This window comes from Heteronotia binoei, chromosome 2 (genome assembly GCF_032191835.1).
Source record: "Heteronotia binoei isolate CCM8104 ecotype False Entrance Well chromosome 2, APGP_CSIRO_Hbin_v1, whole genome shotgun sequence".
NCBI classification, from domain to species: domain Eukaryota; kingdom Metazoa; phylum Chordata; class Lepidosauria; order Squamata; family Gekkonidae; genus Heteronotia; species Heteronotia binoei.
The window spans coordinates 36284126-36572483 of NC_083224.1; the positions used below are offsets into that span (position 1 = coordinate 36284126).

The following is a 288358-nucleotide window of genomic DNA, read 5'->3' on the forward strand; positions in this document are numbered from 1 at the left end:
GCTGCTTGCAGCCCCGGCCGCTCCGCCAGCCAGTCCGCCAGCCAGCCCGCCGCCGCTCGGTCCGGGGAGGCAGCCCGCGAAGCCGGCGGGGCTCCAGGCCGGATCATGCCCTAAAGAAGAGTCTCTCTCCCCACGTCTAGCGATCCACACACACACACAGTTTTCTCTCTCTCTATCATATATATTTGCCTTTCCCTTTCTCCAACTATATATATAATATATATATATTTATATATATATACATATTTCAAAAAGCCAAATGCAGAGAGAAACCGCGTGCCGGCTGGTCCACTATCATCACATCATGAGGTCTATGGATCAAGGTAAAGTGTGTGCTTTTTGGTTCTGCATTTTTTTAAAATTTCTTTTGTATGGGTTTATTTTGTCTATAGCTAACACTCTCCCCACCCCCCGCCCCAATCAGGGGCCACCGGACGCCTCGCTCCGGGGTTCGGGGGGCTCCTCTTCTCCTCTCGCTTTGCTCCGAGCCCGACCGCGTCGCTGCGCGCTTTGCTGGGGGAGTCGGTCCTAGAGAAAGGGGGGTGCGCGCATCTGGCTTCCCCGGGAGTGCTTGGGATCGGAGGCAGGCGCGGCTGCGGTGCAGGGTGGTTTCCCTGCATGCCCCTCTGCTACTCTGGGGGAGATGGGGATGAGCCAGGAAAGGTGCCTTTCTCATGCACTCCACCGCCTACGGGAAAGGTATATGGCGGGAGGAGGAAATAAGGGAATCCCGGAGGGGGGGATCGCCGGGCCAGCTGTGCAAGAGCATCTCTCCAACAACTGGCCGAGTTTGGCCAGAGGCGATCGGTAGCTTCTGGGCGACGGGAGATGCGAGCACTTCTTCTAAGTTCTGCTTGGAAGAATCCCTCTCCCTCCTCCCGAAAGAAACCTCCTTTCAACCGCATCCAGAGAGAGACTTTCCTCTTGCAAAGCCGTCCTTCGCGTCAGAAGGAGGGGGGGGGAGTCGGTTGAACAGCTGGGGAAGAATTAACTCTTGCTGCCCCGCTGTAGGAACCGGGAGTTCCGGTCTCAGGGGCTGAATATATCCGTGGTCTTGATTCATCCTGGGTTTCAGGGGCTGGGGGAGCTCGACTCTGCAGTCTTTCCTTTGCCAGGATATACAGGCTGCGGGTGATTTAAGAGTCCCTGGAGGGCTACTGTGCGCGGTGCCTCCTCCAGCAGTGGTGGGGAGCGCTTCTCCAGGACCCCCCAATGGGTCCTTTCCTAGTGTGCATGGAGCGACAGGGTCTTAATGCAGGTTTACTTGGGAGTCAGCCCCACTGAACTGGATGGGACTTACCCCCAATTGCACATTAATTCAGAGAGCTTTTTGTAACTTTCCTAAAAGGTTACCCGTCCCGTGCAGATAGATGGGCAGCCGTGCATTGGTCTGTGTTTATTTTGATTTCTTTATTCCATTTATAGCCCTCCCTCCCCTGTGCAACAGGGATCAGGGCGAGGGACCACAATATTCATAATTTTAAAACGATTAAAAACAGCTCTCGCAATACTACTGGCAGCCGGCAAATTAGTACCTAAAAAAGGGAAGCGGGACATAGCGCCCCTTATCCAGGGGAGAATCGATATCGTCGTACGGAATCGTAAATAGAGAATAATGACCAACAGGGGAAAGCGATTGGGCTGGGGGCGGGGGAGGCAGGGCAGCCTGTAGTACACGAACCCAGCAGCATCTGAGAGAACAACCAGGTGCCCAGGATGTAAGGGGGCTTTGATAATCCCCTGCTAGTCTTTAACGTGCTACCGGACTCCGATTTTGCTCTCCCGTGCAAAAAAAAGGGGAAAAAATCCTTTTAAAGTTACAAGCCACTTATAGGGTCCTGGCTGTTTGTGGGGCAGTTCCTTATACCGGTTGGGCAAAACCCGAGGACTCTAGAGAAGCAAGCTTTCTGTTATTTATACCTTTGCAAAAAAAAAAAAAGGGGGGGGGGTGTCTGAATCGCCCTGTCCTGTTAGATTAAAGGAGTCCGCGCCAGCCAGCCAACGAGCGCCGTATCCGAGCAGACCGCGGATTTTGCAGGCTCCCGGCAGGGCGATTCTCTAGTCAATTTCAGCACAGAACTTCTCGGAGGTGCAGTTACCGGGGTCGGTTAACGCGGGGTCCCCTTGAAGGGGCATCAGGTAGGAGGGTTTTCTTTTGGGGGGGGGGGCAGTAGAAGAAACGAGCGGCATGCAAAGGAAGCCCTTCCACCCTCCCCTCCTCCCTCCAGACTCGGAGGAGTGAGGGAAGAGTTAAGGCACCGGGGAAGGGAGGAGGAGGCGGAGTTTGCGCCGGGTGTCATCCCGCCGGAGCCAAACGCAGGCTGGGTTGTGCAGCTCAACGTGGACGGCGCTCGGGGCCAGAAAGGAAGCTGGAAAAGCGGAGCAGGCCGGCCCTCTCGATGGAGTGCGCGCTCCAAACGACGCGCTTGGCAAAGTGCGGGTTCCCTGGGATCCCAAAAATGGTCTCTCCTCCAGAAGCCTGGAGGGACAGGGAGTGGGGGGGGGGGGGGGGGGGGGAGGAGGTGAGGAAGTAGGAGACAGAAGACGATTGGCGCTCCCCAGTTCTGTTGTCCCCACCCTCCGGGAGCATTTCTTGACTCTCACCCCAGGGTGCCAGGGGATGTCAAAATGATGTCTTCCTTCCTTCGGGTGCGACCAATTTCGCACTAAACTTTTAATCCTGGTTTAGCCCTGTCCCCAAGCTGACGTTCTACACTAAAATCATAGAGTCAGTTTCTCTGATTCTAGTAGGAAGTCAGTTTGGGGACGGGGCTAAACCAGGACTAAAGGTCTAGTGCGAAATTGGTCTCTGTGTCTGGAGTTAAAGAAGGAGGGAGGGATGGGAGGGGCGACTGTCCAGGGAGAGGCAGCGTGCAGAGTGAGGAACGCAAGCCCTCCTTTCTCCGGTTCCAAAAGATCGGGGGTCGGAGAGTTAGGGAAGACCTACGACACCTGAGTGGATCGTGGGGGGCAGGAGACGGGGCGGCTTCAGCAGAAGGCATCTGACCCAGGAGAGTTAGCTGCTGCGCACTGCACGGGTAAGACGAAGAGGAGGTGGGCATCCATCTCTGTCGTTTGAAAGCTGGCCTTGCGCTTCAAGTATCGAGGTTTCCCACCCCACCCCACCCCGGTCAGGTGCTTGTGATGGCTGTCTATAGAACCAGGCACACATTCCCGCCCAGCAGCAGCTTCAGCGAGAGGCAGTAAAGAGCGCCGTGCCGATTCGTAGTGCTGTTTTTGAATGCGCGAGGTGGCGAGAGACACTAAAGCCATTGGTTTCCAATAGGAAAACAAACGGGACTTCTCGCTTTCCAGGGCTTGCTGGTGGCGTCTCTTCCCTTCTCTCTCTCTCTCTGTCGGAGCAGCGACTGTAGGCAGTGTGGAAAGAGCAGTCCGCCAGCTGGGTAGAGTGTGGCCAGCGTGTACGGGGAGGGAAGGAAGTGGGGGGCTATGGATGGGGGAAGGAGAGGTTGACTGAAGTCCCACAAGCAGCGCTGTTTTCACTTGGGGAGGGTCCTAGGAGTATGAATGGCCTCGTGAGCAGCAAAGTGAGGAAGGCATGGGCCGAGAAGATCACAAATCATAACCCACCCCCCAAATACGGTGATTTATATGATCCAGAACAACCACCTGGCCTCTGGGAGAAATTGGCTGCAAGTATTTATCCTCGGTGGTCTGAAGCAACAAAATAAAGCTTGAGTCCAGTGTGGCACCCTTAAGATCAACAGGACTGATGCTGAGTAAGCACAGGAAAGCTGATACCCAGAATCAAACTTTGTTGGTCTTAAAGGTGCCACTTACAACATTTTTTCCATTTTAACCTCATCATAACCCTGTGAGGTAGGCATGGCTGAGAGTATGTGTGCCTGACTCAAGGTCACCCAGCATTGCCAGGGTTCAAACCTGGGTCTCCCAGATGCTAGTCTGACACTATAACCACTACACAATAATGTACTAGGGAGTAAATCCCATTAGAATTGCACTGGCCATCTGCTTTGTGTACCATTCAAAACCTACAGGTGCTTTTAAAGAACAGGGAATGTTCCTTCTTTATACTTTCTAATCACAGGACAAAAGTGCTGTTATTATTATTATTATTATTAGCATGCATACTTAGTTGTATAATAGTAATATTTATACTAAGTATTCTACTAAGTATAGTAAGTAATACTACATTAAGCATAATAATAGGTGGCATGCTTTTTAAGCCTCAAAAGAACTTTACACAAAGCTCAGAAATGTTCACAAGGGCAATTTTGGGGATCTGTTATTACAGACAAAGACGAGCCATAATGGTTTGCCTCAGGCCTCCAGGTGACAAGGCAGCCCACCTGGTGTAGTGGTTAAAGTGTCAGGCTCAGAGGATGCAGGGAGAACCAGGTTCAAATCCTATCTTGGCCATGGAATCTCACTGGGTCAGTCACTCTTTCAGCTGAACCTGCCTCATAGGCTGTCCACTGCTGTAGGTCCCCACTGGGGCCAAAAGCAGCAGAGTATGCCTAAATGAATTACAAAGGTAAAGATAGTCCCCTGTGCAAGCACCAGTCGTTTCTGACTCTGGGGTGATGTCGCTAAATGAATTAGAAGCATGTAAGAGTCTGCCAAGAAAACTTCAGGATGGGGTCAACAACAGCTCGGTGCTTACACCTTGACCTTTTTACTTTATTTATGTTTAAGAACATAAATCTGTTGACCTAGGGCCACCTCCAGTTCCCCACAGTGACCAACCAGATCATCTGGCTGAAATCCAGCAAGAGGGATGTGGAGGCAATAATGGCTTCTTCTTCACAATGGCCTTTCTCCCCCAACAAAGGCCCCAAATGGCTTACATCGGTCTCCTCACCTCCGTTTCACCGTCACAACAACCCTTTGAGGTAGGAAAAAGTTTGAGAATCCCATAGCACATTGAAGACCAACAAAGTTACATTCGGGGTTAATACTGAAGAAGGGCACCTGAACACCAAAGCTGATACTCAGAATTAAACCTTGTTGGTCTTCAAGGTGCCACGGGATTCTCAAACTTTTTCCTACCTCACCTTTGTTCAACAACCCTGCAAGGTGTGTTAGCCTGTGAGAGCCTCTGGCTGGCCCAAGATCACCCAGCCAGCTTCCATGAAGGGTTGCCAAGTCCAATTCAAGAAATATCTGGGGACTTTGGGGGTGGAGCCAGGAGACACTGGGGGTGGAGCATAACTGAACTCCAATGGGAGTTCTGGCCATCACATTTAAAGGACCACACACCTTCTAAATGCCTTCCCTCCATTGGAAATAATGGATACGGGCACCTCTTTTGGGGCTCATAGAATTGGACCCCCTGATCCAAACTTTTTGAAACTTGGAGGGTGTTTTGAGGAGAGGCGCCTGATGTTACGCTGAAAATTTGGTGCCTCCACCTCAAAAAACAGCCCCCCCAGCCCCAGATACCCACAGATCAATTCTCTTATACCCTATGGGAATCGGTCTCCATAGGGAATAACGGAGTGCCCGCCCAACAGACATCCCCCTCCCCTTTCTGATGCCCCTGAAGGGGGGGCCCTCCAAACTGGGGGATCCACTGCCCCCACCTGGGGATTGGCAACCCTACTTCCAGGGCAGGAGTGCAGGACTAGTCACATGCTGCCCCACGACGGCTCTCCCAGGTGGGACGGACGCCCGGCCATGCGTGGGCAGAGGTGACGCTCTTGTTGACGCGGCGCTGCAGACACAACGGGGGTTGCCCGTGGCTGCGACCAACCACAAGCCTGGATCGCTCGCGCCCGCCGCCCACATGAGTGGGAGGGAGGAGCCAGCGAGGGAAAACGCTGCCGGGAGGCGAGCCTGTCCCTTGGCCTCCTCAGAGGGCCTCGGAAGTAGGGAGGGAGCCCGTGGCTGGCGTGCTGCTGCCGCCTTCAAGGGAAACTAGCCCAGGAAAGAGGGTGACTCATCGTCTCTCACCAGCAGGACCGGATCTACATGGTTTTTTGACAAGGGGGGCAAAATTAAAAAATGGCGCCCCCTTATGGGCCATTCTATTTTATGGTCCCATAGAATACAATGGACTCCATTCCCAATTTGGTGTCCCGTAGGCCGGGGCAAGCACCCCCCGCTGCCCCCCCTCCAAATCCCGCCGTGCCCACCAAAGCTCAGAAGCAGCCCAGAGCCGCCCCTTCGGAGCTCACCGGCGCCGGCTAAAACGTCCGACACCACTAGCCGCGCGGGCTCCTTTGCAGATGCAACTGAAGCCCCAGCCGGGATTGCTCAGCAGCAGAGCACGGCTGTTGTCCCCTTCTCTTCTTGTCGGAAACGGCTCCGGGGACACCCCTTTGCCCGCCCCCTTCGCGGGCAGCAGCAGCGATGGCAGGAAGGATTTCTTCCCCTCAGCCGCTTGGCGAGCGGCATTGTCGGCCCTGCTGTTGCTGCAGTTCCGCCAGCCACCTCCTCCCGGCCCGGAGGCCTTCAGTGGCTGGCAGGCGGGGCTTGCGGCATGACTCGAGGAGGCGGGAAGACGACGCGGGAGACGCCGGGGGTTTCCTGACTGAGAGCCGCGGCGAGGGATCGGCGGCAGCTGCTGCTGCTGAGGCCTGTTAGGAAGCCGCCAGTCCGGGATAAGGGTGTCAAACATGCGGCCCAGGGGCCGAACCAGCGCGGGGGGGGGGCCCTACCCCCGGGCTCCTACCAGGGCCCGGAGCAACTAGCTGTTGTTTGCTTACTTCTCCCTCGCTCTTGCTTCCTTCTGGATCACAGTTTGCTTTGCAAGGCTTGCTCAATCGCACAGGAGCGACAGAGGAAAACCTCTATTTTCTCCATTGGCTAAGGCTCCTCCCTTGGGAGGAAGGGGAGGGGGAAGCCGAGCTTGCTTTGCCAGGGTCTCTCAATTGCACAGCAGAGCTACAGAGCCAAGCCTCTCTTCTATTGGCTGAGGTTCCTGGTCCCCTGGGGAAGGAAGGAAAGAGCCAGAGCTTCCTTTGCCCAGTTTCCTGGATCCCCTGGGAGAAATACAAAGAAAGCACTTTTAAGGCCAATGAGTGCTAATGTCTTATGCATGGTTTAAGTTTTTTTTAAAAAATCTTTAATTGTGTTTATCTGTGTCCTTTATAAAGTTTATATCTCTGCTACCTAACCTTAAATAGGTTCACACATGGCCCGGCCCAACATGGCCTGGCCCAACCAGGTCTCTTTTATGTCAGATCTGGCCCTCATAACAAATGTGTTTGGTACCCCTGGTCTGGGAGCTCCAGGGCTGGGAGGAAAGAAGCAGCATGTTGGGGTTGAGAAGAAAAAACAATTGTGTCAATGCCACCTATAATCCTATCAATAATTCCAGGGGTTTTTTTTGTTTAAGCAGGAACGCAGTTCCGGCTGGCTTGGTGTCAGGGGTGTGGCCTAATTTGCAAATAATTCCTGCTGGGCTTTTTCCAACAAAAAAGCCCTGAATAATTCTATCGATTTATGAAATAGAATCGTAGTGATTGTTCTTACTGCCCGTGCAGTAGAACAAAGTTGGAGACCAGCTTTAAGACCAACAAAATTTTATTCAAGGTATAAGCTTTTCGTGTGCAGGCACACTTCTTCAGTTACACTGATTGGAAGGTAACCGTTCATATAGGCAGATGTCTCTACCTAGTTGAACAGCAAATTAACATACAACTCAATGAAGATATATGCAAAGACTAAACAGCAATAACACCCCCCACCTCCAAAAAGCAAAATCTATTCTACCAGAAGCTTTGTCATAGATTCAGGAGGGGTGGCCCTTTTGGTCTGAAACAGAAGCACAGAGTTCGAATCCAGTGGCATCTTGAAAACCAGCTATGTTTAATTCTGGGTTTATTATTATTACTTTCAACTTTTATCCCGCCTTCTCCGCAAGTGGACTCAGGGCGGCTAGAAATCAGTTTAAACATTACAATTATAGGTTTTAAAACAATAAAATACAATTTAAAACATTTTATGATGCTTCAGTGTAGGCGGGATCTTACTCTCCTTTGACAGTGATCCTATAGTGATCGTAATTTCTCAGTAGTGCAGGATGGCAGTCCATGTTTAAGCTCTGGTGTGCAGGCACACTTCTTCAGATACATGCACACCAAAGTTTATACTCAGAATTAAACATAGTTGGGCTTCAAGGTGCCACTGGACACGAACTTTGTTCTATTAACTACATCCATGAAAACTCACTTCATCAGATACATGGAAGTGTATATTAAAGCCACTATACTGAGAGGAAGAGTTCCAAGTTACAAAAAAGGGAGGGGGAAGGGTTCTGTTTGTAACTTTTAAGGACAAATATCTGCTATGTATAGGCACTTCAGTGCATCTGATTAAACCAATTCTGGCCCACACAAACACTTAGGCTGGAATAAATGTTGCTAGTCTTTCAGGTGCTACTGGACTCAACTGCATACACACACATCCAAAAAAGCTCTGACCTCACTGTCGTATAAATGACAACACTGCAAGTCTATTTTGTTGCATGATGCCTTTTAAAAATCTGGCTTGTTAAAGAAAACTGGCAGCTTTGCCTTCATTGTATTGCCAGCTTCTTAGACTGGCAAGAGGTTCCAGGGGATGATGGTTACTTCTGCTGGTTTGCTTTGGAGGAGACCCCGCTAGAAACTGAGTGTATTTCTGTAATGTTTGCTTTATTTACCATTTATACCAGTAGAGCACAGGTGAAGGCAAAGAAATGGCCATGGAGAACCAGATGCACATCAGTTCCCAAGACAGAGACAGAAAGAAAGATGTCGCATCTCACGCCACTTTAGCCGGCTCCCAGCAGTCTGCTGCTTTTTCTTTCAAACTGCAGTTTCTTCACCTACCCTCATCCCTTCACTTGAGAGGGGTCACCTCTTCCCACCAGGCTGCTTCAAGAGAGATCCCTGCTGGATCAGACTAGTGTCCAGCATCCCCTTTCAAATAGTGACCAAAGATTTGCCCTGGAGGGCCAACAAACAGGACATAGAAGCCGAGGCCTCCTAGAACTGGCATACAGAGGTTTGCTGCCTCTGTAGATGGAGAGGCCCCCAATAGGCCTATCCCCATAAATCCCTCTACCTTCATCAAGCAAACAGTGTCTTAGCACATGGCCCTGTTCCTCTAAGGCCAAACCCATAAAAACTATCCCCCATTTAGGAACCACTAACATTCAGAACATAAGAGCTTTGTTGGATCAGACCAGTGCTCCATCTATCCTATCTAGCCAAGCAATTGCCCTGGAGAGCCAATGAATGGCATAGAAGCTAAGACCTTCCCCTGCTGCTGCCTCCCAGCACTGACAGGCAGAGATTTGCTGCCTCTGTAGATGGAGGTTCCTTTTGGACATGGCTCCAGATGGAGACCTGGCATCCATTGTACCAAAGAAAAGAGCAGCGTGCTCCTTCTTTGCGAGAGGCCAGAATGGAAGGAAGGAAGTTATTTCCCTGTAATCTGTCAGTTACATCAAAGGGACAGCGAGAGTAAACAGAAAGAAAAATAACACAGTTTGCCTGTTTCTCTCTTGGACTTGTTTGCAACCCCCCTTTGGAGACTGAGGCTCGAGAGAGTGTGTAGGCCTCCTTTTCCAACAGCCTATCTACCATGAATCCAATTCTGACTTTAGGTAAACATTTTTCATTGTAAAGGAATCTCCCACAATGAGAAAGGATTCTCTTACACACTCTTCTTTTATTTTTACATATTTATTGCTTCAACCATTGTTCCCCCTTAATTGGATCCATACAGCTGTTGACCCTGTACACTTGGCTTGTTCCCATTTTGTCTCAAAATGTCTTCATCGTGTTATATGCTAATTTGCTGTTCAACCATGTCTATAAGTCTGAAAGGTTTTATACGTTTAATTTTATCTGAAGAAGTGTGTGTGCACACAAAAGCTCAAACCTTAAATAAACCTTTGTTGGTCTTAAAGGTGCCACTGGATTCAGACTTTGCTTTATCAGGAAGGTATGGGCAAAATAGCTTGCTTTCATCACGGCTGTCTAATTTGCATTGTGCAGGGGATTGTACTAGATGACCCTGGAGGTCCCTTCCAACTCTTGATTCTGGCACACCCACACTGATAACCTCACTGAGAACTGTCTGACACCCAGTTCGGTGTACCCAAAAGGCCTCACCCTAGACAGTCACCTAGTTTGCCTAGTGTCAGGGCTAGCCCTGTAGATTTGCTATCTAAGCAGGGAGAGAGCAACTGGGTTGTAATTCCACCCCCACCACCAGTGAAGGATAGATCTAGGGGGAAGGTGACACGGTATAGCCTGACCTCATTAGATCTTGGAAGCTAAGCAGGGTCTGTACTCTAATGAGAGACTACTGAAGAGGATTCTGACTCTGAAGAGGAAGGCACATTGCCTTAGGCACCTCTGCTTCTCACTTGCAGGCCCAGACCCTTTCTGGGGTTTCCAATCATGACTTGATGGCACTTTCCTATGGACGTAAGGAGTAGATTCAGATGAACTGCTCAAGCAATGAAATTGACATTGTTGCATGAATGCAGGGATGTTCTATTTGCTGATTGAAAGTATAAAATGCATAAAGATAATTTCAGGTGGGGTTGCTATGTTAGTGCATTGCAGCAAAATTATGAGAGAGTCCAATGGGAAAGGCGCCTTACAGATTATCAAATTTTATTTGATCTCCAGCTTTCATGAGTTGGAGCTTACTTTGTCAGATGCATGAAGTGCACATCCATTAGGCAGGTATATTTATACAGCACTACAGACAAGAAAGAGAGGGGAGATGTCTGTACATCTCATAAAGCGAGTTGTAAGAAATTCATATTTTGAGATATGAACGTGAATCATCCTCTCTTTAGAACAGCTGCACAGATTTTCTTGCTCAATTTGAACTATTCCATCATTCACCTCTTCAGAGAAGAAGCCTAGGATGATAATAATATCTTAGGACTTCTTTCCCACTATTTGGCTTAACATACACTTTTTATTATGATATGTACATTCCATTGGTTTTCAAGGCCGTTTTCAGCATTTTTAATGGGGATGTGGAGATTATGAGCAATTTTTCCATTGGCTTTTCTTCCCCAAACCACACCATGTCTCAGACTGGGAGAAATATCTCTGACTCAGACTGACCCCAAAATTGAATGCTCCTTTTTAAAAAATAGATTTAATTTGCTTTTGGAAGGTAGGTGGGTCTTAACACATATCTTTTGTTTTTAATCTTAGGTATAATGTGTTGCACTCTTTGCTGGTGTAACAGGCCAGCTCCAAGGAGTAGTAAGAACAATTGGGGGGGGGGGGGCGGAGACTAGCAAAATAGCTCTATGTAATGTTGCAATATCACTTCCAACTAGGAACCTGGAAGTGATGCCATTGCTTTGTACAGCACTCTAGCATTTATCTCAACCTCTATGGTAAAAACCATAGATATGAGACATTCCTAGAGCACTGCCACATTGTAGCAATGTTGTCTCCCTCCCATTTTCCCCTCCTGCTTTATTGAGCACTGGGACGGGACACAGAACACAAGTGGGAGCTTGCCTACTTGTAATGGGCAAATGGCAACCTGAAGTGAAGCCCAAGGTGGACAGCAGGTAACTGACCCACTGAGAAAATACTTACCCCACTCCTCATTCAGTGGATTTGTTAGCTGAATTCACATCTGCAGAAGAGTGCACTTCTTTCTTCCAGATTGTTATTGCAACTCTTTGCACAGTAGGGGCTCAGATACCTGACCAGTACAAGCAAATGTGGGAGAGTGGTTAGAGAATTGGACTAAGTCTGGGGAGACCTTAGGATGGTCTCTTGCAGGCTAGTCTACCTCACATAAGTGTTGTATAGATAAAATGGGGGTGGGAAAATTATGTGTGCCACTCTTAGCTCCTTAGAGGCTGGGCAAGATGGAAAAATGTAATAGCTACAAAACTAAGGCCTCATTCATATATGGCAGTTGTGGTATCTAACTTTTCAAGGTAAAGCCTTAAGTTTCCCCAGATTATGTAAATCTTGAGCTTCACTATATATGATAGGATCACCTTGGGGTTGTAAACAATGTTCCCTCTAAGCTGTGGAGTCTGGTGAGCAGAAATTCTACTTTGTGAGCTACTGCATAAATTAGTTTGGTCGGGGCCATTTTTCGTGAGCTAAGACAAAAATGTGTGAGCCAGAGGCTAAAAAACTGAACTAGCTCACACTTAACTCAGCTTATAGGGAACACTGGTAGTAATGTCCCCCTTTGGCTGTGGGTTTCCAGACTGGAGTGCTCACTCAGGCACCCATTCTCAGGTGCATTCAGCAGAGACAAGCTGGCTCAAACTCTGACAGCTTCAGCAATAATACAAAACTGGAAACTGAAAGCAAAAGTGCCACCCAATAAGATCAAACTAAATCACAAAGATATTAGGGGAGGAACACAATGTACCATTACATGCAAATATGTATATGTATATACACACATATGTCTGTATACATTAAATATACCACAGGGGTTGGAAGGTCAAAAAGGTAATGGGATCCTTGGGTATTTTTCTGATCATAGATCATACTATCCATCCTTCTAGGGGGATGTTACTGAGATGCAAGTCCTCAATAGCAAAAGAGTAGAAATGGATTCTGCTCAATGGCTGATGGAATTTTGATGGAGCACTAATAAATATTTTGCAAATGATTACTAAAGTAATCCAGTGAACATTGTAGTGTACAACAAAAGAAAGCTAGCAGTATTCAGGACCCACTGTGTTTGCACATACTGTTGTTTCTATTGGTGCACATAGTGTGTGATTCCCTCTTTCAGTGCAATCCTAAGACTACTGATTTCAATGGACTTAGAAAGGTGTGTCTCTGCTGAGGATGGCACTGTACGTCACTGGAATGCTCTGCCGTCTACATCAAGCATGATCAATATCTGTGTTAGCCTCATCAAAGGTTGTCTTTTGACACATCCAGGTGGGCAGCCGTGTTGGCCTTAAAGGTGCTACTGGACTCCTACTTTGTTCCTTTTGACAGTAGTGCATTAAGTGGCGCTATACTAAAGATAGTTTTGTGAGGGTCTGTGGTTAAGTTAGCATGCAATTAAATAGAGACTGTCATTCAATTTTTAAGGCATGCAATGGAGGTGCTCAACAGCCTTTTAAAAATTGAATGACGGTCTCTATTTAATTTTAACGTCTCCGTGGACACATGTTTTTCTTTTCCTGTGACGAGGCACAGCTATAAAGGTGTGCGTTCATTACTTGGCAATTATCTTCCCTCCTCAGGGAATCATAGCATCTGAGCTCTTCTCCTTGGGGTGCGGCCTCCCACTCTAGAAAGTGGAATATGTGGTTTTGCTGAGAGCACAGAGCGTTACCATTGAAGCGTGCATGAAGATTAACATGACTCATCATCACTGTATGGAGGAGGGAAGTTCAAGAACCAATTTTAAAGAGTCTCCTGTGAAATTAGCCATGAAAGCTCGTGCACATGTTTTAAGAAAAGTGGTGTGTCATTCTGGCCATTCATGCACACGCATCTTTATGGAGAAATACAAGCAAAAAATACAAGTTCTTGACTCCATGAGCTTCCAGTCCAAATTCCAATAATGAGGGCAGGCATCAGAGTGAAAGGGGAACAGACAGACTCTGTTTTGCAATTGATGTTCATGCTAAGGTCTGTGAAATCCGGTGTTCTTCTGCATGCTTGCCTTGAGCATGCTGCAAGACATGCTCTGAACCAGTAGAAATGACACCTGCTTATGTTGTAAGGCTGGACTATTTAAGGTGCTTGGTGGTGATGGGCAGGGCTTTTTTTGAGCAGGAACACACAGGAATGCAGTTCCAGTTGGCCTGGTGTCAGGGGGGTTTGACCTAATATGCAAACGAGTTCCTGCTGCACTACAAAAAACCCTGTGCAAAACAATGGTGATGTTGGGGTATGTGGCTTAATATGCAAATTAGTTCTTGCTGGGTTTTTTCTTTAAAAAATGCCCTGGTGATGGGCAGAGGAGGGAAGAATAGAGGCAGCTTGCCATTCCCTACCTCTGCGTAGCAACCCTGGACTTCCTTGGTGGCCTCCAATCCCAATACTAACCAGAGCTGACTCTGCTTTTTCTTCTGAGGTCTGATGAAGCTGGGTTAGCCTGGGCTATTCAGGTTGTGGTTGTTGTTGTTGTTCAGTCGCACAGTCGAGTCCGACTCTTTGCGACCCCATGGACAAAGTCATGCCAGGCCTTCCTGTCTTCCACCATCCCCCAAAGTCTGCTCAAATTCGTGTTTGTCACATCAGCAACACTGTCCAGCCATCTCATCTTTTGTCATCCCCTTCTTCTTTTGCCTTCTGTCTTTCCTAGCATCAGGGTCTTCTCCAGGGAGTGCTCCCTTCTCATTTGGTGGCCAAAGTATTTGAGCTTCAGCTTCAGCATCTGACCTTTCAGTGAACAGGCTGGGTTGATTTCTTTTAGGACTGACTGATTTGATCTTCTTGCAGTTCAAGGGACTCTCCCATCTCTTTAAGTACTTGCCACAGTTTGTTGTGATCTACACAGTCAAAGGCTTTAGCATAGTCAATGAAGCAGAAATAGACGTTTTTCTGATACTCCCGTGCTTTCTCCATAATCCAGCGAATGTTAGCAATTTGATCTCTCGTTCCTCTACCTCTCCAACACCCAGCTTGAACTTCTGGTAGTTCCCGATCTACATACTGCTGAAGCTTAACTTGTAGGATCTTTAACATGATCTTGTTGGCATGTGAAATGAGTGCAATGGTGCGATAGTTTGAACATTCATTGGCTTTACCCTTCTTTGGGATTGGAATATAAACTGATCTTTTCCAATCCTGTGGCCACTGTTGTGTTTTCCAAATTTGGTGACATCACTTTAACAGCATCATCTTTTAGGACTTTGAATAGCACAACTGGGATACCATCATCTCCACTTGCTTTGTTGTTAGTAATGCTTTCTAAAGCCCATTTGACTTCACTCTCCAGGATGTCTGGCTCAAGGTCATCGATTTCACTGTCATGGTTGTCTGGGTCACTGAGATCCTTCTTGAATAATTCTTCTGTGTATTCTTGCCACCTCTTCCTGATCTCTTCAGCTTCTGTTAGGTCCCTACCATTTTTGTCCTTTATCATGGCCATCTTTGCATGAAACGTTCCCTTGATTTCTCCAATGTTCTTGAAGAGATCTATTGTCCTTCCCATTCTATTATTTTTCTCTATTGCTTTGCATTGTTCCTTCAGGAAAGCCTCCTTATCTCTTCTTGCTGTTCTCTGGAAATCTGCATTCAGTTGGGTGAATCTTTCCTTTTCAACTTTACCTTTTGCTTTCCTTCTTTCCTCAGCTATTTGTAAAGCCTCATCAGACAGCCACTTTGCTTTCTTGCATTTCTTTTTCTTTGGGATGGTACTGATTGCTGCCTTCTGTACAATGTCACGAACCTCCATCCATAGTTCTTCAGGCACTCTGTCTATCAACTCTAGTTCCTTAAACCTATTCTTCACCTCCACTATATATTCATAAGGGATGTGATCAAGGTCAAACCTGAATGGCCTAATGGCTTCCCCAATTTTCTTCAGTTTAAGCCTGAATTTTGCGATGAGTAGCTCATGATCTGAGCCGCAGTCAGCTCCAGGTCTTGTTTTTGCTGACTGTAAGGAGCTTCTCCATCTTTGACTGCAGAGTATATAATCAATCTGATTTCTGCATTGCCCATCAGGTGATGTCCATGTGTAGAGTTGCCTTTTAGGTTGTTGGAAGAGGGTGTTCGCTATGACGCTTGTTCTCTTGACAAAACTCTACTAGGGTTTGCCTGGCTTCATTTTGTTCTCCAAGGCCAAATTCGTCAGTTGTTCCGGTCACCTTTTGATTTCCTACTTGGCATTCCAGTCCCCTATGATGAGGAGGACATCTTTTTTTGGTGTTAATTCTAAAAGGTGTTGTAGATCTTCATAGAACTGGTCCACTTCAGCCTCTTCTGCATCAGTGGTTGGGGCATAGATTTGGATTACTGTGATATTGAATGGTTTGCCTTGGATACGGACCAAGATCATTCTGTCATTTTTGAGATTGTATCCCATTACTGCCTTCCTCACTCTCTGTTAACTATAAAGGCCACACCATTTCTTCTACGGGACTCTTGTCCACAATAATAGATGTACTGATCCTCTGAGTTAAATGCATACATTCCCATCCATTTTAGTTCACTGATTCCCAAGATGTCAGTGTTCAGTCTTGCCACCTCTTGTTTGACCACATCTAGCTTACCTTGATTCATAGATCTTACATTCCACATTCTGATGCAGTCTTGTTCTTTGCAGCATTGGACTGTTCTTTCACCATCAGATACATCCACAGCTGAGCATCCTTTTGGCTTTGGCCCAGCTGCTTCACTCTTTCTGTGGTTACTTGAATGCTCTTTCCCAGTAGTATATTGGGCACCTTCTGACCTGAGGGGCTCATTTTCCAGCGCCATATCTTTTAGCCTTTTGTTTCTGTTCATGGGGTTTTCTTGGCAAGGATACTGGAGTGGTTTGCCATTTCCTTCTCCAGTGGATCACATTTAGTCTGGGTTCTCAACTGTGGCCTGTCCATCTTGGGTGGCCCTGCATGGCATAGCCCACAGCCTCATTGAACTGTACAAGCCCTCTCGCCACGACAAGGCAGCAATCCATGAGAGGGTATTCAGGTTAGGGTGATATATACTACAGGGATGGATAGGTTTATTGAAGCCTAGAGGGCCCTTAAGGAAATTGGGCACCCACAGCCTGGGATTACGATGGCTTATTCTGAATGCAACGACTCCAAGAAATCATTTTTCTGCCACTGTTGCCATGCCACCCCTTCCCTCTCACTTTCCTCTTCTGCTGCCCCTAGGAACCTCAACGCTCCTTCCTGAGTTTTCTCTGGCAATCTTCATAGAATGTGCAACCTTTAAAGACATGAGTGAAAGAGGAAGGAAGAGATGTTACATGCTGCAGGTCAGGGGAGAGGAAGTGTGAATCCTCAATGGGAGATCATGGGATGGGGGTGCCTGGGTTATACTGTCATCATAATGTGGCTTCTGGTAGACTGTGGTCATTTTTCTAGTGCTCTCCCCACCCCCATTCTACATTCTATATCACCAAATGCTGGATAGCTACTACACACCATTTGTTTACTTATTTGCTTCATTGAGTGTCTGCTTTCTCCCCAAAGGGGATCCAAAACAGCTTACAACAGCCTTCTCCCCTCTTCTATTTCATCCCCACAACAACCCTGTGAGGTAGGTTAGGCTAAGAGTGTGTGACTGGCTCAAGGTCACCCAGCAGGTTTTCGTGGCCAAGTGGCGTCTTGAACCCGGGTATCCTCAATCCTAGTCCAACTCTCTAACTCATATACCCCACTGGCCCTCATGACTTTGCTAATATGATTTATGCAGACTATCAGGTGTCTCCAGTATAACATTACAAGACGAGATAAAGGTTAAAGCATTAGGGCTGTGTCATTTGATGACAAGACTTTTAAATTAATGATTTGTATGGGGACTGATTAAAGAAGAAGAAGAAGACTGCAGATTTATACCCCACCCTTCCCTCTGAATCGGAGACTCAGAGCGGCTTACAATCTCCTATATCTTCTTCCCCAGACACCCTGTGAGGAGGGTGGGGCTAAGAGAGCTCTCTCAGAAGCTGCCCTTTCAAGGACAACTCCTACAAGAGCTGTGGCTAACCCAAGGCCATTCCAGCAGCTGCAAGTGGAGGAGTGGGGACTCAAACCTGGTTCTCCCAGATAAGAGTCCTTACACTTAACCACTACACCAAACTGGCTCTCCTGCATATGTATATGCATATGCCTGCGAATGTATATGAATGAGGTAATTGTTTTTTTAAGAAACCAGGATCCTTTGCTTTGCTTTCAAGAGATAGGGACGTGTTGCAGTAGGCTGCATCTTAAAAGAGGCATTTCCTCTTGTGTGAAAGAGAAGGAATGCCTCTTCTAAGATGACTCCTGCCCATTTTTTCAAAGTGCCATTTTAAAAAAACTCACAATCAATTAAATATATATGCTGTTATTTTTTTAAAAAAAAATTCCAGATGCTTTTCACAAGGTTTTCAATGGACTAATCTAACCAATTGACTGGCAGTGTGCAATCCTATGCATAGCTCCACCAGTCTAAGCCCACTGATTTCACTGCAGGTGACCTGTTCTCAAGCCAACAAAACCACATCTACAGCTCTAAACACAGTCTTGCTCTCTTTCTCAGATGCATAAAAATCCCCCTTAGTTGTTGTCCACCTGAATGAGTGTGATTTGCATAGGCAAGCTCAGCAGGCCTGTTGCTGGATGTTAAGGCTGTGCTAAGAGGAACTGGGTAAATGGCAAAACCAAAAAAATAAGAAGGGCAGTCCAGATCCTGAGTAATCCAATTACTGGGAGATTCTACTCTACCTGCAGTGTTTTTACTTCATTTATACTCAGTATAGTTTAAGGTTGCCAAATATCTGGGGATTTTGGGGGTGGAGCCAGGAGCAAGGTTGTGACAAGCATTATTGAACTCCAAAGGGAGTTCTGGCAGTCACATTAAAGGGAATGTATGCCTTTTAAATGCCTTCCTTCCATTTGGAAATAATGAAGGATATGGCACCTTTTTTTGGGGATAATAAAATTAGACCCCCTGGTCTAAACTTTTTGAAGCTTGGATGGAGGTGTGTTTTGAGGAGAGGCACTGGATGTTATGCTGAAAATTTGGTGTCCAAATGTACCATATTAAGCTGAAAATTTGGTGCCTCTAACTCAAAAAACAACCCCCCCCCCGAGCCCCAGATACCCACAGATCAATTCTCCATTATACCCTATGGAAATCAGTCTCCATAGGGTATAATTGAGTGCCCAGCCAACATTTCCCTCCCCCCCTACACATTCTGATAACCCTGAAGCAAGGGGAGAGCCTCCAAACCAGGGGATCCCCTGCCCCCACCTGGGGATTAAGTGTACTCCTACAGTGACTTCTCTCGGTTGCACATATGCCCACCTGGGGATTTGCAACCCTAGCATATTTATACGTTATTTATACTGCCTTTCTCCCCATTGGAAACTCAAAATGGCCAAGTTTACCTCTCTCCCCTGCAGCTTAGTAAAAGGGGCTTTTAAGAAGGTGCCTGCAGGCTGCAGCGGAGGCCATGAGCGGTGGGGTGGGCACTCATACTCAGATAATTTCGACTGCCTAGGGGCCTCCACAGGGTTTAATCTGCTACTGCTTCTGTGCCATGACTAATGATCTGTGGCTAGCAGCAGCAACACAGTTGAGGTCCACAGGTTCCAATGCAGGCCCCATGCTTCCTGCAAAGTCAATGTCTGGGGGTTGGCTGACTCCTGTAGTGGGCTCCTGCCTTCCTCACTCTCCTATTCCAAGCAGTCACTTGGTCCCTCTGAAAGGACTTTCACTCAAACCATCCAAATTGTACCCTTCTTAGTGGACTGTAGGAAATCTACAGGCATTTGTCATCGATTGTAAGCTCCTCAGGGCAGGGACCTGTTTTCTTGCGCCCTGCAAAATGCTACACTCATTGCTAGGCGCCCTTTCTTTAAATGGTTAATAATTATTTAAAAGGGAACATGAAATTAAAAGCATCTAATTAACTGGAAGGGGGAACCCCTCTCAGGGTTTCAATGCAAAACAGACAGCTGCATTGGTAGGGAGAAGATAACCCCCTTTCCCCCAAAAGACGCCCCCCCCCTTTTTTAAAAGGCAGATCTTGGCAGTGAGGAAGAGCAGGATTTGGGATGGTTGAGCAGGTCTAGCCGTAGGTATTTGCTTCATCGACACATTCTTCTTACCGCTTCCACAGAATGTTCTTTCACTTCTCTTAAAGCTCTGCTAACGTCATGTCAGCTTTCCCAAAACTGATCTTCTTAACATTTCCTTCTCTTTACCATTTATTTCGCTGTAGGCACAACCCACAAGCACTCACTAGACCCTAAGGCATTAATGTGTGCAAGATCATATATATTGCCTAGTGACTTGTGGGATTTTCTCTCTCCTCAGACACCCCCCCCACCATTGCTCTTCTGTTAGTTTTAAACAGGGGTGTCAAACATGTGGCCTGGGGGCTGAATCAGGCCCCTGGAATGCTCCTATCAGGTCGCCAAGCAACCGATTATTGTTTGCTTCCTTCTCCCTCTCTCTTGCTTCCTTCTGCATTTCAGCTTACTTTGCAAGGCTTGCTCAATCGCACAGGAGTTATACAGCAAAACCTCTATTTTCTCCATTGGTTGAGGCACCTCTGCTTCCTAGTCCCCTGGGGAGGGAGGAAAAAGGCCAGAGCTTCCTTTGCCCAGTTCCTTGGATCTCATGGGAGAAATACAAAGAAAACGTGTTTAAGACCAACAAGTACTAATGTTTTAAGCATGTTTTATTTTAAGGTGTTTTTTTTTAAAAAAAAAATTAATTGTGTTTGTCTGTGTCCTTTAAAAAGTTTATATGTCTGCTACCTAATCTTAAATAGGTACACACACAGCCTGGCCCAAGCCAGCCCGGCCCAACAAAGTCTCATTTATGTCAGATCCGGCCCTCACAACAAATGACATCCCTGGTTAAAAAGATAGATTTGCAAAGTCTGTACCAGACTTTAAACAATTTGCTTAGGGAACAATTCTATGTTTTCCTGTTGCAGGGGACATCAACATGGATCTTGTGGCATTTTAAAGACGAACAGCATTTTATGCCAGCATAAGCTTTCCTCCACTAGGACCTGCTTTTGTTCTACATGCAAATGCAATGTGCATCTAAAGTATGGTATTTAAATCTGACTTTCCTCCCCAATGGGGATTCAAAGCAACATGCAAAATCATTCTACTGCTCTGTTTTATCCTTGCAAGAACAGCCCTGTGAGTATGTTAGGCTGAGAGAATATGACTGACCCAAGGTCACGCAGCAGGCTTCTCTGGCAAAGGGCAGATTTAAATCTGGGTCTCCTAGATCTTCCGGCTCTCTAACCTCTACACCACATTCAGGACTGGATTAACAATTAAACCAAGTAGGCACTGGTCTATGGGCCCCCATGCCTTTAGGGGCCCCAGGCTGGCTCCCCAACCCCCGGTTTCCCCCCTGCTTGCAGCCCTCCCAGCATGCACACGCAGCCAGCCTCTCATTGCCCGACTTGCCTGGTGCATCTGCTGCTGTCATTGTTACCAAGTTTGCTTCTCTCTGCCTCTCCCCCACAGCTTTGTCAAAGGGGCTTTTGAGAAGGTGCCTGCAGGCTACAGTGGGGACTACAGGCAGCAGGGTGGGTGCTCCAACTCTGAGATAATTTGTGAGGGGGGGCCCCCAAGATTTTGACTGCCTAGGAGCTTCCACAGGATTTAATCCAGCACTGACCACACTGGTTCTCAGTGGTCCCTAGTCTATCAGAAGTTCCACTGAAAACAAAAAGTTGGTAGTTTTTAAAGCACTATAGAACTGCTTAATATTAGGCAACAATGTCACAAAAATGTATGGGATCATTTTGACATGAATGTTTTAAAAAACATAACACCCTTTCCTATTCATTCTTATATTAAAATGCATCTCTTCCTTCTATGTTCAGTGCATGGCTTTCACAATTTCATGAGATCACAAGACATTTAAGCGTTTGTTTGGAATAGCAGGTAGAATGCCAGTGAAACTGTAAGCATTCTAAGAAAAGCAGCACAGAATCCCTTATACAGTAGCCAAGGATACTGGGTGTCAGACCCAGAGTCAAGGAAAAGACAGTTGATGTTCAAGATCTTTATTCCAGCTTCATGGGCATACACACGTGTTGTCAGAACTGACCTCTCTGTCAATTTCCCCAATTTATAAACCTTTGTCCTGACCGTTATAATTCAAGCCAAAGCGCGCCAAGCAAAAGCGGGGGTTTTGTGCGGGGTTTTTGCAAAACTCTCATCACTACAGATGCTCGCTATCAGTTCATGGTTCGCATCTCCTCTAGTCCTTGCCCTTGGTTACCTAGCAACTAGCCAATTCCCAGACATGCCGACAAGTTACAGTTATATCAAAGGCATAGCAAGCGTAACATAGCATGAAAGCACAGCCTAGCATTATACAATTGACAAGAGGAACAAGATGGAGGGACTCTTGACAGGACGGGAAAGGACCCCTTTAATGATTATTAATTGTGAATGGATTTTCTAAAAGTCCCTCCCACTTACTTATGCTGGAGTCCTTTTGATTTTATTTCGACTTTTATTTTTGACTGCAAGTGGATTTTCTTGGGTCACACGGCTGTATAGAGTTGTCTATTAGTGCAATGTTTTGATATGTGTGCATATAAAATCAACGAACTGATAACCATAACTGCTATAATCATGTATTTATGAGCCAGGCTTCAAACAAACCCTACCATCCAGCAAACTGGGAGATATCTAGAGATACCTGGAAGATCTATAGAGGATGGGAGGGAAGACAGATCCAAACAAAGACACTTTGCTACTTGTTGGGCTGGCTGAGTAGGGCCGGGCCATATGTGTATCTATTTAAGATTACTCGCTGATTAATAGTATCCTTTGCAATCTTGCAAGGAATCTTTGCAGCATCTCTGGAATGATGTAGTTGAGGGGCTCTAAGTGGCAAAATATCTTTGATTGGTCAGAACAGACAAAAGGAAATACTTATTTACACAGAGATTGATTAAAATCTCTACCACTGCTACCAGTGGATGCCGTGATGGCCACAGGAATAAACAGCTTTAATAGGGGATTAGATAAGATTCATGGAGAATAGCTGTCAGTGGCTACTAGCTAATGTGACTTAAAGGGAACCTCTCTGTTCAGAGGCACTAATTCCTCTGAATCCCAGAGCTGGGATGCAACACCAGGAGAAGGCCTCAGCCTTTATGCCCTATTGCTGGGCATCTAGAGGAACTGGTTGACTGCTGAGTGGGGCGGTATGCTGGACTAGAGGGACCACTGGTCTGATCTTTGGCTATAGCAAACGATTCTTACAAGTCTTGGGTTCTTGGATGTCTGAGAGAAAGGCAGGTTTTCAAATGTTTTAGATAAATAAATCTCTCATGTATTTTATGCGGGCACACCCCCCCCCCCTTTGAATACTAGCTCAATAGATGCAGTACAGCCGCATGCCCAAGCCAATCCATTTGAAAGACTACAATTCTCTCTCTTAGATCCACACACTTTCCCCATAACCAGCAAGGGAAGGCACCATTACAGGACACAGCCCCACATCACAACTTTGATATGGTAGCCAATATTTCCCCCCGTAGGGATCCTTTTCCTCTCACAGACACATGCCAGCAGAAGTCCCCCAGGCGAACCCATTCTTCAAGCTTTAACTGCTGGATTTCTGCAGCCGCTAAAAACCCAGAAGTCTCCGGCTTGCAATCTTATACACACGCACATTTAATTCAGAAGCCGGTCCTCTTGACTCCAGCGCACCTGACTTCGGATTTGATATCCCCCTTTGGCTCTCCAGACTCCCCTGTCCCCCACCACCTGCCCATCCACGCGTTTTAAAAACCGAGCCCCTTTTCCCTCCCCTGGCTGCTCTCTCCCTCTTCTTTCCCGCCTCTTTCCCTCGACTTGCGGCTCCTCTTCTCTCGGCCTGCCCTGCAGATCGGCCGGCGCTTAAGATCCCGGGTGGTTCACACGCAAACACACGCCTTCGCGCTGCGCTATCGTACTAGTGGGGGTGGGTAGCTCCTCCCTTTCCCCAAGGCAGCGCCCGCCTCCTAGCCGCAGGTGGCTGCAGAGAACAGGAAGTAGCTACTGCGCGTCTAGTTAATTTCACACTCTCGGTGCGAAGCTCTGGGCGCTTCGGCTGGGCGAGGACCGGAGGGAGGGAGATCCGATCCATCGTCCTCAGTGCACACACCTGGCTTGCAGGTTGCCTGGTTTTAGAGCGGTTGGACCCATCCTGGACGTACCTTGCTGCGAGGAGCGGCAAGATAATCCCGGCGCTCCAGTATCCCGGTTGCATTGAGAAGAGGGTGTTTTCTTTGAATAGGGGAAAGGGGACCACCGTTTAGATTTGTTTTTTTTTCCTTTTTAAAGAACCGCACGGCGAGGGCTCGGGCGACCTCTCTTCACCTTTGCCCCTTTGAACAATAAACCGAGAGGTTAAAAAAAAAAAAGGCAAGTTTCCCGATGGCCTCCAGTCCAACCGACTCGGACCTCAACCCTCAGCAGGGCGATCCTGATCCAAATCAAAACATCTGCTCCCAGGATGAGCTGGATTTCTCCATTTTATTTGATTATGACTATACCAACCCAGTTGCAGGTTTGTGCTGCCTCCTTGTTTTGATGTTTTGCCTGAAGTTTGCAACAATGGGCCTTTGGAAAGTGTCTCCAATAGATGCTCTGGGGATGGATTCACAGCTGCCCAGGGTTTCTGAATCACCTTTGGTTGGCATGAGGTGTAAATGCCTGGTTCTTGAGCATCTAGGTAGGAAATTAACCAAGCAAGAGGAGGGCTGGACTCTACTGTACAGGAAAGAGTTATTTCCTACAGTTAACCCTCAGAGGGCAGTAGGGGAACAGTAACAATGCTTTGCTGAAATCAGGTGGAAATCAGTTGTGTCTGTGAAATATTATGTCTTTCATCCGGGCATAGAAAGTTTGTACTATCTGTGTATCATCCAGAGTGATACAAGATCAAAAGTTCTGCGTGCTAAGTTCTGATCCGATAAGCCCATTGGATGGAGGGTGATAAGCCCTTTTTGGAACAGATAAAATATTGTTGCAGGCATCCTGGCGTGTTAAAATGCTGTTCACTTCCCTTTAAAAATAATGAAGACTTTTTTTAAAAAAAAGTGGTAACCTAAAATATAGCTTTTCAGCCCCACTGTACTATTGGTTTTTAGAGTAGTACAAGTCAATGGCACCTGTTGATTGTATTACAGGCAGCCGGCTTGTTGTGTGACAAAGTTCAGCTGCATGGTGCATGGTTGAGCTGCAGCCATAGAAATGGTAATAGCATTGTAATGGGCCATGGCTGCCATCTGTTCAAAGTCGCTTGAGTCGCTGAAGGTTAATGGTGGGGTTGGGTGGTTCTCTGCAGGAGGATATTGGTAGCTGAAAGACATATGTTAGTAAGCTGCTGGAGAGTGTTGAGCCTTTTCTTGAGTTAGAGCTGCTTCACACACATTTTCTAAAAGGGAAAGTACTTTGATATCCAGAGCAGGAACAGCTAGATTAAAATTCAGGGGTACCTTACAGGCCATCAAGATCTTTAGGGTATGGATCAGCACTCCCTTAGACTCAAATGTAGCTTCTCTACTCAAACCAACAAAGCTGCCCTCTGAAACTATCTGCAGAGCTTGGAAGCATATTAAATTGTTTGTGGCTACAAGTGTTTCTCGTCATTTCAGCACATCCTTTTCCCTTTATGGACTACTTGTCTTCCCAATAAGGGGATCTAAAGTGGCTCGCAATATTCTTCTCTCCCAGTTGTGTGGGAAAGATCATACACCAAGCAAGATGACTTTGAAGTCTTAAGAGCCTCCAGCTAGAGTGAAACACAGCAAGCTGCCTTTTATGGGGGAGGAGCAGGTAGTTATGGGTGACTGCTAAGGAGTCATCACTTTTACTGTAAAATGTATGAAGGGTGATGCATGTTCTACCTTCTACAAAAACTGTGAGTCCAGTTAATCTGAACATAATTGAATAGTGAATTCTGGGCTCTCATTTATACAATGCACTAAATCATTTGCCAGTCATTTAGTAGCAAGGCTTCTCCAGATGTTAGATATAGTGTAGGTCTTAATTGCTTTTATAAAAGGCACATGTCTTTTGGCAGTAAATCGCATAGAACGTATGGCTATAGCTCATAGGCAGAGCTTGGTAACAAAGCAGGGTCAGCCCTGGTTAGCACTTGGGCGGGAGTCCGCCAAGAAAGACCAGGGTTGCTATGCAAAGGTAGGCAATGGCAAACCACCTCTGCTTGTTTCTTGCTTTGAAAATCCCATAAGGTGTTGCCATGAACTGTTTGCAACTTGACCCTTCTTATTCCTCTTCCTCCTCCTCCTCCTACCAAGCAGTGGGAATACAGAGAACCACCCCACATCAGTTCATCTGAAAAGGCAGAAACAGGGAGTCCAAAATGGACACTAATAAATTCTACAGTTACATGTGTGCAAAATGTGTAATTGTAGTGGTTAAGTGCGCACCTGCTGGAATGGTCTTGGGCCAACCATAGCTTTTGTGGGAATTGTCCCTGAAAGGGCAGCTGCTGTAAGAGCTCTCTCAGCTCCACCTACCTCACAGGGTGTCTATTGTGGGAGGGGAAGGTAAAGGAGATTGTGACCGCTCTGAGATTCAAAGTATAGTGTGGGATATAAATCTTCTTCTTCTAATGCAAGTCAAGGTGGCTGGTTGTATATCAGCAAAGAACAAGGAGGCTTCAACTGAAAGTGTTTTCTCTTGGAGTATCTTCATAGCCATTAAGCCTGAAAGAGAACACCTCTAAAGATCCCACTGCCTACAGTCTGGGGACAAAGAATATTGTTTTATGTCTTTAAAAATTATATCCTGCCTTTCCTATTTAGCCCAAGTTACCCTGAAGAAGGCCAAGTCACAAGGTATTAAATTGTCACTGCATGACATTTTAGCAAAGCTATCCCAAAAGAGCATCACAGCATCAAACTGATTGCATGTCAAAACTAAGTCCTGTTCAGCTCAGCTCAAGACAGAAGAAAGTTTTAAAAGATCTAATAGGCTTATTTAAGGCCAGCAGTATGGATGCTTTCTAGAAGGCTTTTGGTAGCTTGTTCTGTAATACGGGGGCAATGGCTGAAAAACCATGAGAATAGATAGGAGCAGAGACTAGGTGGGAGCACGTTGAAAGGAAAAACTTTGCAAACTTGCTGAAGCCACTGAGCCTGACTAGTGTCCAGATGGGAGACCTCTGTGGAACCCACGGTACACATTCCCATTAGCTCCACAGTAGTAGCTACTTCTGAAGTGCTCAGGGGTTCTTTTAGGTCTCCAAGCATGGAGGTATCAGGATGTAGAAAAAAAATCTGTAGTTGGCCAGACATTCTTCCTAGTAGTACTAAGGAGATAGAATATCAAGACAACTACAACCAGAACTTTGATAGATGATGTCTTTCTGAATGTCTTTCCAACAACACTTTCCCTGAAATGGTCCAGAAGGCCCAAACTTTCACAGACAGGTATGGTGTTACTATTTTATCAGCATTTGAGGATCTAAAGACTCAGTAGAACAGGCTTCCTTGGGAGGTGGTGGACTCTCCTTCTTTGGAAGTTTTTAAACAGAGGCTAGATGGCCATCTGACAGCAATGCTGATTCTGTGAATGTAGGCAGATCGTGAGAAGGAGGACTGGAAGGGTTGCATCAGCGCTTAGTTCTTGTGACTGCTTCTTACGTGCCCAGGGAAATGCTGTTCGCCACTTTGGGGTCAAACAGCAATTTTTCTCTAGGCCAGTTTTGCAAGGATCCTGGATTTTTTTTTTTTTTGGCACCTGCTGGGCTTGGAGCAGGGGTGACTGGGTGTATGTATGGGGGGAGTGGAAGTACTTGTGAATTTCCTGCATTGTGCTGGAGGTTGGACTAGATGACCCTGGAGGTCCCTCCCCAACTTTATGATTCTGTGATTGTTTCTTTCTTGTGTCTCATTTCACCTTGTGATACAGGTCTGGTTCAAGATATTGCCACAGGAGCTGAGCTTGAGCCCTGCCCTTGGTGACACAGGCCCAGAAGGGGGTGCCAATCTCCTTCCTTGGTGCTGAAATGTGAGAGCACATAGAGCCCTTGCATTGCACTGGTGTCTTCCTCATTGTGCCCCCCTCCCTGCTCCCGCATCCCAATAGTCACTTGGCTGGCCTAGCAGGAAAACCGCTCTTGTTGCAATGGAATAGGATACACTTTTATCTAATGCTCTTATCTGAGTGTATGACATTGCTGAATGTTGTAGACAGAGAACGGTACACAGTGTTCACCACCACCTAGCGGAGGGTAGGTTTTCATGGGATTGTGTGGAACATAGTCAAGAGTCTAAACAAATAATTTAAACAGATTGGGTGAAGGTTTTGGGTGCAGGGTATAGCCCTGACCTGGATGGTCCATACCAGCCTGATCTCATCAGATCTTGGAAGCTCAGCAAAGTCAGCCCCTGGCTAGTGTTTGGACTGGAGCCCACCCAGGAAGCTGAGAATTGCTGCACAGAGCCAGGCCGTGGTAAACTACTGCAGTTTGCTTCTTACCTGGGAAACCCTACAGGGCCACTTTTTTTTGCCTTGCACTTTGAGGGCAGTTTCCACCACTATTGCAGGGGCTCAGCAGCCTTTTATAATTAAAGACTACCGCCAAGTCAGTGGCGACCCTGTATAAGAAAGCCCATTTGCATTACTGAAAATAGATAGATTCAGGTGGGCAGCTGTGTTGGTCTGAAGCAACAGAACAAAGTTTGAGTCCAGTGGCACCTTGAAGACCAACAAAGTTTAATTCCGGTTAATTCTGAAGAAGTGTGCATGCACACAAAAGCTTATACCCAGAAATAAACTTTGTTGGTCTTAAAGGTGTCATGGGACTCAAACTGACTATTGCTGACTATGGACATGTTGATTAATCGTCTCTAAACTTTCCACAGCCCAAGCAGTGATTGTTGCGAGTCCTTTATTATAAAATGGTACATGCGAGGTCTCACAACGAATAGCATATATACACAGGGACACCCTGTGTGACTGTTTTAGCGTGTTGACATAGACCTGTGTTCTGCATTGTTGTTGTTGTGGATTAAGGGACTCTTCCTTCTCCCTTTTGATTACTGACAGTAGATGCTATAACTGAAATGTGCTTTTCGATAACTTCTGAGGCTCTGATTACTTCCAGCATACTTATTTTAAGTGCCCTACTTGGATTAAATACTATTAATTTCAGAGCCAAGTAAGTTGATGAGGCGCCCAGCCTGCAAATGCTAGAAGGACATTGTTATTTATTTAGATAATGTGTCTACTGCTTCTCTGGAGACTTGTTTGAGGTGGCTCAATTAGTTTTGAACATGTGCCTGTTCCAAACGCAACGGCTGGTTGTACCATTCTTTGGCCTTTGATGTCAATAGTTTCAGAAGGATGTAATTCTGCTTAGACCACACAGTGAGATTTCCTTATGGATACACCTTTAATTGGAGTTATAGAGTCTCTTGAATGCTACACTCCTAAACTGGGAATTCCCCTCCCCTGACCAATGGTAATTGTAGTTGCTAATTTATATTTTGGTGATGGCCTAAATCAGGGGTAGCCAAACTTATTTAATATAAGAGTCACACAGAATAAACATCAGATGTTTGAGAGTCGCAAGAGGGAGGGAGGAAGGAAAGCAGGAGGGCAAATAGACGGAGTGGGAGAGGTGGTAAGAAAATAACTTTAGCTTTAAATGCATTCTCCAAGCTGCCTGCTGGCTTGGCTTGGAGAAGCGATTTAAAAACAGAAATGCCTTCTCCAAGCCAGCCAATGGGGCAGTGGGGGCTTCAAAAACCACACAATATGAGTGCAAAAGCCACACCACACCCAATTTATTCAGGCCCACCCCTGGCCCGAACAAATTGTTCTAATATGTTTCACAGTTGTAGTACAGTGTTTCATCTAAGCAATAAACTCAGCTGAGTCTCAGCTGAACTCTGAGAAAGTTAGGATTTATAGCTGATTCTGTATTTATATCGGGATGGGAGAGACATGTTTTTATTTATATTGGGACGGGGGAGACACAGAAAAAATTATCTAGGGGAGCATTTGTTTTTCAGCCATAGAATGCCTGTTCTGCACACAGATAGTCTTGGGCCCAGTTCCTGGGATATTGAGCTTTTAACGCCCTTCCCCCTCAAAAAACACCTAACCTCAGACTGAAAGCAGGAAATTGGGAGTTGCTGCTAGTCAAGAGCAGGCTGTGCTGAAATAAATAGACCACTAGTTTGATTCCATAGAAGGCAGTTTCACGTACAATTTTTTAAAAAATTCTTTAAATAGTGTTGGTTTAAATAGTAGGGTTGCCAACTCCAGCCTGGAAGAGTGTTGGACATTGGGGGCAGGTGGGTGGAGGAGGGGGAGCTCAGCAGATAGAATGTCACGGGGTCTGTCTTCCACAGCTGCTGTTTCCTTTGCCCTTGTAATTCCCATAGATCCCCAGGCCCCACTTGGAGGCTGGTAAACCTAGTTCTGAGATGTTATGAGATGAAAAGAAAAATAGCTGCAAGGCATACCTGGCTAGAATAGGGTGCTTGCTTTGTTTTTCTTTGAAACTTAGCTGTAATATCTTTACAAGCAGGGTTGCCAGTCTCCAAGAGGTAGCTGAAGATCTCCTGGGATTGCCACTGATCTCCAGGTGGCCAACAGACCCAGAGAAAATGGCCACTATGGAGAAGTCTATGGCATTATATCACACTGAAGTCACTCTTTCGAAACCCCACTGTCCTCAGGCTCCACCCCCAGAATCTCTAGGTATTTCCCAAACCAGAGTAGGCAACTGTATTTACAAGCAAAACAATCATGTTAGCAAAATGGAGATCTAAAACAGAGTTGCACTCTTCTAAGCCTGCTGACTTCAGTGAAATTAGACGAATTTCATGGTTTAGGACTGCACCGTTGGAAGTTTCACTGGAAATCCCCTACCTTAGTCTCTTTGCTGAACTGACCGTGTAGCTATGGGCCTACCCGGCAGGTGAATTGCGTGTGTTTATATAGACACAATGATTGCATGTAAATGGATGGGAAAAGCTATAACTCTTCATCTTCTCTAATGCTGCACAGTGTATGTATTTGAAGCGAACTGGAAGGACACTCCGGAGGTCGTTTTCCTAGCAATGGATGTAATTAATTCTGTGTATTTTCAATGTGGGAATAATTAGTTGAAGAGAGATCATAACAAAATTTGTAATCTGGAGGACATTCCTTGTCTTGCAAAAGACACCATTCTGAGTCTGCAAGCAATCCTGTGTGCATCAGTAATCTTTAATGTACTAAAGATTAAAGCATGTTTACAAAGGAATGGATTTTAAAAGGAGAGGGAGGGCTAGGGAGGAGAGCTTTAGCCCATATGTCTAAGTGGGCCTGGCAGTTGTGGAAAAAAACGTGGTGCTAAAAGGTGTCTCCAAACTGAATCTAGCAAAACTTCCCCTTTTGAATTTCTGCTGGAAATGTAATGATACTGCCAGGGCTTTTTTTTGTAGAAAAAGCCCAACAGGAACTCATTTGCATATTAAACCACACACCCTGACATCACCATTGTTTCATACAGGGCTTTTTTGTAGGAAAAGCCCAGCAGGAACTCATTTGCGTCTTAGGCCACACCCCTTAACACCAAGCCAGCCGGAACTCTGTTCCTGTGCGTTCCTGCTCAAAAAAAAGCCCTGGATACTGCTGTGTTGAAGACTTTGGAATGCCTTTTTCCCCTTCAAATTCTAAGACTGTCCAAAGAGCTTTCATAAATCATGGGGAGGTAGTGGACTAACTAATCTGGTCCTTTCTACTGTATAATAATAATACAATAATACAAAACTAATATGTGTGTTAGGACTGTGAGATCTCAGAAGCTAAGCAGGGTCAGCCTTGGCTAGTATTTGGAAAGGAGACCACCAAGGAATACCAGGGGTGTGATGCCAAGGAAGCAGATGGCAAACTGCCTCTGGAGGCCTCTTGCCTTGAAAACCCTATGGGGTCACCATAAGTCAGCCGTGGCTTAGCTTCATCCCAAAAAGGATTGATCCAGCCAGTTGGGTAGCAAGCAGAACTATGCCTATAGCAGCAAAAACATAAGTCCAGTTGCTCAAGAGAGAGCTGTGTTTCTCGGAAGCTTATGCTACAATAAAATTTGTTTGTCTTAAAGATGCAACTGGACTCTTTGCTGTTTTTGCAGCAACAGACTAACATGGCTAACTCCTCTGAATCTGTGTCTTTCTGTGTGACCTTGGGCCTGTTACACACTCTCAACCTAATCTACCTCCCAGGATTGTTGTGAGGATGAAATGAAGGAGAAAAGACAGATGCAAGGGGAGAAAGGCAGGCTGTAAATAATGATAATAAATAACTATTTATCAAATTTATATCCTGCTCTCCCCTGATAGGCTCAGGGTGGCTAACAACAGTTTAAAAACATTAAACTATCAACCCAATGTAGTGTTCTGGGTTGAAACAAGCAAATAAACCCAATCTATCTGATAAACTGGGATGTGAAATTGTATAGTATAACCCAGTCTCACCAGATTTTGGAAGCTAAACAGGATTAGTACTTGGAAGGGAGACCAACAAGGAAGACTCTATGGTGGAAAAGCAGCTGCAAACTACCTCTGCTTGATCATTTGCCTTGAAAACTCCAAGAGGTTGCCATATGTCAACTGCAACTTGACAGCATTATGCACTCTTTCACACAAGCATTGCCATAGGAGGTGGTGGCAGCTACAAGCATAGCATAGATTGCCCTTTGGGGGTGGGGTGTTAGAGTGTGGGATAATCCTACAGTTTCTGTACCTTTCTACAGGTTCTTTTCAGTTTAACTGCAGTTTTCTGACACCCCAAACAAGCAGTGTTCTAATCAAATTGGCTTGCAGAATAAACTCTTGATGATGTTTTTTAAATACTCCTGTTGGTGGAGCAAGTGTTGCCAGTTTCCAGGTGGGGCCTGGAGATATCCTGGACTTACAGTTATCTTCAGACTTCATACATCAGTTCCCCTGGAGAAAATGGCTATTATGGAGGGTGGACTGTATGCTGTTATACCTTGTTGAGGTCCCTGTCCAAATGCAGCCCTCCCCAGGATTCAAACCTACCCCCCCCCCCCAAAAAAAATATCCAGGTATCAGATTTACCAACCTAATGGAGAGTAAACTGGGAAGATCAGAAAAATTATTTGAAGCTCTCAAAAGGAATGTGAGAAACTGGGAAGCTGAAGTTTGCTGGAGTGTTGAATTACGTCAGCACTTCAGGGAAGAACTGAAGGCAAACTAGTTTGAGCTAAGAAACAGCCCATGATGTTTCCTAGAATTAACCATGGTTACCAATATCTTGCATTTATCTGAACTCCTGTTTCTGTTAAAGAAAAGATATCTAACATGAACATCTGACTTTTGGGGCTTTTTTTTGTCTTGACTTCTAAACAATGTTCATTTTGCATAGCAATGTGTAGGTTAGTTAAATGTTTCTAAATGCAACATACGATTATGGCCTCAAAGAATATCTTTGCAATACTTTTGAAACACCATTAGGGAATATTTATTTATCTGCCTCATTTATACCAGACCTTTTCTGCAGCAAGGACCAAGGCAGCTTTGGGATGGGAGGGTCATTAGCAGGTCTGTGGTGCCTTACAGTCCACTTTCCAAGCAGCCATCTTCTCCTCCATTTTAGCCTCACAAACAACCCTGTGAGGTAAGTTAGGCTGTGAGTGCCCACCACCACACAGACTCTCGTTAGACACATTGTCTAAATGAAGTCATGAGTGCACGCCTGCAAATAATTTCACACTTCTCGATGATCGGCTTATTTCAGATCTTTAATTATATCCCTCCTTTCCACAATGCCCAAGGCGTCTTATGACATATAACCATACATGGTGAAAAACATAGCTGAAACACATAGCATACGACAAGTTAAAACTGCAATATGTATCTCTACCAGCTGCCAATCGGAGACATTATTTATTTCCACCAAATGGGGATAGAAAGAATTTCATTTTGTACCATTTAAGGAAGAGAGTGTGTGGGAGCTTTCCAAAGCATACTCAGCAGGCTCTTCCTGACTGTGGGTGTGGCCACTGAAATTAAGTGTTTATAGGCTGCTACAGATGAGTGGACCTCCCAAATAGGACTTGATGACCTCAGTTGGCTTATGGGATCATATGGGGGAAAATAGCCCAGTAAATATGTGAATCTCAGATAGGGTTGCCAGTCTGCATGTGGGGTGTGGAAATCTCCCAGAATTACAACAGATGACCCAACCACAGTGATTAGTTCTCCTGGTGAAAATGGCTGCTTGGAGAGTGGACTGTAAGGCACCACAGACCTGCTCCCATCCCAAACTCTGCCCTCTCCAAGCTCCACCCCCAAATCACCTGGAATTTCCCAACTGGTAATGGACAGACCTAGTCCCAGGCTGTGAAAGGCTTTAAACAGCAACCAGCTCCCAGAATTGTGCTCAGAAAGGCAACCAGTGAAGTTTTAGAAGCACATGTGTAATATGGTCATACTGGTGTGAACCAATATTCCCTTAAAACTGTGGAGTCCTGTGACCAAAAAGTCTACGTTGTGAGCTACTGGCATTAAAGTTGTGAGAGAGTGATTTGGCTACTGCATAAATTAGTTTGCTCTGGGGTCATCCTTCCTGAGCTAAGACAAAAATGTGTGAGCTGGAGGCTAAAAAAATGTGAGCTAGCTCACACTAACTCAGTTTAGAAGAAACACCAGTGTGAGCTGGTCAATCATCTAGGGGAAGCATTCTGTACCAAACTGTAAGTTCTGAAAAGTATGCAAGCGCAGCTCCTAGGATTGCCAATCCCCAGTTGGGGGCAGGAGATCCCCTGGTTTGGAGGCCCTCCCCCTGCTTCAGGGCCATCAGAAAGTAAGGGGGGGGGGAATATCTGCTGGGCACTCCATTATTCCCTATGGAAACCGATTCCCACAGGGTATAATGGAGAATTGATCCACAGATATCTGGGGCTCTGGAGCTGCTTTTTGAGGTAGGGACAGCAAACTTTTAGTATAGCATCTGGTGTCTCTCTTCAAAACACCGTCCAAGTTTCGAAAAGATTGGACCAGGGAGTCCAATTCTATGAGCCCCAAAAGAAGGTGCCCCTATTTTTCATTATTTCCAGCAGAGGAAAGGCATTTAAAAGGTGTGCAGTCCCTTTAAATGTGACAGCCAAAAATCCCTTTGGAGTTCAATTATGCTTGTCATAATCTTGCTCTTGGCTCCACCCCCAAAGTCCCCAGATATTTCTTGAATTGGACCTGGCAAGCCTAGCAGCCCCACATGTAATGATTTTCCTTAAATCAGGTCATAATGCTTTTTAATCCTGGGCAGTTGATTGCAATGTAAACTACTGACTCCTATAAGCAGGAATTCTTGCTAAAATCACAAATTCTGGAAGAGTACCAACAACAGTACCCTTGTGTGTCTGTGTGTTTCTTAGTTGCCTTTGTTCTACATGGCGTGCTTTCTCTGGTTTGTGATGGATTACACATGACTGTTGGTTGTGGTGTCTCTAATTTCATGCTAATTGTCGTTGGCAAGAGCACATTTAGCAGAAGCTGCAGAAGCTGCTTCTACCAGGAAGGCTTTCAGAAAACCAGCTTCTGTGTCGCAACACGTAGGGATGCTGGCTGGTCCCTCTCTGTCTCCCAAAGGCTCATTCCCCAAACCCACAAAAGTCACCACCAAGCCAAGTGAGGCTGGCTGGATTGGCAATGGAGGACTTGCTAATTACGTGCCTGGTCTTGGTGGTGGTGAAATCTGGACTGGTTGGTCTAAGTTGGAGCCAGGTTAGGGAACTGAATCTTAGCAGGAGGAATGGTGGCGTTCACAGTCACCTTGCTTTCTACGCATCCTGTAGTAGAGTCTCAATGCCACGTTTGTGCCATCACAACCGTTCCCATGGCTGCAGACTGTGATGTCACCAACACATGGAATGTGGCCGAACTGACTTGGACAGTGATTCTATCCTCTTCTCTCCAAATCCATGAAGCAGGGCTGGGATTTGGAGAGGTGATGTACCTCCAAGAAAAACCTAAGTGTTATAGGAAGGGATGTCAATGATTCAGCGAGTAGCGCCTTCCTTCCAAGTTAGTATTGGGCCAGTGTTGACGAGTGTCTCCAGGAAGTTTGTTGCTTTGCTGCAGTGTGGTCGTCTGCAGGGAGGACATCAATAGGAGGCATTCATTGCCTGTCTCTGATCACCTGAATCGTTTTGCATTCATGCAAAACTTCCCTGGGGGTAAAACCACCATCGCAATAACTGCCACAAAAGGGTAAACTGATGATGCCTTTTCCCTTTTGCTTATTAAAATAGATAAGTAAAAGGAATTGGGTGGGGTGGCTCATGTTCTACCCGAAGGCTGCCTTAAAGCTGACGATGGCTTCTCCCATACAGATGACACTTCTGTTTTGCACAGGAAGGAAATAGGGCAAATGAGTGGGTTGTAGTAGATATCAGACCTGAACTCTACCTAGAAGCTAAAATGACTAAACTGAGGCTATCATCTTTTGGTCATATTATGAGAAGACAAGAGTTGCTGGGAAAGAGAATGATGCTAGGAAAAGTTGATGGCAGCAGAAAAAGAGGAAGACCCAACGTGAGGTGGGTTAACTCATTCAAGGAAGCCACAGCCCTTTGTTGGCAAGACCCAAGCAAGGCTGTTAACCATAGGATGTTTTGGAGGTCATTAATTCATAGGGTCGCCATAAGCCAGAAGTGACACTTGACAGCGTTTGACACACACTTAGGAGTAACTTGTGAAGAGACTCTAGCTGGCAGAATAATGGACAACTCTAGGGTTTGGGCCAGCATCCCTAACCATGTGCCTGTAGGTCATTTTGGAATTTTTGAGAGTGGTTAGTGAGTGCCGCCACAACATGGCTGCCATAGATTGCAGCTGATCCCTCAGAAATGGTTGCCAGAGGAGCTGGGTCCAATTGCAAAGTGTTGGATGGTTCCAATTCAAAAGTTATCCTATGACAGAGGTAGCTGTTTTGAAGTGGATGCTCTTAGAAGACCCAAAGAGTCATGGACTCTTTTGAAACACCTGTACCAATAAGGTAGAAGAAAGCCAGGATAGGCTGGTTGCTTTGGGGAACAGATGATTTGAGGAAGAAGGAAGCAGGCAGTGGGATGAAGAAGAGACTGGATTTATACCCCACCTTTCACTTGAAGTCTCAGAGTGGCGTGTAATCTTCTTTCCCTTCCTTCCCCCACAACACACACCCTGTGAGGTAGATGGGGCTGTGAGAGCTGTGACAGAAACTGCTCTTGAGAACTGTGACAGAAACTGCTCTTGAGAGAACAGCTCAGAAAGAACTTGTGGCTGACCCAAGGTCACTGAAGCAGGTGCATGTGGAAAACTGGGAAATCAAACCCAGTTCTTCCAGGTTGGAGTCTGCGCACTTAACCAATACACCAAACTGGATACACAATGATGGGTACTGTGTTGCGGGATCCTTGGCTTAGGCCATAATCCTTCTCCAGACTTGATAAGAGTCACTTTCCATGATGCCTATGATAAGATGCTGAATGAATTGTGCTTATGGTTTGATCAAGTCTCAATGAGTTGTGATATTGGAAGGTGTGAGGTCCTCCGTTCTGGAAATTTAGTACCAAACCAGGATTTCAAACGAGAGTTTACAGTTCCTTTATCAACCATGGTTTGAAATAATGGTGGTCTGTTGTGAATTCCCATCCCAAGATGCAGTTTATTGAGTAGCATTAACCCTTGCAGAGACATGGCCACAGAGACAAGAATACAGAAAGGATGTTCTCCCCACTGGGAGGAAGCAAGAAGCAGACCTACTGAGGTTTGCACATGATGGGAACAGGTTATGTCTGGTAGACTTAATGGGGTTTAAACAAATAAGAGTTTATTGTGATGTGGGAATGCAGCCCAAGAATCTCTTCCAGGTGTGCAAACTTTTAAAAGAGATTTTCATTTTTTTTTTAATTTCCTTTGTGAGCCATCACCTGGTATGGATTATTATCACAAGTACGTGTATACAGATAAATGTCCACAAAAGTTAACCAGTCTGCCATCCTAAGCATGTATTTGAAAATATAGCCTTATCTCCTGGGTAAAGGATTTAGAGTTGTGTTTCTCATCATAATATAATTCTGTTTGTGTAGCCAGTTGGTCGTACATGGATTTATCTCCTTTTCTCCACAAGGGCCTCCAATTACAAAGTAAATTGGGCAAGGAATTATGGTGCTTCTAGTCCACCCTAGTAATTCTGAGTCCAGAACGAGACAGTGTTAATTATTCAGGGCTGATCAGGAATAACAAGCTGTGATCTTATATATGTGGCACCTGATCCTCTTGGGCTAAATAATTTACACCAATTCTCTGGGGCTGAATAATTTAGACACAAGCTAGCTAACAGCTCTGCAGAGCTCTCCACTTACCCTGTAAATATTTTCTGCAGATAGCTGACTCACAGAGAAAGAGGGAAACTGATTGTTAGGCAAAGCAAAATTAAAGCATCCCCAACACAGGAGATTCATGCAGTGCTACTGTTAATGGTGGTGTGCCAAGCATCAGATCACAGAATCTCAGAGTTGGAAGGGGCCATAAAAGTCATCTAGTCAATCCCCTGCTCAATGCAGGGTTAGTTTAGAGCAGGGTTTCCCAAACTCCCCCCCCCCCCGCCACGTGGCCCAGTTATTTTTACACTTCTCCTTGAATGCCCACTAAAATTTGGGAGAGGAGCCAGGAGACTTTGGGAATGGAGCCGAGAGACAGGATATGATGTACAAACAAGCCTAAAACTCTTGCAATATTTTGTTTAAGAAAGGTAGGAGAATAGTGGGATTTTGTAATGCAATTTTAAAAATAAAACATCAAGAAAAAGCACAAGGACCACACGGCAGAAAGCTAAAAATATAAAATGCTCTCAGCCTGGGAAAAAATGAAATGGCAGGGCATTTCAAGCTTCTCCTCCCCCTGGTCTACTCAGATTAGCAATGGCAAGGAAGGAAGGAAGGAAAAGACTGACTGACAGAAAAAGAGAGAAAGTGAGAAAGAAAAGAAAACATGAAATGGCAGCCTGGGAAAAAATGAAATGGCAGGGCATTTCAAGCTTCTCCTCCCCCTGGTCTACTCAGATTAGCAATGGCAAGGAAGGAAGGAAGGAAGGAAGGAAGGAAGGAAGGAAGGAAGGAAGGAAGGAAGGAAGGAAGGAAGGAAGGAAGGAAGGAAGGAAGGAAGACAGGAAAAGACTGACTGACAGAAAAAGAGAGAAAGTGAGAAAGAAAAGAAAACATGAAATGGCAGCCTGGGAAAAAATGAAATGGCAGGGCATTTCAAACTTCTCCCCCCTCCCCCCTGCTCTACTCAGATTAGCAATGGCAAGGAAGGAAGGAAGGAAGGAGGAGAAGAAGACAGGGAAAAGACTGACTGACAAAAAGAAAGAATGAATGAATTAATTAAAGGGAGGGAGGGAGGAGAGAGAGTCGGAAACAAATAGAGAAAAAAAGAAAAAAAGAGAAAGGAAATAGGAAGGAAGGAAACAGGAGGGAAGGAGTGAAAGAAAGGAGAGACAAAAGGAAGGAAGAAAGAGAAAAAGGAAAAGAAAATGGGAAGAAGAAGATATTGGATTTATATTTCGCCCTCTGCTCAAGAGTCTCAGAGTGGCTCACAATCTCCTTTATCTTCCTCCCCCACAACAAACACCCTGTGAGGTGCGTAGGGCTGAGAGGCTTTCACAGCAGCTGCCCTTTCAAGGACAACCTCTTCCAGAGCTATGGCTGACCCAAGGCCATTCCAGCAGCTGCAAGTGGAGGAGTGGGGAATCAAACCTGGTTCTCCCAGATAAGAGTCTGCACACTTAACCACTACACCAAACTGGATTCAAAGAAATGAGATGGGAGCAACTCACCTTTAAAACTGCTCACTCTCATTGTGCAGCTGACTCTCCTGCTGCCTCCTCCCTCCCTTCCCCACCTCAGGTCAATTTCAGACTGTGTAAAGCCCCCCCCCCCCCCGGGATTGCCTGATCGGTGGGAAATCAGCGCTGAGCTCACTCAGCGCTGGGCCAAGCTGGTGGCAGCTCAAAGGGACCACAGTTGAAGAGGGCGTGCGGCTGCTCCCTCCCCCGCACTTCCTGGATGGGAAGGAAGTGTGAGGGAGGGAGCAGCCATGCGCCCTTTGCAGCCGCAGTCTGTTCAAGCTGCTGCCAGCTTAGCCCAGCGCTGAGTGAGCTCAGGGCTGATTTCCCACCGATCAGGCGATTGCGGGGGGTGGGGCTTTATGCAGCCTGAAATTGACCCGCGGTGGGGAAGGGAGGAAGAAGGAGGCTATAGGGGGTGATGCCATGGGGGGCGGCATGGGGGGCACAATGTGGGGGGAGGCATGGGGGGGTGGTCAGGGGACAGGAGACCCCGCGGCCCAGCATTGAGGCCTCCATGGCTGGCCCGGTGCCGGGTCACGACCCTGCCATTGGGAAATGCCGGCCTAGAGCATCCCTGACAACTATAAAATATGTGCCAAACTATTATATGGTGCCTCAATTTGGATTTCCGCCCTTAATGACACAGTTGAAAGAGTACAATCTAAATTTCTTAGGAAAATTTTAGGGCTTCCAGCTTGTGTACCTTATGCAGCAATATGCCTTGAGACAAACCAGAGATGTTTAGCCACAAAGGCATGGATTTTAACTTTCAAATTTTGGCTGCGTCTTCATTTCAGAAGCGGGCCTAATAGCCTCATTGCACATATCCTGCACAAATCTTATCTTTCTGATTGGCTGATCCACATTGAAGAGAAAATCACATCAATGGGGCTTAGCATCCATGATCTGACCCTTTTTTCAGAGAAGCATGCTTTTGTCACAATTAAACAGATTAATTGACATGGAGACTCAAGACCTTAGAAATCTCGCTTCTGCGTGTTGCTCTCCCATGCAATAGGGGATTCCTTTTAGTGGCTCACTTACAGAGTATTTTTCTTGTTTGATTGACCCCCATATTCGAAGGGCGTTTATGTTAGCCCGTTTTAATGTGCTTCCTTCTGCCACGCTATACGGGAGGTTTAAAAAATACCATTCTCTGATAGGCTATGCCCCTGTGGGCTGAAGGAAACTGAAGGAATAGAGCATGTACTTTTATCCTGTAGATTCTGCTGTGATTTATGTGCATCCTATCTGGATCCTATATTGCAATCCCTGGAGGGTAAATCTGATGAAAATAAGATAGTAAGCTTACTAGCCTCAAATAAGGCTGAAACCATCAAAGTGGTGGCAAATTGCTTTTACTGTGCTTATAAGAGAAGTCTATTTAGAATGTTTAATTAATCATTTTTTCCCCCTGCTTCCTTGATTTGATACTGTTGTTGTTATGCCAGTAAAGGTTCTGTGTGACTGTGACTGCATCCCTGACAAGTGTTTGTTCAGCCACTGCTTAAAGATGGGGAGCTCACTACCTCCCTAGGTAGCTGATGACACTGTTGAACAACTTACTGTAAAAAAAAACTTTTTCCTAATACCTTCCTGCCCTTAATTTAGATCCAGTATTGTGAGACCTCTCCTCTGCTGCCAACAGGAACAGCTCCCTTCCCTCCTCTAGGTGACAGCCCTTCACATACTTAGAGACTATCATGTCACTCCCCCCTCAACCGTCTCTTCTCCAGACTGAATAGACATATGAGAGAGTGCAAGTATTTGGGGCCCCTGGTACCAGTGCGCCATGGGCAGTAGCTTCCTTTGCCCATTGGATAAAATGGCTCTGGTCACATTTTCTGGATTCTCAGTTCTTAGCTGCCATTTCTTACAAAGATTTCTCTTTTCTGAAACAAAACTACTCTCTGTGCAAATTTCAGTGTTATTTCTGTAACTTCGAAATAAGCTGTTTACTAAGCAAAACTGCAAATATTTCACAACCTAGTTGTGTAATTGACACTTGTTTTGGAACATCAAGGAAAACCAAAATGAAAGAGAATACAATGAAGGTAAAAGATGATGTCTGGGAGGGGGAGGATCAGAAAAGAAAGAGTTCAATAAGCCAAGTCACAACTGACTCGTAGTCACCCTGTGAGTTTCACCTCGTGGGGTTTTCAAGGAAAGAGATGAACAGAGGTGGTTTGCCATTGACTTCCTCTTCATAGCAGTCCCAGTTTCCCGTGGTGGTCTCCCATCCTACTTAGCTTCCACAGTTCTGATGAGATTGAGCTAGTCAGGGCTATCAGAGCTGCTACTCAAATACTGCATACTGATATTGAATCCACACATGCCTATGTGATCTTCAGCCAGTCACACTCTCTCTCAGTCTAACCTACACAAACACATGAAGTTGCCTTACACTGAATCAGATCTTTGGTCCATCAAGGTCTACTCTGTCTGGCTTTAGCTCTCCAGCATCTCAGGTGGAAGTCTTCCACATCACCTACCACCTGATCCTTTTAGCTGGAGATGCCAGGGATTGAACCTGGGACCTTCTGTGTGCCAAGTAGATGCTCATAACATTGAGCCACGACCCCTCCCAACTACCTCACAAGCTTTTGAGGATAAAAGAGAGGAGTGAAGAAAGATGTTAGCTGGCTTGAGTCCCCGGGATATAAATATCTCAATATATCACTAAATATATTTCTCTCCTACATTCAGCAATGACATAGGATTTTTTAACAGCTTGTAATTTTTACCAACATGGTCCAATACCAAGATATAACCAAACACATGTAAGAGTTCCATGGTTGTATCATTTTAAATAAATGAGTCTTGTTCGTGTTTTAGGCAAAAAAAGATTGGCAGCTGTTCCTTGGGATTTTTTTTGGGGGGGGGAGGGAGTTTGCAGTGTGTGTGTGTTTATGCCTGTGTTTGGAAGTCATGACAACCTCTAGTGACTTCTACTAGGGCATGGAGGACATTCAGAGAAGTGGCTTGATACAACCTGCCCCTGCCTCTGGACTCTTGTATTCCAAGGGCGTCTCCCATCCAAGTACTTGCCAGGGTCAGCTTTGCTTAGCTTCCAAGATATGATGAGATTGAGCTTGCCTGGTCAGGGCTGGCAATTGCTCCTTGTTGTGTGTTGGTGGTCATGGTGTGTGTCCACGCCTATATATTTCAGAAGTCAATAGGGCAGAAGTCCACAATATGGTACCCATAGGTGCCAAGTGTCCACCAACACTGTCCTGGTGCCCACCAACACTGTTTTTGGTGCTTGCCAAGTGTTTGTAGAAAATGGGTGGGGTCAGATGGAGCTTTTCCCTGGCAAGGCTTCTGATTGTTGCTTTGGTAGCAACTATCACCACAGCACAAGGATCTCCACTGAAGGTAAGCTGTGGCAGCCGTTTTGTGACTGACTGTGGTGCAAGGTCGTTGTCTCCAGGCACAAAGTGGAGGTATTCTTGCACCTGTGACAGTCATTTTTGGATGTGCCCACCACACTGTGTCAGAATTCCAAAGGTGCCCACAGGCTCATAAAGGTTGGCGACCCGTGCAGTGGGCCGGCTGGTTAGTAACAGGGCTGCTGTGAATGAATAGAGGATTCATCCTTAGAGGTAGTACATGAGATACCTTCTGGGTGGAATCAGCCCATGTATTTAAGGATATTGCAACTTTATGTTTTCCTAATCCACTATCGCTAATGCCTTCTTATTAACCCATGATTGCTCGGCTTCTGCAGTGGTATGTCTAGTCTTAAAAGCCGCCCTTCTTTTTCCAGAAGAACCGACTCCTTCACATAAAATCATCAGCCCACCCTCTGGAGTTGCATACCCTCATGATGATGTCTCGGACTATGGCCTCAAGCCGTACAGCCCCTTCGCTCTGTCTAGCCTTTCAGCAGATCCCATGGTCAGATACGGACAGCCAGATAGCCTAGGGTCGAAATGCTACTCGGACCCTGTCAAGGCTGCCGGTCCCCCTACCTTGAGCCCTAGGATTGAGATAACACCATCTTTTGAACTGATTCACTCGGGGGGGCCCTTCTACAGCAGAGACGCAGATCTCTTGGTAGAGCATCAGTCCAGCTCCGCTACTGCTAGCCCAAGGTTTACCCTGCCTGTCCCCAGCTTTGAGAGCTACCGAGAACCGCTGTGCCTGAGCCCTCCTAGCAGTGGCTCCTCTGCAAGCTTCATTTCAGAGACAAATTTCTCTCCTTACACCTCACCATGCGTTTCACCAAATAATGGCCCTAGTGATGACCTTTGTCCACAATTTCAAAACACCCATGCTCATTATTCCCCTAGAACCTCGCCAATAATGTCTCCACAAGCAACCATCGTGGAGGATACCTGCTTGGGGCCACGTTCACCATCGCCACGTCCCAACTCAAGGTCGTCGTCTCCAGGTGCAAAGCGGAGGTATTCTTGCACTGAGCTCTACGGGAGTCAGCAGCCTTCCACTTCTCCACGGCAATCGAGGACCCCTTCTCCACAGGCCTCTCCCCAGATCCCCTTGAGGGACGACGGGTCTTCAGTCACTTACACCCAGTTGACCAGCTCTTCTAGCCTCATGGATGCAATGAGCAGCCTCACCACCGACCCCTCCTGTGGAGTTCCCACAAAAATATGGAAAACCAGCCCCGATCCTTCGCAGATGTCTCCTCACAAACCCAGCATGTCGTGTCATGTGCTTCAGCCTATTGAATACATTGGTCCTTGTGAGCAAGATGATCGGCGAAACCCACCACCTGAATCAATCTTGTTAGTACCACCATCTTGGCCAAAGCAGCTGATGCCGGCAATACCCATCTGCAGGTAAGCTGCATGTCTCATGTTCACTTGTATGCATTTTTGGGCATTTGATCCTCTATGCATATGTAGATTGTTCATACACAGTGGTGGTTTTGCAGGACTGGTCCTACATTGTCTGGCACCCTAGGCAAGGCTAATTTCTGGCACACACACACACCCTGCACTAAGCACATAAGAGAAGCCATGTTGATTCAGGCCAATGGCCCATCTAGTCCAACACTCTGTGTCACACAGTGGCCAAAAAACCCAGGTGCCATGAGGAGGTCCATCAGTGGGACCAGGACACTAGAAGACCTCTCACTGTCCAGGGCAGACCTCAAGTAAAGCTTTGTGTCAGCAATGATTGTAGTCCAGTTTTTTTGTAGCAGGAATTCTTTGCATATTAGACCACACCCCTCTTATGTAGCCAATCCTCCAAGAGCTTACAGGGCTCTTAGTATAGGCCTATTGTAAACTCTTAGAGGATTGGCTACATCAGGAGGGTGTGGCCTAATATGCAAAGGAGTTCCTGCTACAAAACAGCCCTGTATGTAGGCAATCATAAAAATGTTGTCTTGAAGGAGTTTCCAAGTCCTAGCCTTGATGGTATGTTGTGTGTGTGGTGGGACTTTTTCAAAAAACTAACCTGTATTTTATAACAGTGTGTACATGGATTTCTCTTTTCTGGGCCAGCATTCCAGTGCAGTCCCTCCCACCGCTTGAATGGCCTCTAGTCAGCCATTCTGGCTCTTACGAACTACAGATTGAAGTGCAGCCAAAGCCCCACCATCGTGCCCATTATGAGACAGAAGGGAGTCGCGGGGCAGTCAAAGCACCAACAGGAGGGCACCCTGTGGTCCAGGTAAGAGATTTTCTTAGAGCAGATAAACAGTGGAAGCCCCTAAAAGGAGCTGCCTCCCTTACTCTGGTATGATACTAACTCTTTTCTAGAAACTGGTGGCTCAGTGGTAGAGCATCTGCTTGGTAAGCAGAAGGTCCCAGGTTCAATCCCTGGCATCTCCAACTAAAAAGGGTCCAGGCAAATAGGCGTGAAAAACCTCAGCTTGAGACCCTGGAGAGCTGCTGCCTGTCTAAGTAGACAATACTGACTTTGATAGACTGAAGGTCTGATTCAGTAGACGGCGGCTTCATATGTTCATGAACATACAATGGAAGTTGTGGTTTGGGTCTTTACAGAGCCAGATGCCTTGGTCTATCTAGGTTGTTGACTGCCTATTCTAGTTGTACATATGACATAGGATACTGGTGAAGCTAATGCTCTGTGTGATTGCTGAAAGCTACTGTGTTCCATTTGTAAGAAACTTGGTTGAGACACTAATTGAGAAAGGACGGAGCTCTTGAGAAAGACATGAAACTGTTTATATTTGAAAAGCAAGTTGGGCTCAGGGATCCTTCTCTCCTATTTGGAAGCTTGTCTCTTGTTCAAGAGAAGTCCCATTGGCTAGTGGAAGAAAGGAGGAAAGCCCTCTTTATGGGGCTATATTTGTAGAACACCTGTTTTTGGACTGAAAAGGTTTTTCACCATTCATGGATTGTAACTTCATCTAATTCGTTTGATTATTCTACACTGTAATTTACAGATGTTTGTTGAAAATTGCATGGTCTTTTCATTGTTTTTGTCCAAAGTAGACCAGACAAGCTCCTTCCCTCCCCAGTTTGCATGCATAACACTTTGCATTGGAGGTAGTAACATTGCAGTGGTCAGCATCTCTCCAGAAATCTGTATACTTTTTCTGAGGCTTGGTGCCATAAACCTCGTGGTTGTTATAATCTCTTCCACTCCTGCAATACTTTCTTTATGTGATGCCAATGTGAAACCTTTTCATTGGTGAGAGTTGGGAGTGTAATAAAAGATCAGGTGGGTCAGCTGAAGCACATTATGGAGCTGATGCTTATTTTCAGGAAGACACTCAATGTCCTGCTATAAAGTTTATGTCATTGTAAAGAGATTTGGGACAGGTTAATTGGGTTTGTGACTTCATAGGGGAAAGGTGAATGAGTTCAAAGCAAGAAGGTCTCGTGAGTTGAACGGGAGCAATGTATTGCTTTTAAGAAGAGGTTTTTATACCCTGCTTTCCTCTACCTTAAAGACTCTCAAAGTAGTTTGCAATCTCCTCCCTCTCCCCACAGCAGTTACTTTGTGAGGCAGGTGGGGCTGAGAGAGTTCTGAGAGAACTGTGACTGGCCCAAGGACTGGCCCAACTCAGAGGCTTCATGTGGAGGAGGAGTGGGGAATCAAACCTGGTTGTCCAGATTAGAGTCTATACCACGCTGGCAATATTTAGGGGTTGGATGAACTCTGATTTGGCCACATTCCAACACTTTATTTCTGTTAACTCAAGATGCTTCTTCCTGGTACATGTACCTATAGCCCCTTGGTAGTATTGGAGGAGACGTTTCCATTTTGCCTTCCTTCAATGCTAGCCTACGCTGCCTTGCAGTGAGACTCTCTGGCAATCCTGTAATAGTCATTGGGAAGGCTAACCCAGAAAGTTCGCTTCCGTGGCTTCATTGCCAGCCTCCCATTCTCAGTAGCCTTCTCTATGTGATAAAGGCAGCATTTCAGGCCCTACTCTCTGGCTCTTGGCTTGCTTGGACAGCCTCTAGTCAATTTCACACATCCTTGGATCTGTTATGTGTTAAAGCTGCAGAGGCTCACACACAGACACGTCTTTGTCAAGTGTCCTGTTTCACGGCTGAATGACTGTGCTATTAAAACTTGCACCCAAGCTGTTTTCCCCAACAAGCCATTTAAGACTGCTCCCTGGCTCTTTAATTTCCTGGTCTCTGCAGTCGAGTCCTTTGTGCTATCATTGGCACGATTTTGTTATTGCAGGTTGCAGAAATGAAACACAATCAACCACTGACAAGATGATTCCTGCTTTTGATTTATTTCTTTTATATCATGTATACCCCGATTTCTCCCCAAGGGGAGCCCAAAAGTGGCTTACATTCGTTTTTAAAAAAAATATCATTGATCTCTTCTTTTCTGTTTTATTCTCTCAACAACATCCCTATGTGTATGTGACTGGTCCAAGGTCACCCAGCAAGCTTCCCTGGCAGAGTGGGGATTCGAACCTGGCTTGCCCAGGTCCTGGTCCAACACTCTAACCACTACAATGCTGAGTGGAGGACTGAAAATGTATTGAAGATAGAAAATGCCTGTCCACGTGAGACACCCAAACCCCAGGAAGGCTTAAGTACAGTTGTCATTCCCCTTTACTGCTTAGCCTCTGAGCCCGTCACGGCTTAGGACCAAGATGTCTGAAGTAACATCTTCTCCTATGCCTGCCTGGGAATGCAGATCACAGGAAGAGGGCCTTCTTGACTGCCTTACCAATCAAAGGAACTTGCCTGGTGGGCACACAAGAGAGGGCCTTTTCAGTGGCAGCCCCATGATTATGGAACAATTTCCCCATGGCGGTGCACCTGGCCTCCTTGCTTTTGATCTTCAGGAGGAGGTTGAAGACAGTTTTATTTAGGACAAATATAGTTTTTATTTATTGGCAGTCCAGTCCTTATTGAGATTTTACATTATGCTATTTATATATATATACACACACACACACACACACACACACACACACACACACAATTGTTTTATTTACATGGTAAATTGCCTTGAGTTCTCCAGGATAGAAAGGTGGTGGAAATGTTTTAAAAAATAATTAGCCATCAGTCATTTTACAATGCTTAAACAAGCTCATTTATATTTGCTCATAATCTTATAGGGAAGGAGTGGTAAAGCTCTTTAATTTGTTGTAGTGTGACTATGATGCTAGACCTAATTGGACTCACCTGAAAGATATCTCCACTCTTCCAGATTAGAGCTACCTCCATGATCATGCCTCTGGTGGCCTGCAATGGGAATGTTTGTAAACTAAAAGAAAGCTGGCTCCTAGTCTTAGACTGTTGATGTGTCATGAATGATAAGCAGGGCACTGACAATTCCTTTGGAAATAATGGTTGGCTACATACTGTTTTGAATATCAGAAGTTCTAAGTCCAACACGTTCATCTGCTTCTTAAAGAAAAACAGCTTTGCAAGTGGAGAGCGGAAGAGTAGGTTTTTATACCCCTCTTTTCTGTATCATAAGGAGTCTCAAAGTGGCTTACAATCTGCTGCCCTTCACCTCCCCACAACTGGCACCTTGTGAGGTAGGTGGGGCTGAGAGAGTCCTGAGGGTACTATGACTGGGCCAATATCACGCAGCAGTGTGTTGAGGAGGAGTGGGGAATCAAACCTGATTCTCCAGTTTAGAGGCCACCCTCTTAACCCCTACACCAAACTGGCTCTTCCCGGCAGAAAAACAATGGAACACTGACAGACTGCTTACCCTTTCCCTGCTGTCCTGATCCAAACCATCCCCCCCACAAAGCAGTTTCTCTGAGTGAATTCAAAGTGAAACTCACAATGGGGAGAACTGCTTGCAGAGGGGGGAAGGGGCAGATGCAGACAGTATTAAAGGTAGCCTTTCTCGGCTACATCTGTGCTTTCTATCATCCCCTCCAGAACAGCTTGTTGGTTTTTTTTTGGGGGGGGAGGGTTGGACAAACTCAGGGCTATAACATAGTAGTGGGTAGCCATATTGCTCTGCAGTAGAGAATAGGATTCAACCCCTGTAGCACCTTAAACACCAAGATGAATTCCAGGGTATAAGATTTTGAGAGTCAAATGCTCTTCAACCAAAGTAATCTTGTTGGTCTCTAAAGTACTACTGGACTCAAACCTTGGGCTTTAATGTGTTTGTGTGTGATGTATTTCACAATATTTCATACATGAGTGGGAACAAAAGGAGGCACTATGGCTCAGTGGCAGAGCATCTGCTTAGCATGCAGAAGGTCCCAGGTTCAATCCTTAGCATCTTCAGTTAAAGGGTCATCTGACAGTAGGTGATGGTATCCATCACCAGAAAACTTTTGTTGGCCTGAAAGGGGCCCCTGGACTCAAAAGGAGGAGATGTGAAAAAACTGTGGCTGTGACCCTGGAGAGCCACTGCCAGTACTGACTGTGATGGACCAAGACTCTGATTCAGCATAAGGCAGCTTCATGTGTGTTCATGTGCAGTGTGTGTGTGAAGGACTTTTCCCTATTTGGTCATCTGGTGAGTGCAAACAGGAAGTTGAAGTGTGGACAGCAGAGGCACTGTTTGCTTCAGCAATGTCCCCTGTCAGTTGCAAACCCAGATCCTGTGTCCAGCTGCGTCATGTACATATTGCTGTACAGTGATCAATGCGCAATCCAGCAATGGAAGCAGAGCCAACAGCTCCATGCTGATGCTGTCCCAGGTTCCTGGGGGCTTGTGGAAGAAGGCTGGTTCTGACTGTTGTTGCTGACCCATCTCAGGCATGAACTACGATGGGTTCCTGGTTATTCTTCTTCTGCAGGGATCTCTGGGAGGTGTAGTTCTGGGAAAGTGCTAGAGAACTACAGTGCTATGAGAAGAGCTGCTAGAGAGCTATAAGAGGATCCTTGACTCCCTTCCCAAACTACATTTCTCTGGATTCTTTGGTGGAAAGCATTTAAAAGTTGTAAAGCCAATATAAGCTTGCAATTTAGACATGACCAGAAAGTAACGATGCCAATCTTCAGGTGGTGGATGGAGATCTTCTAGGATTACAATTTATCTCCAGGGATCAGTTTACCTGGAGAAAAAGGCTGTTTGGAAAGGTAGATTCTATGGTATTGTATCCCACTGAAGTCCCTGCCCTTTTCAAACCCCACTCTCCTCAGGCTCCACACTCAAAATCTCCAGCCCAGAGCTGACAACCCTACCAGAAAGCAACTTCTGTTTCTTCTACCTGCAGCAGCAAGGAGCTATTGCCTCAAGTTTTGCTGCAGTCAGTCCAGAAAAGCAGACTTAAGGACTCACTGAGCATGCTGATGCCATTTTATTTGCTATCACAGAGCTACCCTCTATAAAGAAAGTGCAGTCTCATTTATATCAGCCATTTAAAAACAATCCAAGGTAAGCAGCTTCAGCAGTGCCTGTCGCTGCATCACCAGGTATATGGTGAACACCGAGGAACAGTGAGTTTCTGCCATCTTCTTAAATGCACCATTAATTTGTCTTGCTTACTCTTTCCATTAATTGTGTGGGCGCTACAGATACACAGACTTGGACATAGCGATGCACAAACAGAAATATAAATAGATTTAGCCAGGGCCTTTTTTAATAGAAAAAAGCCCAGCAGGGACTCATTTGCATATTAGGCCACACCCCTAACAGCCCCGCTCTTTCACTCAGGGCTTTTTGTGTAGACAAAGCCAGGCAGGAGCTTATTTGCATATTAGGCCACACACCGCGGATGCCAAGCCAGCCGGAACTGCGTTCCTGTGCATTCCTGCTCAAAAAAAAAAGCCCTGGATTTAGCACCCTGCTTCTTGTGCAATGCTTTGCACTTTCCTGCCTCTGTAGGATTCTGTTCCCAAATTGGGTGAACAAGATCTTGTACAATCGAAAACACAAGTGGGGATACAGTAAGGAGGCAGCATGTAAGGAGGTGGCATGGCCTTTTTCTTGTACTTCCGCATGCACAAGAGCTCTAGTGCAAGCAGAGGTTTTGCACGGGGTCAAACCCATAGCATTTCTTCCCCCTACAAATCCCATTTGCAGAGGGTTTTTTTGGCAGGCTATAACCTTGTGCCATTCTTGTCACCAATTTGGCAGGAAAGAATTCCTGGTATATTGCTAAGTCTCTGGTCTTGGCTTACAGTTATGGCTGCCAGGGACCTGGGGAGTTACAGCTCCAGACTACAGAGATCAGTAACCCTTAATACAATGGATGCTTTGAAGGGTGGACTCTGTGGCATTGTACCCCACTGAGGTCCTCCCCAGGCTCCATCCCCAAGCCTCTAGGAGTTTCCCAGTCTGCATCTGGCAGCCCTCACCCCATCCCCATCTCCCATCAGTGGCCAGCAGGGACCTGGCAGCCCTACTTACAGTGCCTCTTAGCCAGCTGAGACCACCACCTTGCCATTGGCATGCTTACTGATCAAAATTGAAAGGCACTGACTTCAGAATCTTGCAGTAGTCCTGGGAAGCATGAGATTTAAACAGAGTTTTCAGGTTGATGTTGGAAACTATCTGGAGACTTTGGGGGTGGATCCAGGAGAGGGCGGGATTTGAGGAGGGGAGGGGCCTCAGCATGATATAATGCCATAGACTCCACCCTTCAAAGCAGCCATTTCCTCCAGGGAACACAATACAAACAGACTTTGGTGTAAGTAATACAGAAACAGACCATCCACCGACATGCTGACATTCCTCAAAGTGCACGGTTGCGGATCAACATTGATTAAGATGCTACTTTGGACGTTTTCATTGAAATTTACAGAGGAGTAGAGCACGAGGTCTTTAGATGTTGCCTGTATGAACCTTGGAATGTGGCTATTGTAATTGTCATACAGTCATATGTATGATATATTGTAAAAGGACTTGATAAATATACATTTTTAGTGCATCAAGATAGATTTTTTTTCTGTGCATGGTCTGTTTCTAGATTTTTTTCTGTGCATGGTCAGTTGTAAAAGCAGGAAATCTCCAGGCCCCACCTGGAGACTGGCAAACCTAGATTTAAACAATACAAGAATATGGTAGGCTGATGACAATTTTTGTCTAAACATTGTTTTTCAATCCAGAGGGCTAGAAAGCAAACGTCTGAAAGGTTATTTCTTTTCATTAAAGTTTTTAAAAAGAATGAGTTCGAACTCTTGAAATATGACCTTTGGCTCATTGTTTCAAAAAAATTTTTTTTGCAGTGAAGCTGACTTCAGTGAGGGAAGGGAAGCTGCACCGCATCGGATTCCCTCCCCAGCTTTTTTATCTTGCGGTTTTGCTCTCTGATCCCGCTTCCTCCTTTGCATGCTTGGTCTCAGCAGCTTGGCAAACACCACTGAAGAGCGTGCGCTCGGAAGGGACTCCTAGAACAGCCAAACAATTGCCTGTCTGTTAAAGGCAAAGCCTTTGGCAGGACGAGCTGCGTTCAGTGAGGACACGGGCTTTTGTGTGTTTAACATCGTGTTCGAGGGCTGAGAATAGCAACAACTGCCTCTGTGTTCAGGACAAAGGCTGGGGTTGACATGCCACTTTTTCTCCCTCCAGGTTGGCACAGGCGCTCAATTGAAAGAGGATGTGGCACATGCATTTTTGCCTCCTGGTCAATCCGTGTCAAGTCCTGCCAACCAGATTTCCAAAGCTGGCTCAAAAGGGATGGGCTGCCCATTAGGGCTCAAAAACAGGTCCTAGTTTCAGAAAAGTAGGGATATATTGTTTTGCAGTAGAGCTGAAGAAGAATAAGATATTGGATATTGGATTTATATCCCACCCTGTACTCTGAGTCTCAGAGTCTCAGAGTGGTCACAATCTCCTTTACCTCCCCCCCTCCACAACAGGTGGGTGGGGCTGAGAGAGCTCTTATAGAAGCTGCTCTTCAAGGACAACTCTTACAAGAGCTATGGCAGACCCAAGGCCATTCCAGCAGCTGCAAGTGGAGGAGTGGAGAATCAAACCCAATTCCCCCTGGTAAGAGTCCACACACTTAACCACTACACCAAAACAAGTTTTGTGTGGGGAAATTCCTCCTAGAGATTTTGGAGATGGAGCCTGAGAAAGGCAGGATTTGGGGAGGGGAGGGACCTTAGTGGGTGATAATGCCACAGAGCCCACCCTCCAAAGCAGCCATTTTCTCCAGGAGAATTGATCTTTGTAATAGCAGGAAGTCGCCAGGTGCCACCTGTAGGTTGGCAACTATTTTGTCATAGTGCTCAGAGGGACACATTCTTTATTGTTAATTTGCAGGTACCAAGACTGGCTTTTAGCCCTGAAAATGAATCCTAACTGGGTCTGAGCATTTAGCCAATATGTAAGCAGAAACAATGAAGAACATTCTTGTAGCCCTGTGCATACTTGGTATCTCCCCAGAATTTCAGTAATTCTGTGCAGAATGGCTTCTTTCATTTAACTTACCTGGATTAAGCAACCTTCTTTCTATTTCTGTGATTGGGAAAGGAAAGGCTTGATGGGGCAAAATGCATGGTGAACTGCTTAGTGATCTTCGCCCTCCTTTTCACTCTTTTCTTTGATAAGAAGTAAGTCAGTAGCTGATCTTCTGTGGCTTGAAGTCAGAAAGTTCATTGTTTACTATTGTAAGCGTCCCTGGCTGTAGGTTGTGTTTATAGGGTTAACAGCTCCAGGTTGGGAAATACTTGGAGATTTTGGGGGGTGGAGCCTAAAAAGGGTGCGGTTTGGGGAGGAGAGGGACTTCGATGGGGTATAATGTCACCTTCCAAAGTAGCCATTTTCTCCAGGCTGATCTGATCTCTGTCACCTGAAGATCAGTTGTAATCCCAAGAGATCTCCAGCCAACACCTTGGAGGATGGCAACCCTAGGTATAGCTTTTGCGTGTGTGATTCTTTTATATTCCTGTAGGAAGTGCAGTGTAGAAAGTCAGAACCTTGGATGCACATAAAAAGTTGGATTGGGACTATCTCTATCAATGTTTACTCAGTGCTATGTCGTCACAAACTCAGCCTGCAGGAATTCCACACATTTGTACAAAACAGTGTTGAATGGGACTTCCTGACATACCGCTTTCCTGCCTTTTTATGCTTCTGGGGAAGAGCTTGGGTATGGGGCTGCAATCTCCTGCGACAGTAGAAAAAGAGAAGAGTTGGTTTTTATACCCCACCTAGGATTGCCAGCCTCCAGATGGTGACTGGAGATCTCCAGCTGATCTCCAGGTGACAGAGACCAGTCCACCTGGAGAAAATGTCTGCCTTGGAAAGAAGACTCAATGGCTTTATACCCCATTGAAGTCCATCCCCAAACCCCACCCTCCTCAGGCTCCACCCCCACAATCTCCAGGTATTTCCCAACCCAGAGCTGGCAGCCCCTAACCCTGCCTTTCACTACTTTAAAGAGTCTCAAAGCGGCTCACAATTGCCTTCTCTTCCTCTCCCCACAATAGACCATCTGTGAGGTAGATGGGGCTGAGAGAACTGTGACTGGCCCAGGATCACTCATGAGGCTTCATGTGGAGGAGGAGGGAGGAATCAAACCCGGTTCTCCAGATTAGAGTCCACCACTCTTAACCACTACACCACACTGGCTCTCAGTATAGAAGAGAGAGTGAGGCTAGCCAAAGGAGGGCTTCTAATCATATGCTCTGATAGTTGGCTCTGCCAACTATCATACACTGTGGTGGTCCTCCATCTTCTAGTCCTGATTACAGTGTTGACCATTCCAGGTGTTCTTTTTATGAATCTAAAGTGCTGAGCCTAGTTGCAAAATAGGTTATGCAATGGAATCACTGGAGCTACTGTTATTTTGCATGCGGAGATGGCTGATTCTTGGCACAGGATCTGCATTGTTTCTGCTGCAGAGAACACTCACAAGCTTCCTTTTGGTTTCAGTCCAGCTAGTCACCCTCGCTTGACTTGTTAAAGATGAACGGGGCTGCATGGTGAGGAGCAGCAGGTGGGAGTTTGGGGTTGGGGGTGAAAGGCACAATTTCTTTATTTCTTTTATTAGATTTTTAAACTGCTCTCCCCTGTGGAACAGGGCTCAGGGCAGTGTACATCAGTTAAAATACATAATGCATTTACAATTAAAATAATCAAATACTGTCCTACATTAGTAAGACAAGAGTAAGTCTATAACCAGTAAGATGGTGATATACTGCCAGAGTATGCCACTACCTCGTTGCGGGGGTGGGGAGGAAAAAGAGTGTCAGCCAGATGGAAAGCTGTTGCTATCCTTGACCAAATGCCTGGTGGAACACCTCTGCCTTACATGCCCTGTGGAACAGCACTAAGTCTCACAGGGCATGGATACTGTTCAGCAGAGAGCTCTGCCTGGTTGGGGTCAGAGCAGAAAAAACCCTGGCCCTGATTGAGGACAGCTGGATGTCTTGTGGGTCAGGGACCACAAACTAGGGCCTGTTGTCTACATGTGGTAGACTAGCCAAAGCAGGGCTTTTGTTTGTAGAAAAAGCCCAGCAGGAACTCATTTGCATATTAGGCCACACATCCCGACACAAAGCTAGCTGGAACTGTATTCCTGTGCATTCCTGCTCAAAAAAAGCTCTGAGCCAAAGTTTGTGCAGCAGGCTGTGGTTTAAAAAACCCACAAGCTGGGCCATCTGACTGTGGTGGCTAGGTTGGATCCAGCAGAGCAGTTCTGCAGATAGAAGGATTTCCACCCATGAAGGGTAATTTTCTTGTTCCTCTCCCACTGCAACCTGAGAAAGGGGCCAGTAGCTCCTCCCCCCGTGGCCATTTCCACTGGGGAAAACAGTATGTGAGGGAAGCCTGGAGCCTGCCATTCCTCCTTCTAGTGTTTAATGCCTTGCAGAGTGACTGAGACATTTTGAAAGGGTTCCCCATGCGAACATGTGGGTCTCCATAAGCTGGAAGTGACTTGACAGCACTTCCCATGCACACTCATACACAAGCATGTGACAGAGCCAGGTCAGGCAGCCATGATCCAGCTCACGTCACGCTTAACATATATTTTGGCCCTTCGTTCACTGAATAGTCCACTAGGAATGAAGAATGAGAGCAATAACAAGGGCCAGTCCCAGAATCTGACAAGGGCCTCTGGCCAGAGGTTTCCAGGCTCTCCCCTTCCCATCTACTCACTCAAGTGTTTCACTTCCCGCACGTCCATTTTTCCCCTGCTTTGCTCACAAGCCCTCCTGCTGCCCATGCTCATGGCGATCTGTGCTGGTGGTACTGGGCACTGTCTGCAGCTGGTGAGTTGGCCTAGGTGTGGCATGCTGGGTCAGCAGCAGTAGGCCCTGACAGAAGCCCTGGGTCCTGTCAGCTGCCCCCCTCCACACAAGGTATGCTGATGCTGACCGGTGACACTCTACAAGCTATGATCCTGAGCCATGCTCTTGAAACTGGAGGGAGAAAATGGTTCAATGGTGTTCTTATCTCCTCCTGTACAGCAGGAAAAAGGAAAAGGCAGGCGGAAGCGATTTCTCACTTCACTTTTGTATTTGCTACTAATTGAACGTAGGCAGCGGGGATTCTGTTTTCCTGGTTTCTTTTAACCAAAGGTTCATGAATGTCTCTCTCTGAATCACTGAGGCATTGTTGTAAAAGCTGACCACACGCAGGCAAGTCTGGGTTGGAGAGATGTTACAAAGATTTCCATCAGAATACGATAGGCAATAGGAACAAAGAGTGGGTGGGCTCTTACTTTGTTCTCGGCTGGATAGCAAAAGCTTGGAATTGTTCCAGCACAATAGGAAGGATCCCAGCAGTTAACTACATCAAAAATCTGTGCCTGCACTAAATGAATAGAGAAGATCATTTACCCAGGAGTAACCTATTATCATGAGAGTGCATGTTACATATTTTATTTACTTTGGAGAGATCCCATACTTTCAGCCAGACCTGACTCTCGTGAAGGTTAACTAAAAGGTTAACAAAAATTTGGGTAAAGATGCTTGCTAGTTGTTCATATGCCCTGATCTGGATAGTCCTGGATAGCCCAATCTCACTAGATCTCAGAAGTTAATCAGGGTCAGCCCTGGTTAGTGCTTAGATGGGAGACCACCAAGGAAGTCCAGCAAGCCTCATTTTGGGCAGGAGCTCACAGGAGCAGAGCTCTGGAATCTCTAAATTTTATTGTGCTCTTTCTTTCTTAACCCTCCACCAAAAACAAAAACCCTTGCTTCTGGGCTCCATAGTTCAAACCCCCTGTCAGAATTCTGCTGAATTTTAATACTTGACAAACTTCCTAATATTCCCCCCCACAAAAAAATGGACAAATAACCAAAACATATAAAGCAGAGATGGGAATCTTCATGCCACTGTGGCCACACAGGAGAAAGAAATTTAAAAAGTATGAGGGAAGTAAGGTTTTATTATGACAATTATAATTCAAGAAGAATTTTAAGGTAGATGCTGAGCTGATATAATTTAGTGCACCTTCTGGTGATGTCAGGGGTGTGTGGCATATGCAAATGGTTGTGCTAATGAGCTCCGGCACCTCTTTTTCTACTAAATGACCCCGACTCCAGGGTCATGATGTGGAGGCAGGCAACAGCAAGCCACCTCTGAACATCTGCTCAAAAAACACTATGAGGTTGCCATAAGTCGAGCAGCAGCAATATCCCCTAAAAGCAGGTAGATAAAACAACTAAACAGTGCTATTGGCACCAAGAGTACAATAAAAGCGGTGGTATAAAATGCCCCATAAAGATAATAAAACCTGTAAGAGGAACATAGCAGAAGAAAACACACACTCAGCCGCCCTGAGCCACCTCGTGGGAAGGGCGGGATATAAATCCTAAATAAATAAATAAAAATAACCAGTAATTGACAAAACACTTTGCCAAACTGACTTATTTTATTCTGAGTACACTAGCTGAATAGCTATGGGGAAGGCTTGCTACAACTAAGAAGACCCTGCCCCTTGTACCTTCAGAAAGTGTCACTGGGAAGCTTAGGAAGTTGGTTTATCTTTATTGTCCACCCAAGTTGTGAATTTCTGAACAGATGCAAAGCATGGTGAGAGTTTTCTTTTTCTTTTTTCCCCCTCACCGCTTGGGAAAGTACAGATGACTGGGTAACCAAGTGCACAGTGGGTAAGATGAAGTGTGCCATCTCAATGCAACTAACTCATGGTGCCCCCATGAAGTTCCACCTCATAGCATTTTTAAGGCAAGAGGTGAGCACAGGTGGTCTGCCTTCCTAGGTGTAGCTGCTCCCATTTTCCTTGGTGGCCTCCTAGCCAAATACTGACCCTGCTTTGCTTCAAGTGCTGATGAGATGGGGCTAGTCCTCGGCTATTAGGGCTGCTGCAAAGGAAATGTGAAAAATTGGTGACTGACAAATTGTCGACTATATGACTTCTTTCTTATCTTGAGACCTTAGCTGATTATTGCAAAGGGGCAGCCATGCTAATCTGCCATAGTAACTTAATACGATCAATACAGTTTTGGCCATGGTAACTTAAAACAAAAATCTAGTGGCATTTTAAAAACTAGCAACAGTTATTTCAATATGAGCATTTGTGGATCACAGCCCTCTAACATAGCCCTTCCTAATGTGTATGCAGGAAACTATTGCAGTCCTTTAAATATTTGAATGTTGCCATAGTGACCTATCTTTTTAGACTTGCTTGCAATGAGATTCACACATATATAACATAACTTTCATTCTTTGAACCATTGCATCTTTGTTGACATCTAACTTTCCTAGAGTTGCCAGGTTCCCCCTGGCCACGGGGTGGGTGTGGGGGGTGGCCAAATCCAAGTTGGAAAACTCCTGGAGATTTGGGGGTAGCACCTGGGGATGACAGGAACCTCAGTGGGGTACAATGCTATAGAGTCTACCCTCCAAAGCATCCATTTCCTCCAGGGGAACTGATCTCTGGAGTCTGGAGATGAGCTATAATTCTGGGGGATCCCCAGGTCCCACCTGGAGGCTGGCATCCCTAAACCTTGTTCAGATTTCTCACTACCTTCTTCCCCCTAATACCCATGGAATATTGAGGCACAAAAAATAATAAACTCTTAACAAATTGTGGGATTGATTACCAAGGAAATTTGTGTTAAGACTGCAACTAAATGTGTCCAGGTCTTTTGCAGATGCCTCGTTTCCTCTCTCTAGAACTTCATATTGTTGATACACCCTAGTCGGTCAAGTGAAGGCAGACAAAATACTAAGACCTGTGAATTCATTCATATATTTTACATTTTCCTTCTGGAAGGCTAGCTTGTGTTGTCTAGACAGGAAGATGAGTATGATCCTCCTTAAAGATCCTGACGATGAAGAAAAGGGTACCACTCCCATGAAGCAAGGTCTCTGGGTTGGAGGAATGGGAAACTAATCATTCCTTCCTAGAGAAGTTTCAGTGTGTAGCCTTGTTGGTCTACAGTAGAACAGCTAGATTCAAGTCCAGTAACACCTTAGAGACCTACAACATATGGAGGGGTATAAGTTGCTTGAAAGCATATACCCCCCAAAACTGGACTCCACTGTAGCTTCCTAGAGAAGATACGCTCATATAGTGCCCTCTCTCTCTCTCTGAATCGTGTGTGGTCTTAATTGGGGCCATTTTGGGTACCATGCTTTCCCCAAGAAGGCCTGAAAGTGTGAATAATTTAGCAGTTAAAGAAGCTATGGAATTAAAATCTCTCTTATTGTAGTTCTTACAATATTGTTGTAAGAAAGAGATTTGGCTAGCTGCTGTGGGATGCCGGATGTTCAAGTTGATGGACCAATGGTGTGATCCATCAGCAGTACTCCCGCTATCATGAGATAGGTTAGGTTGAGAAATAGTAGCCATTCCAAGGCAAGTGAGTGAAGTTAAAGGTCGAGTGTAGACTTGAACTGAGGTCTTCCCAAAATATGTCTGATGCTCTGTCCACTTCGTGACAGTGGGGTCCATACAGAAGCTTTTGCAGGGCAGGACTTCCACCTCCCATGGCAATCCCTGAATGCCTTGGAATTAAGAGACTCTGAGCACCTGGGAGTCAAATAGATTCTCAGTAACAGCATCAGGGGCAAAGGTCTACAGCTGAGGAGGGAATTGGCAGAAATTGCTGCCCTCTCTTATGAAGATCAGAGTCTTTGGAATTGTGGGATTGGATACATCCCAGTGGCTTTCTTTGTGAATTCACTTTAAAAAGCAGACTCTGCACCCAACTTTGGACAGTGTTATCACTTATGGTGACCCTGTGGGGTTTTCAAGCCAAGAGGAGTTCAGAAGTGGTTTGCCATTGCCTACCTCCACATCACAAGCCTGGTATTCCATGGCAGTTACCCATCCAAATACTAGCCAGGGCCAACCCTGCTTAGCTTCTGAGATCGAATGAGGTCAGGAATGGCCTGGGCTATCCAGGTCAGCTAAAAAGAGAAATGGCCCTCACCTTATGGAGCAGCCTACACAAAGAGGTCAGGAAGCCCCTGTCTCTGTTGGCTTTACTCAAACTATGCATTGCAAGACTGAATTATTCAGGAGGGTTTTCCTTCACAGGTAATAGGGTTACATTGTACAAAATGGTTTATGAAGTTATTGGATAAATGATAGGGGATTGATAAATACTTCTAGACACAGCATACTGTAAGAAGGCTCCTACTGTGTAATTTTTGACTGTTTAATGTGTCATGTGAATATTTCTGCTTTGCTTCAGTTCTGTCTTTTGCATTTCTGGCTACAATCTACAATCCTAATCCTATTTCATGGGTTATTGAATGTCTCATCCTGTTGATTGTAATTGATTTGCTTGGTGCAATCGACCTTGAGCCAGGAGGCAACATCAGGGGCAGGCCTTGGCCTCGATGTCCTGTTGTTGGCCCTCCAGAAGGATTAGTTGGACACTCTGGACTAGCTGAACCATTGGTCTGACCCAGCAGGGCTCTTCTGATGTTCTTAAGAGTGCCTGTAACACACACACACATATGTACAGTGCAGTAGGTGAGCAAAAGGAGGGCACAGGAATAAAAGCAAGTGGGTTGTGAGGTTGTGATAAATATCCAAGGCTGGTTGTTGGGTACAGATGTAGGGAATCTTCACTTCTTCCTATCTGCACATGTGCACAGCCTTAATATGTGCTAGTACTGATTATGTTGTTTTCTCATCTACTCAGTATTCAGGTTTAGTCTGTGTGGCATTTTACCTTTTGCAGTCCTAGAGTGATTTCTGGCGTGGGGTTTTTGTTTAGAGGAGGGGCTGTGGCTCAATGGCAGAATATTTGCTTAGCATGCACAAGGTTCAAGGTTCAATTCCCAGCATCTCTAGTTAAAAAGATGAGGTAGGAGGTGATTTGAAAGACTTCTGCCTGAGTCCCTGGAAAGCCACTGGCAGTCTGAATAGGCAATACTGAGTTTGATGGATTCAGTACAGGGCAGCTTCATGTGTTGTTGTTGTTGTTGCTATAGCACAAAACTGCATCTGGGCATGCCTGGATTTTTGAATGCCTTTGTGTGTGAATGAGGGGTCTTTTGGTTTTCAGCCCATTGAGATGTGCAGCGTAGCATGCATAATTGCATGCGCATTTGGGTTATGTGTGTATTCAGCTGGGATTCCTAAGCAGCCAATTCTGCACAAAGTAGCCATTTATGCATATCCGTTGCTAGTCCTGTGTGTAAGTTAAACATTCAAATTTATGCATCAAGTAAGAACATATGCCTGGGTTGCCCATATTCTGATGAACAGATGAGGGAACTGAGCCTCATTTGTGAAAGTATAGACTTAATTCAGGTTTTTGAATATCGGATTTCTGCAATAAAAGCCATTGAGAAAAGTGTCTTTATTTTCTGAATGCTGCTGGTTGTTTATCAGCCAGAATGCCTAGCATTTCCTTGGGTCACAGACCTCTCCAAGTCTAGCTATGTTAATAAGGCTTATGCAAAGAAAAAGAAAAGCCCATTTTTACTGAAAGAAATAAAATCCTAAAATAGAATGTGGAAAGGTACACATCATGTCTGGCTCCTTTTCTTTTTTTCTTTATGGGACATGTGACTCAAATAAGTTGATTTTTAAAAATCCAGTCTAGACTCTATATGCTCTTCTGGAGGAAGCATGTTGTGAAGCGTTCACTGGGTAATCTAGGAAATGAAATACTTTTTGGGATTCCCATTTCTGCAGAACTCACCCTTCCCTCCAACTGTCTGTTTTTCTAATCTAGATTTCTATTTTCTCTGGGAGAAATAATGGGAAAAAAATGCCTTGGCCTTTGCTAGAGATTGTCATTCATAAAGGTGTATCCACACGGACCCTTTCATAAAATGGCCATGTCTAGACTCAACCTCTGTGTGAGTTCCTGATTTCTTTCCCCATGTCCACTGCTGTCTTCGTGAACCATCAAGAACACTGTCTTAACAATAGCAGCATTTTATTCAGAAGGCATGAGTTGCAAAGAGAAAAGAGTTCTTTGCTTTCCCCATTCCCCATTCCCTTATTTGGGGGAAGAGCTGTGGCTCAGTAGTGGAGCATCTGCTTGGTACATAGAAGGTTCCAGGTTCAATCCCTGACAATGCCAGTTAAAAGAATCATATAGTGTGTGATCTGAAAGACACCTCCATCCTAAGATAGGGTTGCCAGGTCCTCCCTGGCCACTGGTGGGGGAGGGCTCCCAAATTCTGGTTGGGAAACTCCTGGGGATTTGGGGATGGGGCCTGAGGAGGACAAGGACCTCAGTGGGGTACAGTTAGGGTTGCCACAGCCTTGTATTAAAGAGTTTTTCCTCCCAAATTGCTAGAGCATCCGGGAAAACCATAGAGTTTTCCTGGAAATGCCTAGAGCAGCCGACACGTGACATCGCTGGCATGATGACATCACTCACAGGTGATGACATTGCACTGGCGACGTTGGGGAGGTTCCCCCCGCTAACCCAGTGTGGGTCAGCGGGTTGAGAACCTCCTGTGCGGGAGAACCCTCACCCGGACCAGGGACTTGGCAGCACTAGATACAGTGTCATAGAATCCACCCACCAAAGCATCTCTTTTCTACAGGGGCTCTGATCTCTGTAGTCTAGAGATAAACTGTAATTCTGTAGCATCCCTAGCTGAGATCCTAGGGAGCTGTTGCTGGCCTTGATAGGTCAGTGGTTGTCTTGGTTTAAGGAAGATCCATGGGTTTATTTGGGGATAGGTTTCAGCCTCTTTCAAAGTGTATCAAGAGCTAACACATGGCTGGAAACAGCCTATGGGATGACGTTCTCCAGCTAATGACAACGTATAGCTGCAACCCATTGTGTCATTTTGGGCCTTGGCTTGGAGTGTTCCCATGTCTGTGTGTAACTTGCACAGAAACTCTCTAGTCCAGACAATAGAAGGAAGTGGTGGCTAGAAATTACATATTATAGCTGTGGTGGGGGTAAGTCATCACTTTAAATAATGATAATAGCTTATGAGGTCTGCACATGAACATTTTAATGTGTGGTCTAGCTGTTTGTGCTGAGCTATGTGAACTAGGGACTAGGATCCTCAGATTTGTTGTGTGCAGGACTTTTTTGAGCAGGAACGCACAGGAATGCAGTTCTGGCTGGTTTGGTGTCAGGGGATGTGGTCTAATAAGAAAATGAGTCCCTGCTGGGCTTTTTCTACAAAAGAAGCCCTGATTGCGTGTGTCTGTGTTTCATATTGGATCCTTGAGTGAATTTTGTGGTGTATTGTTTAATTGAGCACACAAAACAAGAAGGAAGGAAGCTAGGGTTGCCAAGTCCCCAGCATTCTGGAGTGGGAGACTTTATACCATAGTACCACAGAGCTTTCCCTCCCAAATGGCTAGAGCGTCCGGGAAAACCATAGAGTTTTCCTGGAAACGCCTAGAGTGGCCACTGCGTGACATCGCTGGTGAGATGACATCACTTCCTCTTCCCTTGTTTCTTGTGAAGTTCCAGAGCTGAGACTACCATTTTGTCATTGTGGACGTGCACATGGTGTTGCCACAAGTATAGAAATTGCACTTCTGAGTGTCCAATTCTGAACTCCTGGAATTACAACTGTTCACCAGAGTACAGCAATCAGTTCTCTTAGTGAAAATGGCAATTTGGGAGAGTAGAGTCTCTGGCATTTCAGCCTCCTGAGATTCATCCCCAGGCTCCATTTCCTGGTCTCCAGGAATTTCCGAACCCTACGCAATCTCTAGGCCAGGGCACTGCTTGCTGCATTCTGGATATAAAAGAAAGTACTTCTTCACCCAAAGAGCAAGTAACATGTGGAATTCACTACTGTAGGAAGTGGCAGGAGCTACAAGCACAGATAATTTCAAGAGGGGATTGGATAAACGTATGCAGCAGAGGTCAATCAGTGACTATTAGCTGGAAGGTATAGAGGGGACGCTATGCCTGGGGCAGCAGTGCTCTAGATTCTTGATTCTTGGGGGACAACAGTGGGCGGGTTTCTGGAGTTCTGACCTCGCTGGTGGATCTCCTGATGGCATATGGGTTTGGACCATTGTTGGGCCAATCCAACATGGCTTCTGTTATGTTCTTGTGATCAGTTGGCATTCTGGGAGATCTCCAGACCCCATCTGGAGGCTGGCAACCCTACCTCACTAGCCGAGTTAAAAGTTGTAACATTACAGATGAAAAAGCACAACCTCCTTGGGAAACCTGTGGTCAAATTGACACCCAACTTCAAAGCTCTCTCTGACCTAAGGTCATGTCATCATCTCCTGCCCCAACCTACCTTACAGGTTTGCTGTTGCAAGAATGAAATGTGAAAAGGGCCCAGATATACCACCTGGAGCTCATTAGAGAAAAAAGCAGGATACCTGTGTGTGTATGATAGAGAGTGGTGATTTTCTAGGAGGAGATTGTACGTTACATCAGTGGTCTTACTCTTACGAGTTGAATCAAATGAGATATAAAGCAGTTCACATAGCGAACCTCTGGCAGTCCCTGTGCTGTCTCCCAAATACTCCAGGGGATGTGGCTTTGGGGGCTGCAGAGGAAGGGGAAAATTGGCAGTATCCCCTTCCCTTGCACGAGGTCTTGCTGCAAATGAGCGTTGAGAAGAGGGTGCGTTCTGCTGATGTCCCCTTTAGCTGCATGATGCTCCACTCTGTTCTTGAAGGTGTTCTGTCTTTCAGGAGAAGCTGGGCAGGCACAGGAGGTTGCAGTTGGAAGTATCTGGGCTGTGAACTCTATGTTTATCCAGCTCTTTGCGTATGTTTTAGAGATAGTCTTGCAAGGTACATGGAGTGGTATTTGGCCATTCCAAGTCTTGTGGTGTCCTGGATCTAGCACTATATGATGGTGAAACGGATCCAAAGATTGCGTGTCTGGTGGATTTCTCTTGCTTTACCACACGCAGGGAAAGCTGCCAGCACTGCATAGTTTTGGCATGTGGTCTCTTTCCAGGGAGGGAGGATTAACATTTCTGAGCACAGAGACCTCCTGCTGACTGTTGAAAGGAAGCACATACAAAAAAACGCCTCGCCTGACCATGGATGCTGTTAACTTAATGGTTTGGTCCTCTGATCTTCTTGTCCTGTTTGCTTTGTACAGCTTAATCAGGGTTATATGTATATATATATATATGTATATGCCTGTGGATCAAGTAATTGAAAACAAATTTAGCATGTCTCAGACCATCAAGTTCCCTTTCGGCTAGATCACTGGCTATGCAGTAGACACGTCTGCTTTCAATTTTCGGTGATGTGAGAAATGTAGAGTGGCTTGATTTGTAATTGTGACTGTTAATAATGAAAGAGAGATTCTCTGGTCTCAAGCGTCCGTAGGAATTCAGGCTCCGTTACGCTTCATGTACCAAACTCTGTTTCAAAACCCTGTTGTTATACCTTATTTGAAATGTTCGTGCTTAGTAATTTTTTAAAATAAATTAATAAAAAATAAGTTCCCATTTTAATTTTTTTTTAAAAAAAACACTGGATACAGGACACATAAATACTTGTACGCTCACAAAAAAAGGATTGTTGCTAAAATTATGCAACCTGCTACAGAACATAATGCTTGCTGGAATTTGCTTGGAATTGGCCTCTCTTTGTAATGGTGTATATGAAATAGGACCTGATGGATTTTCACTCCAATGTATCTGATGACTCAAAATACTTATTTTGGAATGAATTTAGTTAGCCTTTAAAGGGTCACTGGACTCCTGTTTATTATGAAAAATAAGTATTTGTAGTTTACAGTTCATAGCTTTGCAAAAAGCCTCCAATTTAGGATTGTAAGCATTTTGGGAGGCTTTGGGATTGTTGAGTATATCCATCCAAGCATAAGGAAGTTCCCTCAACTGTCTAAATTAACAATTTCATAGCCTTCCTATATACATTTGCTGTAAGCCCCCTCCCCCCATCTCTATTACTATAGGTGCAATGGAAAGGCAGTCACTAGTGGTAGCGTGGATTGCAGAAATGTTTACAGCAGTAGCCCCCAACCTTTTGAGCTTCTAAGCGTCTTTGGAATTCTAACATAGGAAGGTGAGTGCAGCAACAAAATTGCTGCTGCAGGAGATAGAGCCATCCTGGCTGCTGCAAGAGGCAGAGCCATCCACAGAAAGTCAGGGAGTGAGGTCATGCGTAACTCTAGTATAGGGTTGCCTGCTCTGAGTCGGGCAACATCTGGAGATTTGGGAGGTGCAGAACTAAATAAGCAGGGTTGCCAGGTCCCTTCACCATTACAGTGGGGGGATTTGGGGGGCATTCTGGGGGTGGGTGGGATGTAGTGTATGACGTTCCCAATACAATGACATCACCTGGAAGCGACATCATTCAGTTGGCAATGTCATGTGCAATGTTTTGGTTTTGGGGCAAAGCTCTGTGGTTTTTTGAAGAAGAAGAATTGCAGATTTATACCCCGCCCTTCTCTCTGAATCAGAGACTCAGAGCAGCTTACAATCTTCCATATATTCTCCCCCCACAACAGAAACCCTGTCAGGTGGGTGGGGCCGAGAGGACTCTCATAGCAGCTGCCCTTTCAAGGACAATCTCTGCAAGAGCTATGGCTGACCCAAGGCCATTCCAGCAGGTGCAAGAGGAGGAGTGGGGAATCAAACCCAGTTCTTGCAGATAAGAGTCCACACACTTAACCACTACACTAAAGTGGCTCTCAAAACCATAGAGTTTGCCCAGAAACCAGAGCATCTCCATGCAGTGCCCCCCCACAATGATGTCCATAACTATTCTAATAGTAACTATTCAACATTCCAGCCAGAAGTTATGTTTAACGGGATGCCTTATAAAATGAACACATTGTTTTAAAATATTTTCTTGCATACACACAGCTTACCTTCAGGTATGCAGTATAGGTCCTTTTTGAAGGAAAGACTCTTGGGTTGGGTGATGTGTCAAACTAGCCGCTTACCTTTTCTGAACCTGCAATACTGTAGGCAGGTACCTCAGAATGGGGAAAACTCTTGAGCTTACAAATTTCTGCCCTAAAAAGTTTATTTCAAGGCACAGAGTAAAAGGGCAAGAGGATTCAAGTGGGGAAATGAAAATAAATTCAAATGTTTAACATGTTTAAAATCAGATTGGTTTAAAGCTCCACGTATAGGCAAAGGTCAGCCATATTTGCAAAAAGAAAGCTGACCCTTATTTTTATGAGGAAGGGGGGCTGGTCAGGAGATATGGAAGAGGCTGAAGCTCAGTGGTAGGACATCTGCTTTGCAAGTTCCCAGGCTGAATCCCTGGCATTTTCAATTAAAATGATCAGGTAGTGGATGATAATAGTATCAGGGAGTAGATCAGGTAGTGAGTGATTTCACACTGAGATCCTAGAGAGCTGCTGCCAGTCAGAGTAGATAGTACACCTCGATGTTATGTATCTATGACCTATTTGTTATGTATTGCATCTCACTGGGTTCTCGTTGTCTGAGCTTGAGACAAGCACTCCTTGCAATCCAGGATCCTGAAGCCTGGGAGAACTGGCCAATCAGGATGCTAGGCATCCTGTAACTTGTAACAAAGAAATGCAAATGAAGGATTCTGAAGTGAGCCAATAGGAGTAACTGTTGCATGCTAGGAGTGTGTGGTTAACCATGGCCAGATTGTATATAATTGCAATTTTGCCTGTGTTCCTCTGTGACTGTTTCTTTTTGCAATAAAGTGTTCTTGGTTGATTCATAGCAGGCTGAACTCATTTCATTTCATTGTTGATGTGGTGGAGAAAGAACTTTCACTCTGGATTAAGATGATCCAATGGGAAAAAGTTATTCCATGGTCAGGTGAAGAAACAATATGATTGTCCAGGGCCTGTGCAAAATAGGTGCTTACCTCTAGTTCCCAGGTGGGGACCTTTAGCTGGGCAGAATGGACGTCCAAACCTTGCAAAACACCTTAGTGAGATTCAAAAAGGAAAGTGATGTGGAAATAGTACTGTGCTTCAGAGGAAATCGCTGGGATCTTGTGATAAAGGAACAATTTAACAGCCAAGGGAATGAGAGAGGTGCCAGCTTCTCCATTGTTCTCAGGAAGGAACTAATTTCAATCCCTCTCATTTAAATCAGCATCAGGATTAACAAGCAGGAAGGTGAGGCTTAATGGACAGGAGATGGTCTAGTTGGAAATCAGACATACAAGTTTAAATCCCTAGCAGCAAAAGACTTAGACTCTGACAAAGGATTAAGATAATATTTAGGTTTAGGAGAGGGACGGTGGCTCAGTGGTAGAGCATCTGCTTGGTAAACAGAAGGTCCCAGGTTCAATCCCCGGCATCTCCAACTAAAAAGGGTCCAGGCAAATAGGCGTGAAAAACCTCAGCTTGAGACCCTGGAGAGCTACTGCCAGTCTGAGTAGACAATACTGACTTTGATGGACTGAAGGTCTGATTCAGTATAAGGCAGCTTCATATGACAAATACCTTATAGGTCTTTGGGCAGAACAATCAGGTTTTAAAGGTGGTTTAAGCTTAGTGCAGAAATCTTTTTAATTGTTAAAATTCATTGTTAATACACTGTCACCCAAATTAGGAAACTTTTAGTCTATTCTTCTAAATAATAAACTCATTCCTGAAGACTAATTATGATATTTTTATTATCCGCTTCTATATTTGAAACATGTATTTTTACTGATATTGTCGGTTTTACTTATTGCATGTAACTGTTCATAACATTTGATAATTTTTGATGAATTCATATTTTCTCCGGCCCCTTTTTTCCTTCTGTATCCCACTTTTTTTCTTGAGAAAATAAAAAAACCCTCCTTAATCACAAATCCCAAGGCACAGAAGAAAAAAAACCAGAATATTTTAAAAAGGCAATTGAAAACATCAGTGCTAGAGAGCAGTTCTGTAGCTGAAGATGACATTTCATTGAAGGAGTGGGAAGAAGGGGGTTGGGTTGCCAGGTCTAATTCAAAAAATATCTGGGGACTTTGGGGATGGAGCCAGGAGACTTTGGGGGGTGGAGCCAAGAGCAAGGTTATGACAAGCATTACTGAACTCCAAAGGGAGTTCTGGCCATCACTTTAAAAGGGACTGCACACCTTTTAAATGCCTTCCCTCTTTTGGAAATAATGAAGGATAGGGGCACCTTCTTTTGGTGCTCATAGAATTGGACCCCCTGGTCCAATCTCTTTGAAACTTGGAGGGTGTTTTGAGGAGAGGCACTGGATGCTATGCTGAAAATTTAGTGCCTCTGTCTTTAAAAATAGCCCCCCAAAGCCCCAGATACCTGTAGATCAATTTTCCATTATACCCTATGGCAGGGGTGGCCAACGGTAGCTCTCCAGATGTTTTTTGCCTACAACTCCCATCAGCCCCAGCCATTGGCAATGCTGGCTGGGGCTGATGGGAGTTGTAGGCAAAAAACATCTGGGGAGCTACCGTTGGCCACCCCTGCCCTATGGGAATTGATCTCCATAGGGTACTATACCCTATGGAAATTGGTCACCATAGTGCCCAGCAGACATTTCCTCCCCCCCACTGCTTTCTGATGACCCTGAAGTGGGGAGAGGGCCTTAACACTGGGGGATCTCCCGCCCTCAACTGGGCTTTGGTAACCCTAAGAAGGGGACTTTTGCACATCCTTGTCCAGCATTCTGAGTACTACCACACTTATATCCTTGTAGGATAGCTGCATTAATGATGTAGCCAAAATGGCAAAGAGCCTTGTGGCACCATGGAAATCATGGGGAAATACATCTTTAAGGTTCTGTAATACTCTGTATCTTCTACTTGCACTCTACGCTTTTTAAGCCTTTATTCTTTAATCTCTCTCACACACACAGGTATTATAAATATAATCTACATTTCCTACAGAGTATTTCTTCTTTGGCTCTGTTGTTTCCAGGATAATCAGAAACAGGAAATGCTTCTAAATGTGCCTGTTTTAGCTGCCAAAGACTGCCTAAACTTTGGATTTATGCCTCACCTATTGAAATTAAGTTTCTAGCATGAGCTTTGAAGTTGTCATTGTTCACTGTAAAAGGAAGATCCTGAACTTCCTGACTGTGGAACTGATGGGGGGAGAGTTGAAGGGGCAGGGCAGCCATTTTGAGCAGGTGATCCGCTTTTCCTGAACTGCTCAGGGACACCCTTTTCAAAGCAGCTCAGTTTCTCTAAGGGTTTAAGAAAACAACTAAGAATTGTTGTGGGAGCACGTTTCCTTGCAACTTTTTACAAACTTCAAAATTTGGACCAGTTATGGATATTGTAAACAAAAAAACAAATAAAAACAAAAACCTTTGAATCAACAGAAATCCAGCTTCCTATCACAGATCGCTTCACGTTTTTAAAAGTTTCTAGTCTTTGGACTTTGTTGAGGCAACATAGGAGTTTCAGCTCTCCTGCTTCTGGCTGCCGCTGATGACGCTTTGCTGGCAAAAAAGGGGGGGAAAGAACAAAACAAGCTGTACCCCTGGCCCTGGAGTCAGGAGGTCCTACCTGGATGTCATGGGCAGTGCCTCCACAGGCTCCTCCATGACTATGGCTAGGCTTCCCAATCCCCAGGTCCCAGTGGGGGATCCCTTGGTTTTACAGGCTTCCCCCCGCCCCCAGCCAGCTGGCCAGCGGGGGAAGCCCCCCCCCATCTGTTATTCCCCATGGAGAATGATTCCCGTAGGGAATAATAGGGAATTGATCCACGGGTATTGGGGGCTCTGGGGGGGCTGTTTTTTGAGGTAGAGGCACCAAATTTTCCGTATAAAATCTAGTGCCTCTCCCCAAAATACCCGCCAAGTTTTGAAATGATTGGACCAGGGGGTCCAATTTTATGAGCCCCAAAAGAAGGTACCCCTATCCTTCATTATTTCCTATGGAAGGAGGGCATTTAAAAAGATGTGCTGTCCCTTTAAATGTGATGGCCAGAACTCCCTTGGAGTTCAATTCTGCTTGTCACACCCTTGTTCCTGGCTCCACCCCAATGTATCCTGGCTCCACCCCCGAAGTCCCCAGATATTTCTTGAATTGGACTTGGCAACCCTAGCTATGGCCCTGACCCTCACTGCTCTTAAATGTCTGTCAACAGAGGTAACTGTTTGTGTGGGGCTCTGTAGAAGATGTAGGAAGGATCTGTTTTGTGCGGGGCCATTTGCTCCTCAGTTTTAAGATTTAATCCCATGTATTAGTTTTCCCAGATTTCAAGTTTTTAAAGTGCAAAAAGCCATAAATTCATTAAGTTAATTCAGTGAGACACATTAATGCTGAATAATCACCAAGAAGCAGTGAGATAAGCACATCATAAAAAGCACAGGATCTTTATAAATAAAAAAAAAGCACAGGATACAAAATCTTCAGAAAAAGCAATGTGCCTTCTGAATCACCACTACTACTGCATGTAATTGATTTCTATATGATGAAGTTGCTTCAGTTAGTAACTGTTTGTTCTCAGTTTTCAAATAAACCAGTCTATTTATCCCTCAAGTATGTATTCTCAATTGTCTATCATGTTTATTTCTTTTTTATTATGATTATCTATGATGTCGATAAAATATTTGACAGCCCAAATAATCATTGCAGTTCAGCAGTGAAGATGGGTTCAGTGTGATGAGCCTGGGTTTCATTCCAGCTTTGCAAATAAGATGAAGTTACTAACCTACCTGATGTACACTGATATTACTTGTTTGCAATGCCTTGACAGCCTGAAGGGAAGGGAATATCATCTCTCTTTCATTTGATAAAAGGTTCTTGTTTGACAATCTGAAGATGATTTTTAATAGCCAGAGGTATGCAGACAAGTATCTAAACTTATGTTTGTCAGTTGTACTTGTAGATGAGATGATGATGAAGGTAAAGTAACAGACTTTGGTCTCTTGGCAGCTTCATGGTTACATGGACAACAAACCTCTGGGCCTTCAGATCTTCATTGGAACAGCAGACGAGCGGATCCTCAAACCTCACGCTTTTTACCAAGTCCACCGCATTACAGGCAAGACGGTCACCACCACCAGCTATGAAAAAATAATTGGCAACACCAAAGTGCTGGAAATCCCTCTGGAGCCAAAAAACAACATGAAAGCAACGTAAGGATGCTAGTAGGACAAGATTCTTGTTGAGAAAGAGGAGATTAAAACTAGACTCTGAGGGTCAAGTTAGATAAGAAGTCCTCTCTTTAAAAAAAAAAAGTGAGACAAAGGTGAGACAGGCTATTGCTTTGAAAGGTTGCATAGTGGTTAGGGTGTCACATAAAGACAGTGTGTATGAGCACCATGGCAGCTAACAACACCTTTCCTGGTGCCCAACAAATGTTTTTAGAAAGTGGGTAGGACCAGATGGAGCTTTTGCCCAGCAAGGCTTCTTGTTAATCACTGGAGATTTGATTGGCTCTGCAAATTTTTAAAAATGTTGCTTTGGCACCAGGTGTCACCACAGCACAAGGATCTTCACTGTGTACAGAAGGTAAGCTGTGGCAGCCATTTTTTGGATGACTCTACCTCCTGTGACAGTCATTTGGGGGCAGACATTCTGTGGCACCCATCACACTGTCAGAATTCCAGATGTGCCCACAGTCTCAAAAAGGTTGGGAACACTGGCACTAGGATCTAGATCAACTTCTTCTATGGACAGGTAACTCCACATATGTTTTTGAAGGGTGCTTGAAAAAGCCAACTATACCTGATACAGAGAATTGGCAGAATCACCTCCATCTAGTAAAGGACTATGATTAGAAGGAAACAAGGCCAGGACAGTGAATTGGGAGAGATGCAACATGTAGTCTTCAGTATGGGAGGGGGATACTGGGGCTCACAGGAACACATACTTTTACTATGACATGCCAGCTGTTCTCATATGGCACACAGCTTGGAAATTGTTGTGCTCGAGGGTTTTTAAATGGTACCCAGATCCATGTTAAGTAGTCTAAAAGATATGCCTCAAGAAACAGGCCTACAAAAGTGATCTTTGAATCTGCTGTTCTAATCAATGGGGCAAAAAAGGGCTAGTTGTTTAGATTTCCAGCTTCACAAATGCATTTTAGAATAGGGCTTGTTAAAATGGAGACTTCTGTTTGTTTCTCAGTATTGACTGTGCTGGGATCCTCAAGCTGCGCAATGCAGACATCGAACTCCGAAAAGGGGAGACGGATATCGGTCGGAAGAACACCCGAGTGCGGCTGGTCTTCCGTGTGCACATCCCTGAATCCAGCGGCAGGATAGTTTCTTTGCAAGTGGCATCGAACCCCGTTGAATGCTGTAAGTCACATTTCAGTATAAACGTCACTGTCTCCCAGTCTTTGGTCAAGGGCCAGTTGTAGGTTCAGATCCTCACCCTGCCATTGGGTTCACAGGTTGGCCTTAGGCCAATGTGTGTGGTTTTTTCAGCCTGAACTAAGTCACAGGGTGGTTATAAGGTTAAAAATGGAGGAGAGCTGAGTGGTATATGCTGTAAGAGCAGACAGGGAAGTGAAAAAGGGCCTTGGAGCCAGTCAAGCTGAGCGGCGCTTTCAGTGCTATAAGCTGGCACTGTAAGGCCACTCAACTCAGCTATGTACTTTTATGTCTTTTATCTCCTTTTTTATGGTTAGAAGCAAACCGTATACTTTGTGGGTCTTGCTGGGCTGTTATGGGCTTTGGCTGCAACAATAAAATACTTTGACTCAACTCAGTGGGGCTGACAATGGGCGTTAGCTCTTATCTCCCCAAAATGGAAGTAATGCTGGACGAGTCAGATGGAAACCAAGGGGCACTGGAAATTCAGGCAGAGTTCCTGGGGCTTGGCTCTTCTTTAGGGTTACCAGACCCCTGGTGGAGGTGGGAGTTCCCTGCTGCCCAGCCTCACCTCTCCACTGCTGAACAGCTGGCCAACAGGGGGAACTTACCTACCCCAAAAAAGGGAGGAACAGCTGATGTTTTAGTGAAGTACGTATGTGACTTCAACATGACCCAGAATTGACATAGGCATGTCAGAGTGACACTCTGGCTTTTGGGCAAAAACTCTATGGTAGAAGCTAACTCTACTATAGAAGTTTTGCTCTCAAACCAAAATGTTGCCCCGACATCTCCAGTGTACCTATGTCGCTTCTGGGGCATGTTGGAAATCACATGAGTGCGTTGCTGAACCAACAGATGAAACATCGACCGTTTTCGCACACAACTTACCATGCAGTCACAATCTTGTTCCCTCCGCAGTGTCCGGTCGGATTTTCCACCATCTGCGCCGAAGTTACAGGAAGTGCCGCGGCTTTTGCATAGCAAACGTAAACTGCTAAAACCCAATTTACGTTTGCTATGCAAAAGCCACGGCACTTCCTGTAACTCCAGCGCAGATGGTGCGAAATCCGACCGGACGCTGCGGAGGGAACAGGATTGTGACTGTGAGGTAAGCTGTGTGCGAAAACGGTCATCCTGTGCCTGGTAAACTCACCTCTCATTCCCTGCCAGCTGCCAGAAGGGGCCTGACAGCCCTACTCTTCTTGCTCTTAGCCACCAGCAGCCCATTGGTAAGTGTCCCTTTGAATTAAATGGCCAGTTCACCCTGGAAGGCTGCCTTGAGTTGCTTGGTGGAAGAAGGGTAGAATAAAGATGTCATCAATAAGCAATATTCTTCAAGTGTATGTCAAGTTCCATCAATCTGCAGTCAACTTATGGTGACCCTTGAGGGTTTTGGAGGCCAAAGATGAACAGAAGTGGTTCCCTTGCCTCTGCAATACTGTTCACATTTTCATCTGATGTTAATTCTAAATGAATCAATTAAAGCCTAAAACTCAAAGACTTCCTGTAAATAGAAAGTTGCTTGAAATGCATTGACTCATTTACATGCAGGAGGACTGAAATTGTTATAGTTCTTCCAGAACAGGAAGAAATCTGAAATGCAACCATATAGTTCAAAACACTTTGACTACTGAAATGAAGTCTGAATGTGAGATGTTCTCATGCTGTTCTTTGAACACATTGAATTCTTTGCATTTGAAGCAAGTTTCCTGAAAAAAGTTTTTCTCTGCCTTCTTCCCTAGACTGCCTTCTGCCCCCCACCCAATCCTGGGATTCCCCAGGTGTGCAGCATAGGTTTCGGGGGGCGGGGGGGCTGCAGCCAGTAAGAAACATCAGCAAAAATTGCCTTTCTGCTCCTATATGAATGAACAAGTTTATGCAAGAGATGGGGCAGGAGGGAAGATTTCTACCAATTCCCCCCTTCGGGCGGCAGCCCCACCCCCCATATCCTACACAAGTCCTGAGGGTCCCCCACATCTCAGGAACAGCTTTCAGAGGAGGGGGTGTGCAGGGCACTGCTGGAGGAAAGGGAACGTAGTGAAAACCTCTTGTATGAACTTCTGCTGTTCAAGAAGGGCTTGGATCCAACCCATGATGTCCAGGCAGCACTCCAAGAGAAAGCCGACTAAGCCACATATGTGATAGAATGGCCGGGGGTGGGAGTTCCCCACCATACACTTGAATAAACTTGGTGTTGGTGGAGAGGGGATTTCCACGGTATTTATCTGTGAGGCAGAATGCAAACTGCAGTCAGCCAACAGATCTCCTAGGGAGAAAGGTTTCTTGGCCCACTAGCATAGGTTTACCCTATCTGATGCAGGATGATTTAAATCTGTCATGAAGGGAGCTCAGCATTTCATAGGATTGGACCTGTAGAAGGGCCTCTATCCTGGCACATCCAGGGAGTCTTAGTCATTTTTGGAGGGCTTGAATTTTTGGTTGGTTTTTAAAAAAATTCGTTTTGCTCATTTTGTCTGTTTTGTTAGTAACTTGAGCTTTTTCAGTGGTTTGGGGATTTCAGGCTCATAACAGACGATTTTCACTTCTTTTTTGGATGACTCATATTAGTGCACAGAAATCCTGCAGTTACGATAAACTGCCTGAGAACTGAAGAGATACTTGAGAAAGCTCCCCCCCCTCCCCCCCGCTTTTGCGGCTTTTGATTTTGGGACATCTTTCTAGCTAATACATATCTGCATTGGAGATTCTCTCTACTCTGAAGTTCAAAACTAAGCATTTAAAGCAGATAGCTTATTTGTGGTGGGCCTGCCAGGTCAAAGGAGATCTCCTCTGGAGAGATATTTGAAGGTAATGGCCATCCCTGTTGTTTGTCACCAACAACAGGCATTCCAAGGTATGCTGCCTTGGTCCACAGAGGTTCCGTTTTACTGTCCTGACAAATGGCCATTATTAGATCAGTCCTCCATGAAGTTGTCTAATCCATTGTTGTTTAATTGATCTGAGCCAGTGACCAATATAGAAACATGGCAGTGAATTGTACAGGAGTGATGCTGTTCCAAAAATTGTGATTGCGTGATGTAAATAAACACCTCCTTCTAGTTTGTACACTGCTTGATGGTTGCCTGATGCTTCTAGATTTCAACCTTGTTTGGATCCTCTCATGGAAAAGGAGGTGTAATTTCCAATTCCACTTTCTTGCTACAAAGCTTCAGTTTGCCTTATGCCATTCCCAAGTGTCCCTGCCTCCCACAAGTACAGCGGTTTAGGAGGAGACCAGAGAATTCTATTCTGCTTATGGAGGTGCCTTCTGTTAGTGGAAGACTTAGTCTGGATGTAGCCTGCAGAATGAACAGTATGTCTTTCATTAGGTCCATTTCACCACCATGGAATCCACTCATGCAGCCTCTACTGTCCATTGGCCAGTTTAAAGTATTTCATGCTAGAGAGAGCTCCACCCCTGCCCCAAATTTCCATCTTGTCTGGATCTCTTTAATGAAGAGTGAATTTTTTGCTCAGAGCTAATAGTCTAACTCCACCTGATCAGAACTGGCCCTTTTCTTTGTAGCAACTTGGCTGAAAACCAGCCAGTCTCCATTCATGTGGACTTCTGGGTCATAGGATGTGTCTTCCTTAATGGCATTTGAACTTTAGCATCTCTCTCTCTCATTTGGCATCTCTTCTGTATCTCATGTATGTATGCTCCCAAACAGATACACATTCCAGCATCTGTTCCCCACCCACCTCTTGGGGGGAAATGGTGGCTTTTCTAAAAGGGAGCAAGCTAGCTAGAGACTGTAAACCTGGAGTCTTGTTGCAAAGTTGTCTGGATTATAATAGACTGGGGGAGAGAACCCACAATTCAAAGCACATGGGCAAAACCATAAAGCCAAGAGGCTAATGGTTTAGTAGTAACAGTATCCAAGCATCCTCTTAGGGTCAACACCCCAGTGACAAGAAGTAATTGCTTCACTCTGGTCCCTGCTATTTGGGCTTAATTCGGAGCACTTGTTCTGGGTGCTGCACTTCAAGAAAGATGGAAACAACTTAGAACAGGGCCAAATAGGGCAAATGGAGATGGCTGGGAAGTTCTATGAGGAAAGGTTTGAAGGAACTGGTTGTCCCTTAGCCTGGAGAAGAAAAGACTGAGGGTGGCAAGTCAACGCACCAGGTATCTGATGTCATGTCAGCCCATCAGATCAACCCACCTGTTATCTGACATCATGTGGAAAAGGCAAACAAAGACATCCTCTCTGCTGCCCCAGCACATAAGACAAAACCTGATAAGCTTTAGTTACAGGTTGAATGTGAGGAAAAACTTCCTGACACTGAGTGGCTCAACAACGGAACCAGATACATAGGGCATGGTGCACCTGCTTCCAGTAAACACTAGACCAGGAATCCACAACATGGTACCTGCTGCCATTTTTGCCGGGGCCTGCCAAGTGTTTTCAGAAAGTAGGTTGTACCAGGTGGGACTCTTGCTCAGAACAGCTTTTGATTAGCCATTGGAGATTTGAATGGCTGTGCAGACTAAAATAAAATTGCTTCTGTAGCAGCTGCCACCACAGTGTTGGTTTGATTCTGTCACTTGTCTTTACCAATGTATTTTTAAAATTACCCCTCTTTTCCCCTGCAGTTGGATTTCAATTTGTGTGTTTGTGTGGTTCTGCTTCTTGCACCAACCATTTTGTGGTTACACCCCCTACCACATGTCAGAATTCCAGAGATGCCCACAGGCTGAAAAAAGTTGGGGGGCCCTGGGCTAGACAGCCATCTGTTAGTACAGTTTGCACTTCCTGAATTATGCAAGATGCTGGGTTTTGACAGCATCCAAGGCCCCTCTTCTGACTCTAGGACCCTGCATCTTTCATTAGCTCTGAATTCTGGAATTTGAGGATCTTCTCCTGGGGGTCCATAACCAATATTAATGTGCTTTTGTCTTCTGCAGTTGCAGCCAGTAGTTCTTGCTGGTGATAAACCCTCTCCTGGAGAGATCTGTCAGATACAGGGACAGTTTACGACATCCCTTAGGGGAAACATCTTGAAATACTGATACGGAGTTTGCTTATTCTTGCTCCTGTCAACTGCTGCTCCCTTGAGATGGTGGTTGCTAGCAACAGAAGCCCCAGATAGCTCACCTGAGAGTTCCTGTTGGTGGGAGCTGATCTGCAGCTGCAGTGAAGTGAGAACTGACTTGAGTAGTGAGGTCATTTCTTGCAGCATGTACATTGCAGGGTGCAGCTCAAAGGGAGATTATGTGAGTCTGGAATCACTCCCTGAGTGTACAGAAAGCACTCCAGGGGTCATTTTGTAGAAAAAGAGATGCCAGAGCTCATTAGCACAACACATTTGCATAACTTATTTGCATATGCCACACACACCTGACATCACTGGAAGGTGCACTAAATTATATCAGCTCAGCATCTATCTTAAAATGCTTCTGGAATCAGAACCTTACTTCCATCATACTGGGATCCCCCAGTTTGGAGGTCCTCCCCCTGCTTCAAGGTCATTAGAAAGCAGGGACGGGGGAGGGAAATGTCTGCTGGGCAGTCCATTATTCCCTGTGGAGACCGATTCCCATAGAGTATAATTAGAATTGATCTGTAGTTATCTGGGCTCTGGGGGGCTGTATTTTTGAGGCAGAAGCACCAGATTTTCAGCATAGCATTCAATGTCTTTCCTCAAAACACCCTCCAAGTTTCAAAAGGATTGGACCAGGGGGTCCAATTCTATGAGCCCCCAAAGAAGGTGCCCCTATCCTTCATATTTCCAATAGAGGAAAGGCATTTAAAAGGTGTGCAGTCCCTTTAAATGTGATGGCCAGAACTCCCTTTGGAGTTCAGTTATGCTTGTCACAACCTTGCTCCAGGCTCCACCCCCAGTGTCTCCTGACTCCACCCCCAAAGTCTCCTGGCTTCACCCTAAAAGTCCCCAGATATTTCTTGAATTGGACTTAACAACCCTATCATCTCCTGACTACAGACATCAGTTCCTGTGGAGAAAATGGCTGCTTTGGAGGATGGACTCTGTGGCATTGCACTCCACTGAGGTCCCTGTCCTTCTCAAGTCCCCTCTCCAAATTTTCAGGAGTTTCCCAGCCTGAATCTGGCAACCCTACACCACCACCCCATCCGTCTCTAGAGGCCAGGGAGACCTGGCAACCCTACTTAGAATCCATATAGAGGTGCATCCAAGGAGCTCAGTTGTACTGTGTGAAAGCTGCTGAGTCTTCAAGGTGCCACAAAGCTCCTGTTTTGTCACAGCCAGATCCCTCCATGCAAATCACATTTTAATGACACCCTTTCCCTTCCAAACAGAATCCATCTGATGAAGCTGAGATCTCTGCTCCAAAATTTATTTTATGCAGGTGCACTGGGGTCAAATGCTTTTTAAAAAAGCAACTTCCCTGGAAGTTTCTCCTTTAAAAAAAAACCAAACCTTTCCTCCTTTCCAACTCCAGTTCTCCCATAAAGAGAGATCTTCTGCACTTGTGAGATGTGACACAGTAGTAACTCCAGTGGAAAGAAACAGTCAGTTTAAAACACATCTTCATCTTGGCCAGGCCTTCTATGTCTTTCCTGCAACTAAGAAAGCCAGCTGGTAGGCTGTCAACGGCAGGCTGGAGACCAGTTAAAGAGCAGCCCAGAACCGTTTTGGTGGCTCCCCAGAGATGCCTCCGCCTGCTGCTCTTAGGCAGCGTACTGCAAACAGTTTTCAGCAGCTAAACCCATGAACTCTGAAGCCCCGTGTGTGCCTATAATTTTTAAAACACACATTTAAAAAAAATAAAAAATTATGGCCGTGCTCGTAAAGCCTTTGTACGGAGCGACTCCCAATTAAACCCGAGTGACGCAAATGAATGAAAGAGATGCAAAGGGGGCTTGTTTTGCATAAATACATTCTGTTTGCAGGGTTTGTTCTGAACGCAGTTGTGGCAGGGGAGAGGGAGTCCTGAGCGAGCTTTGGAGTGGGACAAAGAGTGGTGTGTGGGAGTTCTTTAGTCTGACTAGGGCATGGAAGTGCCAGAGCTCAATTATATAATTCTATACTACATTTATATCCTGCTTTTCTCCTGGGGGGTATTAAAAGTGGCATGCATCCAGGACCAGCCCTCCCACTAGGCAAACTAGGTGATTGCCTAGGGTGCTGGCCTTCTGGGGGTGCCAAATTGGGTGCCCCCCATGTGACTTGGTGACATTATCAGTGCAGGGGGTGTATGTGCCAGACGTTAGCCTTGCCTAATGTGCCAGACAATCTAGGGCTGACCCTGCATGCATCATTCTCCACTCCTCTGTTGTGAGGTAAGTTAGACTGATATAAGGTTGCCAACTATGTTGAGATTCTTAGAGATTTAGAGGTGGAGCCTGGAGAAGGTAGTGTTTGGAGAGAGGAGGGACCCCTCAGCAAGGTACAATTCTTCACAGTGTTCCCTTTCAACCAGCATTTATCTCCAAGTCTGGAGATCAGTTGCAATTTTGGAAGATCTTCTGCCCCTGTGTGGAGGCTGGGAATCCTAGTGTAGGACTGACCCAAAGTTACTCACTGAGCTCCCATTGCAGGAGATTCAAGCCTGGTTCTCACAGATTCTAGTCTGATACTATGACCTCACAGGGCTGCTTCAATAGCAGAAGACTTTCAGGTTAGTGTCTCCCAAACTCTGCTGCCAATTAACTGGTTGGTAGGGGGGAAATTAAGAGGGCTGCTCAGTATCACACAGATGTGTGACGTTACAACTACCTCCAAAAAAGTTCAGCCATAGAGTCGTGGGTGAATTGTTGAGCATCATCCTGTCATGATGATGTCACTTTCGGTATTTCACTAGAAGTGACGTAACATCGAAAAGATTGTCCCTGCCTCTCAAACTGGCTCAGCTGTCAACCCTACTTTAACCACTGTAACACACTGGCCTTGTTAATAAGGTGGCTTCAGGGGAAAAAATTGGTTTTTAACTAGAATACTTCTGGCTTGCATAGTATGCTTTGTGTGCTGGGGAGAGGGAGTTTAGAAATAAAGAAGTAGTCTATGTGCCAAAGAATGAGAAACTGAAGTAGAGGTTGGCTTAAGCTGGTGGTCTGATAGCAGAAAGTGTATTAAAATCTCAAACCTGTTTTTCAGTGCTAGTTATCTGTACCTGCTGTATGGGGTGGCCTCCTGGCAATTCCCATTGGTGCGCTGGGGCCTTGGGCATTGGCAGGAGAAATTGAGGTAGGGAGGAAGGAAAAACTTGGGCCAATTTCGCACTCACCTTATTCCGCCCTCATGTCCATCTTCTCCGCGCAGCGTCCTTTCGATTTCCCACTAGTTGTGCCGGGGCTGCAGCAAACATTGCGGGTTTTGTGCAGCAAACGGAAACTGGTTTTTAGTGGATTCCGTTTGCTGTGCAAAACCTGCAATGTTTGCTGCAGCCCCGGCGCAATTAGTGGGAAATTGGGAGGACCCCGTATGGAGAAGACGGACATAAGGGCGGAGTAAAGTGAGTGCAAAATCGGTCTTGGTTTATCAGCATTGTGTAGCACATGTACATCATTTCTGGTTTAAACTGGAAGCGACATGGGATCAATGTTCCCTCTAAGTTGCAGAGTCTTGTGAGCAAAAATTCTACTTTACGAGCAACTGGTATTAAAGTTGCGAGCTACTGCATAAATTACTGTGCTCTGGGGCTATTCTTCCTGAGCTAAGACAAAAAATGTGTGACCTGAAGGCTAAAAATCTGTGAGCTAGCTCACGCTAACTCAGCTTAGAGGGAACACTGCATGGAATGCTCTAGCATTCCACAAAAACTCTATGGTACTTTTTGCAAGGTGCTAGAGTGTTCCCTATGTCACTTCTGGAAGTGATGTGGCTCCCAGAAATTCCATGAAATATACAAAATTTGCTGTAATAGCACTACAATAAAAAAAATTCTCACAATGATGTGTACATATGTGAGTATAATTTTCGGTTTTATAATAATGTCTTAAAAATACATACCATTTTACAATGCATACAAACATCACCATTATACACATTTACAATAGTCTTCACAATAAAGTCAGATACAGAGTCCAAAGTCCACAGTAAAATTAAGTACAAAATCCAAAGCCCACACAGGATTTCTAGATAATAGACCTATCCAAAAACTTCTTCCTCAGTGGACCTTCAGAGATATAGACATCTTCAATGGAGCGGCCACCAAAGTTAAGTTCATCTCAGTTTTTATTGTGTTATTTTTAATATATTATTTTCAAGCAAGGCACTATCCCAAAGAAATAATAATAATAATAATAATAATAATAATAATAATAATAATAATAATAATAATAATAATAATAATAATAATAATAATATTTTATTTTTATATCCCGCCCTCCCCGCCGGGGCGGGCTCAGGGCGGCTGACAGACATGGGAATCCCATGAATCATAAAACAACATAAACAATTTTAAATATCAGTTACAGTAAAAATTATTTAAAAGTTAAATATATAATAAAATAGGTGCTAAATGCTGTAGTCGTGATATCCACAAGATGACTAGTTGTCCATTCATCAAATTAGTCGGGTTCCATCTCAAAGGCCAGCTGAAAGAGACATGTTTTGCAAGCCCTGCGGAATTGGTTCAAGTCCCGCAGGGCTCGCACCATCTCCGGAAGGTCGTTCCACCAGCGAGGGGCTATCACCGAGAAGGCCTGCTCCCTAGTGGCCCTCAGCCTGGCTTCTCTTGGCCCAGGGATTATCAGTAAGTTCTGTGAGCTGGATCTCAGTGCTCTCTGGGGCACATATGGGGAGAGGCGGTCCTTTAGGTAGGCAGGTCCTCGGCCATATAGGGCTTTAAAGGTGATAACCAGCACCTTATAGCGAACACGGTAGACAACCGGCAGCCAATGTAGATCCCGCAGCCCAGGCCATGCAGTTTCCCACCGTGGTAGTCCCTCCCGCCGTGGTAGTCCCTCCAGCAGCCTGGCCGCCGCGTTCTGGACTACCTGAAGCCTCCGTGTTCGGTATAAGGGCAGCCCCAAATATCTGTACAGACCAAAGCATTCAGTTACATAGTGGAATAGCCTTTGAAGGTAATGGCCATTATCAAGTTATCCTACTTTCTTTAAGCTCCACCCCCCAAATCTCCAGGAATTTCTCAACCTAGTGCCGGCAACCTTACATTTAATAGAAGACAGCATGATACTATAGAGCTGCTGCTATCTATGTACTTCCTGCCAGGAAATGTGATGATGAGCAATGGTTGGTTTTCAAAGGTTTGGCAAATTCTTGGTGGGTTGGTCTGTCACTGTGTGATTTTTGTTTTAACCATTTGAATGAATTGTGAACTGCTTGCATGACCTGACCCTCACCGTGCCCTGTCAATGATAAATGGTTTGTCTAGGCAACCATTAATATTTTTTTTGAGTGGGAGGAGAGCAGATGTCTGGCTTCAGACAATAATTCCCTGTACATGTCCAATTTTTGGTACACTTGAACTGGAGATGACTCCCCTCCAGAGACTTTTTAACCTGACTGCATTTGTAGGCTGCCATTTCTATCTCAGGTTATCTAGACCAAGACTTGGTGAGGTAAAAGTGATTGCACTGCTTGGGAGCAGTGACCATAACGTTATTGATTTCACCATTTGTATAAATAGGGAGTTGCCCCAAAAGACCAGCACAACCACGTTTAACTTTAAAAGGGGTAAATTCTCTGAGATGAGGAGGCATGTGAAGAGGAAACTGAAAGGAAAGGTAAATACAGTCAAAACCCTTGGGGAAGTTTGGAGGCTATTTAAAACTACAATCCTAGAAGCTCAGATAAAATATATACCACAAATTAGGAAAGGCACAAACAGGTATAAGAAAAGCCTGCATGGTTAACAAACAAAGTAATGGAAGCTGTAAAAGGTAAGAAGGATTCCTTTAAGCAGTGGAAAGCTAGTCCGAGTGAGATTAATAAAAGAGAACGCAGGCTGTGGCAAATCAAATGCAAGACTGTGATCAGGCAGGCAAAAAGGGACTATGAGGAGCATATTGCCAAAAACATAAAGACCAACAATAAAACTTTCTTCAAATATATTAGAAGCAGGAAACCAGCCAGGGAGGCAGTGGGGTGCTTGGATGACCAAGGGGTAAAAGGATTAAAGGGTGAAGGAAGATAGGGAAATGGCTGAGAAGCTGAATGCATTTTTTGCCTCCATCGTCACTGTGGAAGATGAGAAGTGTTTGCCTGCTCCAGAACCACTAATTTTGGAAGGGGTGTTTAGAGACCTGAGTCAGATTGAGGTGACAAGAGAGGAGGTCCTACAACTGATTGTCGAATTAAAAACTAATTAGTCACCAGGTCCGAATGGCATACACCCAAGGGTTCTGAAAGAACTCAAAGGTGAACTTCTGGATCTCCTGTCAAAAATATGTAATCTTTCACTGAAATCTGCCTCCGTTCCTGAGGACTGGAAGGTAGCAAATGTCACCCCCATCTTTAAAAAGGGTTCCAGAGGAGATCCGGGAAACTACAGGCCAGTCAGTCTGACTTCAATACTGGGAAAATTGGTAGAAATCATTATCAAGGACAGAATGAGTAGGCACATTGATGAACACAAGTTATTGAGGAAGACTCAGCATGGGTTCTGTAAGGGAAGATCTTGCCTCACTAACCTGTTACAGTTCTTTGAGGGGGTGAACAAACATGTGGACAAAGGGGACCCAATAGACGTTGTTTACCTTGACTTCCAGAAAGCTTTTGATAAAGTTCCTCATCAAAGGCTCCTTAGTAAGCTCGAGAGTCATGGAGTAAAAGGATCTTGTGGATCAAAAACTCTCTAATTAATAGAAAGCAGAGAGTGAGTATAAATGGGCAGTCTTCGCAGTGAAGAACGGTAAGCAGTGGGGTGCCGCAGGGCTCGGTACTGGGTCCCATGCTCTTTAACATGTTCATTAATGCTCTGGAGTTGGGAGTAAGCAGTGAAGTGGCCAAGTTTGCAGATGACAGTAAATTGTTCAGGGTGGTGAGAACCAGAGAGTATTGTGAGGCACTCCAAAGGGATCTTTTGAGGCTGGGTGAGTGGGCGTCAATGAGGCAGATGAGGTTCAGTATGGTTAAGTGCAAAGTAATGCACATTGGGGCCAAAAATTCCAGCTACAAATACAAGTTGATGGGGTGTGAACTGGCAGAGACTGACCAAGAGAGAGCTCTTGGGGTCGTGGTAGATAACTCACTGAAAATGTCAAGACAGTGTGCGGTTGCAATAAAAAAGGCCAACGCCATGCTGGGAATTATTAGGAAGGGAATTGAAAACAAATCAGCCAGTATCATAATGCCCCTATATAAATCGATGGTGTGGTCTCATTTGGAATACTGTGTACAGTTTTCTTTTTTGAAAGCCACTCTTTTCCAACTAGGGGTCAGGGCACAAAACATGTAATGACCCTCTTACTGGTGTGTCATGAGGCTGGGAGGAAGGAGGAGGAGTAACTGGATGAGCTGGAAGAAGAGCTGCTGGGTGACTTGAAGGCAAATTTTGGTTCATGACATATGTCCATGCAATACATCCTGTGGCTCAGTAATGCTATGCATGTATAAATACTAAAACGGTATATTTAGTTGTTCAGTGTGGATGGATGTGAGCACTGTTTTGCAGGCCCTGCAGAACTGTGAAAGCTCTCGCATGGCCCTAATCTCTCTGGAAGCTCATTCCACTAGCAAGGAACCACAGCAGAGAAGGCCCTAACTCTGGTCATCTTGAGCCTGGCCTCTTTGATGTTGGGGATTGAAAGCAGTTCTGTGACCCTGACTGAAGTGCTCTCTGGGGTACATGCAGGGAAAGGTGGTCCCTAAAGTATGCAGGTCCCTGGCCATATAGGGCTTTAAAGGTGATAACCAGCACTTTGAAGCGAATCCGGTAAGCAATAGATAACCAGTGCAGCGTTTTCAGCACAGGTTGAATATGTTCCTGTGAAGGAAGCCCCATTAACAACCTGGCTGAAGCATTCTGCACTAGTTGAAGCTTCTGGATTTGGGACAAGGGCAGCCCCATGTAGAGGGCATTACAGTAATCCAGTCTTGAGGTGACCGTAGCATGGATCACTGTTGCCAAGTCGTCACGTCCAAGAAAGGGGATCAACTGCCTTATCAGCTGAAGATGATAGAAGGCTGATTTAGCAGTGGCTGCTATCTGGGCCTCCATTGTTAGGGAGAAATCCAGGAGCACCCTCAAGCTTATAACCTTCAGCACCAGCATGAGTTGCACTCCATCGAAGGTTGGTAGAAAGACCGCCGGTCCTGGACCACAACGACTTAGATACAGGACTTCCATCTTTGTCAGATTCAATTTCAGTCAACTCAGCCTGAGCCACCCTTCCACGGCTTGTAAGGCTGTAGACAGATCTTCCAGGGAGGAGTTGGACTGGCCACCCATCAACAGATAGAGCTGGGTGTCGTCTGCATACTGATGGCAGCCTAGCCCAAACCTCTGTGCAATCTGGGCAAGGGGGCGCATGTAGATATTAAATAACATCGGAGAGAGAACTGCCCCCTGTGGCACACTACATGTAAGTGGCTGCCATCAGGATAGTTCCTCCCCTAATGCCAAGCATCTCCTAAAATGCAGCATCTCCTTTGCAAGCATCTCCTAAATGCAGAGCATGTTTAGAAGTGAGGATCCCACCTCAAAAAGTTTTAGGAGTATGCATGCAATATGTACTGAAAATCAGAAACCAGAAGGGTAATGGAGTGAGAATTCCAGTGGTTGAGGTAGTTCAGTTTTCTGTAAGGATCTTTGCTTGTTACTTTAACAAACCTTATATAAGAGGTTTGCTCTGCTTAAATTATGCAAAAATTCACTTTTGCTGGTGCAGAATGAGGATTGCCTGAGTATCAGTTTTTGTAGCATAGAGTTTATGCAAACCAGGGGACAGCCTTCATGCTATTGCATGTAAGCTTCTTTGCACAAGGATGGGATGGGTAGCTCAGTGGCAGAATATCAGCTTGGCATGCAGAAGATCCCAGATTCAACATTCAGTCTCATTAAGTTAAAAGGATCAAGTAGCAGGTGATATGATAGACCTTTAACTAAGACCCTGCCAGTCTCAGTAGATGATTCTGGCCTTGATGGACCAATAACTTGATTCCTTTAAGGCAACTTCAAGTTTCTGTGTGATCAAGCAGATGAAAATGGGTATGCTGTGCTGTACCAGGGTCTAGAGGCTCAGGGTGGATGAACTAGGCTTAGTACAGGCAGCAATGAGAAGAGATGCTCTATTTATGATGCTTCAGAAACAAGAGACATTTTGGCTGAGAACAGACAAGCAATCTGGGGCGGCTGGGAGGCTTCCCGAATTGGGACGCCTCAAAAAGAACCATCCTGAAGACTCCAGACGGTCCCCACAACATGACCCCATCCCGTCTGTGAGCCGGATTCTCTTTTTTTTCCCTTGTGGGGCAAGCGCTCATGTGCACAAGTGCACCAGCGCTCTGATTGGTTTCCTTTAAAAAAAAAAAACCCGGAACAGGTTGGGGCAGCTTGGCAGCTCCAGACCGCCAAGTCGCCTCACTTTCGCCTTTCCCCATCCAGATGGCGGGGAGGTGACTGATGGCTGGCTCAAATATTTGCTAGCACTTTGGAATGGTAGCTTTTTGAGCCAGTCAAAGGAGCCTGGACGACGGGGTCAGGACGGGAGGAGGATGACTGGCAGATGTTGCTGTCTGCACAGATTTTTTGGGTCAACTTCAGAGGCGTCTGAGTCAACCCAACATGCGGGTCTGTAAGCAGCCTTTTTGTCCCTGATTCATGAAACAGAATTATGGGTTACGGGTATGTTGCAAGTTCTCATTGAGCCCAGAGAACTGAGAGTTAAATGGATCCTTCCCCTGAGGTGCAACCTCACACATTTTTTGAGCCACAGACTTCTGATAGTCAGTGTGGTGCAATGGTTAAGAGCATCAGACTGTAATCTAGAGAACCATGTTTGTTTGTTTTTCACTCCTTGATATGTAGCTAGACTGACCTTGGGCCAGTCACAGTTCTCTCTGAACTTTCTCAGCCCCACCTACCTCATAAGGCACCTGTTGTGGAGAGAGGAAGGGAAGGTGATTGTAAGCCACTTTGAGACTCTTTAGGGTAGAGAAAAATGGAGTATAAAAACCAGCTGTTCTGGTTTGTCTCTGCAAATCAGTCTCTTTGGTGGCCTCTCCACTGTTCCTTTCTCTCACGCTGCAGAGGTTCCTGAAACAAATGCAGAGGAGGCCCCTGATAACCACAGTTCTCTTTTGTTTCTCTTCTGCTGCTGGCCTGGTTGTAATTTTTGGCACCAGAGGATCCGTAACATCTTGGTTTGTGGCGGCTCGATAAAATAAAGACAGTAAAATAAAAATAAAAATCCCCACCCCCGGTGCCATTAACAAGACTGACACACTGTTTTGAGGCAAAAGTGAGTGTTTTGTTTCACAGCTGGCTTTCCTGCATTATGTCAGTGGCCGTTACTATTGAAAGTAAACACCCTGACTGGATAAGTCAACAGTATTCTGTTTAGACAGCGCTCATAAACTACAGTAGCTGTAGGTAGGCTTTATGGAGTGCCAGCCCCTGAGGGGAAGAAAAGGAATAGTGTGAAATAACTGCTTGCGATACACCTTTCCTGAGCCTTCTAGAGAGGGTGAATTTACTGGGGATTAATACATGGTGCAAAAGAAAACCAGTTTAAGCTAACTGGGCCAATTCAGCTGCTTGCATGTGCCTTTTACATGGATGACAATGCTGAAGAGACAATCCCTACCATATCTTTTGTTTCTTTTTACCCTTCCATCTTTTGGTGGGGGTGGGGTGGGGGAAATTATGAAGTCCAACATTATTTATGATAGTGTTTTCAGGCTGTGAGGAACCATTTTCAAATCCAAAACACGAACCAAAGAAAGCAACATTCCCTTATCGCTTTTGGCTGGTTCTTCCAACCTATGAACGCAAGGATTTTTAAAGAAATGGACCTCTTTGTTCTTCACTCCATACCCTTCTGTGTTTCTCCCAAAAGCTGATAGTGCTTGAATTATGAGGTCAGGAGACCCTTAATGAAATCCACCTGCACTACCACCCTATAATTTGTCTCAGTTTTAGGTCCTTCCAACAGGAGGAAACTGAAAGGAAAGGTAAATACAGTCAAAACCCTTGGGGAACTTGGAGGCTATTTAAAACTACAATCCTAGAAGCTCAGATAAAATATATACCACAAGTTAGGAAAGGCATAAACAGGTATAAGAAAAGGCCTGCATGGTTAACAAACAAAGTAATGGAAGCTGTAAAAGCTGTAAAAGGTAAGAAGGACTCCTTTAAGCGGTGGAAAGCTAGTCCAAGTGAGATTAATAAAAGGGAACTCAGATAAAATGTATAACACAAGTTAGGAAAGGCACAAACAGGTATAAGTAAAGGCCTGCATGGTTAACAAACAAAGCAATGGAAGCTGTAAAAGGTAAGAAGGATTCCTTTAAGCAGTGGAAAGCTAGTCCGAGTGAGATTAATAAAAGGGAACACAGGCTGTGGCAAATCAAATGCAAGACTGTGATCAGGCAGGCAAAAAGGGACTATGAGGAGCATATTGCAAAAAACATAAAGACCAATAATAAAAATTTCTTCAAGTATATTAGAAGCAGGAAACCAGCCAGGGAGGCAGTGGGGCCCTTGGATGACCAAGGGGTAAAAGGATTATTGAAGGAGGATAGGGAAATGGCTGAGAAGCTGAATGCATTTTTTGCCTCCGTCTTCACTGTGGAAGATGAGAAGCGTTTGCCTGCTCCAGAATCACTTATTTTGGAAGTGGTGTTGAAAGACCTGAGCCAGATTGAGGTGACAAGAGAGGAGGTCCTACAACTGATAGACAAATTAAAAACTAATAAGTCACCACGTCCGGATGGCATACATCCAAGAACTCAAAGTTGAACTTGTGGATCTTCTGACGAAAATCTGTAATCTTTCATTGAAATCTGCCTCCGTTCCTGAACACTGGAAGGTAGCAAATGTCACCCCCATCTTTAAAAAGGGTTCCAGAGTAGATCCGGGAAATTACAGGCAGTGAAGTGGCCAAGTTTGCAGATGACACTAAAATATTCAGGGTGGTGAGAACCAGAGAGGATTGTGAGGCACTCCAAAGGGATCTTTTGAGGCTGGGTGAGTGGGCATCAACGTGGCAGATGAGGTTCAATGTGGCCAAGTGCAAAGTAATGTACATTGGGGCCAAAAATCCCAGCTACAAATATGAGTTTGATGGGGTGCGAACTGGCAGAGACTGACCAAGAGAGAGATCTTGGGGTTGTGGTAGATAACTCACTGAAAATGTCAAGACAGTGTGCGATTGCAAAAAAAAGGCCAACGTCATGCTGGGAATTATTAGGAAGGGAATTGAAAACAAATCAGCCAGTTTCATAATGCCCCTGTATAAATCGATGGTGCAGTCTCACTTGGAATACTGTGTACAATTCTGGTCACTGCACCTCAAAAAGGATATTACAGCATTGGAAAAAGTGCAGAAAAGGGCAACTAGAATGATTAAAGGGTTGGAACACTTTCCCTATGAAGAAAGGTTAAAACACTTGGGGCTCTTTAGCTTGGAGAAACGTCGACTGCGGGGTGACATGATAGAGGTTTACAAGATTATGCATGGGATGGAGAAGGTAGAGAAAGAAGTACTTTTCTCCCTTTCTCACAATACAAGAACCCGTGGGCATTTGATGAAATTGCTGAGCAGTCAGGTTAGAACGGATAAAAGGAGGTACTTCTTCACCCAAAGGGTGATTAACATGTGGAAATCACTGCCACAGGAGGTGGTGGCAGCTACAAGCATAGACAGCTTCAAGAGGGGGTTATATAAAAATATGGAGCAGAGGTCCATCAGTGTCTATTAGCCACAGTGTGTGTGTGTATATATATATATATATATATATATATATATATTTGGCCACTGTGTGACACAGAGTGTTGGACTGGATGGGCCATTGGCCTGATCCAACATGGCTTCTCTTATGTTCTTAGGAGCAGTCTGGGAAGGAAAAACAGCCTGCCCCCCACAATGGAGGGGGTACAGGAAAAAGAGGAGACTTCCACATGTCCTGCACAGGTGTGATGTAGTGGTTGTATTATCTGGAAGACCCAAGTTTGAATCCCCACTTGAGCCATGGAAGCTCTCTGGGTGACCTTGGGGCCAGTCACACTTTCTCAGCCTGACTTATCTCATAGGGTTGTTGTGAGGATAAAAGGGTCCTTTTCTTATGTTCAGAGTAAGAAACAGAGCAAGGACATGGTAGGCCCATTGCGAGGGCACGAAAATGAAATTGTAAAAGGTAATGAAGAGGGCAGAACTGCTCAATTCCTACTTTTCCTCAGTCTTCTCTTCTGAGGGAAGCAGTGCTCAACATGGCAAAAACAGAACATATAAGGAGGGTATGAAGTTCCAACCTAGGATCAGCATAGGGGTAGTACATAAACACCTAGTTTCTGTAAATGAAACTAAGTCCTCAGGGCAGATGAATTGCATCCAAGGGTTCTAAAAGAGCTTATGGATGTAATTTCTGAGCCTCTGGCTATTATTTTTGAGAATTCTTGGAGAGCAGGAGAGGTGCCAGAAGATTGGAGGCGGGCGAATGTTGTCCCCATCTTCAAGAAGGGGAAAAAAGATGATCCAAGTAACTACTGACCCATCAGCTTGACATCTATACCTGGAAAAGTTTTAGAACAAATCATCAGTCCTGGAACATTTAGAAAGAATGGATGTGATTACTAAGAGCCAGCATGGGTTTCTCAAGAACAAGTAATGTCAGACTAACCTGATCTCTTTTTTTGAGAAAGTGACTACCTTGCTGGATCAGAGGAATGCTGTAGATATCATTTATCTTGATTTCAGTAAGGCTTTTGATAAGGTTCCACATACTATCCTTGTTGACAAGTTGGTAAAATGTGGTTTGGATCTTGTCACCGTTAGGTGGATCTGTAACTGATTGACAGATCGCACCCAAAGAGTGCTTGTGAATGGTTCCTCATTCTATTGGAGAGGAGTGACAAGTGGAGTGCCTCAAGGGTCTGTGCTGGGACCTGTTTTGTTCAACATCTTTATAAATGATTTGTACGAAGGAATAGAGGGAACACTTATTAAATTTGCCGATGATACTAAATTGGGAGGGATTACAAACGCAGAAGACAGAAACAGTATGACCTTGACAGGCTGAAAAACTGGGCTAAAATCAATAAAATGAATTTTAATAGGGATAAATGTAAAGTTCTGCATTTAGTTAGGAAAAATCCAATGCATGGTTATAGGATGTGGGAGACTTGTCTTAGCAGTATGTGCAAAAAGGATCTAGGGGTCTTAATGAATCATACGTGATGCGGTGGCTAAAAAGGCAAATGCAATTTTGGGCTGTATCAGCAGAAGTATAGTGTCCAGATCACGTGATGTGATGGTATCACTTTACTCTGCTCTGGTAAGACCTCACCTGGAGTATTGTGTTCAGTTTTGGGCACCACATTTTAAGAAGGATATAGATAAGCTGGAACGGGTCCAGAGGAGGGTGACGAAGATGGTGAGTGGTCTGGAGACCAAGTCCTATGAGGAAAGGTTGAAGGAGCTGGGGATGTTTAGCCTGGAGAGGAGGCGGCTGAGAGGTGATATGATCACCATCTTCAAGTACTTGAAGGGCTGTCATATAGAGGATGGTGTGGAATTGTTTTCTGTGGCCCCAGAAGGTAGGACCAGAAGCAATGGGTTGAAATTAAATCAAAAGAGTTTCTGGCTCAACATTAGGAAGAACATCCTGACTGTTAGAGCGGCTCCTCAGTGGAACAGGCTTCCTTGGAAGGTGGTGGGCTCTCCTTCCTTGGAGGTTTTTAAACAGAGGCTAGATGGCCATCTGACAGCAATGCTGACCCTGTGAATTAGGCAGATCATGAGAAGGAGGACAGGAAGGGTGGCATCAGTGCTTAGATCTTGGGGTGTTCTCTTACACACCCAAGGTAATACTGATTGCCAGTTTGGGGGTTAGTCAGTAATTTTTCTCCAGGCTTGTTTGGCCAGAGATCCTGGAGGCTTTTGCCATCTTCTGTGCCTGGAGCAGGGGTCACTTTGGGGAGGTAGTTGTGAAGTTCCTGCATTATGCAGGGGGTTGGACTAGCTGACCATGGAGGTCCCTTCCAACTCTTGTGGTTCTGCTGTAGTCATATTGCCCCTCCACCAAAACTACTTTTTGCACATCAAAGTAGCTGAAGATGGAATTCTGGCACCATCTGTAGTAGAATGGTTCTGCAGGGGACAGATGCATAAGGAGATGTATAAAAATCAGTCCCAGATTCTATACTGCTGGGTGGGTGGGGGGGATAGTTTCTGTTCCTTGCTGAAATAGTTTCTATTCCTTAGGCCATTGAATGAATGATTTATTATGATCAACATTAGGAAGAACTTTCTGACTGTTAGAGTGGTTCCTCAGTGGAACAGGCTTCCTTGGGAGATGGTGGGCTCTCCTTCCTTGGGAGGTGGTAGGCTCTTCTTCCAAAGTGGAGGTTTTTAAACAGAGGCTAGAGGGCCATCTGACAGCAATGAAGATCCTGTGAACTTAGGGGGAGGTGTTTGTGAGTTTCCTGCATTGTGCAGGAGGTTGGACTAGATGACCCTAGAGGTCCCTTCCAACTCTAGGATTCTATGTTTCTATGAGGATAAAATAGAGGAGAGGAGAATGCTTTGGATCCCCATCAGGGGGGAATGCAGGGTATAAATGAATGTCTCACCCCTGAGCTGTGTAAGGCTCAAGCCACGGCTCACAAAGGTGGTGGGTCATGCCCATCTTGCAGAGGATGAGAGCATTTCCTGCTTGGGGGCAGGTTGACCCTGGTTGGAGAGCAGGCTCACAGGTCTTTGGCCCACCAGAACTTTTCCTTGTGGCCTTAATGGAGAATCCACCATTGCCTTCCAATAATTATATGCTGCACTCCAAGCTCTGTTCCTACAGGCTGAAGTAGAAGTTATTCATATAATCCTGAAATCAATATGAACCAGTTTCATGTGGGTCTATGCATAATCAGGAAAGTGCCTGGGGATCTTGGAGTGCCTGGGAGATTCCTAGGATAAAGATGAGCATCTAATTATTTTGAATAAACAAATCTTGTCCTGTCTTCTACATAACTGTACTGAAACAAATCTGTGTTCTTAGAGCATTATTGTTATTTTGAATCCTGTTATCCCCACTTAAAAAAAAAAACCCACTCTCAAATCTTTAGCAATAACCTAGTTCCCCATTGTTTTCACTATATTTGCAAAAGCTGAGGTCTAGAAAGGAAAGCATCCTTTTATGCTAACCTCACCCAACAGCTATTCCCTCTGGGAAGATGTGGGGTGGATGTCCCAGGCTGGTTGTGAGGCATGATGGATTATTTCTATTGCTGATCAAACTCTCCTTGGCCAGTGAATTCTCTGCACCAGCCTTTCTTCTTTCTGTGACAAAACAACACTGACAAAGGGGGCTCACCTCATTCTTGGTTAGAACTCATCCTCTTGCCAACCCTCTTTCCAGAAAAGAATTTTCAGGAATCTGCTTAATACTTTCATTCCCCTGTTGCAGATCTCCACAAAGCTGAATGCTCAGCTTTGCTGAAGCATTTGTCCTGTAGCCAAAGTTCTGCCCTTCTGCTAACAGGGCCTCCGCTCAAATAGATAGACCCCAGTTGTCCTCTGTGGGGGTTCCTGATGACCATTTGAGTTGGACTCCCCCAAACCTTCTCCTGTTGTTCAAGCATGTGAACTGTTTCCTTTGGCCAGTGTTCTTTAAGATCCTGACATGGCCACAGATAAAAGAGAAGTTTTAATGCAGTTAGTGATTGAAGCACTGTCCATTTGGCTGGAACGTATCCACAGCCAGTGTGAGTCATAGATTCAGAGCATCTTGGGACTCTTTGGGGGTGTGTGAAATAAACTGATTGACAGAAGAGGGTATTCAATCCAAACAAATAACTGGTGAAAGTGGTCAGATAGATAGCTGAGTGAAGAGGGATCCTCCACGGAGTCATAACCTAGATGGATTCAGAGAAAGTTAGAAGATATTGGAGAACAGGTTGTCCTCTATGGCCATGCAGATAGGCATAGAGAGTCATGTTGGAGAGATCTGGTGAAGGAAACCGTGGACATCTTTAGCATAACCATGCGGGGACAAAATCATAGTTCTCCTTAGGGTTTTCTGAAACAGAAGCTAAGGGGACTCAACAAAAGGGATAGGGTGCTGCTGTTGAAGCATTGTTTATAGGAGAACAGGGAATCCTTAGGAACAGAATGGGATGTGGTATGGGGGGTGCAGAATCACACAAATCACACATGCCCTACTTGTTTGGGAGGGTTTGCTTTATTCACAAAAGAGGTCACACAAGAGTGTTGGGTTGACTTCTGCCAATTTCTGCACAAGCAATGGATCCCTCTACTGCACCCCTCTCTGTTTTAAAGGGTCTCCTGACCTTCAGAATAATGTTGATAACCCCAGTATAGTAAACTCCTGAAGATTTTGGTGTGGAGCCTATGGAGGGACCTCTGCCAGGGATGTTGCTGCTATAGAGTCCACCCTCCAGAGCAGCCATTTTCTCCAGGGGAACTGAATTACAACTGATCAGTTGTAGTTCTGGGATATCTCCAGGTCCCACCTGGAGATTCAGAAGTCTGCTTTAGAAGCATCTTCACAGGAGATGAAAAAAAGGAAGGGAAATGTTCGTTGCATGGACTACTTCTGTAAGGTTCAGTCAGCACAGAGTACTTTGCTCATTGTAAAAATTTACAGAATTTGCAGTTAAACAGAAAAGAGGCATCTGTTTTGGAAACGCTGCCTTTGATAATGGATCCCAGCAAATATCGTCAAGTGTGTGGATCAAAAACTCATGTTGTGCCATTCTTTTGAAAATGTCCTTGGCTGTAACCAGTTCAAAACTGATTCAAAATTTCTACACATTTCCTGCCATTTTCTGTGCAGTACTTTCTAATAAGCATCATTCTGGTAAATAATTATTTGCCAACTTTCTTGTATGACTCTCTCCCCCCCTTTTCATCGCCCAGTGTTTCAAAGTTGCTAAGGGTTTAATTGTATTTTCCCTGTAATACTGAAATACAAAGGGCATACCTATAAATAAAGGGCAATGTTTTCTATGCAGAATTCTTGCCACATGGGCAGGTTTTCTCTGAGTAGGGTCTGTTTTTGCCATCTTGCAACTGACTGGTTTCTTCTGCAAGAATCTTTAAGTTGTGCAACGCTTTCCATCTGGGTATGATTAGTTATATTTGACAAAGGCAACTCTGTCCTAAACCTTTTTTTTTTCATAGCTGCATGGTAATAAAATCCCAGCCCCCATCCACTGACTTTCCAGGTTCCTTTCTGCCATTAATTCCCTCCCTTCCATCACTTTGTTATGATATCCATGTACTCTGGTAGGGCTTCCAAAGGTAAAATACCCATAAATGCAGTACATAGGAACATAAGAAGAGCCCTGCTGGATCACATCCAGTCCAGTGGACTCACACAGTGGCCATCAGGCATAGAGGCTGATGTTGCCTCCTGGCTCTGGGATTCAGAGGCTGACTGCCTCTGAACATGGAGGCTCCCTTCATCATCTTGGCTAGTAGCCACTGATAGACCTATCCTCCATGGATCTGTCTAATTCCCTTTTAAAGCTCTTTCGTCCTGTGGCCATCACTACATTCTGTGGCAGTGAATTCCACATTTTAATCACTCTCTGTGCAAAGGAGTTTGTTTTGTCTGTTCTGAATCTACTGCCCGTCAGCTTCATTGGATGTCCTCGAATTCCAGTATTTTGGGAGAGGCAGAAAAATTTCTGTAAGCTCTCTGCATAATTTTATAAACCTCTATCATGCCCCCCCCCTTTAGTTTTACATGTGAAGCTTTCTTACACTGAATCAGACCACTGGTCCATCAAAGTCAGTATTATCTATTCAGACTAGCAGTAGCTGTCCAGGGTCATTGACTGAGGTCTTTCACATCACCTACTGCCTGATCCTTTTGAACTGGAGATGCTGGAGATTGAACATGAGACCTTTTGCATGCTAAACAGATGATCTGCTACTGAGCCATGACCACCTCCCCCCCAAAGTAGTACAGTCCTTGTGATCTCCTTGTGTCCTTTGGTGTAGTGTTTAAGTGCAAGGACTCTTATCTGGTGTAGAGCCAGTTTAGTGTAGTGGTTAAGTGCATGGACTCTTGGGAGAACCAGGTTTGATTCCCCACTCCTCCACTTTCAACTGCTGGAATGGCCTTGGGTCAGCCATAGCTCTCGCAGGAGTTGTCCTTGAAAGAGCAGCTGCTGCAAGAGCTCTCTCAGCCCCACCTACCTCACAGGGACCGATTTCGCACTTACCTTACGCCTCTCTCATGTTCGTCTTCTCAGCGGGACTTCCTTTCGATTTCATAAGAACATAAGAGAAGCCACATTGGATCAGGCCAATGGCCCATCCAGTCCAACATTCTGTGCCACACAGTGGCCAAAAAACCCAAGCACCATCAGGAGGTCCACCAGTGGGGCTAGAAGCCCTCCCACTGTGCCCCCCACAAGCACCAAAAGCTGTTTGCTGCACAAAAACGCCGATGCTTGCTGCAGCCCTGGGGCAGATAGTGTGAAATCGGAAGGAAGCCCTGCTGAGAAGACGAACATGAGAGCAGTGTAAGGTGAGCGGGAACTCGGTCATGGTGTTTGTTGTGGGGAGGAAGGTAAAGAAGATTGTGAGCCACTCTGAGATCCAGAGTGGAGGACAGGATACAAATCCAATGTCGTCGTCTTCTTCTGTTTCTGTTTGAGCTCTCTCAGCTCCACCTACCTCATAGGTTGTCTATTGTGGGGAGGGGATTGTAAGCTGTTCTGAGGATCCTTTGGGTAGTGAAGGGTGGGGTATAAATCCAATCTCCTCCTCCTTTTCACTCATGCTCAGAAGCTCCTGGATAGCTTTTAGACATTGCAGTGGGATGCAGGACAAAGTTTTATGGACCGCTTAGGCTTACTTCCAAACTTGCTATATCTGTGTGCATAAGGAAGTATTATTACAGCATCAGTTCCCCTTCAGTTCCTGATAGTACTGGGATATCTAGAAAGTACTTGGCATTAAGCTATTAGCTATAAAAGCAAGGTGGAGTTCTAAATCAATCAGTATCTCTGCAGGATGGTTGGTTTTAAAACTTTATTTAAGCTTTCCTGCCTTTTACACCATATGCATACTTTTCAACATAGTGGTTTTAAACCTGGGCAATTATCTGTTTTTCAGGTTGTTCTGATGGTAAAATGCCAGATTTATCCTGTTTCTGCTCTTTGTTGTTCCTTAGAAGAATCCGCACATGGAAAATTTCCGTTTTTTATTTTTATTAACCACCCTTTTATGAATGCATCTGTCATTGCATTTACCTGTTTGGTTAACTAATAAAACTGAAAGAAATGTTTTATTAGCTAAACTGCAGTCTTTATAAGGGATGTACTTATTTAAAGCTGATCTATCAGGCTACACTGGAACTCCCTCAGAAAATGTTTCTCTTCAGAATCAACTCAGCAGATATATTCTCAAAGACTTAATGTAAGCCTCTCTTTTAGAGTGCTACAGATGGATTGTGGGGGAAGTCGATATAGTTCAAAACTATATATCATTTCAGAACTATAAATCTCTTGTTAGCAGTAAATCCAATTATGAACTCATCAGAAGTCTTGACTATTTACAAGGAATGATTAATTACACAAGCCATGTGGAAGAAATAAGTAACTTCTGTGAAAGTCATCTTAGCATTTCTACTGAAGACCGACAGTCTTGTGGGCCAGCTGGGTGAATAATAGAGTTTCTTAACTTAACAAAAACTAAAGTAATGTACACGAGCAACAGTGCAATCCTAAAGAGAGTTCCTCTAGTTAAGCCCATTGCAATAACTGATCTTAGACTGGAGTAACTCTCCTCAGAATTGCACTGTAAGTGTGATAGGTTGTAAAATATATATTTTTAGAAGTGAATTTTTAATTGCGCAATGAGTAACTCTAGAACAGACAAAAATAGGGTTGCCATGCCAGCCCAGTGCTTGCAAATGGCAGAAGACTAGAGGAGAAGGTGCCCAGTGAAACAGTGTCACGTGAAACCACTTCTGGCTGCATAGCTGGTAGTTATGTTACCACATTATGGGGGCATTCTTAGGTTTCCTCAGAAGTCTACAGTAAAAATCATAGAGAACTGGGAAATTCCTATAGCATTGTGTGATGCAGTGAAATCACTTCTAGGTTCTTATCCAGAAGTGATGTGGCATTAATGATGCCTTCTCCCCATTTTCCTCCACTGTTCAATTGAACAGCTGATGGGGTTCCCTTCAATGGTACCAATCATCTGGTAACCTTAGCCAGAACTTGGTGACAATGGGCTCTGAGCTGTTTTTCTGAAAGTCTATGCCTGTATGGTAGTGGTAATTCCAGAGGGTAGCCATGTTAGTCAGTTGTAGTAAACTTCTGCAGGAATCTAATAGTACCTTTTAAAGACCAACAGAAACATTTTTTTCCCAGCATGATCTCTTATTTATTCATTCATTAATTTAAAATGTTTTTGCCACCTTTCCACCCAGCCAGGGTCCACAGGATGGCAAACGTAAAAATATTAGAACATTAAAACAATCATAATACAGTTAAAAATATAAAATGTAATTGATATTTAACACATAATCCTACAAGAAGGGCTAAAAACCACTATTGGGGGCAGGGGTTGTTTTGCAGAAAAATAGGTGGTGGAGCTCGTCCAGGGATTGTTATGCAGCTGCACCTACTATTCAGTGGGCAAGGTGGGAAGGAGGAGGGGGAACCCTCAGAAAGGTTCAGGAGCTGCACTCCTGTGAGCTCCTTCTGAATTCAAGGCCTGATCGGGGGTATGCCAGCAGAATCTCCCTGGGTATGGACTTTGGTTTTGGTGACATGATGGAGAAGACCCTTTCTCAGCCTCAGATGGTGGGAGCAACCAAAGCAGGGCCTCTGAGGCTGACCAGAAGGAGTAGGTAGGGTCATAAGGAAGAAGGCTAGGGTTGCCAGACCCCTGGTTTGGGCGGGGGTTCCCCCAATTTTCAGAGCTTCAGCCTGCCGCCAGCCAGCTGGTCAGCAGGGGAAGCCCCACCCCCAAACAGGCACATCATGTGTCAACATTGTCAGCATGATGACATCACATTGAAGTGATGTTATCACACCAAGGATGCTGTACAGTGATGGTCTAGCATTTTGACCAAAGCTCTATAGTAACCATAGAGTTTTGGCCAAAATGCTAGAGCGTTGCCATGTGACATTCCCAGTGCAAGGATGTCACCCTGCCCCCTCAGTCCTAGAAGGCTTCCTCTCACTCTCTGCTGGGTGAATAATTGGACCTGGCAACCCTAAAGAAGGCAGTCCTTAAGCTATGTCAGTTCTAGGCTGTACACGACTTTAAAAGTCAATACCAGCACCTTGAATTGCACTCGAAGCCAATTGGAAGTCAGAAAAGGTGGAACATGGAACAAGACTTGTAGGTGGAACAAGACTGGAGTGATATGGCCCCTACCACCACCAACTATCAGCACTCTGACTGCACTATTCTGTACCATCTGGACAGTTTTCAAGGACAGCCCCACACAGAGCACATATAGATTCAGAGCTCACTTCGTCCGATGCATAGAATTTTCTTAGCATGTATTTTCATGTATACTGCAGGAGCATGCAAAAAAAAAATCTAATATCTAGAATCTTTTTTTCTCTTAATCACACGGTTAATACTTACTGGAGTTAACCAAGTACAACATTTTTGGGAAGATGTAGATGTCAAGGGCATATAATTCCAAGCTGAAGGTTCTGAGTTCTCTCCTTGGCACCTCCAGTTAAATAAGTCACTGGTTAATAACATAAGAGCATAAGAACATAAGAGAAGCCATGTTGGATCAGGCCAATGGCCCATCCAGTCCAACACTCAGTGTCACACAGTGGCCAAAAAACCCAAGTGCCATCAGGAGGTCCACCAGTGGGGCTAGAAGCCCTCCCACTGTGCCCCCCACAAGCACCAAGAATACAGAGCATCACTGCCCCAGACAAAGAGTTCTGACAATATACTGTGGCTAGTAGCCACTGATGGACCTCTGCTCCATATGCTTATCAAATTCCCCCTTGAAGCTTTCTATGTTTGTCTATCGCTGAGAGAAGACTCACCAGAGATCTAAGAGAGCTTCTATCAGAGTAGAGAGTACCTGGGCTAGATAGGCCATTGGTCTGATTCAGTCTGATGAATTTTGTATATTGAAAACTGAGTGAGTACCATTTTCACACAAATATGTGGGAGTTAGTCCTCAAAATCAGGAAGGATGTTCCAAAATACGATGTTTGAAGTAGTCCCTGAAAGGGAATTAGCACCTGAAACACAACCTTTCTGTTCATGGTTTGGTGCTTATTTTCTCTTTGTGGTTGGGCTTGGTTCCCTCTTCTGTTCATTATATTGCTGAAACATTTTCATAAGTTTGCATTGGTGTAAAAATATTATTAATGTTTAATGGGCACTGGTAGAAAAGTTTTAAGTAACCAATGTACCAGGGGAGCCATGGCTTAGTGACAGAGCACTTGTTTGGTATACAGAAGGTCTCAGGTTCAATCCTTGACATCTACAGTTAAAAGGACCAAGCAGCAGATGATGAGAAGGACCTCAGTCTGAGATCCTGGAGATCCGCTGCCAGTCTGAGTAGACAATATTGACTCTGATGGACCAATGATCTGGTTCTGTATAAGGCATTTTCACGTATGTTCATGTGACTGTAGTTCAGCTGAAAGAAGGAGGAAAGAAAAATGCCCAACTACAAACAGGGAGGCTGTGTGGCCTGGCCAACAGTCCACAGTTCAGTGCCTTCTGTGATAACCTCTTCCTCCTCCTTTTCACCCTGAGAGCATTAGAAGCAAAGAAAGATACAAAACTGTTGAAAAGAACTATCTGGAGAAGAAGGGATGGAATAGATGTGGAGGAGTTCCAATTCAGGTCTTGAACTCCAAGGTCACCTAACCTAAACAGTTGCCCTAGCGACACATCTGGAGCATTCAGAAGGAAATTCTTGATCTTTTCCAGCTGTTGCAACTGAAGGGGAAGGATGCTCAGATTGCAGCTGTCCTGCATTATAAAGCACAAGGCGATTGCTAGGGATACAGTGCTTCTACTCAACTATTTTGTAATGCAGTTAATGCTCCAGGATGTGCAAGCACATGCATTCTTATGGAGCTATGGTTCTCAGGTTCCAGGCCAGGTGTGTCCTTAAAAAGGCAAGACAGTTAACCAGGGCTGCAGTCACACACACTAAATAGTGCACTTTCCACCCACTTTCCAACTGGATTTTGCCAGTTTGCATAGTAAAATTAAGTTGAAAAGTGCATTGAAAGTGGATTGGAAGTGCATTATTTAGTGTGTGTGATCGGGGCCCTGAGGAGGTATTTGTTCCTTTTAGTAGATTATTCATTATATTTACTAAGAGTAGAGCGAGAAGCAAAGGAGTTCCAGGGGCAAAGACGTGAAGTTTAAGGTACACACAAAGAAAATCTTGCCTACTACAATAGCAGCTCAACAGTGAGGCTAAGTGGGTATCTCTCCCAGATGTATTCTTTATGTGCAGAGTGACCTGTCTTGAGGGAAATGGTTGGTCTAGGTAACTGTGAGGTTGCAGGGAGCATTCTAGGAAAGTATCCCAAGATTTGGCTGGTTGTTTTGAATCAGTTTGTACAGTTCATCATCCCCATATTTTGACATCAGTTGAGAGCCTGTTCTCTCTAAATCTTGTATGACATATTCCTGCAAAGTCAAGAGGGACTCTTTAGGGAATTTTGGTTTATATTTTAGGGAGCTGAATTTTTCTTTCTCAGACTAATGTGAAAAAGACAAACTCTATGTTAGGGATTATTAGGGAAGAGCTTGAGAATAAAATGTAAAGCCTTCCCTTTCCAGTTAGTTTAGTTTACGAGAATTTTGGGTTATTCACAGGAATCCAGTGTGCAGGTGGCATATTTAAAGTTCCAAGATTGTAGTGTACTTGCACTTGAATATTTGGCCATTGAGTAGAAACAGACATGGGCTGACTCCAGCACATTTCAGCCGAGTTCTCTTTTGTCAAGGACAAGGAGTAAGGCCAACACAGCTGAAACACTGCAGCCAGCTCCTAACTGTTTCCAAATAAAAATGCTTTGAGCATAAGTTTATTTTTCCTCATTTTCTTTAAGCACTAAATTTAGCCTCCTGGAGAAGCTTTTTTGGCATCAAGGAGATGGCAATAGTGACAAAACTGTGAACCCCATGGATAGCTCTGAAATTCCCTACAGAAAAGAGAGAGAATACTATTTGATTTCATTCATGGCTGTATTTTGCCCCCAGCTCAACGCTCCGCTCATGAACTTCCGATGGTGGAGAGACAAGATGTTGACAGCTGCCTGGTATATGGTGGGCAACAGATGATTCTGACTGGCCAGAATTTTACTGCTGAGTCGAAAGTTGTCTTCACAGAAAAGACACCAGGTATGCCGTTGTTTGCGCCATTTTTCTAATTTTGCTTGTAAAAAAAGCTATGCCCTGTGGGAATGGATCTTACTAGCAGCTGTCCAAATGGGCCCGAGGTGAACCAGAAATGAAAGGAAGACTGCTTATCCTATAAATCCAATCATGAAAAAGGCAATCTAGAACTCCCTGTACTGGTGCCAAGGAACCAACTGGGAGAAAGGAAAGTCCTCCATTTCTTATTTCCCTTAGTACCAATCAAGCTAGCACCTGTCTGTCTGTCAACTCAAGTACATGACTGGGTACTGCAGAGAGGTAGAATCCCCCCATCACTAAGTAGGCAGGGAAACTGATGGAGAGTTTTGGAAAGTACGATCTTCTCATAGAGTTTTATCTACAAATGTTCATACTATTCTGACCCACAGTCCCCCTTGCCTCTTCATGCCCTTATTCTCCAATAGAAGTATACGTCATCAAAGGCATTCCTGTATATCAGTGATCCTCAGTCTTTTTGACCCTGCAGGCACCTTTGGAAATCTGAGGTAGCATGATAGGCACAACCACAAAATGGCTGTCACAGAAGGCGGAGCCAGCCAGAGAATGTCAGAGAGTGAGATTATTTTTAACTTTGATTGTAGCTCTTCCGCATTTCAGGCAGAAGCTCTGTTTAACGGGATGCTTTTTAAAATGAACATATTGTATACATATTGGACTAGCTGAAAAACACTTGTCTGGCAGTATCTGTTGGATCTCCAGTGGCCAACTAGAAGCTCTGCTGTCCCCATCCACTTTTTGAAAACGCTTGGTGGGTACAAGAAAAGGTGTTGCTGGGAGCTGTGGTGTGTACTTCTGCTGCAAATGCTTTCTTATGCAACAACAAAAATAGTCCTGATTTTACCCATATGCAACAATTTCATTCAAATTAATCTGGAAGCTCTGATTCAACAAATACCCAAGAAACATTTTTCTGTGTCTGCTTCCACCTTGGGTCTTTGCCCTTCATGAGAGGCCATGGCTCATTGGAAGAGCCTCTGCCTTGCATGCAGAAATTCCCAGGTTCAATCCTAGTCACATCTCCATTTAAAAGGATCTGGCAGTAGGTGATTTGAAAGACCTCTGCCTGAGACCTTGGGAAGCTGCTGCCAGTCTGAGTTGACAATACTGACCTTGCTGGACCAATGGTCTGTTTCAGTATAAGACAGTTTCATGTGTTGAATGTGGGAAGCCCCACAATGAACACATACACACAAAAAACGTTGAGCTGATTCTGAGCTGGATGCTCCAGTCACTGCCACCAGGGGAGGCACAGTAACAAGAACAGTAATCCAAAAAAACTGCATCAATACTGTACGTAAAATCAAAAATATTATACTATTACAAATTAATGTATGCTACAATTTTGTATATTCAAAAAGTATTTCCAAACCACATTATTAGTGACAACTCCTTAAACGTTCAGTTTTGGTCCTCAAAAGTTCCAGGTGGACACTCTGTTATAATTTCAGCTGGGACATAGTCTTCTGAAGTGGATTGCGCTGAAAAGTTGAAATTATAACACAGTGTCCGCCTGGAACAAAATCTAAGAAGATCTGTTCTTTGAGAAAGCATGTGGGAAACGTGTTTGGAATAAGCTTGCATTCGTGTCAGAGAAAGAAGGAAGATCTGTATAGTGAAGAATAAATGTTGTGGACTAAAATGGAACATATTAAACATTTAAGGAGTTGTTACTAATAGTGTTTCTTGGAAATACTGTACTCCTTCCTTACGTTCTTTGAAGAAGACAATTTGTAATATTATCTGTATGGTACAGTCTTTGTGAACATACAGAATTGTAGTGTGCATTAATTTGTCTGCAATAATATAATATTTTTGATTTTATGTACAGTATTGGTGCACAGTTCTTTTAGATTACTATTCTCAGGGCTGGCTCTGCCACTAGGCAAACTAGGTGATTGCCTAGGGTGCTGGCCTTATGGGGGTGCCAAATTGGATGCCCCCCATGTGACTTGATGAAATTATCAGTGCAGGGGGGGGGGGACCAAAAGTTAGCCTTGCTTAGGGTGCCTGACAGTCCAGGGCCAGCCCTGACTGTTTTTGAGAATGGTAGGGGCCAGTCACAGGCATGACAGAAGTAAGGAAGTGGCAATGTCAAGCAGAGTGCAGGCAAGGCCTGTAGGTCCTATTCCCGCTTGTTCCTAAACTCCTTGCTGCTCTGGCGGTGGCCTTTTATTAAGACAGAGCCCATGTAAGCAGAGACTACAACTGAGTTCTAAAGAATCAAGCAGAAGTTCAAAACTTGAGCAATGAAACCAATCACGTTTAAGAGCTGTTTTTGATACATAGAGGTGTCATGAGAATAGTTCAGCAATGGACCGCTTTTAAATTTGCAATAGGCTGAGATATACAGCAAGACCATATTCCTCAAAGTAGCGGGGCATCTGTCCCTGCAAGGTCTCTTAAGCAAGCCTATATTCAGCTCCTGCAGCATTGAGCTGCTTTTGCAATACACTGAGGGAAGACGCCTCCCTGGCCTGGTGCTTAAAGGGATGGAAATGTTTTCAGATGCTTCCCCACTCTCATCTCCATTGTAGATGCAGAGTTGGATCCAGCCAGCTTTCATCCAGGTTATCTCCATAATGCATCCCCTGTCCTTCGTGGCTTTTGTTCATGCATGCCCCACAATCCCTACATAGCCTTACTGGCAATCAATGGGACTCCCCATCCTCTTTTAAAAAAAAAAAAAAATTAAAAGTTCCCACTCTCTCTTTATCGCCTAGATCCCACTCATAGCTTACTGTTTTCAGACAGTTGCAGGACAAACATATGGGTTAGTTAACTGTGATCTGAGGTTACTCTGGTAAAGTCTCCTTGCTTTTATTAGGATTTGACTGATGTGAATCCTTGGTGAGCAACTTTTGTTGTTCAGTCTCACAGTCGAGTCCGACTAGTTTTGCAGCTAGTTTTGCTAAAAGGGCATCTTGAATAATCTGAGGGTGTGATGTTAAATCAATGCCCCCCTCCTGCCATTCTAGGGCTGCCAACCTTCGGATGGGGCCTGGAGATCTCCTACTATTACACTTCATCTCTAGATAACAAAGTTCAATTTGACCAGAGAAAATGGCTGCTTTGGAAGGTGGACTCTATGGCATTGTACACTGATGAGTAGGGTTGCCAGCTCTTGGTTGGGAAATACCTGGAGATTTTGGGGGTGGAGCCTGGAGATGGTGGGGTTTGGAGAGATGGGATTTGGGGACCCGAGCAGGGTACAATGCCATAAAGCCTACCCTCCAAAGCAGCCATTTGCTCCAGAGGAAGTGATCTTGGTCATCTGGAGAGCCATTGTAGTAGTGGAAGAAGACTAGATGCCACCTAAAGAGCCAGTTCGGTGTGGTTAAGTGTGCAGACTCTTATCTGGGAGAACCAGGTTTGATTCCCCACTCCTCCACTTTCACCTGCTGGAATGGCCTTGGATCAGCCATAGCTTTCACAGGTCTCATTTGGAATACTCTGTGCAATTCTCGTCACTGCACCTCAAAAAGGATATTATAGCACTGGAAAAAATGCAGAAAAGGGCAACTAGAATGATTACAGGTTTGGAACACTTTCCCTATAAAGAAAGGTTAAAACGCTTGGGGCTCTTTAGCTTGGAGAAACGTCGACTGCGGGGTGACATGATAGAAGTTTACAAGATTATACATGGGATGGAGAAGGTAGAGAAAGAAATACTTTTCTCCCTTTCTCACAATACAAGAACTCGTGGGCATTCGATGAAATTGCTGAGCAGTCGGGTTAGAATGGATAAAAGGAGGTACCTCTTCACCCAAAGGGTGATTAACATCTGGAATTCACTGCCACAGGAGGTGGCGGTGGCTACAAGCATAGCCAGCTTCAAGAGGGGGTTAAATAAAAATATGGAGCAGAGGTCCATCAGTCACTATTAGCCACAGTGTGTGTGTGTGTGTGTGTGTGTATATATATATATAAATTTTTGGCCACTGTGTGATACAGAGTGTTGGACTGGATGGGCCATTGGCCTGATCCAACATGGCTTCTGTTATGTTCTTATGAGTTGTCCTTGAAAGAGCAGCTTCTGTGAGCTCTCTCAGCCCCACCCACTTCACAGGGTGTTTGTTGTGGGAGGGGGGAGGTAAAGGAGATTGTGACTGCTTTGAGACTCTGAGATTCAGAGTATAAGGCGTGATATAAATCCAATATCATCATCATCATCTTCTTCTTCTAAAGGTTGACAACCCTATTGATGAAGTCCCCCTGGCAGCTACAACTGTTGTTCTCCCCCCTTTTGTCCAACTTTGGGGTAGCAAATGTCAACTTGGGGAGCATGCCTCCAGGCATGTCTGGAGCTGTCTGTTCCTGAATCCTAATGTAAATAATCATTCTCTTCTCCCATTCGAAACCTATCCCTACTACTCTCCCCCCATTTTGCACTCATCACAGCCCGTCCATGAATAGCAGTGGCGTTGCTTTGATTTCTGACCTGAATCATACCTGACCTCAAGAAATAGCTTCAGTATAGACTCATTGTTTTCACTAGGTAACACACAAGTTCAAACAATGGGTGATGACTAATAGAGGATACAGCACATTTACTTCACACACAATTAGAAAAGATTTTAAGGCTGACCTCTGCAGCTCTTACTCATTTTTTTGGGGGGGGGGCATCTGGTTGTTAATAAGAGCTGCCACCCACTATGGGATCTCTTGGAGACTGGCTGCAGTTCAGAGATATACACAGCAAGATACTGGAAGCATAACAGAGCTTTTAACCTTCTTTTGGGGAAAAAAATTGCAGCAACAGCAGCTTCCCCACACCAGATAGTACGCTTCATCTGAAGCTCAGAGGCTTGTAAATAGCAGCTTCCAGTGGTGAGTGGGAACCAGCTGAGAATAACGAAAGCCACGTTTTCACGTCTGTGCATAGGTGCCAATGTCCATTCACAGTGTGTGAGACTGCTGCTAGATAGGAACCCTGGACCTAGTGAACACATGAAACTGCCTTAGACTGAATCAGACCTTTTGGTCTGTCAAAATCAGTAGGGTCTACACACCCTGTCAGCAGCTCTCCAGTGTCTCAGATGGTGGTCTTTCCCATCACCTCCTACCTGGTCCCTATCAACTGGAGATAGTGGGGATTGAACCTGCGACCTTCTGCATGCTAAGCAGAGGCTCTGCCACTGAGCCCAGCCCTCTCCCTGCCAAGGATAGTGGTCTCTTGCCTTTGTGAATTAGGAAGTCTCTTTTTACCATTTTTTAAGGCAACCCTGCCAATTTTCAACAAATCAGCTAGCTCATAGAAAACAAGTTATATAGCCTAACTGCTCATGCATCTCTTTGTCACTTATGGCATATGGGGGGTGGAAATCGGCTTCCATTTCCTTTCTGTTTCATCACTCAAAAATTCTTTTCACCTCAAGTGACCAGCAAATGATATGTTAAATGGGGCTTACCGAGTTGACCTGAAACCCGTGTCTGTCCCGCCTCAGTAGTCCTGTTTTGATCACTCACGGAAAGTCACAACATGATAACCTTGGCACAGAGTAAAGGATACCTTCTTGGGCTTTTCTGCCCTTGGTTTTTGCTCAGCTTTGCTTCTTAACTGCATCAATTTCCCCCACCATGCATAGAGTATTGTTTGCTCTCATCGTTGCTCTTCAGAGTGTTGGTTTTTCATTTGGGGGTTGCTGTGTTTGTGTGTGTTTCAGTTTTCCCCATTTTTTAAGACCACTGAAAAAGTGGTCTGAAACACCACATGCTAGTATTTATTCAAGAGAGAGGAAACTGAGGCAGTTAAGAAGCTGAGCAAAAACCTGATGGTGCAGGAAAACCCCTTGAATGAGAGTCACCCTATCAACAGGAAAGGGGCTTCTTCCGAATGCATTCCTTTACAAAATGCTATGTCTTTGGTTGTCCTTGCTGTGTTGACCCAGGTTACCCCAGTCTTTTCATATCTTGAATGCTGAACTAGGTTGGGAGCTGGCTAGTACATAGGTGGGAGACCACCAAGGAAGACCAGGGTTGCTATGCAGAGGCAGGCAAAGGCACACAACCTTTGTTTTTCTTTTGCCTTAAAAACCCTAAAGAGTTGCCATAAGTGGGCTGCCACTTGGCAGCATCTTCCACCATGTCTTGGTGCTCCATAAAGGCTGGAATATGCTGCAAAATGACCCCCCTGTTCAATTAGGGCTTCTGAGAGCCAGTACAGTGCCCCAGACAACGATTCCCTCTAGATACCCCCTTTAAACCAAGACCTGAAATGAACTACATGATTTGCTTGTCTCTGTGGGCCTCTAGAGGGATCGAGCCCTGGTTTGGTGTAGTAGTTAAATGTGCGGACTCTTATCTGGGAGAACCGGGTTTAATTCCCCACTCCTCCACTTGCACTTGCTGGAATGGCCTTGGGTCAGCCATAGCTTTCATAGGAGTTGTCCTTGAAAAGGGCAGCTGCTGTAAGAGCTCTCTTAGCCCCACGTACCTCACAGAGTGTCATGGGTGCTGGGGACCCTTCAGAGGAAGTTGAGTCTGATGAGGAAACTGTGCCCCTGCCACCTGCACCAGTGCCCCTGCCTCCTGCTGGAGAAGATCCCAGCCCCCCTGCCTCGCCCTCTCGGGTGGCTCGTGTGCGTGACCGCCTCCGGCAGGACCTCAGGGATCGGAGGAGGGCGGCACGCTCACAAGCAAGACGCTCCCTGAGCCCTGAGTTCTGAGAGGATTCTGGCCCTTCTAAGAGCAAGGATGCTTGAGTGGTAACAGGATCCTGGCTGCCTCCCTGAGCCAGCAATTAGCCCAAATGGGCAACAGCCAGCAGAGGGCTATATAGCTGTGGGCTTTGGGAGGAAGCTTTGTGGAAGCAACTAGTCATCTCCCTGACATTCTAGCATCCACTCCGGCTTGACTTTGGTTCCTGACTCCCTGACTTTGGCTTTGGACTTCTGGACTCCCTGACCTCGGCTTCTGGACCTCAGACCTGCGATACTTCTACAGTGATTCGGATTTGGCGCCTCGGACCCTCCTGCTTACTGGCTACAGACCTCGGACTGCCTCTGGACTTTGCCTGACCCGGCCCCAGCCGTGACAGATTGCTTCCACCGACAAACACCCACTCCACAGGATGGATGCTGAAGCAAGTGAAACCACAGAACTACTGGCTGCGCTCCAAGCCCAGGTACAGCAGCTAACACAGGCAGTAGTGCACTTGCAGCAACAACCTGCGGCCAGTGCTCCAGCCAAGTGCCCAGTTCCCCCACCTGACAGATTTGGGGGTGCCGTGGAAGAATTTCCTGCCTTCCTAGCACAGTGTCGGCTGTACTTTGAACTGAGAGCACGGGACTTCCTCAATGACAAAACCAAGGTGTGTTTCGTCATCAGTCTGTTAAAGGGGCAGGCAGCCAAATGGGCCACACCCTTACTGGTCGCGTCCTCTCCCCTACTGACTGATTACCAGGGGTTTGAGGCCCACCTGTCTGCTGCTTTCTCAAACCCAGTCCAAGCAGCCACAGCTAACCGGAAGATCAGGGCACTGAAACAAGGCAACTCCTCGGTGGCTCAATATGCCACTGAATTCAAGCTCCTGACCCAGGACTTGGCGTGGAATGAGGCTGCCCAGATGGACCAGTTTACTGAGGGGTTGGCAGAGGAGGTCCTGGATGAACTGGCCAGGGTGGAGCAGCCACCCACGCTCCAAGAACTTATCACCCTCTGCCTCCGCATCGATGGCCGCCTGGAAAGTCGCCGCCAAGCCAAGACCAGAGGGCGCCAGCTCCCTGCGCCGTGCTACCTGGCTCCTCGCCCGTCCCCAGCTAGTACCAGCACCAAGGATGAGCCTATGCAGCTTGGAGCTGCTCGACCCCGCCTGACCCCAGAGGAAAAGACCAGACGCCGCACGCAGAATCTGTGCCTCTACTGCGGCACGGCAGGCCACTATGCCTCTGGCTGCCCTGCTAAGCATCGGATACCTGGACCTTCGCTGCCACCGCCGCCAAAAGGGCAGCCCCAGGCGTAAGTGGACCCCCCAGCCTGGGGCGACTAGCTGGGTCCTCCGAACAGCGGGCTGATACCCCAGGGCCATTCCTGCTACCAGTCAAACTCCGTCTGCCTGACGAACGCTGGCTGTTCGTGTATGCCATGCTAGACTCGGGAGCGGCCCACTGTTTTATAGATGCCGCCTTTGTGAAGCAGCACCAGATCCCTGTGCAGACAAAAGGGATTCCGTCGCTGGTGGAGGCTATTGACGGGCGCCTCCTCCGTTCTGGCCCCGTCACCCAGGAGACCTGTCCCATCACCTTCCACGTCCAGCAGCACCAAGAACAGCTGCGGTTTGATGTCGCCCGCATGCCTCGCTTCCCGTTGATTCTAGGCCTTTCCTGGCTGAAGCTGCACAACCCCATCGTGGACTGGGCCCAGCAGGAACTACGCTTCCGAGACCCATGCCCCCATCTGACTCCTCCCACCACTCTAGCAGCTGGCATCCCGAGTGGTGGTCCTCAGCTCCCTCAGAAGTATGTGGACTTTGCTGATGTCTTTGAAGAGACAGGAGCTGATCAGCTTCCCCCTCACCGGCCCTACGACTGTGCCATTGATTTGGTACCTGGGGCACCACTCCCGGTGGGGCGTCTGTACCCAATGTCGGAGCCGGAGTTGGCAGCTCTGCGAGACTTCCTGGACAAGAACCTGAAACGCGGATTCATCCGACCCTCAACCTCTCCCCTATCTGCTCCAGTGCTCTTCGTGAAGAAGAAAAGTGGGGAGCTCCGGCTGTGCAATGACTACCGGGCCCTGAACAAGATCACCATCCGCGACCGGTACCCTCTACCACTGATCCCTGAACTCTTGGATCGCCTAAAGGGGGCCCAAATCTACACCAAGCTGGACCTCCGTGGAGCGTACAATTTGGTGCGCATACGGCCCGGAGACGAATGGAAGACCGCGTTTGGGACCCGATACGGGCAGTACGAGCACCTGGTAATGCCCTTCGGACTGACCAATGCCCCCGCTGTCTTCCAGAGGTTCATGAATGACATATTCCGGGACCTGCTCGACCGCTTCGCGATCATATACCTGGATGACATCCTAATTTACTCCCGCAATCCTGCCCAGCACGCCGAGCACGTCCGCCAGGTCCTGCAGCGCCTACGAGCCCATGGTCTCTACGCCAAGCTGGAGAAGTGCGACTTCGACCTGCGCTCCGTCGAGTTCCTTGGGCACATCGTGTCACCGCAGGGGATCCTCATGGACCCGAAAAAAGTAGAAGCGGTCCTGACCTGGCAGGCTCCTCAGAATCGCAAAGACCTGCAGCGGTTCCTCGGTTTTGCCAACTACTATCGGCAATTCATCCCGGCCTACGCATCCCTGACCACACCCCTGACTCAACTACTCCGCCCCAAAGAACCCTTCCACTGGTCCCCAGAGGCCGATAACGCCTTCTCCACCCTGAAGACTCGCTTTGCCACCGGGCCACTCCTGAGATACCCCGACCCCCAGCTTCCCTTTACGGTGGAAGCTGATGCCTCCAACGTGGCCCTGGGAGCAGTGCTGTCCCAGCGCGAGGAGCCATCCCAGCCACTACAGCCCTGCGCCTATTACTCGCGGCAGCTCACTGCTGCAGAGAGGAACTATACCATCTGGGAGAGGGAGTTGCTCGCGATCAAGGCGGCGTTTGAGGTTTGGCGACATTACCTCGAAGGGGCTCGCCACCCTGTTCAAGTGCTCACCGATCACCGGAACTTGGAACACCTCCAGACCACCCGCCGTCTCAACCAGCGCCAGATCCGGTGGTCCCTATTCTTCTCTCGCTTCGACTTCCGGATCTCCTACATCCCCCATACCCAGAACCGGAAAGCAGACGCGCTCTCCCGGAAACCGGAATACGCCCCTGCCTCAACTGAGACCGCGCCCGCTGCTCCAATCCTGCCGCCCTCAGTATTTGCAGCCACCTCCACTTCACCAGCACTCGTGGAGGACATTCGGGCTAGCCAGGCCAATGATCCCTGGGTCCAGCAACACCTCCAGGCTCTCCAAGATGACCCAACAGGGGAGTTCACGACTCGAGGCGGCCTCTTGCTACACCGCGAACGCCTCTATGTGCCGCCCGGGCCCTTGCGGGCAGAAGTGCTACGCCTGACCCACGACTCGTTACCCGCCGGGCACTTTGGACAGCATAAGACCACCCACTTGCTGACAAGGGAATTCTGGTGGCCACGAGTTCGCGCTGATGTTGCCCGCTATGTCAGCTCCTGTGACGTCTGCCGACGGGCCAAAGACATCCCAGCCAAACCCTCAGGGTTGCTGCAGCCCTTGCCCACATCTTCAGGACCCTGGGATACCATCTCGATGGACTTCATCACGGAACTTCCACGCTCCAAGGGTCAGACTTGTATCTGGGTGGTCGTCGACCTATTTACCAAGATGGCCCACTTTGTTCCGTGCCCGAAACTCCCCACAGCTCAGGAGACGGCCCAGCTTTACCTGCAACACATCTTTCGTCTGCATGGACTCCCAGCCCATCTGATCTCCGATCGGGGCCCTCAGTTCTCCTCTCGGTTCTGGCAAGCCCTCCATTCCAGCCTGGGTACTCGAGTGCACCTGTCCTCGGCCTACCACCCACAGACAGATGGCCAGACAGAGCGCACCAATGCCACGCTAGAGCAATATCTCCGCTGTTACACCTGTTACCAGCAGGATGACTGGACCACTCTATTGCCCCTAGCGGAGTTTGCATACAACAACGCGGTCCATTCATCCACCCAAATGACCCCGTTTGCTGCAACCTACGGGTACCACCCTCGGTTCTTCCCGGCGATCCTACCACCCACGAATGTCCCCGCCGTCGATGCCTACCTGCAAGAACTCCGTGCCAGCCAAGACTTGCTCCGAGAGCAGCTACAGCAAGCCAAGGAGGCATATAAACGGGCTGCGGACCGAAAGAGGCAAGAAGGCCCTCCAGTGCAGCCGGGGGATCAGGTGTGGCTCTCAACTCGCTACCTGCGCCGGCCTGGTCGGTCTCACAAGCTGGATGCACGGTTCATTGGACCCTACCCCGTCGTTGAACAAATAAACCCCGTCGCCTTCAGGCTCCAGTTGCCACCCCACCTCCGCATTCACCCCGTGTTTCATCGCTCCCTCCTTGTTCCGGCTGCACCCCCTGACCCAGCTCGGACTCCTTCCCCACCGCCGCCACCACCAGTGTTGGTGGATGACGAGGAAGAATATGAGGTGCGCCAGATCCTGGACTCCCGGTACCATCGTGGAGGCCTCCAGTACCTGGTGGACTGGGAGGGATACGGCCCAGAAGACCGGTCTTGGGAGCCCGAGGACAATCTTCATGCCCCGGACTTGGTGCACCAGTTCCACAACGACCACCCCGACCTTCCAGGTCCCTCGACGGAGGGGGGCCCTGGGGGGGGGGATAGTGTCATGGGTGCTGGGGACCCTTCAGAGGAAGTTGAGTCTGATGAGGAAACTGTGCCCCTGCCACCTGCACCAGTGCCCCTGCCTCCTGCTGGAGAAGATCCCAGCCCCCCTGCCTCGCCCTCTCGGGTGGCTCGTGTGCGTGACCGCCTCCGGCAGGACCTCAGGGATCGGAGGAGGGCGGCACGCTCACAAGCAAGACGCTCCCTGAGCCCTGAGTTCTGAGAGGATTCTGGCCCTTCTAAGAGCAAGGATGCTTGAGTGGTAACAGGATCCTGGCTGCCTCCCTGAGCCAGCAATTAGCCCAAATGGGCAACAGCCAGCAGAGGGCTATATAGCTGTGGGCTTTGGGAGGAAGCTTTGTGGAAGCAACTAGTCATCTCCCTGACATTCTAGCATCCACTCCGGCTTGACTTTGGTTCCTGACTCCCTGACTTTGGCTTTGGACTTCTGGACTCCCTGACCTCGGCTTCTGGACCTCAGACCTGCGATACTTCTACAGTGATTCGGATTTGGCGCCTCGGACCCTCCTGCTTACTGGCTACAGACCTCGGACTGCCTCTGGACTTTGCCTGACCCGGCCCCAGCCGTGACACAGAGTGTCTGTTGTGTGTGGGGGGGAAGGTAAAGGAGATTGTGACCGCTCTGTGACTCTTAGATTCAGAATATAGGGTGGAATATAAATCCAATTTCTTCTTCTTCTTCCCAGCAGTTACGCTTTCACTACAGGGTTAAATTGTGAGGTATGATGACCCTTTCTTTGCCAATGTGTTCCTTTACCATTTTTGAGGGACTTGCAACAGGACTCCCTTTGCAAACAGAGTGCTTATGCTGCCGTGCCATTTATACATGCTTGTTCATTTAAATGCATTCCGGTTCAGAGTTGTCTGCAGAAAGGCAAAGTCTCACTTTGATGTAAAGGCTACCAGTGCACTAAGCAGCAGCTCTGAGAGGTAAGCAAAGCCACAATAAGCTCCTGTGGGTGGATAGTGCATCCTCCCTGGCGCTGTTAATTTCCTCTTTAAGGCAGCGGAGGCTAAGCCAAGCCCTGTATTTTTGTGAAAGAAAAAAAATAAGACCAAAAAAACCCAAACCTCAAAACAAACCCCCACCCACCACACAGCAGCATTTAGAGGGGAAAGCATGCTTGCTTATCTTTCCATTGCAGTTTGATGACTCATGGGCCTGGGTACTTCAGAGCTGTACTTTCACTTGCCGCAGAAGCAACCTGGTGGTGTGGCTCGGTGGATGCTACCAAAGATCCATCGGGAGACATGCAATCTTCAATACTGCATGCAGCTTTGAGGGTCCAATGTGTTTATGCGCTGCCTGCACATGGTGACACATTGCACTTCTGCAGCAGAGAGAATAATGCTCACCAACTTTACAACATTGTTTACAGGGATCACAGAAATGTTGGGTACACATAAAATGTTTTGAATAGTTGGGAAGGGTGGGCTAGTTGTCAGTTAGGTAACACAGGCGAGAAGGGTGGACACACATGAACCTGCCTTTATACCGGGAATTTGTCTACCAAAGTCAGCATTGTCTATTCTGACTTTCAGTGGCTCTCCAGGGCCTCAGGTAAAGGGCTTTCACATCACCTGCTCCTTGACTCTTTTGATTGAAGATGCTTTGGCTTGAACCCAGGACCTTTTGCACACAAAGCACATGGTCCATGAGCCACAAATCACTAGGGGAGAAGTAGGGAATTCTAGCCTTGACTTATAGTGTCATGACTTTAGTCTCCCCTGCTTTCTACTTTCCCATTCATCACAGAGAATATGGCAAAGCTGAATTTTTTTCCCAGTTCTCCCCAAATCAAGGGCCGGGGCTAAAATAAGCCAAGTAGGAGCTGTTAATGAGTACTGGTAAGAAAGTGCCAAAGTGAGACCTCCCACCTTTGCTTCAGTCCCTTTGAGAGAGACAACATTGATAAGAAATTGACTTTCACCTCTTCTACTGGCCCGGAGGAGGAGGAAGTAATGAGTGTGCATGGGATGGCAAATTAGATTCAAGTTGAGAGACCAGATCTCACTTTTGCCACAGTTGCACTTAGGGTTGCCAGGTCTGTATTGGAAAATAACTGGGAACTTTGAGGTAGAGCCGGGAGAGGGAGGGGTTTGGGGAGGAGAGGGGCCTCGGCATGATACAATGCCATAGAGTCCACCCTTCAAAGGAGCCATTTTCTCCAGGGGAGATGTTCTCTGCCAGCTGGAGATCAGTTTTAAAAGTGGGAGTTCTCCAGACCCCACCTGGAGGCTGGCAACCCTACTTGCACTACAAGAACCTAGACCAACTACTGCAGCTGCCATTCATCCCAAGGAAATCATTGGTGGGATTCCTGGTGGTAGAAACTGTCATTAAGTCACAGTTGACTTATGCTAACCTTGTAGAGTTTTCAAGGCAAGTGACATTCAGGGGTGGCTTGCCATTGCCTGCCTCTTAGTAGCAGCACTGAACTTCTTAGTGGTCTCCCATCCAAGAACTAATCAGGCCTCTTAGCTTCTGAGATCAGCGTAGCCTGGGCCATTAGAAGCTTTTAAGACACAAGTGTGTGTATCCATGTCTTCAAGCATGAAAATGCCAGGTGAAACATCTGTCGAATTGGCCTAGGAAGTTAGATGTGCTGGGTTGCTTCTGAATTGCGCTGGTGAAATACTGCTGCAAAAATTCCAAGTGCCTACTGACTTAGGCCATTTCTTAACTTCAGCTGGCTGCCAAACGCGAAAGTGCTGCAAAGGCTAGATTGCCGTATATCAAGCCTGTGACATGAAACTTGCTGACCCTTGCTGTGTTGATTTGACCACAGTACATATTAATGAGCTCAAGGAGCAGCTTATAAAAAGGCACAGTCATTCTCAGCCTGGCACAGGAAATGGTGGAAGGAAGTGAACTCTAGGGGACTGGGAGACTTGCAAGTGCGTGTGCGAGCAGCAGCTGAATAAAGCAATTGTGTTTTAGAAGGCAGGGTGTACACTACACATGTAGTATGTTTATGTACACCATCAGTGGAGGAGACATAGCACAGTGCATGCATAGCTCACTCTTTACTGAACCTTGTCACTGTGTGGCCACTTAGCCATTCTCTTGGGTTGAGGAGGGAAGTAAGAATTGTTTCTCAGTAAGTAGTGGAGAGACCCCAGACTGGATAGCTAAAGAACTAAGACTTGGATCTCACAGATGGTTTTTGGTACTGTAAACTGTCCCAATGCAGACTTTTATTAGGTAATTGCCCTAATTCATCTTGTGCCTGAAGTATAGGGTTGCCAGTCTCCAGCTAGCATCTGGAGATCTGCCACTATTACAGTTGACTTCCGGATGGCCAAGTTCGGTTCCCCTGGAGAAAATGGCTGCTTTGGAGCTGCTGTAGTCTCTCCCCTCCCCAAACCCCATCTCCCCTAGGCTTCATTCCTCCAATCTCCAGGTATTTCTCAGCCCAGACCTGGCAATCTTACGAAAATCCCATGGTGGCTTCTTGGATGAAGTACACCCTTTCTCTGTCTGTTCCTACAGAGCAACAGAATGGTCCAGCTGATAAATCTTCACAGACACCCACCTGCATAGCTTATTAGCGCAAAGCAACCTTCTTTGCAGTTTGATTGCATCTCCTTATGGCTGTCAGTCCACCAATGAATCATCTTTGGAATGCTGAAGAAGCCCCATTGGCAGGTTGCTCTCCAAATGTCCAGATTGGGTCTCCCCACCCTCGGAGACAATAGAATGGCAACTATAGAGAGACATACAGAGTGCATTTCGTGGCTGTGTCTCTTCTTGTCTTCCTCGCTCCACTCATAAATAATGTACTACTTCATTCTGGAGCAGTTTGTCCATTTCCTGATTGACCCCCTACCTCTGCTCCATTTGAAGGTTTTCAATGGGGCCCAAGGGTTTTGGGAGCAAAGGAACAAAATGGACATTATTTTTTTCTCTTTATGCAAACAATTTAAGCATTGATAGAACAGTTTTCCTTTTCTAGCGGTGCTAGTAATGAAATTAGAATTATATGGGTAAACTGATAATTGAAGGCAAAAGTCCCCCAAATCTTCCACATGTGCCAGTTCAATTTTCTTCAGCTCAGTGCACTATTCATCCCCAGTAAATCTGGGAGAAATCATAGTCCAGTTGCATGGCAGCAATTTTCTGGTATTACTCTACTGTGAGGGGCTATGGCTAGGTAGCAGAACATCTGCTTGGCATTCAGAAGGTTCCAGGTTCAATCTTCAGTATTTCCAGTTTAAAAGGATCAGTTAGTGTGTGATGTGAAAGACCTCTGCTAGTAACTTGGAAAGCCATTTCCAGCCTGAGTAGACAATAACTATCTCGATGGGCCAGTGGTCTGATTCAGTATAAGGAGGTTCACATGTTCAGTGCTTTGACTTTCCCATCCAGCATAGCTGAAACGGGTCTGACTAGCCACAGCAGAGTCTCTTTGGTGGAATAGCACCTAGGTCTTTTTTTTTCTTTTTTTGTTGTGTGTGTGTATGTTTGCACCTGGAAGTCACGTTGACCTCTGGTGACTGACCCCTACTGGGGGCCTGGAGGATATTCAGGGAGGTGACTAAATAAGCCTATCCCAACAGGGTATTTCAAAGACAGTCTCCCATCCAAGCACTAACCACCGTCAACCCTGCTTAGTTTCCAAGATCTGCTGAGATCGAGCTTGCCTTGGCTATCCAGGGCAAGGCTCACCTAGGCCATTTATTGACTTCATTTACACCCCTATTTTCCTCCCCAGTGGGGACCTCAAGTAGCTCATAACATTCTTCCCTTCTTCCTCTTATTCTCACAACAACCATGATTCAAACCTGGGTCCCCCAGATCCTAGTCAGACACTTTAACCACTACACTGTGCTGACCATGAAGTCTCCTGATACCTGGTCCAGCTGGACTTTATTGTGGCCTACTGTATTGTCCCTGTTTCTCAGTCCAGATGATTTCTCATATTTCTAGATATGGTTGGAAGGCATCCCAAGCAGGCCTGGGCCTGCATGGGAAACCTCCTGGGAAACCCCCTCCATTCTGCCTAGAGAGTTTTGTGATGCAAGAAAGGCAGGATAGAATGTCCTAAATAAAATAAGTGCTGTTTCCACAAAAAAATAGAGTATTAAAAAACAAAACATGTGTTGTATAGAACTCTTAATTGAAAACATTCCAAAACAGACAGTGGTCTAATATAAGTGAAATTTATGCCCCTGTCCTTTCATTTGTTCTCAGAGTTGCACTGCAAGAGGTACGGAAGCCATATCTTCTCTGTACCCACCCACTTCCCAAGGCATCCATTCTCATCTGCCCCCATTGACTGATCTGATTTGTAAGCTTCCTCTCCAAACTCTGTACATGCAAAGGCAGGCATTTGTGTACAGGTGTGCCCCTTTGCATCTGCACACAGCTTCTTTTGTCTCTCTCCTGTCCAGAAAAATCCCAAAGAAAGGGAGGTTTTATTTCCATGTGATGTCCTGTTCCACATTCAGTATGGAAGGAAGTCATACATTCACTGTTTGGTCCCTTAGTCAACAGTGCTTTGGGTGACATTGTCTGGAACCATGTAGTATGCACTGCCCTCTTTTGTGGACAGCAGTGAAGGCTTAATGAAACACAGTGCTTGTCTAGACAGCGGGGATCAAGGATTGTTCCTGGTCCCTATTAGGGCCATCTGGATATTTTGTGGGTAGGCCGAGTTATATAGAACTTTTGGGCTTCTGGGAGGAGGCTAGAGCTGGAAGTGCAGAGAGCCTCTGGAATCCCTCGCTGTGTCATGCAAAGAATGCCCATAATGGCTGTGTGGATGGATGTAACGTGATGAACCCAGATGTTTGCTTAAAGCAGTGTGAGAATTTTACCTTTTAGGTTACAGCAACCATCAAGTCTTCTTGTACCTTGGCCAACAAGTGTCAGATGGAGAATGGGGGAATCCCAGAAAAATGCTACAGATGAGGGGGCGGGGAGGATGCAAACACAAACACATAAGCACAAGTGGCCGTGGAAACTGAGTTGCCATAACTGAAAAAGAATCACTGAGACAGGGTGGAATCCAGTGTTTTGGAACATCTCCCTGCATGACACATGGTTTTGGAATTTTACAGCTGGGAAGCCTTCATTAGCACAGGCAACTACTACTGGCTTAGATTCTCTGGCTTGCTTTCTACTACGGGTGTGTGTGTGGGGGATGCCTAGAAACAAGCCAGCCTGTGATTTATTCAGCTCCACCATGTATTTGTTTTAAAGACACTGATCGCTTTTTAATGCATTTGTCTTGGAACCAACCAGAGCCTAGAGCCAGAGTGAATCTTCTATCACCTGTCGAAAGCTAATTGATCACATAAAAACCTGGCAGAAGGAATGGAATTCCCTTTTCTCTCGCTTAGTCATCGTATCCTGGTGGTGACTCACTTGTTAGCCGGAGGTTCCCAGTGGCTTTATTTTTTGAGTGGAGCTTTTGTTTCATACAATGTTTATAGATTTCTTCTTTTTCTTTCTTTCTTTTTATTTTGCTAAGTATATTTCCATGAATTGGCAACAAGCACTGGTTGAAATAGCCCTGGAATTGTATCGGCCTCTGTCATTTCAATACTCAGCTACTGTTGTTGGGTTCAATTGCAACTCAAATTGACTTTTTTCAAGCTGTCGACTTTGGGGGAGAGTACCTTGAAATGTGTTCCCTTGATGCAAAATGTCAGTTCCAGGGCTGGGTTATAGTTTGGATGACTAATGCTGCTGGCTGTCTTCCAGTCAGACCCTGACATGCATCTTTGGCCAGGGTGAATCACCCCAGAGATCTTTCTCATGAAATGAAAGCGTTGGCCACGGACCCCTGTCAGGCCAGAGAAACTGACCACAATGGATGGTCTCTTGACCCAGATGAATCAAACAAACCCACCACAGAATTCAATCCTTCTGAAGAAAGAAAAAGACCAGTTGGCTTCACAGTGCCAAATTCTTTCAAGCTGCAGTAGCTTTTCTAAAATTACAAAATTGAGGCTCTGTGATTACTCACAGGGCTGGGAAAGCATGATCTATAAGAACATACGAATCGCCTTGCTGGGTTGGAGCAGAAATTGGAATCTGCAACTTCTGTCCTCTGCAGTAGTCAGCCGAATGCTGTCCAGAAGTTCTGAACTAGGGCAAAATAGAGGCATCTGTTCTCTCTTCTTTGATTCTAGGCATACTTGGCCCCTATCCCTCTCTAGTCCAAGGTATATAATGGTTTGGTACCTCTGAGTGCGGATATGCATCTGTATGTTTATCAAAAGATGCATCTTAACAGGTTAGTGCAGCTTGGAGAACATTGTGAGGAGCATGTGGGTCTGCGATGGCTATGCACATGAAAAGCCACATCAGCATAAGGCTTCTAAGAAAACTGATTTATACTGAGTCAGGCTCTTAAGTATTGGCCCACTTCTGTCCAGGCTTTCCCTCGCATGAATCAATTTGTCTGATGCAATCGACATTTCTCCCAACAAAGACATGCTAAAATGCTTGCTCACACTGTGTTTGACCACACGATTGCTCTCAACCAAGAATCTCATGCAGTCATGGAGGGCAGTGGCGTGCACATAATTCTTAAGATTCCTGGACTTCATATTCAGTAAAAGGAAAAAGAGTGCTGGGCTTGAAGTAAGCACTTAGCAGGGGCACATTTGTTTCAGTTGAATGGGCAGGCCATGGGAGGGGCTGTGACTGAGTGGAGAGCTTTGCATGCAGAAGTTCCTAGCTTCAAATCCTGGCATTGCCGCTTTAAAGGGAAAAAAAGCAGTAGGCAGATAATAGGAGAGACCTCTGTTGCCAATCAGGGTGGCCAATTCTGAGCTTGATAGGCCAGTGGTCTGACTCACATGCAGTAGCTCCATGGCCAGAGGTAGCCCTGGAGAGAAAAATAAACACCTTCCAGCTGATGAGCAAAGATGCTGACACTCGTATCAAAAGTTAATTGGCAAGGTCAACCCTGAATCCCAGCAGCCTCTCTAATTTCTGTTGCTGGCAAAATGTCTTGCAGTCTTTGCTGTGGTTTGCTTTGTAACAGCCATGCAGAGTAGGTCATTTATTTACATTTTAAGATGTGGCTGACAAGTGGGCAGTAAGCCAGTTTAACTGAGTAGCAGTAGGAATGCCCCCACCCTGATCTGGATGTCACCATCTCATCAGAACTTAGAAGCTGAGCAGTTTTGGCCTTGGATAGTACTCAGATGGGAGGCCACCAAGGAAACCCAGATCACCTAAGAGAACATAAGAGAAGTCATGCTGGATCTGGCCAATGGCCCATCCAGTCCAACAATGTTGCATAGTAGCCAAAAAAACCCAGGTGACACCAGGAGCTTCACGAGTGGGGCCAGGACACTAGAAGCCTTTCCACTGTTGCCCCCCCACCCCCCGCACAAGCACCAAGAATACAGAGCATCACTGCCCCAAACAGAGAGTTCCATCTATAACCTGTGGCTAATAGCCACTGTGTCTCTTGCCTTGACAACTCTATGGAGTCGCTAGAAGTCAGCTGCAACTTGAAGGCTATTTCTGCCATCAGCAGCTCCGCTAGTGACTTCCTTTGTAGATCAACGGGAGCTGCAGTGGATTGTTCATGTTTCTGCAGTGCATCTATAGCAAAAGTGAGACTTGAACCTAGGCCTCTCAGCTCGAGTCCAGTTTCCCAGCTGTTGCACCGGATTAGTGACTGGAAGCTGCAGTAGGCTCTCTCTTCAGTGCCTTGAATAAACATTTGATATTTCATGTGATGCTCTTTATCAAGTCTCTGTTATAAAGAGACACTTCAGAGTAAGTTTGTGAGAAAGTTGAGGGGAATTTCCCAAAGCTTTTGATTCACCTCTGGTGCCAGCTCAGCGAAATTGCAGCAAAAAACACAGCTTTATGGCTGTCTTGCAGTTCTCAACTAATGAGTTAGGGATCGTGAGTAATGTGTCCCGCTCAACAGACCCTTTAATCGGCTAATTAAGCCAAACAACTCCAAGAGCGCTGTAGTGGATCAAGCAGTATGCAACTAATGCAGACTGATGTTTGACTTCCCCCCCCTAGAGCTTGGCACAAAACTTGTGGTCCAGTGGCAGCTCAGAGTAGACAGGATAGAATTATGCCTTTTTCTTAAACTCTTTTACTCTGGTAGAATGCCGATGCTGTCGGATTGCCCACTGGAGCTTAATTTAATACTGAGTCTTTCAGTCATCAGCCAGTACAAATTGTGACACTGTACTGTTGGAGTTGGCTTTACCCAAATAAAGGCAGTTTGACATGTACATTTACCATATTGTAGTCTGCTGAGGGGTAGGGTTGCATGCTTACAAAGGCACTGGACATGTCCCATAGCCATCCATTTAACTTGAGTAGGGTTGCCAGTCCCCAGTTGAGGGCAGGGGATCCTCCTCCCACTTCAGGGTTATCAGAAAGTGGGGTGGGGAGGAAATGTCTGCTGGGCACTCCATTATACCCTATGGAGACTGGTTCCCATAGAGTATAATGGAGAATTGATCCACAGGTATCTGGGACTTTGGGGGGGCGCTGTTTTTTTTTTAATTAGAGACACCAAATTTTCAGCATAGCATCAGGTTCCTCTCCACAAAACACCCCCCAAGTTTCAAAAAGATTGGACTAGGGAGTCTAATTCTATGAGCCTCCAAAGAAGGTTCCTGTACTTTATTATTTCCAGTGGAGGGAAGGCATTTAAAAGGTGTGCGGTCCCTTTAAATGTGATGGCCAGAACTCCCTTGGGAGTTCAATTATGCTTGTCACAACCTTGCTCCTGGCTTCACCCCTAAAGCCCCCAGATATTTCTTGAATCGGACCTGTCAATCCTAAACTGAAGTAATGTGTATCTTAAGAGTTTTCCTCACAGTACTACTGCATCAGTTCTGGCTCCATATTGCTTTGACTTATTGCCTGTCTTCTGCATGTTTTCTTAAGCCATTACTTTCCCCCTTGCATTTCCCCATTTTTTTTCACCCCTGGTTCTTTGAGGATTTTTTGGTAGCAATTGAATTTGGGTCACCTTTGTTTGCATGTGTAATGTTTCCTCCACTTTTATTGGTTCCTCCCACTTCCCACTAACTGGACTATGACTGTGGGAAACCTCACCTTGTGCTTTCTTTCCTTAGAACACAGCTGTTAGGACAGTGTTGTGTATGTATAGTGGATAGAGAGTTGTTCTTGGGACAAGGGGACAGGCATTCAAATCCCAGCTCTGCCTTGGAGTTCTCTGTTTGACCTTGGGCTAGTCAAAGACTGTGGTGAGAATGAAGTGAAGAAGAAGAGACTTGAGTTTGCCCCTCTGGTTCCATTCAGACATCATTAGGAAACCAGCCCTTCTATTTTGGTCTTGAGCCCTCAAGCTCTTATTCTAGGGTGAGTGGCAAGCCAGCTATGAGTCTATTCTCATCCTTTTTTTGTTGTTGAGGGTGGGGATTTGGAACCAGATATATAAACTTCCAAACAAAATTAAGCCCAAGAGCAATTAATTCTTTCAGAGAGACTGTTGCATAGGGTGCTGATTGGCTGGTCCTTGTGGCGATCGTTAAGTCATTCCCCTCACTCTAAGCGGAAAGGCTGCTAGAAGGAGGGGGATGAAAATCCATGTCAGTCACAGCTTCTGATAGAGTCACCAGAAGCAGGGAGCAGCAGAGGTCACCTCTTTGCAGAAGGAGGTTCATTGTCTACTCCCAACAAAATTAGGAACTTGCTCCATACATATTGCTGGTTACATCACATTCACTGACTATCTTCTTTTAAATGATAAGTAATCACATTTACACTTAACCATCCCTTTCAGTGCCACCATAGAGAGATGCCAGCCCAAGTGGGATCTGGGGCTCTTTCAGAATTACAGTTTATCTTCCAACTTCAGGGGTCGCTTCCCCTGGATAAAATGGAAACTTTGGAGGGTGGGCTTATGGCATTGTACCCCGCTGAGGTCCCTGTCAGTCCCAAACTCTGCCCTCAAATCTCTAGGGGATTCCCAGCCTGGAACTGGCAACCCTACCTCCCCCTGCCCGCCTGCACTAGGGACCCAGGGGGACCTGGCAACCCCACCACTAGAACAATCCTGATTTCTATTATTCCTAGTCTCATTGATATGTCTGCTGTCAACTCACAACAGTTTTAATATGCAGATAAGTTAGCGGGGAGGGGGGGGAAGCAAATATTGACCGTCTAAAATTAGGACTTGTACACTCAAGATTATAAAACCAAAGCAGCAAGACAGATGGAGCATGATATTTAGGGAGAAAGGTCAGCATGATTGCCGCAGGATGTTTGCTTTATATATGTAGATACCCTGTAAAAAAGGACCGGAATTGTCATGGGCAACAGATATGCTCATGGCCTGCTGAGCACGTGGTTGCATCCACGTAGACCCATCCTTTGTCATGATGATGTACCATCAGGAACGAACGGCTCTTCAATCAGGGGACGTGTTCATTTCACCCAGCCCTAACTCTCCAGCCTCCTTGGGGGCTGATCTAAACATCATCTGGGTTCATTTAACATCTCAGATTCACAATGTTTTATTAGTGCCGTTCCAGTGGTTCGGTCACTAAACGGAATCAAATGTTTTTGTGGCTTTGCCATGATTCACTAGTCTCTTGAGTGCTGAACTGATTTTTGTAAGCCGTGCCTTGACTGTGTTAGATCAGCATCCATAGCTATAGATGTAACACCTCCCTTCCAGAAAACCTTTCACTGTCCATCCCGCTCTTCTTAGAAGGACATCAGGGTGGCATTTGTGGGTCTTCCCCCCCCCCCCTTTTGTCCTCACTGCAATGCTGTGAGGTAATTTAGGCTGGGACTTGTTCAAGGTCACTGAGGGAGCTGTATTATGACAGAATGAGAATTTGAACCTGGAACTCTCCAGCCCAACTATCTCACCCCCCCACCCCCACCCCACTGCTTCTCATCTCTCCTCAACACCCATCTTTTCTTTGAATACTTTGGCTCAGTCTTCAGCCTCAATTGAAACAAAGTCTGAATGAATATATGAACAGGGCTGGCCAAAAGGATTTTGGTGCTCTAGGCAAATGATGAGTTTGCTATCAGACCTGACTCCCAGGCAGCACATTTTAACTGTGCATATGCATTCTGCAATGAGAACTAATATAACTCAACTTCTTGCAGGCCAACAATGCGCATTTACTATAGATTCAGGTGGGTAGTCATGTTGGTCTGAGGCAGCAGAGCAAAGTTTAGGTCTGGCAGCACCTTTAAGACGAACAAAGTTTTATTCAAGGGATAAGCTTTCATGCACGCAACAGCTTATACCTTGAATAAAACTTTGTTGGTCTCAAAGGTGCCACCGGACTCAAACTCCATTTTTATTTACTATTGTAATTTGTAAAAGAACTTTTTTAAATATAACAAATAAAGAATCACTTTTGTCTAATTTGGTACCCCTTGAAGCCTGGCACTCTAGGTGACTGCCTAGTTCACCTCTATGCTTGGGCTGACTCTGCATACAAAAGTAAGAAACTTCAGTTAGGGTTGGCAACCTCCAGGTGAAGATCTTGCAGAATTACAACTGATTTCCGGATGTCAGAGATCGGCTTCCCTAGAGGGTGGACTCTGTGGCATGATACCCTGCTGAGGTCCCTTGCCTCACCCTCCCTAGGCACTTCTCACAGATCTCCACGAATTTCCCAACCCAGACCTGGCAACCCTAATCATCTTTGTGCTGAGTGAGACTGTGGGCACTTTCACACATGCTAAATAATACAGTTTTAATGCACTTCAGTGATCGTTTGCAAGTGGATTTTGCCATTTCAAATCCAGTTGCAAAGTGCATTGAAAGTGGACTGAAAGTGTGTTATTTAGTGTATGTGTGAAAGCGCCCCAGGGAAAGTGTATGCGCAATACATAGCCTCTCCTCTCCCGGTGTAGTGAACGCCGCGTGGTCACTGTCTGGCTATGCCTGGCAGATGGTCACTGCAATGGCCTCTCCTGCATTACTGCATCCGTAGCAACACCTTCTCGCTGGTCCCCCCCGTTTTTCACAGAGTTTGCTACGTCATGGTGCGACCGAATTGTCCGGCGGTATAACCGGATGGGCAGGCTGGGCCCACCAACCTCGCCAGCCTAAGAGAAGGAAAACTCTAACATCAAACCCGGGCAGATAGAGCTCGTTAATGTAACACCTGCCACCTGGAGGACTCGCTGCCGGCGTCCCGGCTTACTGGGCCATGGCAGATGACCCCCAGGTGAAAGGGTGGAGCCAGTACCGCGCACACTGCACTTCACCTAAAAAATTCCTCTGCGCAGGCCTGAAGGGCATATCCACATGCACAACCCACAACGCATCAAGTCCTGCAGCGATGGGCAAGGGGCGAAACGGCAGGTGGAAGGTGCCACTGGAAGCCGCAGTCCTGATCCTGCATGTAGGCGGTTCAAGATATTGGTTGCCTGATGCTAACCCGGAGACAAAAGCATTTTTCGGCAGCACCCTGAATGACCAAGCAGCCTTATCTAGGAACAGCACTGCTTGCTCCACACAGAGAGGGGCCTAGAAAAGGTGGCCTAAACAAAGCTCGTCTCCTCCCCCCCAGTTGGCTAGCCACGGTCAACGGGCATCCTTACTTGCGGTCAAAAAATAACAACAAAGAAAAGGCATGCACCTGCCTCACAAAGTGTGCAAAGACTAAAGCTTGCGTGTTGGAACATCAGAACCATGCTTGACACAGTAGACAGTGGTCGCCCTGAACGGCGCTCTGCTCTAGTTGCCCACGAACTTCTCAGGTTGAATATCGACATAGCAGCTCTCAGTGAGGTCCGTTTCCCTGAGGAAGGTAGTCTTCAAGAACACGGTGCTGGCTATACCCTCTACTGGTCAGGTAAGTCAAAGGCTGAGAGCCGCCTTTCTGGCGTTGGCTTCATGGTCAGGAACTCCATTGCCTCCAAACTCGAAAACCTGCCAACAGGTCACTCAGATCGCATCATGTCCATGCGCCTCCCACTTCAAAACAAGCAGCATGCAACACTCTTCAGTGTGTATGCCCCAACCCTTCAAGCAGATCCTGCAGAAAAGAACAAGTTCTATGCTGATCTACACAACCTTGTACGGAAGACCCCTACAGAGGACAAGGTGATCATCCTTGGCGACTTCAATGCCAGAGTAGGTAAAGACTCGGAAGCCTGGAAAGGAGTACTTGGCAAACACGGCATTGGCAACTGCAATGACAACGGGCACCTCCTGCTAGAATTCTGCATGGAGCACCAGCTCACCATCACCAACACTATCTTCCAGCAGAAGAACAGTCTGAAGACAACCTGGATGCACCCACGGTCCAAGCACTGGCACCTTATCGACTACATTCTGGTGCGCCAGAGAGACCTTCAAGATGTCTTACACACCCGAGTAATGCCCAGTGCAGAATGTCATACGGATCATCGTCTTGTACGCTGCAATCTCCGTCTTCACTTTAAACCCATGCCCAGGAGAGGAGGTATCCCTTGGAGAAAGTTTCAGGTTTGCAGTCTCCAGTCAGCCGAAGTTAAAGCTGCCTTCCAGGCAAAACTCCAGTCAAGAATTGAGGACCCCAGTTGCCCCACAGACCCTTCTCCAGAAGCACTCTGGGAACACCTAAAAACTACCGTCCTGCAGATCTCTGAAGAAGTCCTCGGGTTCTCCACAAGGAAGAACAAGGACTGGTTTGACGAGAACAATCAAGAGATCCAAGAATTACTGGCGAAAAAGAGATCTGCCTACCAAGCACATCTTGCTCAGCCCTCCTGTCCTGGGAAAAAAGCAACCTTTCGCGCTGCATGTAGCAACCTCCAGCGCAAGCTTCGAGACATTCAGAACGAGTGGTGGACCAAGCTTGCAGAGAGAACCCAGCTGTGTGCAGACACTGGTGATTTAAGAGGGTTCTACGAAGCCCTGAAGGCAGTATATGGTCCATCATATCAGGCTCAGAGTCCCTTGCATAGTGCAGACGGCCAAGTGCTCCTCACAGACAAGGCATCCATACTGAACCGGTGGTCGGAGTATTTTCAGGTTCTCTTCAGTGCCAACCGCGTAGTTCAAGATTCAGCAATCCACCTCACCCCACTTCAACCGGTGAAAACAGAGTTGGATGAGATCCCCACCCTAGAAGAGACTGTTAAAGCCATCAAGCAACTGAAAAGTGGCAAGGCAGCGGGAGTTGATGGAATTCCACCAGAGATCTGGAAGCATGGGGGCACAGTACTACATAGCTCACTTCACAAAGTACTTGTCACCTGCTGGGAACAAGGCAAATTACCACAGGACTTTCGCGATGCAATCATCATCACCCTATACAAGAACAAAGGGGAAAAGTCAGACTGCTCCAACTACCGGGGGATAACCCTGCTCTCCATCGCAGGCAAAATCCTTGCCAGAATACTCCTGAACAGACTGGTGCCCACCATTGCAGAAGAACTCCTCCCAGAGAGCCAGTGCGGCTTCAGAGCTAACAGGAGCACCACCGACATGGTATTTGTTCTCAGGCAGCTCCAAGAGAAATGCAGGGAACAGAACAAGGCTCTGTATGTGACTTTTGTCGACCTTACCAAAGCTTTCGATACCGTTAGCAGGAAAGGCTTGTGGCAAATCTTGGAACGTTTAGGATGTCCCCCAAGGGTCCTCAGCATGATCATCCAGCTACATGAAGACCAGCGAGGCCAAGTCAGACACTGCAACGACCTCTCGGAGCCCTTCCCAATAGGCGCAGGTGTAAAGCAAGGCTGCGTTCTCGCGCCAACTCTATTTACGATCTTCTTTAGCATGATGCTTCAAAGAGCCGCAGTAGATCTAGATGATGATGATGGTGTCTACATCCGCTATCGCACCGATGGCAGCCTGTTCAACCTGAGGCGACTAAAGGCCCACTCCAAGACAATGGAAAAACTCATCCGAGAGCTACTGTTTGCTGATGATGCTGCACTCGTCTCCCACTCGGTATCAGCTCTGCAGCATATGACGTCCTGCTTTGCAGAGGCTGCCAAGCTATTCAGCCTAGAAGTTAGTCTGAAGAAGACAGAAGTTCTCCACCAGCCTGCACCCCAGGAAGATTATCACCCTCCCTGCATCACTGTGGGTGAATCAGTTCTGAAGACAGTCCAGCAGTTCAGCTACTTGGGGTGCATCATCTCCTCAGATGCCAAGATCGACAAGGAGATTGACAACAGGCTGGCAAAGGCAAACCGTGCATTTGGCCGACTGCACAAAAGAGTGTGGAGCAACAAGCATCTGAAAAAAGGCACAAAGATCAATGTTTACAAAGCGGTTGTGATGACAACCCTCATCTACGGCTCCGAATCGTGGGTTTTATACCGTCATCACCTGCGACTCCTTGAGCGCTTTCATCAGCACTGCCTTCGCACCATCCTCAACATCCACTGGAGTGACTTTGTGACCAACACTGAAGTCCTCAAGAGGGTGGAGGTTACCAGCATCGAGGCACTGCTGTTGAAGACGCAGCTGCACTGGGCAGGGCATATTTCTAGGATGGAAAACCACCGCCTTCCCAAGATTGCCCTGTATGGCGAACTCTCCACCGGCCATCGAAATAGAGGGGCACCAAAGAAGAGGTACAAGGACTCCTTGAAGAAATCCCTTGGCACCTGTCGCATCAACCATCACCAGTGGTCTGACCTAGCCTCAGATCGCAAAGCATGGAGGCACACCATCCACCAGGCTGTCTCTTCCTTTGAGAACGCACGCATAGCTGGTCTTGAGGACAAAAGGAGATTGAGGAAGAATCGCACTGCTACAGCACCAACCCTAAATCAGACTTTTCTCTGCAGCCACTGTGGCCGGACCTGCCTGTCCCGCATTGGTCTTGTCAGCCACCAGCGAGCCTGCAGCAGACGTGGACAATTGCACCCTTCTTAAATCTTCGTTCGCGAAGGCAAGCCGAGAGAGAGAGAGAAAGCGCCTGTATATCTTGCACAGTACACCTTGCGCTGATTGGTGGAAGTTCTCTAGAGTCTCAGGCAGGGAAAGATCTTTTCCAATATCTGCTACTTCAGATCTTTTAGCTCCAGGACTCTTCTGCATGCAGGGCATGTAGCCTACCACTGAACCACAGCCCTGTCCTCCAATTACCCATGATATCTCTTTATATTTATTCCATTTTGCACTTGCTTTCTGTTTCTTCCCTCCCTTCCCCACACTGTGTTCCTGCACCAGTGAGATTTTGCACTGTAAGTTCCTTGGGCCAAGAATGCTTTCTCTCTCTCTTTCTTACCTGCTTCAGCAAGGGTCCCACGTTGCAGGGAGGGAAGCAGGGCTTTGTTTGGTAGAAAAAGGCCAGCAGGAACTCATTTGCATATTAGGCCACACCCCTGATGCCGAGGCAGCTGGAACAGCATTCCTATTCATTCCTGCAAAGAAAAAAAAAGCCCTGGAGGGAAGCAAACCTTCTGTGACCTACCTTAAAGGTTCATAGACTTAAAATGGCAGAAGCTCTTGTGGACTAGAGCCTATTTCATTAATTGCATGAAATGCAAACGATGCAGTCTATGATGGTTCTTTGCAAAGCAAAACTGCATGCAAAGTAAGCACACTGGAGTACTCCATAAAGCAGTCGGGGGGGGGGGGGCGGGGATGAGATAGTTGGGCTGGAGAGTTCCAGGTTCAAATTCTCATTCTGTCATAATTCATTCACATGCTAGTTACCCTGACTTGGAAGGCCCAGGCTAGCCTAATCTTGTCAGATCTCAGAAGCTGAGCAGGATCGACACTGGTTAGTACATGAATGAGAGACTACCAAGGAAGTCCAGGGTTGCTGTGCAGGGGGCAGGCAATGGCAAATCACCTCCAGACGTCTCTTGTCTTGAAAACCCAACAGGGTCACCGTAAGTCAGCTGTGACTTGACAGCACTTTCCACTTTCAACAAGCTAGTTACATGTTTAGGTCTCAGCAGTGAATATACATTCCTGTCACACTGCAGGTGTACTTATTTGTCTTTCATACAAATACACAAACGTGTTTGGCATTTCAGTGTCTCTTGAGCCCAGTGTTTTCTTCATGCTCATTTTCCCATATCTGAAGCATTCTCTAGTCCTGATGCTCCATAAGGACCTCAGCATGGCAGAATGCTGTACAGTCCACAGCCCAAAATAGCCACTTTCTCCAGGGAAACTCTTCTCAAAACCCTGGAGCTTAATTGCAATTTTGGTAGGTCTCCAGGCCCCACCCGGAGGTTGGCAACCCTAGATCTAGTATTTTTCCATAGACAAGGGGGGCTTTTGCTGAGAAGTAACATTATTGCTTCCTGATTCATTTGCTGAAAAGGACCATATACTCAGAACTCCCAGGCCCCTCTCCATGACTAGAAGAAGAAATTGCTAGAAAAGTACGTAAATCCATGTACACTTGCAAGTTGGGGGAGTCAGTGTACTTCCCATGCCCCTTGGTACAGAATTTTGGAGGCTTTGACAGACAATTTACACTTCTTTTTTAGTCCAGTGTGTGCATGGGCATGGATTCTACTCTCTGCCTGATGTTTTAAGGTCACCTGGGCTCTGCTGAACATGTGTTGCATCAAAGGAAGCACGAGTCGCTGAGCTGCAGTGGACCTGCGGAGCAGTCTGGCTGGCCGCTTGGACGTGCAGCTGCTGAGCTTGCCTGGGGGTGGCCTGGTAAAGAAGGAGCAGCACATTTCTGAAACGCTTGCCCATTAGCTGCCTTAGAAACAATGGAGTACTTTGTGCTTGTAGCAAACTTTCCCGGGGAAGGGCCGGGGTGTAAACTGCACCACCCCAGGAGTGATCCCAGAGGTCCTGCTGACTCAGACGCATGTGAATCATCCTTGCTCTACCTCCCCCCTTTTTCCCAAGAGACAGTGCTTTTATTGGAAGCTTCCAAGAATATTAAAACTGTTTGCTTGTATGTTCCTTGCATTGGACCAGTTATTCTAGCTTGTGGAGAGTGGCATCTTTTCTTTACCACCATGAGGCTTAATTTACGTTACCCAGACCCGACCCCAAGAAGGAGGGCTGGCTCCGTGCTGTTCCCCATGATAAAGAAGCCCTCATGTCCTCTTGCCATTGATACCTGCAAGGCTGGTATCATCAAAAACAAGACAATGTCATTAAAATGACCCTGAGCATAACAGCAGCCTAAGAAGCATGGCATTAAGCAGCCTGAAATGATGTAAATCAAATGATCCTTGGGCCAGAAGCAGATTCTAAAACAGGGGTGGTCAAACTTGCTTAACATAAGAGCCACATAGAATAAATGTCAGATAATTGAGAGCCCAAGACATGATTGTCAGAGTTTGAGGGCAGGCAGGCAGGAAGGAAAATAGATGGGGCGGGAGGGAAAGAGAGGTGGAGAGAAAGCAACTTTAACTTTAAATGCATTCTTCAAGCAGCTGGTGGCTTGGTTTGGAGAAGTGATTTAAAGAGACAAATGCCTCTTCCAAACCAGGTGGTGGGGGCTTCAAGAGCCACACAATGTGTGTGAAAGAGCCACATATAGCTCCCGAGCCATAGTTTGGCCACCCCTGCTCTAAAACATGGAAAGGATAAAGCCTCTTAGCTAAAAGCCTGGATAGAAAGGAAGGTTTTAGCCTGGTGCCCAGAAGGAAGCTCAGTTCCAGGCAAGCCTCAGTGGGGAGGGCATTCTGGAGGCAAGACTGTATGGGCAAGATGATGGGCTAATTCAGCAGCAGAAAGGATTGTGGCCTTTTCCATACCTCAGGGTTGCCACTGTTTTCCAGCGAGTTGAATTTCCAGCTTATGCTCTGACTCTGTGGCATATCTTCCACAAAAGAGCATTTATTTGGTTGGATTTGGATTTATTTGGTTGGATTTGTTTCTTCTTGAATTTAGATCCAACCCTCTACATGTGTTCTGCACTTCCTTGAAGGGGTTGTCCGGCTCTGTTAGCATGTACTTCATCAGCAGTGGAATCTCCTCTCTTTTTTGCTCATGTGCAGAAACGTTATAACAGCATAACATTGTAAAAAGGCTGGATGTATCATGGGGAACAGCATGGTTGGTGCCATTTTTGCATATACAGTAATGTTATAGCATCATAAACATTTCTGAGAAAGAGAACACAACAGGAGCTATAAGGGAAGAGAAGCGGGGGGGGGGGGGGGGGGAGAGAATGAAGCAACAACACAAGCCTGTGGCATCAAAACCTACCCACCCAAAAAAATGAAAGGACTTCATGTGTGAGTAATAGCATGGAGAAAGCTACATGAAACATTTGTTTGCCTGTTTTTCCCCAACATTTTAACATTGCTATAGTAATATAATATAGTAATATAATGGGGAGGGGGGATCCACGCTGTAACACAATCAACATTATGCTTTTTAAAAATTAGTGGATTGCTCAGGGAACAACATGGTGGGGTATAAGGGAGGTGAACGTATGACACTGACAACACAAAAGGGTGGTGGGAAACAAAATCCAAAATTGGGAATTCATCACTGGAAAACTGCGCGTTCAAATCTGAAGGGGGGGGGGGGGAATAGCAAAAAAAGTGGATTTGAAAAAAGTGAGATAATGGGGCACTAAATTCAGATCTCCTCCTGGGGAGGCAAAAAGTTGGATGGAAAATTTTACAGACTTTGATTATTTAACAACACACTTGTGTGGAAATGGTCTGTGACTCAAATTAGGAAGACATATTGCTGGAAACATTTACAAGCCCACTAGGGATAATACGCATTAGTATTTGCAAGCCTGCTGGGGATAACACATATGACCCAACTTTTGCCAGTATTGATTTGGGATAATATGATGGATGTTTAGGAGGACCTTCACAGCTCTTTGATGCGTTTCTAGATGTAAAATGCCTACATCGTTGTAGCTTCCCAGTTCCTTTGTGAAGACACCATCCATGTATTTTTGGAATAAGAGGTTTCAGGCATGGCTTAATATTTCTTTCAGATGGACAACAGATTTGGGAGATGGAAGCCACGGTGGATAAAGACAAGAGCCAACCCGTAAGTAGTCAGCATTTTCTCTCCACTCTTCTTCCCCATCCCCAGACATCAGGTTTTGTTCTTCGCTAGTAGGCAGACCTCTACAGAATACAACAGCAGTCTAGACAGGATTTGGTTGTACTGGAGTTCACTGAAATCAGTGGGCGTAAAAAGGCTTAATTGTATTTTGGACTGTGGCCCAAATGTGCCCTTGTTATGTCTTGCCTCTTGGGTGCCAAAAGACTTTCCTAGTAGCAGGGTGCAGCCCTATTTAACATGGTTATTATGGGTTCTGATCCAGCACCATGTGTTAGGTGTTCACTGCTGGCCATAGTGACTGAAAGTGTTCTCCTATGCTCGTGAACCTTTGCTGCCCAGTATCTAGCATGGGTGCCCCCAAGGCCTTCTGGCTGTGATGTTTTCCTCTTTTGTGGCTGCTCCGTAAGTCTTCTACACCTCTAGGTAGCGAGCAATGTTCCCTCTAAGCTGCGGAGTCTCGTGAGCAAAAATTCTACTTTGTGAGTTACTGCATCAATTAGTTTGCTCTGAGGCCATTTTTTTCCTGAGCTGAGACAAAAAAATTAGCCAGAGGCTAAAAAACTGTGTACTGGCTCACATTAACTCAGCATAGAGGGAACCCTGGTAGCTAGAAACCCTGGTAGCTAGAAACCATTAAGACATGATTACAGATGAATAAAAATCTGCCTGGGATATCTGCAGGCTACATGAGGGTAGATGGCAACTTTCCCAGAGCAAAACTAATTTGCCACCACAAAGTGAAGCAAAACTGGCATGGTGTGAAAAGTAGCCTGGGGTGTGAACTAGTCTTCCTTACTAGTCTGTGTTTGAGGAGCAAAACCCTGCTTTGCATTGTGTTGGTGACTAGTGATATTAATCCAAGGTCATGTTCCTCTCCTTCTAGTCTCCACTTTGTAAACAGTATGTTGCAAAAGAGGGTGATGAGGAAAGCAGGTCCTTTCCGTGGTGCTGAGAAAATACATGAGACTGGTTACCAATATTCTGCGTGACAATAGGCGTATGGGCTCACCCTGGGTTTCTCTGTGTTCTTTTTTCTTTGCTCTGTGTGGTTATAAAACTTTCTCAAACGGTTGTTGGCCTGTTTGACCTTGTGGGCCTGAAGTGGGGTGGGAAGGGATCCTGTTCTCTGCTTTCTTGGATGGCAAAAGGGCTCATCTACATTACATGCATGGCTTGTTTTTGTAGCAGGAACTCCTTTGCATTGTAGGCCACACCCCTCTTATGCAGCCAATCCTTCAAGAGCTTACAGGGCTTTTCTTACAGGGCCTACTGTAAGCTCCAGGAGGATTGGCTGCATCAGGAGTGTGTGACCTAATATGCAAAGGAGTTCTTGCTACAAAAAAAGCCCAGGCTGTACCCAGTATGGTGGCGACTAAAGCCATGTATCTATCAAGAGGCTTGATGTCATGGCTTCTCTACTGTGAAGGTCTGCTGATTTCCACTATATTCAAGCGGCCAAATTCTCTGCTGCTTCCTTATCCAAGTTTTTGGCAAGGCGAGAACGGAGAAATGAAGGAAATACCAGAGTTTGATGGTGTGAAGAATGTCTTTTTTAAAAAAAGCTGAGGATAAAATACCCAGACTTTAAAAGATTTTTGGCAAGGTCAGCTACATTCCAGCAATGAAGAGAGTACATTCTTGGTAGACGTTCCAAGAAGGATTTACCTAGAGGTCCTGATAAAACTAGATATGCTGCTAGAAATGCTTTTACTCTTGAAATGTTTTTACTGCTGAAATTTATTGAAATCTGTTATAACGCCATATTATTATGTGAATTTTAATATTTTGTAATTGTTTTAACCGTGTTTTATAATTGCAACTGATGTAATGTGTGTTTTATGCTGTGAGCCGCCCTGAGCCTGCTTCGGCGGGGAGGGCGGGATAGAAATAAAAAATTATTATTATTATTATTATTATTATAAAACCGAATGTCTTGTAATGTCATGTTATCTCTTCTTCTCCCCTCTTCACATTTCCAGAATATGCTTTTTGTAGAGATACCACAGTATCGGAACAAACACATTCATACCCCAGTCAAAGTGAATTTCTACGTGATCAATGGGAAGCGGAAAAAAAGCCAGCCGCAACATTTTACCTACCTCCCAGGTAATTCTATGGCATGCGACATCACGGCTCAGGTCAGACATCATGGGAAACTATGCTTAATTTAATTGTTCAAATGCAGGCCACTCAACTGACCATGGTTAGAGTACGTCACATCAGCATATGGAGCCATGTTCCGAATTTGGTTTACCAACCACTGTTGGTCTTAACTATGATTTTGTGTGAAGTATGAATGTGGACAATAGAGGAAGGAGTGGTGGCTCAATGCTAGAACATCAACTTTCCATGGAGAATGTCACAAGTTCAATCCCTAGCATATTCACTTAAAAGAGCTGGGTACAGGAGATGTGAAAAACCTCACCCTGAGACCTCAACTATGGAGAGCTGCTGACAGCCAGAATAGACAATACTGCCTTGATAGACCAATGGTTTAAGTCAGTATGAGGCAGCTTTCTGTCCATGCTGGCTTAATCCTGTTTTTCCCCCAGGCAAGATATTCACAGGAATGCAGGGTGGTATATTAACTAGATCTTCTCTAGGAAAAGAACAGCGGCACTGACACCAGCATTTGTCAAGTCAAATCAGGATATTTATTTATTTATCAGATTTATATCCCGCCGTCCCCCGACAGGCTCAGGGCGGCTAACAACAGTTTAAAAACATTAGCAATTTACAAACATATTAAAATTAGATATATAAAAACATTTCCATACATATTAAAAATCCGAGATGGCAAGCTTCTGATTTCCATTATATTAATTCAGTGAGATTGTCAATGCTGAAGGTAATAGCCACCTCCCCCTAACCATTAAAGGCGAATTTAAAAACTTCAGTCTTACAGGCCCTGTGAAACTGTGGCAGGAACTGTGAGCAATCATCTGCAATTCCAGTCCTGGTGCACAAACTAAACTAAAATAAGCCACAGTTTTGCATTATGTCTAACCAAGCCGTGGTTCTGCAAGTATTGTTTACTGTCTATGATTCTTCAAACGTAGCTATTTATTTTATTTTAAGCAAGTAAATTTGGCATAACCAAATAGGTGGGCAACCACCTAACCAAGGTTACAATAAAAAAAAACCTAATTAACTAACTACAGCCAGCTCTCAATCACTATGTCTGATAACAAATACCAATCATGCAACTAGCAGAACCAGGCCACCAATTAACAAATTGAGTCTATTCAGTGGGGCTTACTCCCAGGAAAGTGTTCATACAGGATTGCACTAGTAATAATCGCTAGCTCCTGTTTGTTCAAAGCATGCATTTATTCTGGGGGGAAGCATTTCATGATGACATACGGACAGCTCAGCATTTCTTGCCCTGGAATCTGAGTGGATGTCACATAATTTTGGTGTGTTCAGCCTGCCCAAGGTGTCATTTGTTAATAATCCCTTTTCACGGACAGGCAGCTGACCTGACAGGGCTGCTTGTCCAAGGCCACCCAGTGAGTTCATGGCTGAGCAGGACTTTGAGCCAAAGTCTTCTAGACTCGTGTTCAGTTTGATGCCACTCAGATACACTGGGGGAGGGGCTCTGAGTGGATTCACAATATATACATACATGGCTTTTTTTTGTAGCGGGAATGCCTTTGCCTATTAGGCCACACACACCCTGATGTAGCCAATCCTCCAGGAGCTTACAGGGCTCAGCCTACTGTAAGCTCCAGGAGGATTGGCTACATCAGAGGTGTGTGGCCTAATGTGCAAAGGAGTTACTGCTACAAAAGAAGCCCTGCCTATATACAAGTGGAAAATATGCTGGTGCAGTATCCTCAGATACATGCATGCATTCATGAGAATGGCTTCCAGCACCTCCATTCTCTGGACTCATTTGTGCAATCAGTTTTGCCGTTCAGGATGTGGCTTTGCTGCCCTAGTTTTGCTCATTTCTTCTGTGTTCATGAACCTGGTTAATGCACACATGACATCACTTGAAGACTCTCTGTTTGGTTACTGTATACTAGGTCCTGGTTCATACATAGATGCTTATCAGACGAAGACTGCACTGTAGTAACCCTGCAGGGAAAAATCTCACCATTACCTTGAATGCCGAGCTTTGCAAATGAAGTCAACGTGTGCATTCAGAAGTCACTTAGCCTGTGATTAATGATGCAGCCCTAAGCTAAGGTTGCCAGATCTCCCCTGGCTGCTAGCAAGGAATAGAGGATAGATTGCCAGATCCAGATCGGGAAAGTCACTCAGATTTGAGGGTGGAGCCTGTGAAGGACTAGGGTACAGTGCCATGGAGTCCACCCTCCAAAGCAGCTATTTTTTTCCAGGGGGAAATTGTAGTCTGGAGATGAACTGTAATTCTGAGGGATCCCCAGTCCTATCTGGAGGCTGACATCCATATCCTAAGCAGAGGTATACCCTTTGCACCAGTGATCTTAGAAGAGAGTAATGCTGCTCAGGACTACACTATAAGCACAGGAAAATGAAGTATTCCTGCGTGTCTCGATCTCAGTACTGGCTGAAGAGATGAAGCAGTTCCATTGAAATATTGCATCTGAAGTGATATAAGAGTTCTAATGGCTAAGACTTCAGGAGAAAGACATACAATTCATTATTGCTGCACTGTATTTATTTATATTTATAACCTGATACTCCTGAGCTGCTCAAGGTACAAGTGGGGGGGGGAGGGGAAGCATAATAGCAAAAGTACAGATTTACAACAATGCATATATAAAATATTTTTTTAAATTTCAAAAAGTTAATCTATGCGTAATAAGGCCCTGACCTTGTCTGATCTCAGAAGCTAAACAGAGCCAGACCTGGTTAGTATTTGGATGAGAGACCTCCAAGGAATATCGGAGTCATAACTTGACTTGACTTTAGAAGAAGAAGATATTGGATTTATATCCCGCCCTCCACTCCAAAGAGTCTCAGAGCGGCTCACAATCTCCTTTACCTTCCTCCCCCACAACAGACACCCTGTGAGGTGGGTGGGGCTGGAGAGGGCTCTCACAGCAGCTGCCCTTTCAAGGACAACCTCTGCCAGGGCTATGGCTGACCCAAGGCCATGCTAGCAGGTGCAAGTGGAGGAGTGGGGAATCAAACCCGGTTCTCCCAGATAAGAGTCCACGCACTTAACCACTACACCAAACTTAAATTTATTTGATTTATATCCCGCCCTCCCTGCCGAAGCAGGCTCATGGCGGGATATAACACGTAGGCAGGCAATGGCAAACTGTCTCTGAACATATCTTGCCTTAGAAACCCTATGGGATCACCATACATCAGCTGTGACTTGTTGGCAAAAATAAAACTAAACAATAAGACAACACAATATATGCATCAAGCCTGGCTTTCAATTAAAAAAAACAGTCACATAAAATGACCATAAACAGAAAAGCAGGCCACAAAAGTATCAGAGATGGCAAAATGGGCCAATTCATTTGTTCTTAGTTTCTCCCTGCTCCCCCTCCCTGTTTCATAGCTGCTTACTTAGAATCGTGTCCTTTGTACACTCCCTTCCAGTGCCTTCAATCAAAACAGAGCCCATTGATGACTATGATCCAGCTTTAATCTGCAATACAGTACACAGTGGTCTGGGCACAGTGACACAGCCTTATTATTCGCACCACACAATGGTCACCGAATCTCCTTCCTGTCTTGTGGCCACAATGGCTTCCTGCCAGCAGCTTCGTTCAAGTCTGTCTTCCCCGGAATCTCGATATCCTCAGCAAACCCCAGGGGCTGTAATATACCAAAGAAGCAAGAGTCTCAGCCCTAGCCACCTGGGCTACCAGCAATCTAGTTTGATGGCTACACAGGTTTCCATTCCAGATGTGCACAGGTCCGTGCTGGTGCACACAGGCTCCCCCAGCCAAAGCTCAGCGGGGCTCCACCATTCTCCAGCCAATCAGCAGTCTTCCCCTGTGATTCACTGTTCTCCATCAACCAACCAACAGCTGAGATGTGAAAGCCATCAAGAATTTCAGCACATCATGTGCAGCGAAAATTTCGCGACCAGCGGAGTGAGACCCAGCCAGCCTCAGGTCAGCCAAGCACAAAGGTTAAGTCCAAGCTCGTACCCTACCGTGATTCAGCAGCAGAGAACAGCGAAAAATGGACCACCAGTAAGTGACCCAAAAGAAGTATTACCAACTGGAGTGACTATTAAGCAAGAACAGAATCTTGACCAAGCCTACTTGGATGATGGTAAGTAACGCTTCCTTTTTGTGTCCTATTCTGCCATTTAGTTAGAAATCAGAGTGGCCAAGTCTTGCATAGCATGCAGATCCGTCTTCAGAAAAACACTTTTCATATGTGCAGAAGATTTTTTATTCCCCGATGCAACATGTTTTGTTCACTCCCTTTGTGGTGTTAGTCCTTTGCTTTTAACATCTTGGAGGTGGGGGGAGGGGCTCAGATTTTATGTTTATTCTCTAGACAACGCCTCTCTGTATATACTCCGTCTTTAAATTTTGAGAGATTTTTTGCTGTTGTTACTAACAGAGGAAGTACATGATTAAAAATCAAAAACTGAAAAACAGACACAAAGGCCCTTGTAAACAACCCAAAGAATAGGTACAGATGTTGCTTTTGTAAAATGCTTTTGTGGCACTGAGCAAGCTATAAAACGTCTTCTCTCTGAACGTTTTATGAAGGATGCGGTGGGCCCGCAAGCCAAACTCTTGCAAATGTCAGCAGTTGATTAACAGTGACATATTGATTAATGAAAGCATCATTTCTTTGTTCTTAATGCAAATGTTTTAACTTTTGGAGCTGATAGAAAAACAAGAACAAGACTTGGTTTGGATACTCCTCACTTCTCTGTTTGCCAGGGGAGGGCCTCAGTGCAGTTCAGTGTGTGAAATCCAATTGAATTTTGCAGCATTAGAATCATTAGGGTTACCAGCCCTAGCTGATAGTGTGGCAGGAGAATTCAGGGATAAGTTATTCAACACAGTTCTGATGTGTGACATCACTTCTGAGGCAAAACCGGAAGTGATGTCATTATGTCAAGGCATTGCTCTAGAATTCATCCAAAACTCTATGGTTTAACTATTGTGGGTATAGTCGTGGGCTGTTTGTTCATACATAGCTGTCTTTTAGGGATGCCAGGCTTGGCAGCTGATAAGTGCTTGGGGGACGGCAGAGACAAGAGAGGACCCAGCAGCATGTACGACATGATGTCGCTTCTAGGAAGCTAGCATTAGCTAACTATAGGAATCGGTAGAAACACTATGGTAAAACCACAAATTTTGGCATATCTGACAACTATGTGACATTGCTTCTCAGTTTCCCCCAGAAATGCCAGACATAACATTGGCATTTTTTAAAAAAATTCTCCCACAGCTTCTTGGAGCAGGTGTGGACCATGAAGCCTGCTGGTGGGAGGCTGGTGGTGAGAGCCAGTTTGGTGTAGTGGTTAAGTGTGCAGACTCTTATCTGGGAGAACCGGGTTTGATTCCCCACTCCTCCACTTGCACCTGCTGGAATGGCCTTGGGTCAGCCATAGCTCTGGCAGAGGTTGTCCTTGAAAGGCAGCTGCTGTGGTAGTCTTCTCAGCTTCGCCCACCTCACAGGGTGTCTGTTGCTTGTCTAAGGCCATTGGTGAGTTTATGGCACAGGCAAAAATTAGACCAGAGCCTTTCTGCTCTGTCATTCAGTCTCTTAATCACTATGCTGTGCCAGTGACCAATAATGCCTTTTCACCTGTTGTTTGTGATTCCCAAAAGTTGCAAATATAGTGCATCCTACATCTGTTTGACTCTGTGTGCGTTGTTCGGAGAGAGGTCCTTTTCTGCATCAGATTGTGTAGATCTATTTGCTGTGCAGAACGCGTTTCATTAGTGCCTGTTTGACTCCCTGTTTCCCTTTTGAGTGTGAGATTTGGCTGGTAAATTTTCGGTTGTACATTGATGCAGCTTAGAAGCTGATTGCTTCTCCTCTATTCTGTCATCAGTACTTCAAGTAATAGAGTAGCCAGGTCCCCCCTGGCCACCACCAGGGGATTTATGAAAGGGCTGCCACCTCTAAATTGGGAAACTCCTGGAGATTTGGAGATGCAATCTGGGGAGGACAGGGACCTCATTGGGGTACAATGCCATACAGGGCCAGGGCCAGAGTTCCTGGTGACCTAGGCCCCACCTTGGGCAGACCCAGGAAGGTGGGGGGCAGTAGCTTGTGCTCCTCCGATCCTTCCTTTGGCTCCAAGGAGTGCACATGCCGCTGCATCGCTCCACCATTCTCTGCTTCCTGGGTCTTCCTGGAGCAGGGTGGAGCATGCTCTCCTCCAGAGGAGAGCACATGCCACTGTGCCACCACACTGCTCTTGGCTTCCCGGGTCTGCGCAGACGTGAGAAGTCAAGAGCGGCGGGGGGAGGGGGTACCCAATGGGGAGTCCTTGTAGGCCAGGTGACACCCTAGGAGGCAGCCTACCTGGCCTACTCCCATTCACCGACCCTGATGCCATAGATCTAGTCCACCCTCCAAAGCATTCATTTTTTTCCAGGGGAACTGATCTCTGTAGTCTGGAGAGAAGCTGTGATTCCAGGGGGATCCGCAGCTCACAGCTAGAGGCTGGCATTACTATCAGACAATGATATTTCTCTGTTTATCAGCTTGGAACAACAAGAAGGATGTTCATAGCACCACCCTCTGCAGAAGGCAATATGGAGGCTGCTTGTGTAGCTCCATGTGTTGACTGTTTCCTCGCACATGAACATATGAAGCTGTCTTGTATTGAGTCAGATCAACCATTGGTCTATCAAAGTCTCCTCTGACCTGCAGTGACTCTTCAGGGCCCCAGGCTGAAGTCTTTCATATCACCTGCTACCAGGAGATTGGTGGGATTGAAACTGGGGCCTTTGGAATGGCAAGCAGCAGTTCTTAATATAAGTGAGCAGTGAGTTGATATGATTCTTTTAATCTGCTAAAAACATTCCCATGATTCTGCATACCAACTCACTGCCCACTTATATTAAGAACTGCTGCTTGCCATTCCAATTTTGTCTAATAAAGTCTGCTTAGAGCATATGAAAGCGTACATTCTGAATAAAACTTAGTTGGTCTTAAAGGTTGGACTTGTCTACTGCTTTGTTTTATGTGATCTGGCCTCAGTGTTCCCATTTTTTATGTTTTCAATTAAATATTAAACAACAAACTTATAACATTCTTTACCATAGATAATCATTAGAGACATACAAGTAAAATATATCACTCAAGTAATTAAACTATAATCATAAAGCATACACAGGTAATATAGGAATAATGCTACTATTGATGAGATAAAAAGGGGGGGAAAGAATAAAGAAAAAAGTTGTTAAAATATATAATTTGAGTATATAGTGGGTTAGGGGAAAGAACACCATGTTCAGTAAGATAAGTAAGTATAGAAAACCAAATATTTATAAATTGTGCCTCATAGTATTCTGAACTTGGCGATTGAATACTAATAGATATTTTATGCATAATCTCGGCTTGTCTTCGCGAACGAAGATTTAAGAAGGGTGCAATAGTCCACGTTTGCTGCAGGCTCGCTGGTGGCTGACAAGACCAATGTGGGACAGGCAGGTCCGGCCACAGCGGCTGCAGGGAAAAGTCTGATTTAGGGTTGGTCCTGTAGCAGTCCTCAAGACCAGCTATGCGTGCGTTCTCAAAGGAAGAGACAGCCTGGTGGATGGTGTGCCTCCATGCTTTGCGATCTGAGGCTAGGTCAGACCACTGGTGATGGTTGATTGGACAGGTGCTAAGGGATTTCTTCAAGGAGTCCTTGTACCTCTTCTTTGGTGCCCCTCTATTTCGATGGCCGGTGGAGAGTTCGCCATACAGGGCAATCTTGGGAAGGCGGTGGTTTTCCATCCTAGAAATATGCCCTGCCCAGCGCAGCTGCGTCTTCAACAGCAGTGCCTCGATGCTGGTAACCTCCGCCCGCTTGAGGACTTCAGTGTTGGTCACAAAGTCACTCCAGTGGATGTTGAGGATGGTGCGAAGGCAGCGCTGATGAAAGCGCTCAAGGAGTCACAGGTGATCCATAAGCGTTGTTGAGTGTTCCCATTTTTTAAATCCGTGCCCTCTGCAGATCTGCCAAAGTATCAGTGACTGAGAACTGAATGCAGTACTTTGTTGTTTGTGTAGAGATGCTGAGTGAGAAGTCCCCTCCTGATGTCTTTTAACCACCTCAAAAACAGCCATTGGAATTGGCTCACTGTGTACACATACCAAATGGAGGCGATTATTTTGAGATACAGGACTGGATCTACATGTTTATTGAGGGGGGGGGGCAACATTTAAAAATGGCATCCCTTTCTGGGCCCATTCTACCTTATGGGTCCATAGAATAGAATGGACTCCATACCCAATTTTGCGCCCCCTCCTCCCGTGGCGCCTGGGGCTAGCACCCCCCCTCTTGCCCCCTCCCCCCCCCCCCCCCGATCCGGCCCTGTTGAGATATTGATGGTGTTTGGCTAGTATTGCGATGAAATGGTTTTCTCCTTGAGGGGGAAGAAAAATTAAACAAACTAAAACACATACCGGAGATGCAGACCAGGGAGTGAAATGTTGATAGCACTCCTAGCTAACCTTTCCAAGCTTTTAAAAATTGGTACTGCAAACAACAATCCCATTTATTCTAAGCTACTTCAACTCTCTGCTCTTTCTCCTTCCAGTGAACTTTTGACCTTCCTTTCTTTTTTTTCTCTGTTCAGTTTTTGGACAGCAGTGATTTCTTTATATACTTTTTACTATTCCCACTCTTGTAGTTTTGTGACAAAATGTTGGATTGTGCTTCAAGGCACAACATTTTTGGTTTTACTTCTGCCACAATTAACCTGAGAGAACCTCTGGCAGGCGGGCTGGCTGTGGGTTCCTCATTCTATGAAATGGGCATCAGCACATTTCCCTTGCAGAGACTGCTTGGGGGTTTGCACTCATTAATAAGTCAGGTTGTGTAGTTGTTAAAATGCCATCAGATCACTAATGGTGAGGTGACCACATAGAGTTTTCAAGGCAAGAGACCAATGGGTGGTTTGCTGTTACCTTCATCTTCACAAAGACCCTGGAATTCCCTAGAGATCTCCGATCAAGTATTAACAAGAGCTTATGCCATTAAAGGTTGTAGGTATGGTATGGTATGGTATGGTATGGTATGGTATGGTATGGTATGGTATGGTATGGTATGGTATGGTATGGTATGGTATGGTATGGTATGGTATGGTAGATGGTATGGTAACAAGAGCTAAGCCTGCTTAGCTTCCCAGATCAGACAAGATCAGCTAGCCTAAGCCATCCAAAGTCAGAAATCAGTCAGGCTACATGTAGAGAAATACTCTGTGTGTGTGTGTGTGTGTGTGTGTGTGTGTGTGTGTGTGTGTGTGTGAGAGAGAGAGAGAGAGAGAGAGAGAGAGGGAGAGAGAGAAAGAGATTATTGAGTTCCTTCATGGCCCATCCATACAGGAAACAGTGTAAAAAGTATGTGGAGATTCTTTCAGGTGATTTATTTATTTTTTAAAATGTATTTCAGGACAAATAATCAATGTGAGTGATGAAGATTTTTAAAAATTCATTAAAAATGTAAAAAAAAATCATATTAATCAATTTTTCAGCCTATAAATGCAAAACACCAAACTAATTCCTTGAAAAATTAAAATCATTTATAATGAAATGCCTTGGTGCGGAAAAAGATCTTGTCATTATATATATAATGATACATGGATGTTACCTGCTGAGGCTCCCTAGGATGTCCATTCCAAAATCATGGCAAAATAAAACAGAAGTCTAGTGGCACCTTTTCTCAAACAGATGTAGAAGCAGATGTGCATCTGCATTGCAAAGCTTATGGATGCATATTCAGAACTTGAGGGAGGAGGTAGTGGACCCTCCAAGCTCCCTAACTGTACAAAAACATGCAGGACTGGAACTGGATCAGGACTTTTGTCAAAAAAGCCATTGGAAGCTATTAGTGGTTGCTGCTTCTGACCATGAGTCTCTACAGAACAGGAAATGCTTCACATGTAGGAAATGTTCCATCAAGAGAGCCAGTTTGGTGTAGTGGTTAAGTGCGCGGACTCTTATCTGGGAGAACCAGGTTTGATTCCCCACTCCTCCACTTGCAGATGCTGGAATGGCCTTGGGTCAGCCATAGCTTTTGCAGAGTTGTCCTTGAAAGGGCAGCTTCTGTGAGAGCTCTCTCAGCCCCACCTGCCTCACAGGGTGTTTGTTGTGGGGAAGAAAATAAAGGAGATTGTGAGCCGCTCTGAGACTGATTCAGAGATAAGGATGGGGTATAAATCTATGGTCTTCTTCTTCTTCTTGGGGTTGTCAGACCCCCCCACCCCACTTGTGAAGGTACTCTTAGTACCTGGCCCCAGCTCCCAACCACCAATCAGCTGGGCAGTGGGTCTTACCCCCAAAATAATTTCAGGTGCAGTGATGTGTCTACATGCATCTCATGTGACCCAAAGTGACACTATCACTTCCAGGATGTTGGGGTAATGCTCTGGTTTTTAAGGAAAACCTCTATGGTAGAAGTCAAATTTCCCATAGCACTTATGTCCAAATACCAGAGAGTTGTCTTGGCATCTCAGAAGTGAAGTGTCAGTTGTGGGTCACGTGGGCAGTGATGTAGACATCACTGTAGATTGGATGGGTCTCCCTGCTGCTCCCAGTGAGTCTATTCTCCAGCTCCTACTGGTTGCCAGGAGGGACCTGACAGCCCCAATTGGCCCTTTTTCTTAGGTTGCCAGTCCAAGCCTGTCAGCTGGTAGGAGGGTGGTATGGGAGGTGGGAACATGATGTGGGAGTGCATCTTTGCAAGCACAATAACATCACTTTCAGGTACAATTTAGAAATGACATTGGGTAGCTCTAGAAATTGCCAGAAACTCTGGTTTTATCATTGTCCCTTCAAGGTTGTATCCAAAAGCAATGCCATCTCACATTTGTAATGCCAAAGAGGTTTTCTGTTGTTTTCTGTTTTTGAATTTCGTTTTTGAAGGGGACATAGGGAAGATCCATGACAGTCAGTGCCTTCTATCAATGGATCATTGGATTCAACCCTTGGTTTATTACTTGGAGGCTGCGATCACACACACTAAATAATGCACCTTCAATCTGCTTTCAATGCACTTTCCAAGTGGATTTTACTGTGTGAACTGGCAAAATCCAGTTGGAAAGTGCATTGAAAGTGGATTGAAAGTGCATTATTTAGTGTGTGTGATTACAGCTGGAGAATCCCATGGACTCTCTCTCTTCAAGTTTGGTGTAGTGGTTAAGTGTGTGGACTCTTATCTGGGAGAACCGAGTTTGATTCCCCACTCCTCCACTTGCAGCTGCTGGAATGGCCTTGGGTCAGCCATAGCTCTGGCAGAGGTTGTCCTTGAAAGGGCAGCTGCTGTGAGAGCCCTCTCAGCCCCACCCACCTCACAGGGTGTCTGTTGTGGGGGGAAAAGATATAGGAGATTGTAAGCCGCTCTGAGTCTCTGACTCAGGGAGAAGGGCAGGATATAAATCTGCAATTCTTCTTCTTCCCTTTTTACATGTGGAGCTCTTTCCTTTCCAGGCTTCCAGAATTAGATATTGCCTTCAAACCATTACTTTAAGTTACTTTTTAAAGGCAATGTCTGCTTAGCAGCAATCCTAGTTTCCCCAGTTTGGATGCCACAGAAAATTATAGAATGGGCAAATCATAAAAATGAAGATAGAATCCACCCATAATAAAGGTAAAGGTAGTCCCCTGTGCAAGCACCAGTCGTTTCCAACTCTGGGCTGACGTTGCTTTCACAACGTTTTCACGGCAGACTTTTTTACAGGCCTTCCCCAGTTATCTATACTTTCCCCCCAGCAAGCTGGGTACTCATTTTACGAACCTTGGAAGGATGGAAGGCTGAGTCAACCTTGAACCAGTTTCCTGAACTCAGCTTCCGCCAGGATTGAACTCAGGTCGTGAGCAGATCTTAGGAGGGTGATACAAACCTGTGGGTGCTGATGATAACCAAAGCATGGTTTTGGTTGTGTATATGAACCAGAAATATAAGGCACAGTCCCTAAATGCAGGAAATTGAAAAAACTGGTGGGAAGAATGTGTGTATTCTATGGGTGTTGCCTCTTCAACTGCCCCCCCCCCTCCCATCTCTGACACAAGGCAGGAAATCCTGTACATACAGTGATATGAATTGACACTTTAATTGCTTGATTTCCTGTTACCCAGAACTTGTCCACTTGCTCTTCTGTTGCCATTTCTATATAGTTCTTTCCCTTTTTTTCTGCCTGGCAGGCTTTGATGAGAGGACAGGAAATGTGAAGTTTTCTTTCTGCTTTCCCTTGTGCTCTCAGGGCAAATGTGTTTGTATGTTTTTAAGGCTTGCGGTTTGATTAGAGAAATGATACGTTATATTTAGAGCTACTTTTCATAGCAGGCACAGCTATTTTATTTTATCATTATTATTACTTTGCAATCATCCTGGGGTGGAGGAATTGAGAACTTTCTTTGAATACTTCGGGTTGCAGGCTAAAGCTGATGTAAACATTTACAGTTCTATTCATGGCTATGTTCTTTGGAATGAGTTCAGATGAGGGCCATGAAGATGGTCTGGAAAATAAGTCCTATGGGGAAAGGTTGGAGGACCTGTGAGGAGGGAAGCTGAGAAGGGCCATGGTGGTGCTCTCCAAATACTTGAAGGGCTTTCACACAGAAGAGAGCAAAAACTTGTTCTGTGCTGCTTTGAGGGCAATACTAGATCTAATAGGCCTCACTTACATGAGGGAATATTTCAGTTGATTCAGGATGAGACGGAAATTTTACAGTGGGAATTGTGGTTCAACAATGAAAGCAATTACTGGCAGTGGGACTCCCCTTCATGGGAGGTCTTAAAGCGACCCCACCCACTGTGTGTTCCAGGCAAGAAATAAGCAGAGGTGATTTGCTATTGCCTACCTCCATTAGGGTTGCCAAGGCAGACTGAGGAAATATCTGGGGACTTGGGGGTGGATCCAGGATACTTTGGGAATGGAATCAGGAGCAAGATTGTGGCAAGCACAATTGAATTCTGAAGAGAGTTCTGGCCATCACATTTAAAGGGACCATGATCCTTTTAAATGCCTTCCCTTCATTGGAAATAATGGAGGATGAGGGCACCTTCTTTTGGGGCTCATAGAATTTGATCCCCTGGCCCAATCTTTTTGAAACATGGAGGGGTTTTTTGAGGAGAGGCACCAGATGCTATATGGAAAATTTAGGAGGGTGATACAAACCTGTGGGGTGCTGATGATAACCAAAGCATGGTTTTGGTTGTGTATATGAACCAGAAATATAAGGCACAGTCCATAAATGCAGGAAATTGAAAAAACTGGTGGGAAGAATGTGTCCCCCCAGTCCCCCCCCCCCAGAGCCCCAGATACCCTCAAATTAATTCTTTATGCCTCGATGGTGACCAGTCTTCAGGGTATAATGGGGTGTCCAGTGGACGTTCACCCCTCCCTCTACTTTCTGATAGTCCTGAAGCGGGGGGAGGGCCTCCAAACGAGGCAATCTCCTGCCCCCAACTGGGGACTGAACTCTAACCTCCATGTAGAAACCCAGTTCTTCTATGGTGGACTTCCATCCAAGTACTAACCAGAGCCAAGTTTCCAAGTTTTGAAAAGTTTGGGCTAAGCTGGGCTATTCAGGCTGCTACAGGAATCATCTAGCCTTCCATATCCCATACTGTAGAATAGTTGTCCTTTAAGGCTCCTTGTAACTCTGTTATCAGCTTTGAGACCTCTCAGTATACATGCATATATATTGTATCATGACAAACTGGACCATCAGTCTGCATAGTCTAGTGACCAGCATTGAGTCTCCTTTATCTCAGGAAGAGGTCCTTCCTACTATTGACAGTTGTTTTAGGTGAAAATTCTGCTGATTTTGGTGCATGCAAAACACCTGCTCTGCCACTGGAGAACACCTGCTACTAGCAATGTGGTTTTTAACCTGTATTTGTCATCTCTTTCTTTATTTCCTCCAGTGAGATACATGCTCCTTCCTATTTTCACTAGTTGTTTCCCTTCTGATGATCTCTAGAATTCTATCTTCAAACTGCTTGATGCATTTTCCGAGCTGCTGTTTCACAGAAGTTGCATGGAGGCTTGAATAGCTGTTTTGTAAAACACACAAAGACTCTTGGATAAAAGGTACCAGATACTTGGTTGGATGCCAGGTGCTTCCATTGTGAAGTTTTTTTTAAATATATATTTAAAAACACCCGAACTTTCAATCCTCTATTGCCTCTTTCAAAACTTCACCTCCAGCACTATTCCCAAATGGCCCACCCTGTCATCTAACAACATGCAAGCCACAAATGAAAGCGATAAATCCAAACTCGTCACCGGAGGAAGGAAGAAAATGAATTGAATGATTTTTTTTTAAATAGTAGTTCTACTGGTACTTCTTTGTTCTTGACTTCAGGAATCCTTTAATTGGTACAGTACAGTGTCCGCAGGCTAGTTTTGCTATAAAGCGTTTCCTGTTGAGATGAACATACAAAATCTATTAAGAGCGCGAGATCCACCACAGAATGGAACTCAAGAGCCTCGCTCAGAGTACACATTTGCAATTTGTGCTTGTGCCCCTCACGTACAGGCAGTGTCAAGCAGAGCAAACCCTGGGGGGCAATCCCATTCTGTTTGGAGGAAAAGGAGGTGTTATTTCAAGATGATGGTCTTACTGTTGTCAAACCAAACTGCAATGCTCTTTCCCGGATTCGGCGATCCCTTGGGACCTCTTTAGTCTAGAAGCTGTGGACTAGATAAATCAGGAAGTCTCTCACATGTCATATGACCTTTCAGGGCGTTCCATGCAAAATGGTGGGTGTCTTGGGCACTGGACTGTTTGCTAGTCTTGAAGCAGCTTTGCCAGTCTGTTAGCGTTGCCATTTTGTGGGTGGCAGTGGGTCATTTCCCATCCCCTGATATAGCAGGAGGAAAAGTCAGGGGAGGGGAATCAATGGCAACACTCTAGGAGTTTTTATATTTTTACCAAGAAGTGACATCATGACAATTGACAGCCCCCCATCTGGAAGTGATATCACTTCTGGTTGAGACCAGGAATTCCCCAGACATGATGGTAAAAACCACAGAGATTGGGGGAATTCCTAGAGGGGCACAGAGGAAATGATATCACACCTCAAACTCTACCTTCTCCAGGTATTACCCCAAATAAATCCTGGCATTTGTCAGGGTGGGGCTGGCGACCCCTAACTTCTCTCAGCATCTGAAGCTTCCTTTACTGATGCAAACCATTTGTCCTTCTAGTTCAGTATAGTCTTCTCTGCTGGCTGCAGCTGTTCCGAGATTTGGACTGATAGGTCTTCCCAACACCCGCTATCTGAGATCTTTTAGACTGGAAATGTCATAAGTCAAAGCTGGATTCTTCCATGTGCAAAGCATGTTGTCTTCCACAATGTTTATAGCAGGTATCAAGTATGTCTGAATTTCTATTCTAGAATTGTTTCAAACAAAAGGGGAGGGACGGTGGCTCAGTGGTAGAGCATCTGCTTGGGAAGCAGAAGGTCCCAGGTTCAATCCCTGGCATCTCCAAAAAAGGGTTAAGGCAAATAGGTGTGAAAAACCTCAGCTTGAGACCCTGGAGAGCCGCTGTCAGTCTGAGAAGACAATACTGACTTTGATGGACCAAGGGTCTGATTCAGTATAAGGCAGCTTCATATGTTCGTATGTTCAAAATGAGGCTCACGGCACAAATCGCAGCAGCCACACGTTTGCTCAGCCTATAGCAACCCTTTGCTGCAGGTGAAATGCTCAGCTTGCCATGGTCCACAACTGCTAAAGATGCACTGTGGTTGAGGAGCGCACTGGAAATGACTCAGACAAAACTGCTCACAGTGAAGCACAAGCAGAGGAAAATACCAGCCACAAATGTCTGACTGTAACTCCTTCACCCACGTTGCAAATTTTAAACACATACCTGCCTTTCTATTCTTGGCAGTTGTTTTAAATTGCTGACCAAGATCATTTATTTCCCAGCTGTGCCTCATGCAGGGGCCACAGGTGACAGATGAACAAAGGAGGAAGAGAAAATAGAAATCAAATCAAAAGAGTTTCCGGCTCAACATTAGGAAGAACTTCCTGACTGTTTGAGTGGTTCCTCAGTGGAACAGGCTTCCTCAGGAGTGGGCTCTCCTTCTTTGGAGGTTTTTCAACAGAGGCTGGATGGCCATCTGACAGCAATGCGTATCCTGTGAATTGAGGGTGGGGCTGTGTTTGTGAATTTCCTGCATTGTGCAGGGGGTTGGACTAGATGACCATGGAGATCCCTTCCAACTCTATGTTTCTAGAAGAGGGGGATTGCAGCAAGTGCATCTTGTCATGTTGAGTTGAAAGAAAAAAAAGCTGCACTGAGTAAAATCCCTGGTGCTGTGCAACCATTTAAAGAGCAGAAGCCCAGGCCTCCTTTGTATCCAGTCTCTATACAAATTCACAGCAAGTTCGTGGTGCTCACCCTTTGATATGACATTTACTAGATTTATTTATTAAATGGGTTTATTTATTTATTTAATTTTATTTACTTGCCTTTCTCCCTATTGGGGACCAATGTTCTCTCTAAGCTGTGGAACCTTGTAAGTAAAAATTCTACTTCATGAGCTACTGGCATTAAAGTTGTGAGCTACTGCATAAAATTAGTTTGCTCTGAGGTCATTTTTCCAGATCTAAGACAAAAATGTGCGAGCTGGACGCTAAAAAACTGTGAGCTAGCTCACATTAACTCAGCTTAGAGGGAATGCTGGTGGGGACCCACATTGATCTCCTCTCCTCCATTTTATCATAGAGTTGGAAGGGGCCATACAGGCCATCTAGTCCAACCCCTTGTTCAATGCAGGATCAGCCTCAAGCACCCCTTTGACAAGTGTTTCTCTGACCGCTGCTTAAAGACTGCCAGTGAGGGGGAGCTCACCACCTCCCCAGTAGCTGATTCTACTGCTGAACAACTCCTACTGTATTTTTATTTTTCCTAATGTCCGCACAGCAAACCTGTGAGGTAGGTCTGACTCAGACTGTGTTACCGACAGCCAGGAACCTTTCATGGCCAAGGGGGAAGTCCAGTGTGGATCTCCCTGACCCTGGTCTGATCCTCTTAACCACTATCCCACACTGGCTGTCAGTGTATTCTATGGACAGTATTTGCCAACTGAAAAATAATTCCACCATTGGGGGGAGGGGATTGATTACCCACTTGTGCAGCTGACCTCTTGCATTATGACCTGCTCTGCTCCTGGGAATTCTTGAAGAGGCAACATATTGGAGGGGCACAATGGGCTAAAGTGGGAGGACCAGGGTAGAATATTAACAGAAACTCCTTTGCATATTAGGCCACACACCCCGATGTAGCCAATCCTCTAAGAGCTTACAAAAAAGAGCCTTGTAAGCTCTTGAAGGATTGGCTACATCAGGGGCGTGTGGCCTAATATGCAAAGGAGCTCCTGCTAGAATTCCACCCCTGGAGAGGAGGATATAGAAATGTCCCATTGGCCAAAAGCCACTCTGCTTCCAGTTCTCACTGGCTGCTCTCCTTTGACCCTTGCAAGGCCTGTGTTGGTATGCCCATTTTACAGCTAGAGTATTGAGGCCAAAAGGAAGCGACCTGGCCAGGGCCACTGAAATGGAACTGGAGAAAGAGATAAATGGCTCCACCTTACTCTCTTGGTGTCCCTTCCTTGACTAGCTTCTGCCAGCTCAGGAATACACTCTTCTTCTGCTGTCCACCTGTCTGTGGCCCCAACTGCAAATCAGTGGGGTTTTTTTTTAAAGAGTTGGATCTGGAATCTCTGGATCCATCAAGTTCCCTTCAGGCACACAGCAGCTGCTGGAAATGGCTTCTAAAAATAAGGAGATCCCAAGCGGTGTTGGGACTCCTCTGTAATAGGAGGAACAGCTTTTGCATCTTCCCCCACCCAGTCATTTTCCTGTGTAAAAACTGCACTGAGAGGATGGTGTTATATACCTCTTGGAGCAACTTTTTCACAAATACTAATGAGTAGCTTGGCCCTTTCAAAAGGGTTAACAGGCAGTGGGTGATTTCTCCCCTTCATTCCTCCTCCAAAGCCCTAGAGTTATTGGACCTAGGTTCTTGTTCCTCTTACACAAATGCAGTAAACAAATGTGCTCACAGACTCTTCCACAGGGGAAAACAAAGGGCCTTATTGGGAGAAAAGGATCAAGACTCGAGGGAAAGGGAGGGGAGAGAGACCATGAGAATGCAAAGCAGTCCAAAGGGGGAAAAACCCACAAACTAAATGCAGTGCTAACTCTACTGTCTCTAACTGCACTCATCTTGATCGTGGTGGAAAGTACTATCAAGTCACAGCTGATTATGGCAACCCCACAGGGTTTTCAAGGCAGGAGACATTGAGAGGTGGTTTGCTATCCCCTGACTCTGCATAGAAACCCTGGACTTCCTTAGTGGTCTCCCATCTCAGTACTAACCAGAGCCAACCCTTAGCTTCTGAGATCTGACAAGATCAGCCTGGGTTATCTAGGTCAGGGCACTCGTATTAGCCAAGGCTGGCCCTAGACTCTTTGGCATCCTAGGCAAGGCTAACTTCTGGTGCCCCCCCACCGCACTGATAACATCACTGAGTCACATGGGTGGTGCCCAATTTGGCGCGCCCAGAAGGCTGGCGCCCTAGGCAATTGCCTAGTTTGCCTAGTGGCAGGGCCGGCCCTGATCTTAACTCAGATGAACTTGGAAGTCAAAGCTTTTGAGTCTCATCCTATTGAGCCTTGACTTGCAGAGGCAGTATTTTGCCCCTCTACATGCTCCAGAGGAAGATGTGCAAGGAAGTTCCTTTGTTTTAGAATTTTAAAGGTGCATGTCCAGTTTATGAGATTTTGATGGGCAAAAGAGAAATAGCCAATGGTGAATGATCAGGAATGGACAGTCTTCTTGCCTCCTGCAAGCAAAGAACATCAGTATCCATTGGCTGGGTGATTGTTCCTGGGCTCAAGGATACTGGCAGAATGAATTAAGCATCTCTCAGCAGCTTTTTCCATAAAGAAAAGGACCAACCATTTAGGGGAAATATGCAAAAATTTGGGCAGAATTACTGGCAAATATCATGGGAGCATCATGACAACCATATGATGAGTCCATAGCAGAGCTGGGACTTTGACTCAGCCTCCCCCAGAAACAGGTCCAGGTCTTTATCCTTTGGACCACGCTGGTTCCAAAGCAACTCATAGTTACCAGCATTAAGAAGCCGGTTTCCCAGATGACACAAACCACTTTCTGTGATTATTTTGAAATACAGTAAGAGTTGCCCAAAAGAGGGATATGGCTGGGAACTCAACCACAGGAAAGCTCATTCCCAGACTAGCTGTGTTCTTGCTTCACCATTGGAGTATGCCATAAATGGTCTGAATCAAAACATATCAACCTGTTTGAACAGGGCCAGTTCCAGATTTCAGTGGGCCCTGAGCAGAGAATATCCAGGGACCCTTTCCCCTGTTCTGCTTGCCATTGTGCCCCATATATCTACTTGCCTCCATTTTCCTCCCCACTGCCTAGCCATCCATCTTCCTCTATCTACTTCTTCATTTTCCAGTTCTCCTAGTGCTTGTTTACCTCTCACTGACTGTTGGACAGTTCATGCAGCTGGGAGTGTGTGGGAGGTGGAAGGGTTCACACAAGCAGATAGGAAGCCAGGGAGTTGAGTGGGTGGTGGTGGTGGCAATGGGCCCCACCACAATATCTGGACCTTGGCAAGATACCCCACTTCAATTTTTGTTTTTTTGGCAGGACCTACAGAAATTTAGCAGATGACACTTTTTCTGCCATGGAAATGCTGGCAGTAAGGAGATCACCTTCTAAATTTCTGTGTTCAACAGATATTAATCCAAAATGGCTGTTTTGCCCTGCCTTCAGTTTCTGCAGTGATACCAGAGGGGTTCAGATCCCCACCAGCCATGAAAACAGAATTGCCAGATCCCTGGTCTGGGTGTGGGATGAGATTTCCCAAATTTTGGGGGCTTCAGCCCACCGCCCCACCCCTGAACAGCCTCTTGTGGGATGTCACACAGCAGGGATGTCGCATGTTGACACTCTAGCATTTGGGGCAAAACTCTATGCTAGATTGTCACTGCACAACATCCCCGGTGTGATGATGTCTCTTCCATGTGATGTCGTTGGGTCAGCAAGATTGCATGCTGATGACATTGCCCCACCCACCCCACTCCCAGAAAACCTCCCCCCACTCTCTGCTGGCAGGGTAAGTTGACTTGGCAACCCTACCAGTTTGGTGTAGTGGTTAAGTGTGCAGACTCTTATCTGGGTTTGATTTCCCACTCCTCCACTTGCACCTGCTGGAATGGCCTTGGGTTAGCCATGGCTATTGCAGGAGTTGTCCTTGAAAGGGCAGCTGCTGTGAGAGGCCTCTCAGCCCCACCCACCTCACAGGGTGTCTGCTGTGGGGGGAGAAGATATAGGAGATTGTAAGCTGCTCTGAGTCTCTGATTCAAAGAGAAGGGCGGTCTTCTTCTTCTTCTACATAAAAGTCATTGTGTGACCACAGATGAGTCTTTCTATCTCTCTCTGTCTTTCTCTCTCTCTGTCCAACTTGCCTCAAATTAGCATTGCCAATTCCGGGTTTGGAAATACCTGGAGATTTGAGGGTGGAGCCCGAGAAAGTGGGGTTTCAGGATGGAAAAGAACCTCAGTTGGGTATAGTGCCATGCAGTTCGCTTTCCAAATCAGCCATTTTCTCTCCCAGAGAATGTTTCAAATAAATAAATGGTGGTCTGAAGTTCAATTGTTATCCCAGGAGATCTTCGACCCACAGCAGGAGGTTGTCAAACCTACCTAAAATGATTGCTAGCATAAAATGAGAGGAGGGGGTGAGCAAAATATGCTATCCCGAACTCCTTTAAGAAGACAGGATAAAATTGGGGAGGCGGGAGCTCATAGGACTTCTGAACAGATCTTCACTTTCATTAATGCCAGATATGATTCAGGGATGTACTGTTGGTTATCTAAAATCACATACATTATGAACTGGACTTTCAGAAGAACGGAGGCACTTCTTATGGGTCACTTATCAGTCACACTAGTCGCACACTAATCCCTTTCAAGCACATGTTGATGTTTAGGCCCAGTGTGTATCACAGTACTACCCCGCTTTTGGCCAAAACAGCTAAGCTGTGTTGGATAAACACGTCTCCTTGTAAAAATCAATTTGACTGCAGATGGCTCAAGACCAAGAAAGCAATTGAACAAGGAGGCCAAATGTCTGAATCACTGAGGCTAATTTCTGGTACCGTTTAGAGTTAGGTTGGCCAAACTGAACTGAATCTGCACCCACAAGCAAATGTTTGGCAGTCTGTCATCAGGAAGAAGAATAATCAAACTTGGTAGTTCAAAAGGTACACAATTTTGTTCCCATTGGTAAACACTTACCTTTAAGCTAACAGAAGGAATGCCTCTGGGGGTTCCTAAGATACAGATTATTTTTTCCCCTGTAAATGTCCAAGATAACTCTTAGAACCCCCAGCTTTCTGCTCCAAAGTGTGGGAGCAGTTTGCTCCACATAGGGGTTGCCAGTAGGGTTGCCAAGTCCCTCCACCGCTGTGGCAGGGGACTTGTTCTTTGCATGCACTTTGCGTGTGCACTGCAATGACATCACCTGGAAGTGACAACATTGCATGGGGACACTCTAGGACTCATGCTAAAAACTCCATGGTGCCATAGAGTTTTACTGCAATTCCTAGAGCATCATACTGGAAATACTTTACGATTCATGGAGGATGAATCCATGAATCTCCCTCATCCTTTAGCATGAGTCCTAGAGCGTCTGTGTGTAATGGCCTCCGATGCAATGACATCACTTCTGGGTGACATCATTGTGCCAGGGATGGCTTGTGCCAATGGGGCTCTTTGGGGGCAGAGAATCCCCCTGTTTACCTCCTTGGGTCCACAAGAACCTCAATTCCAAGAGTTAACAGTTCAGGCCCAGGTTTGCCAACCTCGAGGTAGAACCTGGAGTTCTTCTGGAATTGTAGCTGATCTCCAGACTACAGGGAAACAGTTCCCTAGGAGGAAAGGGCAGACTCTATAGCATCACATCCCCCCTGAGCTCTCCCTCATCCTCAAACTCTACCCCACCCCTGGCATTGTCCCCAAATCTTCAGGAATTCTCCAAGCAGGAGTGAGAGCTCTCTCAGCTCCACCTACCTCACGGGGTGTCTGTTGTGGGGGAAGAAGATAAAGGGGATTGTAAGCCACTCTGAGACTGATTCAGAGAGAAGGTATAAATCTATGTTGTTGTTCTTAAATGATGATGGTATGAAAAGATACCACATTAATGATATTAAGGAATCTCACCCTGAGAGATCAAATATTCCAAAACTGGAAACCAGACTGATTCAAAATTTGTATTCTGAGGTTTACTTAATGAATGATTTAATTTTCAGTTATTTTACTTATTGTGTATCTACTCCAGAGTTTTTATAACACAGATCCAAAGAAAGTGGTTGTTTGTTTTTCCACTTTAAAGCAATTGTTGCCTTTGCTGTATATAGTAATAATGCTACAGATTTTCATGGAATTGTATCATCTTTCCTTAATTAAGTAATATAGACTCTAGGGAAATGTCAATTTGATATCCAGTAATATCCTTTATACGTTGTATTATTTCTGCCCAGTAGGGCTTAATAATAGGACAGTATATCCAGCAATGAGAATAAGAACCCAGATAGTTACATTCCTTCCAGCAATATGGAGAAATATTTGGTAATACATGTGATAGATGAGAAGGGGTAATATACCAAAATGGGAACCAGGCAGGAGAATATGGGGGAGCAGTAAAGTTGCCAGCTTCCCCCTGGCCACTGGCAGGGGATGGGGGCGGGGGGCAAGGTTGCCAGATCCAGGTTGGGAAACTCCTGGAGATTTTGGGATGGAGCCTGAGGAGGACAGGGGTCTCAGTGAGATACAATGCCATAGAGTCCACCTTCCAATGCATTCACGTTCTTCAGGAGAACTAGGGATGCCAGACTTCCCCCCTGGTGGGTGAGGGGTCAGATGGCTGGTGGGGGGATTACCCCCCCCAAAAAAAGAGGGACACCAGAAATTAAAGCAACATGCTTATATGACCCAGAGGTGATGTAGACATGTTGGGGCATCAGGGGCAATGCTCTACCATAGAGTTTCCCCCAACAACCAGAGCATCACCCCCTGATGTGCCCACATCACTTCTGGGTCATGTAGGCACCAGGGTTGGAATTCTAGCAGCAGGGCCGGATTAAACACTGTGGAAACCCTCAGGCAGTCGAAATCTTGGGGGGGCCCCTCGCAAATTATTTCCGAGTTGGAGCACCTGCCCCACTGCCCATGGCCCCTGCTGCAGCCGGCAGGCACCGGTGGCTAAAAAGCCGTTTTTGCACCGCCGTTCTCCCCATTCTCTTCCCACATCGTTCCTGCCTCCCCCGGTCTCCCCACGGCCCCATTTTTGCTGCTGCCACTCTCCTCAGGCTCTTCCCTGCCTCCCTGCTCTTCCCCCAGCCCCATTTTCCCTGCTGCCGCTCTCCCCGGGCTCTTTCCTTCCTCCCCCGCTGTCCCTGTGGCCCCATTTTCCCCGCTGCTGCTCTCCCCGGGCTCTTCCCTGCCTCCCCCACTGTCCCCGCGGCCTCATTTTCCCTGCTGCCACTCTCCCCGGGCTGTTCCCTGCCTCCCCCGCTGTCCCCGCGGCCTCATTTTCCCCGCTGCCGCTCTCCCTGGGCTCTTCCCTTCCTCCCCCGCTGTCCCTGTGGCCCCATTTTCCCTGCTGCTGCTCTCCCCGGGCTCTTCCCTGCCTCCCCGCTCTCCCCACAGCCCCATTTTTGCTGCTGCTGCTCTCCCCAAGCGCTTCCCACCCTCAAGAGTGTGAGAGCGAGCGAGCTGGGGCAGGGCAGCTGGCCGCTGGAAAAAGCAGCCAAGCCTCCACAGCCCCCCCCCCCAAATTTTATGTCCTGCCCCACCCCTGAAACATCTGGCTATGGGGCTGAGCCTGCAGTAAAAGCAGCCCCCAGTTCCCCCTAGGAGTTAAAGTGTTGCCTGGCCTGGTACTGCCAGATGCAGAAGAAGGACTGAGGAGCTGCTGAAGGGCAAGCAAGCCTGATGGAACCGGCTTGCCTGGCTGGCTTTCTCCCTTTTTTTTTGCTGCAGACAATTTGGATTTCTGCTTGGGGGGGGGACGTGTCCTGTGCCCACTGTCCACCACTCAACCAGAACCCAGACGGAGTTTTGCAATGGCTTCCCTTTCCTCCCCGCCTGAAAGTGCCTTGCAAGCCCAGTGAGCACAGAAGCGGTTTTCGCTCACTCCAGAGATGGGTTTCCCTGGGGCTGAGTTAGCAGATGGGGAAGAGGCAGGGCATGCGGACAAAGAAGGAAACAATGGGGAGGGGTCAGGTGAAGAGGGAAGCAGAAGAACAGCAAAGCAACAATGAGGGAAGCAACGGGGAGGGAGGGGGCGGGCGGATGAAGGGGGAAGCATGGGGAGGAGACGAGGCAGGCAAGCTGAGGGGGCCGACAGAGGAAGAGGCAAACTAGCCACAAGGGGAAACTGGGGTGGGGGGAAAGCTGGCCCCGGGGCCCCTAAAGGCATGGGGGCCCATAGGCAAGTGCCTCCTTTGCCTAATTGTTAATCTGGCCCTGTCTAGCAGGAGCTCCTTTGCATATTAGGCCACACACCCCTGATGTAACCAGTCCTCCAAAAGCTTACAAAGCTCTTTTTTAAGCTCTTGGAGGATTAGCTACATCAGAGGGTGTGGCCTAATATGCAAAGAAGCTCCTGCTAGAATTCCACCCCTGGTAGGCACATCACTGAAATGCTGGGCGTTCCTCCCTGCTCCCAGTAAACACATCCTCCACCCACTGCTGGCTGCTCCAAGGAACCTGGCAACCCTAAGGGGAACTGATCTTTGTAATCTGGAGATGAACTGTAATTCCAAGGGATCCCCAGGTCTCGCCTAGAGGCTGGCATCCCTAGGAAGCAGGGACATGCAATTTGGCATTGTGCCAATGTATGACATCACCTCTGGTGCAAAACTGGAAGTGACATCATTGTTTTGATGGCACACCAGTGACTTGCACAGATAGACACAGGTAGGACACTGTAGGGGTTCATCCAGATTAGAACCCTGAGCATTGCCCTGATGGGATGATGTCACTTCCAGTTTTGCACCAAAAGTGATACTGCAAGTCTCCTCACACTCCATTTTCCCCCTTGCTTCCTTATTGCATGGCATTAGAGAATGAGGGCACATGGCTGGGAGGTCTGCTTTACAGCAGGAGACCTGGCTGGCCTATTCCAGAGACATACAATCTTTGTAGCTTTTCTTTCTGTTTTCCCACACTAGCAAACTGACTGTAGCATCTTACCTACCATTTGTAAGCATTTCTTCCTCCCCGCCTCCCATTACCACTTCTTCCAATTTGTAGCTATGGTTGAGGAATATATCCCAAGGTTGCCTAGCAACCACAGCACACTTCCTTCCTGTTCCCCAAACCTGGGCCTTGAAGTAACAATGCTGCTTGTGGGAACAGCAACCAAGTCACACAACAGAAGTTCTGTTTTCTGGTCTGTGGGGTAATTTACGCTCTGAAACATTTGTGAGAATCAAAGAAAAGCAGTGGGCTATTCAGGAAGTTTTATGACCTTCCGTCTGTTGAGGAAGAGGACAGGAGTTATAATTTTTCCAGCCACCAATTTGTAGCTCCACTAGTGCCACGCTATTTGTGTAATGTTGTGTGAGCAGAATTTTTTTTTCTTGGCACAACTTTGATCACAGGAGATAGAATTTAAGACTGTACCACTTCAGACAGCAGACAGGGAGATCATATTTCTGAATTCTCACCCCAAGTTACAAAAGTCATCAGGGAAAAGGGGCTAAACATAGTCCCCACATGAAACACTAGTGCACTCTATATACAGTAGATAATTTCCAGGGCTTTTGAGAAGGAATGCACAGGAACACAGTTCCAGCTGGCTTGGTGTCAGGGGGTGTGACCTAATATGCAAATAAGTTCCTGCTGGGTCTTTTCTTTAAAAAGCCATGTGTGAAAATGGTATTGTCAGGGGGTGTGCCTAATATGGAAATGAGTTCCTGCTGGGGGGGTTTCAATAAAAAAATTCCTGATAATTTCCTTGCCAAAAGATATGTGTCACTTGCTCTCCTGCAGTCTGAAGTGAGTGATCTAATGCAGATCTTTAACAAGGGCAAAATGTGTAGATGTGACAGGGAGTGATAGCTGAAGCAAGTTTTCTATTCATTTATATGCCACTTGCCTCTTTAAAACCATGGGGCATTCCTGGAAAAATTGAGATGGCAGTAAGTAGACTTGAGTACGGAAGTGATTGTGGTTCTAAAAGTGTTTTAGTTCATGTTTGGTGTGTTCTTAAGAAAAGCAGCACACCAGATAAAGTAGCTTGACCCACAGGACTGGATCTCCAGCCAAGGAATCAAGGTGAAGGCCTTGAGGAACTGGCAGCTCCCTTCAGGTAGGTACTAGAAAGAAATGGGCATGGCATATGTCTGTCATTGCCCCTTGGACTTGGGCAGCATCATCATCCAAGTCTGAGGTGAGCTCAGGCCACTTGCTCACTGTATGACTGCAGCCCTTGGGTCTCTCTTTCCCCTTTAATGGTTGGCACACCAGTTGGCTGCACAGGTAGACGTCAAGACGTAGGACCTATGATGTTATCATTCATGCATTTGCTCACAGCAAGAGGTGTGCAGAGGTCTCACATCAAAATACTCGCCAAAGTCGATGCTGCTTAGCTTTTGAGATCTGACAAGATCAGGCAAGATCTGATCAGTACTGAATTTATATTTGGCTGTTACCTGTCAAAATCAGGTCCATGCTTGGGTTTTTCAGTTTAGACGGCATTCAGGAGGACATCTTTTTTATGTCAACAAGAGTATCCTCAAGTACATTTACGTTTCCCACCTTAGTGGTGCCATAATGTCCTGATAAAGATGGGCATTGCTATAATTGCCAGGACTGCGATGTTCTGGAATAGGAAGGCGTAAGAGGAATCCCTGAAATAAGGAACACACAGTAACCCTAAATTAGTATGGAGACTGCCAAACCTTGCATGCACCAAGCATGAAATAATTTGTACAAGAATAAGAAAAGCTTTCTCAATTTCCAGTGCCATGGGAGGCTGGTTAAGTATTCCCCAAGTGTGGTATGGGTTACGTCGGTTTGGTGTTTTTAAAATATAAGATGACCTCATCATCTATGAATGAATCAAGTCAAATGCAGGACCACAGAGAAGGAGACGCATGAATGACTCCTCTGACATTTGCAGCGTCTCAGTTGGTGCCGGTTTATTTGGATGGTTTCTAAACCTTGATGGAAAGAGTGAGGATGACTTGAGGCAAGAAGTGTATCTTTCAGTTGTGTGTGTCTTTCCTGGTGGTTTTTTTTTTGCTTTCTACCCCAAAGCATCCTCAAGAAGCTTCAGGTTTGAGTGGAGGATCAACTAAGGAGGAGTGCTTAACTCCTTGTCCTCCAGCCATATTCCCCGCACTCAGGGCTTTTTTTGTAGAAAAAGCCTAGCAGGAATTCACTTGCATATTATGACATCACCATTGGTTTACACAGGGCTTTTTTTTTAAAAAAAGGCCAGTGGGAACTCATTTGCATATTAGGCCACACCCCCTTACACCAAGCCAGCTGGAACTGCATTCCTGTGCATTCCTGCTCAAAGAAAGCGCTGCCCCCATTCAAACAAACAAACAAACAAACATTCAAACAAACAAACATCATTATTTTCTGGTGCCTGTATCTCCCTCACACACACACACACACAAAGTGGAAAAGCAGATAGAGTAAATCACTTTTTAGGAGAAAAGTGGCCAAATTAAACAATCCTCCATTCAATTCCCCAATACTTTATTTGGTAAAAATTGATGTGTGTTCTAGGAAAGGGAAGATAACATAAAGCTGTGATCACACACACTAAATAATGCACTTTCAATGCACTTTCCAACTGGATTTTACTGTGTGAATTGGCAAAATCCAGTTGGAAAGTGCATTAAAGGGGGATGAAAGTGCATTATTTAATGTGTGTGATCACAGCCTAAGACTGCCAGTCACGGGGACTAGTGTTGTCTCAGGAGGAGGATGCATTCTGGATGACCAAGTAACATCATCACCCTACCTCACATGAGCTTCCCTTTTACTGAATCAGGCCCTTCGTCCATCAAGGTCAGTATTTATTCAGATGGGCAGAGGCTGTCTAGGATCCTAGGCAGAGGTCGTTCACATCCCCAGCTGTCTGGTCCTTTTTAAGTGGAGATGCCAGGGATCGAACTTCTTGGGACCTTCTGCATAACAAGCAGAGGCTCTTCCACTGAGCCACAGCTCCTCCCCTCATTACCCTTTTTTAATACACAAGGGTTTTTTTGTTTGTTTGTTTTAAGTAGGAACGCACAGGAACGTAGTTCCGGCTGCCTTGGCATCAGGGAGTGGGGCCTCATATGCAAACGACTTCCTGCTGGGCTTTTTCTACAAAAAAAGGCCTGTGTGAAACAATGATATCAGGAGGTGTGGCCTAATATGCTAATGAGTGCATGCTGGGATTTTTGCTACAAAAAACGCCCAGACTGTACATACAAGGAGTCCACTAATGTGCTCGTGATACAGCTTGAAAAACATTTTGTGTGAAGATGGCAATGTACAGATCTTGTATGCGTGTACAGCATATCCTGAAGCTGGGCATGCTTAGAAAGTCTTCAGGTTGCCCTCTTCACAAGATGTTGGGGACCATACTGTTGCACCCTATTTGAGAGGAAAATCCAACAATTTTGGTGATGGTGGTGGAGGAGGAGGAAAGTGCTGTCAGGTCACAGCCTACTTATGGCAACCCCATAAGGTTACAAAACCAAGACAAAAGGGGGGGGGGAGAAAAAATTTCGACCTGGGAGGACCAGGTAACCAAAAAGGTTGAGACAAAGCTGAATAACAAAACAAATAACAATGGGTTTACATATGTGAAAAAATATAGCACAACTTTAATTCATATTACATAATAAAACGTTAAATCCAGGCACGTTTCTGCTGCAACACACCTGGTTTCAACAAGAATTTTTATTACATAATATGTGCTACATGTTTTCACATATGTTACCAGGCAAGAAATCACAGAGATGTTTTGCTGTTGCCTGCCTCTGTGTAGTGACCCTGGACATCCTTGGTGGTCCCCCCATCCATGTACTCACCAGGGCTGACCCTCCTTAGCTTCCAATAAGCTAGCCTGGGCCACCCAGGCCAGGCCTAGGCCAAAGGACATCTTAGTAAAACTCACACCCAGTTACCTATATCTTTTATCCATGCAAAAGAGAGATGCTCATGGTAAACATATTCCCTGACAGAAGTGTAGTCCAGGCAAGGTGTTCTTTTCAAGTTTATTGAAATACAATAGCAAAAGTTACAAGCATGGGTGAGCAAGTATTCACTCATTCATTCCAGTCTCTGAGTGAGTGTCCTTAGGGGTAAAAAAGGGGAGGGGGAACTTTCCATAACATGACAGCATTGCTTCGACTTTACATCATTCCAGTAAGGAATGCAATCCCAGTCAGAAGGTCTGAAGTCTTGGACAGGCATTCAGATCTTGACTCGTACACACATATTCTATTTTTGCTGGAGGTATTTTGCTGAATGCTGATAGGTCATCTAGCTCACAGTGAAGAGAAAATCTGTCAGAGTTCACAATGGAAAGTTCTGGTTGAAGCCTATCTATCCCAGCACATAGTGGAGTGTATTGGAAGAATAACAGGCACCTAGGGTTGCAAGTTCTAGCCTTGGAATACCTGGAGATTTGGGGCTGGGGACGGTGGGTTTTGGGGTGGGACCTCAGCCAAGTATATTGCCATTGAATCTGCCCTCCAAAGCAGTCATTTTCTTCAAGGGAACCGATCTTGGGTAACAGCAGGACCTTTTTGTAGCAGAAACTCCTTTGCATATTAGGCCCACGCCCCTCTTATTTAGCCAATCCTCCAAGAGCTTACAGGGCTCTTATTACAGGGCCTACAGTAAGCACTTGGCTACATTAGGGATGTGTGGATTTCCTGCTATAAAAAGGCCCTGCTTGCCTGGAGATCAATTGTAATAGCAGGAGATCTCCAGGTGCCACCTGGACATTGGCAACCATACAGGTACCACATGTTCCTGTTAGTGGAATGCTCTGCAAAGTAGGATGAGGGGACATGCCACCCTCTTTCAACCCCCAATGAATTATCTGGAAAAAAATGCTCATCTGTCTCCAGCCCAAATTTTTCACCATTTTCTTGGTCCATCAGGAAACCATTAGTGACACTGAGCTTGATCTTCTAAGCAAAAAAAATGTTCCCTGTGTTCTACAAGCTATTTTAAAAAACCCTTCTCCTCCTTGTTTGTATGCACAGAAAGTCCCCCAACCCAGCAGTGCAAATAACTCTAGCCTTTAATCACAGCTAGACCATAATATTTACTAGCATTTCAACAATATTGTGGTGAACAGATCAAGACATTCATTTCCTCTTTTGTATGCACTGAGCGATGCATGCAGGGCACGTCTGGTTTATGACAGGAAACTCATGTTGCTACACACAGATGTGCTGTGTACAAAACCTTAGTTAGGTTTTAATTGGGATGATTTTGAAGCAAAGGAACAATAAGTGTAAGAAGGGAAAATGGCCCTTTGGTTGCCCCATGTTGAACTTCTTTGTTTTGTGTTCCCTAATGTAGGCCGATATTGGAGAAAAGAGCCTACGCAGCCCCAGTTGTTTTCTGAAATCCACATGCATTCTTTATCTGGACAGTCCAGTGCTTAATTTCCAGGGGTCACTTTATGTAGGTTTGCCACTTGCTTGTTTGTGGCAGGTAAACCCTCAAACCAGAGGAAATGAGGAGCGGGAGGGGAAAATGGCTGAGAAATGACCTCTATACTGACACTCAAGGCCAGCGCCAGGTTTTTGGTGCCCTAGCCCCGCCACACACACACACCTGCAGTGGTGGGGGTGAGTGCGGTGGTGGCAGAACAGTGCAGCAAGGGAGGACAGGCTCTGAGCACACACCTCGGTGCCCCTTCCCCAGTGCCCTGCCCTCCCTCCCACAGCACTCATGGTAGGAGAGGTGGGTGGCAAGAGTGAGCATGGCGGTGGCGGCAAAGGGGCACAGGAGTGGCAGGGCATGCACAGGGAGGGGGCTCCCACTGCTCGCCCCTGTGGCCTGGTGTCACCCTAGACGGCCACCTACCTGGCCTACTGGGACACGCCAGTCCTGCTGACAGTTTAGGGATTCCTCCATTGTCTCTATGGTCATTACTATAGAGACTGGGGAAAATTGGTAGAGCATCTTCCACAAACAATGTCACTAATGATCTGATCCAGCAAAGTGCCTCTTATATAAGCACCTCACCATATCCTGAAGGGATACAGTTAAGGAAAAGTTTCCGCACATGATTTGGCAGACTGTATAAACTTTTCCTAACATGGGTGCTGGGGATAAATCCAGCTATGTAGATGAAGGATTATAACAAGGGTGTCAAACTAATTTGTTATGAAAAAATGAGACCTTGTCAAGCTGGGCCATGTATGTCATAACATGTAATGCCAGGTAGCAGTTATAAACTTTATAAAGGGCACAGACAAATTAAATTAATGATTTAAAAAAAAACCTTAAAACATGCTTAAAAGATTAGTAATCTTGCAATATTTGTTTATTTAACAGTCTCTGATAACTGACACCTCTTGCTCTGAATTATTGCATCAAAAACTGGAGACAATTTCTGTGCTGTGGCAATGTTGAGTGTGCTGTTCAGATGTTGTTCAGGTGTGTGTTTTAAAGTTGCAAACCTACTTTTGATTTATTGAGATCCATTACAGAAATCTCATGCTCAATGCTTTGAGCCTAAGACTTAGGGGAACAATGGCTGGGCATTGTGAGCGTTTGTACGTAAGTTGCTTCATGTGCTGGTCAGCCAGTGGAGAAACTAGAGGCCTTGCTCTGTAGCTCTTTTGTGACTGAGCAAGCCGGGCAAAGCAAGAAGGAAGCAAAAAAGAGAGAAGGAAGGAAACAACAATGAGTTGCTCATGGGCCTGATAGGAGCCCTCCACATGTTTCACACCCCTGGATTGTAGCTTTCCAAACTACTGTAAATATGCTCTGAACATGATCAGAGGAACTCTGCTATTACTTAGGAAACTGGATGGTAAATCCAGATGAACTCTTGGTCTTTGGCAGCCCAGCACGTTAGTGTTCCACTGGGGGTAGTTCTTCCTTCTCCCTCCCTCCTCTCTCAGTCAGCATCTCTTACGGATCTCTTTTCAGCTTTCTCCTGTTCCCTGCCTATGCACCATAGCTGGGTTACCCTAAAAAAAATCTCTCTTTGTTGTTTGAACCCATAGACACACCTCCGTCTCACTTTTTCAGAAATTCTTCCTCCATCCAATCTCACATATTCCTGTTTGATTTTTTTTTGTTTTGCTTGGAAGTGCCATTGCAGTATCAATGGGCAATATGACCTGAGACGTCTCATTTTTCCTATGAACTACTGTGGTGCAGTATTTCAAATATGAGACTAGAACTAGGGAGACCTGTGTTCCAATCCCCACTCAGCCATTGGGTGACCTTGGACTGGTCACAATCCAGCAGCCTAACCTACCTGACAGGGCTGATGTGAGCCCAAAATTTGGAGGGAGAACTGTGTATCCCACCCTTGAATGTCTTGGAGGAGAAGGACCTGATGAAAATGGATACGATCCCGAGACTTTCTCTTGGATTCTCTTCAAATCCATTCATAGTATCATTTACGCTGATGATCAAGTATGGCACTTTGGCTTTATCGTTCATTCAGTTCCTCCGTCTCTGTATTCAGTCTTCTGTCAAATCACATCACTTCTCCCTGAGTAAGATCCAAAGTAGCTTACAACATTTTGCTCTTCTCCATTTTATTGTCAGAGCAACCCTGTGAAGTTGGTTTGGCTGAGAGTGTGAAACTAGCCGAAGATCACCAAGCAAGCTTGGGTGACAGAGATGGCATTTGAATCTGGTTCTCCCAGGACCTAGTCCATCAGTATGACCACTATACTATGTTGGCTTCTCATTTGGCATTATGTATTTAAGCTCCTCCTCAAAACCCACCCTGCCCAGAAAACTTTTTACTTCCTTTGTCAATTCTAAATTCCTCTCTGAAACTACACCTAAGAATACAAAATTGTTGTGAATATATAACCATTCCCTGTTTGCTCTGCTCCCTTTGCAGCTGCTGAGTTTTAGATTGTAGACTCCAGCAGGGCAGGGATCTGACTTCTTGTGGAACTGCCAGGTCTGGGTCCCCCTTGGCCACTGCCAGGGGAGGGGAGGGTAGAATTGCCAGATCCAGGTTAGGAAACTCCTGGAGATTTGGGAATGGAGCCTGGGAAGAATAGGGTACAGCGTTGTACAGTTCGGTACAATGCCACAGCGGCCACCTTCCAAAACATTTTTTTCCCCTGAGGAACTGGTCTCTGTAGTCTCAAGATTATCTGTAATTCTAGGGGATCCCCTGGTCCTGCCTGGAGGCTAGCATCTCTGCTTCTTGTTGGTTACTCCCTGCACATTGTGATAGTCATAAACAACAATAGTAAGTCCACAAGAAGGTAGAAATTAATGTTCTTGTCTTGAGAAAATGGAGCCCAGAATGGTGCCTGGCCAGCTCAGACTTTGTTATGATGGCAAAACAAATTCTATGGAAACCATTGTGAAAGTTGGCCCAGGAGAGCTGGGGAAAGCCTTGCGGTTGTTGATGTTTTTTGGCATCATTTTTGCTCCAGGCTGAGAGCCTTGAATCCTGTGGGGGGAACCCAAGAGAGAAAGCATTCCTCTTTTTCCATACCCGAAGCGAAGCTCTGCCAAGCTGGCATCGGCGCTGTCCGCTTTCCAGGCCCTTCGTTCCAAACACAGTATGTGCTGCCTCCTAAAGATAGTCTCTACAGTGGCTGGCTGGGGTGGAAAACATGAAGTCTGCATGGATTAGCACAGGAATTCATTTGGACTGACAACTTGGGTTTCCCTCTATAAACAGCAGTAGTGTTTTCATCTTCCGGACTGGACTGCAAACTTCACATCCCTCCTCCTCCTCCTCCTCCTCCTCCTCTTCCCTGATAGGCTTGCCTGAAGTTCAAGGAGTACTGGGAAAGCATATTTGCAGAGCACATGGAAAACAGCATGAAATCAATGTGGCGCTTTTAAAAAAAATCTGTTCTTAGAGGTTATTCTGCTTTATTTTCAAATGCACTAGATTATGCAAAAAAAAAAAAAACAACAACCCAATCTTATTTCCAGGTGAAAGTGAGCAAAATTTAGTTTCTTTTTTTTGTTGTTATTAGCCTGTGGCAGACTTTTAAAAGTTTCCTTCCCCCATGATTTGCTTAAAATTTATGCAATACTGCATACATTCAAGTATCATTCATAACACTACAATGTCTGGGATTGGGCTGAGGGGGGCTACTGTTAAGTATTTCAGCATCTGTGATAAAACAAACAATTCTGCATCTGTTAATGGCCAAGAACCGGATTTCCTATAATTAGGGTTGCCAATCCCCAGGTGGGGACAGGGGATCCCCCAGTTTGGAGACCCTCCCCTCGCTTCAGGGTCATCAGAAAGTGGGGGGGATGTCTACTGGGCACTCCATTATTCTCTATGGATTCCCATAGACTATAACGGAGAATTGATCTGTGGGTATGTGGGATTCTGAGGGAGCTGTTTTTTTGAGGTAGAGGCACTAAATTTGCAGCATAGCATTCAGTGCCTCTCCTCACAAGACCCTCCAAGTTTCAAAAAGATTGGGCCGGGGAGTCCAATTCTATGAGCCCCAAAAGAAGGTGCCCCATACTTCATTATTTCAGATGGAGGGAAGGCATTTAAAAGGTATGCGGTGCCTTTAAATGTGATGGCCAGAATTCCCTTTTGAGTTCAATTATGCTTGTTACAATCTTGCTCTTGGCTCCACCCCCAAAGTCTCCTGGGTCTCCTGCTTCTGTTAGTGGAAGGATATGTAGTAAATTCTTTCCAGTTGTTACAAGACAAAGTATCAATCTGGAACTAAACAGGGGTAAAAAACTAGACTGCTCTGGAATGTATAGTAACAATGAAAAGAATGTAAAGAGATTTTTAGTGTACAGTAATAATAATATTTTGCTGCTGGAATGGAAAAGTGTTTATTCCAGAAGGCCTTTGAAAATGTTAATGGGTGTTTTTATCTTCCAAGGGTTTTATATGCACATTGTAATTTTTTTAAAACTTGACGTTATGTTTTAAGTATTGTTTTTAAGCCATTCTAGGCCCTCGTTTTAGTGGGAAAGCAGGTTTCCAATTTAAAAATGATAATATTCCTATTTGTTGTTGTAAACCAGCTCACAAAAGAGGACTCTTAAAAGGGGGCATTAGATTTGAGTCTGGTAGCATTTCAGAGACCAGCAAGATTCTCAGGGAATAAGCTTTAAAGAGTCAAAGCTCCCTTCACCAGACATGAAAGAGGGATTTGAGGAAGGGAGATTTGACCTCCAAAAACTTATACCCTGAAAATCTTGTTAGCCTCTAAGCAGGGCTTTTTTGTAGAAAAGGCCCAGCAGGAACTCATTTGCATATTAGTCCACACCCCTGATGCCAAGCCAGCCAGAACTGCGTTCCTGCATTCCTGCTAAAAAAAACAACAACAACTCTGCCTCTAAGTGCTACGTGACTCAAATCTAACTACCCTTTATAGAGACCTTATAGAACCAGTTTGGTGTAGCGGTTAAGTGCACAGACTCTTATCTGGGAGAAATGGGTTTGATTCCCCACTCCTCCACTCGCTGGAATGGCCTTGGGTCAGCCATAGCTCTCGCAGAGTTGCCCTTGAAAGGGCAGCTTCTGTGAGAGCTCCCTCAGCCCCACCTATCTCACAGGGTGTCTATTGTGAGGGAGGAAGTTAAAGGAGATTGTAAGCCACTCTGAGATTCAGAATGAAGGGCAGGATATAAATGCAATATTATCTTCTTCTTCCGTTGGACTCAAATCTTACCATTCTCCTGTAAACCAACATGACTGCCTTCTGAAACTATAAAAATGTGAGTCCAAATCATAGGTCTATTGTTGGTAGATTCAGGTGGGCAGCCATGTTGGTCTGAAGCAACAGAACACAGTTTGAGTCCAGCAGCACCTTGAAGACCAAGCTTATATCCAGAAATTAAACTTTGTTGGTTTTGAAGGTACTACTGGAGTCAAACTTGTTCTATTGTTGGTAGTTAGACTATTTTCAATTATTCCCAAAGGGAAATCTATGATTCAGATTCCAGTTATCCAAATTATAAGACACGCGGGAAAAGCTCAAGCAGAAAGCTCAAGATCTAGCACAAGCAGAACTGCACTGGATCCAAGCTGATGTCATTGAGCAGTTAGAAAGTCAGCCTAGGACCAAGAGGACTAAGGTTTAAATCCATGCCTTGAATATCTCTGGGTGACCTTGGGCCAGTTTGGAAGGGGCTGTGACTCTGTGGCAGAGCAATCGCTTGGCATGCAGAAGGTTCCAGATTCAGTCCCCACTATCTCCAATTTAAAAGGATGAGGTAATAGGTGAAGAGCAAGATCTCTGCCATAGACCCTGAAGTGTTACTGTCAGTAAGAGCAGACAGTACTGTCCTAGGTATAGTAATGGCACGGCTTAATATTAGGCAGCTTCATGTGTTCATGCATCTTGTATGGAGGGAAGGATCAAATAGATAGCAAGTGAGCCATGAGCCAACTGAAGCTTGCCCACAATTCAGCTTTTCCCTGGAGGGCTCCCAACTGCTAGGATACAGTATGGGCATGACCCATTTATTGTATGGGATAAAAAAATGGTATCTAAATAATATAGTTTCCATAAATTATTCCAGTCTCAGCAAGCATTTGTTTCTCCCAGCACGAAAGTCTTAGGGATTGGTTTTGCTTTGCACAGTATCATAAAACAGCTTTTGACAGATGTTCCCAGCTGTTTTGTGAGACACACAGCATGCAGCAGCACCAGAATCAGTGTCCTGGACTCTTTTTGCTTCGGGCGGGGTATTTGGTCTGCTTGAGGAACTGGAGCAGCCGTCACTATACTGAACCGCAGGGAGCAAACAAAGCCCTGATGATTTCCAAACTCTGAACAGCTGGTTGCAGATGATATTTTTTTTTTAAAAAAAGAGAGAAATTGCCTCAGTGCTACCCTCAGACACCGACATGTCAAACCGTAGTGGGTGGCTCAGAAAACAAATAACCCATTAATGATACAGTCCAATATTTGCTAGGTGAAAAGAATATCCACCCAAACAGTTTGAGTTGTCAGTTACTGTGACAGAGCCAAAGCAAAACAGTGGGGAAGCTGGCCGGAGCAAAATTTATTTTTAAAAAATTGTAGCTTGCCTCTTAGTCATACAACTTCTAAGGTGTCTGTCAGGAGATGCAATTGACAGTAAGAGCCAATCAAAACAGCTTTAAGACATAACTCAAGGCATCAGGTAGCTGAACCCACAACACACAGGAACTAGATTTTATAGCAGGAACAGAAACGTGAGGGAGAAACTGAAATCACTGCAGATAACCATGTGAACTGGAATCCTATATAAACTTGGCACTTCAAGCTAAATAAAGTGTTTGTCAGGGTGGCAGTTGGAAGGGATATCCATCATTGAGATTTCCTGTTGCTATAGACAAGGGAACATCACCTAACCTCTGAAGGTGGAGGCACCTGGATACGAGTTTCTATGGCAAATCTGAATATTGCTGGAAATGGCATGGTGGGAGGAGCTATGAGGGCAAAATGTCTGCATGACTATTTGAAACTGGACAGAAACCCTGACAATATATTGGCTAGTTAGCACTGAGGAGACCTGGTGACTATCATTGTGATGTACTGAAGCTTAATAACTGAGCTTGAGGCAGGCACTCATTGCAAACCAGGATCCTGATGCCTACGTTCTGATTGTTTGTTCTCTTGGAACTGACCAATCAGAATGTGAGGCATTTCACAAGGAAATGCAAATGAAGGGTCCTGGAAGGCAAAATAGGATTGGTGAGTGCCTGCCTTCGGGGCATGGTTTCACTTGCTCCAACTGTATATAGGAGCAAGTAGCAGCCCCATGGCAGTTTGTGCAAAACTGGACAGAAGCGCTGAGGAGAAGAGGAGCGTGACACCAGAACAAGGCTACTGGGGAATCAGTCTTTCTCTCACCATCTTGTTCACAGAGAGACATGTTACACTTCCACCCCACTATTGGGCTGCCCTCCTAGCAGCACTAGCACGGTTGAAGGCAGGGCTTGGAGACCAGGACAAGGCTACTGGGGAATCAGTCTTTCTCTAACCATCTTGTCCACAGAGAGACATGTGCCATTTCCACCCCACTTTTGGGCTGCCCTCCTAGCAGCGCTAGCATGGTTGAAGGCAGGCCTCGGATTCAGTGGGAGCTCACAGGAGCACAGCTCCTGAACCTTTCTGAGAGTTCCTCCTCCTTCTTCTAAGAGTTCCACCTCCTTTTCCATTGAATAGTAAGTGCAGCTACATAACAATCCCTGGATGAGCTCCACCACCTATTTTTCTACAAAATGACCCCTGGTTGAAGGGAAATAGCTTGCACTTTATACCGGCAGACAGGGCTTTCTTTTTCTTTTCTTTTTTTGTAGAAAAAGCCCAGCAGGAACTCATTTGCATGTTGGGCCATACCATCCAATGCCAAGCCCTCCAGAACTGCATTCCTGCTGGGAAGAAAAGCCCTGCTGTCAGCCCAGAGTAGGGTTGCCATCTCAGGGTTGAGAAATTTGAGGAAATTTGTAAAATCTGTCAAAAGTATATGTATATTTTTCAAAAAAAAAAAAAGGAAATTTGGATTATGGCGACCAGGATGGTGTGAGACCTCATTGGGGCATAATGCTACACAGTCCACCTTCCAAAGAAGCTGTATTCTCCAGGAAAACTGATTTCTGTAACCCAAAGGCCAGATATAATTCTGGGAGATTTCCAGCCACCACCTGTTGACTGACAACAGATGCACTATGAAGTAAGTTCCATGTAATGATACCTACATGCTAGGGGTGTTAGACCCCTGGTGGATCCGGGGAGGAGCAATAGGCCCTGCCCCCAGTCACCGATCAGCTGGCTGGCAAGGGGACTTACCTGGAGAAAGGAAAAGGCCCAGGCCTGGTCTCTGGCATTGCAGAGGAAATGACATCATCACACCGACAACATCCAGGCAACTGCCTGGTATTTGGGCAAAATCTCTCTGGTAGAAGTGAGTTTTACTGTAGAGTTTTTGATCAAATACCAGAGTGTCACCTGGACATCACTGGTGTGATGATGGCACTTCTTATGCAGTGACACCAACCAGGCCTGGGCCTTTCTCATTCTCCATTAAGTCCCCCCATCCCCCACAGGTTGCCAAGAGGGACCTGGCAACCCTACTACATGCTTAGTATTCCAGTTCCATTTTCTCATCAATTTGCCTGTTTCATACAAAACTGTGGGTCTCTCCCTGCCCTTTACTATAACCAAAACTATTCTCAATGGTTTCCTTTTAATCAAGGTGTGGGGGAGGGGTTTCTCCTTCCAGCTTGAGTGTGAAAGTTAGCTTCCTCAACTCATATTGAAAGCATCTGGAATTTTTTTTTTCTTTATAATCTCTGACGGATTCTTTGTAATCTCTTACCTCTTTTGTCACTACATCACTTTCACATTGGCCTTGGGACTGCAAAGTGGCTGTGGAGGTATTAAGAGATAGTTGCACAGGCATTACCCTACCACCAGTCATATATCTCCTTTCTGACATTTAAAAACATGTAACAGATGAGGCTGTAAAAAATATCATTGGTACAACAGTGGGGAGGAGTGCATTTTGAGCAGAAAGATGGCTGGGAGGGAAAAGATTTAAAACACAAGAGAAGCCATGTTGGATCAGGCCAATGGCCCATCCAGTCCAACACTCTGTGTGACACAGTGGCCAAAAAACTAGGCGCCATCAGGAGGTCCACCAGTGGGGCCAGGACACTGTGCCCCCCCACCAAGCACCAAGAATACAGAGCATCACTGCCCCAGACAGAGAGTTCTATCAGTATGCTGTGGCTAATAGCCACTGATGGACCTCTGCTCCATATGTTTCTCTATTTTCATACCTCAAATTGAACTGGTGAATCTCCCAGATGTATCTCCCAAATACATTATCAAAAGTCAGGGGAGCTATATAAATGCAGTCTCTTTCTGGCCCTAAATTTTAATTGCTTTTACTTCCAAATTTGTACCTTTCTGCCTAGAGTTGCCAACTTTCACATGGTGATTGGAGATCTCCCAGAATTACGCCTGATCTCCAGATAAAAAGATCAGCTACTTTGGAGAGTGCCCTGTAGCTTTATACCCTGCTGAGGTCCACCCTCAATTTTTCAAGGATTTCCTGACTCTAAATTGGTCACCCTGTTTTTGCTCTATGAGAGCCACCAAGGTAGCTAACAATTAAAATAAGCATTATAAAAATGATTTAAACCATAACTAAAATATATATTTAGAAACACAGGTGAACAATAATTAGTGTGTAGGGCAAGAAGGAGGGGATCACTCAGGGAACACCATACAGAACAACAGCCATTCCTTCACCCACTGATGTAAGACAGTGATGGAAGGGCAGATGCATATCCCAGGGAAGAGCATTCCATAGTTTTGATACCACAGTTGAGAAGACTCTCTCTCAGCTTGCCACTCACCTAATTCCAGAAGGTAGGAGCACCTGAAGCAAGGCCTCTGAAGATGACCATAGTGTTTGGTTGGGTAGGATCATATGGAAGTAAGACACGTTCTTCAAGTATGCTGATCCAAAACCATACAGGGCTTTAAAATTCAATGCCAGCACCTTGAATTAGGTGTGTAAATAATCTGGGAGCCAGTGTAGAAGGGCCAAGTCAAGAGTGATACGGTCTGTACAACTTGAGATGGGCAGGTGCTGTTGGTTGTTGCTCTCCACTCCAGTAAGAAGTGAACCGTGTGAAAAGTCTATAGATATTTCAATAGGAAGAAAGCTGAGGGTGCCAGATAGCCAGCAGATAGGGAACTAGGTTAGATTGGTCATTTATCTCAGTGCTGCTTGCTAGTTAGTGTTGGGTAGGGCTGCCAAACTCCCACTCGGGGCAGGTTTTTCTCCAGTTTGGGGCCCCCCAACACACTGGCACAGAGTGGGCTGTCAGAGGAATCCCTGCCCCCAAAGAGCTCCATTGCTGCATGACATGCCTGGTGCTATGACATCACCCAAAAGTGACACCATCGTGCCAGTCACATCACATGGGATGCTCTAGGATTCGGGTAAAACTCTATGGTACCATAGAGGGGCTTTTTAACCCGAATCCTAGAGTCTCCCTGGTGCAATGTGCCCAGCATGATGGCATTACTTCCAGGTGATGCCATCACACCACACACACTTTGCCCGAGTGGGAATGGTCCCTCACCAAAGCCAAAGTAAGACTTGGCAATTCTAGCGTTGGAATAATTCAAGATCTAAATTTCAGTCACTATAGGGTTAACATATTTGTTATGATTGTAGCAAGCACCTGACTGCATGGCTATCACTCCCAGAAGTAAACTTTCCCAGGGTCAGAAATGGGTGCAGTAAGAAGGGGGAAACTGAGACAATCACAATGCTTACATGATCTTTGTTCCGAGTTCAACCTGCTAGTGTTGAGGAGGTGGGGAATGGCATATGTAGGAGCCTGGATTGCCCAGGCTAGCCCAGTCTTATCAGATCTTGGAAGCTAAGCATCGTCAACCTTGGTTCATATTTGGATGGGAGACCACCAAGGAATTCCAGGGTCACTGTGCAGAGGCCGGCAGTGGCAAACCACCTCTGAACATCTCTTGCCTTGAAAACCCTACAGGGCCACCATAAGTCCCAGATCCAAATATATATATATATATAAAAATTTCAGAGCAATCATGTCTGCTCCCTTAGAAATTCAGCAATGAATGCCCTACTTGGAAATATTTCACTTGATTTCATTCATATGCAAACTATTATTAAACACACACTTCATAATATCTTCTCTGTGATTTGCTAGCTCTCAACCTGGGAGAGCTGAATGTTTGACTCAGAGACACATGGTCATCTGTATCTCATCAACCAAAAACATCTGGCACAAATATTTACAAAACAAAAAATTGTATCAGAAAATTTGTAAAAAAAATAAAATAAAATGAAGAATCCTGTTTCAGAGAGACTTTATTAGTCAAAGCTAATATGAAATAAAACGTCCCACATGCTTGAATTCCACAGTGCCCAGAATCTTGCTCTGCTCTGTGAAGAAGAGTTCAAGAAAGATATAATGGATTGAGAGATTGTCTTTGTCTAGCTCTTTCAACAGTAGACAGAACCAGGACCCAGGGTTCCTGCTCCCAGAACCCCCTCCTATTCACTTGCTAGCACTCCACCATGGGTGCTCCCTGCTCCCAGTGTCCCAGAGAAAGAGCCACAGGCATTTGTGAGCATGAGCTAGGGTTGCCAGCCTCCAGATCAGCTTTCCTGGAGAAAACGACTGCTTGGAAGGGTAGACTCTATGGCAGGGGTGTCAAGCTTATTTGTTATGAGGGCCAAATCAGACATAAGTGAGACCTTGTCAGGCCAAGCCATGTTGGGTTGGGCCGGGCCGTGTGTGTTCCTATTTATGATTAGGTAGCAGAGATATAAACTTTATAAAGGACACAGACAAAACACAAAGATTTTCTAAAAAACTTAAAACATCCTTAAAAAATTATCGCTCAGTCTTAAAGATGCTTGCTTTGTATTTCTCCCATGGGATCCAGGGAACTGGGCAAAGGAAGCTCTGGCTCTTTCCTTCCTTCCCCAGGGGAAGGGAAAAGCCTCAGGCAACAGAAGGAAGAGTGGCTTGGCTCAGTAGCTCTGCTGTGTGATTGAGAGAGCCTGGCAAAGCAAACTTTCCCTCCCCCGTTTCCTTCCCAAGGGAGGAGCCTCAGCCAATGGAGAAAATAGAGATTTTGTTCTGTAGCTCCTGTGCAACTGAGTAAGCCTGGCAAAGCAAGCTGTTATGCAGAAGGAAGCAAGAGAGAGGGAGAAGGAAGCAGATGACATCCAGTTGCTCGGGGGCCTAATAGGAGCCCTCTTGGGGGCCTGATTTGGCCCCTGGGCCACATGTTTGACACCCCTGCTCTATGCTATTGTACCATGCTGAGGCCCCTCCCCTTCCCAAACCCCACCCTATCCCAGATGCACCCCTGAAGTCTCCAGGAATTTTCCAACACAGACCTGGCAACCCTAGCTTGGGCAGTTGCAGGGCAGATAACAGAAGGGCACAGAAGCAGGTGGGAGAGGAGGGCATTAGTACCTGGTGGTGGGCAGAGGAGGGGAGCCTTTGGAACTCTCTGCTTCAGGCTCCCAAAAACCTGGAACCAACCCTACTCAGAGCTTTCCTGTTCTCAAAACTCTTGGAAAATAGTTCTGTGTGACTTGAAAGCTTACAGCCCTACCTGCCAATATAGATTAAATCTAAAACAGACCTTTAAAAAAAAAAAAGATCCTATCAGCATTTCTTTTAATAAAATGGATTTATTACTGCACCCCATCCTTGAGAAAGACTATTTTGCCAATTATCCATGCTTGAATTACATGTAAGCTGGACTACTGCAGTGTGCTCTATGTTTGGGCTGCCTTTGCAGACAAGTTTGGAAGCTCTGGGAAATTTTAAGTGTATCAGACATTATTAGTATTTGGTATAAACTATAGGGCTCATGTTTCAATGGCGCTAGAATATTCATATTTCTGATTTTCTTTTGGCTCTGTACAGTTTAAATACAACACAGGTTTAAAACAATCCAAAGACCAGGGTCTTGGAAGGCTCACCTATTCCCATATAAACCTGCTCAGTTTCTGTGAAGGCCCCACACCCACGTGTCACTATTGTCTGCAATTAGGTGGCAGTAAGACAGGGCTTTTGCTGTGCTGACCATGAGGACCATCCTCTCTAGTATCAATGCAAGCACATGAACACCAAGGGACTCTGCCATCTCATATACATTATAGCTGCTGATAGGGCCAGCCCTGCCACTAGGCAACCTAGGTGATCACTTAGGGTGCTGGCCTTCCGGGGGCGCTGAATTGAGCGCCCTCATGTCATTCAGTGATGTTATCAGTGCAGGGAGGTGGGGGTGCCAGAAGTTAGCCTTGCCCAGGGTGCCAGACAGAAGGGCCAGCCCTGACTGCTGAGGTTACTGTTAACCTGTTGCAAGACAACTATATATATATTTTTTTTTCCTGGTATATCTTTAATGAAAAGACCAAATATCTTCATGGCGTTTAAACTGGTGGAAGACAGGGGATTGCAGAATAAGTGAACATAGCATCAGTAGGATAGATACATGATTTGGTGGAGAGCTCGGACAGTGATCCAGGATATGAGAATGGGGCTGTTGCCACCATTTCTCTACTTCTGTTTGTGAAAATGTCAGAGGGTGAACTATGAAAAGATGATTGTCAGACTAGATCATCATGTGAACCATAGAATTCCTTCTGATTATGGTGTACTAAAGTCTTTGAAAGTCACATGAGCATTGGCAATAGCTCCTTAGGGCATGGGCTTGGCTTTCAACCTGCACACAGCTTGCTTTGGAGTACATCTGGCTTTCTGAGTGAGGTGGTTTCTTGGCATAGTTCTTGTCCTCCTTTTCTGTTTGCTACTTATAATCTTAATTCATTTCATAGTCCTTTACCCCTGTAGTCTGGTTTCCAGAGAGTTAAGCACTCAGCATGCACATGGTTCCTTTCTTAACCGATTAACTGTGTGAAAGTCCTCTGGCCATCCAAAGTGTAATGACTTTCCAGCTAATTACTTTCCAGCTCAGGTGTGATATTAATCATTGACAAAGCTGTTGCCATTTGCAGAGCAGAGAGTTGCAAAGTTGAAAACGAGTAAAGAGAGTCCAGGCTGGCTATGAAAAAAAAAAAGGATCTGATCTTTTTTTCAGTTCTGCTTGCATGCAAATCATAAAATGATGAAAAGAGAAAGTAAAACAATCCATCATGTTCTCTGGGCAGGATATGGATTTTGGAAATAAAATTGGTAGATACTAGCCTGTAGAAACTACGCAGCAGTGGTTCTACATGCTGCTTTTGCTTTCATTACAAATGGCAGTGAAAAGGGAACACCCACAAGATCAGTTGAGCATGGAACTCTTTTTAGCAACTTCCCCTCCTCATTCCTTTTTATGCAATCTGGACAAAAAATTGCTTGTACCTTTCCTCTCATACTTCTGCAATGAAAAAGGCTACTTTTTTTTTAGTATGAAAGGAGGTTAATTCAGAGGACCTTGTCAATTATGGCAATGGATTGCTATAATATTATTATACTGCATTGCAGTAGCTCATACTTGCCACAAATTCTGTTAGTCTTTAAGGTGCTACTGGACTCTTGCTCTTTTCTATTGCTACACAGACTAATGACTATCCTTCTACACTGCAATAGTAATTACTGATATATTTCTTTAAAAAAACCCTTTAGTGGCATGGCAGGGGAAATGGTGACCACATAAGAGAAGCCAAGTTGGATCAGGCCAATGGCCCGTCCAGTGGTCAAAAAAACCCAAGTGCCATGAAGAGGTCCACCAGTGGGGCTAGAAGCCCTTCCACTGTGCCCCACCAAGAACAAGAATGATATGAGTAAAGCCTTCAAAAATGAGCATATCCCCATTAAGTGGGGTTACCAACCTCCAGGTGGTAGCTGGAGATCTTCTGGGACTATAACTGATCCCCAGGCAACCTAGTTCAGTTTACTTGAAAAAATAGCTGCTTTGGAGGGTGGATTCTGTGGCATTCATGGAATCGTAGAGTTGGAAGGGGCCATACAGACCATCTAGTTCAACCCCCTGCTCCATGCAGGATCAGCCTAAAGCATCTGTGACAAATAATCACCCAGCTGCATTTTGAAAACTGCCAATGAAGGGGAGCTCACTACCTTCCTAGGCAGTTGGTTCTACTTCTGTACTACTCTGACTGTAAAAAATGTTTTCCTAATATCCAGCTGGTATCTTTCTGCTTGTAATTTGAGCCTATTGCTTCGGATCCTATCCTTAGCTGCCAAGTGGAACAGCTCCTTGCCCTCCTCTAAATGACAGCCTTTCAAATATTTAAAGAGAGCAATTATTTAAAGAGATATTTAAAGAAATATTTAAAGAGAGTATTATTCCCTGTTGAAGTCACTCCCCTCCTTAAACATCACTCACTCCTTAGGTTCCACTCCCAAAATCTTTCCAACCCTACAATTAGGATAACATGCACATTTGCTTGGACTTTATTATTTCAAAAAATGTTGTAGGAAATCAGGTTTAGGAAAAATTAGAGCAAAGCAGGAGAAAACTTGGAAAGGGAATGATTAGAGAGTGATGTTGTGTGGATGCTCAAAAAGATGAGGGGGCTCCAGTTTGGAACCAAACGCAGAGTAAAACATGCACATGGAAACACTCTGACCAATTTTGCACTTACCTTACACTGCTGTCATGTTGGTCTTCTCAGCGCAGCTTCCTTCCCATTTCCCACTATCTGCCCCAGGGCTGCAACAACCATCGGAGTTTTCATGCAGCAAACAGGAACTGCTAAAACCCACTTTCTGTTTGCTGCGCAAAAACACCGATGCTTGCTGCAACCCCTGGGGCAGATAATGGGAAATCGGAAGGACGCTGTGTTGAGAAGACCAACGTGACAGTGGTGTAAGGTGAGTGCGAAATCGGTCTCTCAGTTTGATTTAATAATCATGGGTGGCTTGGCTCCCGCCACCCCTTTTTTAAGGATAAAACTCCACATTACAAGGAAGACAAAAATGACAGTCCCGTGTCAGTTCTCCTGCTCAAATATTTAGTTCAAGCTGTTCCATTCCCTCATATCATTTGTACTGCATTCCATACCCTTGCCAGTTATGGAAACCCAAATGTGGTAATATTCAGAAACGGAGGAAATAGAACTAGACTTTACATGAGCATTCTGTCTAATTTATGTCCTAATGAGTTTAAATTACCACCAGAAAGGTACCAGCTGAATATGAGGAAAAAAATGTTTACAGTAAGAGTGGTTTAGCAGTGGAATCCGCTTGTTAGGGAATCAGTGAGTCCCCCTTCCCTGGCAGTTTTCAAGTAGCGGCTGAACATCAGGGATGCTTTAGACTGATCCTGCACTGAGCAGGAGGTTGGACTAGATGGCCTCTATGTACACTTCCAACTCTATGATTCTACAAATTCCAATTTGTTTGCATTGTGTGCTGACAGTTGCTTCCGACTTATGGTGACTGTATGAAGGAATGACATCCAAAGTGTCCTATCATTAACAGCCTTGATCAATTCTTGCAAACAGAAAACCATGGGTGCCTTTATTGACATAGCCTATCTCCCTTGAGCCTTTTGGATTTACAAAGGAGCCCTAAGCAAAAGTGTGAGGTTCAGCAGAGTTTACTTTTGAGCAGGGCTTTTTTTGCAGAAAAAAGCCCATCTGGCACTCATTTATGTATTAGGGCACACCCCCTGACATACCATTGTTTCACACGCCGTTGTTTCACACAACTAATTTGCATATTAAGCCAAACCCCCTTATGCCAAGCCAGCCGGAACTGCATTCCTGCTCAAGAAAAGCCCTGCTTTTGGGAAAGCATGTTTAGGATTGGGCTGAGACAGATTGGCCATTTTTTTTTTTTAATTCTCTGTTGAATTAAAACTATGGTACATTTTAGAAAGAAAGAAAGAAGCAGCACAAGACTCAGATTGAGATGCACAGGTTTTCTAACAGTTGGTGCCTGTCCTTTTAAAGGTTCTGAGAGAGAATCATAATGCATAGATGTTGTGTGCAATTGGTGATGATGGACAGTGTGAATTAGTGGTTATGGTCCTGAACTATTCCTGGAGAGACCCACAGCTTAGTGGGAGTACTGCTCAGAGGGTCTACTAATATTGGATTTGACATTGCACAAAACTCACAGTATCTTGAGGACTGTGTTTAGTAGCTTCGTTTATAAAGCTGTGGAGTCTTGTGAGTCAAAATTCTACTTTGTGAACTACTGGCATTAAAGTTGTGAGCTACTGCATAAATCAGTTTGCCCTGGGGCCATTTTTCCTGAGCTAAGACAATAATGTGTGAGTTGGAGGCTAAAAAAACTGTGAGCTAGCTCACACTAACTCAGCTTAGAGGGATCACTGCCTCTGAGTGCAGAGCATTTATATGAAATACAGCTGGAGTCGGGAATGGGGTCTGTTGCCTAGCAATTTTTCACCATTAGGTCAAATAAGGCAGCAGTCCTAAACACGTTTACTAAGGTGTGAGTCTCATTCATCTCAACAGGACTTCTGAGTATACCCACTTGGATTGCTCAGTTGATCTTTTTTTTTTAAACCACATATATCATTTTCACCTTGTTGGAGAAAACTAAAAAGCAAGGGACATCCCTCTTGCTCATACTCTATTAACAATGAGGTAGTAATATAGTCTTGTGGAATTTGCATCCTGGACCAAAATAACCCCCGGCATTTTAGAGAAAGATGTATCCCATGTTGTCACAACAAATGTTTGCGAATGCTCAATGGTGAGGGTCGAGAAGTAATTCATGTCTTAGTACTTCATGTGAAACAAACAGCCAAGCATTGTAACATTTGACCTTAGGCCAGGGTCAAAGGTTACATGCCTTTCTCAAAAAATGGTTTTGCAAATCTTTTTCAGAGCTGATAGACACACACCTTAGCTGGATACAAAACATTATATGAAACTGAGTGACTGTGCTTTTTTGAACCAAGCAATCAAAATCTAAGGTAATTGATATTTTTCCTGACTTTTGTGTAGCTGCAGATATTCTTTTACTTGTATGTGATCTCTTTGGATTACTGTAAAATGTCATTTCAGTTTTGTTCATTTGAAAGGTTCATTTGTAGAGATCTCTAATATTTGGTGGCTGCGCTTGGGGAAGCATGTTGTGTTTGAAATCACTGCAAAGTTACCAGCCGTCACTCACTGTATTCGTTTGTTCACCATCAGGATCTGAACTTTGCTTGATGACTTTCCAAGCACATTTTGCCTGCTGCAGGAATGAAAGTGATATTTGCTTCCTCCCCCTGCCCCCTCGCACCCTTTGCTTTGGGCCTCTTCTCTGCACGTGACTCTTGAATGCATGTTCTGAACTCATTTTTGTGTACAAAAATCCTGTTGATTTTTGTGAGAATTCTGTGCTTGGAAGAAGGACTGAATATTCAGAGCTTTTTATCTGCAATATAGTTCAGAGAAGAGAATGTAGCTTATAAAAGCGATGAATTTTGTGTTCTCTTGCCAAGGATTAGGACATGGATCCAGCTGCTGGTACTTCACAGTAATATTGATTGATTGATTCTTTCTTTCTTTCTTTCTTTCTTTCTTTCTTTCTTTCTTTCTTTCTTTCTTTCTTTCTTTCTTTCTTTCTTTCTTTCTTTCTTTCTTCCTTCCTTCCTTCCTTCCTTCCTTCCTTCCTTCCTTCCTTCCTTTCTCGTGGCAAGAAAAAGCCTTTGTGGGGATGGCATTACTTCCATTTCACACAGGCTTGTTCCTTGGATATTATGGGACCAGGTCACAGCCAGCCATTTTTCAGGGAAAGGGGGCAGACCTACACACATCCAACATGTTCAGTTAATATACTTGCCATGTAGGGGGGTTTTGTTTGGTTTTTCTTCTAAGTCTTGAACCCTCAACATTTAAATAATAACAATAATAACTCCACACAGACTCCTTGGGTTGGATTAGAGCTGCCAAGAGCTGCTTCACTTTCACAGTCTTCTCTAGAAAATTGCCAGAGTTGCTGGTTATTCTTAAGAGTGGCTGGCATCGCTTCCACACTTTCCCTGGAAGTGATATTGTTATTATAATGATGTCTATTTTTTTTATTTATTTACTACATGTATTAGCTGCCTTTCTCCCTTGTGGAACTCAAGGCAGTTTACAATTTAAATGAAACAGTATTAAAATAAATCTTAAAACCACAATAAAAACAACAATGATGAAATTTAATAAAAAAACAACAATTATTCCTTTAGTTGTTGTAGATTTTCCGGGCTGTATGGCCATGATCTTGGCATTGTAGAACTTGACGTTTCGCCAGCAGCTGTGACTGGCATCCTCAGAGGTATAACACAGAAGGCTAGAGTTCTCTCTGTGTCAAAGTTATTTAATTATTTATTTAAAATGGATTTATTTCTGTTGCCAGCAGTGACCACACGACACTGCCTCATGTACTCTTGATTTCCAGGTTAAGTTGGCTCTAAGTTGGACTTATCCACCTTCTTTGTTCTGTCTTGCCTCATTGCCTTCCTCATCTTCTATGTCCCTCATGGGTTTTGTCCATGTAGGTCAAATTATCCCTTGTTTCATGGTGGTCAAACAGCACCCCTCTAGGTAGGGTTGCCAACTCCAGGTTGGGAAATACCTGGAGATCTGGGGAGGTGAAGCCTGAGGAGGGCAGAGTTTAGGGAGGGGAGGGAATTAAATGCTATGGAGTCGACCTTACAAAGCATCCATTTTTTCCAGATGAACTGATCTCTGTCACTTGGAGATCAGTGGTAATAGTGGAAGATCTCCAGTCACCTCCTGGAGGTTGCAGCAAAATAACAGAGTGGCTGCACAGTGATAGACCAAAACAAAAACAACCATGCTAAAACAATAACTGTCTCTATTTCTTTAGAAAAATATATACACAGATACCCTATGAACAATATATTCAACAAGTGGTAGGGTCTATGACAATAAAGTCCATAAATTCATGTGGCAGCAAAAGTGCTCCTGAGTAATAAAATCCATAAATTTATGTGGCAACAAAGTTGCTCCTGAGTAGTTGAGGAACCAGATCCCTTTGCAAGAAGGCTCCAAAGGTTGATATATCCTTAACATGCCTGTCAACTTCTTGGTACACATTTCACATCAAGATGCTTTCTCATAGACCCAGTCCTGTTCTTTAAAAAAATGCAACACTACAGGTTACACACAAATTGCCATCTAAAATTATATAATATCAGAACCAATAGGCATACACATATACCTGAATGAAATTTTTAACAGAAATATTTCCTCACTGGTGGCAAGCTATGTCTTCACACAACTTGCAAAGGCACATGCTCATCATTCCAACCACAGTTACCTCCATTTAAGGGAACAAGCAGATTGCAAATTAGCTCTTAAAGGTATTAAAAAATTTCAACATTACAAAATTTTTTACATGCATCAGAACACAAAACCTTGGAATCATATAAAACAAGAAAGATCATTACTCACATTCAAACCAAATGGTTGTACTGTTTTTAACCGGTGTATCCATTGGACTTGTGATTTTTTAAGAACAGGACTGGCTCTATGAGCATCTTGATGTGAAACGTGTACCAAGGAGTCAACAGGCGTATTAAGGATATATCAATCTTTGGAGCCTTCTTTTATGGGGTTCCTCAACTACTCAGGAGCATTTTTGTTGCCACATGAATTTATGTACTTTATTGCCATAGAATCTACCCCTTGTTGAATATTTTGTTCTATCTGTGTATATATTTTTCTAATGAAATAGAGATTGTTATTGTTTGGCACAGTTGTTTTAGTTTGATCTCCTGGAAGTCGGCAACCTTACCTCTGGGGACAACCAGCTTAGAGCCAGCTCCTTATGTTGTACTGTTTAGAGATTTGGGTTTGGGCAGGGGTCCATATGCTTGCCTCTGGAATCCTAAATTCCTAACCTTGAAACTTCTAAAGGCTATTTTTCATTAAAATATTTTGAGGGGGGGGGAAACACCTGAAAGACTGGACTTAATCCATGCCACTCCATCCACAGGTAGCCATGTTAGTCTGTAACAATAGAAAAGATCAAGAGTCCAGTAGCACCTTAAAGGCTAACAAAATTTGTGAGCAGGGTATCAGGTATCTGAAGAAGTGACCAGTGACTCATGAAAGCTCATACCCTGCTACAAATTTTGTTAGTCATTAAGGTGCTACTGGACTCTTGCTCTTTCAAAAATGAGTTAAAGCCCAAGATACAGAAAACACAGAGACCGATTTCGCACTAGCCTTACCTCACTCTCCTCTTCTCAGCAGGGCTTCCGTCAGATTTCGCACAAGCTGCCCCGAGGCTGCATCTCACTCCGTCTCTTTTGCACAGCAAACAAGATCCTCTAAAAATCAGTTTCTGTTTGCCGCGCGAAAAAGGCGAAGCTAGTTGCAGCCCCGGGGCAAATGGGGTCTGTGCAGAAGAGGAGCGTGAGACTGGCATAAGGCTAGTGAGAAATCGGTCAGAGACAGCTGCCAATTGCTGCTGTAGGCATTCAGCTAAGGCCAATCAAGTCAAAAGCAAAGCATTCTTCCTTTCTTCCTTCAGTTGCCAGCGGGACATTTTCCACTAGGAGACCTAAGAGCGTGGTAGACTTTCTGATGTCACCAATGATGCAGTGACATCATTTTGGACACAACCAAGACCTGATGTTTTCACATAGTTGACAATGCTATAGCATTCAGCCAAAACTCTATTTTAATTCTGAGGAATGCTAGAGCATTGCTGCAAATTATAATGCCTCTTCTGCATCACCAGTGATTCCCTCCCATTTCTCCGCCCACCCCTGCTGGCCCAGCATTCTTCCCATTTATGTTCTAAGAGGGAAACAGAGGTTACATGTGTACTGTAAAGATAGTTTCAGCTTCATCAGAGTATCTGATGAAGGGAACTTTGACTCTCAGAAGCTCCTACTCCCCCCCGCCCCATAGTGTTGGTCTCTGAAGTGCTACTGGATTTGAATCTTTGTGTGCTATGGACTCAGTTCATGGAGCTGGTCAGGAAAGACAGGAATAAGTGTAGGGCCTGTATGAAGGTCCTTTAAATTTTGAGTCTGGTTGAATCTGCCGTTCTGCACTAGTCTGTTGGGAAAGACTATTGGCATGACTTTAGCTAGGGAATTCACATTAACTTTAAATATACTTACATATTACCAAGTATGAATATATAAGCCTTTTTATGGTATCTCAAACCGTCTTTTTCATCAGTTCTGGTTTTCAGAAATGTGGCATTCTACCCATTATAGGAACACAGAAGAGCCAAAGTGGCTTTAAAATTAACTCCAAATCCTATGAGCATTGTAGATGATAAAAGTTGCTCTTACTAATTTCACCTGAAAAGCAAAATGTATTAGCTTTGGGCACAAACTAGACTAAAGCCCCATTGTTTAAGAAAAATCCCAGTTGCATCTTTAAGATAATATTTTACATGGGAAGGCAGCATGGAATTGCCTGATCTCCTCAGATCTCAGAAGCTAAGCAGGGTGGGTACTCAGATGGGAGAGCAACAATGAAGACTCTGTGGAGGAAGGCAATGGCAAACCACCCCTGTTTAATCACTTGCCTTGAAAGCCCCTTGCTGGGGTTGCCATAAGTCAAGTTGCAACTTGACAACACTTTTGTTCATGTACCTTTTGCCTACTTCATTGTATACTAGAAAAATAAACTGGATTTTCTTAATTTTTTTTAAAAAAAACTAACACAGCCCTTAAGGTAGAGCAATAACCCTCTTTCTGTTTTTATCAAATTTGGTATAGATGGGAGGAAGGCGGCACACCTGTATGACCTGTATGCCTTTCCACTTCAGCTTCAGCAAGCTGGATGGGTCAAATTAATCTACAAGTTTAAATGATGTTGTTCTAAAACCAATTCACATAACTGAATTGGTGAGAGATGAATGAATCTGTGCGGCATTCAGTGGTTTGCAATCAGAAGGCAGCCCTTTCACCCATGTCCATGCAAGGGTCTTCAGTTCACAGATGGGAAGAGTCTCCTGTGTGATGTAGTGGTTAAGAGGGGCAGATCTTAATCTGGAGAACTGGGTTTGATTTCCCCACTCTTTCACATGAAGCCTGCTGGGTGACCTTGAGCCAGTCACACTTCTCTCAGAACTCTTTCCTGCTCCCCTACCTCACAAGGCGCCTCTTGTGGGGAGAGGAAGGAAAGGCCATTATCAGCCATTTTTAGATTTCTTAAGGTAAAGAAAAGTAGGGTATAGAAACCAACTCTCCTCCTGCTCTTCCTCCTCCTCCTCCTCCATTTTCCACACTTCCTCCTCCACCCCCAAATCCTATGCCACATTCCCCATGCTATTCCACAGGATTCCCTACCCCTCAGCTTTTCCAGGGCACAAATGGCTATCGCAGTGTGGGAAAACTTTGTTGTGGGTGCAGAATTTTACTGAATCCAGTTCTTTGTGTGCTGAAGTGGTACTGTACATGCTGTATCAGCAACTTCCAAGCCAGATTAAGATTCCATGGCCAAAGTATTGGGTTGTCCCAATATGACTTGACTCTGAGTTACAGGCTGCTGTTATGGCCACACCCTCTCAGCGGCTGAAGCCCACAACAGCATATTGCAATGTATACAGCACTCCCCTTTTATTTAAACCTCTGATTATCTTAATCTTTTTGGATGTCTTCCCAGCTATTTGGCTAAATGAGGGTACATTTTTATTAGATATTTACAAGAATCAAAGCACTGTATTCAGGGCTCAGGAATTTTTGGACTCTCTACCACCATCTCCTCCCCCTCCCATCCATTGCAAAGATAGAATGAGTCATAATCAAGCTCTAGATATCTGCAATGCAATCATCAAAAGACGAGCGGGTTGGAAAAAGTGAACAGGGAGCGTTTGTTTACCCTTTTGTGTGATACCAGAGGGGTTGCAGTGGCATGGTGGTGGGAGAGGTTTAAAAGCAATATCTTTACAAACATTCTCAACCACAGGCTTCACTTTCAAAATTCCCATCCAACACGAGGAGTGATTGCAAACACTACAAATTAGATTGAAAACGCCCCAACCAGACACATGAATAGAAAAATATGAATGGCTCGTTTCAGATGTGGATACAACATAAAATCCACTGCACTGCCCAATCCAACACAACAGGAAATGGAAGAGAGAGTTCTAGAGTTAGGGATGTCAATTCAGGTTGCCAACTTTGGGTGGGGAAATACCTGGAGATTTTAGGAGCAGAGCTTGGGGGGGGGCAAGATTTGGAGAGAGGAGGAAGCTCAGAGAGGTATAATGCCTAAGTAGCCACTTTCTCCAGAGGAACTGATTGTTGTCTGGAGATCAGATGTAATTCTGTGAGATTTCCAGGTCCCACTTGGAAGTTGGCAACCCTAACACCTATCTGTTAAAAGCTATTTTGTTGATTGATTCCCTGCCTTTTTACCAGTTGAACAAAAGTAAAGGCATCAGGGTACATCCAATCTTGCCATGCCTCTGACAGAAGGGCATTTCTGTCTGCAGACAAGGAGGCAGCAATTTCAATCAGTTCCCTCTTCCAGTGCTCTGTTCTGGCACAGACGGAGCCAGCTTGAGGCTACAATCCTAATGCACTTACTAGCAAGTAATCCCATTGACTTAAGTGGGTAGGGCTTTCTTCCTAGTAAACTTGCTTAGGCTTGTGCTCTGAACAGTATTTGTGTCTATCCACAACTTCATTTGATTGGCAGGAGCTGGCATCAGAGGCACTGATATTTCATTCATTCTTCTTTCAAGGAAGAACTGTTGCCATCCCTTTAGCACAGGGGTGTCGAACTCCTTTGTTATGAGGGCCAGATCTGATATAAATGAGACCTTGTTGGGCTGGGCCATGTCAGGTTGGGCCGGGCCATGTTGGGCCAGGCCATGTGTATACCTATTTAAGATTAGATAGCAGAGATATAAACTTTATAAAGGACACAGACAAACACGATTAATTTTTTTTTTTTTAAACTTCAAATATTAGCACTCTTTGGTCTTAAAGGTGCTTTCTTTTTATCTCTCCCGTGGGATCCAGGGAACGAGGCAAAGGAAGCTGTGGCTCTTTCCTTCCTTCCCCAGGGAACTGGGGGAGAGGAGCCTCAGCCAATAGAAGGAAAAGAGACTTGGCTCAGTAGCTCTACTATGTGATTGAGAGAGCCTGGAAAAACAAGCTTTGCCTTCCTCCCCAAGGGAGGATGCTCAGCCAATGGAGAAAATAGAGGTTTTGCTCTGTAGCTCCTGTGCAATTGAGTAAGCCTGGCAAAGCAGGCCATGATGCAGAAGGAAGCAAGAGAGAGGGAGGAGGAAGCAGATGAAAGCCAGTTGCTCGAGGGCCTGATAGGAGCACTCCAGTGGGCTGATTTGGCCCCCGGACCGCATGTTTGACATCCCTGCTTAGCATATGCAGAACAATTCCTCACTAACAGTTGCTTTGCCCCCAGACTTCTGCTTTCCCTGGCTCAAGCGATCAATTCCCCACCAGTTGCTGCGCAGGAGCATTTTGATCTGCAGATCCCTCCCATTTCCCTTGGAGTTTCTTGCTCTCCAAAAAACAAGAGCAAGGAACCACAAGGGAAATTGGATCAAAATGCACCCACGCATCAACTGGTGGGGAATTGATCGCTTGAGCCGGGGAAAGCAGGAGCCCAGGAGTGGAGCAACTGCTAGTGAGGAATCGGTCTCATACACATACATCTTGCATATATACCAGTATTATTTCCTAATCTGAAGCTCTCTACATACACACAAGCATATCCTGTAGAACTGGGATCTCTATTGGGTTGGCAACATCCAGGAGTGATCTGCAGATTTCCCAGAAATAGAATTGATCTCCTCCAGACTACCGAGATCAGGTCCCCTGGAGAAGATGGCAATTCTGGATAGTGGTCTTCAGGAATGCAGTTCTGGCTGGCTTGGGGTGCGGCCTAATATGCAAATGAGTTCCCGCTAGGCTTTTTTAATGAAAAAAGCCCTGGTGGTCTTTATGGCATAAATCACCAGAGAGGTCCCACCCCACCGTTCCCAGGCTCCACCCACAAATCTTGAAGAACTTTGCAGAGATGGTAGCCCTATTCATGTCAAGGGAGGCGTCAGTTTAGAAGCCTTTTATTTCTAATTTAACATGCTATGTATACCTGGAGTGGGTATTCTTGTAAAAAAAAGAACATTTATTATAGTGAAATGATTTCCGCTAGTGTTATAAAGGGGCCTTTGAAAAGGCTTTAGAAACAAATTACAATTGCATTAAAAATCCCAAAGTGATTAGCCCACAAGAAATATCCTAATTCCCCAACATCATCATAAAACCAATGTTAAAACTCTTGGTTAAACCGACACTAATTAAATCCAGTATCACGAAAATAGTTTTTAAAGCATAACTAGTAAAAGCCCCAGTAAAAAGTACACTTAATTCAACAGACCGCCAGAAAAATGGGGAGTCATGAACATCCTATGGGAGCTATTCCAAAACTGCAGTACTGCTGCACAGATGTTCTTAGGGTTGCCAAGCTCTGGATGGGGCCCAGAGATCTCCTGGAGTTACAACTGATTTCCAGACTGTGTAGATCAGTTTCCCCTGGAGGAAACAGCAGCTTTGGAAGGTGGAATCAATAGTATTATACCCATTGAGGTCCAACCCTGCACTCACTGGGTTCCACTCCAGATCAGATCTCCAGGAAATTCCCAACCCAGCCTGGATCTAGTGGTGGGAACTCATGGAGAAGTATCTCTAATGATGATCTCAGTGACTGAAATTTGTGGAGATTGTGGGTTGGAGCCTAAAGAGGGCAGGATGAGACTTCAAAAGAGTAGAATGCCATGGAATCCACACACACACACACCCAAAGCAACCATTTCCTCTAGGGCAGGGGTGACCAACAGTAGCTTTCCATATGTTTTTTGCCTACAACTCCCATCAGCCCCAGCCATTGGCCATGCTGGCTGGGGCTGATGGGAGTTGTAGGCAAAAAAAAACATCTCGAGCACTACCGTTGGCCACCCCTGCTCCAGGGGAACAGATTCTTGTAGTTTGGAGGCCAGTGGTGGTTCCCAAAGACTCCCTGGCAACCTCAATCTGCATGTTTCAATAGTAGAGCTCAAACACAGCCTGACCGTAAACTCAGCCTTTTCATATCCACCTGCTGTGAACGAGATTGCATCCTATGCCTGCAATCCAGTTGATTCTAGGTACCACTGAAACAAATGGGATTTAATTTCCTTGGAATTAAGGAGCCTTTCTGGTGTCTTATGCATTCCTGGAAGTACTTGCCTTGGTAAACTTAATTTTGTTTTCGATCCAGCAGGGATTTCCTTCATTGGGCTTTAAAACATTAATCCCATTTCTTTGGTGGGGGCGGTAGGTGAATTTCACAAGGCACTTTCTAACAGGAAAAATGTTCTGTTTCCAAACTGGTCACTTTCATTAAATGAAAAAGAAATGTCCCCTACAATGCAGGGTGTCCTTCTATTTCCTTCTCCCCCCCCCCCCTTGCTTCTCTGCATAAACAAATGGTGTTGATCCGTACACCAGTAGCCAGTGTTTTAGCCCCCTTGTTTACGGAAGGGAAATGACCCTCCAACTCCCGCCTCAGAGCTGGTGCCCACCTCTTTTTACCTAACTGCTATTTTTAGTGACTGAAAAATTTCCATTGAAGATCTGCTCTTCTCGTTTCCTGGGTAGAGAAAACAGGAAGCCTTCTTTAAAAAAAAAAAAAAAGTTTCAGCTTTCAGCTGCGGGATCACAAAGCTAGACCAATTTCACCTCCCGCTGGTTGCTTTCTTACACTGCAACACTCCAGAAGTCCAGCAGCTGCTCCTGGCCACCAGTGTTTTCTGAGGCTTCTGGAAAGCAAATAGGCTGGCCATATTATGTCATCTACAGGCAGATCTTCGGCACGTGGACAGTGCAGTTTTAAGCTGAGTTACACCTGGCTAAGTTTAGGGTTGCCAGCTCTGGCTGGGGAGATTGCTGGGGATTTAGAGGGGGGGCTGGGGAGCATGGGGTTTGTGGAGGGACCTCAGTTGGGCATAATGCCATAGAGCCCACCTTCCAATTCCAAAGCAGCCATTTTCAACAGAGGAATTGATCTCTGCAACCTGGAGACCAGTTGTAATTCCAAGAGATCTCCAGCCACTACCTGGAGACTGACAATCCTAATTGAATGGGTTTAGAAGACTATAACACCAATTTCTCACTATGGCTTGTTCCGAGTGGAGAGCCCTTTTGATCCCGGTGCTTCGCTCCGTTTTCACACAAGTTGCAACTTGCCCCGGAGCTGCGAGTTGGTGCACCGTTCTCCCGCTGCAAGCAGAAACCGCTTGGAAGAGAATCCTGTTTGCTGCGGAAGAGCACCGCACCAACTCGCAGCTCTGGGCCAAGTTGTGCGAAAATGGAGAGAAGCCCCGGGAGCAAAAGGGCGCTCCAACCGGAACAAGCTCATGTGAAATCGGTCTAAGTATTTTTAGAATTGATCTTTTACTTGAAAGTAAAGTTCAATCAGACTTCAAGTGGTCACAAGATTGTAGACCTACGAATGTTGGTAGCCAGTTTCTATGACTTACTTCATTTTTTTGTTAGGGATATAGCCCCTTCTTCGTCCAAGAACCTCAGGGTAGAATTCCTGGTTCTCCCCTCCTTAGCCTTAAAACAACCTTGTTAGGTAGGTCAGGTTGAGACACAAATGGCCAAAGCTTACCCAGTGAACTTCATGGTAGAATGGAGATCCCCTCTGGGGTCATAGCCCCAGCTTTCAATCAACTGGCTCTTTTCCTTGGAAGTCTAACAGTACAGTAGGCTCAAGCATGCATAAGATGGCAGGACCGGATCTACATGTTTTTTGCAGGGGGGGTGCAAAATTAAAAAATGGCACCCCCTTATGGGCCATTCTGTCTTATGGTCCCATAGAATACAATGGACTCCATCCCCAAGTTGGCGCCCCCCCCCCCTCCGTCAGCGCCCAGGGCAAGCACCCCCCGTCTGCCCCTTCCCTAGATCTGGCCCTGTGGTGGGCACATTTAGACATGTTATTTACACATGTTCATGAAGTGGGAAGACCCACGGGGGATCTTCTTGCTAGGGTTTTTGTAATCTGACTTTTGCATGTTGTGAATCATGGGTATGATTTCAAAATCTGCATTAGTGTCTTTGCATGAGACCTCTCAAGACTGTTTGCACAATAAGCTGTCCTTGGATGGCTTTGCTCTTTAATTTGAAAGAGAACTGGCAACGAGAAAACCATCATCCCCTGGCGATGGCGAGACGGGATGGTTCAGAGTCCCTTTTGTTTAGGATAAACAAGGCAGTTGCTTGTTGGTCTGTTCAAGGCAGTTTTATGGCAGTTGTTCCCCTACAGTCTAGTGGGGTTGCCAGGTCTACAGTTGTCGGATGGGGCTACAGTTGACAAATCCCAGTTGGGAAACTCCCGGAGAACTGAGGGTGGAGCCTGGGGAGGACAGAGACCTCAGTGGAGTCTGGTGCCAAAGAGCCCAGCTTTCAAAGCATCCATTTTCTCCATGGGAACTGATCTCCATTGTGTGGAGATGAGGTCTAATTCCAGGGGATTCCCCCAGTGGCACCTGGGGGCTGGCATCCCTATAAGTCAAGCATATCCAGCTATGGTATAAGCTATGGTGTCTGCAGGAACATCAGACTCTTCTCTTCAGCAAATCTCAGGGAGGCCTCAGAAGTGGCATTGCACCCTTTCCAAAAAGTAAAGGAAATGAGAGAACTTGGTGATGGGCCAGACTTTTTGAGGAAAGAGCATACACGGGTTTACCAGATGTCCTCTTTCTGGAGGACATGCTCTCTTTTTTTCGTATCCATCCTCTTTGGGGCTCTTTTTTAAAAAAACTGATGAAAATGTCCTCTTTTGGGGTTGGAAGGTTAGGAATATTCCTAGTGAGTAGCAATGATCACCACTTAAATAGTAGAGGTATTTCAAATGAGATTTGCCATAGTAATCACTCGTTTGAAGTAGACAGTTGGGAAATATGTCCTCTTTTTTGCTTTTCAAAATAAGGTAACCCTAGCATTTGTTATTTGGAAGGCTGCCTTCAGCCACAGTCACCCACTGATGCTGCTGCTATGGTGTCACCCAGAAGCCATGCTCCAAAGAATTCCCTTTTGTGCAAGCTACTGTGTTTGGTTTGGTTTTTTAGATACTGCACATGCTTGTGTAGGCTAGCTTTCTTTTAGTAGCCTCCGGGACTAGCCTATTCTGTTGTTGTTGTTAGATGTGTGTACTCTTGTTTTAGTAGCCCCATGATGCAGAGTGGTAAGCTGCAGTACTGCAGTCCAAGCTCTGCTCATGACCTGAGTTCAATCCTGGTGGAAGCTGAGTTCATGTAGCCAGCTCTTGGTTGACACAGCCTTCCATCCTTCCGAGGTCGGTAAAATGAGTACCCAGCTTGCTTTTGGGGGTAAAGTGTAAATGACTGGGGAAGGCAATGCCAAACCACCCCGTAAAAAGTCTGCCATGAAAACGTTGTGAAAGCAGCATCACCCCAGAGTTGGAAACGACAGGTGCTTGACAGGGGATTACCTTTACCTTTTACTCTTGTTTTGGAATTTGTGTTGTAGCAGTCTATAGTATGGCATTTTTATGCAAAGGTGAGCTTAATAGAGAATGAGGAGGGGTTGGGGCTCACTGATAGAATATTTGCCAGTTTGGTGTAGTGGTTAAGTGCGTGGACTCTTATCTGGGAGAACCAGGTTTGATTCCCCACTCCTCCACTTGCACCTGCTGGAATGGCCTTGGGTCAGCCATAGCTCTGGCAGAGGTTGTCCTTGAAAGAGCAGCTGCTGTGAGAGCCCTCTCAGCCCCACCCACCTCACAGGGTGTCTGTTATGGGGGGAGAAGATATAGGAGATTGTAAGCCGCTCTGAGTCTCTGATTCAGGGAGAAGGGCGGGATATAAATCTGCTATTCTTCTTCTTCTTGCTTGCAGAGTTCAGTCCCTGACCTCTTCAGTTAAAAGGATCAGGTAGCAGGTGGCATGAAAGAGCTCTATTGGGGGGGGGGGGGCGGTAATTTCCTCCCACAGACCAGCTGGCTGGAAGTGGAGAGAAGCCCCTGAAACTGAGAGACCAACACCCTCACCGGGAGGTCTGGCATCCCTATCCTCTATCAGTATAAAGTAAATACTGGTGCCAAACATGTTAGCAACAGCAGGAATCTTAATGCAGTTCAGTGTTTTGGGGGGGGAGGGGGAACCTCTGCCAGATATGCACAAATGATACAGTACACAATGTACATGAACAAGATAACAGCCATTAAGTATTTAAGAAAACAGAAAAACTATAAGTATGAAAGATTTGCAGACCAATGGTGTCTGTTTATTAATACCTGAAACTGAAGGAACAGATTAAACAATGTTCAGCAAGAGCTCTTACTATGTGCTTTGTTGAGGTCACAGGCTTTATTGGAGTTCCCTTTTCACCTTTACTAAAATGTGATGGCTGTATTTATTTATGGTTTCAGGTGGTAGCCACATTAATCTGCAGCAGATTTTCAGAAGCATTTTAGAATATCTGAGGAAAGGAATTTTGGCTCCTGAAATCTTATCCCTTGGAAATCTTTTTGTTCTTTAAGGTGCTACTGCACTTAAGCCTTGTATTTATTTATGTAACTGTATATTTGTAAAAAGGCAGCCCCATGGCGCAGAGTGGTAAAGCTACAGTACTGCAGTCCTAAACTCTGCTCACGACCCGAGTTCAATCCTGGCGGAAGCTGGGTTTAAGTAGCCGGTTCAAAGGTGACCCAGCCTTCCATCCTTCCGAGGTTGGTAAAATGAGTATCCAGCTTGCTAGGGGGAAAGTGTAGATGACTGGGGAAGGCAATGGCAAACTAACCTGTAAAAACGTCTGCCATGAAAACGTTGTGATGCGACGTCACCCCAGAGTTGGAAACGACTGGTGCTTGCACAGAGGACTACCTTTACCAATTTTTTTTTACATTTGTAAATGTACATATGTTTATATTTTTTTTAAAAAAAATGCTAGTGCAGATGTTGACACTAATGACAGCCAACTCCAAAACTTGAAAGGGAGGTAAAAATGCCTGTGCAAGAGAAGAAGCTATAGAAAGAAAGCATGTGCTCCTCCTCCCCATCACTTAACTAGCTAAGGAGTTGTACAATGTTGCATCCGCACTGAGCATTGCGGGGAGGGATAAAGTGAATTGAACAGCAGAGCCACTCTTTTGGGCTCCCTTTTTCGTCCCTTGCAAAGTAACCCTTCTTTCCCCCTCCCCCCCTTCTCCTTCACAGTTAACGAAATTATCAGGAAAGAGTTTTCGGGACTCCCTGCCAGAAGTCAGACGTAGATGATGAGATTTGCGAGACGGCTTCTTCTGAACGCTCCCGTGTCTGACCTCTTGGATCCTTTCTCCTGCCCCGTCCTGCCTCCTGCTTCCCTAAGCGATCATCTCAAGGCACCGGTTCAACACCAGGAACAATGCACTGGCATCAGACTAACAGCTTTGTCTAAGCGACGACGCAGCACCTCTCGCCGTAAACATCAGAAAAAGAACACTCTTCCCTTTTGTCCAAAGATCATGTTGTTCTCATGTAGCAAAGCATGCGCCTGACCAAACTCTTCATTAATGCAGTTCACAGATATATATATATTATATATATTTAATTTTTTTTTAAAAAAATAGCATAAGGAACAGATCTGTGCATGCAGCATCAGCTTAAAAACAGCCCAGCAGCTCACCTCTCTGCACAACATCACAACTGGAATGGAAAACTGCTCTACAAATATGAAGGGGGAAATTGCAGTATGTGTGCCTATTATTTACTTGTAAATCTGCAAAGTGGCTTTCTGGATTACTGGCTAGACCTCAGGATGCACTGAAGCTACAGCTACTGCTTCTAAAAAAAAAAAAAGCAATGTATACTTGGGGCCCATCCAGCCAAAAATTAAGACTCATTGGCTTGGATCCTATAGCCATATTTCTGCAATGTCCTTCGCTCTGGCCACAGCTCAGCTTGCTTCCTCTGCCACTAGTATTTCTGTCTGCACAAGATCAGTGGTTTTCAATGAGCTCTTGCACAAATGGAAAAGGAAACAACCCCACACTGCAGCTGGAGCGAAGTATGTGCAGAATATGGTTGTGGGATCCAAGCCACTGATTTGAAAAGTTATATTTGTATCTCCTTCTCAAAACCCATGAAATTGATAGCACTTTTGGCTGGGTTATGCCTTCCACTGCCTACTGCCTTCTCAAAAACAGTGTTGGGATTGAAATGGGGATTATTTTTTAGGATTCCTTGCAGGCCCTACAAAGGACAAACATTTTAAACTATAATCAAATTGAATACCCATCAGGTCTTGAGATTCTTAGTAGAAAAGCACAAGGCTGGGCAACTTCAAAAGATGCCACCTTTCCAAGCTTTCATCAGTGGGAAATGTGAGATCCAGGCTGCAATTCTAAGCACATTTGCTTGTTGGGAAAGTGCCATGAAAATCAATGGATTGGCTCCAACAAGATTTTCCTCTGTCGATAATGAGACCAACAAAAAGGCTATGCCCTGGAGGAGGGGTGTGATGATAAATGGCACTAGCATAGACAAAAGCAATATGGAACAGGGGCTGGAGCAATCTGGAGAATGGCCAGATGGGGCAAATTAAAAAAAATCCAAAAATTAACTTCTGAGTTATACATGGTTAGGATTGAACTTAACTGGTTAGCCCAGTGTTGTTTTCTAACTTGTTTTCTAACTTGGTGCTTCTTTATAGCAGACTGCAAAATGCCCCCAGAGGTTCAGGGATACTTCTCCATTTAAAAATAAAAAGGTGTTTTTAGAACACTTAAAAGTCCTATCAATGTTCCGTCATAACAAAATTACCCCACCAATGAGAAAGTAGCATGTGATGAACTGTGTGTTCTAGCATAGGCTTGTCCATGATTCGCTACATGCAGTGAGGTTTGAGCATTTATTATTGATTACACCAAAGAACATTCAAACATTCATTCACCTACTTCTAGTCTGAAGTGGTACAGTCCCAGGAATTCTGTGATCTGATCCTAGGACTCTCCAAGTCTTGAAAGAGTTAGTAAAACTCTGGGAGTCTAGCAAACACGATGTCCTTGATTCTCTCAACAGTCCACATTTATTGAGAAGGAGCTGTTCTTTCATATCTTCTAGCTATTCCAAAGCAAGAAGATAACAGAATTGTGGAAAGAGGAATGTACAGCAACAGCACCTCCTTCCTATAACTTCTGGCTGCCAGCCTCCAGGTGGGGCCTGGAGATCTCCCACTTTTACAACTGATCTCCGCCTGGCAGAGATCAGCTCCCTGGTGAAAATGGCTGCTTTGAAGGGTGGACTCCATGGCATTGTACCATGCTGAGGCCCCTCCCCTCCCCAAATCCTACCCTCTCTTGGCTCCATCCCCAAAATCTCCTGGTATTTTCCAACACAGACCTGACAACCCTACTATCACTCCACTTCCCGCCCTCCACTCCAAAGAGTCTCAGAGCGGCTCACAATCTCCTTTACTTTCCTCCCCCACAACAGACACCCTGTGAGGTGGGTGGGGCTGAGAGGGCTCTCACAGCAGCTGCCCTTTCAAGGACAACCTCTGCCAGGGCTATGGCTGACCCAAGGCCGTGCTAGCAGGTGCAAGTGGAGGAGTGGGGAATCAAACCCGGTTGTCCCAGATAAGAGTCCACACACTTAACCACTACACCAGACTGGCTGGTGGAAGCAAACAATTAAAAATGACAGGAGCGATTTGCAGCAATATTAGCTTGTTCTTTATCCAGCTGTCCCTGTCCATTCTTCTGTTCTCCTCTTTTCTTCCTTCCCTGGACCAGTATGCAGGCAGACACTGAAGTGGCACCTTTTCAGCTGCCTGGATGTGCTTCTTGTGCAATTCTAGCGATGCTAGTTAAATGCCCACAGCGAGGCTAGCGAAACTCCCCATTAGATTATCACAAATTACCAGGCCCATGCAAAGGACAGATGGGCATTAGTTTGCCAACAAAGAGCTCTGCATTTCACCCAGTTTTTAATTTCCATGCTTAGGCAACATTTAAAATTTGTTTGTTTTCTTTGTCAAGGACTTTCATTTAGAAACGCCTTAAAGTCGAACCTGACCTTATTTAGCCCACCAATTTCTCGCAAACATGGGGAGGGGGATATAAAGAACCTGTTGGTTTTTGAAAAAAGAAAGAAAAGCAAATTATCCTCTTATGCCCCAACAAAGAAATGCAGAACTTCCACAAACCTGAAAAGCCATAAACAGCAAGTGACTGAAATTCTTGCCTGAATTTTTGACTGAAATTCAAACTATGCAGGATTTCTGGAGCTGGTGCATGGTTGGAACATCTCATATCATTTGCTATTAATTGCAGCTGAAAGCTAACCAGAAAGCTGTAGATGCTTTGCATCATATTGCATTGGCATCATATCATTGCCTCCTAGCACTGTAAAATAAAGCAATGCTTGGGGAAATTATGTATAGCGAAATATGGCAGGATAATATAACAGCTGTTTATAATGATAATTAAGTATGTGATGACAATGTTGCTAAATTGATATCAGTAGGTTAAAGGTCTTTGTTGGACATTTACCAAAGCCAGTGACCAACAGAATGAAGACAGATACCAAAGGTCTGTGCTTTGTGCTTTGCTCTTTGCCTGTACTGGAATATTGCTATTCGAACAAAAGGAAAATCGGGCCAAACTTCAGGGGAGGCCTGAGGACCACTTCTGTAGGAAATCTCAGTAGGTAGACAAAAGTGCAGAAGCCACAAATGTGCTGCAGCTGCACTTCTCCCATGCAGAAGGACAGTTGTGCAACCAAGCACTTGGTCATAGTCAGCTAGTATATGGGTTGATCAAGCTGAGAGATGAGGTTGGCAAACTGAAACCTATAGATTTTCGGTTGACCTTAAAACTGATAGTGGATGGGGATACTAGTCACAAATACTCTGGCCCCAATATTTTGGGACTGCTTCCTCCAGGAGTACCACCACCCAACAGGAGGGAAGGGAGCTGGGAGCAGAAGGACTGGGAGAAGAAATGGGTTTTATTGTTCAGTCGCACAGTCGAGTCCGACTCTTTGCAACCCCATGGACCAAGTCACGCCAAGCCCGCCTGTCTTCCACCATCCTCCAAAGTCTGCTCAAATTCATGTTAGTTGCATCAGTAATGCTGTCCAGCCATCTCATCTTTTGCCATCCCCTTCTTCTTTTGCTTTCTGTCTTTCCCAGCATCTTCTCCAGTGAGAAGTCCTTAATGTAGCAGCAGAATTATCAGGAAAGAGAAGGTCTTTAATCTGCACTGCTGGGGAAGCGAGGCTTGATGCTTCTGTCTTATGAACTGCCTTTGTTTCACAGAAATGAGTTTTTGAAACCATTCCTCGGATGCATTTTATTGATAATCATCCCAATAATATGGATGCTCCAGGCTAGCCTGATCTAATCAGATCTCAGAAGCTATAGAGGGTTGGCCCTGGTTAGTATTTGAACGGGAGACCACCAAGGAAGTCTTGAGGTTACTAATGCAGAGGCAGGCAAAGGCAAGCCACTTCTGACCTTGAAAGACCCGATGGGGTCACCATACATTGGCTGTGATTTGATGGCACTTTCCAGCACCCAAAATATCAAATTTGCAGACATTTGTCATAATAGTGGGATTTCAGACTGGAATTTAGATCCAACAGAGTGTTTATGCAGCAGGAATGATTTCTTAGAGCCCACTTTTCTCACCTCCTCCTCCCCTGATATATCCCAAAATATATCTGGAGGTGGGGGGAGCCGTGGTCTGCAAGCAAAACATGGTTCTGCTCCCAGAAATGCTTCATTGGATCCAAGCTTGAACCTTGATGCCCTTTTCATGTCAAGCAAAGCAGTCGCTTTGCCTTTTTTCTGTATTGTTGCAGCCGCTTTCCTTCTGACAGTGAAGTGCTGCTTCTTAGAAGTTGTTTATCTGATCGTGACTACAGATGAGCCAACAGAACACAATGCTTGGCACATCTATGACCTTCTCTCTTCTGAACACTTGTGGTGAATTTTAATGAGCTGCAAGATATTATGTGGATATGGGATCAAGTTTGCACAATAAAGGGACTAGAAGGCATATTTTAAAAAAAAATCCAGCTAATTAGGTAAGGGGTATAAAAAGAAGTAAAAAAGACAGGATTTCAGCACATTCTCCATCCCACTGCCCAAACAAGTTGCATCTGTAGAATGCAGATGTATAAACTTATTTCACATTTTGATTGCTTTTTTGCACACAGGAAAGGACTCTGCCAGAACTGCCACCTTCTCCCCACCATTTTTTCCCCTTTTTTGCCTCTTGCCTTTGCTCAGAAAAATAAGGAACTGTGGCTTTTCTCATACTGTGTCACCCTGTTGGGCAGAGCCTGATAGAATTTCTCCGTTTTGTCCTTGATAACAGCAGGTATCAAGGCAGGTAAAAGTCCTCAGTTCAACAAGTGCCACCAAGTAAGTTTCAAAACCAATTCTCAGATTGTCACACCTCCTGCAGGACATGCTTATTAAGACACAAATGTGTCAATTAGTACTATAGAGGTCATTTAATTCTGAGTTGCATCCAGTGCCCATCTCCCACCATAAGAAGGACATTTCTGCTGGTGGAAGAAAACAAGCAAGTTATGCTGACCTTCTCCCTCCACACACACAAATATTGTGTACCCAGTGGGGGGAATCTGCTGAGCCCAGGAGGAGTTTTTCAGTTGCACAATTTAACTTAAAGACTCCAGTTAAACCTTCTTAGGTTTGCAGACTAATAGTGTAACGCTAAGCAGAGTTACACCCTTCTAACCCCATTTCAGTGGGTTAGAAGGGCTTAATTCTGCTTAATGTTGCATCAATAGCCCCACAATAATCACTGTGGCCCTGGGCCCCTTTTTAAAAAAAGGAAATAGTCTAACCTGTAGATCACAGAGTTTAAGCTGAATGCACGTTTTGCTGCTTTTCCTGAATTCACATGAGACAGTGAAACTTCTTCGGGGAGGGGGGATGGAAATGAAACACAGAAAAGCATTTCTAAATGTGTATCAGTTTCGGATGTGGAAAATTAGGAAGGCAGTTTTAAATACATTTGCACTGATGGGCATGCGGCAAGATTGATTTGTGGTGGCATTTCAACCTTTCCACATTTCATAAGGCAGTGTGATTTTACTGAAAGATGCTTTTGGCTCCATCTGATTTGCAAACAGCTTATTTTTGAGCTCACGTTTTCACTGAAGAGTTTGGTGAAGGCTCAGAGCAGCACAGCATTCAGTCTCAGACTCATTCCAGAATCCAGATGACAGCCTCAATCCAAGGTGGTCCAACAGATTCTAGCTTCAGTGCCTGCTGATGTAAGCCACTAATTGGGTTTTCTCGCCAAGTTATTTTCAGACATGACAAACATGGGGTTGTATCCAAGCAGTTTTTTTGCTGGTGGAAAAAAAAAGGAGGTTCCCCTCTGTCCATTCCAAAAGACTATGCTTGGGGGCTGCATGAACAAAAGCCATGTTGAATGGAGAGTTGGGTTGCAATTGAGCAAAAAAAAAAAATCTGACTGGATCTCACCCACAGAAAGCGGTCATGCTGCCCTCTGCTTCTCCCAGGATTGTTGCCCGTGGTGTGGAAACTCCAGTTGGTTATGGAATAACTTGTTTTGTTGCTTCATTTGGTGCATCACAAGTGAAATAAATGGGAGGTTCTTGGCTTCAGTGTTTTGCAAATTACTGATTGTCCCATAATGTTCTTCTCACCAACTGGATTGCAGTTTTATGTTTTGTTTTTACACTGAGGCTGTTACGAAGGTGAGCTCTCCAACCACCTTCATCATTTAGCAAGCAAATGTTGAGTAGTAACAGAACCATAACCTGGTATATATATATTTCTAAAGCAAGGGAGCGCCTTCCGAAGCAGTTCTATAGAACCTCCACATGTAGCCAATTCTGAACGCTTCCATGCACTAAGTTATTTCTTTTGATTCTACAGTTGTTTTGCAATATTGATGTTTGCAACGTCCATGCAAGTCTCTTCCCTTTTTTTGTCTGAAGTTAAACATCAGGCTCACCTCAGATCGGTTAATTGCCTGGTGTGAGTAATTTGTTCTCAGTTTCTCTGGAAGACAGCCATATTTGCATCTGAGGAAACTCTCTCTTTTCCTCGGTTATCAGAACGTTTCACGGCAATGCTTTCCTGCCATTGTGCCCAGCGCCTTCCCAAGGCATTGTCCATGGGGTGAGCATCTGGGCCACATTTTCCGTCCACCTTACTCCATGGTCAAGTATAAGCAATGTTCTGTAAACCAAGGATCATCTCATTTTTTTAAACTGTATTTTTGAACTTCCACTTCTCTTTTTTTTGTTGTTTAATCACAGCTTTGGCTAAATGGTTACAGGATGAGCTCCTATAAACTTTTGCACCAAATCCATTACTGTGGGTGGGGGGAAGCGATCCGTCTTAAGCGGGTGTTTGGAGAAATGACAGCTGTTTAGAAAGAAAGGTCATTTATGAATGCGTTTTGGAAGTGAAGGATGCCAAAAAGGAGAAATGGCACACAATGATAATTTGTAATTAAGTTGACCGATTTAATTACAAATAATTCCTCTTGCTTGTCGTTCTCTTTATTTTTTTTATCAGTGAGACTGAGCAAAATGTAAGATTATCTGAATTTCAATGGCAATGATATGAAAGTGTCTGTTGTTGTATGTGATTTTAGTGGAAGAAAGAATGTTTTCTAACCATGGTTTTGCACTCAGTTAATACTGCCTGTGGGCATATTGTAGCCAAAGCAAAGTTCCTTTTCTGTCTTATCTTGTGCTGCATAGTAGTTTAACAAGACCTGCGTATAATAGAGACTATATAAATCCCATTGCTTTCAGTGTGAGAGAGAATGTGCTAAGGCATGCTGAGCTTCTCCACTAAAATCAACAGAAAAAGTGCCCATCTTTGGCTCAATAGCGCCCTATGTAAATAGGTATCTTTTCTTTATTGGAATACATCATGCTCTAAATGTTATATATTTTTCAAAAGTCAGCACTAGGTTACTGAATAAAAATGCTGCTGCTTGACAATGTATCTGGAAAGTTCTCGACAGTAGCTAGCACAATGTATTTTTGAAGACAAAATATATATATTGTACTATAAGATCTTTTAACAAAGAAATGGCTTACTATTTTTTTTTTAATTGCCGCGGATTAGGCAACCCTTCCTCCCCAATCCCTGGACTGGTATTTATAAATAGTCTGTCTGTGTGGGGTTTTTTGCATTTTTTTTTGTAGGCTGCAATTTATAATATAGGAGGTGGTCTTACTTGGAAGCAGGGCTTTTTTTGTAGCAGGAACCCCTTTGCATAGTAGGCTACACTCCTTCCCACCCCCCCGCCCTTGCAGCCAATCCTCCCAAGAGCTTACAGTAGGCCCTGTAAGAGGAGCTCTGTAAGCTCTTGGAGGATTGGCTACATAAGAGGGGTGTGGCCTAATACGCAAAGGAGTTCCTGCTATTAAAAAAAAAAGAGCCCTGCTTGGAAGCAGGGGCCATGGAATCATTCCTTACGGAGGGCAGGGTGCAGAGCAGCTCTCCCAGGGCTTTATGGCCACGCTCCCCACCTCCTGCAGCTGCTTCCACCCCACCGAAGACTTTTTCCTGTATTAAGCTTTATTTTTGTATCGCCCGTACAGGCACAGCAATAGTAATACCTTTTACAGTGAAGGTGAAAAGCACAAGAAGTACTCCCAAAGACTCAGATGGTTCTTGGTAGAAGCTTTAGTACATGGTTCTTGATAGAAGCTTTAGCGGTTGTTTTGATTTGGCCCATGAGTCCCCATGCTGGAGTTTTAAGATGTCACTGTATTGGATGTACCTTGACATTTTAAGTACGGCGTGAAGAACTATTTGCTCCATAGACTACTTCACTTGAAATCACCCTGCCTTCTCTTCCCTTCAATACTGCTGAATAATAATTGCAAACAACAGTTATCTGCTTCATTGACAAATCAGTAATCTTGTCTCATAGCGGGTTATAAGGCTTGTTTTTCCATTTATATCTGTATAATGTATGTAATAATTTGTAAAAAAAACAAACAAACCCTGGTACCTTCAGTGTGGTGCACACAGCTCTATAGCAAGGTGCTGGTAGCAACTGTACAAGTTCGTTCAGGGTGTGATGATCATGCTAAATGCATCCCATAAGGCTTGTACATGTGCTGTTCAGGGGATTAAAGGAATCTTGGGAATCTAAGCTTTATTTTTCAAAATTTAGGATTCTAGTCCCCATGGCTACAGAAACAGATGTTTGAACATGTAATGAGTGAAAAGTTTAAACCAGAGCTCCCCAACCTTTTTGAGCCTGTGGGCATGTTTGCAATACTTCCTCTAAGTGGTGAGGTCTTGTGAGCAAAAATTCTACTTTGTGAGCTACTAGCATTAAACTTGTGAGCTACTGCATAAATTAAGTTTGCTCTGGGGCCATTTTTCCTAAGACAAGACAAGAATATGTGTGCTGGAGGCTAAAAAATGGTAAACTAGCTCACACTAGCTCAGTTTAGAGGGAATACTGTGTGTTTGTAGTTCTGACACAGCATAGTGGGCACAGCCACCAAGTGGCTATCATAAAATGGCTGCTGCAGAAGGTGGAGCCAGCAACAAAATGGCTACCACAGCTTACCTTCATACAATTAAGACCGTGCTGTGGTGGCCATTGCTGCCAAAAATCTGCACGGCCAACCAAAATTCCAGATGGCAATAAGAAGCCTCGCTGGGCAAAAACCCTGCCTGGTCCCACGCGTTTTCTAAAAACACTTGGTGGGGCCCAGGAAAAGGCGTCAGTGGGTGTCATGGTGCTCACAGGCATTATGTTGGAGATCCCTGGTTTCAACAACCAGAATGGTGGGGAGACGAATCAGAACATGGTTTCTCATTCAGTTGTCAGGATAGCCTTGGCTATCGTTTCCAAGATTTTCAAAGTCTTCACTCGGGTTGTTCACGTAAGAGCAAGTCTATCAGAAACAGTGTATGGCAGAGATGATGAGCACAATGAGGTAGAGGTTGCTTTGGTTTCAGCTGGATTCTCTTTATTGTACCCTTTGTATGCATCAATAGTAGATTGGTGCCTTCCACTGCTGAGGATAAGATGATACACCAGCTGTGTTAATTGCAGGTGGTTAACATATGCTAATTAGCAACAGCCTTTGGGCTCATGTTGAATTCATGTAACCCTCTTGCTGAACAAGTGACCCAACTCTAATGCAGGCAGGCAGCCAACGGTGGGAAAGATCTGAGCATAAGCTTTAAGTAGATGCCTCTTGAATTTCATGCAACTTCTTTGTATTTGTTGTTATGAGTTCATTGCAGATTGTTCCAAAACTGGTCCAGCAAACAGGAAGGCTTCCGTTGTTACTGCCTTTTGGAGCTGACATTTGACAAATCAAGTCGAATTGCAACTTGTCTTATTGTGAGATAATCTTACCCAAAGTGTAATCATCCTGTTTATGTTTTGTAAATTAAGAAACTCCACAAGTCATCTTCTCTGTAAAAGGATGTTTTCAGAAGTGGTACCAAGAATTTTAACTTCCTGCATCTATAAACCAATGCAAAGAACTACATTGAGTAGAATGTCCGTTCAGTGCAAAGAATGTAATATTCTAATTTTTGCCTGCCTTTAACATTTGCAGCCAAGAGACTGGGAAAATGTAATGGTGTTTTAGCATCATTTGCGGAAATGCCTGCATATGTAAATCAGCATACAGTGGAAAGACTCTTTCAGGGCTTTTCCCAGGTGCTCCAATTTAACTGTCAAATATCCAACTTATATTATTTACAGCTAACAATGTACATTTACTTGCAAAAAAAAAAAAAGGGAAAGCAGCTTTTAAATTACTATGGCATATGTATGTTTATAATTGAATTCCTTGTTGAAAATGCCTTAACTAGGAAGTTGTATCTGTTATATTCCCCTATGCAACATTTTAGTCTCCAATTTAATGGTGATTTCTTTTTTTGCTTTTTGTAAAATGTTTTTATACAGCTTGTATTATTATAGTCTAGCAATAAATCAAAGGGCAACTACTGCTGTTGTACGTGTGTGTGTGTGTGCATGCACTGCTCACGAGCTTGCGTTTTGACTAATTAGAGGGAACAAGCTCTGATGAAAAGGCCTCAAGAAGAACTCTGCAGCTGGGCGCTTGCAAAAAACCCCCCTAATTGCTACTTGGATGACAGTCAGCCTGATCTAATTAAACCATAACTTTGCTATGAAATTGAAGCCAACGGTGTGTGTTCAGGGCCCTTCCTCACTAGTAGCCAGTCTTGCAGCAAGGAGATTTTAAGGGAATTGGGAATGATGTGTCAAACCCACTCTCTAAAATGGCTCACTGCTGGCCAATCATGGGATAGTGGTTAAGAGGGATGGACTCTAATCTGGAGAACCGGGTTTGTTTCCCCACTCCTCCACAGGAAGCCTGCTGGGTGACCTTGGGCCAGTCACAGGTCTCTCACAACTCTCAGCCCCACCTCCCTCACTTGTGGGGAGGGGAAGGGAAGATTACTGTAAGCCACTTTAAAGCGATGATCACACACTCTAAATAATGCACTTTCAATCTGATTTTAATGCGCCTTCCAACTGGATTTTGCCAGTTCACACAGTAAAATCCACTTGGAAAGTGCATTGAAAGTAGATTGAAAGTGCATTATTTGGCATGTGTGATCGCAGCTTTTGACTCCTTAAGGGGAAAAGCAGGATTTTAAAACCTACTCTTCTTCCGTTCTCCATGCTCCCCTTTCAGTTGCTGTTGGCAAATGTCTGCAGATGTTTTGAGTCCAAAGGGAGCCAGTTGTCAGGGCAAAAAAAAGAGTCTTATTGGCTGCTCCCTAGAAGGTATAGCAAAGGATGGTGACATGGGAACAAAGTTACTCAGCATCCTTCCTCGAGAAACTGGTGGTGGAAGGTGCTGTCAAGTTGCAGCCAACATTTGGTGACCTCGTAGGGCAGGGGTGTCAAACATAAGGCCTGGACTCAGCCAGGGCTCTTATGCAGCCCTCAAGCAACTAGTGCAAGGAAGGGAACAGAAGACTGCTTGGGGGGTGGAGTGGGCAGAGGCAGAGCCATTCCGATTGAGGCTTCAGCACAGTGGACAGGCTCAGGACAGGTTACATCATAAAAACAATCAACAATAAAAACAATGACAGACCAATTTAAATATATAACATCTAAAACTACAGAATGACTAAAATGGCAGGTTCTGCCTCACAGACATGGCGTGTTGTCCAGGTCCAGTAGATCTTACAGCACTGGGATGGAATGAAGGGGGGAGGCTGGTAATAAGTGACGTCCACTGCCTCAGCTGAAAGCCTGGCGAAAGAGCTCTGTTTTGCAGGCCCTGAGGAACTGGAGCAGATCCCACAGAGCCAGGGGGAGCTCATTCTACCAGGCAGGGGCCAGGGCTAAAAAGGCCCTGGCCCTCGTTGAGGCCAGATGGACATCTCTGGGGCCAGATATTACCAAATGTTGCTGGGTCGCTGATTGTAAAGACCTCCGGGGCTCATACAGGGAGAGGCGGAGCCAAAGGTATGCTTCATTTGCTTCATATGGGTCTTCATTTGCGCACAGACTCCTCAGCCTTGCAGTAAGGATACAGCAACTTGGAGCTTACCAGCTGTTGTCCTTTCTACAGTTTCTATCTCAGGTACTTGGCGTTATGTTTTATGGCACACATATACTGTATATATGAATCATAGAATTGGACGAGACCTTCAGGGTCATCTAGTCCAACCTTTTGCACAATGCAGGAAACGCACAAATACCTCCCCCTAAATTCACAGGATCCTCATTGCTGTCAGATGGCCATCTAACCTCTTATTAAAACCCTCTAAGAAAGGAGAGCCAACCCACCTCTAAGGAAGGAGAGCCTATTTCAAACAAATCATACTATAAACACAAAATATGAACATATAAAAGCAAGCAAACAGGGAGGACTAATGCTTTGCAAAACAAGTCTTCACCCACTGGCAGAAGGCAACGATAGAGACGCGTGATTCTCCCTACAGAGGAAGTTCTAAAGCTGAAATACACTGACCAAGAAGGTCCTTTCTCAAGATGCCATCCATCTAACTTCAGGTAGCTTAGGCACCCAAACCAGGACCTCTGAATCTGACTGGTATGGTTGGCTAGTTCATCCAGGAACATGTAGTCCTTTGGGTATGCTATCCCCATACCACATAGGACTTTAAAGGTCAAATACCAACTCCTTAAATTGGGCCTGGATACAAATGAGGAGTCAGTGTAGACTGAGAACAAGTTTGGTGTAGTGGCTAAGTGTGTGGACTTTGATTCCCCACTCCTCTACATGCAACTGCTGGAGTGATCTTGGGTCAGTCATTATTCTGTGAGAGCTGTTCTCTAAAAAGCAGTTTCTTGAAAGAGCTCTCTCAGCACCACCTACCTCACAGGGTGTCTGTTGTGGGGAGGGGAAGGGAAAGGAGATTATAAACCACTCTGAGACTCCTTTGTGTAGTGAAGAACAAGGTATAAATCTAATCTCCTCCTCTTCTTTCTTCTTCCTCATCTTCCTTGTCGTCCTCATCCTCGTCCTCCTCCTCGGTCTCCCATCCAAGCGCTTATTTGAGCAGCACACACACAGAGAACCATTGTGCAAATGCGTGGCAAATATTATCAGAAAGAACATTAAGCTTTTCCCCTCCCAAGTGCAGCTTGAACCCAACAAGCCTATTTCCATCTAAATAGGAAACCTTCAACACAGAATTCAACCTGCAAAAGAGGGGCATGCCCTTTCTTAAGGGGATGTTGCAATAAACCATGGCTTGGGGAAAAACCCAGATCAAAAGCAAGCAGTACCAACTTGAGTAGCTAGATCCAAACATGGATTTGTCACCAAATAAGTGAACTACAGTTTGCCAGATTCACAGTCAATGTTTGTGGAACTCTGCTACTTGCTGCCCAGCCACAGAGACAGCCACTGAGGAAAGCTGCCCTCTCTGTTTAGGTGCGGAAACAAGGCCAGCCCATCTGGACTCACATTCTAGCTGTATCTGAAAAAGTGAACAGTGATTCATGAAAGCTCATACTCTGCCACAAATTTTGTTAGTTTATGTTTCTACTAGCCTCTTACTCTATTCTAGGAATATCCCTAACCTTCCAACCCAAAAAGAGGACATTTTAATTTTTTTTTAAGCCCCAAAGAGGACAGACACACAGAAAAAAGAGGACATGTCCTCCAACAATAGGATATTGGGTGGTAGCTCTAATTCATTTCTTGAGAAGTTCGAAAAAATAAGACTTTCTCGGCAACTTTGAAAGTCGGTTCTCTATAGCGCGTCAGCGCCACCTGCAGGAAGGCAGTCGTCACCACCGCCGTTGTGGGGGTCCCCGTCTCATTCTACCCCGCCGGGAATTTTCATGTTAACACCCCCCACGCTGCGCGCACAGCGCGCTCCCGCTTTGTTGATGACACGGGCTCTTGTATTTCATGTCAAGAGGCTCAGGGAGTTAATGAGAGAGCAGGAGAAGGGAAACCCCAGGCTGTGGCAAAGTTCCAGCCGCGAGCTATAAAAGTCCACTTCTCTCCGCCGCTAATTTTGCAAAGCAGACTTTAGAGAACCAGCAGCAGACACGACTGTAAACATGCAAGGATGGGTCTGTATCAACCCCGGTGCGCCTCCAAGCGGGTGAGAAGGGAGGAGAGGCAGGCGAGACGATCCGGAAAGCTGACAGGGAAAGGGAGAAGGGGGCAATTACGGTTTATTGTTAAACCTCCAGACTTCCCAAGATGGACGGTTCGAAGGGAATTCCGATACCTCCTTAATTCTTAACTGCTTCAGCCCTTGTGCAAGTGGAAAAGCTAAAACTGTTGTGCAGGTTCTATTCCATTACTAACAGTTGCCTGTACAGTTGCCTCCAAGTGAGGCCTGGAGATCTCCAGGGGGTATAACATATCCATACAACAGAGATCAGTTCTCCTGCAGCAAATGACTGCCTTCGAGGGTGGACCCTAGGGCATTATACCTTGCTAAGGTCCATTCCAAGTCTCCACCCCCCATCCCCAATCGCAAGGAATTTCCCAACCTGGAGTTCGTAACCCTATGCATTGCCCTTTTATTGTGGTTTTAGGCATAATGTTATTAATGTGCCATCAAGTCACAGTTGACTTACCACAACCTGTAGGGTTTTGAAGGCAAGAGACTTTCAGGAGTGGTTTGCTGTTGCCTGCCTCTGCATCATGACCCTGGTATTCCTTGGTGATCTCCCATCCAAATACTAACCAGGGCCCACCTTGCTTAGCCTCCAAGATCTGATGAGATCAGTTTAGCCTGGGCTATTGAGGTCAGGGCTAAGTATAATTTTATTACTCCTCTGAAAAATACCAGGTCGATCGAAGGAATTTTGTGTTTCCTTTCTCCTTTCAGGCCATGAACCTTGGATCATGGATCAAGTGGCCAGATTCCATGAAAGTGGTGGAATTTATCATCGTTCTGTGTTAATCTAATGGATTGTATTTGCTCATTTTAACTTGTGTAATTTTTAACATAGCACTGCTGGTGATGTATATACTTTTGAGATTCTCTTTGAACATAATAAATCATTCACTCAGTGGCCTAAGGAATAGAAACTATTTCAGCAAGGAACAGAAACTATCCCCCCGCCCACCCAGCAGTATAGAATCTGGGACTGATTTTTATACATCTCCTTATGCATCTGTCCCCTGCAGAACCATTCTACTACAGATGGTGCCAGAATTCCATCTTCAGCTACTTTGATGTGCAAAAAGTAGTTTTGGTGGAGGGGCAATATGACTACAGCAGAACCACAAGAGTTGGAAGGGACCTCCATGGTCAGCTAGTCCAACCCCTTGCACAATGCAGGAACTTCACAATTACCTCCCCTCAGTGACCCCTGCTCCAGGCACAGAAGATGGCAAAAGCCTCCAGGATCTCTGGCCAAACAAGCCTGGAGAAAAATTACTGACTGATCCCCAAAGTGGCAATCAGTATTACCCTGGGTGTGTAAGAGAGCGCCCCAAGATCTAAGCACTGATGCCACCCTTCCTGCCCACCTTCTCATGATCTGCCTAATTCACAGGATCAGCATTGCTGTCAGATGGCCATCTAGCCTCTGTTTAAAAACCTCCAAGGAAGGAGAGCCCACCACCTCCCAAGGAAGCCTGTTCCACTGAGGAACCACTCTGATTGTCAGGAAGTTCTTCCTAATGTTGAGGCAGAAACTCTTGATTTAATTTCAACTCACTGGTTCCTGTCTAACCTTCTGCACCATCCTCTATATGACAGCCCTTCAAGTACTTGAAGATAGTGATCATATCACCTCTCAGTCATCTCCTCTCCAGGCTAAACATACCTAGCTCCTTCAGCCTGTCCTCCAAACCCCTCACTGTCTTCACTGCCCTCCTCTGGATACATTCTTGCTTATCTATATCCTTCTTAAATTGTGGTACCCAAAACACAATATTCTAGGTGATGTCTAACCAGAACAGAGTAAAGCAATACTTTCCCTTCACCAGTGGTCTCTCTAAGCTGCAGAGTCTTCTGAGCAAAAATTCTACTTTGTGAGCTACTGGCATTAAAGTTGTGAGCTACTGCATAAATTATTGTGCTCTGGGGTCATTCTTCTGAGCTAAGACAAAAATGTGTGAGCTGGAGGCTAAAAATTTATTAGTTGGCTCACACTAACTCAGCTTAGAGGGAACACTACCTTTCACATGACCTGGACACTATACTTCTGTTGATACAGCCCAAAACTGAACTTTCCTTTTTAGCGGCCACATCACACTGCTGACCCATGTTCACTGTATGGTCCACTAAAATCCCTAGATCCTTTTCGCACATACAACTGCTAAGACAAGTCTCTCCCATCCTATAACCATACATTGGATTTTTCTTACCTAAATGCAGAACTTTACATTTAATCCTGTTAAAATTAATTTCATTGGTTTTAGCCCAGTTTTCCAGCCTGTATCCTGTTTCTGTCTTCTACTGCATTTGCAACCTCACCCAATTTAGTATCATATGCAAATTTAATATCATCCAAATCATTTATAAAGATGTCGAACAAATCAGGTCCCAGGACAGATCCTTGAGGCATTCCACTTGTTACTCCAAGAGAATGAGAAACCTTTCACAAGCACTCTTTGGCTGCAATCTGTCAACCAGTTACAGATCCACCTAATGGTAACAGGATCCAAACCACATTTTACCAACTTGTCAACAAGAATAGTTTGTGGAACCTTATCAAAAGCCTTACTGAAATTGAGATAAATGATAGCTACAGCATTCCCCTGATCCAGGAAGGTTATAACTTTCTCAAAAAAGATAAGGTTAGTTTGACATGACTTATTCTTGAAAAACCTATGCTGGCTCTTAGTGATCACAGCCATCCTTTCTAAATATTCCAGGACTAACTGTTTGATGATTTGTTGGGTAGTGATTAAGCCAGTTCGGTTAAGTGTGTGGACTCTTATTTGGGAGAACCGGGTTTGATTCCCCACTTATCAACTTGCAGCTGCTGGAATGGCCTTGGGTCCTTGAAAGGGCAGCTTCTATGAGAGCTCTCTCAGCCCCACCTACCTCACAGGGTGACTGCTGTGGGAGAAGAAGATAAAGGAGACTGTAAGCCGCTCTGATTCAGAGAGAAGGGTGGGGTATAAATCTGTGGTCTTCTTCTTCTCTCATCAAATGTTCTATTTTTGCCATGTTGAGCACCATTTCCCTCAGAAGAGAAGAATGAAGAAAAGTAGGAATTGAGCAGTTCTGCCCTTTCTTCATCACCTGTTACTATTTCACTTTCCTGTCCTTGCAATGGGCCTGCCATGTCCTTGTTCTTTTTCTTATTTTGTACATAAGAAAAGAAGAAGATATTGGATTTATATCCCGTCCTCCACTCCGAAGAGTCTCAGAGCGGCTCACAATCTCCTTTACCTTCCTCCCCCACAACAGACACCCTGTGAGGTGGGTGGGGCTGGAGAGAACTCTCACAGCAGCTGCCCTTTCAAGGACAACCTCTGCCAGACCTATGGCTGACCCAAGGCCATTCCAGCAGGTGCAGGTGGAGGAGTGGGGAATCAAACCCGGTTCTCCCAGATAAGAGTTCGCACACTTAACCACTACACCAAACTGGCTCTCCAAAAAAGAACCCTTTTTTGTTGTTTTTAGCACCTCTTGCTAGCCTGAGCTCATACTGAGCTTTAGCTTACCTAAGTCTTTCTCTACAAGGTGATTTGTTTATATTCATCCTTAGTTATAAGACCCTCCTTCCATTTCCTAAATGAGTATTTTTTTTATTTCCCAATTCTTTAGAGAGCTGTTTATGGAGCTGTTTATGAAGAGGGTTAAGTCTTCCTCTGGTGTAGGGTTGCCAAGTCCAATTCAAAGAATATCTGGGGACTTTGGGGGAGGAGCCAGGAGACTTTGGGGGTGGGGCCAGGACACATTGGGGGTGGAGACATGAGCAAGGTTGGAACAAGTACAATTGAACTCCAAAGGGAGTTCTGGCCATCACACTGAAAGGGACTGCACACCTTTTCAATGCCTTCCCTCCATTAGAAATAATGAAGGATAGGGGCACCTTCTTTGGGGGGTTCATAGAATTGGCCCCCCTGGTCCAATCCTTTTGAAACTTGGAGGGTTTTTTGAGGAATGGCATGCTATGCTGCAAATTTGGTGCCTCTATCTCAAAGAATATCCCCCCCCCCCAGAGCCCCAGATATCCACAGATCAATTCCCCTGGAATCGTTCTTCATAGGGAATAATAAAGTGCCCAGTAGATATTTCCCTCCCTTCCCCTGCTTTCTAAAGTAGGGGGAGAGCCTCCAAACCAGGGAATCCCCTGTCCACCCCACCCCCCTCTCTCTCTCACACACACACACACTTACTGGGTCTGGTTCCTCCACAACTTTACTTGCTCTGAAAACGAAAGCAAAAGAAAAGGAGGGTCTGTGCTCTGACGAAGCCCTTTCCCATGAAGCGCTTCCTGTTTCCTGCTCAACTTTAAAGGCACCCATTTTAAAAACAGACCTATTTGCAGGTTTCTAAACCTGCCAGAGCTCTAGAGGTACATGGTGACTGTGGGAGCGGGGCTGCCCACACTGGCCAGCTGGTTGAGGGTGGGGGGAAGGAAGCCTGTAAAACCGGGGATCCCCGCTAGGACCTGGGGATTGGGAAGCCTACTTTGGTGTCATTTCCTCAGTCCCCATCAGCAGCTTTAAGCTCTCCAGTAAGGAAAAAAGGCATTGGTGAATTATGGGAACCTTCTCCCTGCCAGAGCTTAAAACAGCTGGGAGAACCAGTGCATTTTGCCAGAGTCGTAACCCCAATCCATATGAGAAGGCCTGAACCTCCATTTTTAGGGTTAAAAACCAAACTCATGAGCTTCCAATATCAAGCGGAGTTTGTCCCTAGCCTTCTGTGCCTTGAATGAAGGCATATTTTTCCCACGGCAATCTCTATCATATTTTTATATATTTGAATTTTTTAGCACAGACACCTGTCATCTAGGGTTGCCAAGTGAGGTCTGAAGCCTCTGGAACTCCCTGCCTAGGGAGGGTCATCTGACTCCCACCATCTTGTCTTTTGCCAGCAGGTGTAGAATTTTTCATTTCATCTAGCATACCACTTCCCCCACCCATAACAGCTATTAGCCCTCCTTCTAGTGTGATTTATTTATGTCAATGTTTATTTATGTTTATTTATATCAACCTTGGCAGTAAAACCCATGAAATTAAATTCTTCATGATGTTACACTCTTGAACTAACTGCTGAATCTTTGTTCTTGAACTGTAAGATAGAATTCAACCATATTCACACAGAGAAATAATTGTTACTTTATTAACTATAACTAGAATTGTTCATTATTGGAAAAATCCAGCAGCAGCCCTCATCCCCTTATCTCTATGGCATAAAAACTATGGAAACCTTAATATGATGGCAAAGATAGCCAGCACACAAATTAGGGTTTGAAACTGTTCGGAATCCTATTTATTTAGAACAGCAAGGTTAGAACAGATTATTTAGAGCAGCAAGGTGAACTCTTTTTTGAACCTATGAAAACTTTATCTGTACATGTGGATTGGTTATCTGGTATTTATATGTCCCAGAAGAAGAATGGTGGGCTCTCCTTCCTTGGAGGTTTTTAAACAGAGGCTAGATGGCTGACAGCAATGCTTATCCTGTGAATTTAGGAGGTGTTTGTGAATTTCCTGCATTGTGCAGGCGGTTAGATTAGATGACTCTGGGGGTACCTTCCAGCTCTATCATTCTATGTAATGGTTGGTGCATTCTGTTTCAATATGTTTGAAGAAGTGTGACTGCACATGAAAGCTTATACCCAGTATAAAACTTGGTTGGTCTTAAAAGGTGCCACTGGACTTAAATTTTGTTCTACGTTTTTATATGTGTGTGTATGTGTGTGTGTGTGCACTCGCACTTACCCATGCGTGCCTGTCTGTATCTTTGTGTGTAACTAGTCAGTTTGTCTTGCAACGTAATTCTTGGTTGCCCAGAAACCTGCCTCTCTGTTTCTTCCAAAGGAACTAGCAGAATGCACTAGTGTTGTTTATGAAAACCAAGTCGCTGTGGTGAAAGAAAAAAAAAAAAACATGAGTCAGTGAGACTCGGGGGGAAGGCTGTGCAGCAACTGGGAAGACTCGCTGGACAGAAATGCATTGGAAACCCCCCGAAAGAATTCTCTCATGCACCCAAGCCAAGAGATCACAGGGGGAGGGGAGAGCTTCGTTGCCTAGCAATTGATTGTTTGACAATGGCCTCCCCAGGGGAATGCGGAGGATTTGTGAATGAGATATGAAGAGCGCTTGCTTTGGTTGACAGTACCCCCCACAACAAACTCTGCAATTCTTAGTCATTCATGAGTCAAACAAAACTCATTAATGAAGCCAAATGGAAGCTTGCCCAAGTGTGAACAGCCGCTTTGGGGATTGATAAATAGCCACATAATTAACAACAGGGTTCACAGTTGTAGAGAAGCTGAATGGGTAGAAAGAAGGACATTGCCTCTTGGAACTCGTAGGGCTGCCAGGCCTGGCTTGGGAAATACCTGGAGATTTTGGGGATGGAGCCTGGGGAGGGGAGGGACCTCAAGAAGGGTTGCTGAAGTCCAGACGGTATATCCAACCAGAGAGCTCATGGGTATGAGTAAGGTACATGACTCTAGAACACTCCGGGAGGGTTTTAACTAATGCATATATTGAAAAACAAAATATTTAATCACAATATTTTTCACATATTAATTTGGAAATATTTTACCATCCATTTTACAGAGACAATATATACAATGCTCTTTCTTTGTTCGTAGGACTATCTGAAGTCCAATACAGGTGTGACTAAAATTCCCAAACCAGTGCAGCTGAGACTGGACTGCTGCTTCCGTCTACTTTCGGAGTTAATCCTTTCTTAGACAGCTCACCAAGGGATACAGTACTTCAGCTGGCACTGCTCTGTCCAGGTGGTGGCTGAAGATCTCCTACTATTACTATAGTTCACCGGGTGAAAATGGCTGCTTTGGAAGTTGGTTTCTATGGCATTATGCCCCACTGAAGTCCCTCCCTTCCCCATACCCCCTCCCCCCCAGGCTCCACCCTCAAAATCTCCAGGTATTTCCCAGCCCAGAGCTGACAACCCTACTCATCAGGGTATAATGTTCCATATTCTGGTAGGCTAGCATTTTAACCCAATACAAAACAGACTTTTGAATATTGCTTCCTGCTTCACCCAAATTATGGTTCCCAGGATGAAATGAGGGTGTGTGTCTAATAGCTGAATCATATGACATCTCTCTGCCTACTAGGGATACCAGTGTAGGCAATCCCAGGAGCACTGGGCGGCTGGAGACTGTTGGGACATCCCTTTTAGGTTCAGAACATGATGTCACAACGCTCAACGGATTTCAAAATCTCTGATTACCATAAAATTTGGAAATGGCTAGAGCAGAATGACCTCACTTCCTGTTCCAAAAGAGGAAATGACATCATTTGGTGCCTTTCTGTCCCTATCCCCCTCTCCCCCTCGCTGCTCTACTGGGCAAGGGACAGGAAATGTCAGCTGGAGGTTTTCTGCTGGAACTGGATAAATGGAACCCTGCTGCTTATACCCAAAGTCATTGTACTTCTTTTGTCAGCTATCTGAGCTTTCCTTTCAGAAGAATATTTAGCTGCCACCCATCTTGCGTCAAAGAAATTCAGTGGAGCAAAGATGGGGGGGGGGAAACCTTGACCCTTCCATCCTTTATCTTCCTGCTATTATCCCTGAGAAACCAAAGCATGTGTACCAAGCAATGTCAGAAGGGAATGTACCTTCGTTGCTTTTCTGCAATTTCAGGACTGCCCTCTGGAAAAGGCTGCCCTAAGTGGTCGCCTAGGACGAGGGCAACCTTCCAGTCTCATATTTCTGTTTTTCACACGGCTGTCCAGGAACAGATGCCACAGGTGTGGGGGATTCAGGGTGTTTTTAAAGGAAGCCATTGCCCAGGTTCAATATCATCAAGCTCTTTCCATATGAGTTCTTTTAAGCTGATGATGCTGTGACACAGATCTCTATAGTATATATAAATCAGTGGTTCATCAAGCTCACAGATGTTTAACATCTCACTTTAAAAGAGATTATTCCTTTTTAACACACCAAGGGCTACTAAACTACATCATCTGTGATTCTTGGTAAACTACTAATAGTCTCCCAGCTGTTTCAAAATGGACCCCAATTAATAAATTATATGAGCTTGGGAAATGTCCATGACTCCAAGGTAATCTGGCAAGAATCTGAGACTCATCACCTGGTAGGGGGAAACCATTGAAATTAGCTCCTTTAAAAAAACAACTATATCCCAAAATTTCAATTTCAGCAGGCTGCTTTAGTGACGATGATTCCCTGCCAATCCTACTCAGAAAACTGGTATTTTCACTGTTAATTGATCATAAAAGTTCCAAGGTCTGTGTTCAAAAAATCTCAGAGATGAAGCAGAATGTATTTAATACCACATTCTGTAGTGCTAAACTTGGAATGGATTATGCCTTTGGAATTAAAAACGTCTCTGAGTGCTGCAGATTTGCTGGCTTTTTACCAATAAACCCTTGGCGTAGTATATGAGACAGATGTGAGCAACCTGGTTTAGCAGGCTTTTCTGTGTAAGAACACGCAACAGTTCTGAGTCTGATTTCATTTTTAATCATAAAAAGATTCCTTGATCCCCAGGATCATCTTGATAAACAGAGACAGGTAAATCACTGTGTCAGAGCCAAGTTTCATTTGTTGAACTCCTAAGTGTAAGATGCTGAGGTTGGAATGACATATTACCATTTCAAATACATTAGTTGTAAACATTAAGAGCAACCATGCTGAACCAGGTTAATAGTCTATCGAGTCCACCATTCTGTGACCAGGCAGATGCCCCTCACAGGCCAACTAGCAGAGCTAAAGCACACAGACACCCATTGCCACTCAGCAACTGGTATACAGAGGTATGTTGCCCTGGAACATAGATATTTCACAACTTTCATGGCCATTAGCCATTGAAAGAAATATCTCCCTTTACTTAATAGTAAAGAGGAGGGGGGGGGTCCTAACCAATATTCCCTCTAAGTTGAGTTAGTGTGAGCTAGCTCACGGTTTTTTAACCCATGGCTCACACATTTTTGTTTTAGCTCCGGAAAAAATGGCCCCAGAACAAACTGATTTATGCAGTAGCTCACAACTTTAATGCCAGTAGCTCACAAAGTAGAATTTTTGCTCACAAGATTCCACAGCTTAGAGGGAGTAATGGGCTGGTGCTAGGATTTTTGGTGCCCTAGGCAAGCTGCCCACTAGCGCCTGCCCACCCACCCCCCTCCCCGCCAAATATACCCCTCATCAGGGAGGACGGGGTATAAATCGAATTAGACATAAACATAAACAAAAACAAAAAATTAAAAAAAACAATTGTAGGAGAAATGAAGAAACTTGAAACTATTTACATTTTTAATTTACAGTTTTTTATTTTAAATTTTAATTTTTTAAAAAAAATTGTGAGATTAAGCAATAAAAATTGTGAGAGTACTTCTTGATCCTTTTAGCTGGAGGTGCCCGTGAGAAGACCTTGTACATGCGGGAAAGATGCTCTACCAATGAGCTATGGCTCCTACCCCATGGCTTTGTTAAAGTAGAGTAGGAGGGATGAGTGGCAGCATACAACTTCAACAGGAGCCAGTTTTTAGAAACTGTAATTGGCTCTTCTTCAGCTGTTACAATTGGTTAATTTATCCCTGCCGGGCTCCGAGGAGCACACTGCGCAGGTGCCATCCATTTTCACATCTCCCGGGTCTGTAACAGACCCGGGGAACACAAAAACAGCCAGGCAAAATCTGCTCTCCATGGAGCCTGCTTTCCATTGGGAAAGGCAGGATCCAAGGAGCTCACACGCTGCAGTGGGGAAAGGGAGCACCTGGCAGCTCCCCCTAGGCCAGTTGGCACCCTAGGTAGCTGCCTACTTGCCCTACTCCCATCCACTGGCCATGGGGAGTATTGGTCTTAACTACATTTCTAGCTGATAAGAGAGTAGACTAAGTGGGACTCTTCCCAGAAGAATCAGGAATTGACCTAAGAGTAGCAATCTGGAGACAGACAAGGGATAGCACTTAATAGAATTCTGACCTCACTATCCTATTTAATTGTCTTCTTGCTGCTCCCTCAAGGTCTTCTTCTTTGTACACTAGACATTGTTTTTTCCAGCAACTTACTTTAGTATTAGAAGACAAATACAAAGTTCAGACTCCTGTTCTTCTGCTCAGGGACAGGTTCCACTTGTGAATCAGGTTGACTGTGGTCAGTCACACAAGCTTTTCATAAAACTTTCCTGCTGGAGATACTGAAGCATTCCAGTTCCTGATGTTTCATCCATAAATCAAAAGCATGATCCAGCCAAGTTATAGTCTTTTAAGAACTGTTTTTGACTGGGGAAGTTAAGGCTGAATGTAAATATCACACATGGAAATCAGTGGGACTTCACACTTCTCAGTTTTGGCGGATTCGTGTTCCAGCAGAGCATATATATAACTGGAACTGCACAAAGAAAACCTTCCAGAACATAAAAATGTCATGGATAAAACATATATTATATTTTCTTCTGAATGCCTCAACTACATCATTTGAAACTTTCCTTTGCTAAAATGTCTTGGAGTTTGAAAACCTACACAAGAAAGTCAGATAGAGCAGCCAGTTAGCTATTTTCTCCCTTCACCCCTGTCATCTCCCCAAAGAGGAGGCTCCAAATACTGCCTTGGGTGTGGTGCCTTGGAAGGATGGAGTGTGGGGAGGATGTGATGTCATTTCTGGATGATGCTCTAGCCTGTCTTCCCTAGTCTCTATAGTCTTCATCATAGAGACCAGGGGAGATTCTACAGCATCACTAAATGAAAGTCATTTTTCTTCCTCTTTCATAGTTCCTCGGGATTGGGAAACTGAGCGGGGAATTTGCTGCACCATACAGGAAAATGGAAGTCCTACCAAAGAGAATCATATACCAAACTCCCTCTACATTTTTCCAGCAAGTTCTGAACCACCTGCTACCCCTCCCCATGCTACTTCCACAAGAACTCAGCCAAAAACTGACAGAATCATAGAGTTGGAAAGGACTTCCATATTGTTTGACAACAAACCATATCCAATATAACATGGAATGTTCTGACTTGATTCACTGGGTCTCTTAATATGTGCCTTGATATATGACTCTCAGAGCCATCTATCTAACTAAAACTGGGAAAGAGTAATGTGACACAAAGAACCAGCATTCTGCATTCTTAACCCTTTCTCCACCCACCACATCTCTGCCCCCAAATTACATGACCCCACCCAGATGTTTTACCTTTAAATAACAATCTCTTCTCTTGCATGCATTTGTATAGAACATGTAGTTAAAAGGAACTTTGTATAGAATATGTAGGTAACAGGAACAAAAGCAAAAGACATCTTTTTGAACTGTAAGCAATATGATTCACAGATCCTAGTATTTAAGATTTTAGTTGTATTCTGAATCACTGTCATTTTAAAAGTCCATCTAATTTTATGCAGAAGGCACATATGGTACAAATGACACACTGAAGAGTAAACCACTCATCATAAGTGGAAAACACTATGCAAAGTTCTGTATTTGAATAAAGATCCACTAAGACACTTGATATTAATTGCGTCTCTTTGATGAGTTACGTTCCAGAAATTCCCTGTGTTTCTGGACCATGAAATGCATACCCTTCTTTAATATAAACCACGGCCCTCACACAGTAAATTGCTCCAGATGCTATATATTTCTAAAGTGCTATTTCAAATTTCATCCATGAAGCCTTACGGTTCAGGGGGACTGTTATTAGAGGCAGTCAATATTGTGTTGGAGAAACAACAGATACAATATGCTAAATCAGGGATTTTTAAAAAAAAAAAAATATTTGGAAGATCCCTGGCAAAATGTAAGACTAGGGCAATGAAGCAATTAGGCTGTTATTTCCATGTCCCTGAATTTAGCTGACTCTGGAGCCTTTGAGATGCTTAAAACTGCACTGCCTCCAGTTAAAGCACTGTGTATTTTATCTTGTCTTACACCGTAACAAGGATTTCCAACCAGCTATTAATTTGAATAAAGATACATGAACAAATTACCTCTATGATTTTTTTTTCTAATCTCTCTTCTTTAAGCATTTATTTATTGCTATCAAATCACAGGTAGTTTATGGTCACCCTGTGAAGTTTTTAAGGCAGTAGATGAACAGAGGTGGTTTGCCATTGCCTGCCTCTCCATAGTGACTCTGGATTTCCATCGGTGGTCTCCCATTTGAATACTGACCAGGGCCAACCCTGCTTAGCTTTTGAGATCTGATGAGATTGGGCTAGCCTGGGCAATCCAGGTTAGGGCAGTAATGTTTTAATTTATTATTATTATTTTTCAAATATGTCAATCTATCTTCCACTCACTTCAAACCTTCACTCCTGTTGATTGGTTTCTCCATGTGCCATATTAATTGCTGGGGATTAATGTCATCACTTCCTGTTTTCTCACAAACCAAACGTAGAGTGCATCCACGTACCCTTGGATATTGCACTACAGCTGTGCTACCGCAATCATTTGCTACAACAAAAATTCTTTTGTGGAGAGCCCCATGGCGCAGAGTGGTAAAGCTGCAGTACTTCAGTCCTAAGCTCTGCTCACAACCTGAGTTCGATCCCGGCGGAAGCTGGGTTCAGGTAGCCGGTGCAAGGCTGACTCAGCCTTCCATCCTTCCAAGGTTGGTAAAATGAGGACCCAGCTTGCTGGGGGGGAAGTGTAGATGGCTGGGGAAGGCAATGGCAAACCACCCTGTAAAAGTCTGCCGTGAAAACGTCATGATGCGACATCGCCCCAAAGTTGGAAACAGCTGGTGCTTGCACAGGGGACTACCCTTACCTTCTTATTCTTTTGTGGACAGTATCAACTGGTTGTGAACAATTGCTATAGGGTTACAAGAGCACAACAGAATAAAATCGTAATTGCTAATTAGATAAGAAATATTAAAGGACAGTGGGCACGAACAGATTTTACTTAACTTAAATAAGTACACATTGCAATATGGTATGGTTCAAGAAAAACCAAATCACTTTCAGTAACAACCACCTAACACATGCCAACATAAAACAAGAAGTGATAAAATCTAGCTCATAGTACTCTATGAGTTCTCACTTGCTCTGTCTCACTAACTTGCTTTGGAAAAGAAGGGAGATGACTAGAGCTATAGGTATATATACAGGGCTTTTTTTTTTTAGCAGGAACATGCAGGAACACAGTTCCGACTGGCTTGGTTCAGGAGTGTGGCCTAATATGCAAATGAGTTCCTGCTGGGCTTTTTCTACAAAAAAGCCAGATAGAGAGAGAGATGATAGATAGACAGACAGACAGACAGACAGATGGCTTTTTTTGAGCAGGAACTCATAGGAACACAGTTCCAGCTGGTAAGGTGTCAGGGTGTGTGGCCTAATAGCTGCTCAGCTTTTTCTACAAAAAATCCCTGTGTGAAACAATGGTGATGTCAGGGGGTGTGGCCTAATATGCAAATGGTTTCCTGCTGGGATTTTCTGCAGAAAAGCCCTGGATGGATGGATAGATGAATGGATGCACAGACAGACAGATAGATAGATATAAAATTCTGGACACCATAGCACTCACAGTGTGTTTCATAGCAAGCAATTCCTTCTTCCCCAAAAACATCTCTTTTCTGAAACAAAGAAAACCAGGCAGCAAGGCAGGTGATCAGAAGCCCTACATCTACCCTAGCTTTAGAAAGCAACTCTAGCCCCTGGATACTGAAATCCAACTGGCTCCAGTTCTCCCCTCCTGCTGCTGCCTCCTTAAACAGAAAGAAGAAAGTAAGAGAGAACAGAGAGAGACCACCTCATCCTCCTCTCCTGGCCAGAATATAAGATTTCTGATGTTTAAAAAATCAAGCTCATTCCATTCTTCAGGAATAGGCAGAAGACCCAGATTGGCTGAGACACCTCCTTATTCTTGAAGTTCAGGAAAAGGCTGCTTTTAGCACTCTGTGACTCATTTGTTAAAGATCCCTTCAGACAGATCAATTAATCTTTGTATAATTCTTTCTTACACATTACTTTGGTCTAGTGTTGCCAGCCTCCAGGTGGAGTCTGGAGATCTCCTGCTTTCACAACTGATCTCCAGATAACAGAGATCAGCTCCCCTGGAGGAAATGGCTGCTTTAAAGGCTGGACTCAATGGCATTATACCATGCTGAGGCCCCTCCTCTCCCCAAACTCCGCCCTCTCCTGGATCCACCCCCAAGGTCTCCAGGTATTTTCAACACAGACCTGGCAACCAGGGACTTATGAAAGGCATCTTCCTTCATGCACTTGGAAGCTCTTTGCTGCTGTACGCAAACAACTTATGCAGTTATTTAGGCTTTAGGAAATGCATCCAAGTATCCACTTTCTCACACGCACAAATGCAGGCACCTACAGGTGGAACCAGTGGCCAAAACTATTGGCAACATGCGACCAATAAAACTTACATATGTGGCAAATGAGCTGTTAAGTATTTTGGACCAGATGTCTTGCTGAGCTTTCAACCATCACAGCAAGATTAAAAGATAGAACAGCTGTATGTATTAAATACAAGGATTACTCCTTGGCTGTGCATGTACAAATCTTATTAAAATTAATAAGGGTCTTGTGGTGTATATTTTTAATCTCTATAATGTTTCCTTCCAATTTATGCATGCTGTTACTGTACCAAAGCGGCAAAGCCGATCCAGATTTTTTCGCCTCAGAAGTTCTGTCAACAGTTCTACAATGTCACTTTGTGAAATGTGTCATTCCATTGAGTGTCCTTGCTAATGTGTTATTTAATTCTTTATTCATTATTTTTGATTTATAACCCACCCTCCCCAAGAATGGGCTCAAGGCAGGTAACAACATATAAAATTTACAGTCAAAAAACATTATACATCAGTTACAAGTTAAAGCATCAGATAACATGAATTAAAATACCAGAACAGCGACAGAGGGGGGGGGGGAATCCTGTATATGACCCCATAACCAGGCCAAGACACAGATGTTAATAAACTTGTGGGCCAAAAGCTAGGGCCATCTGAAGCAGGGAGGCCATATGATATGTTCACCTGGAGAAATCAGTTCACCTTATTCAGTATCCAGAGGATGTATCTAGATTGCCATACATGTCACGGCCATAAGACAGTGTAGCTTTAAGCAGAGTTACAATCTTGAAGTCAATGGTCTTAGAAGGGCATAACTCTGCTTAAGATGCCTTCATTTTCCATAAATCAACAGCATCACAGTGATCAGACATAGGGCTACCAACCTCCATTTGGGTCCTGGAGTTCTGGAATTACAACTCCAGGATCAGTTCCCCTGGAGGAAATGGCAGCTTCAGAGAGTCGAGTCCATGGTATACCATAAAATCTAGAAGAAATGGCAGTGACATCACATTCCTGCTCAGCTTCTCACCTCCCCAAACTCTGCTTTCCTCAGGCATTGACCCCAAATCTCCAGGAATTTTTCAAGCCAGAGCTGGCAATGCTACTTCAGACATCAATTTCACAACAAGAAATACAGTTATACTATGTAAAGGTATTTCTGCTTTTATGTAAGACCTGTCTTTACTCTTACTAACCCTTCCCAGTGAGGTTGGGTCTAAATGATATTTGAGGCCTGTATAGCCTTTTGTAATACACTCATAAACCCTTAACATATTGTCATGATTCAGCGTTGCCAACTCAGGGCTGGAAAATTCCTGAAGATTTGGAGGTGGAGTTTGGGGTGGACAGAGTTTGGGGAGAGGAGGCAAAGGAGGAGGAGAAGGGTTGGGTTTATACCCCATTCTCCACTCAGAATGGCTTACAATTTCCCTTCCCTTCCCACAATAGACACCCTGTGAGGTAGGTGGGGCTGAGAGAGTTCTGAGAGAACTGTGACTGGCCCAAGGTGACACCAGCAGTTGCATGTGGAAGAGTGGGGAATCAAACCCAGTTCTCCCATATTAGAGTCCACGCTCTTAACCACTGAGAGTCAGTTTGGTGTAGTGGTTAAGTGTGTGGACTCTTATCTGGGAGAACAGGGTTTGATTCCTCACTCCTCCACTTGCACCTGCTGGAATGGCCTTGGGTCAGCCATAGTTATCACAGAGCTTGTCCTTGAAAGGGCAGCTTCTGGGAGAGCTTTCTCAGTCCCACCCACCTCACAGGGTGTTTGTTGTGGGGGAGGGAGATAAAGGAGATTGTCAGCCGCTCTGAGACTCTTGAGTGGAGGGTGGAATATAAATCCAATGCCTTCTTCTATACCAAACTGGCTCTCAGCAGGGCATAATGCCATACAGTCCCTCCTCCAAATCAGTACTTTGCCCCAGGAAAACTAATCTCTTATTATCAGTTGCAATTCTGGGAGACATTCAAGACCCACCTGGCATCTGGTAGCCCTAGACCTGAAACATATATGCTTTATATCAGGGCTTTTTTTTTTTTAGCAGGAACTCTTTTGTATATTAGGCCACACACCCTGATGAAGCCAATCCTCCAAGAGCTTACAGGATTCTTAGTGCAGGGCCTACTGTAAGCTCCAGGAGGATTGGCTATATCAGGAGGGTGTGGCCTAATATGCAAAGTTCCTACTACAAAAAAAGCCCTGCATATTATAACAACCAAATAGTTCACCAAGAAAAATGTGCCTCTGTTCTCATTAGCTGTGAATGCAAAGCATCAGCCTTAAGAAACCGAAGAGATGTCGAACAGCTCTCATGTTGCAACACCCACACTGACATCATTGCAGCCCCACTCCCAATTACAAATCAGAGTGTCTGTGGTCAGCTGGAACAAGAAAAGGCCTGAAACATTATTACAAAGCCAACTTTCCCACACAACAGGTCCAGTTACCAGTAATTGTGTATGCACATATACAACCAAAAAGCAAACATTTCCAAAAGCGGTACACTTCATCAGTCGAAAAATCATCTCTGCAGAACCAACAGTCAGGGGACCATGACCTCAGTGCGGTGATGTAAATGGGCTCTGGCAATTTAGAGCTTAACATTTCTCAGTTGCAAAGGCCAAGTGTTTCGCTGGTTCGTAGAAAAGTAGAAGACTTTTACTTGATGACTCGGTTTTTCGGGAAGCCCAGAAAGAGGCAACGTGTTCTTTTCTGAAATTGGTCAAAGTCTGAAGAGACCCTGAAGGCAGAAACAGTACCTGTATCCAGAAGCAAAAAGGCATGTTAACATATAAGTTTCTTCTTCGTGGAGGTAGGGGAACGCAGAAGAGGTGACAAAGTCTGCTTAAACACAGATGTTTTTCTCCACCTTTGTGTCCAAACGAAAGCACTGTTTTAGGGAGCATCCATACACCCTAGCCCTCAAATACATTCCAGGTTTTCCCAGTCCTCTCTGTATGCTTTCTCTCAAAGCCCATTTATGACAGTCTTTACTGCCCAAGCATGTTAACATGCCATACCGACAGGAAGGTGCCTATTGCTGAAGGCCCTGCCGCCTATAGGTCTGCATAATTTTCCTTCTGTCAATCCCTCCTGGCTGCTGCCATTTTTCCCTGTGCCACCAGAGGGAGTTTTGAGTCAGGTTTTTCTTAATTGAAGAATAAAGCTACTATCTTTATAATATAGAAGGTGAATTATAAATGAGTAACAACTTGGAAAACAACTCTAGCCTAGTTTTCTCCTGGTGTGTGTGCATGAGGCACTTGTGTTCCACCACAAATTATTCCACAGGCATACTGCGGCTCTGGTTAGGGTTGCCAGGGCTGTATTGGAAAATACCTGGAGACTTTGGGGGTGGATCCAGGAGAGGGCGGGGTTTGGGGAAGGGAGGGGCCTCAGCATGGTGGAATGCCATAGAGTCCCACCCTTCAAAGCAGCCATTTTCTCCAGGGGAGCTGATCTCTGCCAGCTGGAGATCAGTTGTAAAAGAGGGAGATCTCCAGGCCCTACCTGGAGGCTGGCAACCATAGCTCCTAAGCTTTTCAAATCGACTCTCAGAGACAATGACACCCAAGTTAAAAGGGAGGAAATGGGTTTGTCAGACTAAACACTTGTTTGCATAAACATTGCTTAGGCTGTATTGAGATGGGGAACATTACAAAAGAAGCAGCAGCACATGAGGATTACTAATTTTGTCCTAGATGTCTGGCCCTTGCAATTGTAACATTCCACATTATGAAATAAACTGCTTTTCAAAAGGAGAGCAATCACCATCCCCTGTCCTTGCAATTTATGGTGCTGCCTGAGATCTCTTTTGCACCACATGCAATTCAGCCTCACCAAGTCTGCATTTTAACGCTTTTGCAAACAGCATTCTGGGTCTTTTTCCATCAGGCCCAGCAACATGCATTCGCTTTCTCTCTGCCCGTGTCTTAACATTCTGCTTAACACTTAGCCTGACCAAGAGTTTGGGATTAACTCAAAAGTTTGCAGGCTTTTGGCTTCTTTTCCTTTCCTTTCTTTACTTCATTTATATCCCAGCTTTCTCTCCTTTGGGGACCCATAGCAACTGACATCCTTCTCTTCTCCTCCATGTCATTTTCATCACAATCCTGTGAGTTAGGTGAGGTTGAGAGGGTGTGACTGACCTCATGTCACCTGGTGAGCTTCCCTGGCAGTGTAGTCTCCCAGATCCTAGTCCACCACTCTAATCACCAGACAACACTGGCCACTGGATGTATTCAGTTAATAAAGGTTCTATCTGACTTTTGGATTTTGTTCCCCTGTGGAGCCAGTGCATGTGTCTGCAATGTTTTAAAAAAACAAAACAGTAAAGCAGAGTTTGGATTAAAATGCAATGTCAGGGTGTTGGTAGAGAAAGGGACAGACAGTGTAGGGTAATAGTTAGAGTAGGACAGACCAAGGTTCAAATCCTCCCTCCCTTTTGCCATGAAAGTCATTGACCCAGGCCCAGTTAGATTGCAATCCTATGCAGCTTTTATTAATTTTCAAGTCCATTGCACTGCTATTCGTTCTCAGTCTGCTGTTTTCATGGGATCACTGTAAATTTAAAATGGAGAAGAGGAGTGTCACCCAACCAAGAACAAAGGTCTATTGGCCAGGCCCAGGGCTGGAATTCTAGCAGGAGCTCCTTTGCATATTAGGCCACACCCCCTGATGTAGCCAATCCTCCAAGAGCTTACAAAAAAGAACCTTGGAGGATTGGCTTCATCAGGGGTGTGTGGCCTAATATGCAAAGGAACTCCTGCTAGAATTCCACCCCTGACCAGCCCTAAAACAGAGTTGACAGTCAATTTTTATTTCAAAAACAATTGTCTCATGAATGAACACAGGAAACTGATCGATAACAAATCAGATCAGTGGTTTATCAAGGTCAGCATTTAGTGTGTTCTGACAGGCAGCTGCAACCCAGGGAACACACATGAACACTGGAAGCTGCCTTAGACTGTCTCAGACTGTTGGTCCGTCAAGGTTAGTATTGTCTTCTCACAGTGGATCTCAAAAGAATCTCAGGCAGAAGCCATTCCCACCACCTACTGCCTGGTCCTTTTAACTGGGGTTGCTGGGAACTGAACCAGGGACCTCCTGCATGCCAAGAAGATGCTCTGCCGTGGAGCCATGGCTCTTCCCCAGTGTCTTAGGCAGAGGTCTTTAATTTCAACTAACACACAATACTCTTTCCCACCACCTACTGCCTGGTCCTTTTAGCTGGAGGTGCCAGGAATTCAGCCTATCACCTTCTGGTTTCCTGCTGGTTGCACACTTCCTAATGGGTCATTGGAAACTACTTGTAGAATCAAGTAGAGGCCATCTAGTCAAACTCCCTGATTCATGCAGGATCAGCCTAATACATTCTTAGTTTTAAACAATTTTATTAATAACATGTGGTTACAATATTTAATTATATCCTTACTATCTCTAACCCATATGACATTTTCAATCCCCCCTCCCTCCATTACTAGACTTCCGCCGAAGTTATATACTTAAGTTCAATTATAAAGGCACCCCTAACCAATCAAAAAACCAGTGTCTTTCTTTTCTCCCATTCACATTAAAAAATTGTCCAATGTCTTTTAACATTCCACTCTTGCTCTATATATTCTTTAAATTTCTGCATGCAAATTCTATATGCAAAACAGATGCTTTACCACTGAGCCATGACCCCCCCCCCCCCCCCCAGACAGCCAACAAACATGGCATAAAGGCAAAGAAAGGCTTTCCTGACGTTGCCTCCAAGGGCTGGTCTTCAAAGATTTACTGCACAGGTATCCCTTAGTACCTATGGAGATTGATATGACTTACCCTCCAAAAATACACCTGCCTTATACTATGTCAAACCCTTGGTTTATTGAGGTCAGTCTTGTCTACTCTGACTGGAAGCAGAGAGCCAGTTTGGAGTAGTGGTTAATTGTGCAGACTCTTACCTGGGAGAACCAGGTTTGATTCTCCACTCCTCCACTTGCAGCTGCTGGAATGGCCTTGGCAGAGGTTGTCCTTGAAAGGGTAGCTGCTGTGAGAGCCCTCTGAGCCCCACCCACCTCACAGGGTGCCTGTTGTGGGGGAGGAAGATAAAGGAGATTGTAAACTGCTCTGAGTCTCTGATTCAGAGAGAAGAGTGGGGTATAAATCTGCAGTCGTCTTCTTCTATGAAGATCTTTCACATCACCTCCTACCTGGTCTTCTTTGTCTGCATACTGAACTGCTTTCAGCATGCCAAACAGGCTGTGAGCCACTGAGCAATAGCCTCACCACAAACCAAGAGAGCTGAGCCAGGGCTGGAGCTTACAGGGTCTGGCTTTTCATCCCCCAGTATCAGTTAGTGGACCAAAAATGGCATGAGTAGTCATACAAGTAAACTCTTGGCTGGTTGGCAGATTAGCCTTTTTTGCTTGCTGCCTATTTATTATACATGAATTTTGCTTTGGGTATCACAAGATGAGAGGAAGTGTTGCATGTTTCTGCTTAATGCATAAGTAATAACCATGGATAGCATACCTTGATAAGTGGATGGAGAAATGCCTTCCAGTCTGTCTCCTCCATTGTGCAGAGTGAAGGAGAGCCAGCCTGTACTGACCAGCTTTCCTGCTGGTTGCACACTTCCTAATGGGTCATTGGAAACTACTTGTAGAATCAAGTAGAGGCCATCTAGTCAAACTCCCTGATTCATGCAGGATCAGCCTAATACATTCTTAGTTTTAAACAATTTTATTAATAACATATGGTTACAATATTTAATTATATCCTTACTATCTCTAACCCATATGATATTTTCAATCCCCCCTCCCTCCATTACTAGACTTCCGCCGAAGTTATATACTTAAGTTCAATTATAAAGGCACCCCTAACCAATCAAACAATCAGTGTCTTTCTTTTCTCCCATTCACGTTAAAAAATTGTCCAATGTCTTTTAACATTCCACTCTTGCTCTATATATTCTTTAAATTTCTTCCACTCCTTTTTAAACAAATCCAAATCATAGTCTCTTAAAGTTCTTGTTAGCTTGTCCATCTCACTCCACGATAAAACTTTCACAATCCAGTCCCATTTCTCTGGTATTTTTTCTTGCTTCCACAACTGCGCATACAATGTCCTAGCAGCTGAGAGCAAATACCAAATCAGCCTAATACATTCTTGACAAGTGTTCATCCACCTGCTGCTTAAATACTGCCAGTGAGGGGAAGCTCACCTCTACTCTGGCTGATCCCACCGTCAAATTACTCTTACTGTAAAAAAAAGACAAATCCTAATATCCAGTCAGTACCTTTCTGCCTGCAATTTAAACCCATTATTGCAAGTCATAACCTCTGCTGCCAACAGGAACAGCCTTCCTCTAAGGGACAGCCTTCCATAAACTCAAAGAGAGCAATCATGCCCCCCCCCCAAACCTCCTCTCGTCCATACTGAGCATTCCCAAGTCCCTGACACTGAGCCTTTCCTCACAGGGCTTCATCTCCAGGCCCTGATCATCCTCCTCGCTCTCTTCGCTCTCCTCTGCACCCGCTCCATTCTGTTCACAATGCTCAACATGGGCAGCTCATTCGGTATTCCTGCACAAGCACTGTGCTGACTGCATGGAGGCCTGAGCAGAAGCCTGCTGTGGTAAATCAGCCTTTCTTGCTGGATGGGGACAACAGTTTCCCTGCAACTCAGCAGTAAAAGCAAAATTGGCCATGGCGGAGACCTGTCTACCAACGCTCCCTAATAATGTATTGTCTGTGGTTATGAAAAAGAAGCACACTCTTAATACCACTGTTTCCTGAGCTTATTACAACCCCAGGGCTGATGTTTCTGGAATAATTTTGAGAGCGGAATTTTATTACTGTTGTCCATCACATGAGCCACTTCCTGTCAAAACACTCGTTTTCTGGTATTACTATAACAGTTTTTGGTAAAAAAACACATCAGTGGTTGAAAATTAAAATTCCCCAAATTTTGTAATTCTGTGGTTAACATGTTTGATGGCATTACCACTGAGGAAACCAAGGGTCCTCCTTCTCCTTCTGCATTAAAAATGTAGGAGATTAAGGCAAAGGTGAATGTTAGAGGAAATGAACTACAAAAACCAAACTGGTCGTAATTCCTCACCAAGATTATGAGGGACCGCTTGCTTTTTACAAGCTCAGTTTGCCTCCAGATGTTTTTCTAATAAGGTGATATGCTTGGTACAAGACCAAGAACATCATTAATAAAATTCGACCACTTTGAGGTCTCCTTTCGACACCAATGGCAGAATTGCCATGCTCCCCCCTCGTGCTTTCAAACACAATGTCTGTATGTGTCTGACAAAAGAACCGCAACTGCCCCTGGTAACAAGAAATCCCAACATCCAGGTAATTAATTGTGCTCGCCTAGCTGGATCTGCTATCTGGCCCACGGGAGTACTTTGTGCTGCACATCAGAATGTAACATTACATCTGGATACTGATTAAGAGCAACTGAAAAGTATTTATATACTTCACAGTACAGCATCTGTTTTTGGTGAAGAAAGTCCCACATTCAATCTCTGGCATCTCCAGTTAAATGTATTAGGTCATAGCGAAAGTGAAAGACCGCTACTGGAGACCTTGGAGAATTCCTGCCAGTTGGAGTAGGCAATATTGACCTTGAAAGACCAAGGTTATAACAAGGTATACAGCAGATTCGTATATTTTCATAAGCATACACACTCAGATATCTGTTTGAGCATGACAAGCATAAAGCTAGTTTCCTTCCACTCTCATGTACTCCCTTCTTCCCATTTCCCTCCTCCCATGTACATGAAACACTACTGAACAATTTGGAAAGCTTCAAACCAAGCACCAGGTTTTCTGTGACACCAGAGTTGCCAACCTCCAGGAGGAGTCTGGAGATCTCCTGCTATTATATATGGAGGAGGGGGGGTCTGGAAAAAGAGGTGCCAGAACTCTTAAGAGGGAAATGAAGGGAAAACACCAGGGTGCCCCTCATGAACTTTTAAACTCTTTTGAGAACATTGTTTCCATGAAGAGGTTCCAGAACTCCATTCCACCGTGTTCCTCCAGGAAAAAAAGCCCTGATTACATATGATCTGCAGCCTGGAAGCAGATATCAGTTCTCCTGGAAAAAATGGCTTGTTTGGAAGACGGGCTCTATGACATTATATGCCATTGAAGTCCCTCCCCTACCCAAACCATACCTTTCTCAGACTCCACCCCCAAAATTTCCAGGCATCTCCCAACCCAGAGCTGGCAGCCCTATGTGACACCCAAATGCAGGTATCTGAGCAAACTGGAATTTATTTCCTCCCCATAAACCAGGATCTTAAACCATGCTCCAGTTCAGAATCCCAGCTTGTGGGAAGGAGGCAAACTCCAGTTTAGTCATCTTAAGAACCCTTCTATCACATAAGAGGGGAAGAAGCAGAGGCTATAGGATATTCTCAAGCAGGAAAAGGAGCAACATTCATGCTTGTCATAGATGAGCAGAGGCTTTGCTATGTCATTTGATTTTCTCCCCACCCCCACCCCCGCCCCTCCAGTGCTTCAGATAACAGCACATCTTTTGCATGCAGAAACTCTCCGGTTTAATCCTTAGGTAGTGTGACTCATGTGGTGGGGAAACTGTGCCAGAGGCAGTGGAGAGATTCTGCCTTTAGAGTATATGTGAAACACCACATGTAGCTGCCATATACTGAATGAAATCATTGGTCCACCTAGGTCAACCTTGTTTATGGACAGTGGTTCTCCAGGGTCTTAGGCAGAGGTCTTCCGCATCACCTACCATCTGATCCTTATAACTGGAGGTACCAGAGACTGAGCCTGGGACTTTCTACATGCCAATCAGATGTGGACTAGTGATTTGACTACTATGAGAAAGATTTTGCAGAGGTTTCAGGTGTTGGTCCCAATGAATTCTAGTTCTCAAGACTGCCAGTTTGCTGTAGTGGTTAAGAGCGCAGACTTTAATCTGAGAGGTCTGGGTTTGATTCCCTCACATGCGGCTGCTGGTGCTACCTTGAGTCAGTCACAAGTTCTCTCAGATCTGTTCTCTCAAGAGCAGTTCTCCAAAGAACTTTCTGAGCCCCACTTACCTCACAGGGTGTCTGTTGCGGGGAGAGAAAGGGAAGGAGATTGTAAGCTGCTCTGAGACTCTGAGTGAAAGGTGGGGTATAAATCCAATCTCCTCCTCCTCCTCTTCTTCTTCGTGGAAAATGGGTGTCATATCTCTGATGTACTGATTTTAATTTGGATTAACAGCATATGGTTCAATAAAATGAACTTTTTATCCATTTAGAAAATGTGGATGCCTCCTCAAGGCAGTTCTCAACTGAAACAAAAAAACCAAGTCAATAAAAACAAATCACACTATAAAAATCAAACAATAAAACAAGTCAGGTCAATAAAAATATGCCAATAAAAGCAAGCCGAGCTATAAAGGCATAGCAGCACGTAAAACAAATTCAGCAGTCTGAAATGATATCATTATAACAATCCTCAGGCTTGGAGCAAACCATATACCAGCAAAAAAAGACAGAAGTCCTGTGTTAAAAGTCTAGGTAAAGACAACTGTTTTGGCCTGCAATCTGGAGGGAAGAAACTAGTCATCGAGCAAGCCTCCTGTCTTATGGAATTGATGCTCTTATTTCTGTTGTGTATATTCATTCCTAGATTTAGGCAAGTAGCTGTGTTGGTCTGAAGCAACAGAACAATGTTTGAGTCCAGTAGCACCATTAAAGCCAATAAAGTTTAATTCTGGATATAAGCTTTCATGTGCATGCATGTATCTGATGAAGTGTGCATGCACATGAGAGCTTATACCCAGAGTTAAACTTTATTGGTCTTAAAGGTGCCTCTGGACTCAGACTTTGTTCTATGTTCATTCCTAATTCAACCTCAGTGGAGGAAAGGGGAGAAAATGAAGGGCTGCCGGAAATACCTGGAGATTTTTGGGGAAAATACCTGGAGATTTGTGGGGTGGATCCTGAGGAGGGGGGACTTCAATGGGGTATAATGCAGCCATTTTATCAAGGTGAGCCGATCTCTGTCACCTGGAGATCAGTTGTGATCCCAGGAGTTCTCCAGCCAGCACCTGGAGGTTGGCAACCCTACTTGTAGGTATTACCATGACATAAATATCTATACCAGGGTTTCCCAAACTTTTCTTTCCCGTGACCTGGTTATTTTTACACTTCTTCATGGCCCACTAAAATTTGGGGGTGGAGCCAGGAGACTTTGGAGGTGGAGCTGGGATACAGGAATTAAGTCATTTCCTGTGGTGTCAAGGGCCAAGTGATGTCAGTTCCAGGGCACACTGAACCAAAACTCCACCTTTTCCTGTGATGTCACTTCCAAGGCACTCCTCCAAACCTGCCTCTTCTTCTGAAGTAAATTCATTTTCAGAAAAATCTGTCTGAAACTCATGCTGAGCCAAAATGGGGGTGGAAAGTAGGCAGTCCTCTCTTTCCACCCTCACACCTGCATGCACCTATCTGCTTGTGTGTTCTTCTCCAGCTTGCAAGCACTCCTAATGCCCATGTTCAATTGCCTGCACCACCTACACATCCCTTCCTCAACAGCACCGGCCAGTGTATGCTGTTGGAAGTGCTGCTGCCATTGCCATCAGGAATGCCAGCACTGTGTACCACCCACACTGGGCCCTGGCAGCTGCTCTACCTCAAAATATGCTGACACACTTAGTAAACCCTTCCTTCAGCTGCTACTACTGGAACCCTGCCTCAAGCTACATCCAAGCTTGCTAGGTTTCAAGAAAATCTTTCGACAGCTATTTTTCATACTTTTCTTTGGTTGAAACACTGGGAAATTGTTGTGAAAGGTAGCAGAGAATTGTACTGCAAATAATGAATTAATTTCAAGTTATATAAAGTTCATACAAGCTTTTCTGCAGTTATCCCAAGAAGGATATTTATGAGGCGCTTGCAGCTTTTTATTGGCTATGTTTCCCATGCCTTTAAAAGCAACCTGTTGTGTAGATACTTAGCCAGTGAACTTCTTTCATCCTTTTTAATATCTACAGGAGGAGTTTAATTTTGGTGTCAGACAGCTGTTAAAAGTAGGACCAGTAAAATGGTGCCAAGTTCATTGTACCATCACTTCCAGTGCTGTTGAGATATACTGCAGTAATCTCCAATAATCTTTCCGCCCCATGCCTCTCACTCTCACTCACTCACACAGAAATCTCATAGAAGGCCAGCTGGCTGCAACTGGGGGTGCCAACTTTTCATTGGCAGAGGTCCTATGTCTGCAACAACAGTATGATGAACAGAAAAGTTTCATCCACTAAAAATGGAAGGAAAGAAAGCAGGAAAGGAAAGGAAAGGAAAGGAAAGGAAAGGAAAGGAAAGGAAAGGAAAGGAAAGGAAAGGAAAGGAAAGGAAAGGAAAGGAAAGGAAAGGAAAGGAAAGGAAAGGAAAGGAAAGACATGAAAAGAAAGAACATAAACATAAGAGAAGCCATGCTGGATCAGGCCAGTGGACTATCCAGTCCAAAATTCCCTCATACAATGCCCAAAAAGCACTAGAATGTCCACCAGTGGGTCCAGGGCACTAGAAGCCCTCCCACTGTTGCTTCCCCCCTCCCTTTCCAGTACCAAGAATACAGACAGAACATCACTTGTAGGGAAAGAAAGAAAGAAAGAAAGAAAGAAAGAAAGAAAGAAAGAAAGAAAGAAAGAAAGAAAGAAAGAAAGAAAGAAAGAAAGAAAGAAAGAAAGAAAGAAAGAAAGAAAGAAGAAGGAAGGAAGGAAGGAAGGAAGGAAGGAAGGAAGGAAGGAAGGAAGGAAGGAAGGAAGGAAGGAAGGAGAAAAAAGCCTTCCTCACCATCAGATGACCCCAGCCGGCAACAATTCTGCCCAGGGGTCGTTTCGTAAAAAAATAGCTACTGGAATGCCCACTCCCCGCCCCTCCTGGCTGGAAAAAACACACACACCCTTCTTTGCTGCCCAGGCCTCCCAGGGAAATCTCCCCAAAAGAACTTACTGTAAGGCACATGAAAGCTCATACCTTGAAGAACACTTCATGGGTCTAAAGTGCCACTGGATGCCAGCTTTTCTCTCAAACGCTGGGAGGGGGGAGATGGAAGGAGAGGCAGCCCAGCTCCTCTCTGCACAACACAGAGACGGGGCGGGGCTAGCTTTGGCTTTTCTTGTGTCCCGGTAGTGAGGCTTCCGTGACCCAGTACCAGGTCACGACCCTGCAAATGGGAAACACTGGTCTATACCAGAGGTGGCCAAGGGTAGCTCTTCAGATGTTTTTTTGCCTACAACTCCCATCAGCCCCAGCCATTGGCCATGCTGCCTGGGGCTGATGGGAGTTGTAGGCAAAAAAACATCTGGAGAGCTACCCTTGGCCACCCCTGGTCTATACAACACAATATGCAGCACAGTAAAGGAAGCAGCAAGCTTTTTGCGCCTCTCTGTGGCTTTTTAATATCCTGTCAACACAAGCAAAGTTTCACCATTAAAAAAAAAATTCTCTTTCCCCGCCTACACACTTCTGTTGCCACAAAAATCTCTAAATTTCTTAAATACACCCAATCTCAAAATGGCATTTGCAAGAAAAGCGTTAACTTTCCCCCCAATTAGAGTGCTTTTGAACATGCATTCTACTCAAATAGTTACAAGTCGCAGTGGGGACCCACACAGGATGTGGGTGGGAAAAGAGCTACGGGCATGAAATCTTTCCTAAAGATGGTCTCTAGTGTAAAGTATCAGCAAAGTGATTTGGAATGCAAAGGAAGTTGAGAAGTAGTTAACCTTTCCCCCTCCCTCAAACATGCTCATTTTAAAACTGTATCATTCACAGACTTCAAAACCTCTGAGCAAAACAAACTTTAATCACAGTGCAAAGAGCAATTATTCATGGTAATGAGAGTAAAATATTAATATTAAACAGCAAGCAATATTTGCTCTTCAATCAGCAACGGCTATGATTTTTTTCCCGATCTCTCTAAAATCAAAGCTTCAAAACTGGGATCAAAATGCAAATATTTAAGAACCGTGAAGTCCAGCAATAATCTCCTTGGAACTGTTAAGAGAGTGAACAAGGATGCTGGTTAAAGTTATGAAGACCTTAGAGTGATTTCTTTCCACTGCAATCTAGGGGGAGAGGAAAGAGGGAGAGAGAAAGAGAGAGTTGGAAACCTTTTCTCCCTTGTATGTGACTGGACCCACCCCATTTTCTTTTGAGAACAAAGAACTGCTGGTCAGAGTTGATTTGATGAAGGGAGCTTTGACTCTCGAAAGCTGATATACCCTGGTCTCTTGAATCTAGCAGTCAAAGGTAAGACTATAGGTGGCGCAGTGATGAGTCCCATTTCATTCCACCTTTGAATTACATAGTAGAAGCAGGGTGCTTTTTTTTGTAGAAGTCCAGTAGGAATTCATTTACTGATTAGGCCACACCCCCTGATGGCACCATTGCTTTGCACAGGACTTTTTTTGTAGAAAACCCCCAGCAGGAACTCATTTGCATATTAGGCCACAGCCCCTGATGCCAAGCCAGCTGGAACTGCATTCCTGCTCAAAAAAAAAAAAAAAGCCCTGGGTAGATTTGGGAATGAGGTCTTGATTTCGAGTATAGCAAGTTCACATCTTTCTGTCATGAAAGAATAAAACCATTTCTTTACATACGCTAATATTTGTGTTAGCTCGCAAGTTAGCCTTAGAGCCAATCAGGGGTCAGTCCTTGGTTTCCACCAGGTAAAAAGGAAGTCCTGCCTTAGAAAAAGGAACAGCAGAATGACCATTGGTTAATTGATGTTTGAATATGTCTGTTTGTTTAGAAGAAAGTGAGAACCTCCTTTCTTTGTTCTGAGAGAAGAAGATATTGGATTTATATACCGCCCTCCACTCCGAAGAGTCTGAGCGGCTCACAATCTCCTTTTCCTTCCTCCCCCACAACAGACACCTTGTGAGGTGGGTGGGGCTGGAGAGGGCTCTCATAGCAGCTGCCCTTTCAAGGACAACCTCTGCCAGAGCTATGGCTGACCCAAGCCCATGCCAGCAGGTGCAAGTGGAGGAGTGGGGAATCAAACCCGATTCTCCCAGATAAGAGTCCACACACTTAACCACTACACCAAACTGGCTCTCCAGCAGAGAAGTAGCCAACATGGTGTAGAGACTATCTAGATAAGATGTAGCCAGTTCATTTAAGATCTTTTCTTGTTTTTTTCCTTCCTCTGTAATGCCCCTCCTTTGTTTCTAGTAAAGTTCGTTTTCTTTAAATCTCAAACATGCATGGTGTCAGCTCTTTGCTTATTTACTCTGCAAACTTATTACAGAAATCAGCATAGAGTTGCCAGGTCTGCGTTGGAAAATACCTGGAGACTTTGGAGGTGGATCCAGAAGAAAGCAGGGTTTGGGGAGGGGAGGGTCCTCAGCATGGTACAATGCCATACAGTCCACCCTTCAAAGCAGCCATTTCCTCCAGGGGAGCTGATCTCTGCCAGCTGGAGAGCTGCAAAAGTCATAGATCTCCAGGCCCCACCTGGAGGCTGGCAGCCCTTAACCAACAGGTCTGACTGCTCATCCTATTTGAGACTGGGAAAGAATTACCCATAAGAGAGTTGTGCAAGGTAGGTGGTCCAAATCAACCAAGCAGAGTGGGTGTAACTCTATTGCTGGCATACACCATAAAGCTTCAGCCAGGCCTCTACCTTGCAACAGAGAAGAAAAAGGAAGGGGCCACACGCACGTGCACCCACTCAGACATGCCCAATGATATTCCCTGGCAATGACTAACTAGGCCACTAGGTGGCAACGACAACTGAACATATATTACAAGTTGGATTTCAATTTTTCAGACCTTTGAGTCAAAATATAGTGAGTGAAATTAGAAAGGTCAAGAATTCCTCACGAAGGTGCTACTATATGTTCACAGCTTTCATATGGAAAATAGCTTGACTTCTTTGCGTGCATTATCTTTGCTAGCATTGCCAACTTCCAGGTGGGGCCTGGGAAGCTCCTAGAATCACAGCTGATCTGTATTCTACAGTGACTAGTTCCCCTGGAAAATAGCTGCTTTGGAGGGTGGACTCTGTGGGATCACATCCTTGCTCTGAGGTTCCTCTTCCACAACCTCTGCCTACCCACACTCCACCCCTAAATCTCCCCAATTTCCCAATTGAGATTTGGCCACACTATTCCAAAGCTGTTTGACTTGACAGCTTTTCTGCATGGCACTTTTTCTCAACTTCTGGTGCCCAGCGGAGCAGGTTATGATGCTTGGTCTGTGAGTGGGGTATGAAGGCACACAATGTTGCAATCTTGCTGAAGTTAAGCAGCCCTGTGTCTGTCCAACTAGTCCCTGAATGGACCACCAGCTCTTTGCAGAAAAGGAAGGATATTAATATAAACCAGGGCTTTTTTTGTGCAGGAATGCAGTTCCAGCTGGTTTGGCATCAGGGGGTGTGGCCTAATATGCAAATGAGTTCTTGCTGGGCTTTTTCAACATAAAAGCCCTGTGTAAAACAATGGTGACATCAGGGGTGTGGCCTAATATACAAATGAGTTCCTGCTGGGATTTTTCCTGACGTAAACTATGCATAAAGTCCTTCTTTGCATGCTTAAGATTTTGGATACCTTCAGGCATTATGATTATTATGAAAGTTTATGAAACTTGAATCAATCACACACATAACACATAAAGCACATTTTTTTCCCAGTGGGTCATCTGGTTACCAAAAAATGATGATAGTTTAAAATCAGGATTACCAGATGTCCTCTTTTTAGAGGACATGTCCTCTTTTTTGTGCGTCCATCCTCTTTTGGGCTCTTAAAAAAAAACTGATGAAAATATCCTCTTTTGGTGTTGGAAGGTTAGGAGGAACATTCCTAGTCAGTAGCAATTATCATAGCTGAAAGAGTAGGGGTATTTAAAACAAGATTAGTCATAATGAACACTGGTTTGAAGTAGTCAGTTTGGAAATGTGTCTTCTTTTTTACTTTTCAAAGCACGAGAATTCTATTCTAAATATTTCAGACTACCAAAATCCAATCTGTTTTTCTCACCAGCTCTGAGGGTATGTTTCTGAGAGAGAATTTAATTTCACAACCACTAGGGGGAAGTATTTGTCTTTTTTCACTGCTGGGGTGCGGGATTGTTCACAAATTGTCACCGCAGAAGGAATGCTGGATGGAGGCTATTCTTCCTTTAAGATTTAAAGTTCTATTCAGGTAATCTTTGTAGTATTCAAAAACATTACGATACTATAAAGCCCAAGTTGCTTTTGCCGGGATACCTGCATTCTTAAATCACAGGAAACAGCTCTGCACAATTGCCAAAGTCTTTTGTATTCTAATAGCCATCTTCCATACTCTATATAAGTCAAATCCTGTGGCCTCTTGTTAGTATTTATCAGGTTATGGATATTGGGTGGAATTGATTGCATCCATGTTTGCAACCATTCATTCCTTTGAAATTTTGTGATTGCATGATTTGTGCAGATCTTACTGCTGGGTGTCAGGATTTTATTCTAGTCATGTCATGTCCATGTGGATGGACAACTCTTTGTTTTCGATGATCTTTCTGTATTCATAAAGAGGAGCATCTTGTCTTTGGAGATAACCTCATGAGGTAGATGAGGCTGTGAGAAAGGTCCTCCAATGACCCAGTTTGGCTTAACATATAGAGTGCCTTTTGACTAGATCCCCCAAGGCCATTGCCAACACAATAACCATCAATTAAAGGCCAACAAAATCATTTAAAATACCGTTTTTAAAAAGCCAGTTCTCTCAATAGCACCACTTTCCTTGCCATACCATTTCTACACGCCTGAAGAAGGATTTGAACCTGAGTATCCCCTGTTGTAGCCTGACACAAATCTAACATGAACCACTGTCGGTTGGTCAACCCTGCAGGGTTGTTGTGAGGAAAAAATGAGAGGCCTTCGTCAGCTCCATAGAGGATGCCTGTTTTTCAGACACATCAATTGGAATGTGGCATGTGCCTTAATTTCAACCCTGCTTCAAGTCCTGAGACCCACAAGCAAATGTGATTTATCACGTTTCTGTCGGTCATTGCGCTTTCTTCTGATCAGGGACAGGGGTGAGGGGAGTGTACGTTCAATGACAGTTCTCAAAACTTGCAATTGCGGACTGAATATTTCCACACCGCCCACATCTGCTAGCACACGTGAGTGTACATATGGTGCGGGTTCTCATGGGAATCTGTTCCCGTTTGCCTCTGTTGCCAGTTTTCCTCATCTTCACAGCGATGCCAGTTCCCACTCCCTGTGTAATGAAACCTCATAACACTGGCAGTGATATTAATATCAGAGTAATTAGTAATACTATTTATACCTCCTCGAGACAGTCACTAATTAGGCAGAAGGACTGATATCGAACTCAAGATTAACCTCGTCTCACTAGGCAGCTACTTGACCTTGTTCTCACCTCAGACCTCCATTATAAGCTACTCTTGTGAGGTACTGATGGAAAAGAAATTGCTGTGAGGGGGAGGGTTAAGGAGGACCAGAAGAAAAATGTTAGTTACTCTTAGAAGCTTTCGATAATTTTTATTTTACTACTGTGATTAGAGTTTCTCTTCCAAGTTGCTATAAATTAAAACGAACGCTAAATTAAAAGAGCCTCTTATTCATCGTTAATCAGTTCCCTGCTAGGTCTCTGAAATCCTCTCACTCATACCCCACCATAAGAAGTTGTTCCTTAAGGGCCACAGGAGAGAGACAGCACGGTGTAGTGGTTAGAGGTGGTCTAGGATCTGGATGACCCAAATTCACATTGTGGTGTAGTGGTCAGAGAATCAGACTAGGATCTGAGATCTAGGGTTGCCAGCCTCCAGGTGGGGCCTGGGGATCTCCCGCTATTACAACCGATCTCCAGTTCCCCTGGAGAAAATGGCTGCTTTGGAGGTCAGATTCTATGGCATTGTATCCTGCTGAGGTTCCTCCCTCCCTAAGCCCCACCCTCTCCAGGCTCCATCCCCCAAATTTCCAAGTATTTCCCAACCCAGAGCTGGCAACCCTATAGGAGACCCAAGTCTGAATCTCCACTCAGCCATGAAAGCTTGCTGGGTGATTTTGAGTCAGTCTCAGACTCTCAGTCTAACCTACCTGGCAGGATTGTTGTAATGATAAAATAGAGGAGAAGAGGTAAGCTACTTTGGGCTCCCACTGGGGAGAAAGGCAGGGTATAAATGAAGCAAAGAAAAAGTAAAAATCAGCAGCAGCAGCGTTCATGAAAGCTTGCTGGGCAAACTTGAGCCAGTCTTTGTCTCTCAGCCTAACCTACCTGGCAGGGATGTGAGGGCAAGGATGAAAAAGAAGAAGGAAGAATATTGTAAGCCACTTTGTGTACCAATGGAGGAGAAAAGTATGGTACAAATATATAGCTAAATCAGTATAAATGTACAGTGCATTGTGATATTTCAGCATGGAAGTCAATTCCATTGTCTCACTGGTGGACCTCCTGATGGCACCTGTTTTTTTTGGCCACTGTGTGCTGGAGTGTTGGACTGAATGGGCCACTGGCCTGATTCAACATGGCTTCTCTTATGTTTTTATGTTCCATGTACGGCAGTGGTTCTCAGACTCTTTGAAGTGGGCCTGATGGTGCTGTCCTGTAGGCTTCTGGCAGTATGGGACCCAGAGGCCATGCACCTAAGTTATGCTCATCACCTCCAGTACTACAGTTGACAAAGCCAATTGAGATTTTAAATGATGAGAGCCAGTTTGGTGTAGTGGTTAAGTGTGCAGACTCTTATCTGGGAGAACCAGGTTTGATTCCCCACTCCTCCACTTGCACCTGCTGGCATGGCCTTGGGTCAGCCATAGCTCTGGCAGAGGTTGTCCTTGAAAGGGCAGCTGCTGTGAGAGCCCTCTCCAGCCCCACCCACCTCACAGGGTGTCTGTTGTGGGGGAGGAAGGTAAAGGAGATTGTGAGCCGCTCTGAGACTCTTCAGAGTGGAGGGCGGGATATAAATCCAATATCATCATCTTCTTCTTAATAATAATTGTTTGATTTACATTGTCAGCCATCTTGGCAAAGTAGGAAGACAGCTAATGAATGCTTTGAATAAACAAACTGAATAGACTATAGTACAAATCCTTGGGACTTTAGCCGCATGAAAAGTAACCCAACAAACAGATTCGAACTGCTCATGGATAGCTGATCGTATGATGGATGAGCACCAACGGGACATGAGGCATTCAAGCATGCTACCAGTGGTTAGCTGTTCAAGCATGGACAAAATGACTTAACGATAAGACCACTTTAAACATTCACCTGTTTTAATTTCAATCTACAAAAATAGCAATTTGGAGATATAGAACTATTTCCTAAAAGCACCTGGTGCCAAGCACTCACCTTTTCTCAATCGAGCTGATAATTTAAGAAGGATATAGACAAGCTGGAACATGTCGAGCGGAGGGCAACAAAGATGGTGAGGGGTCTGGAGTAGGGATGTGCAAAAGAAAAATCTGGTAAAATTTGGATTTGAGGTATTTTGTGGGCAACATATTCAGGGAGCAGAATATCCCCAAATATCAGATTTGGCAGCCAAGTCTGATTCAGGAGATGTCTGGCTATTCCCAAATATATGGCTCCATTGAAGTCAATGGAGAATAGGGTATTATGAAAGGCGGCTGAGGGCAGAGGGTTTGAGGAGAGGCACCAAATTTACAGTGCAGCTGCAGGAGCCTCTCCCCCACAGAACCGTCAAGTTTGAAAAAGATTGGATCAGAGGGTCCAATTCTTAAACACCCAGGGAAATGCTGTTTGCCACTTTGAAGCCAGGAAGAAATTTTTCTCCAGGCCAGTTTGGCAAGGGATCCTGAAGGTTTTTTGCCATCTTCTGAGTGTGGAGCAGGGGTCATTGGGGATATGGAGGGAAGATATTTGTGAATTTCCTGCATTGAGGGGGTTGGACTAAATGACCGTGGAGGACCCCTTCAACTCTATGATTCTGTTTAGTGCCATTTTCCCCCTAGCTTCCGCCACTTTGGTTCCAAAGTCTCTCCCCCACCCAACACACACACACACACACAGATGTCTACTTCCTAGACTGATTCCAACCAGTCAGGGATCATGTAATGAATGGATTAATATCATGACTACACTATGCCAGGAATCCACCAAGACCTTTTCCAGTGCCTGCCAAGTATTCTTTAAAAAGTAAGTGGGGCCAGATAGAGCTTATGATTGAGCACTGGAGATAAGATTGGCTCTGAGGATTTTTAAATATGTTGCCACATCACAAAGATTTGTACTGTGTGACTAAAGGTGAGCTGTAGCAGCTGTTTTCAAGCTGTCTCCAACCTCCTGCAGCAGTCATTTTTGTGGCTGCCATTTTGTGGCTGTGTTCACTGCACTGTATCTGAATTTCATAGGCTCAAAATGGTTGGGGACCCCAGGTCTAGGACATGAGAGAGAGAAAGAGAGATTTAAATAGTTAACATAAATAAATAGTCTAACATTTGCACAAACCTTGTCAAATTATCATATAAAATTATTTATTTAAAACATTTCTATCCTGCATTATGTCCTCAGACTCAAGGGAGTAAGGGGCACACATTTACATTAATGAAAATGTTCCCAGTTGGGGGTGTCAGTCCTATTTTAGAATTTACATTTTCTCTTTGCTCCCTGGTACCGTTGTTGCTGTAGGGAAGGGCCTTCCACAGTACTGAGATGGTAGAGAAGGTCTTGCTCTTCACTAATCAAGCTGACTTTTTGAATGCCACGGTGCGTGACTGCATTTCAAACCAGGCATTGCTTTGGAAAACATAGAAAACAAATGCGTTTTGGGGAAAAAAAAACCCAATAACGTGAGAGAACTGGTTAGGTGAGAGGAAGAACATGTATCCAGGCAGCCAGGACTGTCACACCAAAATGATTTGTTTTGCTAAGCAGAAAACACCCTAAAATAAGCAAGGAAGCAAAATACCAGGGCATTTTGTGAAATAATAGCAAAACATGCTGCCTATGCCAGATGTCAAGGATTACTGTTACTTTCTGAAATTCTGGCATACATCCCGCCCTTCTTTGGATAGAATTACAGCTGTTTTTAGAGAAGGACCTCAGGCTGTAACAAATAAGGGCTTTGGGTCACATTCTGAATTTGGAATTGTTGTTTTTGTATTGTAAATGCTACACCTCTTTGCTGGTGATGGGGCTTTAAGAGCTACATAACAAGACAAAACTTCAAACCTTTCTCATAAGAACATAAGAGAAGCCATGCTGGATCAGGCCAACAGCCCATCTGTGTCACACAGTGGCAAAAAATTTTTATATATACACACACACTGTGGCTAATAGCCACTGATGGACCTGTGCTCCATATTTTTATCTAAACCCCTCTTGAAGGTGGCTATATTTGTGGCCGCCACCACCTCCTGTGGCAGTGAATTCCACATGTTAATCACCCTTTGGGTGAAGAAGTACTTCCTTTTATCCGTTTTAACCTGTCTGCTCAGCAATTTCATCGAATGCCCACGAGTTCTTGTATTGTGAGAAAGGGAGAAAAGTACCTCTTTCTCTACTTTCTCCATCCCATGCATTATCTTGTAAACCTCTATCATGTCACCCCACAGTTGACGTTTCTCCAAGCTAAAGAGTCCCAAGCATTTCAACCTTTCTTCTTAGGGAAAGTGCTCCAGCCCTTTAATCATTCCAGTTGCCCTTCTCTGGACTTTCTCCAATGCTACAATATCCTTTCTGAGGTGCGGCGACCAGAACTGCACACAGTACTCCAAATGAGACCGCACCATCGATTTATACAGGGGCATTATGATACTGGCTGATTTGTTTTCAATTCCCTTCCTAATAATTCCCAGCATGGCGTTGGCCTTTTTTTATTGCAAACGCACACTGTCTTGACATTTTCAGTGAGTTATCTACCACGACCCCAAGATCTCTCTCTTGGTCAGTCTCTGCCAGTTCACATCCCATCAACTTGTATTTGTAGCTGGGATTCTTGGCCCCAATGTGCATTACTTTGCACTTGGCCACATTGAACCGCATCTGCCACGTTGACGCCCACTCACCCAGCCTCAACAGATCCCTTTGGAGTTCCTCACAATCCTCTCTGGTTCTCACCACCCTGAACAATTTAGTGTCATCCGCAAACTTGGCCACTTCACTGCTCACTCCCAACTCTAAATCATTTATGAACAAGTTAAAGAGCATGGGACCCAGTACCGAGCCCTGCGGCACCCCACTGCTTACCGTCCTCCACTGCGAAGACTGCCCATTTATATTCACTCTCTGCTTCCTATTACTCAGCCAGTTTTTGATCCACAAGAGGACCTGTCCTTTTACTCCATGACTCTCAAGCTTTCTAAGGAGCCTTTGATGAGGAACTTTATCAAAAGCTTTCTGGAAGTCAAGGTAAACAACATCTATCGGGTCTCCTTTGTCCACATGTTTGTTCACCCCCTCAAAGAAATGTAACAGGTTAGTGAGGCAAGATCTTCCCTTGCAGAACCCATGCTGAGTCTTCCTCAATAACCCGTGTTCATCAATGTGCCTACTCATTCTGTCCTTGATAATGGTTTCTACCAACTTTCCCGGTATTGAAGTCAGACTGACTGGCCTGTAATTTCCTGGATCTCCTCTGGAACCCTTTTTAAAGATGGGGGTGACATTTGCTACCTTCCAGTCCTCAGGAACGGAGGCAGATTTCAATGAAAGATTACAGATTTTTGTTAGAAGATCCACAAGTTCAACTTTGAGTTCTTTCAGAACTCTCGGATGTATGCTATCCGGACCCGGTGACTTATTAGTTTTTAATTTGTCTATCAGTTGTAGGACCTCCTCTTTTGTCACCTCAATCTGACTCAGGTCTTTCAACACCCCTTCCAAAATTAGTGGTTCTGGGGCGGGCAAAAAGTTCTCATCTTCCACAGTGAAGACGGAGGCAAAAAATTCATTTAGCTTCTCAGCCATTTCCCTATTCTCCTTCAGTAATCCGTTTACCCCATGGTCATCCAAGGGCCCCACTGCCTCCCTGGCTGTTTTCCTACTTCTAATATATTTGAAGAAAGTTTTATTGTTGGTCTTTATGTTTTTTGCAATAGCTCCTCATAGTCCCTTTTTGCCTGCCTGATCACAGTCTTGCATTTGATTTACCACAGCCTGTGTTCCCTTTTACTAATCTCACTTGGACTGGTTTTCCACCACTTAAAGGAGTCCTTCTTACCTTTTACAGCTTCCATTACTTTGTTTGTTAACCATGCAGGCCTTTTCTTATGCCTGTTTGTGCCTTTCCTAACTTGTGGTATGTATTTTATTTGAGCTTCTAGGATTATAGTTTTAAATAGTGTCCAAGCTTCCCCAAGGGTTTTGACCGTATGTACCTTTCCTTTCAGTTTCCTCCTCACATGCCTCCTCATCTCAGTGTATTTACCCCTTTTAAAGTTAAACGTGTTTGTGGCAGTCTTTTTGGACAATTCCCTATTTATACAAACGGTGAAATCAATAACATTATGGTCACTGCTCCCAAGTGGCGCAATCACTTTTACATCTCTCACCAAGTCTTGGGCATTACTTAGGACCAAATCCAGGATCACCCCACCCCTGGTAGGTTCTGAGACCATCTGCTCCATAGCACAGTCATTGAGAACATCAAGAAACTCAATCTCTTTCTCTCGACCAGAAAACATATTGACCCAATCAATCTGCGGGTAGTTAAAATCACCTATTACGACACAGTTTTTACGTTTAGCCGCTATCTTTAAGCCTTCCATCATATTATAATCGTCCTCTCTCTTTTGATTTGGTGGGCGATAACAAACTCCCATAGTTAAATTTCCTTTGGGGCCCTCTATTTCAACCCAAAGCATTTCTAAAAGTGAATCTAATTCTCTGACCTCAGTCTTACTGGATTGTATATCCTCTCTGACATACAGAGCCACCCCACCTCCAACCCTTCCCTCCCTATCCTTCCGATATAGCTTATATCCAGGAATCACCGTGTCCCACTGATTCTCCTCATTCCACCAAGTTTCTGAAATTCCCACAGTGTCTATGTTTTCTCCCAACACTAATCATTCCAATTCACCAATTTTACTTCGAACACTTCTAGCATTTGCATACAAACATCTATAATTTCCCAGGCAAGCTAGGCCCTCCACCTTCATCCTGCTGCCTCGAGACTCTGGCAGACAGTCCATACTGTTTGTCACCCTCACAGTGGACAACTCTGGTCCGTTACCCGGTAGAAAAATAGCAGCCAACCCTTCGTCTCTTTGAGACGAGTCCTCCCGAACCAGAGACATTTCATCTCCTGTCGCTTTTCCCCCAAGATTTAGTTTAAAAACTGCTCTGCCACCTTTTTGATTTTAAGCGCCAGCAGCCTGGTTCCATCTGGGGACAAGTGGAGACCGTCTCTTTTGTACAGCTCCCGCTTGTTCCAGAAAGCATCCCAGTGCCTAACAAACTTAAACCCTTCCTCCTTACACCATCATCTCATCCACACATTGAGACTTCTAATTTGTGCCTGTCTCTCCTGCCCTGCACGTGGAACAGGTAGCACTTCTGAGAAGGCTACCTTGGAGGTCCTGGCCTTAAGTCTTCCGCCTAGCAGCCTAAATTTTTCCTCCAGGACCTCACGACTGCATTTCCCCACATCGTTGGTGCCAACATGCACCACGACCACAGGCTCCTCCCCAGCACTGTCTATCAGCATATCTACTACACGCGTAATGTCTGCTACCTTCGCACCAGGCAGGCAAGTCACCATATGGTCAGTACGCGGTTTAGCCACCCAGCTGTCTACTTGCCTAAGGATCGAATCACCAACTACCCCCCCCCCCCCGCTCAGGGATGGTTCCTTGGCGCGAAAGGATTCCCGCTCACCAACCGAAGAAGAGGGCCCTTCTGAGGGCGCATTCCCCTTATCCTCAGCACGGTGCCCTGTTCCCTCTTGACCCTCACGCTCTCTGGCAGCAACGGGGCTGCTACGTTCAGAGCGGGGCTCATGTAATACGCCCCCGAGAGTCGTCCCCAAGTGCCTAACTGACCGTCTCTGCTTCTCCAGGGCAGTCACTTCGGCCTCAAGGGTACGAACTCGTTCCCTGAGGACCAGGAGCTCCTTGCATCGAGCACACACCCAAGACTTCTGTCCTTTGGGCAGATAGTCATAAGGACCAGGAACCCAGATCCCTGATTTCCTTGTTCTCCCAATAAGGTAAGTTAAGGTAAGGTAAGTTGACCCTCCAGAAGGGGAACCACTTAAACAAACAGCATTTAAAGAGGACTGTATATTCTCTCTCACTCCTCTTTTCCAGTATCTTCTTCAGTTGTGTTTGCTGTGTGGAAACATTCCCAGCCAACACGACTTTGGAGTAATGCAGACTCAGGTCAGCTTCCCAGAAGAGGGTGTGCTCTGGTTGTCATGCCCCCAATTGCATTAAGATAATGATCTGCTTCTTAATTAGCTGATATTCTGCTCTCTGTGCTCAGCCCTGGAGTGATTAGAGGCGGACCGGTTCATAATTGGGATGCCACCTTCTTGGGCTTAGAGAAATGGGCCGTATACAGCAAAGCGAGCCTCCAGTTTTCTCTAAAAAGCTCTGCTCCCTGTCCTTCACCCTTTCCAAACCATTTTTGAAAATGGTTTGCTCAAACCCAATGCCAAGATCCCAACTTCACTTCCATTGTGGCAGTGTTCACTTCTGCTTTTACCAGAGCCAGCACAGGCCTTTTCCTAGTTCCATAAAGCTGCTGTATCAATCAACATGTGGGTGCTACTCTTGTCATTTTGTTTGGCTGTGAAGTTACTGAGGGCTACATCACGCAACTAAATAAGAACCGTGTGTAGTTAATGAGGGCCACTTCACACAGCTAAATTAGAAGAGTGAGAAACTGGGTTGAATGGAAAGAGGAAACTCCCATGGAAGCTTTGTGATGTCTTTTCTGCATATTCAGGTCACAATTTTACCAGGTCACCACCAATACTAACTGTGAGTTAAGCCGCAATTTGCAAAATAGGCATGTGACAAAGCAGTCACAGGTCACTTCACCGTATGCCCAACTTGCATGGATCCACTTGGTCCATATTTACAACACACTCATTTGACTGTGGCCTTTAACGTGGCATTAATGATCAGCCCCAAATAGGGTTGCCAGCCCCCAGGTCCCTGTGGAGGATCCCTCAGTTTTGGGGGCTCCTCTCCACCACAGACCAGTTGGCTGGTAGGGGAAAGCCACATGTCCTCAACATGATGACATTATCCAGAAGGGATGCCATCAGGTCAGGGATGTTGCACGGGAGACGCTCTAGTTTTTTGGCAAGCACTATGGGTTAAGCCCAAATTAATCAGAGGGCGTTTTCGCACTGACCTTCAAGTGGTGCGACCACCCTCCTCACGCCGGCGGATCTGCAGGGATTTCGCACCAGAAGCGCCGGCGCACCCAAAAGAGCCGGCGACTTCCATCGCGAAACCAGCTCAAACGGAAACCGCCAAGAAGCAGGAAAACGTTTGAGCTGGTTTCACGACGGAAGTTGCCGGCTCTTTTGGGTGCGCTGGCGCTTCTGGTGCGAAATCCCTGCAGATCCACCGGCGTGAGGAGGGTGGTCGCACCACTTGAAGGTGAGTGCGAAAACGCCCAGAGAGTTTGCCCAAAAACCAGAACATCCCCAGTGCAATGATGTCACTTCTGGGTGATGACATTGCATCAGGGGCATTGCCCAATGTCCTCTCCCACCAGTGTTCCCTCTAAACTGCAGAATCTTGTGAGCAAAAATTCTACTTTGTGAGCTACTGGCATTAAGATTGTGAGCTGGTGGCATTAAAGTTGTGAGCTACTGCATAAATTATTGTGCTCTGGGGCCATTTTTCCTGAGCTAAGACAAAAATGTGTGAGCTGGAGACTAAAAATCTGTGAGCTAGCTCACGCTAACTCAGCTTAGAGGGAACACCCCCCAAATCCCCCCGCTGGATGGGCAAGGGGAGCTGGCAACCCTAGCCCCAAAACTTGAGTCCCAGGGCATATGCAAATGAGATATGCTACTGAGCTCCTGCACCTTTTCCCCTACAAAACGACCCCTGGAAGAAAGTCATTAATTTTTCTACTACTCTAGAATCTTCTGCATGTTGCTTTGCGGTGGATGAAGTGGTAGGTATCCTGGACCCTTCAATTTCACCTTCTTCCTGGTAGAAAGGCTTCTAAGGGAATCAAGGAATCCATTCTATTTATGTTATAAAAGGCTACCATAAACTGATGGTCCTGAATTCATAGATTAATGTCATTTTCTGTCCCTCTGTTGAAAACATGAGGTGCCCTGAATCCTGAAGCTCTCACTTGGTGGGGCTGAGAATGAAGTGCATGTGGAAGCAGCTTTTTTTCTGGATGGGCCATGAGAGAGAAGCTAAGAAGGTGTACTTCTATAAGGAAAAAATATTGTGAAGACAGGAAATTAGTGCCACCAGTACCCTGAAGATTGCAATGTTTATCTGACATGGCAGGGATCCGGTGCAGCTAAGATGATAATAGTTACGTTTCACTGCTGGTTGCTTAACTTGCCTTGTTTCCTGTAAATACTGAGAAACAAAACAAAAGATCTCAACTATGGTAACCATATGTGATGCCAAGTCAACAGACTAGCAGGCAAGCTCATTTCTTAGCTTGCTGAGACACAATGTGAATCCTTCAGAGCAAGCTACCTTTCCCCCCCTAAGCATATTCTGCAGGTGCTTAAAACTGGCTGTTATTTAAAGCAGCGTGTGTCTTACTTAGCCTCTGTTTCTATTTGTAAAAGGGAGAGATGGAAATTTCTACTGGCTCTGTGGCTCTGTTCTTGCAGAGGATCAGATCATCTGCCCAGATGAGTAGGATGGGACTCTTAGACTGCACCCACATTGTGGCGTCCTACCTCTGCCCCATGAGACTGGGCATGGGGACAGGAACCTCAGTTGCAGAGGTGCCAACTGGGTTTGCTGCTACAATAACATCTGTAGAAGAAGAAGATGATACTGGATTTATATCCTGCCTTTCACTCTGAATCTCAGAGTGTCTTACAATCTCCTTTACCTTCTTCCCCCACAACAGACACCCTGTGAGGTGGGTAGGGTTGAGAAAGCTCTCACAGAAGCTGTCCTTTCAAGGACAGCTCTGTGAGAGCTATGGCTGACCCAAGGCCATTCCAGCAGGTGCAAGTGGAGAAGTGGGGAATCAAACCCGGTTCTCCCAGATAAGTCTGCACACTTAACCACTATACTAAACTGGGTCTCTGTACCAATCCTGCATTTGTGGGCCAGTTCCAGGTTTTGCAGGGCCCAGAACCCAGGGGTTCCCAGGAATCCTTTTCCCACCCATGTGTCTCATTACTTTCCTGTGGATCCCCTCCCTACCTTCCTCACAAGACCATCCTCACAGCCACTTGCACTGCCCACAACCTTTTCCCTGTTGGCACGGAGAGCACGTGCAGCTGCATGCATGGCTGGTAGGGTTGCCCAGTCCCTCCTGGCCACCAGCTGAGGACTGAGGGGTAGAGTTGCCAGATCCAGACTGAGAAACTCCTGGAGAGTTGGGGATGAAGACTGGGGAAAACAGGGATCTTGGAGAAGAGAATGGATTTATACCCCGCCTTCACTCAGAGCAGCTTACAATCTCCTTTCCCCTCCCCTCCCCACAACAGACATCCTGTTCAGTAGGTGGGGCTGAGAGAACTCTTTTGAAAACTGCTCATGAAAGAACAGCTCTGCGAGAACCATGACTGATGTTGTGTATGTGGACTAAGGTTGTGTATAATTAATAGTGTTCCTGCCTGGCTCATTGGAGCCTTTAGAACTGAGCTTTTAGCACAGGAACAATGGGCAGTAGGATCCAAATCCCTGCTGCCCTGCTCCAATCATGGGCCCCCTGCTGGTTTGAATGATCCAATGGCATCCTAGCACAGGAACCTTGAAATGTGTATAGTTGGCCCCATTGGCCCAGTTCAGCAGTCTCAAGTTCAGCCATTACTATGCTGTTCTTAATAAAAGAGCTATAATCACTACAACGACGTCTCCGCCGTGCCTTGAACCCACTATGTTATAACTGATCCAGCAGCTGCATGTGGAGAAGTGGGGAATCAAGCCTAGTTCTCCCAGATTAGAGTCCATGCTCCTAATGACTACATGAAACTGGCTCTCCATGTGCGATGCCACAATTGTTCCCCCACCACCACCATTGCCATTCAGAGCACTGGTAGGCAATGAAGGTTACCAGCAGAAGGCCTGGCAACCCTGTTTATACCACAAGGCGAGAGAGATTCAAAGGTGGTTGGCTGTCACCTGCCTCTGCCTCATGACCCTGGTATTCCTTGGAGGCCAACACTGCTTAGCTTCCCAGATCTGATCAGATCAGGCTAGCCTGGGCTATCCAGGTCAGGGCTGAGATGGCTGGTAGCACCTCAAAATTACACAGTTTGATCCTCGATTGGAATCCTGTGACCTGAAGCCTGCATTTCAAAGACGTTGGGTGAGTCACAATTTCCATCTCATTTAGATGGACTTTGCTCCCAGGAAAAGAGATGGATGTCCATTCTTTCATAATGTGGGAAGAGGATACTGTGAAGCTGCAACTGGAGCTGGACCTGTTTTCAAATGCTATGGGAGGGAAAATGTATGTACATGGCTCTGTGCAACAGAATGCACGGTCATATGCGCAATAGTGTGATACTGTGTAACCTTCGCATGATAAATGTGGAGATCAACAAAGAGTAAGCCCTTTATTTCTTCCCTGCCCTGTCATCTATGCGCTACCTGAACAGAGCTTGCACCTAGAGAATTGCAAACTTTTGTGCTGTATGATCCTGCCTGATCTGAAAGCTCTCTGTTCTGCCCACAGTACATCTGAATTATTTAGAATCCTGTCTGATTTGAAGTCAGCTGAAAAGAAAACATTTTTTAATATGCTTTGCCTTTGCCTTCAGTAATTGAGTTTGTAATGCATTTTGCAATGCAGGGTATTCCATATGTTCGTGATGGAATTCTGTTTAGTAGTTAAGCACTGCTAAAAACAGGGTGACGGCTCAGCAGCTTTCTGTGACTGGAGACAGAAATGCCCTGATCTTCTGTGTCTAATGCTAAGAACAGGTGTGAAATAAGGGCACTCCTCATCGATTAGTGGACGAGAACCTGATGCATTCAGACTTGGATAGGAGCCTGCAGGGGAAGGGGGTCTTGACTAGCCTGGGGTATGTGTGTGTGTGTGTGTGTGTGAAGAAACTGTAGACATTGCAAGCAGTGGGTTTCTCTGAAGAGTCCCTAGTGAGGGAACTGGCCTTCAATGAGCCTTTTAAGTGTGTTCATGAGTACTGGCAATTTCATGCTTTCTTGCAAACTGTATTTCATAAGAGCAAATGGTCCTTCTTGGCCTCAGTCCTTGAAATACTGAATGATTAATGTCCCGTAACAACCTTGTTACAAACAGCCTGCCTTGAATTCCAAGCAGGGAGTCTGGGGTGGTGTGGGGAGGCGAACTTTAGATATGCAATGTTTAATCCCCCTGGGCTTTCCAGTCTTCAAAAGCAATTTCTCTCAAAGGCTACTAACCAAGAGGATGAAAGGGAAATTCCTACATCCAGAGGCAGTAGACATCTGGATTTCAATCCTAGGAGGCAACATCAGGGAAGGCTCTATGCCGTCTATGTTGGCTTCTCAGGGCAACCAGTTGGCCAGTGCGCAAAACAGGATGCTGGACTAGATGGTCTACTAGTCTGATCCAGGAAGACTCCTCTTATTTTCATATGACAAATATGTCCTTCTACTTCTCTCTTGGTTATAGCCTGAAGATAGCTAGAAGCTGTTGTGCATTGGTTGCCCAAGAACAAAGCATTGGTCATTTCCCCCATAGCACCTCTTGCCACTTCTGGGTATATTTGTATACTTATGGTGTGGTCAATGGTTTTCAAAGTCTGTTGGGATTTCTTGCAAGTTAATTCCAAGAAGTCTTTGAATGACAAAATGGATAATGGTGAACCATTTTCCTTGAAGAGCCCATACCTGTGGAATTTCCTCTGCAATGCATAGCTGCAAAGACAATTGGGTATCTTCTAGTTGCATTTTGAGTTCATGCAGAGTAACAGTGAACCCCAATAAGACAGGACCAGTGTCCAGTGCGAGCTGTGGATGCAGCCAAGAATGTGTTCCCAAACCCTGTGAAACATAAAAGAGTTCTTCAGTGGACAAAACAATACAGAAAGACCAACAACATTTACCCACCCCCAGCCTCTATTTGGGGTGCACCACTTGTCTAAAGTAATATTCAGTCAGGGGGGTCACAGAGTTTGTTTTAATCTTTGGGGGCATGATGGTTACTGAGAGAACTGAGAGGCTTCTGAAGAAAGATGAAAGCCATTTATTGTGAAGCAGAACACCAGACCTGAGAGAGCTAGAGGATTTCATTAATTAAACATTGAAGGCCATAACTGGTATTAAGACTGTATAAGTGGCTAATTAACTCTTGCTTTAAATTAAACAAGTTCATAATTTAGAAACCTGGCCCTGACCTGGATAGCTCAGGCAAGCCCAATCTCATCAGATAGACAGGTTGCTTACCTGTAACTGTAGATCTTCGAGTGGTCATCTGTGCATTCACACTCATGGGATATAGCGCCTGCGCCAATCCCCCAAATCGGTACCTAAAAAGCCCGGGATTTTTTTTACGCTCGGCACCAGTGGGCATGCGCGGGCATCCCAGCACGCATGCTCACTGGCGCCAGCGCGCGGATCCCACCAGTTCCTTCTTGACCGCTGGAAGCCCCTAACATAGGGAGACCGTCAGCAGTGGGGAAGGAGGGTGGGTAGTGTGAATGCACAGATGACCACTCGAAGATCTACAGTTACAGGTAAGCAACCTGTCTATCTTCTTCATGGTCTCTGTGCTTCACACTCATGGGAGATTAGCAAGCAAGACTTACCTGGAGGTGGGAAGACGGTCAACCAGAAGAGACAGCTTGCAGCACCGCAGCTCCCAGACAAATCCTCTGCTGAGCATGCACATACAGAGTGTAGAGCTTCATGAAAGCATGCGGAGAGGACCAGGTGGCAGCCTTGCACACATCCATCAGGGAAACGCCTTTCAGGAATGCCACCGACGTCGCCATCACTCTAGTAGAGTGTCCACGAATGGGCCCAGGTAACGGCTTCTTTGCCAACAAGTAGCACAGTTTAATAGTCTCAGTAAGCCACTTGGAAAGCCGCTGAGATGAAATTGTGGAGCCCAACTTAGGAGCAGCATAAGAAACAAAAAGATGCTGGTCCTGGCGAAAACTCTTAGAACGACTCAAATAAAACAATAAGGCACGCTTAACGTCCAAAGCATGCCACCTACGTTCCTCATCAGAGGAAGGCGTAGGCTAAAACGTGGGTAACCAAACTTCTAACTTAAGGTGAAACTGAGAAACCACCTTGGGAAGAAAAGAAACATCAGGAGCCAACGACACTCCAGATTCCTGAAAAACAAGCAATGGATAGTCACAACGCATAGCCATGAGCTCCCCTGCACGGCGTGCCGATGTGATTGCTACGAAAAAGCAGTCTTCCAGGACAGAAGCTGTAGAGAGCAGGTGGCCATTGGCTCGAAGGGATGCCGAGTCAAACTGTCCAAAACTAAAGTCAAGTCCCACAGCTGTGGAGGTGACCTCGATGGAGGATGAAATCTGAGCAGACCTTTTAAAAACCTCTTAGAATGAGGGTGCGCAAAAACTGAATGCCCCTCAACCGACTCATGAAACGCTGATATCTCTGCTAAATAAACTTTAACTGAGGAAAAAGCAAGGCCAGCATCCACCAGAGATAACAAAAATTCAAAAATCACTGATAGGCCCACCCACTGAGGTGGGACTGTAGGCTCAGCTAAGAATTGAAGAAACTTCCGCCACTTCCTATCATAGGAAGCACGAGTAGACAACTTCCTACTATTTAGGAAGACATGCTAGACTCTACTGGAGAACTCACAGGGTCGATGAACCATGCTGTCAGCTTCAGGTGAGGCACATTGTGATGCAATACATGTCCGTCCTGAGCAGACAGAAGGTCCGGTTCCGCTGGAAACTGATAGAAAACCCCCCTCGCTAGTTGAAGCAAGATCGGGAACCAATTCTGCCGAGGCCACCATGGTGTTGCTAGGATGCAGCGTGGCCTTTCCCTTGCAATCTTGTTGACAACTCTTGTCAGCAGAGGCGGAAACAGGTACAGGAACCAGTCGTTCCACTAGAACATCAGGCCGTCTCCCAATGACTCTGGATCCATGCACCCCCTGGAACAAAACAGAGGGCACTTCCGGTTCCTGGCTGTGGCAAACACATCAACCTGAGGATACCCCCAGAGCTGAAACACAGGTTGGAGAAGCTCCACTGTATCTCCCACTCGTGCGGAGATGCTGCTCCTCTGCTCAACGAGTCCACCTGCAGATTGAGCACCCCTGGAAGGTGTGCAGCCCTTACAAAGATGTTGTGCTCCAGGCACTCCATCCACAGCTCTAGAGCTAGCACACAGAGTCGACGAGAGACTGTCCCACCCTGCCTGTTGATATAACACAGGGCTGTAGTATTGTCCGTCAACGTGGCCACCGCCTTTCCCGCCACTATGGGATGGAAAGACCGAAGGGCGAAATGAATTGCCAACAGTTCCAGATAGTTTATGTGGCAATGAGTCAATTGTGCAGGCCAAGGGCCCCCCACACACAGAGAGTCCATGTGAGCATCCCAGCCCCACAAAGACGCATCTGTGGTGATGGTCACAGTTGTTGCAGGTAGGTGGAAGGGAACTCCCTGACAAATATTGTCTCTGGATTTCCACCATCACAGGGTCTGGAGGGTCAAAGGTGGAATCGTAAACCTCTTCCAAGGTGAGTCCCTTAAAGGCCGAAACTGTCTGAGAAACCACAGTTGAAGCCCTCTCATTCTCAATTTTGCAAACAGCAGCACGCTTGTAGTTGCCGCCATCAGCCCCAGCATCCGCTGCAGCAGTTGTGCTGTGCCCCATTTCCAACTCTGGAGGAGATTGACAAGATTGATGATGTCCGTCGCTCTCTGCTGAGGCAGAAAAGCACGGTGAAGGTTTGAGTCCAGCAAAGCCCCTATAAACTAAACTGTCCGTGATGGAGTAAGATGAGACTTTTCCATGTTGACCTATCTTGTACCCTTCAGCTATGATGGAAAGAGCCCACCTGTCTGTGGAGATGGACTCCCAAGCTGGAAGGTATGGACAAAGGCAGATGATAAATGAAGTAGGGGCGTCAATGCATGCTACTGGAAAGTCAAAGGCCCTGCTTTGGTGGGCAAGCACCCTTAGATTTGCCAGTGGTTTGTGCTGAAGCAAACCTGTTTCGGTTATTTCCCCTGTAAGGAGACCTACTTTCTGGTTGGGAAGAACGAAGTCTCCACTGCTGATCAAGGGAGAATTTTTGGTAGGGCCACTTAGGCCAGGATTCGTGCCACTGCTTTGGCCTAGCAGCCTTAGATGAGGTTGGGACACCCAGGTTCCTTGAGGTCTTTATGCTCTTGTCCATCTCCTGGAGGATGCTATCTGTGGTTGAGTTGAAGAGACCTTCACCCTCAAAGGGTAGATCTTCTACGAAGGCCCTGGTGTCAGGCTGGAGAGCTGTAGACCTCAGCCAAGAGTGACGGTGTAGGGAGACAGCGGATGTGATGGTTTTGGCTGATACGTCAACCATGTGCTTTGCTGCAGTCAGTTGTTGCTTGGCTACATCAAAGCCCTCCTTTTGCAGCTTCCTAAATGCAGATCTCTTTTCCTCGCTTAGGGAGGACAAAAGGGGTGTGAGCTGCTCCCAGATTGAGTATTGGTATCTAGCCATGCAAGCAGCATAATTAGATGCCTTCACTCCCAAGGCTCCAGCCGAATAAAACTTCCTTCCTGCATTGTCCAATTTCTTGCCCTCCTTGTCAGGTGGAGAAGAATGGGTCTTGCGGGCCTTGGATGACGAGGAGACTACCACTGAGTTAGGTTTGGGTGAGCAAATAAAAACTCAGCACCAGCCTCCTGGACCCAATACATATGATCCAATCTCCTGGAAGAAATAGGAGTGGATGCTGGCTTTGCCCAAGGCTCCTTCACCGCCTGCAGGATAACTTTTGTTACAGGTAAGGCCACCGCCGTCGATGTGTCCCGCTGATGACTGGCTGCAGTTGCGTCACTGTGAGGGAGAGTGAGTGTGCCATTCGTTTCACCAGGTCCCCATAAGACTTCAGATCTTCCGATGGTGATATGGGAAGGTCCTCAGCAAAATGCAACTCTGGCGAAGGTTCCACAGCTCTGTCTGGGTCATCGGTACCGACCTCCGAGTCCGATGACGAGGAGTCCCTTCTGACTGAGTGCTTGGAGAGTATCGGAGTCAAAGCTCGCTTGGGGGACCACAGAGATACCAACGATCGAGCTTGTACTTCTTCTACCCTCTCTCTACGTCTCTCGGGAGGGATCAACACCGATGCTCGCTGCCTAGAGTGATCGAAACTCTCAAAAGATGAGAGTCCTCCGACTGCTGATCCCACTCAGGAAAGTCACTTGGAGGGTACAACTGGTATGGTGGATACGAGAAACCATAGGGAGAAGGCCACTGACGATGTTCCCATGGTGGAAGCTGTGGGAAGCATCGAACCATCATTGTTGGTTCTAGTTCTCTCCGTCTCATAGTCAGTACAGTAGGTGTCAGGGGTTCGTTCGGTACCGAAGCCTCGACCTCCAAAATCGAACCACTGTCGCTCCGACGGCGCAATACCGATCTCAATGAGTGGGTGCGCTGGGTCAGGTCTATCTCATGCTCCGATCCCGACAAGCAAAGCTGCTGTGAATCCCTGCCTCTCGATACCGAAGGACTCCTCGGATGTGGAGACAACAGGATCTTTCGGGATGGAGCAGCTTGCGTCCACACCGAAGCATCCCAAGAAGGGGAAGGAGTGTGGGAGAGCCTGTTCTTTCGCTTCTCCTTCGACTTCTTCGGGAGGGATGATCGGCTTGGCCAGAGTCACCACTGATCCTTCAGAGGTTCGTTTTGTGGGTCGGCCTCGCTCGGTCGGCATATTGGTCTGAATTGGAGATGCTGGCTCGACCGATGTGACCGTCGGGGCCGGGGCAGCTTCCCCAATCAGTACCGACAGGCCCGTTGCCATTTTCGGTGGACGAAGAGCCAATTCCACAAGTGCCACAGATAGCCTCGCTGCACGGTTTTTGCGGGTTTGCTTGGAAAAGGCTAAGCAGTGCAGGCGCGAATCAACTCGGTGTCCCTCGTCTAGGCACAATAGGCAGAGGGAGTGACCGTCAGCAGGTGCGATCTTCTTACCACACAAGCGGCACCTCTTAAAAAAAACCCAACGCCTTTCCATAGGTGCCAAAAAGAACCACACAGAATACTTTCTGAGGGAATGGGGGGGGGGGGAATAAAGCCCCAAAGGACAAGTCCAAGAACAACAACAGTCTTTTTTTTTTCAGCAGCAACTATCTATAACTATAAACTACCTATTAACTATGGGAAAACAACAAACGGGCTAGAACAAGAAGAAAATCCAAAGGATTACTGTACTGACCGGAGAATTGAAAGATCCTCTCAGTGCAGCAATCAAAAAGGAACTGGCGGGATCTGTGTGCTGGCGCCGGTGAGCATGTGTGCTGGGACACCCGTGCATGCCCACTGGTGCCGAGCTTTTTAGGTACCCATTCCCGGGCTTTTTAGGTACCCATTCGGGGGATCGGCACAGGCACTATATCCCATGAGTGTGAAGCACAGAGACCACGAAGAAGATCTTGGGAGCTAAGCAAGGTAGACTCTGTTAAGTACTTGGATGGGAGACCTCCTTGGAATAATAGAGCCGGAAGGCAGGGGCAGGCTTTATTCAGGCACCTCTCTTAATATCCTCTATGCCCCCAGTATGGATCAGTCACCAGAGGTTGCCATGACTTCCAGGTATGAAAGGTTGCCATGACTTCCATGAGCGTGCACACACACAAATACAAAAATACCCCCTCCCCAAATTTTTTTTTTAGAAATTTGGATGTTCTCTTTATTGATAAATTTAATGGAAGCAGTAACAGTTTGCATTTTAATGAATGTAGTCTGGCCCTGGAAGGAAATAACAAGGCTTTGTCCTAAATGATAGTCAGAAGTTCAGAACATCACTTCGGTCTAATGAATTTGCTGGAGTCCCTTTGCAAAGAATTAGGAGAGTCACAGTCCAGGCCCTTAAAAGTAACCATTTGAGCCTGCAAAATAAACAGATATGGGTAGCAGCACAGCAGCAGCAGCATTTTTGCTTAGAAAATGAGTCGTTCAGTCTTAGCAGCCAAGACAGACTGATTTCCCACTCACCCTACGCTGCTCTCATTTTCCTCTTCTCAGCGGGGCTTCCTTTTCGCGCTGCAAACAGAAACCTCTAAAAACTAGTTTCTGTTTGCAGCATCAAAAAGTTGCCACTAGCTGCAGCCCCGGAGCAGATAGTGTGAAATCGGAAAGAAGCCCCACTGAGAAGAGGAATGTGAGAGCGGCGTAAGGTGAGTGGGAAATCGGTCTAAGACTTTCCAGGATTTGCTCTTTTTTTTTGTGGCAATTGCTTAAACATTCAGCTGCAGTACCTGCTACTGGCCACCATAACTGGTGGCATCCAGATGGTGTGGATATTGGGACAGCTCATGTCCCTCCTTATAATATCTCTGGTTTTTCAGCTCCTTGCCCCTTGTTCCCTGTCATCGCTTTAACCCGTGTCTGACCAGGACCTTTTTAGTATCATAGTGGAGCCTCACTTCCTCCCTTCCATTTCATCAGGTATCCACCACTGACAGAACTGTTCAAATGGCCATGTTGAGAGGGCTGTACCCTTAATGTGTCCCAACTCACTGGTGACTGTCTTTGTCTGAATAGCCCTAGAAACCAAGGACTGTATTTCTGTCTATTGCATCTCATAATTGTGCCTCTTTCCCCCTGTTCTTTGGAAGCTTCTTCCTTTCATTACGGCACTCTCAAGGAGATTTGAAAGCTTTTCCTGACCTTTTAGGTTTGTTTTGCTTTACAACTCTTAATAAAAATACTATTTAAAATAAGGAGATTCAAAAGCTTGTTCTCCATTCTTCTCAGTCAGTGAAAGAGCTCTGAGTTGCAGTTTATCTTTCGGAAGAAGAGTCTTATTTCTAGTTGTTTCTTCTGCAGATCAGCAGTAATAACCCTCCAGCTATGAACATTCAGTCTTTTGAGATACTAGGAGGAATACTGAACAGACTGCCAGACTGAATGTTACCTTGTGGCTATCTGGAGATGGAGAAACTCTATACAAAGGAACGATAGATGAGTAACAGTTGCATGATGGCCCTAGTGTGTGACATCTTGAACTTCTTTTGCTCAAGCTGCTTTTATTCTATTAAGCAGCTTAATCTTCTTTCCCTACTTGACAGGAGATGACCATGTAGACTGGCAGCTTCTATGACCCAAAAAGCTTAATGGCTTCCTCCTGTAGGGCAGAAGCAACACAAGGACAGGCAGGGGTGGCCAAACTTGATTAACATAAGAAGGAGGGGGGAGGAAGGAAGGAAAAATTGATGGGGGGAGGGAATGATAGGTGGAAAGAAAGCAACTTTAAATGCATTCTCCAAGCCAGCTGATAGCATGGTTACTGGTAGGGGTTTCAAGAGCCACACAATGTGTGAAAGAGCCACATATGGATCCTGATCCACAGTATGGCCACTCCTGCCTGGTGCAGGGTAAAATTGAAAATAGTAATCAACCCCACTCAGAAGCTAAATCAAACCAAGGAGGACCATGCCCATTGCATCAGCCTTGAACTGGTTGTTCCAGGCTAGCCTGATCTTGCAGATCTTGTGAGATCTCACAAGCTAAGCAGAGTCAGAAGCTCAGCAGCTAAGCTTGTTAGTATTTGGATGGGAGAAGGAAATCCAAGGTTGCTATGTCTGCCTCTTGTTTTGAAAACTCGAGAGGGTCACCATAAGTTGGCTTCAACTTGATGGCACTTTCTGCTACCACTCTGGGTCATGGAGTGACACTGCCTTCACCACTATTGTATATAATTAGGGGCTGGGAAATATATGTGAAAGCATGAGCTAAGTGTTAGTACATAGTACATAAGGAAAGCCATCAGGGGGCAATGCCTCCAGGCCATAGTTGGAGTCTAGTAAGTCCCTGGCTGAGTGCTTTGGCTGGGAATCCCTTGTACAGCATCTTGAATTCTATTGCACAAGGCAGAATGTAATTATAGTGAACTAGTTATAGTTAATGTGTCTCCTGTAAACTGTAACTGAGAATGGCTATTTCTGTGGTTAGCTCAAAGCTTTTTTTTTTTTTACTACAATGTTCTGTAATGTCATCTCTTGGTAGGAGAAATAATTACTAGGTATTCATCATCAGTCCCTGTAAATGTTAGTTTGCCCTGATCAGGGGTCATTTTGTAGAAAAAGAGGTGCCGGAACTCATTAGTGCAACTCATTTGCATAACTTATTTGCATATGCCACACACTTCTTATGAGGTCCATCAGTGGCTATTAGCCACACTATGTATATATATGTGTGTGTGTGTGTGTGTGTGCACATATATTGGCCACTGTGTGACACAGAGTGTTGGACTGGATGGGCCACTGGCCTGATCCAACATGGCTTCTCTTATGTTCTTATGTTCACCCCTGACATCACGGGAAGGTGGACTAAATTGTATCAGCTCAGCATCTACCTTAAAATGCTTCTTAAATTATAATTGTCATAATAAAACCTAACTCCCATCATACTTTTAAAATTACTTTCTCCTATGTGGCCATAGTAGCATGAGGAAAATTTCCATCTGTCTGCTTGATATGTTTTGGTTATTTTCCCCTTTTTTGTGTAGGGAAAAACGTTAGAAAGTTTGTCAAATCTTAAGAGTTCAGCAAAATTCTTCCAGGGGGTTTGAATAATGGAGCCTAGAAGCAAATATTGGGGGGAGGGTGTTAAAAAAGAGCGAGCACTATAAAATTTAGAGGTTCCTGAGCTTCACTCCTGTGACCTCCTGCCCAAAATGAGGCCTGCCTGCCTCCATATTGGCCCTGCTTCGCTTCTGAGATCAAACAAGATCAGGGTATCCTGGGGCTATCTGGGACAGGGTTAGGCTGAGTAATGTGACTGGCCCAAGAGCACCCCAGTGAGCTTCCATGGCATAAGTGGGGAATTAAACCTGGATTTCCAGACCCTGGTCTGAAACATTAACCCAGGGTGTCAAACATGTAGCCCGGGGGCCAAATCAGGCCCCCAAGGGCTCCTATCAGGCCCCCGAGCAACTGGCTGCCAGCAGCTTCCTTCTCCCTCTCTGTTTTCTTCTGCATCACAGCTTGCTTTGCAAGGCTTGCTCAATTGCACAGGAGCTACAGAGCAAAATCTCTATTTTCTCCATTGGCTGAGGCTCCTCTCCCTTGAGTAGAAAGGGGAGGGAGGCAGAGCTTGTTTTTCCAGGCTCTCTCAATCACACAGCAGAGCTACTGAGCCAAGCCTCTCTTCTATTGGCTGAGACTCTTCCTCCACCAGTCCCCTAAGGAAGAAAGGAAAGAGCTAGAGCTTCCTTTGCCCAGTTCCCTGGATCCCATGGGAGAAATACAAAGAAAGCACCTTTAAAACCAACAAGTGCTAACATTTTAATCATATTTTAAGGAGTTTTTTTAAAAAAATTAATTGTGTTTATCTGTGTCCTTTATAAAGTTTATATCTCTGCTACTTAATCTTAAATAGGTACGCACATGGCCTGACCTGACATGGCCCGGCCCTACATGGCCTGGCCCAACCCAATATGGTCTGCCAACAAGGTCTCATGTATGTCAGATCCAGCCCTCATAACAAATGAGTTTGACACCCCTGCTTTAGACGATCTACAATTGTACTTAATTTACTAATGACTGCAATGATCGATAACACAGGCTTTACTCCTGCATAATTGTTTTTCTAACAATAAATGTAGACCTTTGCAGAGATTTATTCAACGTCTCCTTAGTTTTTCAGTTCTGTTCGGTTTTATTTCTCTGGCCCTTAAGCCATCATCAAAGTAGATGAAACTCACATATACAAGAGTTATTCAGAAATGCACATTCATTATGAGACACTTACAGAACACTAAAAAATAATTTTGCTAGGCATCCATGACATAACACAAACTTTGCAGACCATTGCATGGGGAGTTAGACTATTTTGGTAAGTTGTAAAGCTACTGAAGCAACAACAACCAAAGCTATCTTTGCTTCCTGTTACTATCAGTTAGTAACCATTTGAACTTCTGGGCTATAGATTTCTACATCGGTAAGGCCAACAAAGTTTTATTCTGGGTACAAACTTTTCTATGCATGCACACAAATTAAACTTTGTTGGTCATAAAGGTGCCACTGGACTCAAAGTTTGTTCTACTGCTTCAGACCAACACATCTACCCACCTGAGTCTATATAAAGCAGAGTTTTTCCGACTGCTCTGGGTTAAATGGTAGCTCCCCCCGCCCCCCCCCCCCCCAAGGCAGCCACTAACAGTAGCCATCTCTGAAAGGCAACATTTATTTATTTCATGTTTTGTTCAAAGGCAAAGCCCATGTGCTTGCATAGGTCAACACCTGAGCATATGTTCCGAATGCAGAAGGTGGTGATAGGTGCTAGGAAAGCCAGTCTGTACCCAAGGTATCAAAGAAACATTGCCAGTCAGTTAGTCAGTATCCAAGTACATGTACGAAAAATGGTCTGACTCTCTATAAAACAGCTATGTGTGTTTGAAACTATGAGCTCAGAGGAGCACTGAAGGTTTCCCCAGCCCTGTGTTATCCTCACCACAACCAGTGAAATAGGCTAGCTCATAGCCTCCTACAAAAAAAGCCCAGCAGGAACTCATTTGCATATTAGGCCACACCCCCGGATGCCAAGCCAGCCAGAACTGCATTCTTGTGTGTTCCTGCTCAAATTCTGTACATAAAATGCAAACTGAAGGCTTGCTTCAGCCTCAGTTTGCATCAGGGTCATGCGGAACAAAGAAGGTTGTACTGGCATGACTATCTGAGACCAGGCATTCTGCTTTAAAGGTTAAAAATGTATTATTTTAAAAGGACATCCCATTCTCCTTTGAAATGCTAATGGCAAAGAGCTTTTCCGCATTCTCATTTTCCTTGCTTGTTAAGTTCCTGTTTCTTTGGCGTTTTTGTTTGTTTTTTTGTTCTGCATGTGTTTTGCTACATCTAGTGGTCAGTTCTATATTACACCTGTGTATGGCTCAGTGCTTGCACAGGGGACTATCTTTACTTTTATTTCCAGCAATTCCCCGTCAGATTTAAACTTGCCATAAACTGGTGTAATATAGAGTCGACCACTAGAGGGAGCAAAACATATGTGAAATGGGGTGAAACTGAAGTAAGGAACTTAAAAGTGAGGAAAATGTGAATTCAGAAGAGTCCAAAATTAGCAATCCTAGTTTTGAATAGCGAAACTGAGTGTCAGTTGAAGGGTTAAAAATCCTCACTCTTCCCTGGATGATCTCATTGCAATCTGAGGCTGCTGGAGTCTGCAGTTTGTATTTTATGAAAGGAACAAAACATGCTCTTGGTCTTATCCTTATAAATCACTTGACCTGGAGTAGTGCTGGTCATAATCTTAGTCCAGTGATCCTACTCAGGCTCTTCTGTAACACAAAAGGAAACACTGAGATTATTCTACAGAACTCTCAGTTCATTAGTTCTACACCATTCTCAGTTAGACTCAGATGCTCAATATATGATAGGAACTAAAAGGGCACCTTGGAATATGCAGTTCACAAGATTTCCGGTCCCCCCTCCCCCCAACATCTGTTGTACATTCAGAAGACAAGATAATAATGGAAAAGATTCCCTGAAGGCTGAAAGCCTGAAACCCACCAGTACAAACATTTGCATGGTAAATTATTGCATGTGATTATACTACAGTCTAGATTGACAAATTACAATTCTGTTTGCACAGCAAAGTACATGTTTATCAGTTGGAATTTAATACAGATATGAAGGTCAAGTTACAGATCCCACTGGGCCAAATGTGGATAACCAAATCACAGCTACGCTTGTAGGACCAGACACAATTGATGGATGTGGTTCATCCAGCTGATGGCTTTTGAAGGCATTAAGTTACAAGAAGTAGAAATAAATCCAGAGAGGCCAAGCCATCAAGTGTTCCGGGAGGCAACTGGTAACTGGGCTAATATCACATAGTCTTCTGAGATTATGTGGGTAGGAACCCAGGAGAGGGCCTTCTAAGTCATGGCACCAGAACTCAGGCATTCTGTCCCCAGAATTCTGTCATTTGTCCCCTTCAGCTGCCTTCTTCTGACAGCAGGTGAAGACTTCTTTGCTACTTCTGACATTTCCTCAGCCATCCCTCCTTCCTGCCCTAGGCTTTAATTGTTGTTTTGATAATAGAATCATAGAGTGGAAGGGAACGCCAAGGACATCTAGTCCACCCCCCTGCACAATGCCGGAAATTCACAACTACCTCTCTTTGTTTTGATATATGTATTTTTGCTTTGCTTTTAAATATTTTAATAATCTGCTTGTGTTTGGTTTGAATGATGTCTAAGACTTTTTTATTGCATATATTTTTAATTGGTCGGATGCCTGGGTAGCCCTAATGAGGGCAGAAAGGCAGGGCCCAAATAAATACAGATCAGAAGTGTTCACCAGCTCCAAAAGTTCACTCTAGCCACTCATTCCCATCACAAACAGAGGAATAATTCTACAGAGGAATAATTCAAAGGGTATCCATGTTGGTGTGCAATAGAACAGTTAGATTTGAGTCCAGTAGCATCTGAGTTGTCAGCTCTGGGTTGGGAAATACCTAGAGATTTTGAAAGTGGAGCCTTAGGAGGGTAGAGTTTGGGGAGAGTTAATAGGGTTGCCAATCCCCCCGTTGGGGGCAGGTAATTCCCTGGTTTCGAGGCCCTCCCCCCCTTTCAGGGTTATCAGAAAGCAGGGGGAGGGGGATGAATGTCTACTGGGCATTTCATTATACCCTATGGAGACAGGTTCTTATAGGGTATAATGGAGAATTATCTGTGGGTATCTGGGGCTCTGGGGGTGCTGTTTTTGAGGTAGAGGCACCAAATTTTCAGCATCGCATATGGCACCTGTCCTCAAAAAACCTTACGAGTTTCACAAACATCAGACCAGGGGGTCCAATTTTATGAGCCCCCCAAAATGGTGCCCCATCCTCCATTATTTCCAATGAAAGGAAGGCATTTAAAGGAGTGCAGTACCTTTAAATGTGATGGCCAGAACTCCCTTTGGAGTTCAATCGTACTTGTCACAACCTTGCTACTGACTCCACCCCCGAAGTCCCTAGATATTTCCTCAGTCTGACCTGGCAACACTAAGTCGGGACCTCATTAGGGTATTATGCCATAGAGTTAACCCTCCAAAACAGCTATTTTCTCCAGGAGAACTGATCTTGGTTGTCTGGAGATTAATAGCTGGGGATCTACAGAGGAATAATTCAAAGGGTAGCTATTATAATAGCAGCCCTAAGTAGCACCTTAGAGATCAACAAGATTTTCAGAGTATAAGCTTTCAAGAGACAAAGCTCCCTTTGAAAGAGCCTTTGCTGTAGAATGCACTCAGACCAAAATGATATGGTGGCTTCCTTTGTCTTCACAGGGGTCAGTGGAAATAATGAAACCATCTGGCAACTCCATGCTACAATTCAGTGAGGCTCACTTATTGGCTCAGGAAACACCTGTGGCTCTTCCAAGCATCCCCCCACCCCATGTAGTGCCTGCCCCATGTATCAGGAAAGTGGGTGATGCCCTTGCCTGGGGTCTGTGGCTGGTTGTTGGGTCCCACCTTGAAAGGCACACTGTAGGAATGAATAAACTTTGAACCTCTCTGAGGTGTAGGCTACATGCCAGGGATAAGAAGAGCCCTGCTGGATCAGACTCAGCATCCTGTCTCATACAGTGGACAACCAGTTCCTCTGAAGAGCCAACAACAAAGCATAGAGTCTGAGGCCTTCCCCTGATGTTGCCTCCTAGCTCTGGGATCCAGAGGTTTAGTGCCTCTGAATATAGAAAGAGGTTTTCCTCAGTCACCGTGGCTAGTTGCCACTGATAGCCCTATCCTTCGTGAATCTGTTTATTCCTTGTTTAATGCTGTGTAAGAATGTAAGGGATGGAACTAAGTGGCTGATGGTTATTGTGAGTGTGGCTGTCTAGAGCTGTGAAGTGGGTACCATTAGTTACGTCAGCAATATTTCCCCCACAGCTAGGACTGCCAGCTGCCTGGAGAGAAAAAAGAATGCTCTGCCCCTTTAATAGAGGCTTAATAGGATGTTATTTGCCAGGGGATGTTGCTGACCTCCATGCCACAAAAAGCTTCAGCTTGCCCATTTCCACACATTAAGCCTCTATTAAACAGACAGGATGTATCCCTCCAGCCTTGTTGGCAACCTTATCTAGGGCTCGCTTAAGTGCTAGCAATACATTTACCTCAAGCATTTAAGGGCCAAATGATATGGTGCTTTGTTGTGTATAATTCTTCTCCCCTGACTTCTTCCATTCCATTTTTTTTTAGTTGTGCCATTGGCAAATTACAGCAAAACAAAAGACTTGCATGTGTGTCTATGTGTGAGGCTTCTTAGCCCTGTATCCTCTGAGAGTTTTTATACTGGAGCGGGGGGGAGGAGGAAAGGGTGAGGAGGTCCTCAGTACAGACAGTACCAGAGCAAGGCAAAAGGACAAAGGAAACTGAAGACATTATTGCCAGTGAAATGCAAAATCCGTAGAGCAAATGCCTCATACAGACATTTAAACATATGCCAAATCTGTTAAGTGAATGTTTAAATGCACTGGAAAAAAATAACAAGACACCAAATTGAATATATTTCTTTCAGATTTGTTCAAATGGAAATTTACAGGACAAGTGGGAAACAAATGTCCTAAATAAATCAACCTGACAAATCAAGCCAGTTTAATAGTATTCCAAAAAATAATAAAGTGAAAACATAACCTCCCAGTCAGGGTTCATTATATTTATCTACCTATATGGAATATGTTTATCCTGCCCTCCTTCCAGTGAGACTGCCAGCTCTGGGTTGGGAAATATCTGGATATTTTGGTGGCAGGCCTCAAGAAGGTGGGTTTGGGGAGGGGAGGGGCTTCAGTGTGGTATAATGCCATCAGAGTCCATCTTCCAAAGTGTGGTATAATGCCATCAGAGTCTGTTTTCTTCAAGGGAACTAATCTCAGTCACCTGGAAATCAGTTATAATCCCAGGAAATCTCCAGCCACCACTTGAAAGTTGGCAACTCTCTTTTCTAAGAAGCTCAGGGTGGTGCTCTTCCCTCTTCTGTTCTATCCTCACAACTCCCGTCATACTTCACAGGTTAAGCTAAGGGTCTGTGCTTGGCTCACATCACTCAGTAAACTTTAGAGCAGTATAGGGATTTGAATTTAGAGATTCTGAATTTGTATTGCTTTCTTTATCCCCAGCCCTCCCCATAACCATGTTTCCTCTTAAGAAAACCCTGCAAAATAAGTGACCTTAGAGTTGCCAATTCTGGTTTGGAAAATTCCTGGAGATTTGGGGGTGCAACTCAAGGAAGGCAGGGTTTGGGAAAGGGAAGGACCTCAGCAGGGTATAAAGTCATACAGTCCACCTTTCATAGCAGCCATTTTCTCCAGGGAGACTGATCTCTGAAGTCTAGAAATCAGTTATAATTCCAGTAGACCACCCATAGACTGGAAACTCTAAGGCTTCTAAGCGGCCTGCCGACCAGCCCTCAGCCATCCAGCTATCACCTGCGAGGCACTTGACAGTCCCAAGCAAACAGTGAAGTCACAAGGTCTTCATAGGGTTGCCAGGGCTATACTGGAAAATACCTGGAGACTTTGGGGGTGGATCCAGGAGAAAGCGGGGTTTGGGGAGTGGAGGACTGGAGGGGCCTCAGCATGGTACAATGCCTTAGAGTCCACCCTACAAAGCAGCCATTTTTTCCAGGGGAGCTGATCTCTGCCCCCTGGAGATCAGTTGTCAAAGCAGATCTCCAGGCCCCAGCTGGAGGCTGGCAACCCTAGGTTTTGGTCCCTCTGCTTGTCCACTCTTAACACAACATTAAGAGTAAGGTGGAAACTTGGGAACTCCTGTGTTCCTAGTTTTGGGCCCAGCCCTCTAAGCTAGTCCAACAAAGGATGAGACTGATTGGAATGTCTTCTCTTGTTGACCAAAGAAGGGCCACACCTGAGCACCTCTGCAACTAGTTTTAAAGGCATTAAATTAAATATAATTCTAGGGAAAGGAGGTGTGCATGATCTCTAACAGAGAATCTGTGGTACTTTCACATACTTCAGAGTTCTTGAGGGAAGCCTCATGACATTTAAACTGGTATAAAAGTGATTTATGTACCTATTGCAAATGTACTCTGCTTCCCAAAGTTAAGATTTTTTTTCCCCTTCCCTCATGTATAAAATGTAATTTTGGATCTTTCAAAGTACTTTTTATGACTAGATTTGCCTCATAATTGTATAACATTAAGAAAAAAAAAGCAATTTTAAAAATGTCTTTAGAAATATTAGCTTAATTCTATCCAACAAAGAAAGATTTTCATGTCTTCAGAAAGTGCTATTTCCCTTTTTGCTGAATGTTCTCAACCCTGGCCATATCCCAAGAGTATCATCTCACTTTGTCAAATGTACCTATGAGGGCCAAACAGGATCGGGTTGCTAGCTTTTAAACTGGACCCTCTTGCTTTCCCTTTAAGATCAGTTTGATCACAGCATGGAGCTAAAATAACATCTGATCAGTGCTTGCAGTTCAACTGACCATTCCCACATATTATGTCTGTAAAGGGAACAGGACATCTTCCTCCAGGCCTGTTGGGAACCCAAGGAACAGTACAGGAAGGTCAAGCACAATTGTAAACCAACTTCCTGTATGGCCATCAATCCATAAACCTAGGAGAAACAAATCTGTTTTTCACACATTAGAAATCGTTTATTTGTACTGAAAGCTGGAGAAGAGCTGGATGTGCTTTTAAATGGTACGTGCACATTTGTCCCTCATTTTCAGTAAGGATGCTGAGAGCTTTGTGTGGCAAGCATGTTCAGCAGGCATATGTACCATTTGACAGCCCCAGTCACTCACGAGGCAAAGCTCAGATAACCTGATCTTACAACTGCCCGAGTCACGCAGTATGCTGAACAACTTCACAGCATGAGGTCAGTTGTGGTGGTAGAGTTTTATTTCCTTGTCTTCTGGGTGTTTTGCACATGTGCAGTAGGGTGAGACAGATTTCCCCCAGGGTCATGACTCATACATGGTCAGGTTCTGTAAACAGGGCTTTTTTGGTAGAAAAAGCCCAGCAGTAACTCATTTGCATATTAGGCCACACTCCCTGATTCCAAGCCAGCCAGAACTGCATTCTTGTGCATTCCTGCTAAAAAAAAAAGCCCTGTCTGTAAATAAATACAGGTTAGAAAATTCTGACTCTCATGAGGCTATGCAAAATTGTACATATACTGAGCCAGAGTGAAAGACTGGGGAGACAGGGATATGAGGGGACAGTGGTTAGTGACGGCTTGATGTCACTTCTGGGAAAACCTGGAAGTCATGCCACTCTGGCAATTGCTGGACACTCTATGGCTTTACTATAGAATTTCTGGTGGTTCCTAGAGAGCTGTGACATCCCTTCTGGGTTTTCCCAGATGTGGCATCACAATGTGTGACACAGATGTGTGTCACCAACTGGCATTAATTTTTTTTTCTTTCACTGACCACTGGAGTGCTAGTAGGCACATGGGAACTCTAACCTAAATGGATGAGCTGCCATAATCACTGATCAGATAGACATAAACACAAAATGCTAAGACTCCTTTCAAAAACTGGCTTGAACTGCTCACCAGGAACCCAAACTGCCCACTGAATAACTGGCTCCCTGCTTGTGATGGGTGTGCAGGACATGAACCAGACTGGCAGGTGCTCAAAGATAACTTCTGTTTAACACTTAATACTGACCAAGGTTGCCAGACCCCTGATGAAGGTGGGGGTCCCTTGGTCCAGGCCTTACCTCCCCACCACTGGTCAGCTGGCTAACAAGGGGGAGTTTTCCTCAAAAAAGAGGGAGAATTCTCCCATGTGCAACAACGTGTCTACGTAACTACTCACCCATGTGGGCATGACTGCCCACCATGGCTGAACCCACGTTGGAGGTAGCGCTCTGGTATTTACGCAAAAACTCTATGGTAGAAATATTTGCCCAAATACCTGAGCGTCACCCCAGCATCCCAGAAGTGGTAATGTCACTTCCGGGTCATGTGGACAGTACTTAAACATGCTGCTGTATTTGGATAGGCTTCCCTTCTGGTCCCATTAAGTCCCCTCCCCATTCCTCACAGGCTGTCAGGAGAGTCTTAGCAGCCCTAATCCTGAGGGGGGTTTTTTTAAGTTAAAAAACCTCCTCCCACACACAGACCAATGCATTAAATTCCCTAACATCATAATCAACAGTCTGCTCTGCACCTCCTGAGACAGGAACACGGAGTTCAATTCTCCCCTCTCCTCCTCCCCCCAAGATAATCTGAATAGCTGGAATGCCAGCAAAAGACAGTCGAGAGAAGAGTCAGGACCTTTCTCTGGTTAGAATTTCATGAAACAAGTTGTCAGCCTGCTTGATAAGACAGATGGGACCAGGATGCTTTCCTCTCATTTCTGGATAGACTGAAGGTTCACTTTTCAGCTGGTTTTATGAACTATTGACTGCCAGTTCCTAGGAGTGGGGAATAAACGTTAAAACACAACCTCAAGCTTTTCATGTCAGAAAGAAGGGGGAGGGTTTGGTGGGGGGGGGTTTAAAAAGTGAGCTGTAGAATGAGAATTAGAATGTGTCATGCAGCCAGCCGTCAAAAACTGTGGAACTGATTTCCACAGCTCAGAGTAATGTTCCTCAAGATACTTTGCTCCAGTCATAGAAAATAATGGATGATTATTCATTCTTGCAGGAAAAGGCCCAAATTGCTGTCCTGAAACTCCCTAGCAACCCTTTGGGATCTTTATATTCAGTGATTCAAAACATTTCAGTGAATAAAATTTTGATGATATTTTGCTTTTCAAAGGGCCCACATTCCAGTGAACCCTGTAAGATGAGGCCTGCACAGACTTTTAACCCACTGAAGCCCAACAGAGCTAGGGTTGCGAAGTCACACCTCGGCTTTGGCAAGGGATTCTTCTTGCACACGCTTCACATGCGTGACGTAATGACGTCACCCAGAAGTGATGCCATCACGCTGGGCACATTGTGCCAGGGTAAAACCCTATGGTACCATACAGTTCTAGGATTTGGGTAAAACCCTATGGTACCATAGAGTTTTTACCCCGATGCTAGACTGTCCCTGCACAGTGTGCCTGGCATGATGATATCACTTCCTGGTGATGTCATCATGCCAGGCACATTGTACGACAACAGAGCTCTTTAGGGACAGGAGCCCCCCATGATCCACTCCATGCTGGTAGGTTGGGGGCATGGGTAGCAACTCAGGAACAGACTATTCTCACCCTGAATAGCCCAGGCAAGCCAACCTTATCAGATCTTGGAAGCTAAGCAGGGATGACCCTGGAAAGTACTTGGATGGGAGACCTCCTTGGAATACCAGAGCCAGGACGCAGATGCAGGTGTGTCAGGCCACCTCTCTGAAGATGTCCAAGCCCCAACAGGGATTGCCAGAAGTCAACCAAGAGTTCCAAGCATGCACGCATACACTCACTCACACACAAATACTCCCCCCCCCAAAAAAAAATTGTTGGGGAATTGTCAGGTGGGCACCTGGCTTAATCAGGATCTTTTATCTATGTATACAGGATCCACGTCCAGAAATTAATGCTTAAATTTATCAAAGACTCTAATTAAGTAAAACAATTAAAATTTATTCCAGAAAAATATAGGCATACATACAAGGCAATGTGCTCATGAAACATACATACAGTTCTAGGAAAAATAGAGAGAGAGATAGAGACAACACATGGATAGACAAACAGGGTGATAATTACCGATCGTAGCCTTCAAGGAAGGCTCCAATGGCGACAAAAGAGGACGGGGGAAATAGGACCCTCAACTGATCAGGAATCGGGGATGGATCTAGACAGTGGAACTGGGGTACTGCTAGATGCACACGTGTGGAGAGTTGGGTCACAGGTTATATAGACTACCTTGAGCCCTTAGGGGATGGGAGGTGCAGGGGTGGAAAAAGGGGAGGCTCTGCAGTGACCATAAGGGCTGGACTTATGCAGTAGCCAATAGCAAGTTTATTGGTGGCACCTAATTGGGTGCCCATAACTGACCAATGAACAAGTTTGGGCCCTGGTTACCTGATTGGACCTTCAGGTAACAATGGGCCAGGGTGGGGAAGCTCCAAGATGACCGTTGGGGAGAAGAATGGGGGAAATCACTGGGTGGAGGGGTGCTTAAGACTATTAAACTTATTTAAAAAGATGACAATAGATGGCCAAATTGCTACCTGAGGTAACACCCGGTTTACACAAAGGAACTTGGCTCTGGCTGAAGATGGTCTTCCTTTTCTTCAGTGTTCTTGTCACCAGTCTTTATCCTTAGTTCCGTTGGACAAAGGCTTAGGCGGTCCAGCAGGGTCCACGCCTAAGCTTGATGGCCTCATGGATGGGTGACATCGCTTGAGTACATGAGCCTTCCACTTCGCTGAAATGGAGTCTTGGCACTGCTGAAAGATAGCTGGTGTTAGCCTCCCAAAGTGGATTCTATGGTCAAGGCTGAAAACCGCATGGCCAGGATAGCTCCTAGCGGCGCACCTTCTTCCACTCCAACAATAGAGATGGTGTTCGCACGAAGCGACTGGAAACCATCCGTTCTTCTTGCTAGCGCTCCTCCAGAGACACGGAGTGATGCTTTAGCATTATGGCTGTTGGTACTCATAAGTCCTTTCCAGTCTGGCAGCCAAACCCACGTTCTCCTAGCAGATGTGTGTGAGCTCAGTCTCTAGGCACTCTGGCAACCAGGCGGGTGACTACGATGTTCTGAATATTAGGGGTATTTTCTTACAAGATCGTAAGATGGAACTTGCATCTCCAGTTCTACCTTTTCTAATTTCAAAGCCCCATGCAGGGTCCACACAGGCAGGAGAGCCCAATTGCAAATGTAGGCAGGATGTCCAGAACAGTCATTAGCACATTATTCCAGTTCACAGCATTTCCATAAAAGAATATATGCTTCAGCTCTGCGATTAAATTGAAAAGCAGTATCTAGAGCAACAGCAGATTCTTGGTTTTCCTAACACAGAAATTACTAACTGCAAAGTCATTTGGCATTCAAAGCAAAACAGAAGAGTGATTGCTGAAATGCTTTTCTCTGCTGAGAATGAGCTCAGAATTCTCATCACAGACTTGCTTTTATTATTAGCGTAGAGTTTGGCTTACATTGTGGAAGGCCTGTTGCTTTTGAAAAGAAAAAGAAGTCCTTTACTGTTATAGGAAAGGTAGAATACAAAGTTCTAGCTATCTGTCTAAGTTAATTAGGGTTAGGTTATGGTGGGAATTTTTTTTAAAAAAAAATACAGCCTCTTGTACTTACCAGAAGTTGGTACAGGAAGTGACAAGGGAAGCTCTAGGGGCTCTGGAAACTCAATGATAAATCCATAGAGTTTCTGGTGATTCCTAGAATTACCTTGTCACTTCCTTATCAACTTCCATTAAGTACACAAGGCTGCTTTTTCCCTTAATTTTTCTCCTACTAGTGGGCAATGGGACCTGGGGCAATTCTATGCCTCACCTGAGACTTGTCAAACACAGCAGGAAACCACAGCAATAGATAATTACAAACTATGAACCCAATGCTGTGAGTAATACAATTCAAATACTTCTATTCCAGCATTTATCCATACACACAACCCTTAACATTATTCTCATTTTATTATATTGTGATATTTCAACATCGCTTATAGTCCATTTCACTCCACAAAATGAATAATCCAGTCCTGGATGCTTAAAATAAAAGGTACCAAGTCCTACTTTCAAGTAAACTTCCAACCGCAGGTAGTACCATCCATAAATTCTTTCAGGCAGCAGTTCGCCGTTCAACCAGTGCGGCGACGTGATTCCGGCTATTTTCATGTTTCATGTATAGTTCGACAGACCACATTAATGAACTAGGAACCCGTGCTTAGGCAACCGCCATCATTAGCGTAAGCTCATTAGTTACATCTTGCATGAAATGGTTAACATTTCTTAGCCACCTTTCTACCTTATATAGGAACTCAAGGCTCTTTACAATATAAATTATTATAGAATATCATAGAGATCATCAAAACCATTGGTTAAAATCCATTATTTAAAACTGTTGGTAGGCAGAAAAACTGATCAAATGTTATCATGAATAAAACTATGCTCAACCTCTTCCTAGAGTTAGACAGTGAGAGGGCCAGGCAAACCTCCCTGAGGATTTTGTTCCATGATTGTGGGCACCAGATGAGTTAATTTGATGCATGGGACAGTCAGGATTGGCAACCCTATGAATGGGTGTGGTGTCCTAGGTAAGAACTATTATGTGGAAGGACCTTGGTTCAAATCACTAGGTGGCTTAAGGCAAGACTGTCTCAGCTTCACCTCACACACATGCAAGTCATACTACCCTGCTTTCCAAGACTGTTACAGGTTTTCCAATAAAGTACATGAAATATTCTAAAGTACATGAAGTGTTTTAAATGCTGAATGGTACAGTGGACAGCCAGTTCAGTTTAGTAGTTATGTGTATGGGCTCTTATCTGGGAGAACCAGATTTGATTTCCCACTTCTCCATATGCAGCTGCTGGAGTGACTTTGAGTCAGTCATAACTCTCTCGGAACTGTTCTTCTCAAGAGCAGTTCTGGTGTCTGTTGTGAGGAGGGGAAGGGAAAAGAGACTGTAAGATGCTCAAGGCTCCAAGTGAAGAGTGGGGTATAAATCCACTCAAAGGGAAAGTACAGAACGCATTTGTTATCAACCCCCAGATCCAACTTGCTTTCCCTGCAGTTATACAGCAGCTGCAGGTAATATTGTTTTAAAATGTCCTAGACTCTATGGTATTCCATAGACTCTGCCCTCTGAAGCTGCCATTTCCTCCAGGGGAACTGATCTCTGTAGCCTGGAGAGAGGTGTCCCACCCATACCCCGGAGGTTGGAAACCCTATTTTATTAAACTTTATTTATTAAACTATTTTCTCAGATATGTCAAGTGGATATCCTCAGCTCATACAATATTCAAAGCGAAACCACTTTGCAGGAACACTTTGTGTGCCTTTCAGGGAAAGTCTGCTGCGAAGTCCCGATCAATGTCAGAAAGGTCACCCGAGTGAACTGCCGGCCTCTGAAAAGTGTGAAGTCATCTTGCTTTGTTTATGAAGGCCTCCTTGTCCTCAGAGAGACCCCCCAAAGGAGAATCATTATTCTGCGGCACAATTAAAAACAAACGCCACATGGAGCTCAAATTAATTCGCTACAAAAAGCTTAACAAATCGATCCATTTGCAATGCAAATGCAATTCCCAGCCCCACCAGCTTTTTGCTAAAGATTAGCCCTTCGGCAGTGAGAACGGAGGCTTCCACAGCCAGCTGGAAGTGTCAGATGCAGCCACAGAAGAAACCACCTCAGTCTTGTTATTGTGGGGAAAGAAAGGGATGTGAATCATTTTCAAATCCCCTCACGTGCACCTGGAGTTAATTGACAATCTCAGCCTTAGCACAAACCATAATTGGACAGAAAACATGGCTTGGCTCAACTGGACCTATCTGCAGAGGGAAGGATTTTAGCCAGCAGAGTGTGACTTTCTTGCCTTTCCCCTGCTGCTGCAGCCCAAAAGCGCCTCACAGATGTTGCTCCTGGGGGCTAAAGAACTTGGGTTGCCGCCCCCAAGGTCCTGCCCCCAACAGCCACGACCTGGTGCAACATCCCCAATGTGATGTCATCACTTCAGGGATGTCACACAGTGATGCTCTGACATTTGGGGCAACCATAGAGTTTTGCCCAAAATACCAGAACATTATCATGCAATGTCCCTGGCATGATGACATCACCTTCACATGATGTCATCATGCTGGGGATGTCACGCATGGTGATGTCACCCTGCCCACTCCCAGAAAGCTGTCTCCCACCCCCTGCCAGCCAGAGCTCTGGCAACTGCTGTAAAAAGCTCTCTCAGCCTTACCTACCTCATAGGGTGTCTGCTGTGGGGAAGGGGAAGGTTGAGGAGATTGTGACAGTGCTGAGACTCTGAAATTCAGAGTATAGGATGGGATATAAATCCAATATCATCATCATCATTTGAACTGTCTTCCAACAGACAGTATTAGAAGTGAGAGAATCTACTAGAAGCATGATGTTAGAGCATGGCACTTTGGCTCCAGATGAATGGATGTGGGCTTGGGAAGTGGCTTTCAATCATACATACAGACCCATCTCTGTGTTTCTCCAAACTCAAATGCCAGCTCAAGGCATTAGATTACATATTTAAGGTAGTAGCCATGAAATCCTAGCAGCCAGAACAGCTCAGTTTAGTCCAATCTTATCAGAGCTTGGATGCTAAGTGGCATTAGCCATGTTAGTATTTGGATGGGACTGGTGACCACTAAGGAAGACCACGGTTGCCATGCAGAAGAAGGCAATGGCAAACCACCAGTGCTCATCCCTTGCCTTGAAAACCCCATGGTCCTGAGGTCAGTATCAGCACATAATTATTAGTAAAATCCTGAGCAGAGTTAAAGCCTCCTAAGCCTTCAATGCACTTAGAACAAAGTAACTCCTTTAAGGAATACTCTGTGAAGCATGTAACCTCTGCCTACAAATACAGGCAACCAAAATAGGCTGGAATAATTCATACTATTCAGTACGTTAACACTGCATCCTAATTGCCAGTTTTGCTAGAAGCAGTGACATGCTGTAAAAACAGGTGAGAATGTATGCTCTTTCTTATTCACAAATAAAGGTGAAGGAAAGACCAGTCTCCTGAGATTATGGCAAGTGGTGAACAGCAGAGATTTAATTCTTCCACCTCCCTAAAACAATTCAGAAAAAGATCAAGCCAAAAGTCACTATGTAATCAAACAGTGGCTACAGAGAACATTTCTCCATTATTTTAATGTCAAAAGAGAAGGAGAAATGGTATAAATTCTTAGAACAGGATTATTTATTGGATCAATACTAATCAGGGTGCCTTGCAAAACCTGTGGAAGTTTGAACGTGGGGCACAAGCAAGGGGAAGACGGCTGTTGCTACCTGCCTGATCCTATCTGCATTTACTCAGTAGCAAGAGCCAAGTCCAATCACATTTACTTCTAAGAAAGTATACAGAGGACTGCAGCCTTAGTATGCGATTTTATCCATGCATCAGAGTAAACTGCATTGAAAGGGAAATTCGCTCCTGAGTAAATATGCATATGATTTATCACACATGCTCCTGAAAGCAATGGCATGCAGCCCAATCCTATGCGTAAACAAATGAATAGTCTTGTGAGCAAGTTTGGTGTGGTGTGTGGACTCTAATCTGGGAGAACTGGGTTTGATTCCCCACTCCTTCACATGCACCTGCCAAGTGATCTTGGGTCAGTCACAGTCCTTGAAAGAGCTGCTCTATCCAGAGCAGTTCTCAAAAGAGCTCTCTCAGACCCACCTACCTCTGGGCATCTGTAATGGGGGGAGGAAGGGAAAGGAGATTATAAACTGCTCTGAGACTCCAAGTGATGGACAGGATATAAATCCAATCTCTCCTCCTCCTCCTCTCATATAAGACTTAATGTGGCACAAACGTTCATGGATTACAGCTCATTTCACCAGACACAGCCTCTCCAGAGACCTCCTTGCATTTCTATACTTCTGAAGTTACCTACCGTATTTGCCGGCATATAAGACGACTTTTTTTGCCCTGAAAAACATGCCTCCAAGTGGGGGGGTCGTCTTATATGCCCAGTAGTTTTATACACCGGCAAATACGCCGGCAAATATCTGCCCAAGTGTGCTTGCGCATGAAAACTTAGGCGCAGAATCAAACTTCCTTGGTCTTAAAGGGGCCACCAGCCTCGCCTGCTACTCTTGAGCCAGTCTGTGCTGAATCTCCTCCAGGAACACTGACTTTTGAGCAAGCATGCTCACCACCGGCCTCTTTTAGCCCCGCGCTTCACCATTTAGTTTATTGGAGGTGAGGATAAGGAAGAGAGAAAACTCTACGGCGGGTGGGAGGCGGACGAGGGGAGAGGCGGCCGTTGCCCTCTCCAGGCATTCCTCGTGGGACGGCGGCCCCTTTAAAAGCCGGGCTGGGCTCTCCTGGAGCGGCCGCGAGGCAACCAACCCCGCTGCCGGCACTGTTTGGCCCTTCTCAGCACCTCCCTCCGTTCCTCTTCCCCACCGCCCCCTCCACCGATTTCCCACAGCGTGGCAGCGGGAGTGCGCTCGCAAGGGCTGAGGAGAAGGCGAAGGAGCAGCAGAGGGGCGCGGGGAACGAGGCGAAGCCATCACCTCAGGGGTGCGCATTGAGCGGCGGGGTTCTTCTCCCCTCCCCGGAAAGGTGCGAGGGCACCAACTGCCGCTCTC

The 288358-nt window shown here is 45.2% G+C and overlaps 1 protein-coding gene across 4 annotated transcripts; it reads left to right on the plus strand.

Annotated features, from left to right (window-relative positions):
- The first annotated feature begins 252 nt into the window (after positions 1-252).
- NFATC2 (nuclear factor of activated T cells 2) lies at positions 253-202732 on the plus strand. 4 transcript variants are annotated; one of them, XM_060230783.1, is made up of 11 exons: positions 23668-24158; positions 43239-44274; positions 44944-45112; positions 71959-72161; positions 73156-73328; positions 103649-103789; positions 136045-136100; positions 138098-138224; positions 141660-142343; positions 186852-186940; positions 201193-201515. In XM_060230783.1, exons 1-10 carry the CDS (start codon positions 24026-24028, stop codon positions 186893-186895), a joined length of 2766 nt encoding a protein of 921 aa, XP_060086766.1. In that variant the 5' UTR covers positions 23668-24025; the 3' UTR covers positions 186896-186940; positions 201193-201515. The 4 variants fall into 4 exon arrangements, with proteins under 4 accessions (XP_060086767.1, XP_060086768.1, XP_060086766.1 ...); XM_060230784.1 differs by lacking the exons at positions 23668-24158; positions 186852-186940 and adding an exon at positions 253-323 and having other exon boundaries at positions 201193-202732; XM_060230785.1 differs by lacking the exons at positions 23668-24158; positions 186852-186940 and adding an exon at positions 268-323 and having other exon boundaries at positions 43765-44274; positions 201193-202732.
- The last annotated feature ends 85626 nt before the right edge of the window (positions 202733-288358 follow it).

What these genes read in the sequence shown, in the direction of transcription:
- NFATC2 (XM_060230782.1), top strand. Translation starts at nt 24,026, where the DNA reads ATGGCCTCCAGTCCAACCGACTCGGACCTCAACCCTCAGCAGGGCGAT. An exon ending in GAGGGCACCCTGTGGTCCAG is followed by an intron (nt 45,113 to 71,958) that starts GTAAGAGATTTT and finishes GTCTCTTGGCAG; the next exon opens with CTTCATGGTTACATGGACAA. An exon ending in ATAAAGACAAGAGCCAACCC is followed by an intron (nt 136,101 to 138,097) that starts GTAAGTAGTCAG and finishes TCACATTTCCAG; the next exon opens with AATATGCTTTTTGTAGAGAT.